Source organism: Lontra canadensis, unplaced genomic scaffold (assembly GCF_010015895.1).
Source record: "Lontra canadensis isolate GAN:19392208 unplaced genomic scaffold, GSC_riverotter_1.0 scaffold234, whole genome shotgun sequence".
Classification (NCBI taxonomy): Eukaryota; Metazoa; Chordata; class Mammalia; order Carnivora; family Mustelidae; genus Lontra; species Lontra canadensis.
This window is the reverse complement of record NW_022631228.1, coordinates 72,192-360,549: the sequence shown is the minus strand read 5'-3', so window position 1 is coordinate 360,549 and position 288,358 is coordinate 72,192. Positions and strand designations below refer to the sequence as shown.

Below are 288,358 nucleotides of genomic sequence, written 5' to 3'. Positions count from 1 at the left end.
ACCTTCTGCACGCACCTCGGCATCCTAGGTGAGGTGATTTCCAATTTCCTCTTGCCCCATACGCACTGCGCGGTACACTTGTGTTCCCACGCCAGCCCACATGTGTGGCTGCACCATCTCTCTCTGCTGCTGTCAGAGTCAAAAGGCGCCTTCGCCACAGACGTGTTTCTCGCTCACTGGGTAGCACCAAACACATTCCCCGAGCTGTCCCACACACTTTGGCTACACCTGCGTCTTGCGGACGAAGGCTGCTTCAAGGTCCCCAATCATCACTCCAGTGTCGCCCCTGGGCCTTAAGCCCAAGGCCGCCTCCCTGGCTTCCGAGCTTAGGTTGGGAGAGAGGTCCGCTCTCGTGACAGAAGACGCACCTGGAGAGGGGTGCTCTATGGAACTGCTTTCTCAGAGCCCAGGGTGTGTTCCTTACCGCATCCTGCACCATGCACGTTGGCTAGCCCTCCCGCCGGCCTGGGAGGCAGTAGCTCGTGGAAGGATGCCTCGTTGACTGGATTCCTCCTCATGGGTTCGCACAACGCAGCTCGCCGATGCTATCAGGCAGGCATCGCAATGGCTGTCCCTCTTCACTAGCCACATGCACAGAAACAGCTTTGCTGTTTGCCTTGCACCCTCCACGGTGCAGCAGTGTACCAAGAGTGTGTGTGTGTGTGTGTGTGAGAATGGCTGAGGTAGCATCCCTCTGCCTCCCGGGGAGAAAGACGTCAGTGGGGAATGTGAACACCATCCCCGCACCACGTTGCTCCACGGAGAAGGAGGCCTTCTCAAACCTCAGCCTGGAAAACTCTGGAGAGAACCGCAGCCTTCCCTCCCTGAAACAAGCATTAAACCGAGCTGCCCTCCGCGAGCAGGGCTCCTTCGCAGAGAGAGAAAATTTCGCCCCTGTGTGTTGGTGCAGAAGCCTAAGGCAGGCCGCCCGCGCTCGGATCGCGGAAGACATCCGAGGAGGCACCCCTTCACGTGCCTCACAGAAGCCCATCACAAGTGCATCGAGATCGGCTGCTGCTGCTACCCTGAGAATGGGTCCCAGGGCAGAACACACGCTCCTGTTCTGAGTGCGCCGGCCTACTTCTGAGAGAAGCACAGCTTCTCGACACAGAAGCCGTCGGGGGGCCCCACTGGAGCAAACCTCAGGAAAAAAACGTGCTGCCTACCTGTCAGGCAGAGAAGACAGGACGGTGAGGCCCTCCTTCAGGCTGGCATCTTAAGGCTTCCTGAGCAGAGAGGCCTGCCAGAAACGGGTGCGGCGTGCGCAGGGATCGTGCCACCGGTAGACCTCATGACGACGCCTTGGCACCGCACGCCACCTCTCAGGCCCCTGAGGAGAGAATCAGTTCTGACATTGAGAAGCATTGTACAAGCCATAAACACCTCAGAACCAGGAACGAGCTTCACAGAGGGGACGCAGTCAGCTCCGCTTTCCCAGAAAGCCAAAAGACTTCATCAGACGCTGGAGAATGGACACACACCCTGAGGGCCATGGCCCCACTCTGGGACCCTGTCAGTGCCACCAGCACCGCTGGTCCCACAGCACTTTTCAGGGAAACAGAGGCGTCTCCCACAGGGGCCTGGAAGCCGAACCAGCCAGTGGGCCCTGATCCAAAAAAGCACCCAATCTGGGGGACCAACGTCCTCCCCCAAGCAAAGTCCATGAAGAGAGAAGTGAATGAGAGAGGAATCGGCTCGCTTGCTGACGGGGAAACAGTGTGCCAAGAGTGTGTGTGTGTGTGTGTGTGTGTGTGTGTGTCTGAATGGCTGAGGTAAACTCCCTCTGCCTCCAGGGAGAAAGAAGTCAGTGGGGAATACGAACACCATCCCCGCACCACGTTGCTCCACGGAGAAGGAGGCCTTCTCAAACCTCAGCCTGGAAAGCTCAGGAGAGTAGGGTAGCCTTCCCTCCCAGAAACAAGCTCGAAGCCGAGCTGCCTTTCATGAGCAGGGCTCCTTCACAGAGAGAGAAAAGTTCGCCCCTGTGTGTCCTTGCGGAAGCGTAAGGAAGGCCACCAGAGCTCGGGTTGCAGAGGGCATCCAAGGAGGTGCCCCTTCACACGTCCTCACAGAAGCCCCTCACAAGGACGTCATCCCCGGATCCTGCTGCTCCCATGCCACGGGTTCCACAGCAGAAGCAGAGCTCATCCTGCCGCTTTGGGTGCACAGGCATCCTTCTGGACTGCAGCCCCGCTTCCCTCAGCTTGAACATCGCCAGCAGCCGAACCCTCGGAGCCAACGTTTGGGAAAGCACCTTGCGGCCCTCCTGTCTCATGCGGAGGACAGGAAGGCAAGGCCCTCCTTCAGGCAAACATGTTGGAGGCACCCTGAGCAGAGCGGCCTGCCTGAAACAGATGGCGAGAGTGCAAGGCACGGGCCACGGGTTTACCTCGGGATGACGCCTTGGCACCTCACGCCGCACTGGGTCCCGTGAAGGGAGAGACATTTCTGACAGGACACCTAGATGCACAGAGCAAGCCATGGACACCTCAGATCCGCGATCAGGTTTAGCGAAGGGGACCCCGGCTGCTCCTGTTTGCCAGAGAGCCAAATGCCTTCTCCTAGACGCTGGCACACGGACACGCATGCTGAGGGCTTTGGACCCAACCCCAGGACAATGTCAGTGCGGCCAGCAACTCTGGTCTGACAGCGTGTTTCAGGGAGCCCAAGGAGTGTCACACAGGGGCCTGGAAGCCAGACCAGCCAGCTGGGCCCTGCGTTCCAGAAAAGCCGCAGTTCTCAGGACACACGTCCTCCCCGAACGACATCCGCCAAGAGAGAAGCGCAGATGAGCGATCGACCCGCTTCCTGATGGGGGAGCGCCCGCGCTGAGGGCCTGGACCCTCCCATGTCAGCGCCTTGCATCCTCAATGGGGATGCTGTTTTCTAAGAGGTATGTGGAATGCCTGAGGTAAAGTCCCTCTGCCTCCTTGTGAAGAGAGAAGTCGGGGCGGAAGACGAACACCGTCCCTGCACGTCATCCCCCACGAATAAGGATGCCTTCTCAAACTGGAGCCTGGAAAGCTTGAGAGACCCATAGCTTTACCTCCAAGAAGCAAGCCTGAAGTGGAGCCGCCTTTTGAGAGCAGAGCACTTTGGCAAAGAGAGAGCCACTCGCCCCCGTGTGTTGGTGCGGAAGCCGAAGGAAGGCTTCCCGGCCCTGGGGTCGGAGGATATCTGAGAAGGCGCCCCTTCACGTTGCCTCACAGAGGCCCAGCACAAGGGTGATGGCCCCAGCTCCTGCTGCTCCCGTGCCCGCAGGACCCACAGCAGAAGCAGAGTACACCCTCCTGCTCTGGGTGCCCAGGCGTCCTTCTGACAGCAGCCCTGCTTCCCTCAACCTGACCCTCTACAGTGGTCGGCCCATTGGAGCAAGCAGTTGGGAAAGCACTGTGCGGCCCTCCTGTCTCGCATAAAGGACAGGAGTTCGAGGCCCTCCTTCAGGCAAACAACTTGGAGGCGCCCTGAGCAGAGCGGCCTTTCCTACAGGGTGTTTGGAAGCATAAACATTCGGCCCCCTGCTTCCCTTAGTGAATGAAGCCTGTGGGAATGTCACGCGTGATCTGTGCACAGTGCGACCTGAGTCCCTTGCCACAGTGTTGAACAAAGTATGCCTCCTTCAAAGTCGGTCTGGAGGTCTAAGGAAAGTGCCTGACCTCTAAGAATCCTCCAAGAAGGAAAAGCGGCTTTTACATCCACACTTCTTTCCATAGGACAGAACGATTTGCACCGCTGTGGAGCGGAGCGGGGAAGACTAAGGAATGTGACAGGCACTTAGATGGGATGATCTATAGAAACCACCCCCTTACCTCCTCCCTCAGAACCGGGCCACGTGCTGTTGTGGGATCGGCTCCCACCATCTCCCCGACCACTTGCCTAATCATGGGCCCCAGCTGCCGGACTGCTGGCAGAACACAAACTCCACTTTTGATTGCGGAAGCACCATCGCTGACCTCTCTAGTCTCTCAGCCTAACACTCGCAGTCTCTCACCCTGTCACCCTGGGCCTGCATGTCAAGATACTAGGAGGATGAAGGGCTAAACACTTCAGTGGGAGAGACAACATGGTCGCCAAAGCCACCTTCAGGCTACCAAAGAAAGTCACTGCACCCTGAGTAGACAGGCCTTACCCACAAGGTGTGTGGAAGCGCAAGCAATGTGCCCCATGCTTCCCTCGGTGAATCAAGTCTGCGAGGAAGCCATCCATGGTCCTTTGCCAACAGAAGCCTTTCAGAGTTCTGTAAGAAGGGTGGAAAGTAAGGAGCACTTAGCTCTGAGAAATAGCAGAAGGAGAAGACAGTCTTCTACGAACCTTTTCTTGGGGAGATAGACTCAGTCTCCCTGAGGACAGAGAATGCTTTTCTCTCCCGAGGGCCCTAGAACTCCCTCAGAGACAGCTTAGATCGCCTGCGTCCATCATTTGACTTGCATTTTCAGGGAGACAGCAGTGTTCCTCCACAGTCGCCTGGAAGCTGAACCAATGTGCCAGGCTCCGTGCACTACGGAAAAACCTCCTTGGGAGAAACTGTCCTTAAATGAACATCTTCCCAGAAGAGAGCGCTCTGCAAGTATAAGGGAAACACCCAGTAAACTTTTTCTTGAAGGACAAGGCAGTGAGGCTGGCTTACCCCCAGGCACCGTCCTGTGTCTTGAGGATGGAGACCATCTTCAAAGTGTGTGTGTGTGAATGCCATAGGGAAAGGATATCTGCTTCCCTGTGAGAAATCTTTGTAGAATAGTACCACCATACCCTCACTCCATGTTGCAAGTGAGGATGCCTCCTTAAAGGTCTATTTGGAAGCCTAAGGAAGGTGCCTTAGCTTTACCTCTAGGAATCATTCCTGAAACAAAATTGTTTTCATGACCACCTGTCTTTTCAGAGGACAGAGTTATTCACACAGCTGCGGGGTAGGGGTGGTGGTGGGAAGCCAAAGGAACAAGACTGGTGCTTAGGTCAGCAGATGTCTGAGTTAGCTCCCCCCTGTCTTGGGCCTCAGGAGGGGCTCGCAAGCTGTCACGGGATCAGCTCTTGCTGTCTCCCCAACCGCTTTCCTAACCACGGGCCCCAGTTCCGGGACTTACAGCAGAAGACAAACTCCAATTCTGAGCGTGCAATCACCTGCTCTGACCCTTCCCCTTTTCTCACTGTAATGCTTTCAGTCCAGCTTCTCAGGAAAACATTCGTGTAAGATGTTCTTCTCCATTGCTGATTTTTGGATCTAAGTGGTATACATTTCCTCCTTTCTTACAGAACTCAGAAAGTTTCTTTCGGCAGAGGACCATGGGTGGCATTCCTCCAGGCTTGATGTCCCGGGGGAAGGATGTTGCACTTTCCTTGTGCTTCCACACACCCTTTTGGACAGTCCTCTCTGCTCCAGGTGCCTAGAGGATGTTAGCCTGAAGGAGGGTTTTGTTACCACATTGTCTCTACCACAGGAGTGTCTTATATTGCACTCTCTCACCTCGTGCCTTGAATCCCAGCCACAGGACAGGGTGACTGGGAGTGTAAGAAGGAGAGACCAGAGAAGTCAGAGCTTGTGTTTACTCACTCAAAGCTGGAGTTTGCTTTCTGCTGTCAGTTTTGAGCTAGGACCCGTTGTTAGGAAAGCGTTCATCATAAGGGCAGGACCGAACCCAGTGCAGCATGCAGTTGTATTCTGAAGCCCAAGGGAAGGGGAAGCTTTCTAGATATCCTAGAAAGGATATCTAGATATCCTCCAATTTAAGCTCCTATCTCTTTCTTAGGTTTCAGACCCTGTCCACACTCTGCATCGGAGAGAATTTTTCTCTCCTCTGGAAAGTGTTTTGGTCGTGAATGGCGGTTTTGCTTTAGGGATGATTCTTATAGGTAAGGATATAGTACCTTCATAAGACCTCTGGACAGACGTTTGAGGAGGCATCCTTCATGCAACACAGCAGTAGCGGATAGTGGTCACATTCTACACAGAGCCGGAAAAACCTGCATGAACCCCTAGGATCACCCAGACCGTTGGTGATGCCTTTGGCCAGAAAAACGGAACCTGATGCTCTGCCTGACACCTGCCCTCAACTCAGCCCCCCAGGTAGCCCACATCAGGGATGGCAGATCGGGCCTGCTATGCCTCTGGGCTTACCCTAACCCTAAGTTGGGATTTCAGGTTTCCTTCCCCAGATGCCTGGCCCCCAAGATCTCCCATGGGTCCTTGGGGACCCATGAGGCACCCTTCAGACTCCATCTGTCAACCAGGAGAAAAACATGCCACTTGGAGCTGTGCAGAAACCTCAGCACAGGGAAAACCTGAATGCCCCCTTGAGGCCACCCTGACCATTGGAGACCGACTTGGTCAGAAACATGGAACCCGATATGCCACCTGATTTCTGCCCCTACTCAGTTCCCCAGGAACTCCATCCCAGCGACGACAGATAGTGCCTACCATACCCCTAGGCCCTAACCCTAACCCTAGCTTTGTTGTTCCGCTTTCCATCCCCAGTGGCCTGCCTCCAAAGCCCTCCAGATTGGGGACCCCTGAGCCACACCCCAGGACTCTGCCTACCACCAAGGAGGAATTTGTGCCCTTTGAAGCTACACAGATCACTCAGAGAGGGAGAAACTTATGTGCACCAATGCGGCCACCCGTACTGTCTATCAGTGATCCCCTTGTCCCCAAACATGGAGCTGATGCACCACCTGATCAATGCCCTCCGCTCAGTCATCCAGGGCCTTGTCTCAACATTGGCAAATGGGCCTGCTGTGGCTCTAAGCCCTATACCTAACCATAGGTTGAGTTTTCAGGCTTCGGTCCCCAGAGGCATGACCCCAAGCACTCCATACTGGGGACCTCTGCCACACCCGTGGACTCTGCCTGCCACCCAGGAGGAAACCATGCCTATTGGAGAAGCACAGAACCCTCAGAATGGGAGAAATCTTCAGACACACCTGAGACAAGCCTCACATTTGGCAGCCAACCCAGAGACTGATGCAACACCTGACACCCACCCTCAACTCAGGCCCCTGTGTATCCCGCCTCAGCATCTGCCATGGACTAGGGCCTGCCATGCCCCTAGTCCCTAACCCTAAACCTCGGATGGGTTTTCAGGCTTCCTTCCTGAGAGGCCTACTCTCCAAGCACTCCAGTTTGGAGACTCATGAGCCACACCCCAGGATTCTGCCTGCCACCTGGCAATATACCATACCTGCTGGATCTGCACAGAACCCTCATCGCGGGAAAAACCCTACATGCCCCGCCAGGGCCACTCTCACCATTGTCAGCACTTCTAGCCACAAACCCGGAGACGGACACGATGCATGACCCCTGCCCTCAACTCAGCACCATGACTTCGCCTCTGTACCAACAGACTGGGGATGCCATGCCCCTAGACCATAATTGTAACCCTAGGGTGGATTTTCAGGCTTCCATTCCCAGGGACCTGGCCCCCAAGCCCTCCAGATTTGGGACCCATGAGCCACCCCTCAGGACTCCAAATCCCACCCAGGAGAAAACGTGCCATTTAAACCTGCAAAAATGCCTCAGAGCCAAAGAAACTTCCATGCATACCTGAGGCCACACTGAATGTCGGCGACCCACCTGGCCACAAAAACAGAGCCTGACTTGCCGCCTGACCCCCACCCTCAACTCAGCCCCTGGGGAGGCCATGTCAGCAATGGCAGATTGGGCCTGCCACATCTCTAGGCCCTAAGCTTAACCCGAGGTTGGATTTCAGGCTTCCATACCCACCAGTCTGACCCCTAAGCACTCCAGATTGGAGACCCCTGAGCCATACCTGAGGACAACGACTGCCAGTCAGGGGGAAATCATGCCATTTCCAGCTGCAGAGAAATCTCAGAGTGGGAAAAATCTGCATGGCCCCCTGAGGCAACCCTTACATTTGGCAGCCCATCTGGCCAGGAACCTGGAACCTGACATGATGCCTGCCATCCATCCACAACTCAGACCCCTGGGGAGCCCGCCTCTCCAACAGCAAATTGGGCATGCCATGCGCCTAGTCCCTAACCCTAACCCTAACCCTAGGGTGGGTTTTCAGGCTTAAATCCCCTGGATCCACACACCCAGGAAACCGCCTGCTGCTCAGAAGGAACCCGTGCCATTTGGAGCTGTGCAGAACCCACAGACTGGGAGAAACCAGTATGCCTCCCTGAGGCCACCCCCAACTTCAGAGGCCCCCATGGCAACAAACCCAGAGCCTGACATGCTGTATGACTGCTGTCCTCAACTCAGCGCCCCCAGGGTTAATGTAATGCCTCTGCATTGGCAGATCACCCTAACCCCAACTCTAGGTTGGGTTTTGAGGCTTCCATCCCCAAAGACCTGGCATATAAGCCCTCCACATTGGGGATCCCTGAGGCACACCCTGGGACTACTCCTGCCACCCAGGAGGAAATCATGCCCTTTGGAGCAGGCAAAACCCTCAGAGCAGGAGAAACCTGCATGCCCCTCTGAGGCCACCCTCATCTCCAGCACCCAACTGAACAACAAACATGAAGGCTGATGCTCAGCCTAAGCATCCCTAAACTCTGCCCTCAGAATCCTCCCTTTAGGAGTGCCCTCAGGGGAGCTGGGTGGGCCTAGCCTGGGTTCCTGGATTTTCACAACACGCACCTAGAGACAAAGTGCTCTAAAAAGCGGATGCAAGCGTGACCCAAATCACCGACCAATGCCGGCCATTTTTCATGAGCTTTCTGCCCAAAACAGTATTGATTTGGGCAGAAGGCTCCTAAAAACTGGCCGGAAACCCCCTCAAACTCACTTCCAGCACAGTGGGATTTCAGGGCAGCCTCCTGGGCCTGGCCCGTGGTCCTGAGGGGTCACAGCCTGAACCCTATTTGAGAACACTCTAAAAGCACACATGTAGCCAACTTCTCCCTCTGCTCATCTCCCTGGGGTGCCCTCCTCAGGGCTGACAGATTGGGCCTGCCATACCCCTAGGCCGTAATCCTACCCCTAGTTTGGGTTTTCAGGCTTCTGTCCCCAGGGGCCTGTCGCCCAATCCCTCCAGATTGGGGGCCCCAGTGTCATACCTCAGGACTCCACATGCCACCACGGAAGAAAGCGTGCCATTCAGAGATACGTAGAACCCACAGAGGGGGAGAAATCTGCATGCTTCCCTAAGGCCACCCCATATTCTGTGGCCCCCTGGCCACAAACCTGGTGTCTATTTGGTCACCTGACCCACTTTCTCAACTCAGCCCCCCATGGATCCAGCTTCAGCCCCAGCAGATCGCACCTGCCATTCCCCTATGCCCTAACCCTAACCCTAGATTGGGTTATCAGACTTAAATTCCCATAGACCTGGCCCCAAAGGCCCCCAGTTTGGGGACCCCTGAGACACACCCCAGGATTCCACCTGCCACCCATGCTGAAACTGTCCTGTTTAGAGCTGTGCAGAACCCCAGTGTGGGAGAAACCAGCATGCACCTCTGAGGTCACCCCAGGTTTTGCAGTCCCTGCCCCCGGCTTCAAAACAGGGAATCTGTTGTGTTACCTGGACACTGCCCTCAACTCAGCTCCCCTGGGAGACCGCATCAGGGCTGGCAGATTGGGCCTGGCATGCCCCTAGGCTCTAACCCAAACTCTAGCTTGGGATATCAGGCGTCCATTCCCATAGGCCCTGGCCCCAAGCCCTCCAGATTGGGGACCCTGAGATACAACCAGTACTCTGCCTGACATGCAGGCAGAAACGGTGCCATCTGGAACTGCGCAGAATCCTCAGAGTGGGAGAAACCTGCATACCACCCTGAGACCACCGCCACTTTCAGTGGCCCCCTTGGCCACAAACCTGGTGTCTGATGGACACCCTGAACCATGCCCTCAACTCTGCCACTGGTGGAGTCTGCCACTGCACTGGTAGATAGGGCTTGCCATGCCCCTAGGCCCTAACCCTAACTCCAGGAAACATTCGTGAAAGATGGCCTCTCCATTGATGATTCTTGGAGATAAGAGGTTCACACTTTCCTCTATCCTTACAAACCTCAGAAAGGTTTCTCTTGGTGCAGGACAACCAGTGGTTTCCCTGAAGACTCGATATGCCGTACTAAGCATGTGGAACTTTACTTGCACTTCCACACACCCTTTTGGAAATGCCTCTCTGCTCAGGGTGCCCGGAGCATGTTAGACTGAAGGAGGGTTTTGTTACCACGTTGTCTCTCCCACAGGAGTGTCTTGCACTACCCTCTCCTCATGCCCTCACACACAGTCGGAGGGCAGGGCAACGGCAAGGGTTAGGTTGAGAAACCGGGACAAATCAGAGCTGGTGTTTGCACATTCAGAACTGGAATTTGCTTTCTGCTGTCAGTCCTGGAGCTGGGGCCCATAGTTAGGGAAATGGTTGGGGTGGTAGCAGGAGGCGTTCCTACTGCAGCCTGCTGGCATATTCTGAGGCCCGAGGCAAGGGGGAGATTTCTAGAGATCCCCTGATCTATGTGCCTGTCCCTTTCCTTAGGCTTCCCCCACCACCACCATGCACTGGTGTGAATCTTTCTCTCCTCTGGAAAGAGTTTTGGTCGTGAAAGGTGGTTTCACTTCAGCGATGATTCTTAGAGGTAAGGGTAGGGCACTTTCTTTAGGCCTCCAGACAGACGTTTGAGGAGGCATCCTTCGTGCAACACTGCATTAGGGGATTGTGATTGCATTCTGCACAGACTCATTTCTCACGGGGAGGCAGATGAACTTTTCCTCATGTATTCACACACACACACCTTGAAGGTAGTCTCTATCTTCATCACAAAGGATAGTGCCTGGGGAGAAGCCAGCCTCACTGCCTTGTCCCTCCAGCAAAAGTATACTGGGTGTTTCCCTTACACTTCCACGTTTCTCTCTTCAGGTAAGATTTTGGTGAAGGACAGTTACCTCCCAGGGAGGTTTTTTTTTTTTGTAGAGGTCAGGGCCTGGCACGTTGGTTCAGCTTCCAGGCATCCCTGGGGGAACAATGCTGTCTCTCTGAAGCACCATGTCAAGGCAGAGGCATATTCGTCCCAGACTAGTCTCTGTGGGCAGGGTCTAGAGCCCTACATATATAAGGACATTTGGCTGCATCTGGGAGACAGCTTCCAGCTTCTCAGGAAAACGATCATGGAAGATAGTCTTCTTCATTTCTGATTCTCAGAGCTGAGAGGTTTGCACTTTCCTCTATTCTTACAGACCTCAAAAAGGCTTCTGTCAGTGCAGTACCATGGTGTCCCCCCAGACTTGATGCATTGGGGATAGCATGTGGCACATTGCTTGGGCTTCCACACACCCTTTTGGAAAGGCCTGTCTGCTCAGGGTGCCTGGAGGATGCTAGTCTGAAGGAGGGTTTCACTACTGCATTGCCTCTCCCACAGAAGTATCTAGCACTGCACCCTCCATGTGCCTTCACATGCAGGCCCAGGGCAGGGTGACTGCGAGGGTTAGGCTGAGAGACAGGAGAGATCAGAGCTGGTGTTTGCACACTCAGAACCTTAGTTTGTGTTCTGCTGTCAGGCCTGGAGCCAGGGCCTGTGGTTAGGAAAGTGGTCAGGGAGATGGCAGGAGCTAATTCTGGGGCAGCATGAGGTCCGCTTCTGAGGCATGAGGCAGGGGACAATTTCTCGGAGATCATCTGACCTACGCACCTGTCTCTTTGGGTAGCCGACAAGAGCCAATCCCGTGGCAGCATGAGGGCCTCTTCTGAGTCCTGAGGCATGGGGGAGCTTTCTAGAGATTTTCCGATATAAGCACCCATCCTTTCTTTTATGCTTCCCCACTTCACCCCACACCTGTGTGAATCTTTCTCTCCTCTGGAAACAGTGGTGGTCGTGAAAGGCAGTTTTGTTGCAGGGAAGATTCTTAGAGGTAAGGCTAAGACACTTTTCTTAGGCCTCTGGACAGACGTTTGAGGAGGCATCCTTCCTGCAACACCGCATTACAAGGATTGTGGTCGCATTCTACACAGACTTGTTTCTCACGTGGAGGCAGTTGACCTTTTCCTCACACGTTCACACACATCCTTTGAAGACGGTCTCCATCTTCATGTCACAGGACAGGGGAGAAGCTGGCCACCCTCCAGCAAAATTATACTGGGTGTTTCCCTTACACTTGCACACTTCTCTCTTCATGGAAGATGTTGGGTGAAGGACAGTTTGCCCCAGGGAGTTGTTTCTTAGAGGTCAGGGCCCGGCACATTGGTTTGGCTTCCAGGCATCCCTGGGGTAAACTGCAATCTCACTGAAACACGATGTCAGAGCAGAGGTGCATGCAGACCACTGTTCTCTAGGGGCGGGATCTAGGGCCCTCAGTATATAAGGGCACTTGCTTGGGTCTTGGAGACTGATTCAGAAATGACCCATGAGCCTGACCTCAGGACTCTGTCTACCACCCAGGAGGAATCAGTGCCTGTTGGAGCTGCGCATATCACACAGTGTGGGAGAAACATGCATGTACCCCTGAGGCCACCCTGATCATCACTGACCCCTTGGCCAGAAACATGGAGCCTGAGTCGCTGCCTGAATCCCACTCCCAAGATAGTCCCCCTGGGAAGCCACGCCAGTGACTGAAGATCGAGTGTGCCATAACTCTAGGCCCTAACCCTAATCCTAGGTTGGGTTTCCAGGCTTCCCTCCCCAAAGGTCGGGCCCCCAAGCCCTCCATACTGGTGATCCATGAGCCAAACATCAGGAGTCCTCCTGACACCCAGAAGGAAACCATGCTATTTAGAGCTGGTCTAAACCCTAACATCGGGAGAAATCTGCCTACTCCCCTGAGACAACCCTCACATTCACGGCTCCTCTGGCAATGATACAGGAGCCTGAGGTGATGCCTGCCACCTGCCCTCAACTCAGCCCCCCAGGGAGTCAAACTCAACACCAACTGAGTGAGCCTGCCATGTCCTTAAGCCCCAACCCTAACCCAAGATTGGGTTTTCAGGCTTCTGTTCCCAAAGACCTAAGTCCGAAGCCCTCCAGATTGGGACTCATGAGACATGCCTCAGCACTCTACCGCCACCCAGGAGGAAAACATATTGTTTGGAGCTGCAAAGAATCCTCAGAGAGGGAAAAACCTGCATGCTCCCCGGAGGCCACCCTGACATTTGGCAAATCCCTTGGCCAGAAACACGGAAACAGATGCATCACTTGACAATCACCCACAACTCATCCCCAGGGTAGACAGTCACAGGGCCAGGAGATCGGGTCTGGCATGCTCCAAGGCACAAACCCTAAACCTAGGGAAGGTTTACAGGTTTCAGTCCCCAGAGGCCTGGTACCCAAGCCCTCCAGACTGGGGACCCATGAGCCACACCCAAGGACTCCACCTGCCACCCAGGAGGAGTCCGTGCCATTTGGAGCTGTGCAGAACCCTCAGAGAGGGAGAAATCTGCATGTACCCCTGAGGCAACCCTCACATTCCGTGGCCAGTCGGGCCAGGAACATGGAGCCCGACGTGAAACCTGGCACACTCTTTCAACTCACCCTTCAGAGGAATCTGCCTCAGCACCAGTAGATCTGGACTGCCATGACCCTAGGCCCTAACCCTAACCCTAGGTTTGTTGGTCAGGCTTCTGTCCCCAGAGGCTTGGTTCCCACACCTTTAGAATGGGGACCCATGAGACACCCCTCAGGACTTTCACTGCCACCCAGGAAGAAAATATGCTGTTTGGAGCTGCAAAGAGCCCTCACAATCTGAGAAACCTGCATGGCCCCCTGAGGCCACCCTGAACTTTGGCAAACCCTTGGCTGGAAACACAAAGCCTGATGTGACACTTGACACCTGCCCTCAACAGCCCCCTCAAGTTGCCCATCTCAGCGTGAGCAGATCTTTCGGGCCATGCTCCTAGAACCTCACCCTAAGCCTTGGTTGGGTTTACAGGCTTCGATCCCCAGAGGCCTGGCCCACAAGCCCTCTAGTTTCAGGACCACTGAGCCAAACAACAGGATTTCTTCTGCCTCCATGGAGGGCACTGTGCCCTTTGAGGCTGCGAAAACCCCTCAGAGCAGCAGAAACCTGCATGCCCACCTAAGGCCACACTCACTGTTGGCGGCCCACAGACCAGAAACTCAGAAACTCACCTGATACCTGACCCCCACCGTCAACTAAGCACTCTGGGGAGCTCGCTTTAGCAACTACAGGTCAGGCCTACCATGACCCTAGGCCCTAACCCTATCTTAGGTTGGCTTCTCAGCCTTCCATCCCCAGGGGCCTAGCCCCCAAGGCTCCCAGACTGGGGACCAGGAGCCAAACCCCAGCACACCACCTGAAACCCATGAAGATCCAGTTACTTTTGGAGCTGCACAGAACCCTCAGAGTGGGAGAAACATGCATGCCCCCCTGAGGCCAGCCAGACCATCAGCGACCCCCTTGGCCAGAAACACGAAGCCTGATATGCAGCCTGACACCCGTCCTAAAATAAGGAATCCCTGGGTAGCCCACCTCGGTGTCAGCTAATGGGACCTGCCATGACTCTATGCCCAAACCCTAAACCTAATTTGGGTTTTTAGGCTTCCGTCCCCACAGGTCTGGTCCCCAATCCCTCCAGACTGGGTACCCATGAGCTACACACCAGGACTCCTCCTGCCACCCAAAAGAAAATCGTGTTATTTGGAGCTGACCATAACAAATCTGCCTCTCTCCCACCAAAACCACCCTCACATTCGTCCACCCATCTGGCCATGATCCCAGAGCCTGAAGTGATGCCTATCATCTGCCCCCAACTCAGGACCTAGGGGAGCAAGCTTCAGCACCAGCAGATCAGGCCTGACATGCTTCGATGCTAACCTTAACCCTAGGCTGTGTTTTCAGGCTTCCGTCCCCAGAGGCCTGACCATCAAGCACTCCAGACTGGGGACCCCTGAGCTATACCCGAGGACTATGCCTGCCACCCAGGATGAAACTGTGCCATCTGGAGCTGAGCAGAACCCTCAGAGCAGGAGAAACCTGCATGTACCCTTGAGGCCAACTTCACTTTCGATGGCTCCCCCCGGGCACAAACATGGAGCCTCATGTGTTGGCTGAATAACGCCTTTAGCTCAGCCGTCTGGGGATCCCACCTCAGGACCAGCAAGTCAGGTCTACCATACCCCGAGGACCTACCACTAAGCCAAGCCTGGGTTGTGTTTCCAGGCTTCTCTCCCCAGAGGCCTGGCCCGCAAGCCCTCCAGTTTCAGGACCATTGAGCTACACACTAGGTATCCTTTGGCCACCATGGAGGATTCTGTGCCATTTGGAGTCACGCAGAAACTTCAGAGCAGGAGAAACCTGCATGCCGACCTGAGGCCATCCCTACATTCATTGGCCCACCTGGCCTCAAACTCGAAGCCTGACGTGCCACCTGACCACGCCCTCTACTCAGCCCCTTGCCCCCAGAAAGTGTTCTGCAGGAGCAGCTGATCTGTCCCACCATGCCCCTAGGCCCAAGCCCTAAGCCTAGGGCAGCTTCAGTCCCCAGAGGCCGAGTCTCCAAGCCCTTCAGATTGGAGACCCATGAGTCACCCCTCATGACTCTGCCTTCCACCCAGGAGAAAACTGTGCCATTGGGAGCTGCACAGATCCCTCAGAGCGGGAGAAACATGCATGCTGCCCCCCCCCCCCCAGAGGCCACGCTTATCAGCAGCAGCCCTCTGGGCCACAAACCCAGAAACTGATGTGATGCCTGACCCCCGCCCTCAACTCAGCCCCCCATGGAGCCCACCCCAGAGACAGAAGATTGGGCTACCATGCCCCCAGTCTCTAACCCTAACTTTAGGTTGGGTCTTCAGCTTCTGTCCCAGAGGTCTAGCCCCCAAGACCCCCAGACTGGAGACCAAGGAGCCAGACCCCAGCACTCTGCCTGCCACCCAGGAGGAAATGGTGCATTTTGGCACTGCACAGAACCCAAGAGCGGGAGAAACCTGCATGCACCCCTGAGGCTACCCAGACCATCGGCGAACCCGTTAGCCAGAAACACGGAGACTTATGCGCTGACGGACATTCGTGCTCAATTCAGCCCTGTGGGTAGCCCACCTCAGCATCTGCAGATCAGGCCTGCCATGACCCTAGGCCCTAACCCTGACCCTGCATTGGGTTTTTAGGCTTCCATCCCCACAGGTCTGGCCCCTAAGCCCTCCAAACTAGAGACCCATTAGCCACACGCCAGGACTCCTCCTGCCACCCAGAAGGAAACCATGCTGTTTGGAGCTGGCCAGAACCCTCAGAGTGAGAGAAATCTGCCTGCCCCCTGAGACCACCCTCACATATGTCTGCCCATCTGGCCACGATCCTGGAGACTGACGTGATGACTGACATCTGCCCTCAACTCAGGCCCTAGGGGAGCAAGCTTCAGTGCCAGCAGATTGGGCCTGCCATACCCCTAGACCCTAATAATAACCCTAGGTTAGGTTTTCAGGCTTCCATCCTCAGAGGCCTGGTTCCCAAGGCTTCCAGATTGGGGACCCATGAGCCACACCCAAGGACTCTGCCTGCCATCCAGGAGGAAACCATGCCATTTGGAGCTGCGCCAAACCCTCAGAGTGGGAGAAATTTGCCTGCCCCCCTGAGGCAATCCTCACATTCGGCAGCCCATCTGGCCAGGATCCTGGAGCCCGACGTGACGCTAGACACCCGCCCTCATCTCAGACCCCAGGGGTCTGCCTCAGCACCAGCAGACAGGGCCTGCTGTGCCCATAGATGCTAACCCTAACCCTAGATTGGTTGTTCAGGCTTCTGTTCCCAGAGGCTTGGTTTCCAAGGCCTCCAGATTGGGGACCAATGAGACCCCCCTCACAACTCCACCAGCCACCCAGGAGGTAAATGTGCCATTTTTGAGCTGCAAAGAGCTGTTAGAGTGGGGAAAACTTGCATATCCCTCTGAAGCCACCCTGACCTTCAGCGAACCCCTTGGCCGGAAACACCGAGCCTGATGCATCCCTTGACCACGGCCCTCAACTCAGCCCGTGCATAGCCCACCTCAGTGATGGTAGATCAGGCCTGCCATGCTTCTAGACCAAAACCCTAACCCTAGGTTTGGTTCTCAGGCTTCCATACCCAGAGGCTTGACCCTCAAGCACTCCAGACTGGGACCTATGAGCCAGATCCCAGGACTTTGCCTGCCACCCAGGAGGAAATTGTACCTTTTGGAGCTGCACAGAACCCACAGCATGGGAGAAATCTGCATGCCCCCTTGAGACTACCCAGATCATCGGTGACCCCCTTGGCCAGAAACATGGAACCTGATGTGTCGCCTGACACTCACACTCAATTCTGCACCCTGGGTAGCCTGCCTCAGCATCTGCAGATGTGACCTGCCATGACTCTAGGCCCTAACCCTAACCCCAGGTTGGGTTTTCAGACTTCCATCCCCAGAGGTCTGGCCCCTAAGCCCTCCAGACTGGGGACCCATGACCCACACCCCAGGACTCCGCTTGCCACCCAGGAGGAAACTGTACATTTTGGAGCTGCGCAGAACCCTCAGAGAGGGTTCTGCATGCCTCCCTGAGGCAAACCTCACGTAGGGTGGCCCATCCGGCCAGAAACCTGGAGATTGACCTGATGCCTGACATCTGCCCTCAGTTCAACCCCCCAGGGAGTCTGCCTCAGCACCAGCAGATCAGGCCTGCCATGCCCCGAGGGCCTGACCCTAATCCGAGGTTGGTTGTTTAGGCTTCCATCCCCAAAAGCCTGGTTCCCAAGCCCTCCAGATTGTGGACCCATGAGACACCCCTCAGGACTCCCCCTGCCATCCAGGAGGAAAACGTGCCGTTTGGATCTGCAATGAGCCCTCAGAGACGGAAAAACCTGCATGCACCCCTGAGGCTAATCTGACTTTCAGTGAACCCCTTGGCAGGAAACATGGAGCCTAATGCGACCCTTGACCATGGTCCACAACACAGCTCCCAGGGGGCCTGTGTTAGCAACGGCAGATCGGGCCAGCCATGCCTCTAGAGGCCATGAGGCCTGACTCTCAAGCATACATATTGGGGACCCCTTATCCACATCTGAGGACTCCCCTGCTACCCAGGAGGAAACCATGCTATTTGGAACTGCGCAAAACCCTCAGAGTGGGAGAAACCTGCATGCACCCCTGAGGATAACTTCCTGGTCACAAACACAGAGCCTCATGTGCTGGCTGACAAATGCCTTCAGCTCAGCCACCCAGGAATCCCACCTCAGTGCTGGCATTTCAGGCCTACCATGCCCCTAGGACCTAACCCTAAGCCTGGGTTGTGTTTCCAGTGTTCCATCCCCAGAGGCCTAGCCCAAAAGCCCTCCAGTTTCAGGACCACACACTAGGACTCCTTCAGCCACCATGGAGGATTCTGTGCTGTTTGGAGCTGTGCAGACCCTTCAGAGTGGGAGAAACCTGCATGCCGACCCGAGGCCATCCCCACATTCATTGGCCCACCTGGCCACAAACTCGGAGCCTGACATGTCACCTGACCACACCCTGTACTCATGGCCCTGCCCCCCAGGGAGTCCACAGCAGTGCCAGCAGATCGGTCTGGAGAGTTTGGGTACACTGCCCCTAGGCCCAAGCCCTAACCCTAGTGTGGGTTTTCACGTTTCAGTTCCAGAGCCCCGGTCCCCAAGCCCTCCACACTGGGGACCCGTGAGCCACCCCTAAGGAGTCTGTGTGCTGCCCAGGAGGAAACCATGCCATTTTGAGCTGCACAGATCCCTCAGAGTGGGAGAAACCTGCATGCCCCCCTGAGGCCACACTCACCATTGGAGCTCTCCCGGCCACAAACCCGGAAACTGATGTGACGCCTGACCCCCGCCCTCAACTCAACCCCCCAGGGAGCCCGCTCCAGCGACTGCAGTTTAGGCCTACCATGTCCACGCACCCTAACTGTAATTTTAAGTTGGGTCTTCTGCTTTCCATCTCTAGAGTCTTAGCCTCCAAGCCTTCACGACTGGAGATGCAGGAGCCAGACCCCAGAACTCTGTCACCGAGGAAAAACCATGCCTTTTGGAGCTATACAGAATCCTCAGGATGGGAGAAACCCGCATGTGCCCTTGAGGCAACCCAGAGAGTTGGTGACCCCCTTGGCCATAAACAGGGAGCCTGATACGTGGCCAGACAACTGTTCTCAATTCAGCCCAACCACCCCCTCCCTAGGTAGCCCACTTCAGCTACAGCAGATTGGGCATGCCAAACTTCTAGGCCTTAACCCTAACACAGATTGGGGTTTCAGGCTTTGGTCCACAGAGGCCTCACCCCTATGACTTCCATACTGGGGACCCATGAGGCAACCCTCAGGACTTCACCTGCCACCCAGGAGGAAAATCTGTTGTTTGGATCTGCACAGAACCTTCAGAGCAGGAAAAACCTGCATGCCCCCTGAAGACACCTTCACCATCAGCAGCCCTACTGGACACAAACCAAGAGCATGATGATGCAATGCCTGACCCCGACCTCAACTCAGCCCCCCAGGGAGTATGCCTCAGCACCAGCATATTGGATCTGCATGTCCCTAGGCCCTAACCCTAACCCCAGGTTTGGTTTTCAGGCTTCCATACCCACAAGTCGGGCCCCCAAACCCTCCAGACTAGGAACCCATGAGCCACACGCCAGGACTCCTCCTGCCTCCCAGGAGGAAACTGTGCTGTTTGGAGCTGGCCAGAACCCTCAGAGCAGGAGAAATATACCTGGCCCCCTGAGACCACCCTCACATTTGGCGGCCCATCTGGCCACGAACCTGGAGCCTGACATGATGCCTGACTTCCACCCTCAACCCAGGCCTAGGGGAGCAAGCTTCTGTGCCAGCAGATCGGGCCTGCCATGCCCCTAGACCTAACCCTAACCTTAGGTTGGGTTTTCAGGCTTCTGTCCCCATAGGCGTGGTACCCAAACTCTCCAGATTGGGAACCCATGAGCCACACCCAAGGACTCCACCTGCCACCCAGGAGGAAACTGTGCCATATGAACCAGGGCAAAACCCTCAGAGTGGGAGAAATCTGCATGCCCCCCTGAGGCCACCCAGACCATCAGCGACCCCCTTGGCCAGAAACGTGGAGCCTGATGTGTGGCCTGAAAATAGCCATCAAATCAGATCCCCCGGGTAGCACACTTCAGCAAAAGCAGATCGGGTGTTCCAAGCCTCGAGATCCTAACCCTAACCCTAGGTTGGTGTTTCAGGCTTCTGGCCCCAGAGGCCTGGCCCCCATGACCTCCGTATTGGGGACCCATGAGGAACCGGTCAGGACTCCAACTGCCACTGAGCAGGGATATATGCCATTTGGATCTGCACAAAACCCACAAAGTGGGGCGCCTGGGTGGTCAGTGGGTTAGGCCTCTGCCTTCAGCTCAGGTCATGATCCCAGGGTCCTGGGATCAAGCCCCACATCAGGCTCTCTGCTCAGCAGGGGGCCCTGCTTCCCCTCTCTCTCTCTGCCTGCCTCTCTGCCTGCTTGTGATCTCTCTCTGTCAAATAAATGAATAAAATCTTAAAAAAAAAAAAAACCCACAAAGCAGTAAAAACGTGCATGACCACTGAGGCCACCTTCACCATTGGCAGCCCTACTAGACACAAACCCGGAGCCTGATGTGGTGCCTGACCCACAGCCTCAACTCAGCTCCATGGGGAGTCCACCTCAGCACCAGCAGAACAGGTCTGCATGTCCCAAGGTAGTATCCCTAGCCCTAGGTTTGGTTTCCAGGCTTCCGTCCCCACTGGTCTGGCGCCCAAGGCCTCCAGACTGGGGACCCATGAGGCACACACCAGGACTACTCCCCCGCAGAAGGAAACCATGCTGTTTGGAGCTGGCCAGAACCTTCAGAGCAGGAGAAATCTGTCTGTCCCCCTGAGACCACCCTCACATTCGGAAGGCTATCTGACCACAGACCCAGAATCTGATGTGATGCCAGACATCCACTCTCAACTCAGGCCCTAAGGGAACAAGCTTCAGTGCCAGCAAATCCCCGTGGCTGGAAACATGCAGCCTGATGCATCCCTTGACCACCACCCACAACTCAAACCCTGGGCAGCCCACCTCAGCAATGGCAGATCGGGCCTGCCATGCCTCTAGGCCCTAAGCCTAACCTTATTTTGGGTTTTCAGAGACCTGACCCTCAAGTCCTGTAGACTGGGGCCATGAGCCAGAATCCAGGAGGAAACTGTCTTTGGGAGCTGCACAGAACCCATAGCGCGGGAGAAACCCGTATGCCCCCTGAGGCCACCCAGACCATCAGCAACCCCCTTGGGCAGAAACACAGAGCCTGATCTGCTGACTGACACTCGCACTCAATTCAGCCCCCCAGGTAGCCTGACTCAGCGTCGGCAGATCAGGACTGCCCTGACTCTAGGCCCTTACCCTAACCCTATATTGGGTTTTCTGACTTCTATCCCCACAGGTCTGGCCCCCAAGCCCTCCGGACTGGGGACCCATGAGTCACATGCCAGGACTATTCCTGCCACCCAGGAGGAAACTGTGCTGTTTGGAGCTGGCCAGAACCCTCAGAGCAGGAGAATTATGCCTATATCCCTGAGACCACCCTCACCTTCGGTGGCCCATCTGGCCATGAGACCACCCTCACATTCGGAAGGCTATCTGGCCACAGACCCAGAATCTGACATGAAGCCTGACTTCCACCCTCAACTCAGGCCCTGGGAGAGCAAGATTCTGAGCCAGCAGATCAGGCCTGCCATGCCACTAGAACCTAACCCTAAACCTAGGTTGGGTTTTTTTCAGGCTTCTGTCCTCAGAGGCCTGGTACCCAAGCCCTCCAGACTGGGGACCCATGAGCCACGCCCAAGGACTCTGCCTGCCACCCAAGAGGAAACGGTGCCATTTGGAGCTGCGCCAAACCCTCAGAGCGAGAGAAATCTACCTGCCCTCCTGAGGCAACCCTCACATTCAGTGGCCCGTCTGGCCCACTGACATGATGCCTGACACCCACCCTCAAATCAGCCTCCTGGGGAGTCTGCCTCAGTACCAGCAGATCGGGCCTGCCATGCTCCTATGCCCTAACTCTAATGCTAGGTTTGTTGTTCAAGCTTCAGTCCCCCAAGGCTTGGTTCCCAAGGCATCCAGATTGGGGACCCATGAGACATCCCTCAGGACTGTCCCTGCCATCCAGGAGGAAAAGTGCCATTTTTGAGCTGCAAAGAGCCTTCAGAGCAGGAAAAACTGCATGCCCCCCTGAGGCCACCTTCAGCGAACCCCTTGGATGGAATCACGAATCCTGATGCATCCTTTTGATCACCACTCACAACTCAGCCCCTGGGTAGGCCACCGCAGTGGTGGCAGTTCTGGCCTGCCATGACTCTTGGCCCTAACCCAACCCTAGGTTTGGTTTTTAGTCTTCCATCCTCAGAGGCCTGACCATCAAGCACTCCAGACTGGGAACCCCTGAACCACACCTGAGGACTCCACCTGCCACCCAGGAGGAAAAACGTGCCATTTGGAGCTTTGCAGAACCCCCAGAGCGGGAGAAACCTACATGCACCCCTGAGGCCAACTTCACTGTCAGCGGCCCTCCTGGACACAAACACGGAGCCTCATGTGCTGGCTAACAAATGCCTTCAGCTCAGCCATCCAGGAATCCTACTGGTGTCGGCATTTTGGGCCTACCATGCCCATAGGACCTACCACTAAGCCTAGGCTGTGTTTCCAGGGCTTCTGTCCCCAGAGGCCTGGCCCAAAAGCCCTCCAGTTTCAGGACCACTGAGCCACACACCTGGACTCCTTCAGCCACCGTAGAGGTTTCTGTGATGTTTGGAGCTGCGCAGATCCTTCAGAGTGGGAGAAACCTGCATGCCAACCTAAGGCCATCCCCACATTCATTGGCCCACCTGGCCACAAACTCTGAGCCTGATGAACCACCTGACCATGCCCTCCACTCAGTGCCCTGCCCCCCAGGGAGTCCACCACAGCGCCAGCAGATCTGTCCCACCATGCACCTAGGCCCAAGCCCTAAGCCTAGGGTGGGTTTTCAGGCTTCAGTCCCCAGAGGGCGGGTCCCCAAGCCCTCCAGATTGGGGACCCATGAACCATCCCTCAGGACTCCACCTGCCACTCAGGAGGAAACTGTGCCGTTTGGAGCTGCGTAGATCCCTCAGAGCAGGAGAAACCTGCATGCCCCCCTTAGGCCACACTCACCGTCGGCAGCCATCCAGGTCACAAACCCAGAAACTAATATGATGGCTGACCCCTGCCCTCAACTCAGCCTCCTGATGAGCCTGCCCCATGACTGAAGATTGGACTTACCATGCCTCCAGACCCTAACCATAAATGTAAGTTGGGTCTTCTGCCTTCTGTCCCCAGAACGAGACCCCAAGCCTCCCAGACTGGAGACCAAGGAGCCAGACCACAGCACTCCGCCTGCCACCCAGGAGGAAACCATGCCATTTAGAGCTGTGCAGATCCCTCAGAGCGGGAGATAACTGCATGCCCCCCTAAGGCCACCCAGACCATCAGCGACAACCTTGGCCAGAAACATGGAGCCTGATACTTGACCTGACAACCACCCTTGAATCAGCTCCCCCTGGGAGCCCGCCCCAGCCACTGCAGACTGGGTCTACCATGTCCTCAGACCCTAACCCTACCCTAGGTTGGGGTTTCAGGCTTCCATCTCCACAGTTCTGGCCCCCATGACCTGTACTGGGGAACCCATGAGGGAACCCTCAGGACTCTACCTGCCACTCAGGATGAAAATCTGCCATTTGGAAGAAACCTACATAACCCTGAGACCATCACCCTGAGACCACCCTCACCGTCGGCGGCCCTACTGGACACAAACCTGGACCCCGATGTAATGCCTAACACACAGCCTCAACTTAGGCCCCTGGGGAGTCCGTCTGAGCACTGGTGGATCAGGACTGCATGCCCCTAGGCCCTAACCCCAACCCTAGGTTTGGTTTTCAGTCTTCCATCCCCAAAGGCCTAGCCCCTGGTCTCAGGAGCCAGAACCCAGGACTCTCCCTGCCACCGTGGAGGAAACTGTGCCTTTTGGAGCTGCACAGAACCCCAGCATGGGAGAAACTGGCATGCCCCCTTGAGGCCAGCCAGGCCCTCAGTGACCCCCTTGGCTAGAAACACGGACCCTGATGCGCTGCCTGACACCTACCCTCAATTCAGATCCTGGGAGCCTGTCTCAGCGTCTGCAGATCAGGCCTGCCATGACACTAGGCCCTAATCCTAACCTTAGGTTTGATTTCAGGCTTCTGTCCCCACAGGACTGGCCCCCAAGCCCTCCAGACTAGGGACCCACGAGACACCCCTCAGGACTGCAACTGCCATCTAGGAGGAAGCTGTGCCATTTGTAGCTGCACAAATCTCTCTGAGCAGGAGAAAACTGCATGCCCCCTGAGGCCACTCACTGTCAGTAGCCCTCCTGGTCACAAACAGAGAGCCTGATGCCATGTCTGACCTCTGGCCTCAACTCAGCCCCATGGAGAGTCCACCTCAGCACCGGCGGATCAGACCTGCATGCCACTAGGTCATATCCCTAACCCTAGGTTTGGTTTTCAAGGCTTCCATCCCCACTGGTCTGGGCCCCAAGCCTTCCAGACTGGGGACCCATGAGCCACACGCCAGGACTACACCTGCCACCCAGAAGGAAACCATGCTATTTGGAGCTGCGCAGAAACCACAGCATGGGAGAAACCTGCATGCTCCCCTGAGGCCACCCAAACCGTTGGTGAACCCCTTGGCCAGAAATGTGGAACCTGATGAGCTTCCTGACACGCTCAATTCAGTGCCCCGGGTAACCTGCCTCATCATCTGCTGATCAGACCCGCCATGACTCTAGGCCCTAACCCTAACCCAAGTTTGGGTTTTCAGGCTTATGTCCCCAGAGATCTGGCCCCCAAGCCCTCCAGACTGGGGACCCATGAGCCACATGCCAGGAATCCTACTGCCACCTACAATGAAACCATGTAGTTTGAAGAAGGCCAGAACCCTCAGAGCGGCAGAAATCTGCCTATCCCCTGAGACCACACTCACATTCGGCAGGTTATCTGGCCATGAACCCAGAGCCTGATATATTGCCTGACATCCACTCTCAACTCAGGCCCTAGAGGAGCAAGCTTCAGCACCAGCAGATCGAGCCTGCCATGCCCCTAGACCCTAACCCTAAACCTAGGTTGGATTTTTTTCAGGCTTCTGTCCCCAGAGGCCTGGTACCCAAGCCCTCCAGACTGGGGACACTCAGACACATTCCAGGACTCTACCTGCCACCCATGACAAAACTGTGCTATTTGGAGCTGCATAAATCCCTCTGAGTGGGAGAAACCTGCATGTCCCCCAGGACACCCCCAGTTTCGGTGGCCCCCTGGCCCCAAACTCAGAGTCTGATGCGCCACTTGACCACTGCCCTCAACTAGTTACCCATGAGCCTGTCTCAGCACTGGCAGATCAGGACTGCCATGCCCCTATGCCCTAACCCTAACCCTAGGTTGGGTTCTCTTTCTTCCATCCCCAGAGACCTGGCCCCCAAACTGTCCCGACTGGGGACCCCTGAGCCACAATTCAGGACTCAGCCTGCCACCCAAAAGGGAACTGTGCAGTTTGGAGCTGTGAAATCCCTCAGAGTGGGAGAAAATTGCATGTACCCTTGAGGCCACACCCAGTTTCAGCAGGACCCCTATCCTCACACCAGAGTCCAACGCGCCACCTGAATCCTGCCCTCAACTCAGCCTCCCATGGAGTCCGCCTCAGGGCTGGGAGATGTGACCTCCTATGACCCTGGGCCCTAACTCTAACCCTAGGTTGGGTGATTGGGCTTCCATCCCCATTGTCCTGGGCCCCAAGTCCTCTGGATTGGGGACCCTTAACACACACCACAGGACTCTGCCTGCCACCCATTAGGAAACCATGCCATTTGGAGCTGTGCAGATCCTTCAGAGTGGGAGAAATCTGCACACCTCCCTCAGGCCACCACCTGTTTCGGAAGCCCCACCGGCCACAATCTCAGAGTCTGATGCGTCGCCTCAACACCACCCTCAACTCACCCCCCTCAGGATCCCGCCTCAGTGCCAGCAGATTGGGTTTGCCATTCCCATGGACCCTAATCCTAACCCTAGGATGGGGTTTCATGTTTCCATCCCCAGAGGCCTGGCCCCCATGTCCTCCAGATTGGGTACCCCTGAGACACACACTAGGACTCCAGCTGCCACCAAAGAGGAAACCATGCCATTTGGAGCTGCACACTCCCTCAGAGTGGGAGAAACATGCATGAACACCCAAGGCCTCCCAAATTCGGCGGTCACCCTGTCCAAAAACTGAGAGGCTGATGCCCTGCCTGATGCCTGCCCTCAACTCAGTCCCCCACTGAGCCCGCCTCAGTGCTGGCATTTGGAGCCTGCCATGCTGCTAGGCCCTAACCCTATCCCTAGGTTGGGTTATCAGGCTTACATCCCCAGAGGTATGGCCCACAAGCCCTCAAGATTGGGGACCCCAGAGACACACCCCAGGATTCCGCCTGCCACCCATGAGGAAACCATGCAGTTTAGAGCTGCGCAAAGCCCTCAAAGTGGGTGAAACATGCAGGCAACCCAGAGGCCACCTCCAGGTTCAGTGGCCTCCCCCACCAGAAACCCGAAGTCTCAGGTGCCGCCGGAGGACCACCCTCAACTGAGCTCCACAGGAGCCTGCCACAATGCTTACAGATCAGGCCTGCATGCTCCAATGCTCTAACCTTAACCCTAAATTGGGTTATCAGGCTCATAAGCCCTCCAGATTGGGAAATCCTGAGAAACACCTCAGGACTTCTCCTACCACCCTGGATTAAACCGTGCTGTTCAGAGCTGCGCAGAAGCCTCAGAGCAGGTAGAACATGCATGCCCCCCAGTACAGAAAGGGGTACACTGGGTGTTTCCCTTCCACTTCCACACTTCCCTCTTTGTGGAAGATATTGGGTGAAGGACAGTTTTCCCCAGGGGAACTTCCTTAGAGGTCAGGGCCTGGCACATTTGTTTGGCTTCCAGGCGTCCCTGGGGGAACACTGCTATCTCCCTGAAACACGATGTCAGGGCAGAGGTGCATGCAGCCCAGACTGGTCTCTGGGGGCAGTGTCTAGGGCCTTCAGTATATAAGGGCACTCACCTGTGTCTGGGAAACGGCTTACGGCTTCCAGCTTCCTTGGAAAACATTCATGGAAGACGGTCTTCTCCATTGCTGATTCTCAGAGCTAAGAGGTTCGCATCTGCCTCTATCCTTAGAGACCTCAGAAAGGCTTCTTTTGGCACAGGACCATGGGTGGCATCCCCCCAGAGTTGATGTGCCAGGATAAGCATGGGCACTTTCCTTGTGCTTCCACACACCCTTTTGGAAAGTCCTCTCTGCTCAGGGTGCCCGGAGGATGTTAGCTGGAAGGAGGGTTTTGCTACTGCACTTTCTCTCCCACAGAAGTGTCTAGCATGGCACACTACTCGTGCCTTCAAATGTAGGCCCGAGGCAGGGTGACTGTGAGTGTTAGGCTGAGAGAGCAGAGAGGTCAGAGCTGGTGTTTGTGCACTCAGAACTGGAGTTTGTGTTCTGTTCTCATTGCCAGTGTTGGAGCTCTCCATTAGGATTAAGGTCATGGAGTTGGTAGGAGCTGATCCCCTGGCAGCCTGCGGACTTGTTCTGAGGCCTGAGTTAAGGGCGAGCTTTCACAAAGTTCCTGTGACTTAAATGCATGGCAGTTTTCTTAGGCTTCCCCATTCACTGGTGCAAAACTTTCTCTCTCAGAAGAGTGTGATGATCGTGAAATTCATTTTCACTTCATGGTTGTTTCTGGGAGGTAAGTACATGGGACTTTCCTTAGGTTTTTGGGCAGACATTTTAAAATGCATCTTTCTCCGTGGAACACCATGTTAGGGGATGTAGTCACATTCAACTCAGACTTATTTCCCATGTAGAGACAGAAGGCCTTATCCTTACACATTCACAAACACTATTTGAAAATGGCCTCCCTCTTCATGAAACAATATGGTGACTTGAGAGAAGCCTGCTGCAGGGCTCTGTCCCTCAGACAGAGGTACCCTGTGTGTTTCCCTTACACATCAACAGTCTTTCTTTGTGGAAGATGATCTGTGAAGGACAGTTTCCACCAAGGAGGTTGTTTCTTAGAGTTTAGGGCCCAACATGTGCCTTCTTGCCATACACTTCCCTCTACAACCAACACTGTTGAGACACCATCTTCAGACGATCATCTCTTCTGCGAATGATTGAAGAAGATTCAAAGCCAAGTGTAAATTACAGAAGGGGGAAAGTAAGATATACATTACTTGGAGGAATAGCTCTGTGTGGAGGCTTTCTCTCAGCTCACCTCCCCTGTCATGAAAGTAGAAGAGTTTTCAAATGTATGCAAAGTCATGTAAGAAGACCTCTACACTTAACTCTGAGATAGATGAACTCAGAGTGCAGCACAACTGAATCCTAATAGTGTGCTTCATGAAGAATAAAATTGTCTTGAAACCTACATGTTAAAAGCAGAAGGAAATGGCTGAACACTGAATCTTAAGCCACTACATTATAGAGAAAACACACCTCATCTTAAATTGTCTTCCCTTAGGCTAGAGGCATTTTCACATCTAATTGTGAAAGTTTATGGACTGTGCCCTAGGTCTGTGGTGGTGAACATCCATTGTGTAGAACGCTTCTCTCAGCTGATGTCTTCTTTCAGGCAGCTGGATGCATGTTAGGAGGTACTCATGAAAGCCTAAGGAAAATGCCATGTGCTTAACTGGGAGAGAGAAGTCTCTGTCCAATGACTCTACCAGCTAATACACTGTTGTATGAAGAAGGATGACTTACAAGTGTATGACATGTGAGGAAGCCTAAGGTAAGTGCTGTATACTTTCCTCTACACCAACGCTGTAGAGATGCCATCTTTTGACGACCATCCCTTCTGCAAAGCATCAAAGCAGTTTCAAAGCCAAGTGTGAAGAAAAGGAGAGGGAAAGTGGGATATCCTTTACTTGGAGGAACAACTTTGTGCGCAGGGTTTTTCTCAACTAGTGTCCACTGTCATGGAAGTAGAAGGGTTTTCTAATGTATAAGAGATCTCCTCAGGAGAGCCCTATACTTAAGTTTGAGAAACAAGTCTGTGTCAAGCATAACTTTTAGTAGCACGAGGGTTCTTGAAAAGTAAAAGTGTGTGGAATCATGTGTTGAATTATAAGGAAAGGCCCGAACACTGAATCCTAAGCAACATTACCGGAGAGACCGTCCTTCCTCTACTATCTTTTTCCCTGAGGCTAGAGGCATTTTCAAATGTAATTGTGAAAGCTTAAAGACAGTGCTTTAGGCCTGTGTGGGCATATATCTGTTGGTAGAATACTTCTTTCAGCTGACATCTTCTATCATGCAGCTGGAGGCATGTTTGGTGGTACACGTGAAAGCCTAAGGAAAATGAGATACACATAACTGAGAGAGAGAAGTCTGTGTAGAATGACTCTACCAGTACACACTGATATGTGCAGAAGGATGCCTTAGCAAGTGTGTAATGTGAGGAAGTCTAAGGAACGTGTCATGCCCTTGCCTCTACAACCATAGCTGTAGAGACAACGATTTAAGACAACCGTCTCTTCTGCTAAGCATCGAAGCAGCTTCCAAGCCATGTGTTGAAGGGCAGCAGGGGGAAATCCTGATATCTTTACTTGGAGGAACAGCTCTGTGAAAACGGGTTCTCTCAACCATCGTCCCCTGTCATGAAAGTAGAAGTGTTTTCAAATTTATGTGAGGTAGCCTCAGAAGAACACTACACTTAACTCTGAGATACAAGTCTGTGTCAAACACGACTTCCAACTAACACTGTGGTTTATGAAGAATAAAAGTGTCTTGAAAACTACACATTGAATCATAAGAAAAGTGCCCAACACTGAATCTTAAGCAATGATACTGTAGAGAAACTTCCCTTCCACTAAAATTTTCTCCCCTGAGACTAGAGGCATTTTCATATGTAATTGTGAAAGCATATGGACTATGCCCCTGTCCTATGGTGGTGAACTTCCATTTTGTAGAACACTTCTCTCAACTGACATCTTCTTTCACGCAGCTGAAGGCATATTTGGGGGTACTTATGAAAGCCTAGGGAAAAAGCCATAAACTTAACTGGGAGAGAGAAGTCTGTGTCAAATGATTCTACCAGCTAACACATTGTTATGTGCAGAAGGATGCATTGCAAGTGTGTGATGTGAGTCTAAGAATCGTGCCATATGGTTCCCTCTACAACCAATGCTGCAGAAACTCCATCATTTGATGACCGTCTCTTCTGCTAAGAATCAAGGCAGCTTTGAAGCCAAGTGTGAGGAAAAGCAGAGGTAAAGCATGGTATTTTTTACTGGGAGGAATAGCTTTGTGTGCAGTGCCTTTCTCAACTCTTGTCCAGTGTCAGCAAGAATGAGGGTTTTCATATGCATGTGGGGAAGTCTCAGGAGAACCCTACACTTAAGTTCAAGAAGCAAGTCTATGTCCAGCACGTTTTTGACCTAACACTGATACATGAAGATTAAAGTGTCTTGAAAGCTGCTTATTGAATGATGAGAACTGAACACCAAATCTTAAGCAACAACACTGTAGAGAAATGGTGCTTCCATGAATATCTTCTTCCCTGTGGCTAGAGACATTTTCAAATGTAATTGTGAAAGCATAAGGACTGTGCCCTAGGCCTGTGGAGGTGAACATTCATTGTGTAAAATGCTCTCTCAGCTGACATCTTTCAGGCAGCTTGAGGCATGTTCAGTGGTAGGTGTGAAAGCCTATGGTGAAGGCCATCACCTTATCTGTGTGAGAGTAGTCTGTATCCAATGACTCTCCCAGTTAACACATTGTTACTTGAAGAAGGCTGCCTTTGCAAGTGCATGATGTGAGGATGCCTAAGGAACAAAACTGTTGAGACACCGCCTTTCAACAACTATCTCTTCTGCAAAGCATCAAAGCAGCTTCAAAGCCATATGTGAAAGAAACTTTTGGAAAACCTGATATACTGTACACAGAGGAACAGCTCTGTGTGCAGGGATTCTCTGAGCTAGGGTCTCCTGTCATGAATGTAGAAGAGTTTTCTATGTATGAGAGGTAGCCTCAGGAGAGCCCTACACATAAGTCCAAGATACAAGTCTGTGTCAAGCACGACTTCCAACTAACACTGTTGTTTATGAAGAATAAAAGTGTCTTCAATCATACGTTTTGAATTATAAGGAAAGGGCCAAACACTGAATCTTTTTTTTCATGAAGTCTATCATTAATATCTTTATTTTTTAACAGCTTAATTTTATTTTTTTCAGTGTTCCAAGATACATTATTTATGCACCACACCTAGAGCCGCATGCAATACGTGCCCTCCTTAATACCCATCACCAGGCTCACCCATTCTCCCCGCCCATCTCTCCTAAACCCTCAGTTTGTTTCTCAGAGTCCAAAGTCTCTCATGCTTTGTCTCCCCTTCTGATTTACCTCAATTCACTTTTTCTTTCCTTCTCCTAATGTTCTCCATGTTATTCCTTATGCTGCACAAGTAAGTGAAACCATATGATAATTGACTCTCTCTGCTTGACTTATTTCACTCAACTATAATCTCCAGTCCCAACCAGGTTGATACAAAAGTTAGGTATTCATCCTTTGTGATGAAGATGTAATATTCTGTTGTATATATGGACCTGTCTTCTTTATCCATTCATCTGTTGAAGGGCATCTTTGGTTCCTTCCAAAGTGTGGTGACTATGGCCATTGCTGCTATGAACATTGGGGTACAGATGGCCCTTCTTTTCACCACATCTGTATCTTTGGGGTAAATACCCAGTAGTGAAATTGCAGGGTCATAGGGTAACGCTAGTTTTAATTTTTGGAGCAATCCCCACACTGTTTTCCTAAATGGTTGCACCAACTTACATTCCTACCAACAGTGTAAGTGGGTTCCCCTTTCTCCACATACTCTCCAACACACATTGTTCACTGTCTTGTTAACTTTGACCATTCTAACTGGTGTAAGTTGGTATCTCAATGTGGTTTTGATTTGAATCACCCTGATGGCTAGTGATGATGAATATTTTTTCATGCGTCTGTTAGTCATTTGTATGTCTTCATTGGAGAAGTGTCTGTTCATGTCTTCTGCCCATTTTTTGACATGATTATCTGTTTTGTGTGTGTTGAGTTTGAGGAGTTATATATAGATCTTGGATATCAGCCCTTTGTCTATACTGTCATTTGCAAATATCTTCTCCCATTCCGTGGGTTGCCTCTTTGTTTTGTTGACTGTTCCCTTTGCTGTGCAGAAGCTTTTGATCTTGATAAAGTCCCAAAAGTTCATTTTTGCTTTTGTTTCCTTTGCCTTTGGAGACATGTCTTGAAATAAGTTGCTGTGGCCAATGTCCAAGAGGTTACTATTTTCAAAACAGTTTCAGAATGATAGGTATTAACTCCTCTTTAAATGTTTGGTAGAATGCTGCTGGGAGGCCATCTGGCCCTAGACCTTTTTGGGGGAGACTTTTTATTACTGATTTATTACTGATTCAATAACTGATTCAATTTCTTTACTGATTATGGGTTTGATCAGGTTTTCTATTTCTTCCTGTTTCAGTTTTGGTAGTTCATATGTTTCTAGGAATTTATCCATTTCTTCCAGATTGCCTGATTTGTTGGCATGTAGTTGTTCTTATAATTATATTTCTTCAGGGTTGTGATGTCTCCTCATTCATTCATGGTTTTCTTTATTTGGGTCCTTTCTCTTTTCTTTTTGATAAGTGTGGCTAGGGGCTTATCAATCATATTAATTCTTTTAAAGAATAAGCTCTAAGTTTCACTGATCTTTTCTGCTGTATTTTTTATTTTTATATCAATGATCCCAGCTCTAATCTTTATTATTTCTCTTTTCTTGCTAAATTTAGGGGTTTTTTGCTGTTATTTTTCTAGCTCCTTTAGGTCTAAGGTTAGGTTCTATATTGGGAAATTTTCTTGTTTCTGAGGAAGTCCTGTATTGCTGAGTACTATCCTCTTACAACTGCCTTTGCAGCATCCCAAAGGTTTTTGATGGTCATGTTTTAACTTTCATTTGCTTCCATGTATTTCTTAAATTCTTCTTTAATTTCCTGGTTGACCATTCACTCTTCATGGGGATGCTTTTTAACATCCATGTATTTGTGGTTCTTTACAAATTTTTTCTTGTTGTTGACTTCAAGGTTTAAAGCAGTGTGGTCCAAAAATATGCATGGTACAATCTCAATCATTTTGTACCAGTAGAGACTTGATACATGACCTAGTATGTGATTTATTCTGGAGAATGTTCTATGTGTGCTTGAGAAGAATATGTATACTGCTGTTTTAGGGGGTAATATTGTGAATATACCTGAGAAGTCCATATGCTACAATATGTTTCCTTGTTGATCTTCTGCTTAGATAATCTGTCCATTGCTATAAGTGGGTGTTGAAGTCACCTACTGTTATTCTATTATTATCAATTTGTTTCTTTAACTTTTCAAAGCTCTGTGGTCTGAAAATATGCAGTGAATAATCTCAGTCTTTTGGTATGGGTTGAGACCTGATTTGTATTCCAGTATGTGATCTATTCTGGAGAATGTTCCATGTGCATTTGAAAAGAATGTGCATTCTGTCACTTTAGGATGGAATGCTCTGCATACATCTGTGAAGTCCATCTGGTTCGGTGTGTCATTCAAAGCCCTGTTTCCTTGTTGATCTTAGATGATCTGTCTATTGCAGTGTGGGGGGTGTTAAAGTCCCCCACTGTTATTGTATTATTACCATTGCGTTTCTTAATTTTGTTATTAATTGGTTAATGTAATTGGCTGCTCCCAAGTTAGGGGCATAAATATTACAATTGTTACATCTTGTTGGTTAGAACCTTTAAGTATTATATAGTGTTCTCCTCATCTCTTATTATAGTCTTTGGTTTAAATCTAATGAATCATTGAACACTACATCAAAAACTAATGATGTATTATATGTTGGCTAATTGAACATAATTAAAATGAATAAATAAATAAATAAATAATAAAAATTTAATCTAATTTTTTTAATATAAGGATTTATACCCCAGCTTTCTTTTGCTGTTTGCTGTTTATGGCAACATTGAGCAAAAGCCCATTCTTAGGCTCAGATTAAAGCTGGCTTCCCTGCTCCAATGTTTGGGAACTTTGCCACACTCAAGCATCCCCATTCTTTCTGTGACCCCGGGAATTCTGAGATCACACTGTCCCACTAACAATTCTACTCCTCTTTGCCACCTGAACACCTTTCAAGCAAGGAAGTCCCTCAATGGGGCAGACTTGTAAAAGTTCTGATTTTGAGCTCCTGATTTTGCTGTACCATTTTCTTCTAGCCAGCTAATGAAGGCTCCCTTCCCCCCATGGTTTAACCTCCTACCTTGCAAAATATGGTCAGTTTTCTATTTACAGATGTGCTTCAACTCTTTTCTTGAGTCTCAGGTTGAATTCACAGGTGTCCAGAATAATTTAATAGCTATCTAGATGAATTCAAGGGACTAGATGAAATAAGGGTCTCCTACTCTTCCACCATTTTCTCTCTTCTCTCTCTGAAATCTTTCATCACTTATGTGTGGGATGAATAATGGCAGCACCCCATAACCAAAATTTTATACTACTTACTCACCCTTCAGTGAGCCCTCACAAAAAAGCTGTCAATAATTCTTGCCTCCCCAGTTTCCATCTGAACTCTGTGTTCTTCTGGCCTGTGGCCAAGTGTTTTTATCTCACGTACGCAACTGAATTTCAAAACTACAAATTCCTGTAGTGTGGACCCATGCTGTTCCTTCTGGGGTAGGATGAAGTCTTCATAATAGTTCTCCTTTTGCTGAACCCCTGCCAGGAAAGTGGTAACACAACTGGGCAGCAGTTCAGTTTGTGGCAACCAGAGCAAAAACCCAGCACCTAGACTTGCTGTTTTCTGCCAGTTTCCCTATTCTTATGCCTAGGAACTCTGCTGCATTTAGTCACCCCTGTTCTTCTTGAACAGGGATCCTAAGACCATGCTGTACCAACCACCTGGGATTCTGCCCTGCTTTGCCATCTGAGCACCTTTAAGCAAGGGACATCCCCCACTATAGTGGACTTCTAAAAGTTCCAATTGTGTGCTTTTCTTCCTATAATAACTTGCAATAACCTCCTTAAGCAGGATCTCTCCCCTCCACCATAACTTCAGATATAGTGCTCTGGATTCAGGTCTTCTCACCTTGTAGCTTCCAAAAGGTGGTTGCTATTCTACTTGTAAATTGCAGCACTTCTTTTCTCAAATCTATGATTGATTTCTCAGGTGTTCAGAATGATTTGATAACTATATAGCTGTTAGAGGGATCAGACAAACTTATGGTCTTCTACTCCCTGTCATCTTAACTCCACCTGTGGAAAAGTTTTTCTTGTGCAATTCCCCACAAACACTTCCATTCTCTCTCTCTATCTCTCTCTTTCTCTTTGACTCTTTGACTCTTCTTTTTGCAAAAAGAGCTCCCTCCCAATCACTGCACCCAGAGTACTCCTCTCCCCTAAATAATTCTCCATCTTTTCCTACTATCCATGATGAAGCTGGGATTACTTTTTTAGCTCTAGTTGTTTGTTTTTATTTTCTCCATCCTTGGATCTATTTTTTTGGATGTTCAAAACGATTTGATATTTATTTAGCTGGGTTCAGGATGAAGCAAGCCCAGCATCACCTTACTCCTCTTCCGTCTTAACTCATCCCCAGTGGATCTAGCTTCTTTTAACAAGCAGATGAAAACATACTTAGAATCTAGATCTTTCTTTCTTTCTTTCTTTCTCCCTCCTTTCTGGACAACATGACAATATGGGGGAATTCACACTAAAAGAAAGAACAGGAAGGAGAAATTTTGTCCAAGGATTTAATCAATACAGATATAAACAAGATGTCTGAACTAGAACTTAAAACAACAATTATGAAGATACTAGCTGGGCTTGGAAAAAAACACACAAGACACTACAGAATCCTTTGCTGCAGAATAAAGAATTAAAATCTAGTCAGGCTTAAATTTAAAATGTTATAACTGAGATCCAAACAAAAATGGATGCCACAACAGCAAAGATGAATGAAGCATTCATAGAGGAAGCATGAATGAATCAGTGATATAGAAGATAATATATTGGAAAATAATGAATCTGAAAAGAGGGTAAAAAAAGGTTTGGATCTTGAAAGTAGACTTAAGTAACTCAGCAACTTCTTCTTTTTTTTTTAAGGATTTTTTTATTTGATAGAGATTACAAGTAGTCAGAGAGGCAGGCAGAGAGAGAGAGAGAGAGAGAGAGAGAGAGGAGGAAGCAGGATCTCCGCTGAGCAGAGAGCCCGATGCGGGGCTCGATCCCAGGACCCTGAGATCATGACCTGAGCTGAAGGCAGAGGCTTTAACCCACTGAGCCACCCAGGCGCCCTCAGCAACTTCTTAAAATGTAGAAACATTCATATCATAGGAGTCCAGAAGATGAAGAGGGAGAAAAAGTGAAGAGGATTTACTTGAGCTGAAAATTTCCCCAATATGGGGAAGGACTCAGACATCAAAATCCAAGAGACACAGAGAAGTCCTATTAAAGTCATAAAAGTCAGACATCACTAAGTCATATCATAGTCAATTTAACAAAATACACAAAGAAAGAATCCTGAAAGCAGCAAGGGTAAAAAGTTCTTAACCTACATGGGAAGACAGATCAGGGTTGCAGCAGAACTCTCAACAGAAACTTGGCAAGTCAGAAGAAAATGGTAGGGTATACCCAAAGTTCGGAAGGGGAAAAATATGTAGCCAAAAACACTTTATCCAGCAAGGCTGTCATTCAGAATAGAAGGAGAGATAAGAGTATCTGAAACAAACAAAACTAAAGGAGTTCATGACCACAAAACCAAGAAATTCTACATGGAACTCTCTGAGGGGGAAAAAAAGACCAAAAACAACAAAAATTAGAAAGGAACAGAGAATATCACCAGAAACACCAAATTTACAGGTAACACAATGGCACCAAATTAATATGTATCAATAGTCACTCTGAATGTAAATGGACTAAATTCTCTAATAAAAAAATGTAGTGTATCAGAATGGATAAAAACAAGATCCATCTATATGTTGCTTACAAAAGATTCATTTTAGAAACAACACCTCCAGATTGAAACCGGACAGGGGTGGGTGAGTGGAGAACAATTTATCAAGCTAATGGACAACAAAAGAAAGTTACAAAAGCCATACTTATATCAGAAAAACTAAATTTTAAATCAAAGAGTGTAACAAGATATGAAGGGCATTATATCATTATCAAGGGGTCTATCCATCAAGATCTAACAGTTATAAATATTTGTGCCTCCAATTTGGAAGCACCCAAATATATTATGCAATGAATAACAAACATAAAGAAACATACTGATAATAGTAAAATAATAGTAGGAGATGTTAACACCCAACTCACTTCAATGGACAGATCATCTAAGCAGAAAATCAAGGAAACAAAGGCTTTGAATGACACATGGGACCAAGGCACTTAACTGATATATTTAGAACTCTTCATACTAAAGTAAGAGAAAACACATTCTTTTCGAGTGCACATGGAGTATTCTCCAGAACAGATCACATATTGGGTCACAAATAAGGTCTCAGTACAAAAAGATCAAGATCATACAATGCGTATTTTCAGACCACACAATATGAAACTTGAAGTCACCCACAAGAAAAAATTGGGAAATATCACAAATGCATGGAGGTTAAAGAACATCTCACTAAATAGTGAATGGATTAACCATGGAATTAAGGAATATAGTGTTACATGGAAGCAAACTAAAATAAAAACATGACAGTCCAAAACCTTTGGGATACAGCAAAGGCAGTTGTAAGAAGGAAATATATAGCAATACAGGCCTACCTCAAGAAAAAGAAAAGATTCAAATACACAACCTCAACTTACACCAAAGGAGCTGGAAAAAAGAAAAGCAAATAAAGCCTAAATCCAACAAGAGAAGAAAATTAAATAAAGATTATAGTGGAAATCAATGATATAGAAAAAAATAAAAAAGCAGTAGAACAGATAATGAAACTAAGAGCTGGTTCTTTGAAAGAATTAATAAGGTTGATAAGCTCCTAGCCAGACTTATCAAAAAGAAAAGAGAAAGAACCCCCCCCAAAAAAAACATGAATGAAAGAGGAGAGATCACAACCAACACCACAGAAATACAAATAATCAGAAGAATATTATGAAAAATTATATGCCAAAAAGCTGGACAATCTGGAAGAAATGGACAAATGCCTAGAAATATACAAAGTACCAAAACTGAAACAGGAAGAAATATAAAATGTAAACAGCTGCATAACCAGCAAAGAAATTGAATCAGTAATAAAAAAATCTCCCAACTAACAAGAGTCCAGGACCAGATGGCTTTCCAGGGGAATTCTATCAGACATTTAAAGAATAATATCCATTCTTCACAAATTGTTCCAAAAATAGAAATGGAAGGAAAACCACCAAATTCTTTCTACAAGGCCAGCATTACCTTGATTCAAATCCAGACAAACACCCCTAAAAAGGAGAATTATAGTCTAATATCACTGATGAACATGGGTGCAAAAATTCTGAATAAGATTCTAGCAAATCAAGTCCAAGTGTACATTAAAAGAATTATTCACTATGACCAAGTGGGATTTATTCCCGGGCTGTAAGGGTGGTTCAATATTCACAAATCAAACAATGTGATACAACATATTAATAAAAGAAAGGACAAGAACCATGTGATCTTCTCAATAGATGCAGAAAAATCATTTAGCAAAATGCAGCATCCATCCTTGAATAGGATCCTCAACAAAATAAGAATAGCTGGAAAGTACCTCAACATCATAAAGGCCATATACAAAAGACCCACAATGAATGTTGTTCTCAATGGGGAATAACTGATAACTTTTCCATGAGATAGGGATGACCACACTTCCCATTACTATTTAATATAGTATTAAAAGTCTTAGCTTCAGCAAACAACAAAAATAAATAGAAGGCATCCAAATCAGCAATGAAGTCAAACTCATTACTTGCAGAGAATGTGATACTGTATGTAGAAAACCCAAATACTCCACCAGAAAGTTTCTAAAACTAATACATGAATTCATCAATGTCACAGGATATAAAACCAGTGTACGGTTACATTCCTATACAACAATAATGAAAGAACAGAAGAATAATCAATCCATTTACAATTGAACCAAAGTCAAAATACCTAGGAATAAACCTAACCAGGGATGCAAAAGATCTGTACTCTGAAATCAATAGAACACTTATGAAAAAAATTGAAGACAGCACAAAGAAATGGAAGAATATCTCATGCTCATGGATTGGAAGAGTTGACAAACATTGTCAAAATGTCTATAATACCCAAATAAATCTGCACATTTAATGCAATCCCTACCAAAATACCAACCACATTTTCCAAAGAGCTATAACACACAATCCTAAAATGTGTACACCATCGCAAAAGACGCTGAAAAGTGAAAGAAATCCTGAAAAAGAAAAGCAAAACTGTAGGAATCATGATTCCAGACTTCAAGCTATATTAGAAAGCTGTAGTCATCAAGACAATATGGTACTGGCACAAAAACAGACACATAGATCAAAGGATCAGAATAGAAAACCTATGAATGGACCCACACAATATGGGCAACTTACCCTGACAAAGCAAGAAAGAATATCCAATGGGAAAAAAAAAAACAGTCTCTTCAACAAATGATGTTGGGAAATCTGCATAGCAACATACAGAAGAGTGAAACTGGACCCCTTTCTTACACTATACACAAAGATAAATTCAGAATGGATAAAAGATCTAAATGTGAGACAGGAGACATTCAAAATCATAGAGGAGATCACAGGCAGCAATCTCCTTGACCTTGGACAGAGCAACTTCTTAGTTGCTCTAAACATGTTGCCAGAGGCAAGAGAAACAAAAGGGAAAATGAACTATGGGATTTCATCAAGATAAAAAGCTCTCCACAGCAAAGGAAACAATGAACAAAAAACCACAAGGCAGCCTACAGAATGGTAAAGAATGTTTGCAAATGACATATCAGATATAGGGTTAGTATCAAATATCTATAAAAAACTGATCAAATTCAACATCCCCAAAACCCAAAAAGCCAATCAATGATCCAGTCAAGAAATGGACAAAATACAAGAACAGACATTTCTCCAAAGAAGAATTTCAGATGGCTAACAAACACACGAAAAGATGTTTAACATCACTTGGCATCAGGGAAATACATATCAAAACCATGATAAGATACCAATTTACACTTGCTCAGAATTGCTAAAATTAACAACAAAAGAAACAACAGGATTTGGTCAGGATTCATAGAAAGAGGGAAGCTCTTGTATTGTTGTTGGGAACATAAACTGGTACAACCACTCTGGGAAACAGTATGGAGTTTCCTCAAAATGTTCAAAAAACTACCCGATGACCCAACAATTGAACTATTAGATATTTACTCAAAGGATACAAAAATACTGGTTCAAAGGGGTACATGCACCCTGGTGTATATAGCAGCATTATAAACAATGGTCAAGAATTGAAAGAGCCCTAATGTCCCCCAACTGATGAATGGATAAAGAAGTTGTACACACACCCACACACACACACACACTCGTATATTACTCATCCATCAAAATGAATGAAATATTGCCATTTGTAATAATGTGGGTAGAACTAGAGGGTTAAGTGAAATAAGTCAGTCAAAGAAAGTCAAATACCATATGATTTCACTCATATGTGGAATTAAGAAACAAAACATGAACATAGGGGAAGGGAAAGAAAAATAAAATAAGGTGAAAGCAGAAAGGGACGCAAATCATAAAACACTCTTAACCATAGGAAACAAATGGGGTCCTGGGAGAGGGATGTGGGTGGGGAGATGGGGTAATTGGGTGACAGGCATTAAGGAGGGCACTTTAAGTAATGAGCACAGGGTGTTGTATGCAACTGACAAAGCACAGAATTGTACCTCTAAAACTAATAATACAATATATGTTAATTAAATTGAATTTAAATAAAAAATAAGTCTGACAGAAAAAGATAAATACTGTATGTTCTCACTTTTATTCTCAACCTAAAAGAATAAAACTCACCGAAATAGGATAGAATTGTGATTGCCAGGGGGTGAGGAAAAGGGGGAGATATTGGTCAAAGGATACAAATTTCCACTTGTAAAGAAAATGAGTTCTGGGGATCTAATGCACAGGATAGTAACTATAATTATTGATACTATATTATATACTTGAAAGTTTTTGAGAGAGGAATGTTAAATAGTATCACCCCACACATACCTACAGAAAAGTCATAATTAGATGAAGTGATGGAAATGCTAATTAACCTTATTGTGATAAGCATTTTGAAATATACATATGTATCTAATCTTCACATTGTTCACCCTTAACCTTATATGTTATATGTCAAATAACAACTCAATAAAGGTGGAGAAAAATGTTATACAATCATTAAACATAATCATCAGAGGGCACCTGAGTGGCTCAGTCAGTTAAGCATCTGCCTTTGGCTCAGGTCATAATCTCAGGATTTTGGGATTGAGCCCTACATCAGCCTCCCTGTTCAGTGAGAGTCTGCTTCTCCTTCTCCCTCTTCTCTGCCCCTTTCCCAGCTCATGCATGCTCTCTCCCTCTCTCTTAAATAAATAGATATAGGTAGATAGATGATAGACAGATAGATAGATATTTTTTAAATAATCATCAGGACATAGGAAAATGTTCCTTTATACAAAGGAAATGAAAAAATTATATAAACAAAATAGTATATATACTATGATGGCCAACCATACTTTAAAATACATATTGACATGAAAGTCTAGAAGGTAATAGAACAGAAAGTTACTAAGGGTTATAGCTGGGTTCTGAAACTAATATTGGTTTAAATTTTCTTCCTAATTCTTTTTTCACTTTCCAGGTTTTTGACAATAAATATATATTACTTTTAAAATAAAATTTTAATCAAATAAATCATATTTTTAATCACTGTTATTATATTATTGAATATAAATGAATAAAAGCAGATTTCAAAAATTAACCATGCTATCACACAGATTCTCATACATTACATACAAAGATGACACTAACTGCTCATGGAAATGAAAGCTCTTCAATTTGGGGTCAATTGTGGATGAACCCCTTTTTTTTTTTAATCAGTTTAAATCAGTGTTGGGACTATGATGTTTGTAGAGCTGTTCTCAGTTGTATTTGTGATTTTTTAGGTTGAATAAAACATACTAGGTTTGGATGATATTGATTCTGTTCTGGGCTTTCCAGAGCTGCTCCTTCACAGAGCCTGGAGGCTGTGGTAGATGCAATTAATACAGATAACAACAATATCCAAGAATTGGTAGCTGCCTTGATGCTTTAAAAATCACTTGTACAAATATTACCTCATCTCTGTCAACCATTCTATTTTTAGTTTTAGAACTGGAAATATGGAAAAATAAAACCTGAAATCAAGTTTGAAAAGAAGGCATTTAAACCCCAAATACTAATTTGAGTTAATAATGTTATTAAAGGCTTCCCTCCCCTCAGAAATTATACTGGTGAGAAAAGAGTCTGAGAGATGCAGTCACCAAATGGGAAGAGCACAGTTCATATATTCCTGCATTGTTTACTTTTCCTTTTCTGGTGTGGGCTTGTGGGTAAGTTACATAGGCTCCCTAAGCCTTACTGCCCTCATTTATATAATGGGAACATTTGAAATCCAAATGAGACAATTTATACACATATGTATGTGCAGTGTGGTCATGCAATGATAGGTGTTGTATTTCTTCTTTTTCTCTAAACCAGGAAAGTAGTGTTTTCTCACTTCAAATCACAAAGCTGGAGGAAGGGCAAGATGGCAGAAGAATAGGAGACCCTGTTTCAACCAGTCCCCTGAACTAAGCCAAATATCTACCATAACACTCTGAACACCCATGAAATAACCCTGAAATATAAGACTATACATTTCTGGATCTCTACAGGGGCAGATCATCAGTGAAGAGGTACAGAGGAGTGGGAGTGCTCAGACTGATGCCAGAGGATAAACAGAAGGGGGAGGGAGCCACCAGAAGTGACCCATTGGAAAGTAATCCCCCAATACAAAAGTGCCCTGTGCTTGGGGACCAGCATTAGCTTGGAAACTGGTTAAGACCACTCAAAAAAAAAAAGGGGGTCTTAAGGGGCAATTGGTGGGATCGGGAGGCCACAAGCATGGATCTAAGTCCACGGTCCCAGGGCAGTCACAGCTGGCACCCACCCATTCCTGGGAGATCCTGATGGGGGCTCCAGTTGGTGGTCCCTGGATGCACAGCCTTCCTCCACCTGCACCGCCCCAGGGTCTGAGTGCACCTGGCATGGTCATGGGCTCCAGACAACAGTCCTGGCAATGGTAGCCACCAGGATCAGGCTCACCTGGACCAGTATTGCTTGCAGTTTTAGGGCATGGGGGTGCAGAGAAAAGTAGGAGCCTTGGGTGACCACTGAGATTGTGGCTGTGGGTGTGCACTGCCTGTGGGAGGTTTCAGTGTTCAGCTGAGTTTGCAGAGGGGGAGTCTGTGTATTCTTGGGCATCCAAAGGGAGCAGACTGAGGCTTCTGTATGAGGCAAAGGTCTGGGTGCAGACAGTTTACTTTGCTCTGACCCCCCAAGGTGAAAAGGTGCAAAAAGCCACCAAAGAACAAAAATCTCCAGAGAACAAATGCCTGAAAAACCAGTTTCCACAGGGCCCAGCCCCTTGTTTGGGGGCGGGATGACTCAGCCCAAGCAAGATTTACTGAAAAACAATGCAGCAGACCTCTCCTCCAGAAGACAAGCTGAAAGAACAAGAGGACAATAACCAGTGTCCCCATAAAACTGTAAAATCCCAACATGAGAGGAAAAAATATATTAAGCTCCTAGTATTGTCCCCAAACCTGTATATTTCTTAGATACAAGGTTTCTTTTTCTTTTTTTTTTAATTCATTCTCACAATTCTTGTTCTTTTATTTTTTTAACCTACTTATCATTACAACTAGATGCTTAATACAATATACCATAATATTTTAACTTGAAATTTTTCATACATATACCTTTATTTCTTCTTCTTTTTTTAATATATCTAGATATAAGCTTCAAGGTAATCCTTTTTCCCTATTCAGTACTACCACTATATATAAACCAGTTTTAATTTCCCTATATCTCTGGAAAGTTGAGTCCTTAACAAAGATAACAAGATACACCCAGGAAGAACTGAGATAAACTTCCTCACTCACGTCAAGGGTTTATAACCATCTTCCCATCTTATTCTTTAGTCAATGTTTCTGTGTATTTGTTTTTGTACTATATAAATCTTATTTTTATGGTTCATTTTGGCTGGGTTTTTCCTTTTTTTCCCCTTTACTTTTGTCGGTCTTTTTCTTTGTTCATTTTTGGTTTTGTACCTCATAAATCTAACTTTTGGGGCTCCTTTTGGCTGTGTTTTTTCTTCCTTTTTTCTTTGTTCTCTCTTTTTTATTTTTTCCTTCTTTTTGGTGGTGACTTCCAATTGCTCCAAAACTGCACCTTGCCTGGATTGTGGTTGATATATTCAGTTCTACATCCCCTCAACCACCTCTCAGCAAAATGATTAGGAGGAGAAACACCCAACAGAGGAAAAATTCAGAGACTGTGACCTCTGACACAGAACTGTTGGATATGGACATAAACAGTATGTTGGAAATAGAATTCAGAGTAACAATTATCCAAGCAATGGCTAGGTTGGAGAAAAGCATTAGTGGCAGCATAGAATCTCTAATAGCAGAAGTGAGAGCTGATCTGGGAGAAGTTAAAAATGCTATCTGTTAGGGCCAATTTAATGTTAAAACCTGTTTAACTATTAGGGCCTGCTTAGCCAGAGCAACCGCATGTTGCCTTGGTAGCCATATTGTTGTTTACATCCACGGACTTTATTCTAGGCATAAACGCCCCAGTAGTTCCTGGTATGGTTCCGGGTATCAATTCCAGGAGTAAATGCCTTAACGATAGAAGCCACATACCTTGGGTCTGTGGTTATGCCCTATAAAACCAGAGTGAGATTGGGAGGGGGTTGCTTTCTTTGGAGGCAGCCCTGGCCGGTCAGTCTGACTTCTAATGCTTGGTATAGAATAAGGCTTTGCATAACTTTCACTTTGTCTCAGTCTCATTCCTTTGATAATGGACCCCAACACTATCAATGAGATCCAATCTAATCTAAATACGCTAACAGCTAGGATAACCAAGGCAGAAGATTAAATTAGTGATTTAGAAGACAAACTGATTGAAAAGAAGGGTGAGGAGGAGGCCTGGAACAAACAACTTAGAATCCATGAAAACAGAATTAGAAAAATAAATGATACCATGAAACATTCTAATGTCAGAACTTTTGGGATCCCTGAGGGGGTGGAGAGAGACAGAAGACTACAAGATACAGTTGAACAAATAATGGATGCAAATTTCCCTGATTTGGGGGATGGAACAAGTTCATGTCCTAGAGGCAGAGAGGACACCCTCCAAGATCAATGAGGGTAGAAATACCTCCAGGCACGTGACTGTGAAATTCACGAATCATAAATTCAGAGAGGAGGTCTTTTTTTTTTAAGATTTTGTTTTATTTATTTGACAGACAGAGATCACAAGTAGGCAGAGAGGCAGGCAGAGAGACAGGGGGAAGCAGGCTCCCTACTGAGCAGAGAGCCTGATGTGGGGCTTTAACCCACTGAGCCACTCAGGCACCCCCAGAGAGGTCTTAAGGGCAGCTAGGGGAAAGAAATTCCTTATGTATAGAGGAAGGATGCTATCAGAATATCAGACCTGTCCACAGAAACCTGGAAAGCCAGAAAGGGCTGTCAAGACACCTGCCAGGGCACTAAATGAGAAGAACATGCAGCCAAGAATACTGTATCCAGGAAGGCTGACATTCATAATGGATGGAGAGATAAAGAGTTTCCAAGACCAGCAAAGTTTAAAAGAGTAGGTGACCACCAAGCCGGCACTGCAAGAAATATTAAGAGGATTTCTATAAAAGAAGAAAGAACCCAAAGGTGACATAGAATAGAAATTTACAGAGACAATCTATAGAAACAAGGAGTTCATAGGCAACATGAAGTCAATAAAAATGTATCTTTCAATAATCACTCTCAATGTAAATGGCCTAAATGCTCCCACAAAATGGCACAGGTTTACAGACTGGATGAAACGACAGGACCCGTCCATATGCTGTCTACAAGAGACATGTTTGGAACCTAGAGATTCACCCAGACTGAAAGTGAAGAGATGGAGGAACATCTTTCATATCAGTGGACCTCAGAAGAAAGCTGGGGTAGCGATTCTCATATAAGTAGTTAGATTTTAAGCTAAAGACTGAGAGAGAAAGCATGAATGGGGGGTGGAGAGGGGCACAGCAAATGGGAGAAGCAGACTTCCTGCTGAGCAGGAAGCCCAACATAGGGCTTGATCCCAGAACCCTGAAATCATGATATGAGCCAAAGGCAGACATTTAACTGACTGAGCCACCCAGGCACCCTACAAATAATTTTGTTAATAAAAATATGTATCATCTAGTAAGGGGGACATAATTATACTAAAAAATATTGCAGGGGATATAGTTATACTAAAAAGTATTCATTGTTTAACTGTAATAAAAAACAGCTGGGAATCCTATATCTTATCTGGCAACCCTATGGAGGAAGGACCAGTATTTTAAATAAATGGCTTCCCAGGGAGGAAATCCTGAGATTGGGGAAAACAGAGACCACAATGAACAACGACTTTTTGAAGAGAGGAATGAAGGCAGCTTCTTTTATACCAATTAAGCAATCACAGATGACCTTGTCAGAAATCCAAACTCATGACTAACATGAGACTGGAGACAAGGAAAAGCAATTTAAAAGATTAAGAACCAAAGAAGAAATCTTGATAAACAGGGCCAGCCAACAGACAGAATAGTCCCATCCAGAAAGGTAAGAGCATGTCCTTCTCAACCATTGTTTTTGTCCAAGAGAACAGGTTTGGGGGGATTCTGGTGTGCTCCTCTGCCCTCCCTCATTGCTTCCCTGATGTTTGGCTGTCCACAAAATCTCTCCTTAATGTAAGTCTCCAGCTTCTGAGGGCTCACAAAGTCTCCTCCTAGATCCTGTTCCTAGACTGCCAAGAAGAAAAGCAGAGGACCATGCTGCATCCTGCTTGTGATTCTGCTTGTATATTCTCCTGTCACTTGAAAGATGGCTTCTATTGGTTTGGGATGGGGTACATTTTTTGTACCCACACTATTTGTAGAGTTTACATAGATTTACAAAAATATTTAATGCAGAATTGGGTTTTGTATCTGTAATTTTTAACACAGGGCTCACCCCTACATTATTTACCTGAGATGATCAGTGAGTTCAAATAGAATTTCTTTTTTACAATTGGGAAGGAAAAATTACAATGGAAAGGGTTCATGTGGCAAATTCCCCACTCGGTTCTCCCACTTCTCTCCTACAATTTTAAAGAGGTTCATTAATATGTTAACATAATATTAATAATATATATAATATTAATAATAATTAATATAACTAATATAACTCTATTATCAGAGCTTTGAAATTCATGAGAACCAGAGAGAAGAAAAATACAATGGCAAGGAAAGAGAGAAACTGTTGTTGGTTTCCAACCAGCACCCTTAAATGATGACCCCTGAAGTTCATGAGCTCTATTTGTTTGTATTATGGTTTAAAATTTTGTATTCTCTCTATATATATATAATATATTATTATATATGTTATACATATATATACTGTTATATGTGTGTGTGTATACACACACACACACACACACACACACACACATTTAAGTCCTATTCATGAGACCTGAATGAGAGAGAAGCAAAAACTGATTTCAGTGGGAGGGAAAACAAATCATTAGACAGAATCAGGTTATGGGAGTCCTCATCTTGTTTTGGAAGGTGTAAATGAATATGCACAAGCCCAGGCATTTCCTTTGCTGGAAGGTGGACTTGGAGAATGCCATGCTCAGCCACATACTCATATGTTATCTAGCTGTCTATATGGCCAAACACTGATATCAATTTAATACTTTTGGAGAGAAATAACTCCTTTTATTAACCAGTCTTGTGCCAGGGAAAATAAGGAATGAATAAAAATGCATTTTGTGTATTCAAACGCTTGGAAACTAAAGACCATCCTGCTCAAGAATGTTTGGATCAACCAGGAAATCAAAGAAGAACTTAAACAATTCGTGGATCCACAAATGTGGGGGCACCTGGGTGGCTCAGTCAGTTAAGCATCCGATTCTTGATTTCAGCATAGGTGATCTCAGGGTGGTGAGATCAAGCCCCACATCAGGCTCTGCGATGGGCATGAAGCCTACTTAAAATTCTCCCTCTCCCTCTGCTTCCCTCCCCCATCTCTTAAAAAAATAATAGCAGTAACAATAAAATGTCATTTTTTAAAAATGTATTTTGTTTCTCTATAAGTTTGTGGTATAGAGTCAAATTGAAGGCAAATGAAGAGACTTCCCTCCCCAATAATAACTCAATTTCAGTTTTTTGCTTTTGTTTGTAGTTTCTTATTCGAATTTAATTTTCAGTTGGTGGAAGCAGTTAGAAACCTGAGCAATTTCCACTTGATATCAATGAAAAAGCAAGTACAAATCCTCTCACAGAGAGAAACCAGAGGGTTCCAGCTATCATTGATGTTCACCTGGAAAGAATGTCTGTGGATATTTGTGAAATGCTGAGTAAGGATGTTCTGAATGTGTTTAAAGGTACCTGTGTGTCCCTGCTATTAGGAGTCCTGTGGCCTGCCCCCACAAGATGTCAAGAGAAGAGGCTCACTTCATCCTTGGTTACCCCAAGAAGGGGCATAATCACTCCTACATCACAGCTGAAGAGTAAGTTCAAAACTGAACCCAGTGAGGTTTGCAGTTTTCTGTTTGATGACACAGCCTGCTGATTTCCACAAGCACATGCCTGTCAGTAAATCTCTCTAGTGTTCATTTCTCTAGAGAGTAAAAACCCTGGCAATGAGGTGAGAGGACCCCATGATCTTATAAGGGGCTCAGTCAAGCTTTTCTGAGGATTTATAGGCAAGGATATAGGAGTGATAATAAGTTGGATCTTGGCTTTTTTTTTTCTGTATTCTTGTTTATTAGGCATTTACTAAAGTTTTCCTAGCTGGAAAATATTTGTCCAGGAACAAGATGACTCTTTCCTCAAGCCTTGTTCTGTCTACTCTACTCAGACTCCTGGAGACAGTTTGCAAACGGAACAAAGATGAGTTGCCAAAGATCTAGTGAGAAGGTAGGCCAGGTATGTGCAACTCCACCTGCAGACTGACCCCAGGGTGAAGATGGTGGTCATAACTTCTGCATCATAATTTTATCCTAAGGAAAGGTGTTAATAGTATGAATTAATTTTAAATAAGTAGTTACAGGATTCAGCATTTTTAAGTGCTAAGCAATGTATAGTCAGTCTAAGATGCTGTCCTTATCTTTGAAAAAAATCTTATAGTGTAGTGCAGAATTAGGCTCAAGAATTATTTTAGCAAGCGTAAGTGCTGTAGTGAGATAACAGGTTGCTGGAACACACTTTGCATGTATTAGAGTACCCAAGAGTGAGTTGCTCTAGATAGGGTTCCACCCTCTGAGTAAAGACTCCAACAGGACAAACTAGGTACCAGGTTTTTATTTGAACCAAGTCTTAAGTGGTCTAGTCAGAACTTTCTGCAAACTTGCTCTCCCTTGAGAAGGAACGATTGAAAAATCTTTACTAGAGTGAACTAATATGGGCAAGCTAGATGTAGCACCCATTAAAGACACTAATGAAGAATTTAGTCTTCTTTCTTCAGAAGACCCTAGTGGGATTTTCTAACATCCCTGCATGGTCAGTTGGGAATGGGGATTGGGAGATATTGTTTCAGCTTCTTTATGATGATTCAACAAACTGTATCTCTGTGAAACTTCAATAAAAAGAGGTTGAGGGGTTCTCTCAGTTAAGAGGGCATAAGCCACTCATGGAGCTTATAAAATGCAGTTTCCCAGGCATTGCTTCCAGAGAGGCTGATTGGTGGGTCTAGGGGTTGAGCTCAGAGTCTGCACTTTAACATGCATCTCAGGAGACATTTGGTAACACTCTGGAGACTCCTACCCAGCTGGGTAGTGGGTTCTTTTGGTGTGCCTGGCATATCCTGATATTTTTCACTCTATCAGTCACTGGGTGTGTGTGAATGCAATGTGAATGAGCATAAAGAACTGGAACAGAGCTCTGTCTGTCAAGATGTCCAAGGGGATGAAAACAGACTTTTGGGTGAAATTGGACCACAGGCATTCTAGGAATTGAATCAGCTGCCTTCAGTCACAAGAACCCACTGAATGCTCCTTGTGACAGCTTCATTTCAGGAAAGGGTGATATGGCAGGAAAAGCACCAGTTGGGTATCTTAGGCCAGTCACTGTTAATGCTGGTTCTGCCACTTTCTAGATGTGCAGTCTTGGGAATTTTACCAGCTTAAAATTGTGGAGATGCCAGCTATGATATGAGCATCATATATATCTCAGAAGATTATTGTGAGGACGAAATAAAAGCCTATATGTGGGAGCTTGGCACAATGCTTGGCACCAATCAATGCTTAATGAATTACAGAGTAGCTGCTGAGGTGGTGGGGATGTTGGTGAGTCTTGGTAGGTCTCAGTTCATAATCCACAAAGTAGGTGGACTGACATGCATAATTAGGTCAGAGTTTTTATCCAGCACTGTCATCCATCCCATTTAGATATGTACAGGATAGATTTGATGCCTCAGCTGCCTTAAGAAGGAGGTGGTCAGGTAGGTGGTATAAGACAAAGATCTCTCCAGGAGAAGCCCCAGCTATATCTTGATTCACCTTCAGCTACATGGGCAAGGAGTGAGGGTGTGAGTTTCAGGCAAAAAGGACACAAACATGAATGAGACAAACTCAAGTTCAAATCCTGACTCCATCTTGCGCTACATCTGTATGCCCATTAGCAAGGAACTTAACATTTGAATCTATTTCCTCATCTGTGAAATGGGCGTGATAAGTGGTGCCTACCTTCTAGGGTTGTTGTGAGAATTAAATAATCTAATTTATGTAGAATGTTCATCATGGCACCCAGCGTAGAGTAGATCTTAAGTCAATGTTAATTATTAATGCTTTTTGTGGACTGATGGTCGGGGAAAATGTTTTAAACTAGCTCTGATGAAAAGAAAACTGTCTCTGTAAATACATTGTTCACATACAGGTCAGTTGCTACTTCACCTCTTGTTCCTGGAACTTTGATGCTTAGGCCATGACAGTTAGCACTACTTCTGTGAGCACACATCTGTGAAGCTCCTAAAGAAAGCTCCTGTCCCTGGGTATAGGTGTTGGAGGTGCTGGGTGTTTAGTGAGGTGTAGGGTGGGGAGGGAAACTACTTGGGGAATGGGATATGTGGCTTTGGGCTGGCAAAGTCCTTGTGAAGATTGAAGGATGATGCATGTTTCTTCACAATCTAGAACAAGGTTTCTGTACCCAGATGTATTTGTCTATTTCTTGGGCCAGGGCTGCAGGGATCGGAATCCTGACAATGATCCTGGGAGTTTTGCTGCTCATTGGCTGTTGCTATTGTAAAAGACGAAGTGGATACAGAAGTTTGAGGGTTAGTAAAGTTTCCACTTCTGGGATCCCTCCAGATCCAGGATCCCCTTTTCCTTCTTTCTCTTAATTTTTGGAAAATGGGATAACATTCTCATAATCACCTTTAGCTCTCATTTCTGGTTTTGATGAGTCTTTCTCTACTTTGTACTTCTTGCAGCTCTTACTTTGCTTCTACCTGGCATGAACTCCAACAAAAAAGTTGGCCCATCTCCTTAGTCCCACTCACAGGAAACTTGAATGCTTGACTATGTGTGCAACTGAGCACCGATAATTTGTGAGGTACGGGGCCAGGAGTCCTGATCCTTTTGCACAGCAAACAGCAGCATGTGAGATGCTCCAGGTCTCACCATTCCTCCTGAGAATTCCCACTGGTTCTGTTCCTTTATTTAGTGGCCTGTTTATCTCACCTTGCTGCCTTACTCCTTTCCAAGGAGTAAGTTCCAAGTTATAGCAAACAATTTAGCATACCTAGGACCCATCCAGCCATCTGTGCAATGAGGAAACCATCCACCCCTCAGCAGCACAAAGTACCACTGGGTTTTTAACATAGCCCATTCTCTTTTGATGGCCAATGTGGTTTTGATGGATTTTTTTCCCTTTACCTAAATAAGCAGGAAGCTAACAAATTACAGTCTAGTCTTAGGGCATCAGTGTCTTCCACAAATGGGAAACATCAACTGAGTCTCTAAACTATAAGAACTACAGGTTTCACTTCAAAGCCAGGTAGTACTTTAGCTCTTAAGCATCCAAAGTCATTCTCCATAATGAGTGATGGAATGAAAGAAGAGTTGCAATTTCTCTCTCTCCGCCCCCTCCTTTCTTTTCTTTTCCCTCCCTCATTCTCTCCCTCTCTCTCTCTCTTTCTCTCCCCCACTTTCCCTCCCTCTCTTCCTTTTTTATTACACACTTGAAACTTCTGAGTTGATACATAATGGAAAAAATTCTCTTTGCAAAAGATGTTGGGAAGTTCCATTCCTCACTCAGCAAACAATTTAGACAAAGGTTCTGTGTAGGGGGCACTTGGAGCTTGGCAGCCTGAAGAGGGGAAGAAGAAGGTGGGAACTATAGCTTTGACTTCTTCTCCTTGCCAGGAAGCTTGAGCAGTCCCATGTGTCCCTTTCCTAATGCCCATTTTGCCAGAATGTCCCAAATACAAATTACAAAGGACAGGGTAAATTATCACCATTATTGTTCAACATAGTAACAGAAGTCCTAACAACAGCAACCAGACAATAAATAGAATTAAAAGATATTCAAATTGACAAAGAAGAGGTCAAATTCTCTCTTCACAGATGACATGATACTCTATGTGGAAAACCCAAAAGACTCCACCCCCAAATTACTATAACTCATATAGCAATTCAGTAATGTGGCAGGATACAAAATCAATGCACAGAAATCAGTTGCTTTCTTATGCACTAGCAATATAACTGTAGAAAGAGAGATTAGAGAATAAATTCCATTTATAATAGCACCAAAACCCATAAGACACCTTGGAATAATCCTAACCAAAGAGGTAAAGGATCTATATTGAGGAACTACAGAACACTCATGAAAGAAATGGAAGAAGATACAAAAAGATGGAAAAATATTTCATGATCATGGATCACAAGAATAAACATTGTTAAAATGTCTATGCTGCTCAGAGCATTCTATAATTTCAGTGACATCCTGATCAAAATTGATCACCATTGGCATTTTTCAAAGTGCTGGAACAAACAATCTTAAAATTTGTATAGAACCAGAAAAGACCCCGAATCGCCAAGGAAATGTTGAAAAAGAAAAACAAAGCTGGGGCATCACATTGCCTGATTTCAAGCTATATTATAAAGCTGTGATCACCAAGACAGCATGATAGCGGCAGAAAAACAGACACATAGAACAATGCAACAGAACAGAGAGCCCAGATATGGACTCTCAACTCTATTGTCAACTAATCTTCAACAAAGCAGGAAAAAATATCCTATGGGAAAAAGATAGTCTCTTCAGTAAATGGTGCTGGGAAAATTGGACAGCTATGTACAGAAGAATGAAACTTGACCATTCTCTTACACCATACACAAAGATAATCTCAAAATGGATGAAAGACCTCAACATGAGACAGGAATCCATCAGAATCCTAGAGGAGAACATAGGTAGTAAGCTCTTCGATATCAGCCATGGCAACATAGTGAATCATGGCACTAACGCAAAAAGTAACAATGACTAACATAACATAATAATAAAAAGGTGGGGGGCACATTTGGTTGTTGACACAACCACTGAGCAGCAGCCCACCAGTATGTTGACATTTAGTGGAAAGGAGAAGTTGCTGAGTCTGAAAAAGATTCTAGATAAGTACCATAGGAAAAACGTGGGCTAGGAGATTAGGGATGGACACCATGCTCATATGATACCTCGCTGTGGTTTTCCCCACAGGTAGGGAAGGACTTTGCTCTCTGCCACAGAACTCCATTTATGCCTCTAGCATGGAGTTAGCATTCCCTTATAACTGGTTAATTACTTTTTGCCTCTTCCATCCCTTTCCCCCATCAATGAACTAGGACAGAGTATTTCTTACTCATTTTTGTACCTCCAGTGCCTGGCACATAGCAGCCACCCAAATCCTGGCATCAGCATTTAGTTTCATTGTCTGTCATTGACTTGCATGGTGCCCTTAGATTTTAACTTCTCTGGGCCTTGTTTGCTCTATTCTACACCTAGGCACATGCAATATAGCCAAGATGCATATCAGTCTTTATTTAATATATATTTTCTTCTATATTTTTATTTAGTTCTATTTGTATACAAAAACATAATGATTGAGTCTTTTAAGGAGTAAATGCTCTACAAACTTAATATGTTGGTACCCATTTCCTAATGTCCACAACTATTAGCTTGATGCTATTAGACAAAAATACAATGATTTTTTTCATTTCTGCTTCAATACTCTCATCTTAAATTTAATTATACCAAAACAGAGAGTCTTTAATGTCATAAGCTCAGACACTGTGAACATTTTGCTTAGTAAGTTTCAAATTCAAGCTACCATGTCTCAATTCCTCTAGGTCTACACCAGTGATTTGTAGAGTTTCTGGAATTTTTATGAGATGGAGCTGTATTTAAATTCTCTAGTATCCATGTCTAGGGGTGCCTGGGTGGCTTGGTGGGTTAAAGCCTCTGCGTTCAGCACAGGTCATGATCCCAAGATCCTGGGATCGGGCCCCCGCATCGGGCTCTTGCTTAGCAGGGGGCCTGCTTCCCTTCCTCTCTCTCTGCCTGCCTCTCTGTCTACATGTGATCTCTGTCAAATAAATAAATAAAATCATTTAAAAAAATTCTCTAGAATCCATGTCTAAAAATGCTGTCATTTATTTTTTAAATTAATATTAAAATTTTGTTTTGAGACTTGCACATGTCTTGAAAAGCTGGGTTGGGAATCAGTAGTCTAAGAAATTGGCAAAATTATGTATAGTAGTGCACTAAATACTACATTTAATTGCATAATTACTTCCTTGTCTCTCTTTAGAGATTTTCTTTTCTTTTATTTATTTACTTATTTAATAGGGTCCACATCCAAAGTGGCAGTTCTTTTGTTTCAAAACCAAAGGACATAGGGGTGCCTGGGTGGTTCAGTTGGTTTAGCGCCCGACTCTTGACCTCAGCCCATCTCTTGATCTCAGGATTAGGAGTGGGCTCCACACTGGGCATGGAACCTAATTTAAAAATAATAATAATAGTAGGCCAAAGAACATAAGTGACAATAAATGCAAGCTTCAGGTACCTAAGTTACTCCACATTTAACAACCTATTTTAGGCTTTGAAGTGTTCACTCTCCCACTTTCATTGACCATAGGATGGTAACAAGGTTAGTTGGAATTAAGATTTCCTAAAATGTTTCCACTGACTCACAATTTCTTTCGTCTCTGAAAAACATCTTTTGGAAGGGGGATTGCTCTTTGAGGCAACTTTTTTTTTGTAGTAATATGATTTGTATGGGGATATAGTTATTTTTGTATTTACCAACTTTTCCTTTCACTTGGAAGTTTAGGACATAACACTTTTTGATTCTTGGAGAAGAATTTTGAGGTCCCTGCTGACAGCTCAGTTTATATTCATGTCTCATGTGTTGTGTTTCTGAATACATGATCGGGGGACCCCTGTGCTCAAATCTCCCAGAGCCCTTGCTAACATGCAGAGCCTGGGACCCGCTCCCCCTTGGTCTTCCTTGAGACCAAGGAAGATGCCTTTGAAAATGCGTGCTGAAGTTTGAATGCAAATGCAGAGAACTGGCAGTGATTTGGGGGAGTAGATCATGCTTCTAATTTATGGCAGGTGAGAAATTTATATATAAGAAAAAGAGTAACTGATAATTGAGGTAAAGGGAGAAAATGCATTAAATACCTTACCTGGAGTATATTGCTGGGAACTGGGGAGAGAAGCAGAAAATTACTGCATCCTTACATCAAGTTTAGGGCCCTTGTGCAAATTTCAGACTAGAGTTTAGGAAAACTACTTCTCTTCAGTCTGCAGACTGTGTGGTTATCAGCCCCAATCCATGTCTGTCTTCACCTCATTGATGTTCCAAACGCTTCTCCCTGAGAAACGTACCTTGATGCCCTCTTCCAACCTAGCAGACCCCAGTGATCAATCACAATCTGCAGAAAAGGCTGAAGAGCTGGTCAACATCTGCACAGCCTCCCTGTTCCAGCCCTTCTCAGCTGGTACCGCAAAGTGTGTGCTGCTAATGCCCGACTGGCTGGATTTGGCTCACTGGTATGTTTAGGTCTGCATTTAAAAAAAAAAAAAATTGAATTAGGTGTCAACCTAGGTACAATTAGATATAGAAGTAATATTTTACATGAAAATCTTGATTTCTAGTTTCTTTTTTAAAAAATCAAAAGATCTGGCAAATATTGGCAACTATACAGTGGTTGTCCCTTTAGATGATATATACTGCCTCCTTTTCTATGGCCCCAACCTGGCCCACCTGACCCCTATGCATTACTTGCCCAGTCCTTCTAAGGATCTGAGTACCGCTGGGTCACCCAGGTGCAGGCAATAAGGAGGTGCTTTGTGTGCAGAGCAGTGGTTCTCCATGTGGCCCTGGATCAGCAGTTTTGGCAGTATCACCTGGGAACTTGTTAGAAATGCAAATTATGGTCCTCACACTAGATCTGCTGTGTCAGAAATTCTAGATGTGGGCCCAGAAATGTGTGTTTAACAAGCCCTGAGGTGAAACTGACACATGCTGAAGTTTGAGAACCACCACCGTGGAGAATTTAACAATAATAAAAGCAACTAAAAGTCTGCTTTTTATTATCACAAGGTGTCAGCAATTTCAAACTATGTCAGTGATGAAATAAATATCTCACCATGGTAGACAACTCCTGAAGTCCCCACTTGGGTATGTGTCTCTGCCCTGTACAACTTGTTGTAATTCTATTCTAGGGATGGAGAATATCAACCTCTAAACCTACGCAAAGCAAACTGAGCTTTCACCCACCCATCCCCACAATAATTCAGGATGCATAACTTAGCCTTAGATTGACTTATCATGTTGCAACTTGACTTGGAAGCTCCAGCTATAACCACAACATTCTACAACAACAGATGCATTTGTAGTATTTAATTCTGGAACACTGAGAAGAAATTTCTAAAAATTTTAAAAATTGGGGAAAAAAGATATTTTGCTGTCATTATGGCGAAGGCAGAAATAGACAATGTGTCCATGCTGCCAAGTTTCTCCTAAGCTTGTCCTCACTGAGATACAGCACTAGCTTGATCACCTCCACTCACAATCATTCTCTGAGGTTCTGGGATTCCTTTGTAGCTCAGTTGGTTAAGCATCTGCCTTTGGCTCAGATCATGATCTCAGGGTCCTGGGACCAGCCCCGCATCAGTCTCCCTGCTCAGCAGAGTCTGCTTCTCCCTCTCCTTCTGCCCTTACCCCTTTCATGCACTCTTTCTTAAAGAAATAATAAAAATCTTTTTAAAAAATCATTCTCTGAGGTTCATTGTTCAGGTTCATTCTTTTTCTCCTTCCCTTCAAAAATATCCATTTACTAATGGGTGTCAGGCACTGTAATAAGTGCTTTATCTTTAGTTTAATTCCTACAACTCTTAAGATGTAGGTGGCATTATTTTCATTATTACAGATGCAAGCACTAGAATTCAGAAAGGTAAAGTGAATAGCCTGAGGTCCCATTGCAGGTAAATGGCAGAACCAAGATTAAAATCTATTTGTAGAGGCAGCTGGGCGGCTCAGTGGGTTGGGCCTCTGTCTTTGGCTCAGATCATGATCTCAGAGTCCTGGCATTGAGCCCTGCATTGGGCTTTCTGCTCAGCCTGCTTCTGCTTCTCTTGCTGCCTGCCTCTCTGTCTACTTGTGCTCTCTCTCTGTCAAATACATAAAATCTTTTTTTTAAATCTATTTTTAAAAATAACTTCAGCTTCCTTCTCTTTTCTTACTGAACTCAATACTTTTTTTTTTCCTCATCCACTGACCTTCATGCATTCACATTTCAGGACAAAGGTATTCATGCTGGCATTCAAAGTACCTTAACAGGAAGATGTCCATCTGAGGGGTTTGGTCATCAGGACAGCAAACTGCCATTTCAAGAGAATAATTGTGTACCTGTGGTAAGTTGAGATCCTGCATCTTGGTGTTTAATGTATGGCTGCTTTTAACTCAGAGGAATAAAATTATTCCAATTTAAAAATCAAGAGTGATGTGAATATACCTGATGCTACTGAAATGGTTAAAATGGTAAATTTTATGTTATGTATATTTTATCATAACAAAAACATAAACAATAACAAAGACAAAAAAAAAAAAACAGGGAAGTACAGAGATTTTCTCTAAATTGTGTCCTCTCATACCCAGATTTTCCAGGGTCAATGATGAGATCCCTAAATGTAAAAGCCAAAAGAAGAACTTGATTCTGGATACAATATTTTTTTGTCTTATGTCTAGTATATTTGCTTTTTTCTGAATGTAGATATATCTAAGGGAGGGAAACAAAGTATCTGTGATTAAAAGTATAAGCTGTATAGTCCAACAGGGTAGCTGCTGGCCACATGTGGCTATTGAACACAGTAGTTTAAATTAAAATATTCTTATACCAAATTTCAAAGACTTAGTATGAGGAAAAGAATATAAATGATTCACTAATTGTTTTTATATCAATTACATGTTGAAATGATAATATTTTTATATGTGGGATTAAATAAACTATATTATGAAGATTAATTTTACCTATTTCTTTTTATTTTTATAATGCAGTACTAGATGTTTTTAAAGCCACATATGTGTTATACTCTATTTCTATTGGACAGCATTGGTACAAATATAGTATGTCATAGTGGTTTAAAAAATAGAATCTGAAAAACAAAACAAAACAAAACAAAACAAAAAAACCAGAATCTGGAGCCAAATTACTGTGAAGTTATATGATTTGGACAAGTAACCTGACCTCCCTCTGACTTAGTTTTCCAAACTGTAATATGAAAACAATGAAAATACTCCTAGAATTGTGAGCATTAAATGAAGGCCTAACCATTTGTTCTGTACGGATAATAGCACTGGCCTTTAGACACACAATGAGGATCTATCTATGTGGTATAAATGTAATATATTAGTGGCTTTAAACAGTGTTCAAGAATTCACCAATTAGGGCTTGGGACTTCTAGTGACAGAGATAATGAAGGTATAAATACATTTTTGAGATTTTGGGAATGCTGTTAGCTCTATTTTTCTCTACTCTTCCTCTTCCCCTCAACATTTCAACATACACACTTGTGAAATTTAACAATGATTATCTTGTTGAGTGGGAATGAAATGTGGGCACTTAGAAGTTTCAGTCCAGAGAAGTAGTATAAATATGATGCTGACCACCAACTTAACCTTTCTCCCAGAAATCTATGCACTGTTGCCAAGGCCATACTCTCCCTTTCTCATTCTCACAGGTTCCTGATGCTCCACCTGCCTATGAGAAACTCTCTATAGAAAAATCACCACCACCTTATTCACCATGAGAATGCGGAGAGGTGATGAAATGATTTCCTTTGCACTTTTGCTAGAATTTAATATGGACATCTAATGTTCTGCTTCGGAATACTGTAGAAACAGTGTACATCATTTCTATTAATAAGCTTAGTGTTAAATTCTTAGTAGAGCAACTGGCAATACTAATTGAGGGAAAGATAAGAAATCTTAAAATGGAAAAAACTTGGTCAATAAACATTGTAATACTGATACTATTTGTGCTAGCAGTAATTCTAATAAATTTATGGTATTTTCTGAGACAGAGTTCAAGTGTGTGTTCTGGGACCATTCAATTTCTTTTATTTGAAATTTGCCTATACCTAATAAACTATTATTCTGATTTTTGAAGAGGCAACATTTTGACTAACATGAACTCTAACAGAATTGTTGCAGATGAGTCCATGCCATGGAACTCTCACAAAGGATACCATTATAGAGCTAAGACCAAGAGCTGATTGACCTACCAAATTATAGTCAGTTTCATCTGATTAGGAAAGTGTCAGTAATGTCTCTTTGTGTTCTAAAATTCCATGATGCTACAATAACATACTGCAGAGATCCATTATCTTGAGCACTACATATAATACAGTTTTAATTACATTTCACTTCAAGACTCAATGTTATCACAATTAATGACAAAATCCTTTTGTTAAACCAGAAGGTGGTACAAGGATTTAAATAAGATATTGTAGTTTGGCTGATGTCTTGCCTTAAGTGCCCCAATGACAATTTAGCTCCTCTGGGCTGCCAAAGCACTCTCAAAAAATATAGAAGTAATCATACAGGATCAAAGATTCTGGAATGGTGTGGAATGGTGGAATGGGGCATAACAACATTATAATTTTTTGTTGACATCTACATATCATCTATACTATTATTTATCTAATATTTATTATTTCAGTCAACTCATTTAAATTTTTTTTGGCTTAAATTATAACCACCCTAAACGGAAAATCAGTATCATTTTCCATAAGTAGAAGATAACCATCAAAAGGAAGATAACGAAAGTATTTTTATTCAAACCTAGAAAGATACCAATGATTGATCACAAAAGGCTGAGACCTGTTCTTTTTATTTAAGAGGGAGATTAGCAAGAAACAAACAGCTTTCTTGCAAGAGAAAGAAATTACTTTCTTGCTATGTGACAGTGTTATTTAATGTTGAGTCAGCAAACCACCTAAAATCATCTTGTGTCATCAGAAACACGAGTGTAACATACTCGCTTCATTTTCCACCAAAGACAAGATTGCGCTGAAGAGAAAAAATACTGAAAAACAGACTTATCACATTGAAAAAAGTCATTGAACAAAATACTGAAATACTTTCCTGTTTCTGATTCTGTCCAGTCTTATCACTAAAAATAAGCCCTTTCCCTCCCTTTTTCAAACAAATAAATGAATTCTAAAGTAAACTTCAACAGAATTTGGCCAGATTCTTTCCTCATGACAAGTCCTAGACTAAGCCTCAATCCTCCACATCTATAGAATATATGGCTAGGAGCACCTGGGTGGCTGCAGTCAACACATTCTCCTCAACCAATTGTGCTAGATAAATAATATCACTTCTTACTCTCTACTTGTGCAATAAGCAGAGCAAAGTTTGTTCTATTTTATAGAATCTGGTCTTCCCACCTCCTCCTGCTCTGTACTAGCTTTCAGATAGTGTTGTCTATGCTTGATCTCAAGTCTCCATGTGTTTCCACAGGAGATTCTGATATGGCCTTCTTGATTTTTTTGGTTTTTACAGTTAAGAGTGGGCATACTTTAAGGAGTGGGGGAAAAAAGATCCATCCCAAAGATTTTCTGCTCAGGGTTAAAGTAAGTGAAGAAACTAGACTGATTACACAAACCAATGAAGCCTCCAAGTCACCTCCAATGAAGACCAGTCCTCTGAAATAACAAACACTGAGTTTTGCAGCATTTATAAATATCTGGACTTGTCCACCCATCACTTGAGAACATTGTAAACCTTTCCCAAAAAGAAGTGAATCCCCTAAACTTTTAAACTTTCATTTTCATGGCTTGACTTTAAAGACAGATACAGTCACTCAAAGATGCAGCAAAATCCCTCAAGCTCAAGTGACTGATGCCAAAACATCTTAAGAGCATCTCAGAAGAATGTCCCTCAGAACATCCCTCATGTCTGGTTTGGATAAAAACACTCGATTTTAAGAAAGTCTAAAACTGCTATTCTAAGAAGCGGGGCAATGGTAGAAAAAGTGTGGGGAGATGAAGGAACAGAAAGCAATGTTTGACAATGTGAAAACACAAATGAAAGAGACTTCAAATTATAAAGAGGGCCTGTTAAAATCTCGAAAACCACACTGAAGACAAGTTTGCTTGCTCTCTTTAAGAGAATATAATGAGGATGATGGCAACTTGAAATTAGACAAAGAATCAGAAAATTGAGAATTCCTGGGCTGCCAATTAGAAGTCAATTTGAAGAAATACATTAATGCTGTTAACTTTTTCTTAATAAGTCTTGAAGGAGAAAAACAAGGACAACTTAAAAAGTGAAGGAAAATAAATGAATCAATGACTTTTAATTCAAATGAGAGGTCTCCAAAATGAACAAAAATCTTTGCAGTCTAAAAATACTGCTCAAGATTCAGATTTTAAAACTTCAGTTAAAAGTTCAAATAATGCTTGAAGTATATCAAGAACGTGTAACATATATCTGCAGAAAATCCATTAAGGAGAGAGTTTTCTGCTTAGAAATCTAGAAGAACTTTCCCAAAGTATATGAAGCCATATATGTCAGAAGTGTGACTCCTACAGGGAGATGGTCTTAAGAAACAGAAAGAAACACTTCCTTTTATCAAAGCTGGATTATTTCCCATGAGAAAAGAGCAGCTTGGCTGAGAGAAAGTTTGCTAAGAAAATAATCACAACAAAAAATATTTGGATCAGGAAATGTAATTCCAGTTTTCCCAAGTGACCTCCATTGTTCCAAATGTACTCATGGGCAGCAGCTAGAGAGTATCAGGAGACTCCCTGAATCATCCATTTAGGAGAAAAGTTTGACTCAGGTTATAGTAGCACGGGACATCCACAGCAGGGCATCTGTCTTTTCTCTTTAAAAGTAATTTAGAGAATAGGAGAAGCAAGATGGCAGGGGAGTAGGGAGACCTAAATTTCATCCGGTCCCAAGAATTCAGCTAGATAGTCAAACTGTTCTGAACACGTGCAAACTCAAAAGGAGATCAAAGAAAAGAATAGCAGCAATTCTCTGAACAGAAAAGCGACCACTTTCTGAAGGTAGGACATGTGAAGTGAATCCGAGGTGATATGTGGGAAGATAGACTATGGGGGGAGGGAGCCTCTGTCAGCTGGCTCCCTGCAAGTGATAGAGCAGTGGAGGACAAAATTGGAACTTTTAGAAGTCTGCTCCACCAAGGGATGTCGCTCCAGTGGCTAAGCGGGGGTGGGGGTGGGGGAGCCCTCGCTGGGACAGTGTGGTCTCAAGACCCTCAGGGTTGCAGAAAGACTGAAGGTGCCTGAGTGTGGCAGAGCTCTCAGGTGTTGGAGTGGAGAAGCTGGCTGCAAAGATGGAGCCAAGGAGTGGGCTCTCAGCTCGGGGTTGCTATAAACCATGATCCGTGGCCAAGTCAGGCCACTACTCTTCGAGTAGGGACCCCACAGTGGCAGATACAGGGAGATCCCTCCACTTCCTCCACCAGGAGGAGCAGTACAGGAGCATGCTGCAGGAATCTGCTTGGGTTTGGAATCTCTGAATAGGGTCATATGCCAGAGATAGAAATCCTTGGTCACAGGCCAGGTCACAGTGTGTGGCTGGAGACTAGGGAGACAGGAGTGATTGACTGCTTTTCTCTGAGGGCTCACTGAGGAGCAGGCCTGAAGTCACAAGTAGGCAGAGAGGCAGGCAGAGAGAGAGGAGGAAGCAGGCTCCCCACTGAGCAGAGAGCCCAATGCGGGGCTCAATCCCAGGACCCTGGGATCATGACCTGAGCCAAAGGCAGAGGCTTTAACTCACTGAGCCACCCAGGTGCCCCTGCCATTCTCATTCTTGTCCTCCAAAGCTATATGGAGAGCTTTCAGGGAACAAATGCTATTGAGAGCAAACCCAAGCAGATTTCTTAGCCTGGCCCCTGGCAAGGGTGGGGTAATTCTGGCGGGGGCAAGGACACTTGAGAGTCACTGCCACAGGCCTCTCCCCCAGAAGATCAGCAAGAACATCCAGCCAAGACCAAGTTTACTGATCAATGAGAACTTCAAAACCCCAGCACTAGGGGAATACAACACATAGAATTCATGGCTTTTTTCCCATGACACTTCAGTCTTTTAAAGTTAAATTGTTTTAATTTTCTTTATTTGTTTTCTTTTTTTTTTTTAATTTTTCCTCTTTCCTATTTTAACTAACATCTTATCAATATCTTTTTAAAATATCTTTTTAAATTTTCATTTTTACAGTTATATTCTATCCCTTCATTATTTAATCTTACTTTTTGTATGTATATATATATATATATATATATATATATATATATATATATATTTTCCTTTCTTTAAATTTTTGGGATACAGTTTCTTCTAACAGTCCAAAATATACCCTAAGTCTAATGTATGGCTTTGTTTTAGTCTCTTGCCTGATCACATTCTCTACCTCACCTTTTTAAAAAATTTTTTTCTTTCTTTTTCAACCCATTTCTTATCAATTCCTTTTTAAAATCTTTTTAAATTTTCATCTTTACAGTCATATTCTATCCCTCCATCATATTTACCCTTATTTTGTATATGTATAAGTTTTTCTTTCTTTAAATTTTGGGGGGCATTTTCTTCCAACAGACCAAAATACACTCCAAATCTAATGTGTGACTCTGTTCTATTCACCAGCTTGATCATATTCTTTTTTTTTTTCTTTTTCCTTTCTTTTCTCCACAGTTGTGGGTCTCTTCAGATTCATTTTGTGTATATTTTTCTGGGGTTGTTGTTACCCTTTTAGCATTTTGTTCTCTCATTCATCTATTCTTCTCTGGAAAAAAAAAATGACAAAAATGGAAAAATTCACCTCCAAAAAAAGAGCAAGAGGCAGTACCAACTGCCAGGGACCTAATCAATATGAACATTAGCAAGATGTCAGAACAAGAGTTCAGAATAACGATTAATTACATTATGATAATGTACTATATGGGCTTGAAAAAAGAATAGGAGATACTAGAGAACCCCTTTCTGGAGAAATAAAAGAACTAAAATATAACCAAGTTGAAATAAAAAACACATGCAATAAATGATGAGGTGCAATAAAAAAAATGGAGGCCCTTAATGCTAGGATAAGTGAGGCAGAAGAGAGAATTAGTGATATAGAAGAGCAAATGATGGAGAATAAAGAAGCTGAGAAAAAGAGAGATAAATACTGTATCACGAGGGGAGAATTTGAGAGATAAGTGATACTGTAAGATGAAACAATATTATTATAATTGGGATCCCAGAGCAGAAGGAAGAGAGAGAGGGGCAGAAGGTATATTGGAGCAAATTATAGCAGAGAGCTTCCCTGATTTGGGAAAGGAAACAAGCATTAAAATTCAGGAGACACAGAAAACTGCCCTCAAAATCAATAAAAATAGGTCAACACCCTGTCATCTAGTACTAAAACTTACAAGTCTCAGAGACAAAGAGAAAATCCTGAAATTAGCTTGGGACAAGAGGTCTGTAGCCTACAATGGTAGAAATATTAGATTGGCAGCAGACCTATCCACAGAGACCTGGCAGGCCAGAAAGGACTGGCATGCTATATTCAGAGCACTAAATGAGAAAAAAATGCAACCAAGAATGCTATAACCATCTAGGCTTTCAATGAAAATAGAGAAGAGATAAAAAGCATCCAGAACAGACAAAAACTAAAAGAATTTGCAAACACCAAACCAGCCCTGCAAGAAATATTGTAAGGGGTCCTCTAAGCAAAGAGAGAGAGCCAAAAGTAACATAGACCAGAAAGGAACAGAAACAATACAGTAACAGTCATCTTACAGCCAATACAATGGCAATAAACTCATATCTTTTGATAGTTACCCTAAATGTAAATGAGTTAAATGCCCCAATCAAGAGACATTGGGTATCAGAATGGATTAAAACAAACAAACAAACAAAACCAAGACCCACTGATATGCTGTCTGCAAGAGATTCATTTTAGACCCCCAAACACCTCCAGATTTTAAGTGAGGCAGTAAAAAACATTTACCATGCTAATGGACATCAAAAGAAAGCTGGGGTGGTAATCCTTAGATCAGACAAATTAGATTTTAAACCAAAGACTATAATAAGAGATGAGGAAGGACAGTGTAGCATACTTAAAGGGTCTGTCCAACAAGAAGATCTAACAATTTTAAATATCTATGTCCCTAACATGGGAGTAGCCAATATAGAAGTCAAAGAAACACATCATCAATAATACAATAATAGTAGGGGACTTTAACAACCCCCCTCACTGAAAGGGATAGATCATCTAAGAAAAGATCAACAAAGAAATGAAGGCCTTAAATGACACACTGGACCAGATGGACATTACAGATATATTTAGAACATTCCATCCCAAAGCAACAGAATATACATTCTTCTCTAGTGCACATGGAACATTCTCCGAAATAGATCACATTCCAGGTCACAAGTCAGGTCTCAACTGGTACCAAAAGATTAGGATCATTCCCTGCCTATTTTCAGACCACAATGCTTTGAAACTAGAACTCACTCACAAGTGGAAAGTTGGAAAGAACTCAAATACATGGAAGCTAAAGAGTATCCAACTAAAGAATGAATGGATCAACCAGGAAATTAAAGAACTTAAAAAATTCATGGAAAAAAATGAAAATGAAAACACAACTGTTCAAAATCTTTGAGATGCAGCAAAGGCAGTCCTAAGAGGAAAGTATATAGTAGTACAAGCCTTTCTCAAGAAACAAGAAAGGTCTCAAATACATAACATAACCATACACCTAAAGGAACTGGAGAAGGAACAGCAAATAAAGCCTAAACCCAGCAGGAGAAGTGAAATAATAAAGATCAAAGCAGAAATCAATGAAATAGACACCAAAAGAACAGTAGAGCAGATCAGCAAAACTAGGAACTGATTCTTTGAAAGAATTAATAAGACTGATAAACTCCTGACCAGACTTATCAAAAAGAAAAGAGAAAGGATCCAAATCAATAAAATCATGAATGAAAGAGGAGACCAACACCAAAGAAATACAAATTAATTATAAGAATATATTATGAGCAACTATATGCCACCAAATTAGACAATCTGGAAAAAATGGATGCATTCCTAAAGACCTATAAACTACCAAAACTGAACCAGGAAGAAATAGAAAACCTGAACAGACCCATAACTGGTAAGGAAATTGAAACACTATTTAAAAATATCCCCAAAAATAAGAGCCAAGGGCCAGATGGCTTTCCAGGAGAATTTTACCAAACATTTAAATAATTAATACCTATAAAAAATATAAATAAATAAAATAAATTTTAAAAAATAAAAATAAATAAATAAAATAATTAATACCTATAAAAAATACCAAAAAATAGAAATGGAAGGAAAACTTCCAAACTCATTTTATGAGACTGGCATTACCTTGATCCCAAAACCAAAGACCCCATCAAAAAAGAGAATTAGAGACCAATATCCCTGATGAATATGGATGCAAAAATTCTCACCAAAATACTAGCCAATTAGTACATTAAAAGGATTATTCACCACGATGAAGTGGGATTTATTCCTGGGCTTCAAGGTTGGTTCAACACCTGCAAATCAATCTGATAAATTAATAAAAGGACAAGAACCATATGATACTCTCAATAGATGCAGAAAAAGCATTTTGACAAAGTACAGTATCCTTTCTTGATCAAAACTCTTCACAGTGTAGGGATGGGGATACATACCTCAATATCATAAAAGCCATCAATGAAAAACCCACAGTGAATATCATTCTCAATGGGGAAAAAGTGAGAGCTTTTCCCTTAAGATCAGGAACACAGTAGGGATGTCCACTATCACCACTGCTATTCGACATAGTACTAGAAGTCCTAGCCTCAGCAATCAGACAACAAAAAGAAATAAAAGGCATCCGAATTGGCAAAGAAGTCAAACTCTCATTCTTTGTAGATGGTATGATACTTTGTGTGGAAAACCCAAAAGACTCCATCCCAAAACTGATTGAACTCATACAGAATTTAGTGAAGTGCCAGGATACAAAATCAATGCATAGAAATCAATTGCATTTCTATATACCAAGAACAAAACAGAAGAAAGAGAAATTAAGGAGTTGATCCCTTTTACAATTGCCCCCCAAACCAAAAGATACCTAGGAATAAGTCTAACCAAAGAGGCAAAGAATTTTTACTCAGAAAACTATAGAATACTTAGGAAGGAAATTGAGGAAGACACAAAGAAATGGAAAAATATTCCATGCTCATGGATTAGAAGAACAGATGTTGTGAAAATGTCTATGCTACCTTGAGCAATATACATGTTCAATGCAGTCTCTATCAAAATACCATCAACTTTTTTCAAAGAAATGGAAAAAAATAATCCTAAAATTTGTATAGAACCAGAAAAGACCCTGAATAGCCCAAGGAATGTTGAAAAAGAAAAAGCTGGTGGCATCGCACTCCTGGACTTCAAGCTCTATTACAAAGCTATAATCATTCAGACAGTATGGTACTGACACAAAAACAGACACAGATCAATGGAACAGAATAGTGCCCCAAAATAGACCCTCAACTCTGCAGTTAACTAATCTTTGACAAAGCAGGAAAGAATTTGCAATGGAAAAAAGAGAGCCTCTTCAACAAATGGTGTTGGGAAAATTGGACAGCCACATGCAGAAGACTGAAACTGGACCATTCCTTACACCATGTACAAAAATAGACTCAAAATGGATGAAAGACCTCAATGTGAGACAGGAATCCATCAAAATCCTTGAGGAGAACAGAGGCAGCAACTTCTTCAATCTCAGCCACAATAATGTCTTCCTAGAAACATTGCCAAAGGCAAGGGAAGCAAGGGCCAAAATGAACTATTGGGACTTCATCAAGATAAAAAGCTTTTGCACAGCAAAAGAAACAGCTGACAAAACCAAAAGACAACTGACAGAATGAGAGAAGATTTTTGCAAATGATATATCAGATAAAGGGCTAGTATCCAAAATCTAGAAAGAACTTATCAAACTCAACCACCCAAAGAACAAATAATCCAATCAGGAAATGGGTAGAAGACATGAATACACATTTCTGCAAAGAAGACATCCAAATGGCCAACAGACATATGAAAAAGTGCTCCACATCACTTGGCATCAGGGAAATACAAATCAAGACCACAGTGAGATACGAACACATACCAGTTGGAAAGGCTGAAATTAGTAAGTCAGGAAACAACAGGTGTTGGCAAGGATATGGAAAAAAGGGGAACCCTCCTGCACTGTTGGTAGAATGCAAGCTGGAGCAGCCACTCTGGAAAACAGTATGGAGATTCCTCAAAAAGTTGAAAATAGAGCTACCCTATGACCCATGGGTCATAGGGTATATATCTATACATATTCCATATATATATATGGAATATTATGCATCCATAAAAAAAACATGAAATCTTGCCATTTGCAACAATGTGGATGGAACTAGAGGGTACTTTGCTAAGCAAAATAAGTCAATCAGAGAAAGACAATTATCACTGATAAGAGGAATCTAAGAAGCAAAACAGGATCATAGGTGAAGGGAGGGAAAAATGAAACAAGATGAAACCAGAGAGGGTAACAGACCATAAGATACTCTTGATCTCAGGAAACAGAAGTTTGCTGGAGGGGAGGGGTGTGGGAGGGATAGGGTCTTGGTGGGGATGATGGACACTGGGGATGGTATGTGCTATGGTCAATGCTGTGAATTGTGTAAGACTGATAAGTCACAGACCTGTGCCCATGAAACACATAATACATTATATGATAATTAAAAAAAAAAAAAAGTAATTTTAAGCAATTTTTTTAGCTTAACTGTTTTTACATAATTGATGCTATATATGCTCAAATTGAAGTTTTTCTAGAATTATAATTCCTAAGATAGTGTTTTTTCAATGTAAGTGGTTTTAATAAAATTCTTCTGGAGATTAGACCACTTCATTTGATCCTCTGGAATTAAATCCAAATAAGTATTGTATTTAGATTGAACTAAATAACCTACTATTAATTAAGCCATAACTGAATTTTTACATGATCACAGAAAAAACAATTAATAAACACCATTTATACATGCTATGAATTGTGGGAAGAAATCTATAAAAATAACAGAATATTTATCTCAATTAATTTTGGTTTAAAAAACAATGTAAAACAAGACATCCACCAAAACCAAAACCCCAAACAAACCCAAATACCATCCTCCAACTAAACCTATTAGTCTTTTTATTAGTTTAGCACTAGGTTCACTGATTAATTTAGGGCAGATAATTGTTGATATTCTTCGCTGTTAAAACATTTTTAAGTTTTATGCAAAGTCTTTCCCTTAAACAACAACAACAACAACAAACCCCTTCCACTGTCCTTCTCAGTCTAAATACAGGTTTCCCTCACTATCTGAAAGTGGAGGGTTCTTATGAAAAGTTTCAAGCTGACATGGTGTAAAGTGGAGACAATTACCACTAATTTATATGGGAAAGTTTTCTAGTGGTCCCAGATCCCAAAAATAACCTCTTAAGTAAGCTATTGTGGATAACTTAGGACACATTTTGCTAACAGATTCAAAGCAAATTGAGATAAACACAGATGCTCACAGACACAGGTCAAACCTATGGCAATTTGATGCTGAGACACTGAGCACAGTTCCCAGGGAAGGAGCCTGGTGGTACCTCACTGCTTAGGGTGCCTGCTACCTCTGTAAAAGTTCACTGCAAAACAAACACTAAACGCTATTTTTGCTTTTCTCCATTTTTTGTAAAAACAAAAAACCTCTTTGGATTTCTTTCAAGTTATCTTTTGTAAAAGTGAAAGAGCATAATGAAAGCTTTAGGAAATTGGGGCAAACCTATAGTTTCTCTTTTTCTCACTTCTCTGGTGCTACCATAGCTGCCAGATAAGGTCTTCAGGTGTGAGGAACACAGGCAGCAACCTCTTCAACCTCAGCCACAGCAAGATTGACCCACCTAGTTACTTGACCACCTGGTAACTTCCTAATTGGCTCGTCACTAGTCAAGTAAAGATAGCAGCTACTGTTTATTAAACATTTACTTTGTGGCAGGCTTTGGGCCAAGTGTATTACACAAATTATTATATCTAATCCTCACAGCAATCCTGCAAGGTAATTTAATTGATCTTTATCTTATGTTAATACCCTTGCTTTGGAAGCTTCCCTAGAATCCCAATTACTTTCAGAATATTTTTCAGTCCTTTATTACCCTAAGTCACCTATTTTTTAGTTACTCCCCTTTGGCCCTCTCCTTTCAAATTCAATTGCTCTGTTCCCTAAATGCTCCTTGTGCTTTTCTTTAAAATTGAGATATAATTGAAATGTAATATAGTATTAGGTTTAGCCCAAGTTTTCAAAAAGTTTGCATTACGCTAGTTCACTTTTACAAAAGATCTCCATTAGTACCTGTTTTTGCTAACCGAAAGAAATTCAAAGAGGTTTTTTGTTTATACAAAAAAACGGAGAAAAGCAAAAACAGCATTCAGCGTTTGTTTTCCGGTGAGCCTTTATAGAGGCAGCAGGCACCCCAGTGATGAGGGAGCAGAAGGCTGGCTGAAGACAAAGCACAAGCTAACACCCTGCAACCTCCCCCACCCCCACTCCTGGGTGGGACATAAGTGACATTCTTCCAGGAATCTCCCAACTATCTTAATGTTAATGCCTTGCTAGAGGGGAGAAACAATCTTAACTTGACAGTGGCAAGGCCTCTGGTATCTTACAGGTCTCCTTTAACACACGAAAGTTCTTTTGAAGCCTCCCTTTTCCTTACTTCCCCAACCCCATAATAATCAGCCACCCCTCACAACCCCAGTACAACAGATCTTTCTGCCACGCAGGTCCTGTCCCCATGCTCTAATAAACCATCATTTTGCACCAAAGACATCTCAAGAATTCTTTCTTCGTCATCTGCTCCAGACCTCATCTCACCGTACTTCACTTATATTCCAAAACCACATCACCAATGTTTACATGATTTATGTATATATTGTAGAATGATCATCCATTAAGTCTAGTTAACACCCATCACCACCCAGTTATTTATTTATTTATTTTTTAAGATTTTGTCAGAGAAAGAGCACAAGCAGGGGGAGCAGCAGGCAGAGAGAAAAGCAGGTTGCCTGTTGAGCAAGGTGCCTGGGTGTGGGACTTGATTCCAGGACCCAGGGATCATGAGCCAAAGGCAGACACTTAACCATCCCTATGATATTTTTCTTATAATGAGAACTTTTAAGATCTACTCTTAGCAACTTTTAAATGTGCAATACAGTATTGTTAACTTCCCAGTGCTTTTCTAAGGCTGAGTGAGTCCTTGCAAGCCCAGTTCTAAATATACTTTCAGTCCCAGCACAAATGCCACCTCTTATATGAAACCTCTATCTTCTCACTGCTGAATTCCTAAGAGTTCTTTATTTCTCTGACATACACTTTTAACTTGTTATATTCTTTTATTGTGTTTTGTGTTGAGGATAGGGGTGGGATCTTACTCATCTATGTTGTTCCTACACTTTCTGTATTACATGGTTCTCAACAAATGCGTAGAATGAAATTTACACCTCTTTAAATTTGAAACTTACGTTGACAGTATTTTCCATTTACATTGATAATTTATGAATATTGAGGATTACACACATAAAAACATGTATTTGATTCTTCAGTACTTTTTCATTTATTACTTAACTACAGTACTTTCTCATTTATTACTTAACTACAGTACTTTCTCACACTCAGACTTTGTCCCCAAATTGAACTATAAGAACCTGAACTATGCCATGCTCTTCATTCAGCTTTTTCAATAAACTTGTTAACAAGCCAAGCACTGTGGCATGCATAATAAATGCTTGTTGAATAAATTAGTAAAAATACCTGGGACAGATGACAGCATTAGAACAGTGAGGCTTCAGGCTCAGGTGACAGCAAAACAACTTTTGGAATGACTTATGGCAAATTGTAGATCATCTCTGTTATAGTACAGTGTAATTTTGGATAACTCAACAAATTTCTTAGATCATTTTCAGAATTTGCTACATTCTCAAGCTTTTAATATTCAAGATTTCTTAATTCACTAAGTTAATGTTATATACTGGGTCAAGTAAACATTTTCATTTATCTTCATGTACTGCTTTAGACATCACTGCTTTAATTATAAAACTACTGATGTCAATTAATTATTAAATGCACCAAAAAATTGGAGGCTTGAAATGGAAATGGGTCTAAAGATATATATACACACACATATATATGTATATATATACACTTTTATATATAAAATACATATACATTTTTTAACTACAAAAAATTGATTTATATGTGTGTGTGTGTATAAATAAAAGTATATATATATCTTTTTAACTACAAAGGAGAATTGATTTTTTTTTCTTTCAGGAAAAACCATAAAGGAAATGAGAGAAAAGAGTTAACATATCAGAAAGAGATATTATTTTAGCATGTTTTAACTTAGCATTTAAAATGATGCTGAATACAGACATCCAAATGTCCTCATTCTATACTTATGTGTAAAAACATTATTCCAGGACCATGAAGGGTTACAGTAGCACTGTAGTGACTTTTCCTCTGCATAAATGCCTTTATAAACAACTATTAAAGAATACTTAATGACGAAGTTTTAGAATATAAGTGAAGTTCGGAGGGGTGAGGTCTGGAGCCAATGACCAAGGAAGAATTCTTGAGACATCTGTGGTGCAAAATGGTGGTTTTTTAGTCACAGGACCTGTGGGCAGAAAGAGCTGCTGTCCCAGGGCTGTGAAGAGTGGTCCATTCTATACTTGCAAGTTGGGAGGGAGTCAGGGATGGTGTAAGTCTCTAAGGAATTTTGGAAGCAAGGTGTCCAGGACCTTGAGGAGCTAGCTATTGTTGGGAAAAAGGTTATTCATTACTGGTAATAAGACCTTTGTTATGAGACCCTTCAGATGTATATCAGTGGGCCATATGCTTGGGAATGATTGTCAACATGTATCTTGGAGGGTTTAGAGAAAAAGGACGTTTCCAAAGGAATTGTTAAAGTACACTTAAGGATCCTGGGTGGGGGTAGGGGTTGATCAGTCTAGGATTGCCCTTTGCCCTTAGCAAAGCCTTAAGGTGGAGGTAGTTGAGTCCCTAGAGGAAATGTCACTCTCCCTGTTGCAAGGGCTTGTCAGTGGGTAAGGAAGTTTAATAACTTTTCTTCTGCCTCTGTTTCCCACATCCGTAACACTGAATAGAAAGAACTGAGGAATTTGACTTTGTACTTTTTGGCCAAGAGCCTAGAAATCCACGTGACCTACCAGACTGAAAGCAAAGGAGAAAGAATTTGGCTTTTGATTACATAAATCTATTAATTCAGTCAAATTTCTAGTAAAAAAAATGGAGTATTACTTTCAAAAAGTAAACCGGACCTTAAATCATGCAAGGTATCTAGATTGCTCACTGATTTATTCAGCAATTACATATTGCATGTCTATCGAGTGCCAGTTGCTGAGGGGACAAGGAGGACAATTGTCAAGGTCTCTCTTTAAAAGGAATACAGGCATTAAATAACTGCGTACAAATAATCTTGTTATAGTAATATAGTACCATGCCCTTCTTGATCCATGTCCTCAATCTATGAGTGACTGTGGTATCCTGATGCTGAGTATGGTAAGAAGAGGGAGTTACGTCATATGTAATAAGATCTACAATGAAACATTAAGTCACAGAGAACATATAAAAAGACCTTGACCTACTATTGAAATTAACTAGAGTGCAATAGACAAGGGAAGATTAGGTTGAAAAGAAGCTGGTGAAGTAAGCAGAAATAGACTGAAGAGCCTTTTAGGCCCTAAGGGGATGGGAGGTGGGGGCAGGGCTTCACTCTAAAAGGTTCACCAGAGCACAGAGTTTCAAAGGTCATATTAGGATTTTGGATTTAGGAGTTAGAAAAGAATTAGTGGTTAATAATTAGTTTAGGTCCTTCACTAGGATTAAAGTTGAGCCATAAGTAATTCAGTAAATTAGTTTCTGGAAAAGGCTCAGATAATTCTTTTCAGGCAAAAGATGCATAGTTTCAGGCTATTTTGCTTTAAAAGGGGAGTATGTAAATACATTAATTTATTGAGCACCACCTATGCACAATGCAATGAATTTCCAAATATCACCCACATCCCCTTGAAATCCAAGGTCTACCTAAATGGACAGGGAAAGAGGGAGGGTGACTACATAGTAGAGCATTGACTGGCAAAGATACTGTTTTAGAACGTAACTATAGGTTCTTGAGAGCCTTTAACAACTTTCCAGGAACACCCTCACTACCTTCTCCACTTTGATAACTAATAAATATCAATGTAGTTTCAAAGGAAGTCGTTAGGTCCATTCTTCCCAAACATTCTCAAGCCCAGGCATCATGTGATGAGTTTTAACATCATTATAAATGTAACGTGGATGAGTATACAATCAGTATCCCAAATAAGATAATGGATATAAAGATTCAATAAATATAAAAATTTTTTAGGCTTTTAAATATAAAATCTATCTTCTTGCTTTGTCTTTTGTTTTTTAAATATTTATAACTAACCAATTACACATTGTGTGTGTATTCCCCATGTTGTGCCTGCCTTTTTTTTTTTTTTTAAATTTCTAATTGTAGTATAGTTAACATACAGTGTTATATTAGTTTCAGGTGCACAATACAGTGATTTTAACAATTCTATACACTACTCAGTGTTCATTGTGATGATAAAATCTATCTTTTATTTAAAATGAGGCATAATCTGAAATACCACAAAGTCAAACCCTGAGAATAAGCTGACCCATAAAAACTGTTTGCTTTACAATAGAATATAAATAACTGCTCTGTAATTGGAAAAACAAAACATAACAACAAAAGCAAAAAATACTTATAATTGAAGATGTCCATATTCATTTGTTATTCTAAATTAAAAAAGGGAAAATTCATGTTTTATCATTTTGGAAAATCAGTCAACTATGAACAAACACCTCAGTATAAAACTAGATATATCAGATGGAAACTTAGATAAAGGGTACATGGGACCTCTTCATACTACCATCACAACTTCTTGCGGATCTAAGACTTTTTAAAAATTAAAAGTTAGTAAAACATATCTGGGGTGCATTAACATAGACCAAACACATTGGTCTGAAAGATTACTTGTTTTGGTCAATGGAGAATTTGGTGGTAAAATGGGAGAAAAAAAGCAATGAAATTCAGAGTGAATTTTTACAACAGAAGTAATGTACAATCATGGAAAAGGATTTAAAGCATCAGGTCTCCTAGTTCAGCTCTACCACCCACTAGCTAGGTGACCTTGGACAACACCCTTAACCTTTCAAGAGTACTGTGAAAAATAAATAAGATATGTCAAGTAAAGTTTGTAAACTGTAAAACCTTGTACAAGTGCTAGCCATTAATTCAAATTTCCCAGCCTCAATTCCTTTTTGTAAAGGGCTGTTTCATTTTATATAATGTATTCTTACAATGAAATAAGAGCGCACTTTAAAAATGGTATTCAAACAAAGAAATACAGCAACTCAATTTATTACATGCAGATTCTTCTGCATTGTTGCTAACAGTTCACTGGTCCAAAATTACTAAAATACTTAAAAAACTATACATTATGTAAACAAAACATAAATAAGACAGCATAGTTCTTTGTACATATAGTTTAGTACAGGTTGTTAGGGATTTCGGAGTATGTACAATTTTACACCATGGACTGCATTTTCACAATGCATATATATATGTGTGTGTGTGTGTGTGTGTATATATATATATATATATATATTTATATTTTTTTTACAGAAACAAAAACAAGATTTCACTAATGACACAGAATATCACATTGTAGATAACACGATGCAATAGTCCAAATTCAAGAAGAAACATGTCAATGCAAGTGTGCAAAAGGCTAGCTTACTCCAAACTAGTAAAACTTGACTTGGTTCAATTTAAGCAATATAGACAGGGTAAATCCTAACTGTCTATTTTAAACATCCTTTGAAAACATATTCATACCAGTAAGTGAAATGGAATAGATCTTTTCTTCCCCAAGAAAACAAAGCCTTGTTGCAAGCTAATGAAAAGATACATTAAAACACATACACACAACTATGTATAGTATGTTTTCAACAGTGTAATAAAGTTAAAAATTTTTATGGGAGTCAAAACAATGCCCCATTATTTAAAACCTGGCTCGTTAAGTCTAGATTCAAGATGCAGCTGTGTCGGGCTTCTCTAAGTCAGATGAGTGAAAAGCAGGGAAGACAGAGGCAGGATTTCGATTAGCAGATACAACAATTTGAGAGAGAGATGGAGAGAGAGAAGAAACCTTAGATGCTGGAGTATTTATGGTATTCAAAATGGCTCCTTCTGGGCTAACCAACAATTTTTTGACTGATGTGTCCAAATGAAATACTGATGTGCTACTTGGCAATGGAGGATTAGGAGAGCGAATGGCAGAAACCAAAGATGTCTTAGCCAAAAGAGTAGAAGGAGACTTAATTACTGAAGTCAATGATACTGTTGGTGTGGGAGGTGGAACAGAAACTTTAGCAATTGTGTTTATGATCTGTGGTGTTGTATGTACTGTGGGTAGAGGACTGGCATTCCCAAGAGAGTTGACAATTTTTGTAGAGCTTCTTAGAGAATGTTTCACAGGGTGCCCACCTGAAGAATTATTTGATACTAGTGTAATTTTCTGGGCAGGGTTATCTACTGATGTAGGTGGAAGGCCTTGGCCACTGTTAAGAACTAAGGGAGGTCCATATTTTGGATTACTAGATATAAGAAGAACATGGCTGCCAGCTCCAAGACCTTGTGGTGGAACAACAAACCGTGTTCCATTAATCATGATCTGAGTGCCAGGTGCCAAAGGTGTACTGGTGTTGATGACTATTTTTTGCTGAAAACAAGGTTCACTCAACTGACCCCCTATCACACTATTTACATTTGATGGTGCTGTCGCGGTGTGAATGACAGACCCTCCTGGAGCGGAACTGTGACTGTGGGTTGATTTGACTAAAGCAGGGGACATCTGCTGGTTTGGCAGAGAAGCAAAACTGGAAATATTAATTATTTTACTTGGACTTGGTGAAAGGGGTGGCAATTCAGTCTGAGGTTTATTTGTGTTTATATTTGTTGGCACTGTAGCTGAAATCCCTGGTGACCGAAACTGGACAGAAGTCCGAGATTGTCTTTTAGAAAGAGATACAGAACGTGTGGCTCCTGGTACTGTTGCCACTTGTGGAACTGTGTTGATTATTTTAGGGGATATATTCACAGGTGTAGGCAAAGCAACAGTAACAGGGATTTGCAAAGCCGATGTTAAACATTTAGGAGACACTGGTTGTGTAGTTGAAATCAGAACAGATGATGCAAGATGTCCTGTTTTCACAGTTGATATAGCCACAGTGTTTCCGAGATTTGATGTGCAAAGTCTATTTGACAAAATAGGCATAATTCTTGAAGAGGTATCATTTCCACTAACTAAAACAGGAGGTCGTGTCCCAACTGAAGCAGAGGTTGAGGTCACTGAAAGAGAACCCAAAGACACATTTGCTCCTGTTACTGAAAACATGTTTACTGCTCTTGTTGCAGAAACCACTGATTCATTGACAGGAGTAAGATTTTGACTCACAAAATTTGAGTTTACTGGAATTGAATTACCACTTGTTGACAATGGCAAGACATAGCCCTTGGTACTTTCTTCTTCTCCTTTCGGGGTTACATTTTGCAATAAGTTAATTGATGGTATAGCTGGCACACTGCCTGAACTGTTTACAATTGCTTGACCTATGTTAAGTCCAATTTTCACATCTTTTATCTGAGACACAGTTGGTGATGAATTTATTTTTATTGGTGCTCCCACTGTAGATGGAATTAGTACTAACTGGGGTTGTTCTGGAGTCTTAACATAGGTTTTATTCAAGGGGGGAGGAAGAGTTTGTTTTAATGGTTCTGCCACAATAGTTGGAGTTGAAGTGCCACTGGGAATTGGAGCATTAATAAAAACTAATTTCTGGGCTGAGACAACTGTAGATGTTGATGCAGGTGTCACATTAATTGCAGTTCCACTGCCAGAAGAAAGAATAGAGGGAGCTGACACCAGCATAAGTTTGTGAACTGCACTCCCACTGATGACATCTCCACTTGTTGCTGCTGTTGCTTCTGATCTTGTAACAGGGAAACTTTTTGTGAAATAATCTACTTGTTGCTGTTTACTTGAAGTATGAATAACATTTGCACTGGTTTGTCCAAAATTTCCTGTTGATATGCTAATTACACTTACTGAATTATTTGCTGTTGAAGGCAGTAGAGTACCAGAAGAAACAGAGGACTTTAAGGGAGAAGAAGGCGAAGCTTTATCTATCACGTGACCCAAATTACCACTGTAGGAAGGTTGGCCTAATGTAAGCTTGAGATTCTTTCCCACTGATGGATTAAAGCCAGATGGAATGGAAACAGAAGTTGGTGTTTGGCTAAAAGGTGGGAGACTAGATGTAGTAGTCATTCCAACTGCGGGTGAAAAAACAGAGGATGATGTTGATTTGGGCACCAGAAATGCCTGAAGATGAGGAGCAAAAGTGAAAACTGAACTTGCAGATAAGCTGTTGGGTGAATTTTGATCTGGACTGGTCTGTACTTTTACAACTCCAGTGTTCCCACCTCGTGTCCTAACAAGAATTGACTGTGAATCTCTTATACACACAGTTTTCAGTTCTTGCTTTGCTTCAGAAGAATCAGCAGTTTGTTGTGTAAAACAGTTGAGGGAACTACCAGGATTTGTAGATCCACCTAGTGTTGTTGCTGGTAACAGAGGCTGAACTGTTGAGGAGATGGTGGATGAAGCAATGGGCTGGGAGAATGTAGCTGCTGAAACTGCATTCTTGACTTTTCCTGACTCACTCTGGCTAGTCTTAACTGGAGGTATTAATAAACTACTTATGGAGGTTACAGGTGACAAAGGCTGTGGCCTACCACTACTTACATTTGACAAAGGTGTAACTGTCCTATTGAAAACTATATTAGTTAGTTGGTTAGAAACAGTTCCTGCTGAGCTGACAAGAACTGATGGTAAAGAACAGTTTACATTTGCTGTCTGTGGGAAAGATGAACAATGATGTTCTGTACCTTTCTGTTGAAGTGGCAGTATTTCTTTTGCAACTGCTTTCCCTTCCTTGTGCTGAATCACAACATTCTTGGGCAGAATGAGAACCTGCTGCATGATTTTTTCTCCTGTTTTAGGATCTAGCACAGGTTGCATCTGAATCTTCACAGAGCTGTTTTGGAGATCTATGGGCAACCACTGGCCACAAGGCATTTTGTATACCATTTGTAAAGGACCTTTTGTACTGGTGTGGCAGGTCAATGCTGGCTTTATGGGGCTGGCTTCTAGAGGAGATATAACTGGTTTATCCACTGTAGGAGCACTTCTACCTGTGGAAGGGGGCAGTTGATTTGTTAAGGTCACTTTGTTCCCAATATTCTTTGCAAGCAAGGCCTGAATAGGTTTGGTCCCTTTCTGGAGAACAGATACTGGTGTTGAATCCATTGAGGCAAATGACTCTGGAAACAGGGGCTCTGCATGCTTTAATTCATTCAAACAGTCAATTTGCATCTCACCTTCTACATGCTCAACTGTTGTCTCATTTGTGCTTAACTTTGCTTTCTTTCTTGGAGAAAGCTCTTTTGTGCTATCATCCAGATAATTAGTTTGTTTAGACTGTCGTTTAAGTGTTTTAGGCAGTATCTTCGGAACATCTTTAAAAGGCAATTCCTTTTTCAACAACTTGCTTCTGGCCATAGGAAAATCTATTTCTGACAGTTTCATATCATCTGAAAGTTATAAAAGCAAGCATTTTGTTTAAATAAAACAGCAACTGAATAGGAATAATAAGATCAATCATAAAAAAAGCAAGTCAGTCTCTGAACTGGCAATTTATTAAGAAGTCTACTTTAGGATGATTCAATATTAGAAATTCAGGTAAGGTTGATATTTTGATAGCGTAACCATTCCCAAGAACTATGTATTAATGAATGGATTATTTTGTTCAAACTCTACTAATGCTGCTGCCCATACAAATGCAGAGGAAAATTTACATCTCACAGATACTCAAATCAGCAATTAGAGCCCAGAATTCTAATTTTAGTTTCAGAGACTCAAAAGGATGAAAAATGTTCAGCTTTTCCTGGTGTTTAATTATTCATTCTTACAGTAAAAAATTTATGTTCATATCTGGTGAAACTGGGTGGATGAGAAGCTACTCTTTTTCAATGCACCAAAGACATGAAAAGCAGGCCTAATACATTTCTAACCACAAATTTTCACACTTATCTCTTATATAATGAAAGGAAGTTTTTTAAACTAGATTTGCAGAAAAAGATAACTACATTTACAGAATAACATAATCTGATAAATTGAAATGCATTACAGATAACCTAATCCAGCCTCATTAGAATGATATGTTCAATCTGAGGTTTATTTGGCCATCAACCTTGGTCATTTCTCATAAAAAAATCTTCACAGTATTAGGAACTTATGATGTTGCATTTAAATCAAACAGCAAAAACAGTGCTTCAAAAATAGTAATAAAAAGAGGATGAACTTAATTTAGAGGGATTGTAGATCAAAGATGTGTGGTCTATAATGTGCAAAAACATGCCTACAGCTCAGAGGCAGGCACTGGCTCCAGATATTCCTAGAACTAAAATAATGACTCCAAGGGACCTTTTATAAGGACACAAACATTTCAAAATATACCAGATTTCCCTAATCAGTACCTACCATTAACCAGATTATCTTTTACCTCAACAAAAGATACTAAAACTTTCTTTATGGTTTTAGTTGTTGATTTAAAGGAAAGTTTTCATAACTACCTGAATCAAAGTGATCTTTCTCCAGGATATCTAGAGGTTCTGTGGAGTCTACAGACTTACTAATTTCTACTTTAGGAGATTCTTTTCCAGGATCTCCTTCACCTTCTTCAGTAGTCCACAGTTCTCTAGTAAATTTATCATGATCAGGCTGTCTTCTGAAATCATCATAGTCTTTCTTTAGGCGGCTCCTGAAATAAAATGCCCAACAAAACAAATAATACATATGTATTAGACTCTTGGAAGCTAAACTAACTTTTATTATTTTAAACAATATCTTGAAATACTTTCAATTAAGTCACTAAAAGTTACATTATCAACAACAGCTGAACTATGGGCCCAAATGTCCATTGACTAATGAATGGATAAAGAAGATATGGTATATATATACCATGGAATATTACTCAGCCATCAAAAAGAATGAAATCTTGCCATTTGCAACAACATGGATGGAGCTAGAGTGTATTATGCTAAGTGAGATAAGTCAGAGAAAGACAAATACCATTAAGATTTCACTCATATGGGGGATTTAAGAAATGAAATAGATGAACATAGGGTAGGGGAAAAAAAGTAAGGGAGAGAAACAAACCATAAAAGGCTCTTAATGATAGAGAACTAACTGAGGGTTGATGTCAGAAGGTGGATAGAGAATGGGGTAAGACGGGTGATAGGCATTAAGGAGGGCACTTGTTATGATGAGCACTGGGTGTTATATGTAAGTGATAAACCACTGAATTCTACTCCTGAAACCAATATTGCACCGCATATTAACTAACTAGGATTTAAATAAAAATTTCAAAGAAAAAAAGTGCATCTAAGATGCTTAGTTCCATCTTGCCAATATTTATCTTTAAAGAGAAAACCCAGGGGATGTGTAGGCATAGGAAACTGAAAAAGATTATATATACAATTTCAGAATAGAGTGTTCAAACATATCACCAATCTATCTTTCTAAAGGCTGCTGAAAGACCTATTAAATGAGAGAAAGGTAATTTTCTTCTAGCTGCACGAACAGAAATATATTTGAAATAGTTTTATAATTACTGATTATAAGATAGTGAAAAAGTCCATTTAAAAAAGTTAATCAAATTCTAAACACTCCATAAAAAAACTCCTAGAAGTAACAGATGAATTCAGTAAAGTTGCAGGATACAAAAATTAATACCCAGAAATTGGTACTATCTCTATACACTAATAACAAAGTAGCAGTAAGAGGAATTAAGAATACAATTCCATTTATAATTGTACCAAAAAGAATGAAATTCCCAGGAATAAACTCAAAGAGGTGAAAGACCTGTACTCTGAAAACTATAGAAGACCAATGAAAGAAATTAAAGATGACACAAATGGAAAGATATTCCATGCTCACTGACTGAAAGAATTAATATTGTTAAATATTCATACTGCCCAAAGCAATCTACAGATTCAGTGCAATCACTATCAAAATACTAAAAGCATTTTTCACAAAACTAGAGGAAAATAATACTAAAATTTGTATGGAATTACAAAAGACCCTGAATGGCCCAAGCAATTTTGAGCAACAAAATAAAAGCTGTAGATTGTATCACAATTCCAGACTTCTAGATACACTACAGAACTGAAGTAATCAAAACAGTATGTTATTTAAACAAAACCAGACACACAGATCAAGGAACAGAATGAAGACCCCCAGAAATAAACCCACAGTTATATGGTCAATTAATTTACAACATAAAAGGCAACAATAGGAAAAAGTCTCTTCAATAAACGGTACTTGGAAAACTTTTACATGTAAAAGAATGAAACTGGACTGTCTTCTAACACCATACACTAAAATAAACCCCAAATAGTTAAAGACCTAAATGAGAGACCTGAAACTACAAAAATCTTAGAATAGAGGATGTAATTTTTCTAACACTGGCATGGCAACATTTTTTCTAGATTTGTCTCCGTTTTAAAACAAGGGAAACAAAAGCAAAAATAAACTACTGGAACTATAAAAATATAAAAAGCTTCTGCACAGCGAAAGAAACCATCAACAAAACAAAAAGGCTGAATGGAAAAAGGTATTTGCAAATGATATATCCAGTAAAGGACTACTAACCAAAATATATAGGGAACTTAACAACTCAATACCAAAAAGCAAACAATCTGATTAATTAATTAATTAATTAATGTGCAGAGGACCTGAACAGACATGTTTCCAAAGAAGACATACAGATGGCCAATAGACACATGAAAAGATACTCGCATCATCAGAGAAATACAAATCAAAACTACAATGAGATAGCACCTTATACTGTCAGAATGGCAAAAATCAAAAAGAAGTAACATATGTTGCCAACATATATGTTGGCAAGGATGTGGAAAAAAATGAACCTTGTACACTGTCAGTGGGAATGTAAATTGGTAAAGCCACTGTGGAAAACAGTATGGAGGTTTCTCAAAAAAAGTAAAAAGTAGAAATACCATATGATCTGGTAGTTCCGCTACTGTGTATTTACCCAAAGAAAAACATTAATTCTAAAGGATATATGCACCCCTCTGTTCACTGCCGCATTATTTATAATAGCCAAGATTTGGAAGCAACATAAGTGTCCCTAAATAGATAAATGGATAAGGGAGATAATGGTACCTCTCTCTCTCTAATGTGCGTGCGCACGCACACACACACACAGAATTTTATGCAGCCTTCAGAAAGGATGAGATCATGCCATTGCAACAGCATGGATAGATCCAGAGGTTATTGTCCTAAGTGAAATAAATCAGAGAAAGACAAATACCATATGATTTCACTCATTATAAAATCTAAAAAAGAAACCCAACTCAATAAACATACAACAAAAACAAGCAGAGTCTGACTTTACAAATACAGCGAACAAACTGACAGCTGCCAGAGGGGGTAGGGGGGTGTGGGATGGAAAAAATGCATGAAGGAAGTTGGAGATACAAGCTTCCAGTTTGGGAATAAGTAAGTCACAAGAGTAAAAGGTATACTGTAATGAATACAGTCAATGATGTTGCAATTGTGTTGTATGGTGACAGATGGTAGCTACACTTCAGGGGAGCACAGCATTATGAATAAACTTATCCTATCACTATGTTGTACAACTGAAACTATAACATTATGTGCCACCTATACTCAAAAAAATTGTTTTAAAATGTTAACCAAGAAATTCTAGGAAACAGTACTTACTATTTTTGATTTATACAGACAATAGCAAATTAAAAAAAAATCCATCATTTAATCCTGAGAGTAATCATATTTAAACATTTTTATCTCACTAGAAATATTTTTTTTAATTAAACATAGAGAAACAAGCTGAAAAGTGATCTTTCAGTGACCCTTTTCACATAGAAACGTAACAGCTGTATTTCTGTAAAGCTATGGAGAGATGGAAACATTTCCAAATGATAGACTATTTTAGAGATCCTTTATTATTTCTTTTGCTTTCAACTGTGTTTCTCTATTCTACCCCTAAAGTTTACTTTAGTTTATTTTGTTTGAAAAAAATCTGAATATATATTTTCCAATTTATATTTACTACAAATTCTTATTTGTGCATACTGAAGTTTACGTCTCACCTCTGCCACCACTGAAAAGCTATGAGACTTTGGGGAAGCTCCTTAAACTTTCTAAGTATCGGTTTACATCGTAACAATGGGGATAACAGTACTTGCCTCATAGTATGTATGGCACACAGAGTAACTGTAAAATTAATCTCCTTTTAGAAATACCTACATGGGGGTGGTATGAAGTTCCTTCCTTTTCAGCCCTCTTCTCTGTCTCAGCTATTTTGTTCTATTTTCTTTTCAGGGAAAATAGAAGTAATCAGACAAGCAAGTTCATATGCTCACGTCTCATCTGCCACTTAATTTCATTTGTACTCATATTCTGTCTTCCTATCTAAAGTAATCCCTCTCTTTATGCATCTTCTCTCATCTATCATGGGTATTACTCTACTATGTCCCTTCCTTTTCCTAAGTCCATTTTAGCTTATTAGCTCATTTCTATCATTATACAGAAAGCTATTTCTCCACTAATGACAACAAACAAAACAAAGCACCTTCTCTCTCTTGACTCCAACCTGTCCTTCCAGCTACTGCCCTGTTTCCTTTGCTCCACTCCATAACAAAACTCCAATCCCTCTCCCCTAATTCTCATGAATAGACTCTACCTTACTGAACATTCCTTCTCTGTCTCTTCTGCTGAGTCTTACTACTTTCCACCACTTCTAAAGGTTGGAATGCCCCAGGGTTCAATCTCTCCTCTTCTCTATATGTGCTCACATTCTAGATGATTTCTACTGGTTTCATAGCTTAAATATAATCTATAGCCTGACAACTCCTAAATTTATGCCTCCATCTGGCTTACTCCCTTGAACTGGGACTCATATACTAAACTGCCTAAATAAGTTCAGCTGGATATCTAGAAATTGTATCAAACTTCACATGTTGGCCCAAACTCTTGAATCCCTTCCCTGCAAACCTGCTGCTCCTTTAGTTTCCCCTATTTAAACTAATGACAATTCCAGTTGTTTAGACCAAAAATATTGGGCATCATCTTTTTACCCTTCATTTTTTTTTTCTGACACTCTATATCCAATGTTTAAGAAAATTCTGCCAGTCCATCCAGAATTCAACCATTCCTTGCCATCTGCATTGCTATTATTGGGGAACACCATCAAAAAGATGTTTACTGCCAAATGACCCATGAGTCAGACCTAGGGACTCAAAGGCTCCTCATTCCTTCCTTTTGGAATATAGATTCTACTTGCCTTTCCTGCTTTCAGAGGCTGCTCCAAGAACAGTCTTGAGACAGTGATGGGATACTGAAAACACCTGTATAAGATATGTGGCTGCATCCAGTTAAGGCTTCTTATATAAAGTTTTAAGAGCTGGTGGGCAGGTGCAGAGATCCATTTGTGTTGCTGCCCCCCAAGACAAGCCTCATTGAATTTAAGTTCCATTTACTTAAACTTTCACCTACAAATGTGGAGTGGCCTGATTCTTTCTTTGTTTCTCCTTACCCTCTGAATACAAATGCCAGTTTCAGATGTTACAGGGAAATTCCTAAGAGGACTGCAAATCAACAGCTAGCTACTACCCTGTTCCAAGCCACCATCATTTTTTTTTTTGCCTGGATTATTGCTTTTTGTAACTGATTTCCCTGTTGTCCCACTTCACTAATCTCAACACAACAGGCAGTGTGAGTGCTTTAAAAGATAAGTCAGATAATATCCCTCCTCTGCTTAAAAACCTTCAATGTTTATCTCATATTAGAGTAAAAACAAGTCCTTAAAGGCATACATGACCTGGCTGTGATTCCCCATACTTTTCTGATTCTTGACTCTTAGCACTTTCCTCCTCACTCACTCAGCCCTGGTTCACTTGTCTCTTTGCATTTCCTCTAAATGCCAAACATGATGCCAGCCTTAGGGCTTCCACATCTTTTCTTTCAGGTATCCACATGGCTCTCTCCCTTCTTTGTTTCAGGTCTCTGAGTATCACCTTATCAGGGGAGCCTGCCCTGACACCCTATTAAAAGAGCAATCATCATCCCATCCAAGCTAGGCATTTCCTATTCTCCTTACCATACTTTATATTTCTTCATAGCACTTATCACTAATTGACATTTTGAGTTCATCTGTTTACTCCCAGAATGCAAGCCACAGATGAAGTCAGAAATCAGTAACAGAAGGAAAACTGGAAAATCCAGATTTATGGAAATTAAACACACTCAAATAACCAATAGAGCAAAGAAAGTAAAAGAAAAATTAGAAGATACCTATAGATAAATGGAAATAAAAAACACGACATGCCAAAACAGTGCTAAGAAAGAAATTGAGAGCTACAAATAAATGCTTATACCAAAAAACAAGAAAGATCTCAAATCAACAACCTAACTTTGTAACTTCAGGAATTAGAATAAGAAAACAAATTTAAAGCTAATGGAAGGAAATAATAAAGATTATATCAGAGATCAACAAAACAGAGAAGAGAGGAAGTCAATGAAATCAAAATTTTCTTTTTTGAAAGTATCAACAAAATTAACAAGCTGTTAACTAGATGAACTCAGACAAAAAAGAGAGACTCAAATTAGGAAAATCAAAGATGAAAGTGAGGCCATTATGACTGATTCTATAAAAATAAAAAGAATTATAAGATTACTATGAAAATTGTATTCCACCAAATTGGAAAACTTAAATGAAATAGACAAATTCCTAAAAGTAAAAACCTACCAGGATTAAGTCACAAAGAAACAGAAAATCTGAATATACCTGTAACTATTAAAGGAGAATGAATAAATAATTTAAAAATTTCTCAACAGAAAAGAGCTTTGGATCTGATGGATTCACTGGTGAATTCTACCAAACATTTAAAAAAGAACTAGAACCATTCCTTTTCAAACTTTTCCCAAAAAACTGAAAAGAAAGACACACTTCCTAACTTATTCTTTGAGGTTAGGCATGACACCAATGCCAAAGCCTGACAAGGACACTAAAAGAAAACTATAGATGAGAAATCTATAAATGATATATAGAGAATATATTTCTATATCATATATAGAAATACATATATATCTATATTTATATATATAGATATGTATCTCTATATAAATTGATATATATCTATATATATAGATATATTTCTATATTTCTATAGAAATCTATAGAAAACCACAGATGAGAATTTTTTTTCTTTTTTTTGGTTTATATTTTAATTCCTGTTGGTTAACATAGTGTTACACTGTTTTGAAGTGTACAATATAGTGATTCAACAATTCAATACATCACCCTGGTGCTTACCACCAGAAGCTCACTCCTCAAAGCCACCACATATTTAACCCATGCCTCACTCACCTCCTTTCTGATAACCATCAGTTTGTTCTCTATAGTTAAGCGTCTGTTTCCAGGTTTCTTTTTTTCCTTTGCTTGTTTTGTTTCTTAAATTACACATATGAGTGAAATCATGGTATTTGTCTTTTCCTGATTGACTTATTTCAATTAGCATTATACTCTAGCTCTATTCATGTTATTGCAAATGACAAGATTTCATTCTTCTTTATGGCTGAATAATATTCTTCTGTGTGTGTGTGTGTGTGTGTGTGTGCGCGCGCGCGCACATGCGCGGATGCACACACACAAGTGCATACCATTTCTTTATCCATTCATCAATCAATGGACACTTGGAATGCTTCCATATCTTCACTATCATAAATAATGCTCCTGTAACAGAGGGATGCAAGTATTCCTTTGAATTAGTATTTTTGTATTTTTTGGGTAAATACCCAGTAGTAACATTGCTGGATCATAAGATGGTTTTATTTTTAACTTTTTGAGGAGCCTCCATACTGTTTTCCACAGTATCTGTAGCCAGCAGTATTTATTCCCACCAACACTGTAAGGATTCCCCTTTCTCTACATCTTAGCCAACATCTGTTTTTATGTTGTTGATTTTAGCCCTTCTGACAGGTGTGAGGTGATTTCTCATTGTAATTTTAATTTCCAAGTCTCTGATAAATTATGATAAGCATCTTTTTATGTGTCCATTTGCCATCTGGATATCTTTTTTGGAGGAATGTCTGTTCACGCTGCCTATTTTTTTTAAATGGATTATTTGCTTTTTGGGTGTTAGTTGTATAAGCTTTTTATATATTTTGGATACTATCCCTTTGTCAGATATGTCATTTGTCATTATCTTCTGCCATTCTGAAGCTGCCTTTTAGTTTTGTTGATGGTTTCCTTCTCTATGCAGATGCTTTTTATTTTGATTTAGTCCCAGTAGTTTATTTTTGCTTTTGTTTTCCTTGCCTCAGGAGACATACTTAGAAAGATGTTATGGCCAATGTCAAAGAAGTTACTGCCTGTGTCCTCTTCTAGAATTTTTATGGTTTCAGGTCTCACTTTTAAGTCTTTAATCTGTTTTGAATTTAGTTTTGTGTATAGTGTAAGAAAGGGGTCCAGTTTCTTTCTCTTGCATCCTTCTGTTTAGTTTTCCCAACACCATTCATGGAAAAGACAGTCCTTTTCCCATTGGATATTCCTACCTGCTTTGCTGAAGATTAACCGGCCATATAATTTGTGCATTTATTTCTGGGTTTTCTAAACTGTTTCATTGATCTATGTGTCTCTTTTTGTGCCAGTACAATAAATACTATTTTGATTACTACAGCTCTGTAATACAACTTGAAGTCTGAAATTGTGATGCCTCCAGCTTTGCTTTCCTTTTACAAGATTGCTTTGGCTATTCAGGATCTTTTGCGGTTCCATGCAAATTTTAGGATTGTCAGTTCTTGGTCTATTAAAAAAAAATGCCGTTGATATTTTGATAGGGATTGCATTAAATCTGTAGATTGTGAATTTGGGTGGTACAGACATTTTAACAATATTTGTTCTTCCAATTCTTGAGCATGGAATGTCTTTCCATTTCTTTGTGTCTTCTTCAATTTCTTTCACCACCGTTTTTTAATAGATTTGCATACACATCTTTTATCTTTTTGGTTACACTTATTTCTAGTTGCTAGAAATAGGTTCTAGGTTGCTTATTATTTTGGGTGCAAATATAAATGGGATTTATTCCTTAATTTCCCTTTCTGCTCCTTCATTATTGGTGTATAGAAACGCTACAGACTTCTGTACACTGATTTTGTATCCTATGACTCTAGTAAATTTGTGTATCAGTTCAAGCAATCTTTTGGTGGAGTCTTTCTGGCTTTCTATAGAGAGTATTATGTCATCTGCAAATAGTGAAAGTTTTACTTCTTCCTTGATGATTTGTATGCCTTTTATTTTTTGTTTTCTGACCTTTATGGCTAGGACTTTCGGATCTATGTTTAATAAAAGTGGTGAGAGGGGACATCGTTCCCTTCCTCCTGATCTTAGGAGAAAAGCTCTCAGTTTTTCCCCATCTAAGGATGGTGTTAAAAAAAAAGGGGGAGGGATGATGTCAGCTGTGGGTTTTTAATGTATGGCCTTTATTATGTTGAGGTATGTTCCCATAAACCACTTTGTTGTAGGTTTTTATCATGAATGGATGCTGTACTTTGTCAAATGCTGTTTTGCATCTATTAGAAAGATCACATGGTTCTTATTCTTTCTTTTACTGACGCAATCAATTTGCAAATACTGAACTACCACTGGATCCAGGAATAAATTCCACTTGATTGTGGTGAATGATTTTTTTAATGTATTGTTGAATTTGGTTTGCTAGCATTTGTTCAGGAATTTTGCATCTATTTTCATCAGGGATACTGGCCTATAGTTCTATTTTTTAGTGGTATCTTTGGTTTTGGTATCAGGATAATGTTGGGCGCCTCACAGAATGAACGTGAAAGTTTTCCTTTCTTTTCTCTGTCTTGGAATAGTTTAGATAGACTAGTAACTCTTTAAATATTTGGTCAAATTCACCTGTGAAGCCATCTTGTCCTGGAGTTTTGTTAGTTGGGGGAATTTTTTGGTTACCCATTCAATTCTTGCTGGTTATGAGCCTGTTCAAATTTTTTATTTCCTTCTGTTTCAGTTTTGGTAGCTTATAGGTATCTAGGAATTTATCCACTTCTAGGCTGTCCAATTTGTTGGCATAGAGTTTTTCATAATATTCTCTTTTAACTGTTTGTACATCTGTGGTACTGGCTGTTATTTCTCTTCTCTCATTTGTGATTTTGTTTGAGTTCTTTCTCTTTCTTTCTTGGTAAGTCTGCCTAAATGTTAACTAATTTTATTGATTTTTGTTCAAAGAAACAGCTCCTGCTTTCAATGATCTGTTTTTTTGTTTTGTTTTGTTTTGTTTTAGTTTCTATATCATTTATTTTGATTCCAATCTTTATTCTATTCTTCCTTCTACTGGTTTTAGATTTTTATTTTCTTTTTCTCATTTTCTTAGATGTAAAGTTAGGCTGTTTATTTGAGATTTTTCTTGCTTCTTAAGGTAGGCTTATATTGCTATAAACATCTCTCTTAGAACTGGTTTTGTTGCATCCTAAAGGTTTGGACTCCTGTGTTTTCCTTTTCATTTGTTTCCATGTATTTTTTTTTTAATATCTTCTTTGATCTCCTTGTTAACCGAGTCATTGTTTAGTAGCATGTTATTCAATCTCCATGTATTAGTGTTCTTTTAAGATTTTCTCTTATGGTTGCCTTCTAGTTTCACAGCATTGTGGTCAGAAAAGACACATGGTAGGACTTTGATCTTCTTGAGTTTGTTCAGGTTTGTTTTGTGGGCTAATATGGTATTTCTTCTGGAAAACATTCCATATGCATTTGAAAAGAATGTATATTTTGCTGTTTTAGGATGGACTATTCTGAATAATCTGTTAAATACCATCTGGTCCAGAGTGTCCTTCAAAACCAAATGGTTTCCTTGTTGATTTTCTGTTTAGATGACCTGTCTATTGATGTAAGTGGGATGTTAAAGTCCCCTATTGTTATTGTATTATTATCAATTAATCCTTTATGTTTGTTATTAACTGTTTTATGTATCTGGGTGCTCCTATGATGGATGCCTAAAAATTTACAGTTCTTGTTGGATTGTCCCCTTTATCACCATATAATATCCTCCCTTGTCTCTTGTTATGGTATTTTTAGTCACTTAGGTTTTTTTTGTTTGTTTGTTTGTTTGTTTTTTACAGTCTTTGTTTTAAAGTCTAGCTTGTGCAATATATTAGAACTCCAGCTTTCTTTTGAGATTGATTTGCATGACAAATGTTTCTTCAGCTCCCCACTTTCAGTCTGCAGGTGTCTTCTGGTCTGAAATGAGTCTCTTGTAGGCAGCATATATATGGATCTTGTTTTTTTATCCATTATGTCATTCTATGTCTTCCGACTGGAACATTTAGTCTATTTACACCCAGCGTAATTACTGATAGTATGTATTTACTGTTATTTTATCACTTGTTTTTCCTGATACTTTTTTTGTCTTTCTCTCTTATGTGTTTTGCTGATTTTCTTTAGTTATATATTCGGATTTCTTTCTCTTTATTCTTTGCATGGTTATTAGTGGCTTTTTATATATGGTTACCATTAGTGTTGTATATAATCTTCTGCATATAGCAGTCTATATTAACTTGACAGTGATTTAAGTTTGAACCCATTTGTTTCTCCTCTGTTATATTTTATATTCTTTCTTTTGTGAGTTTCCTGATTTTTTTTTTTTTAACAGAAACACTCACTTCTACTGCTTTTGTGTTTTCATTCCTTTATACTGTCACTTTTGGTTTCTCCTTTCCACTTGAAGTGTCCCCTTTAATATTTCTTGCAGACCTGACTTAGTGGTCAACAACTCCTTCAGTTTTTGTTTATCTGGGCAACTTTTTAATCTTTCCTTCTATTCTGAATGATTGCCTTGCTGTATAGAGTGTTCTTGGCTGCAGATTTTCCCCATTTATCATTCTGAATATATCATGCTACTCCTCTACAGTTTTCAAAGTTTCTGTTGAAAAATCTCCTGGCCTTAGCTTTTAAGATTTTTAAAAACTTAAAAAATTTTATTTTTTAATTATTATTTTTAACATATAATGTACTATTTGTTTGAGGGGTACAGGTCTGTGATTCATCAGTCTTACAAAACACACAGTGCTCCCCACAACACATACCCTCCCCAAAGTCCGTCACCCAGCCACCCCATCCCTCCCAGCAACCCTCAGTCTGTTTCCTGAGATTAAGAATCTCTTATGGTTTGTCACCCTCTCTGGTTTCATCTTGTTTCATTTTTCCCTCACTTCCCCTATAATCCTTTGTCTTATTTCTCAAATTCCACATATCAGTGAGATCATATGATCACTGTCTTTCTCTGATTGACTTATTTCACTTAGCAAAATACCTTCTAGTTCCATCCATGTCATTGCAAATGGTAAGATTTCATTTTTTGGTGGCTGCATAATATTCCATTATATACCACATCTTCTTTATCCATTCATCTGTCGATGGACATCTGGGCTCTTTCCATAGTTTGGCTATTGTGGACATTGCTGATATCAACATTGGGATGCAGGTGCCCCTCTGAATTACATTTGTATCTTTGGGGTAAATACCCACTAGTGCAATTGTTGGGTCATAGGGTAGCTTCTATTTTCAACTTTCTGAGGCACCTCTGTACTGTTTTCCAGAGTGGCTAGACCAGCTTGCATTTCCAGCAGCAGTGCAATAGGGTTCCCTTTTCTCTGCATCCTCGCCAATATCTGTAGCCATTCTGACTGGCATGAGATGGTATCTCATTGTGGTTTTGATTTTTATTTCCCTGATGCCTAGTGATGTTGAGCACTTTCTCATGTGTCTGTTGGCCATATCGATGTTTTCGCTGCAGAAATGTCTGTTCATGTCTTTTGCCCATTTCCTGATTGGATTATTTGCTCCTTGTTTGATAAATTCTTTATAGATTTTGGATTCTAGCACTTTATCTGATAAGACATTTGCAAAGATCTTCTCCCATTCTGTCCACTGTCTTGTCAACTGTTTCCTTTGCTGTGCAAAAGCTTTTTATCTTGATGAAGTCCCAACAGTTCATTTTTGCCCTGCTTCCCTTGCCTTTGGTGATGTGTCTAGGAAGAAACTGCTGCCTCTGAGGTCGAAGAGGTTGCTGCCTGCATTCTCCTCTAGGATTTTGATGGATTCCCGTCTCACACTGAGGTATTTCATCCATTTGAGTCTATTTTTGTGTATGGTGTAAGGAAACGGTCCAGTTTCACTCTTCTGCATATGGCTGTCCAATGTTCCCAGCACCATTTGTTGAAGAGACTCTCTTTGTCCATTGGATATTCTTTCCTGCTTTGTGGAAGATTAGTTGACCATACAGTTGAGGGTCCATTTCTGGGTTCTCTTTTCTGTTCCATTGATCTAGGTGTCTGTTTTTGTGCCAGTACCATACTGTCTTGATTACAGATTTATAATAGAACTTGAAGTCCAGGATTGTGACGCCACAGTTTTAGTTTTCCTTTTCAATATTCCTCTGGCTATTCGGGGGTCCTTCTTGGTTCCATACAAATTTACTGAATTCCTGTATGAATTCCAAAGAATTTTTTCCTTTATTACTGTATGTTGCCAATGTAATTACAATATGTCTTAGTGTGGATCTGCTTTTGTTGATTTTGATGAGAGTTCTCTGTACTTCCTGGATTTGGTTATCTGTTTCCTTCCCCAGGTTACAGAAGTCACCTTTTATTTCTTCAAATAAATTTTCTGTCCACTTTTCTCTCTCTTCTTCTTCTGGGACTCCTATAATACAAATGTTAGTATGTTTGATGGAGCCACTGAGTTCCCTAAGTCTATTCTTGTTTTGTGTAATTCTTTTTTCTTTTATTCAGCTTGATTGCTTTCCATTGCTCTGTCTTCAAGGTCACTAATTTATTCCTTTGCTTCTTTCATCCTGCTATATTCCATCAAGTGTATTTCTCATTTCATTCATTAAGCCCTTTATCTCTGCTATGTTATTCCTTTTCTTTTTACAATTTTATTTTTAATTAATCTGTATACCCAATGTGGAGCCCCAACTTGCAAGATCAAGAGTGTAATGCTCTACTGACTAAGCCAGTCAGGTGCCCCTCTATATTATTCCCTAATTCTGTGTTAAGGGTCTCACTCATGTCTTCCACTCTTTTCTCAAGTCTAGTAAGTGTTCTTATGATCACTGCTTTAAATTCTTGAGATATCAGGCATGTTCCTTATATCTGTTTGGCTTAGATCTCTGGCTGTGGCCTTATCCTGCTTTCATCTGGGATAAATTTCTCTATCTCATTTTGTCTGCCTCTCTGTGTCTGTTTCTCTCTGTTAAGAAAGTCACCTATGTCATCTGCTCTTAAAAGAAGTGACTTCATGAAGAGGCAGTTTTGGAGTCCCTTTAAGTGCAGTGCCCCCTGTTAAACAGAACCTGGCACTTTAGGGGAGTATCCTACGTGTGTTGCTTACATCCTGCTGTTATGTCTGAGTCACTTTTCCTTTCAGTGCAGCCATCTGCACTGACCCTCTTGCCTGTTGTGGTATGTGCTTACTATCTGGTGTTAGTGGGACTCAGGAAGACCAGTTCTGAGGGGGCATGCCCACCAGGGAACTTGGGAGTGGAGTACTGGTGTTAGCTAAATTGCACTGGGCCACTAGTCCTATGCCAGATCTCCCAAAATGCTGTGGCTGCTGGGGATGTGAAGCTGTGGAGAGCATACGACAATGGCTGGGCATGGCCTGCAGTAGCAGGTATGACAAGGGAACAGAATGCAAGCTGAGGACAAAGCAGAAGCTGACATCCCACACCACCCACTCTCCCATGGTTCCTCAGGCACTCCTGGCTGGCCTAAGGCCAAGGAAAGGAAGGATAGTTAACCTATAGAGATCACAATCTTGTAAGACCTGACTCTCCCTCAGTTTACAAATATCTTAGAAATCTATAAGAACAAAGCATTTCTATCAATAACCTAGTTTCCAGAAGGACATGTAGATATAATTTAATGTTCTTATAATCTACAGCCCATTAACAGACACTTGAAGCAGGCAGAGTAAAATGTTCCTCCAGGAAGTTCCCAACTATCTTCATGTTAATGCCTTGCTACAGGGAAAATCCTTAACTTGACAATGACAAGGCCTCCAGTATCCTGTGAGTCTTAACATAGGAAAATCCTTTTGAAACCTCCCTTTTTCCTTACCTGCCCGAAACACATAGTATATAATCAGCCACCCCTCACAACCCTAGGGCAGCAGCTCTTTCTGCCCACTGATCCTGTCACCGTACTTTAATAAAGACCATTTTGCACCAAAGATGTCTGAAGAATTATTTCTTGGTCATTGGCTCCAGATTCCAACCCACTGAACCTCACCTATATTCCAAAACCCCATCAGGTGTACACCCAGAGTCTGGGCGGGGCACACACGCAGCTTTAACAAAATTTGCTCCGTGTCCCAGGCCCAGGCTACAAATATCTGTGCAGCCTCCTCTCCCACAGGGAGTTTATGGTTATGCTGAGGGCTGGGGGAGGAAAATGATACCTGCCAGTTCCCTCATTTTCAAAGAAGTCCACCAATATGCTCTGAAAACAGTATGAACAAATATTTCTCCTGTTTGCCCATGGCATTGTGTAAACTGCCAATTTTATGTTGCCTCTCTACACAGGCTGCGCTCTCTTTAAGGGCAGGGACCCAGCTATCACGTTCCCTCCTGGCTCACCCAGTGCTGTGTCAGCTTTTAAAGACTTTTAAAGTTACCAGCTCCAATTGCCACTGCTTTTACAAACTCATAGAATTTAGCTCCTCTGGTTTTTAAAGCCAAATATTGAGGGGATTAGTTTTCCCATATGAGTTTCCTTGTACAAATGCCTGTTTCCCTGTCCTCTCCATGCACATAGCTCCCTTTCTCCTGCTAGCAGTCTCCCCCTGCCTTTCTGGACTCCTAATCTTTCAGATGCATCTTCTCTATATTTGGTTGTGGAGTTTGTTCTGCCAGTCTTCAGACTGCTCTCTGGTTTAATGACTTGGATGTGGATGATATCTAATTGTAAACATGGGGCAGTGTACGCTTAGGGTCTACCCTCTCTGCCATCTTCCCATGCCCCCCCAGATAAGATACTGATCTGGGTAAACAAAATATAAGCAAATCAAATTCTGTAGCTTATTGAAAGGATTATGACTTTGACCAAATGAGATTTATTCCTAGAATGCAAGGATAGTCCAACATATGAAAATTGATTGTCATACACTACATTAAAATAATAAAGTGAAGAGACCACATGATTATCTCAACTGCAGAAAAATAATGACAAAATTCAACATCTTTCCATGATAAAAATACTCAGCAAACTGAGAATAGAAGGAAACTATCCCAGTGTAAGAAAAGCCATACAAGAAAAATGCATAGTGAACATCACATTCAATGGAGAAAGACCTTTTCCTTCTAAGTTTGGGAACAAGGCAAGGATGCTCACTTTTACTACTTCTATTCAACACTGTACTGAAAGTTCTAAACCAAGCATTAGTCAAGAAAAAAGAAAAGGCATCCAAATAGCAAAGAAAAAAAAAAATCTCTCTTTACAGATGACATGATCATAATACGTAGAAAACCTCAAAGATTCCACATAAAAATTGTTAGAAGTAGTAAAAGAGTTCAGCAAGTAGCAGAATACAAAGTCAACACACAAGAATCAGTTGCATTTCTATACAGTAATCAATCTGAAAAGCAACTTGAAACAATTCTGTTTTTAATATCATCAAAAAGAATAAAATACTTTGGAATTAATCAAGGATGTGAAAGACTTGTACAATGAAAACTACAAAACACTGGAGGAGTAATTAAAGATGACTAAATAAATGAAAACACATCCCATATTCATGGATTGGAAGACTTATATTTTGAAGATGTCAATACTACCCAAATTGTTCCACAGATTCAATGCAATCCTTACCAAAATCCCAATGATATTTGTTATGGAATAGAAAAACATCCTAAAATTCATATGGCATCTCAAGGGACCTCAAACAGCAAAAATGGTCTTGAAAAATAAAAAACAAAGCGGGAGTGCTCAAATTACTTGGTTTCAAAACTTAAACTACTAAACTTACTAATTATTTCTTGGGAATGACACTAAAGGCATAGGCAACAACTATAAACAAAAAAAAGAAACTGGACTTCATGGAAAATTTTAAAAATTGTTCATCAAAGGCACTATCAACAAAACAGAAAGGTAACACAGAATGGAAGAAAATATTTGCAAATACTATACACAGTAAGGCATTAGTAGCCAGAATATACAGAAAATTCCTAAAAATCAACAAAAAAAATCAACAAGCTAATTCAAAAATGGGCAAAAGACTTGACTAGTCATTTCTCCAAAGATACACAAATAACTAATAAGCACATCATTAGGTAAATACAAATCAAAAGCACAACAATATACCACCTAGTATTCATTAGGATGGCTACTATAAGAAACAAACAAACAAAATAACAAACGTTGGTAAGGATTAGGAGAAACTGGGATCCTTATGTATTGTTGGTGGGAATGAAAAACTGTATAGACACTGTGGAAAAGGCTATGGTGGTTCTTTAAAAAATTTAAAAAAATTAGAATTACCATATGATCCAGCAATTCCACTTCTAAGTATAAACCAAAAGAACTGAGAGCAGTATCTTGAAGAGATATCTTCACACCCATGTTTACAGCAACATTATTTGTAATAGCTGAAACATGAAAACTACTCATGTGTCCACTAGCAGATGAATGAGGAAGCAAAATGTAGGAATACGCATGCAATGAAATACCACAGAGCCTTAAAAAGGAAGGAAATTCTGACACATGTTACAATTTGGATGAACCCTGAAAATATGCTAAGTGAAATAAGACAGTCACAAAACCACAAATATTGTATATTATACGAAGTAATTAAGAGTAGTCAAATCATATAGACAGTAGAATGGTGACTGTCAGGGGCTGGGGAGGAGAGAGAATGGGGAGTTAGTTATTTAATAAGTATAGAGTTTCAGTTTTATAAGAGGAAGAGTTCAGGAGATAGATGGGGGTTAAGAATAACATTCATTACGAATGTATGTATTACCAATGAACTATACACCTAAAACTAGTTAAGAGGGTAAATTTTGTTTGTGCATTTTACCACAATGGAGAAAAACTGGAAAAAAAGAAAAGGAATGTAAGCCACAGAGCATGATTTTATTTAATCAATACTACATTTTTAGGGCTTAGGAAGTACCTTGCAGGGACTCAAAAATATCTCCTGAAATATAAATCAATGGAACATTACAAAATGATTCCAGGACATCTCCCCCTAATCATAAATTAAGAGCCCTAAAATAGGTAAAACAGATTATAAATCTCTAATTACCTGTTTCTTTGAAAAGCTTTCATCAACTTTGGTTCCCATGGCAGCAATTCATTTAAAAGGCGTATCAACGTACCATGCAATTCTTTTACTGCTTGCCTCCGATGATACCATTTGCCCTAAAAACACAATGTTAAAGTATATCCTTTAGATTTAATCTAAAAGTGAATGTCAGGCCTTATTTTCTGAGTAAAACACAAAATGAAATGCCAATACCCATCAAATGAGTATGTCTTCTTTAGAAGGCTATAAAGGAGAAAAATGTCTTGTAATAAATCTTATTTGTTATAGTTTAGAGATTCTCAATTCTATTTGGAGAAATCTAAAACCTATTTAATCAAACAAGGAGACAATTTTTTGAAGTTTTTAATTGGGTCAATTATAAATATTTTAATAAATTATTTACCAAATACATGTAAAAATATAAACATATATATAAATTCACTAAATATGTAACTGATATGGCTCACTTCTGTAAAGTTTTTATAATTATCCCAGAGTGGGGAAAAAGAGAAAAAAGGATTGTTACATTCAAAATCAGTCTTAACAAACTTCATCAGGAAGTTTCCTCAGGAATATTACATTTCCTCAGGAAATTTTATAATTACTGTACTTTAAAATGTTTCCAGCACAGACAAGCAGATAAATGGTCATAATTTGCAATACTATAATGCTATAGCTACAGTAAGAGCTAATAATTACTGACACCCCCTTTCCATTTGCTAAGTATTAGCCTAAGTATTTCATTCATGTATCTATATCTGTACCTATATCTAGAGGGGGAAAGGGAGGGAGGGAAGAAGTGGGAGGAAAGTGAGGAAGAGGGGAGGGAGGAAGTGGTTCTATGAGCACGAGAGCACACATGTACTCAAGCAGTTATGAAAACACTCTACTGTATGTACATTTTAGTCTCACTTAAGAAATGATGAAACAATGGCTCAGAGAGATTAAATAACTTGTTCGAGGTCCTATGACTGGAACCTAGATCTAGCTGATGCTTAAGTCCAAGTTCTTAGAACTACATCACCACCTCTTCAAAGCTGTATCACATAATGCAATCCAACATACATTATAAAAACCTCTAGTAAAAATACACTTCAGCAGTACTCATAAAATTATTCATATACTATAGGAACAATAAGTTTATAGCAGTTGTATCTTTAGGTAGCCAACTCTGCCCCCCTCTCCATAATGTTATGGTGCATACATATCAACATCACCACCATCTTCACCTACTGTTATATAACCGTGTTTTTTTTTGTTTTTTTTTGGAGATATAACTCACATACCATTCAGTCCATTCACTTTTTTTCTTTTATAACAAAAAAATATAGCCATATATATGTATGCATATATATATGTCACATTTGACATGCAAAAATTAGACTTCGTCTCATAGCAATTTTTCAGTTAATTTGCACATGTGTAGAACATTGTCAGAAAAATAACCTCTCCCATCCAAAAAAAGGAAAGAAAAAAAACTATTCCCTAGAGCAAAATGTATTTTAAATCTGTGCCTAAATTTCCCAATTTTATATATATCTAAAACCTTCAACATTTCATTCACTGAAATGTGAAATTTTATCTGTGTACGTGAAATTTTAGCCACAAACATAAATGATTAATAGTATAGTTCCTACTCCAACATTTTGTGCTTTAAACCAACAAAATGTTTATGCATGTAGAAATAAACAACTACATTTCTACCTCTGAGGTTTTTAAGCTGTTTATTTGAAGAGCAGGAAGATGTGAAATTATTTTAATGGGTTAATTAAAACTGGATCATTATGTGCACATATGTGCACATAATACAGAACCTAGGTTCAATTACTAATTCTTGTGTCTTCTTAATGGCATGACAAGTGAAAATATTGTGAACAAAAATTCAAGGAAAGCAATTATCTCATATAGTAACCTAGAAAAACCTTCCCTCTTGTCAAATGCTTTCTCAAAGGACCCACCTTAACAGTAAAGTATACTTCACAAGTTTATTTCCCACCCTCCCCCCGCCCAAAAGCTAGGTGATAGTACAAAGTGCTTATTCTGACCCATGGAAACAAAACTATTAAACTATAAATAATACTTTCCCCCAGGGAGAGCTAAGTGAGGAAGATGAAAAGGCAGATGAGAGTCAACCTAAAATCATTTGCGGAATAAGGTAGCATTCTGTTTTAGTTAAAATAAACAAAAACAAAAACAAAAAAATGGGCACATCAACATTATTTCTCTACTTTTGAATTACTACTTGGCTCAAAAATGAAATGGTGAGAATAAACTTTTCCTAAGCTAAAGGAAGCAGAAAGAGGAAAGGTATGAGTAATTATTTATATCACCATTGTGGTGTAATTAATTGGAAAAGTGTTAAAAGACTAGAGAGCACCAGGTATGCTGAATTCTTTGTAACTGAGGGTTATATGGGGAAGAATGGCAGATACAGATTTAATCTGGGTGGTCTGGCTGCTATCTGGATTAGTGTAGTGGTGATGGTGTGGGGAGTGCGAAAGGACTAGCAGTATTATCAGACCTTGGACTAGGTAGACTGAGGCACAGGAAGAGAAAGGAGTCTGTGTAGATGAAATGTCATTATTTCAACACATTTGTCAGTTGTATTTGTGTCTCTACTAAAATACAGCATTAATTCTTGTAGAAAAGAGTTTTAAAAAGATTAGATTTTATCTTCTGATATTATTTTGATTACTAAATTTTAAATAATCCAATGTCCAGGAAATATATTATTGAACTAGCCAACTATATACAGAGATGGGGTCATAAACATTAATCAGAGACTAGATTTCTAACTTTCATATAATTCTGTCTTATTCACTGACCTTTGAAAACGGCTATGGCATTCTAACTTTATATATTTTTTGGATTTCTTCCCTTTCTTTATAGTGTATATTCTCAACCTGGGGTAGTGATGGTATGGCATTTCATTATTTTAAAATGCATATTTAGGGGCACCTGGGTGGCTCAGTGGGTTAAGCCTCTGCCTTCAGCTCAGGTCATGATCTCAGGGTCCTGGGATCAAGCCCCGCAATGGGCTCACTGCTCGGCAGTGAGCCTGCTTCCTCCTCTCTCTGCCTGCCTCTCTGCCTACTTGTGATCTCTCTCTCTCTCTCTGTCAAATAAATTAAAAAAATCTTTAAAAAAAATGCATATTTAATCATTTTGTGCTTGGAAAGCAAAAGGTCTATTATTCTTCTAACAGAAATTGCAGAAAGTAAAGTTTGACAAAAACTAGAAGATATATACAAAGAATACAATGACCTCAATGAAGGATATCACTTTATCCTGTCATGGTGTATGTGTGTCCACAGTTTTTATGTTTTTCAAAGGGGGACATAAATTTTAAAAAGTTCAGAATTACTGCTCTGGGACTGGAATTTTAGGTAAAGTGTTTTCCCCTCTTGACACTAAAAAAGAAACTCATACTGCTTGTTTCATTTATCATCTTCTTTGTTTAATACAACCCAAATGGAATTAAAACACCATGTCCCCTTCTACCTACTGGTGGTCACAGTATACAATGAGACTAGTGTAAACAGAAAAAAATTTATAAATTTTACAAAAAGAAGTTAGAGATGGCAATGATATGCCTTAACTTGGGTTTAAAGTAAAAATCTATGTAAAATCAAATATTTCCTGAATTTAAATTAGATTATTAACTAAAAGCTAGCAATAGCTTTTCTAATTGATCAACTTTATTTATATACACAGAAAGGAAAAACTGAGAACTACAGTGTTTCTTCTAGGATGAAATTATTAAATCAAACAAGGAGACAATTAAATTGTTTTTAATTACAACTAATTCCTAAAGGGAAATTCCTAAAGGGAATGAAAAGAACATAATTTTATAGAGAGAAGTTGGCTCAGTGAATTACAGGAAAGTACTTCTAGATAGAAGCAGATTTTTCAGTTAGAATTCTAGCTCTTCTGAATGTTAAAATCTAACTCTCCTTCAACTACATAACCACTTCAACTACATAACCACCAACTACTGTACCACTTGGTCTACACACAGACAATTTCTAAAGAACAGAAGATTATATTGTGAAAGTACTTATCTTTATATGTAGGTGTCTCTGTAATGAAAAAATTAAAACCTAGAAAACTTATTTTTATTTGTTTAATTATAATAGTACTTAAAATTATAGTGTTCTAAAGTTTAAAAGTGAATTAAAAAACAAGGAACACAGCAAATTCCCTGTTCTTCAAATACTTAGGAAAGAATATGGATGGAATAAAAAATCAGAAAGCTCTTACAATCTTTATATGCAGTGATCAATACAGAATCAAAGACAGCAGATAGAAGGATTAGTAAAAGGTCATTTGTGGAACAGTGTTATAACCACTTCTCTAATAAAAAAATATAATAAGCTAAAAGTCAGCAATAGCTTTGTTTTACAAACATGTGAAAATGGGGATAAATGAACTATTTCATTTAATATTATTTTCGTTTAATATCTCATTCGATATTAGAATTCCCACTATTTTCACGGATAAAAATTACCTTCTAAGATAATCCCAATATATTATGTGAACTTAATATTGCAAACATTTACTGAAGGTCACTTTAAAGAAGAGGAGAGTAGTATTTTTCTTTCATGAATTTACTATAAAGTTTAACATAAAGTATGAATATCAAGCATACACCATGGAACCAAAGGCATACAATATGGTCTAAATCTGAAGCTTACCTTTCAATATTTTCTCATCCAATGTCCACAGCAGCTGCAGATTGCCAGCTCCCTTTCCATGAGATGCCCCAAATGTCAAACAATGGAGGTTTTATAACCTCATAGGGATTACTACAAAAAGAAGCTGGTCTATGGTCACAAGATAAGGCTTTTATTATATTATGCAGTTTTATAAGTTTTTGAATATGATACATTAATGACCTAAGGAACCAAATGGGAAAAGAAACTTTAAAAAAAACTTACAAAACTACACAATATTGTAAAATGAAAAGCTGAGTCTACGTGTGTGAAATGAGTGGGTAGGGAAACTTACCTTACAACTAAAGAACGATTCCATTCTGCTGCAGTAATCGGGGATGGGTATGACAGAACTAGCATAATGCTGGCTGGGGTGTTGCAAGGACAGGGAGTTGGCAATCTACTGATGCTGGAGACATTGGACACCTAAAAGGAAGAAAAAAAAGGAAAACAAATAAATTCCAGGTTTCTTACATGTCTTATCACCATGGACATATTTTATACATTTTAATAAATTTAGATGCTTTGAATGTTAAACTTAGGTGGAAGTAACTTATTTACACAAACCATCCTCTTACTTATATAGATTTTCCTGTAACATTATATGTAAACAAAATAGCTATCAACAGTTCTATTAAAAAAAGTAAAATCATATATAAATATTACGAAGAATGCTTTTATAAATTGAAAGGATTAGCATCATTACTGTGGAGACAGAAAAAAATTTTTATTAGGAACAGTATAAAAGCAAGATGTATATAACAAAAATATCAATGCCATTTTTTTTCTATACACTTTCACTTATAAATGTTAGATCACAGAAACTGGATCATATAACAAAATATTTTTTGTTATAGGCTTGGCTCTTGTCGCATAAATTCCATTGTGGAAAAGGCATTAAATAACAATATATCTCACTTTTCAATAAAATGAAAGTAACTTTGAGAAAGCTGCACAGATTGATAACACAAAGACGGTCTCATTTAAAATCATTGGCAGTTGAGGCTCCTGGGTGGCTCAGTCGTTAAGTGTCTGCCTTTGGCTCAGGTCATGATCCCAGTGTCCTGGAATGGAGCCCCATATCTGGCTCCCTGCTCAGCAGGGAGCATGATTCTCCCTCTCCAGCTCCCTTGTGCTTGTGCTCCCTCTCTGGCTATGTCATAAATAAATAAAATCTTAAAAAAAAAATCACTAGCAGTATCTGAGGGTAGCTTATAAATAATTTAAACTTATATGTATAAAAACACAGCACAAATCAAATTAACTATAATAAGTATATTAATAAACCAATTATTTAACATTCTCCTTAGTCTTAATAATATTAAATGAAAAGGGAGTATTCACTTTTTTTTCTTATTGCTTACCTAAAGAAACTATCTCCATACTCATATATCCCTGCATATTCAGTTTTAGGGGTAAAACATTACATTCATTTTGTTGGTTTACAGTCCCTTGAAAAAGTGCTAGTTTGGGTGTATAGTGAAATACATACATATTAACATGGGAAAAGTTAAAAGTTACTTTAACACTGCCAGAGGTTCTAATATGAACTATCACATGCTAGTATTTTCTCTCATTCATTTTCACTTGAGACTAATTTAATAGAAAAGGAAACAATTTGTACTTTAAAGATACCCCATACTGAATGATATTTCCATTATATTTCTAAATTAGCATTTAACTAGAAAGCATGAAAATAAACAACTATATCAATGATTAGAATTTATTGTAAACTTTGATGTCATTTAGCTCTGTAGAGAGGAAAAAGTTGATGACAGATCATATTCCTAGTAAGGTAGTCACTACTAGCGGAAAGAAAATCTAACAATGTATGTATACTAATGGTATACAACCACTTGCATTTACAAATAAAGAATCCTGAACTGGAAATTAACCACTGGCTAAGTATTTGAATTTGACCCTTTTCAGATGGTAGCAAATAAGCTGACAACATTTGATTAAATCTATACCTGATATATCAGAAAGGTGGGTTCTCAAGCAAGTCACTGCACAATCTGAATCACTAAGTAATGCTACGTTTGGTATCACTGGAGCACAAAAATTCCATGTAAGTGACATGACAAATGACAAGATTGGGGATATCTTAAGAACAAGGACAGTATCCTACTTATTTTCACTTTCTCAGGCTCTATCACAAAGCCTAGCACAGAGTGGGCCCATAGAAAGTATTCAAACTACATAAGTAAATATCTTAGTTAATCGAGGTTTTCTCCTTAGATGCAATTTTTTTTTAAATTGAGAGAAGTATGTCTTCCAGATTTACTGAATACATGATGATTAAAATTTAACTCTCGATGACCTGAGTCATCATTATAAGTTACTGTTACATTTTAATAAAGTGACTTTAAGCACTGTTCAATTTTCTTTATGATCTATATATATATATATATATATATATTTTTTTTTAAGATTTTCTTTATTTATTTGAGAGAGAGAGAGAGAGCACAAGTGGGGAAAGGGGGTGGTGGGAGGTGCAGAGGAAGAAGGGAGCTTTCACTGAGCAGGGAGCCAGAGACAGGGCATGATCCCAGGTCCCTGGGATCACGACCTGAGCCAAAGGCAGCCCCTTAACTGCCTGAGCCACCCAGGCACCCCTCAAATAATTCTTTTTATGAAAGTTTCCCTGTTGGGATTCAAACTATGCCAAATTGTAGTAAGTGGAAACACTTAGCACTATTAACAAGGGTTAAAATCTAGTTCTTAGCTGAGTAGTTATAAAATGTTAAAAATACCCAAGGGATAAGATTTGCCATAGATAAATGTGGATAATGCATTCTTAGATAATTTAGTACTAACTGAAGTTTTGTCTTACCGGTCATATATTGCTCTGGTTCACATTTCCTGTCATCTAGCTTTTATATAATAGCTATTATTTTGAGCATGTCAGTTAGTTACCATTTGATTCTTCATAAAATGCATGTTACCTACACCTCTACCCTATTTCCAAACATATAAACATGTAATTAAGGGAAGTGAGCCAAGTGTCTGGAGTGTATGGTGACTTCTGAATGCTTGAAAAGAAAAGATTAAGTGTTTTATAAAAGGACAGAAGATAGCCCAACTCACCTAGATTAAAATTAAAAATTTATTACCAGTGTTGGGAATAAAATCTTAAGCTCTTAAGTGAATTCTTTGAGGATAGGACTTTGTTTTAATTTCAGATCCAAGTTCCTGGTACTATACATAACACACAGAAGGCACTGAGGAAGTACTTGCCTTATGAATAAGACTTGAAACTGTAACTAACATAGGTAAAGAAGTTTATTTTATCTGTTGTACATGACTTCCAAAAGGGTGTTTTAGTATTTTAAAAGCTTTAAATACGGCTATATAAAGACAAAGTGATTTTTCCCCCAACAGCTGAGACTGTTTTCAGTTTTGTTAACCAGTAGTTTACCAGAAAATCTAGAATAAGAAAATGATATAGGCGCGCCTGGGTGGCTTAGTCAGTTAAGCATCTGTCTACCTTCGGCTCAGGTCATGAATCCCAGGATTCTGGGATCAAGCCCCAAGTTGGGCTCCTTACTCAGCAAGGAGCCTGCTTCTTCCCTTCCCTCTGCCTGCTGCTCCCCCTGCTTGTGCTCTGTCACATAAATAAATAAAATCTTTTAAAAAAGGATATATATAATGATGTAACTGTAAAAAACTTAAACTAATTTTAAGGATAATTTAGAGATTACTGCAACCATATCTACAAGACAAGTCATTAAATAAAGTTAATTAGGGCATATTCAGGACTCTAAATGTAATACTTCTTACACTTAATTAAATAGATTTTGTACTCTAAACAGTGAGGTATAAAATAATTTTGATTTGATGCCTCACTGTGAACACATGGATATGGAATGGAGAGAGGAAGGAAAAATCCCATAATCCTTCATTATAATAAAATTTCTATTATAGGTGTTAGAAAGTAAGATTAACGTATAAATAGTCCCTTTGTCTTATATAAGCTTATACTATATGCAATTATGTTTTGGGGGTCTATATAATTTCATGTAAGCTTTAAACATAATTTGGCTATATTTTTCTATTTATCTCTTCCTTACTATTTCTTCACTTTTTAAAGAAACATTACATCACCTTTCTAAAAATAAATAAATACATATATAATCATGTTAATTGTAACTACTTCATTTCCTATACAAAGGAAGATAAAGGTAAATGATGAACATCTTTGAGAGAGGCCATAAATCATAATAAATTGAAAACAGCTGGATATAAAGTCAAGAATCTTTTTTTAACTATCCAATGGAATCATAAAAGGTAAAGATGAATATTAACATTCACAAATTTCACTAGTCTGAAGTAGAAGTATATGATCTAATAAAGTACTCTCAATTACGGGATTGGGTGACTGATTTCATTGATTTCTACCCAACTTTCAAAACATCGTGTTTTCTCCCCATAGTAAACTGGCAGCAGCAGAAAAGTGAGAGAATAGGGCCCTTAGCAAATACAGGCTTATGTTAGGGTTTTGCAATTTCCACACATCTGACATTTGAAGCCAGATAATTTTTTGTTGCAGGGCGTTATCATCTGCCTTATAGGATCACTATAATGTAGGATACTTTTGGCAGCATTGCAGGGCTCTATCCATTAAGTGCCAGTACCACCTCTTCAATAACTGAAAATGTCTTCAGACATTGCCAGAAGACTCCTTGGGGAAGGGGGAGGGGTTCGGATCATACCTGATTGGTAACTAGTGGCTTATACAGAACTCTGTGACCCAAAAATGGGGTGTCACCATTTGATCCAAGCTTCTGATTTCTCTGTTTGATCTTTCTAATGTACAGCCTTTGGTTAGGCAAGAGAAATATTATTATATGATAAATTTAAGTTATCTTAAGAACATAATAAAGATTAATTTTCTTCATTACTTGAAATTCCCTTCTAATTCTTTTTAACAAGTCTTTTTGTATATTGTAATCATTAGGCTCATCTTATTTTGTGTATTTAAAAAAAATTAACATTTCACAAATACTTCCATATAGTAACAATGATCTGTTAATATTTTATTTTACTAGCTATATGATATACCACTGTGTTAACACTGTTTGGTTAGTCATCTTCCCACTGTTGGACATAGAGGCTTTTTCCAAATTTTCACTATTAGAGGTAGTCTGCTGAACACACCACTGTGTAAATTCTTTTTTTGGGAGGAAGGGGACATGAAATGAGGAAAATAAAATTTAAATTCCAAACAGGATGAAGATCAAAGAGCAAGGCAGTTTTATAGCTTTTTTAACATATTGACTGTGATATTTATCCTAAGTGTTGAGTTATCTAACTACCAAAAGATGTATTAGAAAAGAAAAAATGTCTTGTATTTTAAATTTCAGTTTCTCTATATTGATAAGACTATCATTCATCATTATACAATCCAGACAAAGCTTCTTTTCTTATAAATAATATCTTGTACTTTTTGGCCAAATTGTTCACACTTTTCCTTTATATCCAGTTTCTTTATGGATCTCTCCTTATTAAAGAAAAATAGGTTGAAACCTATTTGAAAATCTAAAATATGACATAAGACATAAGGAAATTAGGCAGATATCGGAAAAAAAAGGGTCACATGTAAAACTCAGAGATACTACTACTTGTTATAAGCCTTACAAAATTTTCCAATTTTGATTATTTAGAGAGTAATAATGTCTAATAAATTTCAAATACAATAGGATCAGGCAAATTTATCAATATCTTAGTTCTATCTTTCTGGAAAACTAATACATTTCCTTAATTTAAAAAGACATTTTCCAAATAATTAGGCAAAATGCAAATTTTATCTCTTGACTAAAACCACAAAAATAAAAATGTTATTATGATTTCTCCTTTAGCTAATTAAAGAATCCTATGATCTCAATGATAATGAGAAAGACAAAATTTAAAAACTTTCAAGCTATATACTTCTATTTATCTCAACCAGATACCTCACTTTAAACAAATCTCAGGTAGGTGATTAGATATGTAACACTGTAGGATCCAAAGGATGCTGAGCCTTTTCTGAATAAGTTCCTACGTGAAGTAACGGTACCAAGTATGCTAGAACAAACTCAAGAAAACTAAAGTATTTTTCTCCCCTTACATTATTAACTATAAATGAAATTAGCTGCCTTACAAGAATAAGTCAACAATCTAGATTTTAAAAGACTGTAAATTTTCTAATACAATGAGTACCTCAAAACCTCCAAGAGGTTAGGAAAGCTTTTATAATGACATGCTGACAAGGGGTGAAGAGTGGGATAATTCTTCCTTGTTGCTTTGGTAGGAAAAACTACCTGGAAAGGCCCTGCAGAGAAGAAATCTTCTAAAGAAGTGAGGTGTGTGTACAAATTCATGTTAAATCCTCTATCACATAAATATTTCTATCTTTAGCAATGGCATTCATGACAAGCAAATGTCTATATGGAATACATCCCCTTTTTATTGGAGCCATTATTATACATATAAAAGTTGATGATGAGTAACAAAATTGCTTTGACTCTAAATACTGTTTCAGTTTTGACAGTGATAACTTCTTATGAAGATCAAAATTAATACTCTACTTGTCTGGCAATAATGAAGGAAGCCCACAGGCAATGCATCACAAGTTCATGCACTTAATTTCTTAATTAATATTAAGAAAGTCTCTCAGGTCCTTATTATGAGTCCAATTCTTATAAATATTGTTACTTCCTTTGTAATTCACAGTATATCAGCAAGGGCAAATACATGGACAAACACAAGAAACAACAGACAATGAGGAAAGAGAACAAAAGCAAAAAAACACACACACACCTTCAAAATATATAGCATAAAGGTCTTTTGGTAAATGTTTAATTAGAGTTACTGATATCAATAAATTTTTAGAATATCAGTATAATTACGGATATTCATAATGATCCTTGACTCATCAAAAAAGGGTTAAAATATTTTTCAATATAGTAAAAGGAGGCACATAAGTTTGTCATTCAATAATTAAAATAAGAAATTAAAAAAAAAAGAAATATCGTCCTAAAGTTCAGGTTTTGGTTATCTAGAAAATTCATTAAGTGAAACACCTTATTCCCAAATGATGGCGGACAAACTAGTATTTAATATTAGTATAAACATCCAGTATAGTTATTCTTACAACTAACATCTATCATAATCAGTATTGGTTTCCATAGAAAAATAAGGAATGATACTAAAATGTAAACATTTACGGTCTATCGCTACCATTAAGCTTTGTGGCCATTATAAGCTATTCATGAAAAAACCTTTTAGGCAGTTTAAAGGGGAATAGTTTATATGTTAGTAATCTCATTAAGATTATTCCCATTAAGTACAGTCCCAAGAATTTCTATTTCTTGAAGAGCAGAAAACATATTTTAAAACTAATATGCGGGGCGCCTGGGTGGCTCAGTCAGCTGGGTGTCCAACTCCTGGTTTTGGGTCAGGTCATATCTCAGCATTCTGGGACTGAGCCCTATATTGGGCCCCTGCCTTGATGATGAGTAACAAAATTGCTTTGACTCTAAATACTGTTTTAGAGTATTTAGAGCATTCAGCACAGGGTCTGCTTGTCCCTCTCCCTCTGCTCCTCCCCACACTTGAGCTCTCTCTCTCAAATAAATAAAATCTTAAAAAGAAAAAAATAATATGCAAATTCTAAGAGTCATGGACAAGTTAAAAATTTAGAGTCACAAAATTTAATCAATTAAACCCTGTATGTAACCTAAAATTTTCTTATAAACATGCCTTCAAAGACTACAATGTCAAGTATTTGTAATCTATGTATTCTTTCACCTTTTTACTTGTTCCTGTAAACGAAGGCAATATGCATATACCTTGGAATATGGAAGTGAGGTAGAAGACTTTACAGGAAAACTCTAGGATCTTTGAAGAAATCTTTTGCTTTTACAATATATGCTACAAATTAAGTACATTATGCATAAAACTACTCATTAAAAACAAATAAAAAACCCTAATTTATAATACGGGAACAAGTTAAGATGCACACATTATGTTTACCTGCAGCATAGAAAACAATTAGCAAATTTATTTAACTAAGTTTCTATTTAGACTCATGAAGAACAGACAACTCACTAAAAATAAACAGCTTCTGCAAAAATTGTAAATAACACCCTGGTTAAAAGACTATTCTTTCCTATTAAAGGACAGAATCAGTCCTTTATGAGCATATAACATTAAATATATTAAAAGCAGCTTTGTTGAGGAGAAAATATTCTAATATAAATGTTGTTTGGGAAATACATCACAGAGATAAATTTTAAAACAGCTGGTGTGCATATGTGTACACACATACAAAGTACACATATATACATATGTGTATATATAAAAATATGTATGTGTATATATACAAAGTATACATACATATGTATATATGAACATATAAGAATCTAATAAGGGCCTAAACCATTTTTAATGGAAATATTTCTAAAAAATATATAGTCTTCTACATTCTAGGATTATATACCTCAATATAATGTTTTATGAACATTTTTCTATTCTACCTCTTAGATTATATCAATATTTTCAAGGATATCACATGAAACTTCTGAAATGCCTGACTCTGTTTTACACCTATATTAAATAACCTCAGAAAGTTGTCCTTTTATGGCACTTAAGTCTCTTTCCTTCAGAGTGCTACCAATATGTCTTTTCTAGAGAGCATACAAAATGACTACTACAAATCTGCTGAAATGCAGCTTGCTGTTTCACTATCCTTATTTTATACATAATTCTAGATTAATAGGTTCTGAGCAAAGACCTAAAATTGAGTGGCTTCATGGCATTCCTAAGGCATAAAACCCTTAAAATAATGATTGATTTTTTTAAAATAATGATTGATTTTCTGCAGTGCTTAAAGCCTTCCTCGTTTTTTTACTGGTGTATAACGGAGTTTTGAATCTGCAGTATCACTGAATGTCAGCTAAACAAGTATTAGCTATTTAATGAATTACATAATTGAGTGTTTTAGCAAGTGTTAAGTGAATAAATATAATGCCTTTATACTCTATACCCACAAGAATAAAAAATGAAGGTAAAATTGTGAATTTAGAATATATAGTGAAAGATTAAAAAAGACCTTCAGCTGATAAAGGTGTTTTAAAAAGATACTGTTAAGCATGTATCAAAAACATCTGGGGCAGGACTAAACAATTTGTATCTGTTATTTATGTCACAGTTATTAAAATTTTTATTTTACTAAGCAATAAACTTCCATTAAAAGCATGTAATTATTAATAAAGAATATCTGCAACGTAAGCATTACCCAAAAAACTACCAGTCAGAAAACAACCAACCAGTATATTGGGAAATACTTAAAACTATACCTGATATAAACCAGGCAAACAAAATTAATTTACTTGCCTTGGTACCATTTTTGTTATGAAAAATGAAAACTAGACCACACAGGAGAAATAAAAGGAACAGTGTTTCTATTTTTCATTGCAATTTTTTATATAATCCAGGAGAACAAGACTTGAAAAAAAAGCTTTAGAAAAAAGCAGGAATAAATTTTAATGCTGACAATAATAGATAGAACTTTTGGATCAACACCTACCGATTTTTTTCTACTGTTTTCCAGATCTTTGAGTTCATTCTCGATTTTTGTGATTAATTCCCTGAGTTCATCAAGATTAGTGCAAATAAGCTAAAATAAAACACAAAAACACAGCTTGATAACACATAATATAAAACAACCAAAATGTGGTAACAGAAGTTGTTTTAACATATACTAAATTCACAATTATTTGTATTTGTAATAGCAAAAAGCAAAGAAAGCCCCACAAGTTTATATTTTAAAAGATACTATTTTTATAATGCATGAACTTCAGGCTTAGGATAAAAATAGCTGAAATTTCAACACTGGTGGTATCATACCACACTTCCCTGTTCTCAGCTTGCTTTATAATCCAGATACTTTCTTAACATTATTAACTTTCAGCCCAGAATGACAAAGATCTGGAAACTCACCCTAGATTTCACAGGTTACTAAATCACCTTTAAGAAATGCTTCATCAGGCAGTCTCCTAGTTGGTGAATAAATGCACCCTTGGAGAACTGTCATTATACCTTTGATTTGGTTCGCTAATTATACAATTAAAATAATTATACTGCTGTTGGCATTGCTAAGAAAGAAGGATTTCCACTGTCTGTAATATATTCAAAAAAGTAAATGAATTTAAGTACCCATTCTTAATATGATCTTAGTAATCTTTAACAAAACCATTGCTACAGATAGTATCTATTTCCCTTCATAATTATGCAGTTCATTTTACTTCACCTTGGTAATATTGGCAAATGGCCAAAATAATTGGGTTTTAGTTATGAGTAATCAAACTAGTTTGTATTAACTACTAAAGCTTTAAACAGTGAAGTGTCAGCAACAACCAAAATATTAATAACTACGTTTTAGTTCTTAAAAAAATTAGTTTCTCCCAATATATTTAACTTTTTTCCTAAAATAACTTAAGCTCATATTTTTAAAAATCTATAATGAAAAAGAAATAGGTTTCTAAAACAAAAAAACCAGCCCACAGAGAGGAAAAGTTTTAGATTAATCAAAGTCTTGTAAATGTTTATACTGTGATAATTTAAAAAAAATACTACACTTAGAAAACTATTAATTTACCATAAGATTATATCAGCCCATGTTTGTTACATTCATGAATCTTTGTGTAAGGGTATTGTTCTCCTAAAAGGCGTATTTCTTGTAAAAGAAAATGAAAACAACAAAAGAAAAGGGGGTTAAAACAAGATCATTTCTTGTGACTACTGTGACAAAAATGGGAAAGTAGGGCCCCTTTAAACTTCCTATATAATACCATGTGAAATCACATGGCATTTACTCTACATAAATGACAATATGGTTCAATCTAATAGGTTAAGAAAAATTATCACAGTTATTATTTTAATTAGTATTAAAATTATTATTGGAAATGTCTACATAATTTCAAACTCAAAGAACTGACAATGCAGAGAAAATACGCATTTAAGGAACCCAAATTAAATAATTCCAGAGTAGAAAACAGTACACAGTGATATAGTAGAACAGTGCTGCTATTTATTATAAAATACATATGCCCATTTGCCAAATCTAGAGTTATGGAAGAAATGCTGGTGAGCAGTGGACAGAACAACTATGGAAGTGCCTCTAGAACTTTGTAATGTCTTCCACTTCTATCTTGTTGGACCTACATCAGGTTTTTAGTAAGCGCTCAGTGGGAACTAAACTTCTCATTGTATAATCTGCTATTTTGATCACCAAGTCATATGTGCCCCAGAACTAGCAGATATTTACATGCCCTTTCACTGAATTTGGTGCACTAAATATCACAACATAGATTTCTCATTTGCACAGATGGCAAAGCTCAGAAGAATTTTCACTTGCATCTTAGATGTCTCATTACACAAGGAATAAGGGTACATTTTGTGTATATAGTTTGTAGAAACTTAGAACAACAATGAAAACATACACCTCTACAACTAGACACACTCTAAGACAATTAAAATCTTTCAATTCATGGAATCAACAAATATTTCTTTCTATTTAAAGGAAGAAGAACACAGTTCTGACGTCAAACTGAATGATTTCCACACCTTAAGAGCTATATGGCTATATAAACCAGTACTTTGAAGTGGCTTACCTGGTTAGTAAGTAAATCAGTGCTTCTCAAACTTTAATGTGCGTAAGAATCACCTGGGAATCTTGTTAAAATGGAGTTTTTGATTTAGTAGGTCTGAGGTGGGACCTGAGATTCTGCATTTCTAACAAGTTCCCAGGTATGGGCTGCAGATCATACTTTTAAGCAGTAAGGTACTAAATGATTATAAATTCCAAATTTTCATGGCTCCTGAAATATTTTGGTACTATGTAGCTAAGGAATATGAAGATTCAAAAAGACTAATTTCCAAACAGGGGATAAAATGCTGAATTAAATGCACAATGATAAGATAAATATTCCTTATATGACATGACTCTCAAACATAAATTTTATTGAATTTGAGGGTGAAAATATTTTAGCAATACTTACTTTGAATTTATCTTAAAATGAATTAATAGTTACATAACAATTTACAATCCCTTTCTATACTCTCTACAAATAGATATAATATATATCTAATACAGATAACTGAAAATATAGGGCCAAGTTCAGCTCTGAGAAAATTCACGTATAGAAACATAATTCTATTGTTACTAATTGTAACTATTACTAATATTGAAAGAAAAAATAATCTGACTCAAGCCAGTATACCCTCTATTCTTTCTCTTTTACATAGTAAGGCATATGTGTGGCCTTTAAACTTGACTCAACTTCAGATGGTGCTTTTAAAAACAAAATCAATGCATGGGGCGCCTGGGTGGCTCAGAGGGTTAAAGCCTCTGCCTTCCACTCAGGTCATGATCCCAGGATTCTGGGACCGAGCCCTGCATCTGGCTCTCTCCTTGGTGGGGAGCCTGATTCCTCCTCTCTCTCTCTGTCTGCCTCTCTGCCTACTTGTGATCTCTCTCTGTCGAATGAATAAATAAATAAAATCTTAAAAAAAAAAATTAATCCAATAAATAAAGTTCATCTATAAGGAAAACAGAAGCATTTTTTTTGAACAAAGTAAAACACCTTATTAAAACCTCCTTCTCATTACCCTGGATTAGAAAAAAATATCTGAGACTCAAGGCCAAGAGGGATGAAAAAGGAAAGCTACACAGCAGGTCAGATCACAGTTGGAACATACCATTAACACTCATGAGAGGTTTTCAGTCATACCGCAGAAATTGCAAAGAGTTTTATCCCCCAGGAAAACTTGAAGGCTTTATACTGTCCCTCAACATTTCACTTGAGGCAACCCATGACAGAGCCACAAAATCATAAATCTTAAGAGCTGAAAACAACTAAAAATATATAATTTTTGGACTAAAAAGGTATCTTTCCAACTCATATTTGAACTAATTAAAACTAACGGAGGTAAAGTAACCTAAGATGACACACTGGTAGAGGAGACCAGAAAATGTAGAACTCATCTACCTCCTAATATATCATATTCTTTAAGGGGTCTTTCTAAACAAGACAAAAAAAATCTAATAACAATTGAATATGTGTTTATAGTTTTAGGATTTAGTTCATACCTAAGCTTTCATTACTATTAAGTGATAAATATTAAAAGGCCCTCTTCTCCAACTCAAGAAGCAGGAATGTGTATATATATAGAGAGAGGGAAGGTTCTGTAGAGATCAAAAGAATTCCATTACTATTATCTCAGAAAAACTGCAAAATAAATCCTTCCTTACTTTATCACTACTTCAAATTAGAAATTATGCCCTTTGGGTTTACAGACAATTACTTTATTTGTTCCGAAAAGGACATAAGGTAGCATATAAAACTAAAGCAATACAGTAAATTAAAAAAGCCAAGGGAAAACAATGCAGAAGTCAAAATGAATAGGTCCAAAAAAACTGGATCTCTCACTCATAATATGCTAACACAACAAACCTATACTTTATTATAAAAATTGTAAGCAAAATTTTAAATTCATGGTATAAATTCAAATTGCATATTGTATTTAAACTAAAATTATATTAACATCTTAAAACTATGAGGATAGGAAAAATCCTTCTCATTTCTTATGATTACCATAACAAGGAGAATGACTGCTTCAAAACCTGCAACTAGGATATTATGTGGGATGTGAAAAATAATTCTGATTAACAAGATATTTACATTTATTAATGAGACACATTTCTCTCAGTGCACAATATTTAAAAATAGAAAGAATTTTAAGAGGGAAGTAAAACACACACTGTTAGAAAGAAATAAAAAAGCTGAAGCTGAAAATACATTTTATATTTACATTATTCATATTATTCAAAATAATATAATCAAAAGGTCCAAACACAGTGAAGCAGTTGAACTCCAATTTAATTCTGGACTCAACTTGTTATACTGAGGGTCTCAATCTGTTACTTTATTTCATATCTTTAGTTTCTCCACTGGTTAAATGGAGAAATATAGTTTTTTCAGAGGTTAAGGATCCGTGAATTTATGCTTCTGTTTGAAAACAATACTAATATATAAGTCTTAGCATCTGGATTCTGGAATTTCTTTGCAAAGCACTTTTAGAATAAGTCACACTTATGCAACAGTAGCAAGTATACATTACATTCAAAGATACTAGTTACCAATGAAAAGCAAAGTCATGGTAACTAAGGCTCTTACATTATTTTAAAAACTGATCTTACTGAGACTGAACACATTAAGTTTTAAAAATACTTTCTATGGGGCGCCTGGGTGGCTCAGTGGGTTAAGCCGCTGCCTTCGGCTCAGGTCATGATCTCAGGGTCCTGGGATCGAGTCCCGCATCGGGCTCTCTGCTCAACAGGAAGCCTGCTTCCCTTCCTCTCTCTCTGCCTGCCTCTCTGCCTACTTGTGATCTCTGTCTGTCAAATAAATAAATAAAATCTTTAAAAAAAAAAAAATACTTTCTATGACTTTGTTACAATTGTGTACAAAATGACAATTCACATAATATTAGATTTCTTTTTCAAATATTAAATTTCAAAAAGGTGTACTGGCAAAAATTAACTTTATTAAGAAAAATGTTATTTACTTTTCAGCTTAACAATCTTTCTTATACTACAAAACTGGTAAAATAAATAATTTAGTCAATTTAACAAAGTCATAATTGTTAAATATGATACAAAAGCTTAAATCACCAACATGCGAAACACTAAAAAAGAAGTATTTCCTAATATTTTGGAGACCTATTACTAAATTAAAAAACTTAAGTTCCCCTATATGCCAACTATAACCACCATAACACTATAGTAGGGCTAAGCAGAAGTTTTCCCTCTGATTAACATAATGATGCAAATATTATTTGGTTTTTCACTTTTCAAATTATTGTAGACTTTATCATGATATTTTATGATTTATGAAATATGACCGAATCCAAGATTATTTCAAGGTCTTAAGTAGCTAAGAAAAGTGGTAAAGGTCAATGATAGTTGCTTTTAAGCCAGTTCTTAATTGATTTTCCTACTCATAACACTACTTAGGTCTGAAGCATGTGGCATGCTTACTTGAAAACATAAGAATAAAACAGTAAGGTCTATCATTTAATCTTACAACACCCTATGAAGTAGGTATGATTACTACCTGACTATACAGAGGAGGAACTGGACGTACAAAGGGCTTAAGAATACAGAGTTAGTGGTAAAGTTGACATTAGAACCTATGTAGCCTGGTCCCAGAATCCATATGCTTAACCACTATGCACATTACTGGTATCCACCTGGACCCACTGAATCAAAGATGAAATCTTGGAAGATAACACCCAGGAATTTTCATTTTAATAAGGGCATCACATTATTTTTATACTACCTAAAGTTTGAGAACCACTGATATAACTCTTGACACAAGTGGCACAGATATGGTTAGTTCCTTTACAATACACACAAAAATAAATGCAATCCACCATTTGAGTTTCTACAGTGTAGACCTTAAATAAAGGTGGGATAATTATTTTCTTAAACTGAGGTACAGATATTAGGTGTACATGTAAACATGGACTCCTCCTGAAGCCAATAGGCAGACTAGGTTAATTTCTAGCTTTAAAAAAAAAAAGTCAACAAAAACAATGACAAATTAGAAAGTAGTTGAGGTCAAAACAGGACTCACTTTTTTTATGCATGAGGACTTAACAAAAAATAAACTTCACAATTTAATCCCTCAACACATTTCTCTCTTTGCATGTTTAAATCAATTTAAAGATGGACTAGTCCTTTGACAAATAAATCAGGTTTTGCAAAAGGGATCTGATATCTCTCCACCAACAGCTTCATTATTTTTAGCACAAAGATATTTTAGAATAAATACTATGAAGAAAATCTTCCAGCTAAACTTTTCTATAAAGTACTTTTATGTGTAATACTAGAAATGTGATATTTAAAGAACCTGGATAAAATAAATAATTTGCAGGGGCACCCGGGTGGCTTAGTCAGTTAAGTGTCCAATCTCAGGATTGTGAGATGGAGCCCCACATTAGGTTCCAAGCTGGGCATGGAGATGCTCTCTCCTTCTCCCTCTACCCTTCCCCATGCCTATCATCCTTTCTTAAAAAAACAAAACAAAAAAAAAACAAAACAGAACAAAACCAAACAAAAAAACAAAACCAAACAAAATACAAAGGAATAATTTGTAGAATCTGAGGTGCTAAATGACATTGCTAGAGCTTTCAGGAAGGAAATAAATTTGCTTCTTTATTACATAATGATCAGTTCCTTACATGTGGGGAACTTCCAAATAATGAAAGAAACAAACTATATATAAAGTTATTTTGAAAGGCAGAACTATAGGTTTTGTCTGTAACAACAAAATTTACTAGTGACTAATACTGTCTCATCTCCTGTTCTTTGCTTATTTAAAGCAAATGACCTATTTCCTGGGAGACAGCTGTCAATTTTCTTTATGAGTAATACCATGGCATTCATGTTATAAACTAGGCATAAGAACCACAGTTCTCATAAGCCTATTCCCCATCCTAGCCACACACACACACACACACACACACACACACACACACACATTCTAGGACACCTTAAGAACTAGGAAGGAGATTTTATTTATTTTAAACAGTTCAATTTTGCAAAATTCAAACTTTCACCTTAAGTTTCTGAGGGTGATAAGCAAACGGTCAGTAATTGACAAAGCATCATTTAGTACTTTTTTTAACTTTTTAAAAACTTTTTTGCTCATGACCCATGGTCAAAAATGTATTTTACACTGCATGCCAGTACAATAAGCACAAGATCAAAACCAAAGTTTCATGAAACGGTATTACCCTTACTATATCTGACACACTCATAATTTCTTTTCTATTTTAACTGTTAGCTTAAAAAAGTAATGCCGGTCATGTAATCCACTAGATTAATCTCATGCCTCACTAATGAATACCATTTGCCGTTTGAAAAACACTGTTCATGCTGTCTACGCCACTTATTACATATGAAAGTCCATTCACTAGGATAGGAATGGAGATAAACAGCAACAGCAGGCCAGATCTGTTCTGAGACTTATATTCCCGGATCGAATATTTTAAGGTATTGAGCGGAAGAGTGAGTGGGGAAAACAGCAAAGGCTGTGATGATATCAGTGACAGAATAACAATATACTATTAAAGTATGGTAAGAGGTATAAGCAATGATTAGAAAGTCCTCCAAGTAAAACAGTAAACATACATTTTCCGCTAAATATCCCGTAACCAAGGTTATATTATAAAAAATGATTTTGTAAAAATGTTTGTAATTCATTCTAAGAATATCATTAAAAATATTCTATTCTAAAATACTAAAAGAAAATTGTCATTTTCTTTCACTGCTCATTTAAAAATATTAAATTTTTACCAATTAGTAACTTCCATAAAAACAATTCCAAAAATAAGGTTTTTACTAAAAAATAGATGTGTCTACATTTTTGAATGTATATATTCAAAAAATTATATTCAAAAAGTCAAATATATATGATCAACTCACATTATATATTATCAATATTTTCATAGTTATTACTCCTTTATTTTCTCCTTGACTTGAGACTGACAAAAATTCATTTTAACATCACTTATTTTTTGGCAATTAAGTATTAGGTTATAAAACTTTTGAAACTGGATTGGACACAGTAATACAAAGAAAGTTTTAAAAAGGGTCATTTGAAGAAAACACATTTTTTATAAAATAGAAAATAAAAGTATTATTTGAAGTGAGAATCTCTGCTTATTCTGGTACCAGCTACAAATGAAAACTCTTAAAATAATAATATGGCACTAAGTATACTTTTTTCTTTTTGCAGAAATGTTTAAAGACCATTCAATTAAATGTTACTTAATATTCTTTCTGAAGTTCCTATATAGCTAAGAGTTAAAATATTTGTGTCAACCATTATTACAGTGTCCAAATAACTGAAAATAAATTGCTTATTTACAAATTATTTACAAATTATGATTTATTCTTGGAAGACTTACATACTTACTTTCATATATTGTTATATAAATATGTTATATAAATATCTATATTATTATATTTATAATATATAATGTATATTCTATTAAACTACTTCTACAAAGCAGTATAGCATTTAAAAACCAAAGAGACTTTTGGCTACAAAGAGACAAAAACAGAGGTAAAAAATTTTGAAACATTAGATTCAATTTTAACTATACCTTGTACTTGAAGGGGAAAAAGTCACAGATGGAAACATTTCATTGAAAGTATACCCATGACAGTGGAATTTAGCCAATCTCTTGAGGAACAATATAAACAAACATTAAAACAAAAAATTAAACTACTAAATGTTGAGACAAAATTGAAATATTTACCTGAAATTCTGGTACAGCAGATGACTTTGTAACAGTTTTCCTCTTCTTTGTGATTGCTTTTTTAGATACAGATTTTTTTCCTTTCAAGATTAAAAGAGAAAAGCTTCATAATACTGTTTATAGCACTTCATTAACAAAAACCAAATTACATAGAACCTTGAAAGTTAAAATATAACTAACAGATGGCTGCTAGTGAGTCAAATAAAAATGATGAATCAAAACAAGCCCCAGTAAAAGCAAACATTAAACTATAACTACCTGTAACAGACATATTAACAAACATGGGTTTCTTGACATATGAACAGAACTATCAAAATCTGCAATGAGTTGCACGGTATCAGAATTTATTATACTAAGACTTGGCAAAAAAAAAAAAGTCACATTACTTCTGCTCAGTTAAAATCTACTTAACAACTTAAAATGAGATTACATAAGAAAAAAAAAAAAACTTACCTTTTAACAATGACGTCCATAGTCAGGAACTTGCATAAAACTACACTCTGAAGACTATGGTCTAAAGCCAACCTAATGTGAAAATCCTCTCAGCAGCTTAGGAAACAAGGTTTTTCTATTCCTTTAGCTCTGCACTCACTTAATTGGCTGCCTTTGGAAGTATTCAATAACCAGTTTTAAACAAAGTAAAAATCTCCCTTTAAAAAGTGCATCCAGTCATTTGCGCAATCCGAAAACACTGGGGAAAATAAATCTACATTCTTAAAGAAATCCAATTCATACCATACATTGAAGCATATCTACTCTGTGTATCTAACATGACAAAAGAGAGACATACATGGACATAATCACTATTTTTAGAAAGAACATCTTAAATTATGTTTTGTTTCCACTTGCATATAGCAAACTCAATTAATAAACTGATTGTTAATTATTCAACAAACATGAGATGCAGGGCACTGTACAATTTATAGAGACAACAAAGAACTATAAAATGGAAATCCTGTCCTCCCGGAGCTGAAAATCTATGTAAGGGAATAAAAAATTAATTAGAAACACTTAAAAGTTAACTTTATTTCACAATCATTACTAAGCAAAAATCAGCTTTAAAATTACTATTTTTTAGAAGGGAAAATGGGTACACAAAGTAACTCTGTTCAACATAATCCCTATTGCTCCTTTCTAAATATTTTCCAATACAGATATGATCTTCTATGTAAACGGTCATTTGATTGCAACATGTTATTCAACTTGTAGGCACAATTCCAATTTACAATTGTATTTTCTCCTGTATTCCTTTTTAACCATATCATGGAACTATAATTTGATTATCTCTAATTCTGACTGTAAAAATGCATGTATACTATGATTGAACTACTGCAAATTTTGAGGTGCTGAGGTTCACATGGATTTTACTGTCTCGTTCTAGTATCAACCTGTCATTTGATGTTTACTTTTAATTAAAATAACCTAACATATGCATACTCCTCATCACTGTTATTTGTTTCTGTACTTAGAACCTATATCACAACTAAACTACAAAAATAGGTAAGTAGGTGGTCTACTTAACCAATATTCAGGAAGAAATTATTAAATTCTTGGTATCTCTATAATAAAGCTAGAGTAATTGATTTCTAAACTGGGTACAAAAGGTACCTCCCAAGGGGTCGCATGAATTTGGGCAGAAGATTGCCTTTCTTCTATACACTACCTTTACTCTTTTTTAAAGTTTATAGGGAAAGATTTAATGGCCCTACTAAGTCTGAAAAAGATATAAAAAGAATTTGAAAGAAATGAAATCCTTCCTTATCCCCCCAACCCATAACACTGCTCCAATTAGCTTTTTAAAAATCATTTGATTTTATATTTATTCATAAGCACAACAGAGGGTCACCCTTGATACTCCCAATAAATTTCACAGTGTTGCCACATAGGCATTAAACTCAGGTACTAAATTTTCAGTTAACTCTAGAAGTCACTCTTATTTTATTTTTTTTTAATTGCGTTATGTTAGTCACTATAAAATACATCATACATCATTAGTTTTGTTTTTTGTTTGTTTGTTTGTTTTTTGGATACAGTGTTCTAAGATTCATTGCTTATGTACCATACCCAGTGCTCCATGCAATACGTGTCCTCCTTAATACCCACCACCAGGCTACCCATCCTCCCACTCCTCTCCCCTCTAAAACCCCCAGTTTGTTTCTCAAGTCCATAGTCTCTCATGGTTCATCTCCCCCTCTGATTTCCCCCAGTTCACTTTTCCTTTCCTTCTCCTAATGTCCTCCATGTTATTCCTTTATTCCACAAGTAAGTGAAACCATATGATAATTGCAGAAGTCACTTATTTTAATGGATTAAGCAGGTGAAGTGGTTACTGGATATTTCCTTTCACTATGTCATTAGGATACTTAAACGTGATTAAGTAAATGGAACTAGTATTGTGTCGTGATTTTTAAGTTTGAATTTTAGAACTAAACTACCTAGGTTTGAATAACAGTTCTAATCACTTACTAACTGCAAACTGCTTTATGTCCTTGTGCAGTTTATCTATAAAACATCTACTTTCTTTGTGAAAATTAAAGAAATTAAAACATGTAAAGAACTTAGACTATTGTTAGGTACATAGTTAAGCAACCAATGTTAACTGCTATTATCTCCCTTACTAAGCCATGATGTTAAGGGTCCAAACCAAGTATTACCTTTTAACCTTCTTCAAATTCTTTCATTAACTCACTTCTTGCTCATATGTCCTCTGTGCTACGATTCTACTTTGTACATACATTAGATAACACATCATACAGTATAATAATGATCTATTTATGTTTCTTATTCTTACTAGATCGAATTGTTGACAATAGAAGTCATATTATTCATTTTATATTTACAGCATTTTTCATACAGAAGTTATGAGAAATGATTCTTATATAGAAGAATCTTACTTTTCAACAGAAATTTCACCAGTCTGGAGACAGGAAAAGGAAAGCAGGTAAGCAGGTAATTGTTCATAATTCTTAGGGTCATCTGAGTCCTTTTTATTTTTTAATGAAGAAAACACTGATGATAACTTAAAATAATTTATACATTTCACCAAAGTTTCACAACATGACCTAGAAGTGGTAGTAAGAATGTTAACATTTGAGACTCTATTATATATATATATCAGACACTTAGCAAGATAATTTAAATAAATTACCTCAGTTAATCTCAAAACAACCCTCCAAGGTAGGCAATACCTCATTTTAATGTGGAATAATTGAATATCAAAAGATTACTTAACTTATTCAAGTGTTACACTTTAAGTAAGCACCATAACCAGGGATTCTAACTCCAAAGTCCAAGTTCTTTCCATTATGTAACTCTACCTCTCGAAAATCCTGGTTACCATTTATTGATTCCTACCCACATGCCAGTCACCATGTTAAGTACTATGCATTTGGTATTCCAATTACTCTTTTAATGATTACAGCAAGGTAGGATTACCTCACTTTTCACAAATAAAGAAAGAGGCTATCATTACATAAATAAATTGATGGAGGACTTGTAGCTAAATAGGCACTGAGACAGATATTTGCACTAGACTTGTCTCACTTTAAAACTGTGCTGTTTTTTATGATAAAATATTGCATTCTTTCAAAACTTCTGCAGGGATGTAATCTGATTCTGACAGATTTCAGAGCATCCCTTTTGATTAGAAGATTTACATGTGGGTGCCTGGGGGGCTCAGCTGGTTGGGCAACTGCCTTCCACTCAGGTCATGATCCTGGAGTCTCGGGATGCAGTCCTACATCCGGCTCCCTGCTCGGCAGGAAGTCTGCTTCTCCTGCTGACCTCTCTCCTCTCATTCTCTGTCTCTCTCTCAAACAAATAAAATCTTAAAAAAATAAAAAGATTTATATATACTATTAAAGTCTTCAGTCTACACCTTCATAAGAATTTGAATACAAATTTTCCTGTAGTCGTCAGTAAAAATTGGCTCTTCCTTTCTATTATACTACTTTTAAAATGGAGCATGGGATACTACAAAACCATATAGCCTTTATTTGGTAATCTGTTTTTGTTCCAGGGCAAGATATACACAGGGCAAGTTACATACTGCCCCCCAGTGGGCTTCTGTTCCTCTAACACATGCTTGATCATATTCCAGGTCTTTACCCCACTGCCCTAAGTCACCTGGTCCCGTAAAACAGAATACAATTCTCAGATCTAGGATTGTACTAAAGTCAGAAGTCAGCTTAAAGCATATGCGGAGTTTCAACACAATTCTTGGGCCTAAAACATAGACATGGGCAAAAAGTGAGTGTCAGCTTGTACCTAGAAAATAGATAAGGAAAACTTAATATGACCTAGTAATTAGTGCAGCCTAAGGAAGCTTTTTAAAAACTAGGTTGAAAACAGCTGTAGTAAAGGAAGCCCAACTTGAGAGAAAAACAATATAACTAAAAATATATTTCACATTATAATTTAGGCACAGAACTCTAGTCTTCTAGGATGTGGAGATACACCTCTTAGTTAAAAAAATGATTATTATCCCCAAACCAACTCTTCTTTCCTTAGTCTCTTATTCCTCATCTTTACTCTTCTTCTTCACTTGCTTTCCCTGCCTGCCCTCATTCTTTGTCCCCTTGAAATATTCAGAGACTTCAAAGCCCTCCTAGATTTGGCCTTCCTACATTCAAAAATTATCCTAAGGGGCTCCTGTGTGGTTCAGTCAGTTAAGCAACTAACTCTTGATTTCAGCTCAAGTCATGATTCTGGGGTTGTAAGATCGAACCCCAAGGTGGGCTCCATGCTAAGCATGGAGTCCACTGGAGATTCTCTCCCTCCCACTAATATAGACAAATAAATCTTATCCTAACACACTCACTACCTTCTCAGTGCTTTTTCATTTTAGGAATCATAGCAAGTGAATGGATACTAAGATATTAATCACTATTAAAAATAAAATGCCAAGGTCATTTGTATTATTAGTGAATCTGGGAAGTACCCAGAATCTGAAGTCACAGAAATGGAATCTAAATTTGACGTTTTATTTACTAAGTGTGCATGTCTTGAGCAAATGTTTGTATACTATACAAGTTTCTGGAGTGTTGTATCTCTAAGCAAGCAATCTGACCTTTACAAAACAACTGATTTTTCTTCTATTCTTCTTGCTTATAAGCAAATTTCTCATCATACTGGTAATTTTTTAACACTGTCATATAATTTAATAGCGGCTGAACAAATATTTCTTTTTTTTCCCTTTAGCTTAAATATTAAATCAGTTGTTAAAATTTGTAGTAACTCTCTTGAAAGTTACGATGTCAATGTGATAGAAAAGTCATGTAATCATTCCTTATCTGGATTTAGAAATTTCCTCTTCCTAAATTTACCTTCAATCCCCTCATCTAAAGATCCTTTCTCCTAATCCTGCTACTTATTAGCTGTGTGACTATGGACAAGTTAATAAACCTCTCTGTGCCTCAGTTTTTTAAATCTATAAAACCCATATATTGGGGGAGGAGGATATCATTTAATGGAGTTTTTATGGAAATTAAATGAGAAAATATGTATAAAGGCTTAGAATAGTGCCTGACATACATTTAGCATTAGAAGTCTTGGTTTCTGGAGGGGAAAGAGTACAAAGCATTAAAATTAGAGGACAAGGTGTTCTATCAGTTCTTTTACTCTCTTGTACCTTGGCATCTTGAGTTGGTTCTCTAAAAAATTTCCCCATAAAGATACCCAGTTAGGTTCTATAATCTTATCAACAAAAAATTGTAAAATATTTTACAGTAATGGGCCTGGATATGATCAACTATTATATATTACATATGACATATGTAATATATATAATCTATATATAATATATTATATATTACACTGCTGTCTCAGTTATTCTGTATAAAGGAACTTACTGATTTTATACATTATGTCTTACTTTAAGCTCATTTCCTTGCACTGGGTACCTGGTTCAATTAGGTGTTAAACCACCTGCCCAGAAAGAGATCACCCCAAATTGGTATGTTGGTATGTTCTCATAATTCAAACAGCTTCTAAACCCTCAACTTTGCAACTTTTTCCTTAAGGTTTTCTCTATGCTTTTTTTTTTTTTCAGTGACACCAGCTTAATTATAACCCCATGCTTTTGCTCACATTAATAATCATTTTTCATCTATTCAATCCCCATTATTCTTCTAAGTCCTTTATCCTCTGTTAAACCTTCTGAGACTTCTTATAGCACACATTGATTTACCCTTAATTTGACTTTTTATTCTGTTTTTACTACATACTTAACAATTATTAAAACAAATTATTTACCACCTTTGAGTCTTAGTTTATTCACTTATGAAAGAATAACACTACTTATATATTTTAACCAGTCTAGAGGAGCTATCACAAAATGACTTCATTAAAAATAATGACCACTTGAGCAGGAAAACCCTCCAAACCAAACTGGCTTTTTCTAACAATTAATGTACCTTTAATCATTTTTGCCCATTTCTTCAGGTTTTATAAAAAGTCCTCTACCTTTTAAAATCTACTTTATTTCAGCAAACTCTACCATTTTTACACAATCTACAACAGAATATTATTGAAAACAACCAAAATGTCCAATAGTTTGCTAAATAACTACAAAATATACATAACAGAATCCCATGCAGTCATTTTAAATAATATTGCAGAAATCTATTTGTCACACAAAGATGTTCATGGTATATTGTTATGCGGAAAAAAGATTGTAAAATGGTGTATTAGTCCAATTCTATTAAAAAAAATATGAACAGTGGGGCACCTGGGTGGCTCTATAGTTTAAGCCTCTGCCTTCAGCTTAGGTCATGGTCTCAGGGTCCTGGGATTGAGCCCTGCATCGGGCTCTCTGCTCAGCAGGGAGCCTGCTTCCCAACCCCGACCCCTGCCTTTCTGCCTACTTGTGATCTCTGTCAAATGAATCAATTAAAAAAATCTTTAAATGGATTCCTGTCTCACACTGAGGTCTTTTATCCATTTTGAGTTTATCTTTGTGTACAGTATTAAGAGAATGGTCGAGTTTCATTCTTCTACATATAGCTGTCCAGTTTTCCTCAGCGTGAGACAGGAATCCACCAGAACCCTAGAGGAGAACATAGGCCTCTTCGATATCAGCCACAGCAACTCCTTTCAAGATATGTCTCCAAAGGCAAAGGAAACAAAAGCGAAGATGAACTTTTGGGACTTCATCAAGATCAAAAGCTTTTGCACAGCAAAGGAAACAGCCAACAAAACAAAGAGGCAACCCACGGAATGGGAGAAGATATTTGCAAATGACAGTACAGACAAAAGGTTGATATCCAGGATCTATAAAGAACTCCTCAAACTCAACACACATAAAACAGATAATCATGTCAAAAAATGGGCATAAGACATGAACAGATACTTCTCCAATGAAGACATACAAATGGCTATTAGACACATGAAAAAATGTTCATCATCACTAGCCATCAGGGAGATTCAAATTAAAACCACATTTAGATACCACCTTACACCAGTTAGAATGGCCAAAATTAACAAGACAGGAAACAACATGTGTTGGAGGGGATGTGGAGAAAGGGGAACCCTCTTACACTGTTGGTGGGAATGCAAGTTGGTGCAGCCACTTTGGAAAACAGTGCGGAGATTCCTCAAGAAATTAAAAACAGAGCTTCCCTATGACCCTGCAATTGCACTACTGGGTATTTACCCCAAAGATACAGATGCAGTGAAAAGAAGGGCCATCTGTACCCCAATGTTTATAGCAGCAATGGCCACGGTCGCCAAACTGTGGGAAGAACCAAGATGCCCTTCAACGGACGAATGGATAAGGAAGATGTGGTCCATATACACTATGGAGTATTATGCCTCCATCAGAAAGGATGAATACCCAACTTTTGTAGCAACATGGACGGGACTGGAAGAGATTATGCTGAGTGAAATAAGTCAAGCAGAGAGAGTCAATTATCATATGGTTTCACTTATTTGTGGAGCATAACAAATAGCATGGAGGACAAGGGGAGATGGAGAGGAGAAGGGAGTTGAGGGAAATTGGAAGGGGAGGTGAACCATGAGAGACTATGGACTCTGAAAAACAATCTGAGGGTTTTGAAGGGGCGGGGGGTGGGAGTTTGGGGGAACCAGGTGGTGGGTATTAGAGAGGGCACGGATTGCATGGAGCACTGGGTGTGGTGCAAAAACAAGGAATACTGTTATGCTGAAAATTAAAAACAAAACAAAACAAAACAAAAAAAATGAATATTGTTACGCTGAAAAGAAATTAAAAAAAAACCAAAAAACTAGAGTAGAGGGGTGTGGGGGGATGGGTTAACCCAGTGATAGGTGTTAAGGAGGGCATGTATTGCATGGAGCACTGGGTGCTATATGCAGACAATGAATCATGGAACACTCTGAGGGTTTTGAAGGGGCGGGGGGTGGGAAGTTGTGTGAGCCTGGTGGTGGGTATTATGGAGGGCACACATTGCATGGAGCACTGGGTGTGGTGCATAAACAATGAATTCTGGTACACTGAAAAGAAATTTAAAAAATAAAAAAAATTTTTAAAAAGTAAGCTAAAAAAAGAACTAATGATGTACTGTATGGTGATGAACATAACATAATAAAATAAAAGAAAAAAAAATCTTTAAAAATAATTGTAAGGAAATTTAATTAAAAAAAAAATCTTTAAAAGGGTGTAAAAGACCAAAATTAAGGGGTTAATCTTAGTCATATCTGAGTAAACCATATTATGTGTGTTCATTTACTTACTCAATAGATTTCCAAACCATGTGTTGGTTACTATGCTAACTTCTGTCCTCAAGAATGTTATTAAATAGGGGCACCTGGGTGACTCAGAGGGTTAAAGCCTCTGCCTTCGGCTCAGGTCATGGTCCCGGGGTCCTGGGATCGAGCCCCGCGTCGGGCTCTTTCCTTGCTTCCTCCTCTCTCTCTCTATGCCTGCCTCTCTGCCTACTTGTGATCTCTCTCTGTCCAATAAATAAATCTTAAAAAAAAAAAAAGAATGTTATAAATAGAGAAGAGACAATCATCAAAATAATCTAGAAATAAATGCAACCATAACTGAATAATTTTTTTATAAAGGAGAAGTATCTGTTGCTGTAAGATGGCACAAAAGGGAGTATTCCAATGTTTTTCTATTCTATAATGTTTCTAAGATTAAGAAACAGTCTTACATAACTAAAAATGAATTAAAAAATTAAAAAACCAGAAAGAAAACTCTGAAAAATAGGTAAAAATGTTTTAAAGTTGCAAAACTGCCTCATAGTGCTCTAAAATTAACAAATCATTCTCAATATGTCTTTGCACCTTCTACTAAAAATTATCTCCCATCTACTAAATTTAGAGATTCACCAAATATTAAGGCCTGTAGTAATCAATTTAAGATGGACATTTAACCACAGGTAGAATTTAGTTCATCCCAAGTGAAGGTTCGTGGATGGTACACCTTATCCCAAAGCATATTCTACAAGAATCCTATTAATTGAAGAAAAGCTGTGTGTTCAAATAAACTTAAAAAATACCAGGTTAAACAAAACTGAACGGTTCCTTTTTTCAAGACTTCCCAGAGTCCTTGAAACACAGGCCCAGAATCACACCTATCCATAATTCTGAAGTTTAAAAGGTTTTCAAAACTAAAGTTTTTAAAAATAATTTATATGGTAGCAAAACCTGACATGAACTGTTTTGAGGTTCTTTTTAGTCTTCATCTCATTTAATCTGACCATTCACACATTTTTCTGTAGAAACTATGCGTTTACTTAGGGGTTACCCCCAACTCAACAGAGGATGTTACTTACTAAACAATACAAATCATAATATCTTTCTATAATCTAATGATTTCTGAATTCTAAAACGTATCTGATACAAGAGTTTTTAAAAATGCAGTGTGGACCTGCACTAATGCACAATGTGAATCTATCAGAGGAGAGGAGCATTTCCATATTTTCCAAACTTGTCACCATGGAGCTCACTTTTAAAAAGGTAGAAGAGGAAACAGGATTAGGGATTGCCCAAAACTGACTGTAAAAAGCCACAATGTCTCATAACTAATAACAGAGCCTCAGAAAAACAAGTGTACTGAAAATGATGTAAAACAATTTTTTTGTTGTTGTTATTACAATATTTTATGTAACCCTATTATAACAGAAAGGAGTTTAGTATCTGATAAAGAAAGAGAACCGGCATATGCTTACCCTGTACTAGTAAGGGAGAAAGAAACTGTATTTGCCAGATTCAAGAAGATTAACTTTCTAAAATCTACTCTGAAGATAAAATTAGAAAATGTGTATGCAAGTGCATTATTTTCTTCTATTTCATGCCTGTAAGCTTTCTGTACTGAACAAAATAAACATGTTTAGAGAAGGTACATAAGTACCTGCTGAATTCACCTCTGAGTTTTTTTTCATTCAGTCATCTAAAACTGGACATGAAACTCCCACAAATTTTCTCTCTGCTCTACATATATTCTGAACTTCCATTTTAAAAAAATGTAAGCAACACTTTGTTTACAATAGAAATTCCTTTTAATCCAATGCTTCACAGTTAATATTTTTAACTTGCTATTGGTATAGTCTATATAGGAGCTACATCAATATCGACCCCTGTAAGTCATAATTACCTTTGAACACATGAATAGTAGGTCATGAATAAACACTTAATAAAAGGTTTCAATGGTAAATGATATTAATAGAACAGTACTGCATTCTTTGGAACTGGAAAAATAATTCCAATTTAAAACTATTATTTAAAATTTTAGAGGCTAACAATTCAAAGAGAACTAGCCAAATCAACCAAACTAAATTTATATAGCCTAGTGGGTTATTATAAAAGTTTAAAGGCTTATTTCTGAAAGTCACTTTAAAAAATTATAGTTTTTCATCACCTGGGTCAATATAGACCATTTTTTAATTCTCAGTTTAACAAATTATGCCTGTTCTTAAGATAGTAAATTCTATGCTTATCAATGATACATTACATACATATTTTGAAATATATTTAATTGTATTTATTTAAATAACTAAGCAACTATACCAGCTAAATAAAATTCACTACCTCATTTGCCAACTCATTATAAAATTGTCAAATCTTAATTATCTTTTTTACTGAGTAAAGACATAAAAAAATGAAATCCATAAATAATTACAATAAACCACAACTCATTTTAGTAAACAATTCAAGTTTTTCCCCAACCAGGCAACTTTTGAACTTTTTAATAAATGGAGTTCACCATCTGCTTTTATCTCACCTACTTCTTGGCAAACAAGACATAAAATGATTAAAAGGCAAACAACAGGAAAAGCAGAAACACCTGAGTAATAAAAGATAGAGGAACCAACCACTGAAGACTTTATTTATAGGATTTATTTGTTATTGTTTAAGCAAAGACTTGTAACAGAACACGGAGTATTTAAATTTGATATAAGACATGTGCAAATCCTCTTACAAAAATATGCTTCACATTCTATTAATTGATGTAACTTTTTTCCTTGTATTTCACATTTTTACTGGATATAAAAATATGATATGGGGAAAAAACTGAAACCCTGAAAGATAATCTAACTTGGCTTGGTTTAAGTTGCTATGCACTTTATATGGTACTGAGAATGAGATCTCCTGATATCAGTGCTTTTTCCATTACACTGTACTGCTCTTAGCCTGGGGAAAAAAAACTTCTCATAAATGATAGGAACCATTATTTATGGAGAAAGTGGTCCAGAGAAATGTAAAAACATAATATCTAAAGGTTTTCAACTGAAAATTAAATAAAAATATACTGCACCATTATTTTTTTGTTAATATACAAAACCTCTTCTGCTCTGGGTTTTAATCACATGTAAGAATATAGAACTTAACCCCTTAAACACACACACACACACACACACACACATTCTCTTTCCCTCTCTCTCTCTTTTTTCATTCTGTCAATCAGAGTCTTCCATGATACCTAACTGGAAGAATAACATGAAGTATGCTTAAATGTAATCCTCACCCATTTGTGTTAGCTTACCAGATTTGTGCTTCTTGTGTTTTGCTTTCTTTTTGATGATCAATAATTTATTCTGGATCTCAGGTTTGTAAGATTTGAATGCCAGAGAATGAAGACTTTCACGTTTTCTCTGTAAGTTTTCATTTAAAACATCTTTCAATTTCTTTTTTTTCTTTTTCTTCTTTTTTGCCCTCATTTTAGTTAGTTTGATTTTTTTGTGACTCTGCTCTAATAGAATGTCCCTTACAACTTTGTGGCAGTTAATTTCTGGATGATCACTGTGACTTCCATTTACATGTATCTGGCAGGATTTTAGAGCATTTTCTTTTAATGGACTGGGTTCAGGCTTTACTCTGGAAGCTTCACCATATTTTTCTTGATTTTCTATAAACCTTATTTCACCTGGACTAAGAGGCTCTTCAAAGCCAATAACCTCCCCAGGACTCCCTGGTTCCTCTAAATTTTCTTTGTAACAATCAGTTTTCTTAATTTCACAGGGCCTGCGAATTCTAATTTCACAGCTGGATGTCACATCCATTTCAACAGAGATGTCATGATTTTCCAAGTTCATTTTAGCAGAACCCCAAGTTGCATCAAAATTAAGTTCCTGCTCTTTCTTGAAGCCAGAGGGCAGGCCTCTACTACATCTATGTTCTCCATTACTTGTACTAACATAGTCACATTTCAATTTCTCCAGCTTAATCCGAGGTACTCTTTGTATTTTAATGGGTGGAACTGGAAATTCTGGAGCCTGAAAAGGTCTCTGTTTATAAATCCGTACATCTGCACCACAGAACTGTGGAAAATGCACATAAGCATTCTCTAAATAATCATAACCAAGGATAACTTCCCTGCATTCATGAATAGGCTGTCCAAGTACAGCATCTTGAACTTCTTTTTGTGTTTCATACACAAAGTCACAGAGACCCTTAAGTAACCACACTTTTTGGTAAAAAGGCAGTTCGTGAAAAGGTTTTTCTTCCAATGGATTAACTTCTCCAAGAACTTTAAAAAACTGAGGACATAACCCAAGCTTTTCAGCACAGTTATCAGGATTTTCAGTCTGCCCTACAGCAGTATACCACTGCTGTACTTTCTGTCTCAGTGCTGCCTCCCAGGTCCTATAAGGCAAAGTAGGTCTTCGATGTAAGGTAGGTCTCCGATGAGGAGGACTTAACAGAGAAGTCATTATTTTAGAAAGAAAAGCATTACACTGAGGCATCAGAAGACAACGTTCCAATTCATAAAAGACTATTTCTGGCAAATTTAGAATTTGCTGGGCTAAACAAAGAAAATGCCCAATAGCTGGAATTTCCCACATCGTCTCCATACAAGCTGGAGATGCTTGAGCTAGCAGTTTTCTTTCCCATTCTTCTATTTCCTTTTGACTAGCTTCTTCTGCTTCTTTTCTTTCCTGCTCCCGAAGCCTAAAGAAAATTTAACAAATTATATTATTGTTAAAATAGAAAATAATATAAAATAGTAAGTTTTTGGTGTCATATTAGCCTTTAGTTAACAAGGCAACTAGCTGTTCCAGTTTTCAGCATCAGTACAAAGTGTCCCATTAGATGTACTTATTTTTCTTGAGATGACAAAATGCACATATAACTTTACCCTGGGTTTTATCACTGACATTCCTGCCACCCAAAGTAAAATTCTTCAACTTATGATGTGTATCAACTTCAAAGTAAATGAAAGTAAATGAAAAAAAATTTTAAGCCTATTTGCTAAACAAAAGCAGAGTTTACTTTATAAAAGTAATGTGATGTCATATAAAAGCTATAAAGATATTTACATCCTTTGACTTCATAATACCACTCGTAGAAAGTTATCTTAAGATTGTGTTCGTGTTAACAAGTGTTAACTTGTCAGTCAGTGTTAACTTTTAACCATATAAGAAAAACAAAATTATAAAGAAGTTGTATTATTAGAAATAGAACTACCCTACAACGGAGCAATTACACTAGTAGGTATTTATCCAAAGGAATCAAACATAGTGACTCGAAGGGGCACATGTACTCCAATGTTTATAGCAGCAATGTCCACAACAGTCAAAATATGGAAAGAGCCCAGATGTCCATCAACAGATGAATGGATAAAGAAGATGTGAAAAAGATAGATAGATGGGTAGACGGACAGATGGATAGACAGATAATGAGATATTACTCAGAAATCAAAAAGAATGAAATCTTGCCATTTGCAATGACATAGATGGGAGTTAGAGGGTATTGTGCTAAGTGAAGTAAGTCAGGTAAAGAAATATACCATATGATTTTACTCGTGTAGAATTTAAGAAACAAAACAGATGAACTCAGAGAAAGGGAGGAAAAATAAGGTAAGATAAAAACAGAGAGGGAGGCAAGCCATAAGAGACTCTTAACTATAGGGAAAAACAGGGAAGAAGGGAGGGGGGTAGGAGGATGGGGTAATTGGGTAATAGGCATTAAGAAGGGCACTTGAAGTAATGAGCATTGGATGTTGTATGCAACTGATGCATCACTAAATTCTACTTCTGAAACTAATAATACAATATGTTAATTAAATTGAATTCAAATAATATTTTTTTAAAAAATTATAATGAAAACAAAAATGCATAAAGGATCTGAATTGACATTTCTCCAAAGAAAATACACGAACAATAAGCACATGAAAAGATGTTCAACATTATTATCTATTAGAGAAATGTAAATGTAAATGTAATGTAAATCAAAGCCACTATAAGATAGCTATTCATACCAACTAAGGTGACTATAACAAGAGAGATAGCAAGTATTGAAAAAAGGTGGAGAAATTAGAAATGTCTAGTAGTTCCTCAGAAAGTTAAGCATCGAGTTACCACATGATACAGCAATTCTACCTCTAGGTACATACCTAGAAGAAATTTAAAGACATATCCCCACCAAAAACCTGTACATGAATGTTCACAGCGGCATTACTCACAATAGCCAAAAAGAGAAACACCCCAAACGTCCATCAATTGCTCAAAGAATAAATAAAATGTGGCATATCTATACAATATTATTTGGCAATTAAAAAAATCAAAGTGCTGATATATGTTATAACATTGATACAACTTGGTACCATGATACTAAGTTAAAGAAACTGTCCAGAAAAGACTACGTTTGTATGATTTAATTTATATGAAATGTCCAGAAATCTATAGAGACAGAAAGTAGGTTAATGGTTTCTTAGCACTGGAGAGTGGGGGAAATGGAGAATGACTTTTTTTCTTTTTCTTTTTTTTTATTTGGTTTGGTTTTGAGACTGACTCTTAATAGTTTTTCTTTTCCCAGCGATGACTGTTCTAACACTGCTTGAACAAGTCTGTGAATATACCAATAACAACTGAATTTTACACTTTAAATAGGTGACTTGTATGGTGTATCAATTATATTTCAATAATGCTGTGGGAAAAAAAAAAGAAAAAGAAAGCACATAAGGTTTGAGAAGGAGAAGTAACAGTAACAACAACAAAGGAGGGAAAACATAATAATTTACTTGTGATTTTTCAGGAAAACTGTTCCTCTAGTAAAGGTGTATAAAAGTACTGAGATATGACCAATTCCTGCGCTCTAAATAAAAACTGAGGCATGATGTCTGACACTGGCTATTTGTCTGTACTACCACATTGTAATCTGCAAAACAAATACACCACTTTGGCAATACTGGAGCTTTCTCTTTTATGGAACAAATGTACTTTTATATTTTTGGCTGGGATCACATTGTAACTACCTTAATATTACAGATAGAACAAATTATCTGATCAAGTAGTCCTGGTTCATTTTAAATAATTAAAGCTTTTATTTGTGGTTTGACATTTATGTATATTAATTATATTTGAATAACTAATGTTAGATATTCTTCATAAAATTCAAATTTTTTTCAAATGTGCTTACAGTTTTGAACACTAAACCTTTTACTAAATGGAAGAACTGGTGGGTTGGTAGAATCTGGCTTCCTAAATAAAAAGTTGGGAGTGTGAAAGCCCACACAATCAGGAGAAGAGTGTGCCAGAAACAACAGTCCCTTCCCCTGTCGCTAACTGGGGGCTGTAAGAAAAACTGTCTTCACAACAGAATTGGTAGAATGAAAAAAGATAAAATCTCTACTAAGAATTTGTAATTACAAGCTGACTCTCACTTGGATTTATTGCCCACATTCACATTTCTGGGTGTTCAGAAAAACATCACAAGTTTAATGGGGTCTCTCATGCCAAATATGTTGTCTGGTACTTGAACAGAAAAAAAAAATCAAATCTTTAAGGAAATGTACCTTATGCCTAGATCTTCAAAAATTCCCACTGATACTGTGACAAAAACTAAGTTCACAGTCAAAGATTAACAAAAAGTAAAGAGAAATAAGGTACTATGAGGGACAGGGTAAAAGAAATCTGGTCCCTCAAAACTATAGGTATAGGAATTACAGAACATACAAAATATAATGTCTAGTGAAAAGAAACTGAAAACATGGGTTTAAAAAAAAGACTATAAAAAACAACAAAGCAGTTGTGAAAAGAAACTAAAGAGACTTTTGATATGAAAGATACAAAAATTAAAAGATTTACAGTTAACTCCCCAACAGCAACAATGAAGGCCAATAGACACTGGAATACAGTTAACATACTTAAAAAATAACGATCAATATAAATTTCCATTCCAAGTAAAAGTAACTTTCAAAAATGAAGACAAAAATAAAAATATTTCAGATAAACAAAAACTCAGTATTTGTGAAGAACAGAACCCCACCTAAAGGAAATTCTAAAGGATGTACTTCATATGGAAGGACAGTCATCTTTGCCTGAAGATCAGAGACAGGAAAAGAGTAAAAAAGTGGTAATATATAATCCATATAGTCATGGCATAAAATAATAATAAAAATGTTTTGGGGGCTTTATTTTTTTTTTTTTAAGATTTTATTTATTTATTTGAGAGTGAGAGAGAGCACAACCAGAGGGAGGGACAGAGGGATAGGGAGAGGGAGAAGGAGACTTCCTACTAAGCAGGGAAACAGACATGGGGCTTGATCCCCGAACCCCAGGATCACAACATAAGCTGACTGCAGACTCCTAACTGATTGAGCCACCTGGCGGACTGTTTTGTGGACTTTAAAAAGAAGATAGAATTAAAATACATTACAACAATAGGAAATAAACTGGGCAAAAACAAAGTTAAAAGTATTCCAAGGTCTTTGCATTAATCAGGAAGAGGGTAAAAATGCAGATTGACTTTAGGTTTTGGTAAGTAAATAATGAATGAGGAAATTTCTATAGTAACTACTAAAATAACAGACTCCATAGCATTCAGATTAGCAGAGATGGAAACACGGAAGAAAAAATAATACAATAATAAAAAATGGTGGGATGCAGCCAAAGCAGTATTTTGAGGGAAATTCACAAATGAAGAATGTATATTTAAGATGGTAGAGCGGAGGATCCTGAGCTCCCCTCATCCCATGGATAACAAGGCAACAATTCTGTCTAACTAACTCAAGCAACTAACTGAAAAATAACATGAAGACTGGCTGAACAGATCTTCTATAGGTAGTCAGAGAGAAGGCCACCTATTGAAAAGGGTAGGAGGGGGCAGATATGCAATCAGGAACCAAAGGCCTGGCAAAACTAACCACAAATGGGAGGGACATCACAAGCACAGATGAGTGAGGGGATCAGTCACTACACCCTGGCCCGGTGACCCACATGGAGAAGAAAGTCTCCATAATATCTGGCTTTGAAAATCAGTGGGGCTTAATTCCAAGAGCTTTAAAAATCAACAGGGTTTATAACTCCAGGAGAGCAAGATAATGATAGGAAACCAAGTCTGTGCCCCTAAAGAGCCAGCATGCTAAATAGCTTGGCCCATGACATAGCACAGAAGTAACATTTTGAAAAGTGCCTGGGAAGATTTATTTACTAATCTTAGAACATTTGCTAGAAAGGCAAAGATATGCAGATTTCTCCATGTTAGCAAGCACCATTTTTCTTACCCTCTCCCAGGTAATAAAAGAGGACCTAGGTGCCCTGTAACACAATCCCACCCCCCCCAGTAACCAACTAGGCGCTCCAGGGGGGGTCCCCTGTGTGCGGTGCATGCACTGTCCAGTGGCAGCTAAGCCATGATTGCTATGAGCGCAGTGCAGATAGTCAGATGCAGTTAAGGAGGCAGTGCTACCACTCTTCTTTAATCCTACTAGCACCATGAGCCTTGCCTGTCATTACCCTGTAGACCCACTCCACCTAACCTGCCTACATGAGAAGGTAAACCTCCAAAACAGCTCCTGCCCTGCCATACCATCAGGCAGTCCCAGCTGGGACAGACAACACTCAAAACTGACTCCCTGGATGAGGGTGAGGGATGTGTGGAAGGGAGATAACCCACATGATAGTATATCCATAGTTTCTACAGCCAAGCCTCTTAGCTGGCTGTACAATGAGCAAGCCCTGACTTTCAATATGCCTGTAGGTGGGCAGAGGTTCACTGTAGCCAGCTAGGTTGAGGCACCACTGCACTCACAGCAATCATGGCTCAGCCACAACTGGAGGGTGCATACACCCCACACAAGAACACCCCTGAAGCATCTAATTTTTGGTAACTGGGGGGGTTGTGTTACAGAGTACCTTAGGACCTCTAAGAAGGCTACTTCTTTTTATTTTTTTTATTTATTTAGTTAAGTAATCACTACACCCAACATGGGGCTCCAAGTCACAACCCCAAGATCAAAAGTTGCATGCTCTTCTGACTGAGCCAGCCAGGCGCCACCACAGGAGACTACTTCTTACAAGACCAGGAAGTGCAGCTGAGCTACTTAGTACATAGCCACAAATACAGAGAGTTAAACAAAATAAGGACAGAGAATAATATGTACCAAATGAAAGAATAAGACAAAAATCACAGAAAGACAGCAAAACAGAACAGATATAAGCAAAATGCCTAAAAGTTCAAAGTAATAATCATAAAGATACTCACCAGACTTGAGAAAAAAGTGGATGAACTCAATGAGAAATTCAACGAGACAGAAAATATAAAGAACTAGTCAGAGATGAACACTACAATAAGTGAAATGAAAAATACACTAGAAGGAATCAACAGCAAGTCAGAGGATGCAGAAGAGATCAGAAACCTGGAAGATAGGATGATAGAATGCAATCAAACTACACAGAAAAATAAAAAATAAACAACAACAACAACAAAAAGAGCAGATTAGGGGATTTCTTTGACATCATCAAATTCACATTACAGGGATCCCAGAAGGAGAAGAGAGAAAAAAGGGGGCAGAAAACTTTTTGAAGAAATAATAGCTGAAAACTTCCCTAATCTGGGAAAGAAAACAAACATCTAGGTCCAGGAATCAAAGAGCCCAAACAAGATGAACCTAAAGAGGTCCACACTAAAATACAGAATAATTAAAATGGCAAAAATTAATGATAGAGAATCTTAAAACAGCAGAAGAAAAAACAATTACACACAAGGGAAACCTCATAAGGCTATTCCAGCAGAAACTTTGCAGGTCAGAAGAAAGTAGTAAGATATATTCAAAGTGTTGAAATGGAAAAACCCACAACCAAGAATGATGATCCAATATGACATCATATAGATAAAATATGGAGGGAAGAATAAAAATGTAGTACTCTTAGAATGTGCTTGAATTTAAATGACCATGAACTTAATATAGATTGCTATATACATAGGATGTTATATATGAGCCCAATGGCAATCAAAAAACAAAACCTGTAATAGACAAACGAGAAAATAAAAAGAAAGGAATTCAAGCATAAAGAAAGCCATTGAAACCATAAGGGAAGAGAAGATGAGAATAAAAATGCAACAGAGAACTCAAAAACAACCAGATAATAATTAACAAAATGGCAATAAGTAAATAACACATCAACAGTTACATTAAATGTATATAGACTAAAAGCTCTAATCAAAAAACACAGGATAACTAAACAGGCAAAAAACCAAGACCTGTCTACATGACTGCCTGCAAGGGATTTTCTACAGACCTAAGTGTACATACAAACTCAAAGCAAAAGGATGAAAAAGATATTCCATGTGAATGGAAGAAAAAGTAGCAATACTTGTATCAGAGAAATCACACTTTAAGACAAACACCGTAGCAAGAGACAGAAAGGTATTACATAATATTAAAGATATCAATCCAAGAATAGGATATAACAACTGTTAAATTAATAACTAGGCACTCAACAGAGGAACACCTAAATACATAAAAGAAATATTAACAGACGTAAAGAGAGAAATTGAGAGTAATACAATAATAGTGGGGGGATTTAACACTCCACTTACATCAATGGATAGATCATCCAGACTAGTCAACAAAAAACCAATGGTTTTGAAAGATGCATTAGATTAGATGAACCTAACAGATATACACAGACCATTCCATTCCAAAATAGAATGAATTCATTTCAAGTGCACATGGAACATTCTCCAGGACAGATCAAATGTTAGCCCACAAAACAAGTCTCAATAAATTTAAGAAGACTGAAATCATATCAGACATCTCTTCCAACATAATGATACAAAACTAGAAATCAATTATAAGGGGAAAAAAATGGAAAAACACAATCACCTAAGACTAAATAATATACTCCTAAACAACTAGTGGGTCTGTGAAGAAATCAAAGAAATAAAAAAAATACATGGAGGCAAATGGAAATGGAAATACAATGGTCCCAAATCTTTGGGATGAAGAAAAACCCATACCTAGGGGGGAAGTTTAACACAATACAGACCTACCTCAAGAAAAAAAGAAAAATCTCAAATAAACAATCCAAGCTTATACCTAAAGGAATTAGAAAAAGACAAAGACCAAAGTTAGGAGAAAGGAAAGAAAGATCAGACTGGAAATAAATGAAATGGAAACTAAAGAATAGAAAAGATCAATGAAATGAGGAGCTAATTCTTTAAAAGATAAACAATACTGGTAAAACTTTAGCCAGATTTATCAAGAAAAAAAGCAGACTCAAGTAAAATCAGAAATGATAGAGAAAAAAATAACAACTGACAGGACAGAAGCTCAAAGAATTGTATGAGAATACTATGAAAAATTGTATGTCGACAAACTGGACAACCTAAAAGAAATAGATGAATTCCTAAAAACAATCTTCCAAAAGTGAATCAGGAAGAAACAGAAAATCTGCACAGACTCATTACAAGTAATGAAACTGAATCTGTAATAAAAAAAACTCCCAAGAAACAAAAGTCCAAGACCCAATGGATTCACAAATGAACTTTACCAAACATTTTTTGAAGGCATCAAAAGAGGCATTCTATTTTTTAAAATTTTTAAATTTTTTAATTATTATGTTCAATTAGCCAATATATAGTACATCATTAATTTTTGATGTAGTATTCAATAATTCATTAGTTGTGTATAATACTCAGTGCTCATCACAACACATGCCCTACTTAATACCCACCACCCTGTTACCCCATCTCTCCCCCTTCATCCCCTCTGCAACCCTCAGCTTGTTTCCTGGAGTACAGCTTCTCATGGTTTGTCTCCCTCTCTGATTTCTTTCCATTTAGTTTTCCTGCCCTTCCCCTATGGCCCTCCATGCTATTCCTTATGTTCCACATACGAGTGAAACCATAACTGTCTTTCTGTTTGACTTATTTCACTTAATATAATCCCCTCCAATTCCATCCATGTTGATGCAAATGGTAGGTATTCATCCTTTCTGATGGCTGAGTATTTTCCATTGTATATATGAACCATATCTTCTTTATCCATTCAACTGGTAAAGGACATCTGAGCTCCTTCCATGGTTTCCGACTGGGGACATTGCTGCTATGAACATTGGGGTGCAGGTGCTCCTTCTTTTCACTACATCTGTATCTTTGGGGTAAAAAATACCTAGTAGTGCAACTCCTGGGTTGCAGGGTAACTCCATTTTTAACGTTCTGAGGAACCTCCATTCTGTTTTCCTGAATGGCTGTGCCAGCTTGCATTCCCATCAACACTGTAAGAGTTCCCCTTTCTCCACATCCTCTACCAAACATTTAAAGAAGTGTTAATATCCATTCTTTTCAAACTATCCCCCAAAAAAGAAAAGAAACAAAAACTTAAAAATTCATTCTATGAGGACATTACCCTGATACCAAAACCAAAAACACTATAAAGACAGAAAACTATAGGCCAATATCCCTGATGAATACAGATGGGAAAATGTCAACAAAATATTAGGAAACCAAATTCATCAATAAAAAAATAAAAAGGATCATTCACCACAAACAAGTGGGATTTATTTCAGGGATGCAAGGATATTTTAATATTTGCAAATCAATGTGATATACATCATATTAACAAGAAGGATAAAAACTATATAATCCTCATGATAGATGCACAAAAAACAATTTGACAAAATATAACATCTATTCTTGATTAAAAAAAATCCTCTCAATGAAGGGGGTTTAGAGGGAAAATACTCAACATAATAAAGGCCATTGAAAAAAAAGCAAAACAAAATCCCTCACATCTAACAGCATAATTAATGGTGAAAAAATGGAAAGCTTTCCCTTTAAGATCAGCAACAAGGCAAGAATGTTGACTTTCACCACTTTTATTTGATTTGATTTTGATTGCCACAGCAATCAAACAAGAGAAAAAACTAAAAGGCATCCAAATTGGAAAGGAAAAAGTAAAACTTTTACTACTTGCACATGATGTAATAATATATATAGAAAATCCTAAAGACTCTACAACAAAACTATTAGAATAAGTGAATTCAGCCAAGTTTAAGATACAAAATTAACATACAGGCTCCTGTTACATTTCTATACACTAATAATAAAACAGCAAAAACAGAAATTTTAAAAAATATCCCATTTATAACTGTACCAAAAAAAACCTAGAAATAAATTTAACCAAGGAAGTGAAAGACCCATACTCTAAAAAGTATAAGAAATTGTGATAAAAGAAACAGAGACAACACAAATATAAAGATACATGATGCTCACGGATTGCAATAATTAATATTGTTAAAATGTCCACACTACTCAAAGTAATCTATAGATTTAATGCAAGCCTTATCAAAAAAATACAAATAGTATTTTTCACAGAACTAAAGCAAGTAATTCTATTTGTATGGAACCACAAAAGGACCCAAATAAGCAAGTACTCTTGGAGAAGGAACAAAGTTGGAGGAATCATTTCTCATAATTTCATGCTATACTATCAAGCTATAGTAATCAACACAATATGACACCGGCACAAAAACAGAAACGCAGATCAATCGAACAAGAGGCCCAGAAATAAACCTACACTTATACAGTCAATTAATCAACAACGAAGGAGGCAAGAACATACAATGAGAAAAAGATAGTCTTTTGAATAAATAGTGTCGGTGAGAATATAAACTGCTACAACCACTGTGGAAAACAGTATGGAGGCTCCTCAGAAAATTAAAATAGAAATGTATCATGATTCAATAATTCCACTCCTGGGTATTTATCCAAAGAATTTGAAAACACTAATTTGAAAAGATATGTGCACACTGTTTTTGTTGTAGCATTACTTACAATAGCCAACATATAAAAGGAACCAAAGTAGACACTGACAGATGGATAGGAAATTGGGGGGGGGGTGTATAAAGGAATATTACTAAGGCATAAAAAAGAATGAGATCCTGTCATTTGCAACAATATGGTAGATCTAGAGGTTATGACCTGAGTGAAATAAGTCTGACAGAGAAAGACAAATATCATATGATTTCACTTACATATGGAATCAAAACAAAAACAAAAACAAAACCCCACAAACAGAAAAACACACAAAAACAGAAAGAGAACTCATAAATAAAGACAATTAATTGGTGTTTGAAAGGAGATGGAGTGGGAAGATGAAAAAGAGCTGAAAGGAATTAAGAGGTAAATCTTCCAGTCATAAAATAAATAAGTCAAAGATGAAAAGTATAGTGCAGAATAGTCAATAATACTGTAAAAACATTACATGGTGACAAATTGTGACTAGATTTATCATGATAAATACTGAGTAATGTACAGAATTATCAACTCATTATGTCATATACCTGAAACTAATATACCACTGTAAGTTAGCAATAAATCAGTGAGTATTTTTTTTTTAAAGAATGTACATTTAGGAGAGAGGTAAGATAGCGGACTAGGGGAACTTAATTTCATCTGGTCCCAGGAAATTAGCTAGATAGTTATGAAATCATTCTGAACACCTGCAAAATCAATCAGAGATCTGAGAAAAGAATTGCTGCAATTCTACAAATAGCGACCAGTTTTTGAAAGGTAGGAAGTGCAGAGATGTGAATCCAAGGAGCTATTCAGAAAATAAACTGCAGGGGGAGGGAGCCAGGTACTGGAAAGTGTTATAAGCAGTAGAGCATAAAATCAGAATTTTTAGAAGTTTGCCTGAAAGGTGCTCATGAGGCAAAGCAGAGTGTAATCCCAGGTAGGACAGCATGGTCTCAGGATCCTCAGGATCACAGAAAGAATGGGGGTGCCTGAGGATGTCAGAGTTCTCAGGTATTAGAACGGAGAAAACAGCTGTAAGCAGTAAGCCCAGGTGCCAACTTTCTGTTTGATATTGCCATAAACCATGAACCACAGCACAGATGGGCAACCATTCTTCAAGCAAGGGTGCAGCAAGAGGCAGAACCCCTGCAAGACTCCACTCTTTCCCTCAGGAGAAGTGGCAAGGGTGAGGGCCAGAAGAGTCTGTAAAGTTTGGAGACTCAAAAGAAGGTCCCATGCCTGAGACATTTACATATAGTTACAGGCTGGATGAAAACAGAGCTGGAGAGAAATCAGGGAGACAAGAGTGACTGACTACTTATCTATGAGGGCTCACTATAGAGTTGGGGGGCATGAACCTTTAACTCCCAGGCAAGATATCAGTGCACCACCAATTTCATCCTCCACACCATCTCTGGATCTGCATATACTGAACCTGGCCACCTGGCAATGGCAGTGCAATTCTGCCTGGGCAAAGACAACTGAAAATCAGCACAGTAGGCCCCTCCTCCACAAGGCCAACAGAACTACCCACTAACACCAAGTTTCTCAATCATACAGAACTGTAAAACTCCAGCGCAAGGGAAAAGAACTACATAGCATTTGTGTTTTTTCTTATTATTCTTTAGTCCTTTAGTTTGTATTTTATTTTCCTTATCAGCTATTTGCTTACTGTATCAATTATTTTTTAACCTTTTATTTTCATATTTATACTTATAGTTCATACATTTTTTTCCACTTTTGGCTTCCTCTCAAAATATTAAATTTCATTTTTGTGTGTGTATATTTTTCTTTCTTATTGTGGGGTCCAGTTTCTTCTAACAAACAGACCAAAATATAACCAGTATCTAGTTTATTATTCTATTTTGTTCAACTTCTTGTTTGATTTTATTCTCATTTTCTTTCTTTTCTTTTTAGTTGCTGTTCTCTTCTGATTTTATGTAGTATGTATTTTCCTGGTGTTGTTGTTGTTATTTTTTATTTTCCCTCTCTTGCACCTATTCTTTTCTTTACATAATGACAAGACAGAAGAACTTGCACCCCAAAGCAGGCAGTACTCACTGCCAGGGATTTAATCAAAATGGTTATAAGTAAGATTACAGAAATAGAATTCAAAACAACAATTATAAAGATACAAGCTAGACTTAAGAAAACATAGAAGACACTAGAGAATCCCTTACTGGAGAAATAAAAGAACTAAAATAGAATCAGGTCAAAATCAAAAAGGCTATTACTGAAATGCAATAAAAAAGGGAGGCTCTAACTGCTAGAATGAATGAGAAAGAAGAGAGAGTCAGTGATATAGAAAACAAAATGATGCAGAATGAGGAAGCTGAGAAAAAGATAAACAACTACTGGATCACGAGGGGGAGAATTCGAGATACCATTAAGCAAAACAATATTGAATAAGTGGGGTTCCAAGAAGAGGTAAGAGAGAAGGGGTAGAAGATTTATATAAACAAATTATGGCTGAGAAGTTCCTAATCTCGGGAAGGAAACAGGCATTCAAGTCCAGGAGGCACAGAGAACTCCCCATAGAGATCAATAAAAATAAGTCAACATCTCAGCATATAATTGTGAGGCTTGCCAATTTCAGAGATACAGAGAAAATCCTGAAATCGGTTCATGACAAGAGGCCAAAACCTTTAAGATTAGAAACATACAGCTGGTAGCAGACCTATCTATCCGCAGACACCTAACAGGGCAGAATGGACGGGCCTGATATATTCAGGGTTCTAAATGAGGAAAATATGCCCCTAACAATACTTTATCCAACAAGGCTGTCATTCAGCATAAAAGAAGAGATAAGACGCTTCCAGGACAAAAAGAAACTAAAAGAATTTGTGATCACTAAATCAGCCCTACAAGAAATATTAAAGGGCAACCTGAAAGCAAAGAGAGAGCCCAAAAGTAACACAGACCAGAAGGAAACAAAAAAATATAAAGAAACAGTGATTTTACAGGTAATACAATGGCACTAAAACCGTATCTTTCAAAAATTACTCTAAATGTAAATAGGCTAAATGCTTCAATCAGGACACAGGGTATCAGATTAGATTAAAAAAGCAAGACCCAACAAGATGGTGTCTGCAAAAGACTCTAATTTTATACCCAAAGACATCTCCAGATTGAGGTGGAGAACCATTTATCATGCTAAGGGACATTAAAAAAAGCTGGAATAGCAATCTTTATATTAGACAAAATAGATTTTAAACCAAAGACTGTAATAAAAGACGAAGAGGGACACTATATCATAATAATAGAAACTATCCAACAAGAAGATCTAAGAATTGTAAATATTTATGCCCCTAACTTGGGAGCAGCCAATTTTATAACTAATTAATAACAAAAATAAAGAAACACATTGGTAATAATACAATAATAGTAGGGAATGTTAACACCACTCACTTCAATGGACAGGTCACCTAAGTAGAAGGTCAACAAGGAAACAAGGGCTTTGAATGATACACTGGTAGAGATGGACTTCACACATATATTCAGAGCATTCCATCATAAAGGAACAGAATACACTTTCCTCTTGAGTGCACATGGAACATGCTCCAGAAGAGATCACATAGTGGGTCTATATCCTGAGTCATAAATCAGGTCTCAACTTGTACCAAAAGACTGGAATTATTCCCTGCATATTTTCAGACCACAGTGCTTTGAAACTTAACTCAATGACAAGAGGAAATTAGGAAGGAACACAAATACATGGGTGTTAAAGAGCATCCAGATAAAGAATGAACAGGTCAAGCAGGAAATTAAAGAATTTAAAAAATTCATGGAAGCAATGAAATGAAAACACAACTGTTCAGAACCGCTGGGATTCAGGGAAGGCAGTCCCAAGAGAGAAGTATATAGCAATGTAAGCCTTTCTCAAGAAACAAGTCTCAAATACATAACCTAACCTTACACTTAAAGGACCTGGAGAACAAAGAGCAAATAAAGCCTCTTCCAGCAAGAGAAGAAAATTAATAAGACTGACAAACCCCTACCCAGACTTATCAAAAACAAAAGAGAAAGGACCCAAATAAATAAAATCATAAATTAAAGAGGAGATGTGATGTGATGAGCACTGGGTGTTATAGGCAACTCAAACGATTGTTGAATAGTACATCTGAAACTAATGATGAACTATATGTCTGCTAATTGAGTTTAAATTAAAAATTAAAAAGAAAGAGAGATCACATGCAACAATGAAGAAATACAAACAATTATAAGATCATAGTATGAACAACTATGTGCCAACCAATTAGGCAATCTGGAAGAAATGGATGCATTCCTGAAAACTTACAAACTACCAAAACTGATAGTAATGGTCATACCAAAACTGAAACAGGAAGAAACATACAATCTGAACAGACCAATAACCAGTAAGGAAATTGAAGCAGTAATCAAACACCTCCCAAGAAACAAGATTCCAGGACTGGATGGCTTCCCAGGTGAATTCTACCAAACATTTAAAGAACTAATATGTATTCTTCTGGAGCTGTTCCAAAAAATAGAAATGGAAGGAAAACTTCCAAACTCGTTCTATGAGGACAGCATACCTTGATCCCAAAACCAGACAAAGACCCCACCAAAAAGGAGAATTAGAGACCAATATCCCTGCTGAACATGGATGCCAAAATTCTCACCAAAATACTAGCCAATAGGAACCAACAGTACATTAAGAGGATTATTCACCAAGACCAAGTGGGATTTATTCCTGGGCTGCAAAGGAGGCTCAACATCTGCATATCAAACAATGTGAAACAAGACACCATTAAAAGAAAAGAACTACGGGATCCTCTCAATTGATGCAGAAAAAGCATTTGACAAAATAGAGCACCCTTTCTTGATTAAAACTCTCTGCAATGTAGGAATAGAGGGAACTTACCCCAATACCATAAAAGTCATATACGAAAAGATCACAGCAAGGATCATCCTCAACAGACAAAAGCTGAGAGCTTTTCCCCTAAGGTCAGGAACACGACAGGGATGTCCACTATTACCACTGTTGGTCAACACAGTACTAGAAGTCCTAGACACAGCAATCAGACAATGAAAAGAAATAAAAGGCATCCAAATCAGCAAAGATGTCAAACTCTCACTCTTCTCAGATGACATGATACTTTATGTGGCAAATCCAAAGACTCCAAGTTATACAGCAATTCAGGAACATGACAGTATATAAAATCAACACACAAATCACTTGCATTTCTATATACTAACAATGAGACTGAAGAAAGAGAAATTAGGGAATTGATCCCATTTACAATTGCACTAAAAACCATAAGATACTTGGGAATAAGCCTAACCAAGGAGGTAAAGGATGTGCACTCTGAAAACTATAGAACACCTGTGAAAAAACTGAGAAAGACACAAAGAAATGGAAAAAACATTCCATGTTCATGTACTAGAAAAACAAATATTGTTAATAGGTTTATGCTACCTAGAGCAATCCATACATTCAATGCAATCCCTATCAAAATCATCAATTTCTTTCACAGAGCTGGAACAAATAATCCTAAAATTTGTGTGGAACAAGAAAAGTCTCTGGCTAGTCAAAGGAATGTTGAAAAAGAAAACTACAGCTGGTGGCATCACAATTCCAGACTTCAAGCTCTATTACGAAGCTGTACTGGCATGAAAACAGATGCAAAGATCAAAGGAACACAAGAGAGAACCCAGAAATGGACCCTCAACTTTATGGTCAACTAATCTTTGATAAAGCAGGAAAGAATATCCAATGGAAAAAAGACAGTGTCTTCAACAAATGGTGTTGGGAAAACTGGACATCCACATGCAGAAAAATGAAACAACCATTTTCTTACACTATACACAAAAATAAACTCAAAAATGTTTGAAAGACAGAAATGTGAAACAGGAATCCATGAAAATCCTAGAGGAGAACACAGGCAGCAACCTCTTTGACCTTGGCCACAGGAACTTCTTACTAGACATGTTTCCAATGGCAAGGGAAACAAAGGTAAAAACAAACTACTGGGACTTCATCAATATAAACAGCTTTTGAATAGCAAAGGAAATAGTCAACAAATCCAAGATAACAGACAGAATGGGAGAAAATCTTTGCAGATGTCTTATCAATAAAGGGCTAGAATCCAAAATCTATAAAGAATTTATCAAACTCAAAACCCAGAAAACAAATGATCCAGTCAAGAAATGGGCAGAAGACATGAACAGACATTTTGCAAAGAAGACATCCAAATGGCCAACAGACACATGAAAAAATGCTCTACATCACTTGTCATCAGGGAAATATAAATCAAAACCACAAAGAGATGTCACCTCATACCAGGTAGAATGGCTGAAATTAACAAGTCAGGAAACAAGAAATGTTGGTGAGGATGTAGAGAAAGAGGAACCCTCTTACACTGCTGATGGGAATGCAAGTTGGTAGAGCCACCCTGGAAAACAATATGGAGTTTCCTCAAAAAGTTACAGACGTACCCTATGACCCAGCAACTGCTCTACTAGGTATTTACTCAAAGGATACAAACATAATGATCTGAAGGGTACCTGTACCCCAATGTTTACAGCAGCATTATCCATAATAACCAAAGTATGGAAGATCCCAGATGTCCATCGTTGGATGAATGGATAAAGATGTGGTGTATATTTATACAGTGAAGTATTACTCAGCCTTCAAAAAAAATGAAATCTTACCATTTGCAATGACATGGATGCAATTAGAGGGTATTAAACTATGCACAATAAGCCAATCAGAGAATAATTATATGATTTCGCTCATACGTGGAATTTAAGAAAAAAACAGGATCACAAGGAAAAGGAGGGAAAAATTAAATAAGACGAAATTAGAGTGAGAGACAAATCATAAGAGACTTTTAACCACAGGAAACAAACTGAGGGTTGACAGAGGGGAGGTGGATTGGCGGATGGGGTAACTGGGTGAAGCACATTAAGGAGGGCATGTAATGTAATGAGCACCGGGTGTTACATGCAATTGATGAATGACTAAACTCTACCTCAGAAACTGATAATACACTATATGTTAATTAACTGAACTGAAATAAAATAAAATTGAAAAAAATTAACTATCATAGAGAAAGCAGATAAGGCAAAGCAGTCGGGGATGAGTGTGGGTGGAAGTTGATTTCTTCTATCACCAAAAAATTTCCACTAGGAGTCCCAATAGCATAATACTAATGGTGCTTCTAAAGGGACTGACTCTCACAACTAGGAACTAGTGTCTGAAGCATTTGTGTCTTTAGGGCAAGCCAGTGTCAAATCAGCCACTCATCCTGACTGGGCAGATTGGCTAAACTGAGGGTTTGTATGGACTATAAGCCCAGTAGGTATAAGGTACTTCTTCGATCCTGAGGTATTGTATTTTTAGTGATGAATGTGCAAACATCTAAGGATAAGCTGGTAGAACGATTTAGGATTTCTGCATCTTTTTTAATTTGAAAAACTGAAGTAAAATATTAATTTTATTGATTCTCTTAAAAAAACCAGCTTTGTGGAGCATATGTCAATTTGCATGGTATAAGCACTGCCACCACAGGCAATTTCAAGCTACCAGTGTGACATTACTGAATGCAGTATGCATCTGGGAAGAGATGTACACAGTTGGCCGTTGTGTTGTGAACTGCTGCAAAATAACTTTAGCAATCTCTGGAGAGATCTCAAAATCATTATGTTGAGCAAAAGAAACCAGAGTATACACTGTACTATCCCATTTAGATGAAATACAAGATATCATGTTCCATATAACAGGGGTGTGCTCCTTTTGATTGCTGAGTAGTATTTCTTTTTATGAACATACTACAATGTTATCCATTCATCTGCTAATGAACATCTGTCTTGTTTTCAGTTTCTGGCTATTTCAAATAATGTCACTATGAACATTCTTGCGCGCACACACACACACACACACACACACACACAGGAATATACATTAAGGAAAGTTGAAAATCAAATGTTCATTGGGGGGAAAAAAAGGACAGCAATCAAACCCCCTAAGTTGAAAGAAGGAAATATACAGACCAATGAGACAGAAAACAAATATACAAGAGAAAAATCATCAAATTCAAAAGTTGGGTCTTTGGCCAAGAGATAATTTAAATGAAACAGCCAAGTGTTTTTGAAAAACACAAATTAACAAAACTGTCAGAAGAATATTTCTCTCTTAAAGAAACATAATTTAAAATCTTCCATACGTAGAAATATTTGGATCCTAAAGCCTTCACTTCAAGAATTTACCTCAAGGGATGCCTCGGTAGCTCAGTTAAGTGTCTCTTTTGGCTCAGGTCATGATGTCAGGGTCCTGGGATCAAGTCATGCATCAGACTCTCTGCTCATCAGGGAGCTTGCTTCTCCCTCTGCCTGCCAATCCCCCTGCTTGATGCTCTCTCTCTGACAAATAAATAAAGTCTTAAAAAAAAAAAATTCACCTCAAAAATTTCAGTGAATGAGGGCACTCAGGTGGCACAGTCATTTAAGCATCTGACTCTTCAACTCAGCTCAGGTCCTGATCTCAGGATCATGAGTTCAAGTCTCACCTTGGGCTCCACACTGGGCATGGAGCCTATTTTAAAAAAATATATAAAAACTTTGGGATGCCTGGGTGGCTCAGTTGGTTAAGCCACTGCCTTCAGCTCAGATCATGATCCCAGAGTCCTGGGATCGAGTCCCGCATCAGGCTCCTTGCTCGGCAGGGAGGCTGCTTCTTTCTCTTTCTCTGCCTGCTTGTGCGTGCTCTGTCTCTCTGACAAATAAATAAACAAATAAGATCTTAAAAAAAAAAAATGAAGGACTCCTGGATGGCTCAGTCAGTTGAGCATCTGCCTTCAGCTTGGGTCATGATCCCAGGGTCCTGGGATTGAGTCCAGCATCTGACACCTTGCTCAGTAGGGAGCCTGCTTCTCCTTCTGCCTGCCATTCCCCCTGCTTGTACGCTCGCTCTCGCTCTCTCTCTCTCTCTCATGCACACACACACACACAAAAATAAACAAAATTTAAAAAAAAAACTTCAGTGAATGAAATATTAGAAACAAAACATAAGTGACAGGTTAAAAGAAGTAAAAGTGGGAATTAAGATAATCAGCAACAAGAAATTGTCAGAGAATTTCAAAGAACCATCTTTTAGATTCAGATTTTGTCTAGGCAAATTTGAAAATGAAACAAAAGGAACTTCCAGAAATAAAAACGTATAAACACAAAAATAAAATACTCAATGAAGAGCTTAAGTAATTGACTGTACATAGGAAAAGGCAGAGCTAAGGAAATTTCAAAGAATTCAGTTCAAAAAAACCAAAGTATAAAATATATGGAAAAGAGTGTAAAGACTAATGGAAGACAGATTAAAATCTAACAACCAACTGGAGCTTTAGAAAATAAGAATACAGAAGAGTGATAGGAGGATGGTGATGATGGCAATATTTGAAGACATAATGGCTGTGTATTTCCCAGAATTAATGAAGGACACAAATCCTCAATTCAAGAAGCCCAAGAAAAGAAATTAGGAAAGCCACACTTGGTTACATGATAATAAAACAATAAAATACTAAAACAAAAACAAAAAGAAAATCCTACAAGCAGAGAAGAAAAAAAAAAAAAAGATTACATATACAGAAATGACAAAAGGGTTGAACAATTTTTGAAGAGCAACAAGGTAAACCAGAAGCAGTATCATTCATTCATGAGGATAAATTAACATCCTTTACAATTGGATGAAAAAAGCAAAACTGATTCCAACTAAAGTAAAAACTTCTGAAGTGTCTTCTGCTTTCACCCAAGATGAAATAATAAGGAATCAGATTTACTCTTCCACCTCAACAAACCAAAAAAATCCTGACAAAACAGATAAAAGAACAGTTTTCAAGAACCTAAGCATCTGAGAATGGGAAACAGACAAGGTGAGCCCAACAACTGTGGCAGTTTATTGCCTGCAGAGGTTTCCAAGCCATGATGCAGGGAGGGAAAACCCAGGGAAAGCTCAGCAAACTCCAGGAGTTGAGGAGCCAAGAATTCAAGGCAGCTAGAGTCTGCCTATCAAGGCAGCTAAAGTCTGCAGGGCGTAATACCAAAGAGGAGAGAGAACTGAATACAATTAGAACAACAAAGATGTACAGAGGGTCCCCCTTAAATAGTACTAATTAATACATGCATGTAAGGAAATAAGCTAGGTAGGGGGAAAATAACCAAAAGAATAGAAACCAATAGCTATTTCCACCAGCCATCATCAAAGAACTCACAATTCTTGGAACATCTAATAGAGTGCTTGATAGTAAAGAATAATTAGCCCTAAACTGAGCATTCCTCTGGACCCAGATAACAAATCCTAAAAGTTTCAAAATCTGTTTCATAGTAATTTAACTGCATTCTAGAAAAAAGCTCAAGAAGATTTATAGGAATAAAATATAGGAATAAAAATATCTAGCACCCTCCAAGATAAAACAATGTTTGGCATCTAAATCAAAACCAGCAGAAACACATGATCCATATGAGGAGAAAAACTGATCCATTAAAACTGGCCAAGAAATGAAACACATGTTAGAATTAAAAAAGAAGACAATTAGAGTAGTTATTGAAACCATAATCCATGTAGTCAACAAATTATGTAGAGACATATAAGATATAAAATAGACACCAAAAAAATGTTGGTGTCTATATAAAATAGACACCAAAAAAATGTTGGTGTCTATATAAAATAGACACCAAAAAAATGTTGGTGTCTATATAAAATAGACAATCAAACGTTGAGAGATAAAAACTACTATGTCTGAGATGAAAATATACTCAATGATACTAATGGAAAATTAGGCATGGCAGAAGAAAAGATCAGTGAACTTGGGAGACAGTAATAGAAATATCCCAATTTAAAGATATAGAGAAAATACTTTTAAAGTATGTATTTCAGGAGAAAAAAAGATCACAGAAAGAAGTTCTAAAATAAAAGGATTAAAGAATACAAATCAACTGTTAGTCATGTGGGTAAATAAAGATTATTTTACTAAAAACAGCAATAATAATGTCTAGTTTGGGTGTAAAAAAAATGAGACAGAGCTAAGAGCTTAATTATTATTCAACAGTAATATTTAAGGATGATGAGGCAGAAAAGATTAAAATTAAGAACAGACATAGAACATGTAACTTCCAGGTCAGTAAAAATGATTTTAAGAGAATATGTAACATCCAAATCTTAAAAATAATTTTAAGAGAATTTTCATCTTCTACATGGATATCAGCAGATAATGCCAAACTGAAATATCAAGAAATAGCAATTTACGGGGCATCTGGGTGGCTCAGTCTGTTAAACATCTGCCTTTGGTTCAGGTCGTAATCCCAGGGTCCTGGGACTGAGTCCCACATCAGGTTCCCTGCTCAGCAGCGAGTCTGCTTCTCCCTCTGACCCACTCCCCGGCCTCGTGCTTTCTCTCTCTCTCTCTCTCATTCTGAAATAAATAAATAAAACCTTAAAAAAAAAAAAAAAAAAAGAAACAGCAATATAAGCATGTAGTTAAAAATGTGGAAACAATTACTAGAAGAAATACCTAAAAGTTAAATGAAGCATGTCTGACTCATGGTCTTAAAGTTGAGCAGAAGTAAGGCTGCAGTTTTCATAGAGGCCTTAAAGGCACTATCTGACTTTTAAACTAAAAAGCTTGTAAAATGAAAAAAATTCTTAAATCAACTTTTCGAAAGTTGAAGAATATAGGCCAGGTAATATTAAATTTATAGATACTGTGTTAAATTTATAGATACTGTGTTTCTTACCATGAAAACAAGTTTCTTTACACTCTAGATGTTGAGAAGAGTGTAATTTCTTCTTTAATATTCTGCTGTTAACTACTAAAAAGGTTTTTGAATTATTTCTCATGGACTGTAACTCAGAGTTTGTTTTGAAATTTGGCACAGAAAACTCTATCTGTTGGAATATCAACATATCAAAATGCAGGTTCATTTAATACTCTTAGCATTAGCATTAAAATGGATTTTGGTCAACCTTGTCACAATCAATTCTGTTTCTGCAGAAATGAAAGAACAACAGCTTAGTGCTTGAGAAAGAAAATCAAAGGGGAAATTGGAAGACATCAAAACACTTTCATGAACTTATTTTTACCTAAAATAGAGATAGACAATCTTTGGCCAATACAGGTTAGTGATAGAGTAATTTCTGAAATTACTTATTTAACTCATCCATAGGGACACTAAGGACATAGAAGGGTAGGAAAACGTCCTCAGATATATGCTGGGTTAGTGTAAGCACCAGAAATACATGGTTTGCCATTGGTAGCACCAAGTGAAGCATCACATGGCTTACTCTTGGAAGAAGAAAATTAGGCAATGGTATAATACACACATTCTGCTGGCTCAAGTGCCTATAAAGGTTATGACATAGTTGGGGTGTGATATTGCCAATTGTGAGGATTGCCTGAAGTTACTTGAGAGCTGCTACTTACACTTCTGTTCCCTATAAATTTTATCTTTCAGAAGAGAATGATAGAATGAGTACTGAGAAGGCATGAGATAAAGAAACAAAGTCCACTTTGGTATAGGCCAACATACCAGAGAATAGTTCCTTAGAACAAGAACGTGAGTCTCTCCCCCAATCCTTAATAGTGCAGTATACAGGAAATGGTAACTTGCTGAAGAGCTTTAGAGTTAATGTCTATAATCTACTAATTTTTAAAACCTTCGTCAAACACTTAAAATATAATTAAAAATTTATTTTAATGCTGTATTATGAAATGGTAAAGCAGACCACATTTTGCTGACAAGGACAGATAAAATTTACCAGACTTTGAAGTTATTTTCAATTTAAAAATGTGTCCAAAAGTACAATATTGAAGTGAGATCCAGTAGTGCATACTTCCAAACTGTTAGTTCAAAAAATTATCCCTTCAATCCAAGATAGCTGCTGTTAAATGCTGTGTTCTTTTCACAGTGTTTACATAGATCAGATCAGCACATTGTATACTTTAAATATCTTACAATTTTGTCAGTTATACTTCAGTAAAGGAGAAAAAAATATTTAAAAAAAAATTAAGCCTTCAATGTTGGGGAGATGCTAAAGGACTGTCTGAGGATACGTATAGAAACCACACTGGCTAATTAGAAAGAAAATAAAAGGTAAACAACACCAAATGAACAAGAAAAGTGGTCCAAAAATTTTTTTTGCCTGGACAAGCTCTCATTTTTGATGTTCTTTACTGGCTCAGAGAGTGTTTACCTGTGTGAAATAATATCAGAAGCTATGTCCAAGGTTATTTTGGTCATGTATAACTTAGTAGGAACATTACTAATGAGTACACAGCTTTACCAAAAAAAAAAAAGTTTTAAAGTATCTAACTTCATTAAAAAAAAAAGTATCTTAAATTTACTAGTTTTATAAATGTTTACTGAATGCTTACCATGTGTGAGGCCACAAAGAGATGAAAGCATGGACCCCATTCTTTAAGAAGTTACAATCTAGTAAAAAAATATATAGATGCTTTAATCCAAAATAATCCATCAATTAAGGAAACAATACAATATATGCAAATTGATGGCATGAAAAGGTAAAGTAAAGAATTTATTTATACTTTCTAAAATAAGTAATAAATAATATTAAGTTCAGAAAACCAATCATTCATATTAGGTGTTCAGTCAAGCTTCCTACTTAGCTGCCAACAAAAGAATCACTTCTGGCTAGTTAAAGCAGAAAAGTAATCTACTTAAAGATGAGTAGAAAGTTTACAAAAGCCCTATTAAGGGCCAAGAAGCCAAACTTAGAGAAGATATGAAAATATGAATCACAACCACACTTTGAGAGCTTCTTCAGGAAAAACTAGACTGCCACCACTATTTGACACCTCTGATGCTAAGAACCTAGAAAACCAGAAGCTCCTACTACATCTTTGCCAAAAGATAAATTCCCCTGCCCAAGACTGCCACCTCATGTTGCTCCCACACTAGTGTGCAAGTGTATGACTGGTCATATGGCTCTACCTTAGCTGTGAATGGGAATGAGAATACACATTTTCTGGCATCTATATTAGGAAGTCAGGACTTATAATATAGGGAATCAGCAAAATGCAGGGAAGATCTCCAAAATGTTAGGTGGTCACAAATGATGAATGTCTACTGCATTAAGTCATTGTTATTTTATGGTGCAAAGAATTTGAAAATAAGTCACTTAATCGTAAGTCATAGTTTTTATTTCACAAAAAGATGTAGAAAATATTTTTAACTCCAGTGATTTCCAAATCAATATCACTAAGCTTATAAAAATACATGAAATAAGAGCATAAGAACCATACACACTATTTCTGAAATGCAAACAGTTTTGCAAAAAAGAATGGTGGACAGGTCCAATATTTTTAGAGCTAAAGCATACTCTAATAATCCAAATTGCCACCTAATTATATGATTAACATGTTATAACAAATTAACAGATATTTCCTTGAGGAAGTTTCCTCAATTTTAACCAATTTCATTTTTTGGAAAAACCTACCTAAAATGTATTATATAACTTTCATGCTTAATAAATAAGGTATATAAAATGTAATTTAATTTTCCCCTGCTGGTTCAAGGTCACCATTATAACCAGAATGCAATGATCTTTGAGTGGCTGAAGGACTGTAATTGCAACTATAAATTATAACCAGTCTTTTTAACCAATTTTCCCAAAATTTTGGGCTATAATGTTGCTCTCTTAAATCAACAGTGCCTCCACACACTGATCAACCCCAAGACTGTCTGTTGTCCTATCAGCATTCACCTGAAAATGGCCAGACTACTAAGCTTTACTCAATCTTTATTCTTTTTTGTTCAACACATAATCTGTCATCTCCTTTGCATTGGCTTCCAATGCTGTCCAAATCAATAAAGACAGTAGGATTTTGGATTTTTGCAATTTGAGTTAAGAGACCATAATTTTTATGGTATATGCTATACAAGAAAGAGAAACCACCTGCTGTATATAAAAATTAAAATACAGAATGGCGACTCCCTTCCCTCCTTTAATTGGAATAGATCACAAAACAGAGACGTAACTATGAAACTTAAAAAAGTTATAAGAATAATTTACTTTTATGTTTATATCTTCCCAAGTGATAAGCTAAAAATTATCAAATGCTTATCAGATAACTGAAGTATTACCATACAAAAATATGCACTAAATTTTTCACATTGCTGGCAACTTGAATTCCCAATATAAAAGCTGTTTTAACCTACTTAACAGTATGTAAAATTTATCTTCTCACCTATTATGCCATAAATTTAAACTTTAAAAAAAAGGAGGAGGAGGAGGAAAATGGCAGAGAAATAGGGGACTCTACTTCCGGACCGTCCCTGGAATTCAGCTGGGTAGCTATCAAATCATTCTAAACACTAGCAAATTCAACTGGTCTAAGAAAAGAATTGCTGCAAAACTACAAATAGAAAAGCAACCAAGGTAGGAGGTGCGGAGAAGTAAATCTGAGGTGATACATCAGAAGATAAACCCAGGGAGAGGAATCCCCCCTAAGCCAGCTAACAGAAAGTGACAGAGCAGCAGAGTGCAAAATCAGAACTTTTAGAAATCTGTTCCTGTGAGGGATGTCCTTGCCTAAAAGGTGCTCTGATGGCAAAGCTCGGCAGAATCCTACCTGGGACATTGTGGTCTCAGGATCCCCTGGGTCACACAAAAACAGAGGTACCTAAGTGCATCAGAGTTCCCAAGCATCACGGCAAGGAAGCCAGCTACAAACAGCTCAGGAGTGGGCATTCAGCATGGTGCTGCCATAAACTGCAAACCATGACAGGACTGGGCCACCGCTCTCCAAGCACAGGTCCAGCAAGAGGTAGAACCAAAGCAAGACCCCACTTTCTGCCCTGGGAGGAACAGGACGTGTGCCTGCCATAGGAGTCTGTAAAGTGTAGAGACTCGAATCAGGGTCACATGACTAAGATAACAATGCTCAGTTATGAGCTAGGTGAACACAGAGAGCAGACAAAAACAAGAGACAAGAGTAATTGATGGCTTTCCTGTGAGGGCTCACTGAAGAGTTGGAGGGGTGCAAATTTTTGGTTCCAGGGTTGGAGAAGAGATCACAGCCATTTCTATCCTCTAAAATGGTAAAGAGAGCTTTCAGGGAACAAAAGCCACAAAGAGCAATTCAAAGCAACTTCCACTGAACCCAGGCCCCTTGCAAGAGGGGAGTAATTCCACCTACAGAAATACCTCAGAATCAGTGCAACAAACCCTTCCCCAGAAGATCAGCAGGAACATCCAGCTAATACCAAGTTTACCAATCACACAGAACTTCAAAACTCCAACACTAGGGGAAAATAGTATATCGAATTCAGGGTTTTTTTTTTTTTTCCTCATGATTCCTTCGTCTTTCAGTTTAATTTTTTTTCCTTTTTTTTTTTCCCCTTTTCAACTACATTCTTATTTCATCAACTCTTTTTTTTAATATCTTTTATAGTTTTCAATTTTATATATTTTTTTCATTTTTGGATTAATTTCATTGTGTTCAATTTCAATTTTTGGAGATATCTATCTATCTTTTGTTAACAATTTTGGGACCTAATTTATTCTAACAAATAGACCAAAATACACACAGGACCTCGTGTGTTGCTCTGTTCTGTCTACCTGTTTGATTATATTCTCTCTTCTATTCCTTTTTGGTTTCTGACTTCTTCTGATTTGCTTGGTGTATATTTTGCTGGTGTCATGGTTGCTATTTTTGTATTTTGTTCTCTTGTTCATCTATTTTTCTCTGGACAGAATGAAAAAACAGAAACTCACCCCAGAAAAGAGAACAAGTAGCAGTACTAGCTGCCAAGGACTTAATATGAATACCAGTAAGACATCAAAGATAGAATTCTGAATAATGATTATAAAGGTATGACCTAGGCTTTAAAAAAGCATAGACGACACTAAAGAATTCCTTATTACAGAATTAAAAGAACTAAAATCTAATCAAGTGGAAATCTAAAAGGCTATTACTGAGATGCAATCAAAACAGGAGGCTCTAACTGCTAGACTAAATGAAGCAGAAGAGAAAATCAGTGATGTAGAAGACAAAATAGTGGAGAATGAAGAAAATTAGAAAAAGAAAGAAAAACAACTACTGGATTACAAGGGGAGAATTTTACAGATATGTGATACTATAAAGCAAAACAATATTAGAATAATTAGAATCCCATAAAAAGAGGAAAGAGGGGATGAAGGTATATTGGAGCAAACTATGGCTAAGAACTTCCCTAACCTGATGAAGGAAACAGGCATTCAAGTCCAGGAGGCACAGACAAACACAATAAAAAAACAATAAAAATAGATCAACAGCCTGACATATAATAGCAAAGCTTGCAAATTTCAGAGATAAGAGAAAACCCTGAAAGCATCTGGGGACAAGAGGTCCTTAACCTATAAAGGTGCAAACATAAGGGTGGCAGCAGACCTATCCACAAAAACCTGGAGGGCAGAAAGGACAGGCATGAAAATTTCAGGGTTCTAAATAAGGAAATATGCAGCCAAGAATACCTTATCCAGCAAGGCTGTCATTCACAATAGAAGGAGAGATAGAGATTATAGGACAAACAGAAACTAAAAGAATTTGTGATCATTGAAGAAATATTAAAGGGGATCCTGTAAGCAAAGAGAGAGCCCCAAAGTAACATAGACCAGAAGGAAACAGAAAAAATAAAGAAACAATAATTTTGCAGGTAATACAATGGCACCAAAATAGTCTTTAATAGTTGCTCTGAGTGAAAATGGGCTAAATGCTCCACTCAGATGAGTGAAAATGGGCTAAATGCTCCACTCAAAGACACAGGGTATCAGACTGTATAAAAAAGCAAGACCCAACAATATGGTGTCTGCAAAAGACTCATTTTATACCCAAAGACACCTCCAGATTGAAAGTGAGGGAGTGGAGAATGATTTATCATGCTAAGGAACATCAAAAGAAAGATGGTGTTACAATCCTTATCTCAGACAAAAATGGATTTTAAACCAAAGACTGTAATAAGAGATGAAGAAGATCATTACATCATAATTAAAGGGTCTATCCAACAAGAAGATCTAACAATTATAAATATTTATGCCTCTAACATGGTAGCAGCAAATTTTATAAACCACTTAATAACAAAATTAAAGAAACACTTCGATAATAATACAATAATAGCACGGGACATTAACACCACCAATTCAATGGACAGGTCATCTAAGCAAAAGATCAACAAGGAAACAAGGGCTTTGAATGACATATTGGAACAGATGGACTTCACACATATATTCAGAGCATTCCACCACAAAGCAACAAAATACACATTCTTCTCAAGTGCACATAGAAGATGGTCCAGAAAAGATCATATAGTGGGTCTATATACTGGGTCACAAATCAGGTCTCAACTTGTACCAAAATAATGGAATTATTCCCTGCACATTTTCAGACCACAGTGCTTTGAAACTGAACTCAATGACAAGAAGAAATTAGGAAGGAACACAAATTCATGGAGGTTAAAGAACATCCAATTAAATTGGTTAAAGAACAACCAATTAAAGAATAAATAATGTCAACCAGGATATTAAAAAGGAAATTTTAAAAAATTAATGGAAAGAAATGAAAATGAAAACACAACTGTTCAAAACCTTTGAGATTCAGCGAAGGCAGTCCTAAGAAGGGAAGTGTATAGCAATACAGGCCTCTTTCAAGAACCAAGAAAGGTCTCAAATACGTAATCTAACCTTATACCCAAAGGAGCTGGAGAACAAAGAGCAAATAAAGACTAAATCCAGCAGAAGAAGAGAATTAATAAAGATTAGAACAGCCATCAAAGAAACAGAAGCAAAAGGAACAGAAGGACAGATCAACAAAACTAGGAGCTGGTTCTTTGAGAGAATTAATAAGACCGATAAACCCCTACCCAGATCTATCAAAAAGAAAAGAGAAAGGACCCAAATTAATAAAATCATGAATGAAGGAACAGAGATCACAATCAACACTGAAGAAATACAAACACTTATAAGAACATATTATGGGAAACTATATGACAACAAATTAGAAAATCTGGAAGAAATGGATACATTCTCCAAAACATACAAACTACCAAAACTGAAACAGGAAGGAATAGAAAATCTGAGTAGGCCCATAACCTGCAAGGAAATTGAAGCAGTAATCAAAAAACCCAAAAAACAGAGTCCAGGGCTAGATGGCTTCCCAGGGGAATTCTACCAAACATTTAAAGAAGAATTAATATCACGTTGATTGATTTGCAAATGTTGAACCACCCTTGCATTCCAGGAATAAATCCCACTTTGTCATGGTGAATAATCCTTTTAATAAACTGTTGGATCCTATTGTCTAGAATCTCGTTGAGTATTTCGGCATCCACATTCACCAGGGATATTGGTCTGTAATTCTTTTTGATGCAGTCTTCGCCTGGTTTGGGGATCAGGGTAATGCTGGTCTCAGAGAACGAATTTTGAAGTTTTCCTTCTGTTTCTCTTTTCTGTAACAGCTTCAGTAGAATAGCTATGATTTCTTCTTTAAATGTGCATTTGGGATTTTTATAATTTTTTGAGAGAGACTTGGATGGCTATGTATTTCCCTCTTAGGACCACCTATGTAGTATCCCATAGGTTTTTGGAACTTTTGGGACTTCATCAAGATAAAAAGCTTCTGCACAGCAAAGGAAACAGTCAACAAAACTAAGAGGCAACCCATGGAATGGGAGAAGATATTTGTAAATGACATACAGATAAAGGACTGGTATCCAAGATATATTAAGGACATCTCAAACTCAACACCCAAAAAACAAATAATCCAGTCAAAAAATGAGAAGACATGAACAGACATTCCTCCAAAGAAGACATACAAAAAGCTAAAAAGACATATGAAAAAATATTCAACATCACTTGGTATTAGGGAAATACAAATCAAAGTCACAATGAATACCAGTCAGAATGGCAGAAATTAACAAAATAGGAAACAACAAATGTTGGCAAGGATGTAGAGAAAGGGGAATCCTCGTACACTGTTTGTGAGAATGTAAGCCAGGACAGCCACTCTGGAAAATAGGATGGAGGTTCCGCAAGATGTAAAAAATAGACCTACCCTATGACCCTGAAATTGCACTAAGTATTTACACCAAAGATACAGTTGTAGTGAAAAGAAGGGGGCGCTTGCACCCCAATGATCACAGGAGCAATGTCCATGACAGCCAAACTGTGGAAGAAGTTGAGATGCCCTTCAACAGAGGAGTGATAAAGACGACGTGGTACATATATACGATGGAATGTTATTCAGCCATCAGAAAGGATGAATACCCCCCATATGCATCGACATGGCTGGAACTGGAGGGGATTACGCTTAGTGAAATAAGTCAAGGAGAAACAATTCTCATATGATTTCACTCATATGAATTTCACTCATAAGGAATTGTATGGAGGACCATAGAGGAAGGGAGGGAAAACTGAAGGGGGAGAAATCAGAGAGAGAGAAGAACCATGAAAGACTCTGGACTCAACACAAACTGAGAAACAAACTGAGAGTTTCAGAGGGGAGGGTAGTGGGGGTAATGGGGTAGCCAGGTGATGGGTTTTAAGAAGCACACATGTTATTCAACTAACGAGTCACTGAACACTATGTCAAAAACTAATAACGTACTATTCAGTGGCTAACTGAACATAATAAAAAATCATATAAAAATAAATAAAAACATTTTGTGAGGAAAAATAAAGGGTGAATTAATACCTATTCTTCTAAAGCTGTTTCAAAAAACAGAAATGGAAGGAAAACTTCCAAACTCTTTCGATGAGGCCAGCAATACCTTTTCCCCAAAACAGATAAAGACCCCACCAAAAAGGAGAATTACAAGCCAATATCCCCCATGAACATGGATGCCAAAATTGTCACCAGGATACTAGCCAATAGAATCCAACAGTACACTGAAAAGATTATGCACCAGGACCAAGTGGGATTCATTCCTGGGCTGCATCAGTGGTCCAACATTCACAAATCAATCAACATGATATGCTACATTATTCAAAGAAAAGACACCAACCATATGATCCTCTCAATTGGTGCAGAAAAAAGCATTTGACAAAGTACAGCATCTTTCTTGATTAATACTCTACAGAGTATAGGGACAGAGGGAACATTCCTCAAAATCATAAATATACGAAGAGCCTACAGCAAGTATGATCCTCAACAGGGAAAAACTGAAAGCTTTTCCCATAAGGTCAGGAACATAACAGGGTTGTCCACTACTACCACTTTGGTCAACGTAGTACTGGAAGTCTAAGTGTCAGCAATCAGACAATGAAAAGAAATAAAAGCTATCCAAATCAGCAAAGAAGTCACACTCTGACTCTTCACAAACAACATGATACTCTGTGGAAAGCCCAAAAGACTCCACCCCAAAACTGCTAAAACTTACACAAGAATTCAGAAAAGTGGCAGGAAACAAAATCAATGCATAGATATCAGTGGCATTTCTATACACTAACAATGTGAGTGAAGGAAGAGAAATTAAAGAATTGATCCCATTTACAACTGAACCAAAAACCATAAGATACCTAGGAATAAACCTAACTGAAGAGGCAAAGATCTATACTCATGAAGAAACTGAGGAAGGCACAGAGAAATGGAAAAAACATTTCCTGATCATGGATTAGAAGAATAAATATTATTAAAATGTCTAGGCTACCTAGACACATTCCTCCAAAGAAGACATACAAAAAGCTAAAAGACACATGAAAAAATATTCAATATCACTTGGCATCAGGGAACTACAAATCAAAGCCAGAATGAATAGCACCTTACACTAATCAGAATGTGTACAATCCACACATTCAATGGGCTACCTAGAGCAATCCATACATTCAATGCAATCCCTATCAAAATACCATCAACTTTTTTTCATAGAAAAGTACCCAAATAGCCAGAGGAAAAGTTGAAAAAGAAAACGATAGGTGGTGGCATCACAATCCTGGACTTCAAGTTCTATTACAGAGCTATAATCTCAAGACAGTATGCTACTGGTACAAAACAGATTCAAAGATCAATGGAACAGAAGAGAGAACCCAAAAATGGACCCTCAACTCTTGGTCAATTAACAAGGAAAGAACATCTAATGGAAAAAAGTCTCTTCAACAAATGGTACTGGGAAAATTGGATAGCCACATGTAGAAGAATGAAACTAGACCATTTTTTTACACCATACACAAAGCTAAACTCAAAATGGATGAAATACCTAAATGTGAGATAGGAATCCATGAAAATCCTAGAGAACACAGGGAGCAACCTCTTTGACCTCGGCCACAGGAACTTTTGCAAGATACAGCTCTAATGGCGAGGAAAACAAACAAAAGCAAAAATGAACTACTGGGACTTCATCAAGATAAAAAGCTTTTGCATAGCAAAAGAAACAGTTGACAAAACCAAAAGACAACTGACAGATGGGAGAAGGTATGTGCTAAAGTTTTATTAGATAAAGGGTTAGTACCCAAAATGTATAAAGAACTTACTAAACTCAACACCCAAAATAACACCAACTGATCCAATTAAGAAATGGAAAGAAGACATGAACAGACATTCCTCCAAAGAAGACATCCAATGGCCAATAGACACATGAAAAAATGCTCAACATCACTTGGTATCAGGGAAATACAAATCAAAACCACAAAGAAATACCACTTCACACCATGTAGAATGGCTAAAATTAACAAGTCAGGAAACAAAAAATGTTGGCGAGGATGTAGAGAAAGGGGAACCCTCTTATACTGTTGGTAGGAATGCAAGCTGATACAGCCACTCTGGAAAACAGGATGGAGGTTCCTCAAGATGTTAAAAATAGAGCTAAAAATAGACCCTGCAAACGCACTACTGGGTATTTACCCCAAAAATATAAATATAGTGAAAAGAAAGGGCACATGCACCCCAATGATCAAGGAGCAATGTTCACGATAGTCACACTGTGGGAGGAGTTGAGATGCCCTTCAACAGATGAGTGGTGAAGAAGATGTGGTTCATATATACAATGGAATGTTATTCAGCCATTAGAAAGGATGGATGCCCATCATCTGCATCAACATGGCTGGAACTGGAGGGGATTATGCTAAGTGAAATAAGTCAAGGAGAAAGACAATTTTCATATTGTTTCACTCTTATGTGGAATATAAACAATAGCATGGAGGACCATAGGGGAAGGTAGGGAAATCTGAAGGAAGAAAAATCAGAGAAGGAGATGAACCATGAAAAACTATGGATCCCAGGAAACAAACTGAGGGTTTCAGAGGGGAGAAGGTGGGGGGATGGGGTAACAGGGTGCTGGGTATTAAGGAGGGCACATGTTGTGATGAGCACTGGTGTTATAAGCAACTAATGAATCACTGAACACTACATCAAAAACTAATGATGTATTATACAATGGCTAACTGAACATTAAAAAAAGACTGTAACAAGAGACAAAGAAGAGCGCTACATAATAATAAGGGGATGATACAACAGGAAGATAAAACAATTTTAAATATTTATGCATACAACATGGGAGGACCAAAATTTATAAAACAATAACAAATATAAAGGAACTCATTGATGATAATATGAAAAAAGTAAGGGACTTTAACATCCTACTTGCATCAATACATAGATCATCCAAACAGAAAATCCACAACAAAACAATGGCTTTGAATGACACAGTGGATCAGATAGACTTAACAGATATATTCAGAACATTCCATCCCAAAAGAGCAGAATACATATTCTTTTCAAGTGCACATGAAGATTCTCCACAACAGATCACATATTAGACCATAAAATAGGCCTCAACGAATACAGTAAGACTGAAGTCATAGGATGCACCTTTTCTGACAACAACACTATGAAACCAGAAGTTAACCACAAGAAAAAAATTTAGAGACCACAAATACAAGGAGGTTAAACAACATGTTACTAAACAATGAATGGGTCAACAAGGAAATCAAAGAAAAGAAATACATGGAAATAAATGAAAATCAAAACACAAAAGTCCAGAATCATTTGGATGCAACAAAGGCAGTCCTAAAAGGAAAGTATACAGCAATACAGGCCTACCTCAAGAAGGAAAAATCTCAAATAAGCAACCTAACCTCAACTGAAAGGAACCAGAAAAAGGACAACAAATGAAGCCTAAAGCCAGTAGAAGGAAGGAAATGATAAAGATTAGGGCAGAAATAAATAATAATGGAAACTAAAAAAACCAAAAAACCAAAAAATAAAAAAAATAAATAAAAACAGAAGAGATCTACAAAACCAGGAGCTGCTTCTTTGAAAAAGTTAATGAAATTGATAAACCTCCAGCCAGACTTACCAAAAAGAAAAGGAAACGGACTCAAATACATAAAATCACCAATGAGAAAGGAGATGTAACAGCCAACGAGAGAAATACAATTCTAAGAAAATATTATGAAAAACTATATGCCAACAAGTTAGACAATCTAGAAGAAATGGATAAATTCCTAGAAATGTATAACAGGAAGTGAAACAAAAAGTGAAACAGGAAGAAACAGAAAGCTTGAATAGATCAATAACCAGCAAAGAAATCGAATCATTACCCAAACAAGTCCCAATAAACAAAAGGTCAGGGACAGATAACTTGAATTCCACCAAACATTTAAAGAAGAGTTAATACCTATTCTTAAATGATTCCAAAAAATAAGAGAAGGAAGAAGGAAGGAAAACTTTCATATTCATTCTATGAGGCATCACCCTGATTCCAAACCAGACAGATATCATTAAAGCAAGAGAACTACAAGCCAACATCGTTAAGACAGATGCAAAAACTCTCAATAAAATACCAGCAAACCAATTTTAATAATACATTAAAAAAATCATTCACCATAATCAAGTGGGATTTATTCCTGGGTTCTATATTCACCAATCAACTTGATATAACACATCCATAAAAGAAAGGATAATAACCATATGATCATTTCAATAGATATAGAAAAAGCACCTAACAAACTATAATGAAGTACAACTTCCATTCATGACAGAAAGCCCTCAATGAAGTGGTTTAGAGGGAACATACCCAACATAATAAAGGCTATACATGAAAAACCCACAGCTAATATCATCCTAACTGGGGAAAAACTGAGAGCTTTTCTTCTATGGTGAGGAACAAGACAGGGATGTCCAACCTCACCACTTTTATTCAAAATAGTACTAGAAGTCCTAGCCACAGCAATCAGACAACAGAAAGAAATTAAAGGAATTCAGATCAGCAAGGAATAAGTCAAACTTTTACTATTTGCAGTTAAGATGATACTATATATAGAAAACCCAAAAGACTCACTGATAAACTACTAGAACTGACAGACCAATTCAATGAAGTAACAGGACACAAAATCAACATACAGAAATCTGTTGTATTTCTATAGGCCAATAATGAAGCAGCAGAAAGAGAAATTAGGGAATCTGTTCCATTTTCAACTGCAACAAAAACCGTAAGACACCTAGAAATAAACCTAACCAAAGAGGTAAAAGATCTGTACTCTGAAAACTATAAAACAGTGGCGAGAGAAAGTGGAGATGACACAAAGAAATGGAGAGACATTCTATGCTTATGGAATGGAAGAACAAATATTGTTAAAATGTCTATACTACCCAAAACTATCTATAGGCTCAATGCAATCCCTATGAAAATAACACTGGCATTTTTCACAGAACTGGAACAAGGAACCCTAAGATATGTATGGAATGAAAAGACCTCGAATAGCCAAAGCAACCTTGAAAAAGAAAAGGAATGCTGGAGGCATCACAATTCCAGACCTTAAGCTATATTACAAAGCTGTAGTGATCAAGACAGTATGGTACTGACATAAAAACAGACACACAGACCAAAGGAACAAAAGAGAAAACCCAGAAATGAATCCACAATTATATGATCAGTTAATCTCGATAAAGCAGGAAGGAATATCCAATGGGAAGAAGTCAAATCTCTTCAACAAATTGTGTTGGAAAAACTGGACAACATGCAAAAGAATGAAACTGGACCACATTCTTTACCATATACAAAAATAAACTTTAAATGGATTAAAGATCTAAATGCTGATACCTGAAAACCATAAAACTGCTAGAAGATAACATAGGCAGTAATTTCCTTGACATCAGCCATAGCAACTTCTTTCTAGATATGTTTCCTGAGGCAAGGTAAACAAAAGGAAAAATATATTGTTAGGATTACATCAAAATAAAAAGCTCTGCAATGAAGGAAACTGAAAGGCAACCTACAAAATGGGAAAAGATATTTGGAAATGACATAGCTGATAAAGGGTTAATATCCAAAATATATAAAGCACTTAAACTTAACACCCAAAAACCAAATAATCCACTTTAAAAAATGGGCAGAAGACATGAATAAGACATTTTTTTTCCAAAGAAAACATCAAGATGGCCAACAGACACATGAAAAGATGCTCAGCATCAATGATCATTAGGGAAATGCAAATCAAAACTACAATGAGATATCACCTCACACCTGTCAGAATGGTTAAAATCAACAACACAAGAAACAACAGGTGTTGGTATGGATGTGGAGAAAAGGGAAACCTCCTGCACTGTTGATGGGAATCAAACTGGTGCGGTCTCTCTAGAACACAGTATGGAGGTTCCTGAAAAAGTTAAAAATACCCTGATCCAGCAATTATTCTAGTAGGTATTTAGTACCCTAGGTATATAAAAATACTAATTCAAAGGCATACATGCACCCTGATGTTTATACCCACATTATCTATACTAGGCAAATTATGGAAACAGTCTAAGTGTCCACTGACTAATTTATGGATAAAGAAGATGTGGGGTATATATCTATATGAGGGAATATTACATAAAAAGAAAGAAATCTTGCCATTTGCAAGGACATGGATGAAGCTAGAGAGTATTATGGTAAATGAAGTCAGTCAGTGAAAAAAATACAAATTCAGTATGATTTACCCATATGTGGAATTTAAGAAACAAAACAAACAAGCAAAGGGAAAAGAAAAAGAGAGATAAACCAAGAAACAGACTGTCAACTACAGAGAACAAACTGATAGTTACTAGAAGGGAGGTGGAGGGGGGAATGGGTTAAATAGGTGATGGGAATTAGGAGTGCACTTGTTGTGATGAGCACTGGGTGTTGTATGGAAGTGTTAAATCACTATATTGTACACCTGAAACTAATATTACATTGTATGTTAACTAACTGGAATTTAAAATAAAACTTAAAAAAAATTATGTATGGTTAAGCTATGCTATGCTTTAAGTACTGATAGGGGAGAAAAATGAAGTCAAGTTCGATTTTTCTCCTTCAAAATGTATGAAAAATAAAAACATTTTCAAACCAAAATATAAAAGTTCACTGAAAGACCTACATTATTAGAAACGCTAAAGAAAGTTCTTTCGGCAGTAGAAAAATGACACCAGATGGCATCACGGATCAGTACAAAGGAAGGCAGATTGTTGGGATGAGTAAATGTATAGATAAATTTAAAATACATTTCTTTCAGATGCCTGGGTGGCTCAGTCGGTTGAGCATCTGCCTTTGGCTCAGGTCATGATCTCGGTCCTGGGATGGAGTCCCACATCAGGCTCCCTGCTCAGTGGGGAATCTGCTTCTCCCTCTCTTTCTGCCCTTCCCCCTGCTCCTTCTCTCTCTCTATCTTGCTCACTCTCAAATTTAAAAAAAAAAACATTTTCCTCCTCATTCTTTAATTTCTTCAAAAGGTAACTATTTAAAGAACATACAATAACTGAGTATTGGGGTTTATAACATATTGTAGAAGTAAAATGACAACAACAGCACAAAGTATGAGGTAAACAGTAGTATACTGTGAAGTAGTATAAAATCTGAAATTAAATATGGTAAGTTAAGCACATCTTGTAAAGCTTAGAGAAGTCACTAAAAAAAACCTCAAATAATAATAGCTCATAAGCCAACAGTTGAGATAAAAGGCAATATTAAACAATGTCAGAAATATTATCAGGGATAAAAAGAGACACTCATAAGGAGGATGTCAATCCATCAAAAAACCATAAGCATCATAAATACACATATGCATGCAATAGCAGACTTTCAAACTACTGAAAGCCTCTTTCAGAACTCAGAGTACAAAGAGACAAAGGTCCCTATGCTAAAATCAATTGTATTTCTATATATTAGCAAGAAAAAACTGTAAATTGAATTTTAAAAATGACTTACAGTTGCATCAAAAACATGAAAATATGTACAGGTACCAAATATACACATAACCAAATATGTGGAAAATGTAATCACTGAAAACTAAAAAATGGCACTGAAAGAAATTTACAATTATCCAGAAACTGACTGATAAATTCCATTCAATTTCAATCAAAATTTCTTCAGGCATTTTTTTTTGTAGGTATTTACAAGATGATCTAAATCATACAGAAATGCGAAGATGCTAGTGTAGCCTAACAATTTTGAAAACAAAATACAAAATACAAAGTTGGAAGACTCATATTACAAAATTCCAAAGCTTAATATAAAGCTGTATTAATCAAGTCACTGTATTATTGGCCTAAGGACAGACCTATAGATAAATGAAACAGAATAAGAAGTCCAGAAAGACTCATAAATATATGTTCAACTGATATTTTTTTTTAGAAATCATATAGCCTTTTTAAAAAAAAGATTTATTTATTTATTTATCTATTTGAGAGAGAGAGAGAGAAAGTGAGAGAGAACATGAGAGGGGACAAGGTGAGAGGGAGAACCAGACTCCCCACAGAGCTGGGAGCCCCACGCAAGACTTGATCCCCGGACTCCGGAATCATGACCTGAGCCGCAGGCAGTTGCGTAACCAACTGAGTCACCCAGGTGCCCGAGTTCAACTGATTTTCAATAAAGATGCAAATCTAACTTAGTAAGGAAAGAATAGTTTCTTTCAACAAATGATACTGGGGCAATGGACTATATGGGAAAAAAAAATAAACTTTTACCTTTACTTTAAACCACACACAAAAATTAACTTCAAATGAATCACAGACCTAACCATGAAAAATAAAATTTAGAGGGGTGTCTGGGTAGCTCAGTCGCTTAAGTATCCAACGCTTGATTTTTGGCTCAGTTGACGATCTCAAGATTGTGAGATCAAGCCCACATGGGCTCTGTGTTGGGCACACAGCCTACTTAAGGTTCTCTCTTCTCCCTTTGTCCCCACTCTCTCTCTCCCTGTCTAAATTAATAAATAAAACAAAATTTAGAAATTTCAGGGGGGAGGTGCCTGGGTGGCTCAGTGGGTTAAAGCCTCTGCCTTCAGCTCAGGTCATGATCTCGGGGTGCTGGAATAGAGCCCTGCATTGGGCTCTCTGCTCAGCGGGTAGCCTGCTTTCTCCTCTCTCTCTGTCTGCCTCTTTGCCTACTTGTGATCTTTGTCTGTCAAATAAATAAATAAAATCTTTAAAAAAAAAAAAAAAGAAATTTTGGCGGGAAAAAGGGGGAAAATTCATAATCTTGGGTAAGCTAAGATTTCTTAGGTCATAAAAAGCACAAAACATTAAAACAAAAGAATAAACCTCAAGTTAAAATGTTCTATTTCTTAAAAAACACTGAGAATGAAAAGTCAAGCAAAAGACCAGCAGAAAATATCTGCAATGTATATATATTTACTGGATCCATAATGTACAAAAGAATTCTTAAAATTCAATAATAAAATGTGCAGGAATGACAAAGTGAGGATAGTGGTTTCTTCTGGGGACAAAGGAGAAATCTAGGGAATCCTGTTTTAACTATATTAATTTCTTTAAAAATTGCTGAGTAGTGGGTACGTGGACTTCTATTATAATTTTATTCTTTGTTTCATGTTTAAAATACTTATAATTTAAAAATTTAAAGTTAACACTAAACCCAAAGAGAAAGTTTAATTCATAGTACTCCATGAAATTATCGTAGTCACTAAAACACTTAATGGTGGATTTTTGCCCATATCTTATTCACCTATGTTTATTTGACATTAAGCACAAGGACACACAAACATGTAAAACTGAAGAAAAGAAAAAGAATCAGTTAGATTTCTAGTTTCCTGCTATCCATTCCTACTTAGATGCTTAAATGTTTCTCCATCACTTCAAACAACTTACTAAAAAGAATTCACTGATCTTTCCTCATATGATGGATTCAGGTTCTTCTGTTTTATTAGTTTTATCATATTACAAGTCAAAAGGAGAGCATATTAGTTAGGAGCACAAGTTCTAGAGCCAAAATGCTTGGCTTCAAATCTTGACTACCACTCAAAAATTGCCTGATCTTGGGCAAGTTAATTAATCTCTCTGTGCTTCAGGATAAATGTTAAATACATATAAGGTACTTAGAGCCAAACCTGGCAAATAATCATGTTTAATAAATGTTAACCATTCTTTTTTATATTCTTATTGCTGCTATAACTATTATTACAACTATGTTCTAACTTATCTTTGCCTCTTCCTTTGTTATCCCTTAGTATCAAGGAAGGTAGTCTTGTTACTCATTCCCAGAACAATCTGACCTCTCTCTCCCTATTTCTGGTCATCAGTAGCAAAGAGCTAGACTACTACAGCCTTCTTCCTATAAGCCTTCCTTTTCTTCATTTCCTCTCCATTCCAAGCTATTATATGCTACTTCAGATTAATCTTTTATCCCTTTTCATAAAATCCACTTTCCTTCAGCAGGAGAAGCTCTATGAGGTTTTATAGAAGGAAAAAAAAAGTATTTCACAGTGGGTTATGAATTAATCACTAGAATAAAAACTATGGCAGAAGAAAGTCTTAAGGTTGATTTTTAATGATACAAATATGAAAGCAAGCTAAGTTTATTACTATGAAAGTAACAATGACATTATAAATTACCTTTGAGTAGCATTAGCAGTTCCCTATTACAACAGCAATCACTCCTAATATAGTTTGAGTTTGAGATTTGATTTATTATGAAAATCACCAGTCTTTTTTAAGTAATCACCTCTTTGGGCCCTAGTCTCTTTTGTTATAAATAAAATGTTATACAAAAGTCATTAATCTATGCTCCCAGACCCTAAAAGGCAACACTAAGCATAACATTCTTTCCTGATGAGCCCAAGCTAGGCTGAGTTATCCAGAAAATTAATAGCAATGGATAAACTAGCAGAGGTGAACCTATGTGTCATTTTGAACTACATAATCTTTGGAGTTTCTCCTAATTTTAAAGGTCTGTGAATCTACTCTAATGCTATACAAATCTATATAAAACTCTTCTAATTTAAAATTTGATAATACTTCTATTTTCATTTATAATTCATTTGATATACTTCTAGAAATCTAGAAAGCATTCTGAAATCTTTCATAAAAATTTGTGTTTAGCTTCAAAGTAATTTGGTTTGAAATTTAAAACTATTTTCAAACAAATTTCACTGTGGTATTTCATTATGATTTCATACTTGAGTGACAATGCATTTTGGGCCCAAAATTTGATACGGGCACACAAAAGTTACACAGCTACTCTTTGAAAAGTACTTCCTAGAAATTTGAAAATGACTTTTTTTTTTTTTTTTTGGTAACATTTACCTTTTTTCTTCTTTTGCTCTCAGCTGTTCTTCCTGTCTCAAAACTTGAACCATTATAGATTCAAAAACTCCACTTGTCAAGCCTGCCAAACTTCGTGGTGTTGACCGACGCCTTGTAGAGGTACATGCAGTTCCCTTCTCATCCTCCAATCCATAATAGCCTCTAGATGTAACTGCTATCGTTGTCTTTTCTCTCAAGTGCCTTGGAGAAGAATAAGTCAATTCACAAGGTCAAATCTTCTGGGTAAGCAATAAGAGCTCTTAAACCAGCATCTTAAGAATAATCTCTTTTGCTAACTATATAGAAAGTATATAGTTAAACCTTACTTAGCTATGCTCCAAATTTTAATCTGCCCTTCATTAATTTCTAATTTTCCTTACCCACTATAAAATTAGTCTGAATGACAGACCCTTCGCTACATTTAAGAAATACGTAAATCTTGGAGTTCCTGGGTGGCTCAGTTGGTTGGGCATCTGACTTCAGCTCAAGTCATGATATTGGGGTCCCAGGATCAAGTCCCAGGTCAGGCTCCCTGCTCAGCAGGGAGTCTGCTCTTCCCTCTACCTCTACCTTTGTCCCTCCCCCTGCTCATGCTCCCTCTTTTTTTCACTCAAATAAATTAAAGAAAAAAGAAATACATGAATCTTTCACATTAAAATTAAGGATTAAAACACTATCGCTTTAATGGACAAAAAAGTTTACTGTTTGCAAAATTAAATGCAGCTTATCTTTTTCGTATTACCTGTCATTGGTATAGGAAAATGCACAATACTACAAAAACATTTTGGGAGAGAAAATTCATGGTACATAAATGCTTTGAAGAAATTATAAACAAATGAAACATTACAATGTATTAAATACTATGATATATAAGTACAAATTTGGAAACCTGACTAACCTATAAAAAGAATCTAGGAATCAAAATTCCATTTTCAGTGTCACACAAATGCTTTCCTAACCTGTAATATTCTATTAATGCACGAATATACTACTCTAATACTTGAAAACACTGATAAAAAAGTTTCTCAGCATTTTAATTATCTATAAATCCCCTTAATGAATTTGAAATAATTGATTAAAACTATTCACACTGGAAAAAGAAACATTTATCTTATCAAGTTTTTAAGTCAAAATTAAAACATGACTTCTGAACTTTTATCTATAAAAACGGCTAATTATGGGCGCCTGGGTGGCTCAGTGGGTTAAGCCGCTGCCTTCGGCTCAGGTCATGATCTCGGGGTCCTGGGATCCAGTCCCGCATCGGGCTCTCTGCTCAGCAGGGAGCCTGCTTCCCTTCCTCTCTCTCTGCCTGCCTCTCTGCCTACTTGTGATCTCTGTCTGTCAAATAAATAAATAAAATCTTTAAAAAAAAAAAAAAAAGGCTAATTATAAAAAGCATCAGGGAAAATATCTCCTTTTCTACCTCTGTGAAATATGTCAGAGTCTCTGAAGGTTTTGAACATGCTGTTATTTCTATAACGGCAAAATCAAGTCAATACCCCAAGCAAGCATTCAATACGCTGGATGAATTCTACATCCTGCTTTCCTAAAGGCTTTCTTTAATACAAAGCAGGCAAGGTTCAATGAAACAAACCTTTATGGCATGAAATACAATCAAATACAATCAAATCCTGGACTTTGTTCACAATAGTTTATTACTGTAAGAAGAACTTTTGTAACAATCTTAGTCTCAAGGCCATCTGGAGCAAGGTTCTACTGAACTACGGCACTATTTTATGTCTTCTTTGTTGTAAGGAAATAAGGTTGTAACTGATTCAGCTTCAAGTAGGGCATGAACTTTAAGTGTTCAAGTAATCCTGAAGAATTTGGGCTAATCTCGCCATACTGTTTCAGGTTGTGATTATTTTATGCACAATAGCATAGATCTGTCTAATGGCTAATTGGGCCAAAAGGAATGCCGGCCAGAAGCAATATGGGTCAAAAGATATGAAGATGATTAGCAATAACAGATACTGAATGGGTATATTTGGGTTCATTTTACTGGTGAACTAGTTCTGTAATTTTAATTACTTCCTCATTAATACTGATGGAAGAGAACATTAATGAACAATATTGCATTGAAACATGATGACATCTCAAAGGTTACAGTATATGCAGAGCATTGGGGATAAAAGTTGAAGGAAACAGGAAGTCACATGGCTAAATTATTATGTAAACAAGCCAGAAACTAAATTGTATCCTTTAATTTCACTCTTACAAGTAGAGAAGATGAAATTATATAAACTATTTTTAAACAGTATTTTTTCAGAACAAAGACCAAAGAGAAATTAATATCCTTTATTACTCATCAGAAAAAATGTCTATAGTTTGATATTTATCATTCATAATTAAAATACAAGAAGGAAAACTATGCAGTCTCTTTCATATAAAGGTGTAAAAATTAAAAAAGTGTAAAGATTACTCAGTGTTGAGGAGAATCTAGAAAAGAAAAATGTTCACAGAACATTATTGGATATATAAAATTGCAACATTTTTGGAAGTCAATTTGGTAATAACCATTAAGATGTAATGTACTCAAATCCTTTGACCCATCATGGTCCTGGGAATTTACCCTACAGACATATCTCCACAACTGTGAGCAATCTCTCTCTCTCTCTCTCTCTCACACACACACACACACACACACATTGTTATTGAAAAAGAACAACCTGTAAACATAAATGTCCTTTTATACACAGATTAAACAATGTATACCACAACACGGAATAACATCCATCCATTAAAAGGAATTAGGAAGTCTATATGTACTCACTATAAAAGATGTCCATATTACACTCCTGAATGTAAAGTTTCTGAATATAACTTCTAACCCAAAAGTAATTACATATAAGTATATGTATGTGTAAACACACACATGGCACCAAGTAGTATGTATGTTTGTGTACAAGTTCAAACTCTCACCTAGACTACTGCAACCTCTTCATGACTGGGGCTACCTGGCTTCTGTTTCTTTTTTTTTAACTTTATTTTATTTTTTCAGTGTTCCAAGATTCATTGTTTATGCATCACACACAGTGCTCCATGCAATACGTGCCTTCCTTAATACCCACCACCAGACTCACCCCACCCCTCCAAAACCCTCAGGTTTGTTTCTCAGAGTCCACAGTCTCTCACGGTTCATCTCCCTGGCTTCTATTCTTATCTCCTTGCAACAACCGAGGTCATTCTTTTAACAGGTAATTGGATCATGTCATTCCTCTGCTCTGTCTTGTCCAAAGCCTTTCAGTTACACTTAAAATAAAAAAATTTGAAGGCCTAAAAGATCTAGTGTAATATGACCCACATCTACCTCTCTAGACCTCATTTTCTAGCACTCTGCTCATCATAGGTCTTTGTGTTCTGGCCACAAAAGTCTCTGAATTATTCTCACTCACAGCAATATCAGCTTTGCCCTTGATCATCCTTGTCCTCATATAAGGAACTCTTCCCCCCAATATCTGCATAGCTAGGCATTATCACTCGATCCAAATCTGTTCAAGTGTCAGCATACCTAAGAGGACTTCCCTGACCATCATAACTAGTAAAGGGTGCCCTGTCACTCTTTGTTCCCTTATCCATTTCTTTTTCTTCCTGTTTGTCATTAAATTATATTGTATAATTATCTGTTTATTTGGTAACTTTCCATCTCACCAGAATGAAAGCTCCAGGAAGACAAGGATTTTGTTTTGTTAATAGATGTAGCTTCAGAGCATCAAACACATGGATGTGCATGCACGAGTGTGATATTTGTAAGGATACACACCAAGCTGTTTATTTTTCATTTTAAATTTACATACTTAAAATTTAAGTTGAAAAATTCCTATTAAGCATTTGTTACTATTTGGGCTTCATTTATCAGAAAATAAAATGCAATAACAAAAATAAATAAGTCTTACCTCCAAATAAGAATTGTCAGACAATCAATAAACAATTAAAATAATACACTAAAATAACTCTCTTTCTAAAATTCAAGCTTTTCCTGTGCCTACTCTGAAAATTATTTTATAAAATCAGTCTGACAATAGTTTGAAAATAACAGATTGCTAACTGTAAGCAAAAGCTAAGCAATTATTATAGTTGACTCCTTGAGTAAAGCGTGAAAGGTCTTTTCTGTGTTAATACATTCCAAATTTCAGAATTCAGAGGCTTAATTCTGTTTCAAATTATTAAAGTAAGTAGTAAAGAAGTCAACTGACATTAAGCTTTACTTATGGTTAATATATGTACTAACACCACCCTCCCCCACTAAAACCATTATTATATGATTTTGTTTTTGTTATCAAAACAATATAAATTCTTACCTATAAAAATTGTATCTGTACAATTAAAACTTGGAAACAATTATCCAATCTGCTTAAAAATATTCTAAATAAAGAGTTTCAGGCATTTTTTTAACCTATTTACTTAAAAAAATTTTAAATCTAACTACAGCCCTCAGGATCCTGGGAAGATAAACTAAAAAGGAGGTGTTTAATGAAGAGACTAAGGAAAACTAGAAAGGGACAGTGAAGCACTCTTGGGTTAGCAAGTGAACTATCATCACTCTATGCCCAAAAGAGGAAAGAGAAGGGTTAATTACTGGAACAAAGAAAGCTATAATTATAGCAGAGGGCCACAGAATTATGGAGCACAGTTACTGACAATCTGTAGCCCAGGAAAAGAGAAAGTTGTTAGAATATTCCAACCCTCTCTGTCCTCCTGTCAGTGCCTTCCACCGACTGAATCCAATCACAAGCCAGACCACAAGGCAGACCAGCTAATGCTTACTTAAAAATCAGCCTCATAGGGCACAGAGCACACTGCACAAAGACAGAGACAGATTTGGAGGGATAAATGAAAACTATCCAGTAAAATAAACCTTGATATCAGTCTTCAAGAGCAACTAATTGAAATTAGGGAAGACAACTCTAACAGTGAATTTCAACAAAAACTTTTGCCTGTTTGAGTGGTGCCTAGGTGGCTCAGTCAGTTAAGCATCTGCCTCAGGTCATGATCTCGGGGTCCTGGGATCGAGCCCCACGTCCAGCTCCCTGCTCAGTGGGGAGTCTGCTGATCCTCCTCCCTGTTCATACACTCTCACTCGCGCTCTCTCTCTCAAATAAATAAGTAAGTAAATCTTAAAAAGAAAATTTTTTTGGTCTGTTTGATAAGCACCATGATGGTCAGCCCAACTTATAATGCCCTTCCATCTGGATTTATCCATTTTTATGAGCTTTGAACTATAATAGTCATTAAACCCAAGTACCAAAATAAACTTAACATAAAGCTCTATAACCAAAATTTTCAAAACTAGTGAAATGTCACAATGTCTTTGCCCACACTAATGTTTTATAACATTAATGTTAAAACTTATCTTTAAAATGTGTAACCTCTCATGTTTTAAGTATATCTAGATTGTAACATTTTAACAAATGTTTCAATAAAACATAATAGTACAGAATGATTGATAAATACAGATACATTGAGGGCACATATTCAAAATATTTTCTGATCTTGGGAAAACAGATCACAAAAGTTTGGAAACCATTGCTCAGATTCAGCAGTATCAAATACCCATAAGAATTTTCAGAAAAAAGAAGCCTTCATACCTATAAAAAGTATTTTTACATTTATTAGACTATATAATTTCTCACTTGATATTCTTTACATTCTATTCTCCCAGTTGTTACTTATTCCCCCGCATTTTTTTAAAAGATTTTATTTATTTATTTGACAGATAGAAATCACAAGTAGGCAGAGAGGCAGGCAGAGAGAGAGAGGAGGAGGCAAGTTCCCTGCTGAGCAGAGAGCCCGATGAGGGGCTCGATCCCAGGACACTGGGACCATGACCTGAGCCGAAGGCAGAGGCCTTAACCCACTGAGCCACCCAGGCGCCCCTCCCCCGCATTTTTAAAGAAAGATTTATTTACTCTTTTTAGAGAAAGAGAATAAGCATTGGGTGAGGGTGCAGAGGGAGCCTCAAGCAGACTCCGCACCAAGTGCAGACCCACATGAGGTCTCACAACCACGAAATCACAACCTCACCAAAACCAAGAGTCCCACACTTAACCAACTACTCCACCCAAGCAGCACTCCCACCCCCACATTTTTAACTCTTTGCATCATCCAGACCTCCAATCCCTTATTTGACTGCTTCATTTGCTCTAATAAAATTTAAGTTTCTTTTAGCTATTCACATAGACAAGTAGTTGGGACCTATCATACATGACAAAGCTCTTCTCTCTTGACCAATTATCTGTCTCAGGCATTCCACTTCTTTCTTGCATCTCAGCCAAAAACTCCTACTCCTAATACCTCCACCACTAGTACTGCAGGAAAAATCACCACCTTGTACTGTTGCCTGTGTAACCTAAACTGAATTCAACCCCACCTAAGAGAACTTTTTAAAGGAGGTCAATTCCCTCAATGGTACTCCGTAACAGCAATTTCAAAACATAAAGATTATTCAAACGCTTCACTCCATCATAAATTAGTAGCTGACATTCCCCACCACTTGTGTTTGTATTTTTTTTTTTCTTTAATTAGGCTCCACACTCAGCATGGAGCATAACACAGGGCTTGAACTCACAACCCTGAGATCAAGACCTCAGCTGATATTAAGAGTCAGACACAAACAACTGAGCCACCCAGATGGCCTAAAAAACTGGTAGTTTTATGGAAGAGCTCCCATTTCCTGTTTCTCATAGAACAAAATTATCTAAATACTACTTTAAACTGCACTGAAAAAATGTGCTTCTCATTCTCTTACCAAAGCTAATCCCACCACTGGTTTTCTAAATTTGCATTTCATTTATTATCTTCTGCAATTTCAACCTCTACATGCTAATTGTCTTTAGCATACATATATGTAATGTCAAAGTTTATCTTAAAAACAAACCATAGGGGCGCCTGGGTGGCTCAGTGGGTTAAAGCCTCTGCCTTCGGCTCAGGTCATGATCTCAGGGTCTTGAGATCGAGCCCCACGTCGGGCTCTCTGCTCAGCGGGGAGCCTGCTTCCTCCTCTCTCTCTGCCTGCCTCTCTGCCTACTTGTGATCTGTCTGCCAAATAAATAAATAAAATCTTTAAAAAAAAAAAAAAAAAACCATAGCCATAGGTGGCTCAGTCAGTTAAGCATCAGACTCTTGGTTTTAGCTTAGGTCATGATCTCAGGGTATGAGATGAAGCCCCGAGACTGAGATTCCCTCTCTCCCACTGCCCCTCACCTTGCTTGCACATGCTCTCTCTGTAAAATAAATAAAATTTTTAAATAAATTATTAAAAAAAAAAAAACTTTCCCCTTATAAAGAGTGACATCTAAATTCCTGGTCCTTTTCATGTTTCATTCACACCCCAATCTGGCATTTGCCTGCACTTAAACTACTAAAATCACTCTTTCCAAATGATCTCCTATTTTAAACTTCAAATAATATTTAAGTTTTTTATTTGAATTCCACTATAGTTAACATACATTAGTATATTAGTTTCGGGTGTACAAAATAGTGATTCAACAATTCCATATATTACTCAGTACTCATTATCATAAGTGTACTCTGTAATCCCCATCCCATATTTCATCCATTCCCCCACCCACCTTCCTCATGATAACCATCAGTTTCTTCTCTATAGTTAAGATCTGTTTCTTGGTTTGTCTCCTTTTTTTCTCCTTTGGCTTGTTTTGTTTCTTAAATTCCACATATGAATGAAATCACACAGTATATGTCTTCTTCTGACTTATTTCACTTACCATTATACTCTCTAGCTTCATCCACATGATTGCAAATGACAAGATTTCATTTGTTTTTATGGTTGAACAATACTCCATTGTAGAGCTATGCTACTATTTCTTTAATCATTCTTCGGCTGATGGATACTTGGGCTTCTTCCATAATTTAGCTATTGTAGATAATGCTGATATAAACATCAGGATGCAGGTATCCCTTTGAATTACTGTTCTTGGGTATTCTTTGGGTATTCTTTGGATAAATACCCAGTAGTGCAATTACTGGATCACAGTCATTTTATTTTTAACTTTTTGAGGAAATTCCATATTGTTTTCCACAGTGCCTGCACCAGTTTGCATTCCCACCAACGTGTACAAGTATTCCTTTTTCCACATCCTTACCAACACATATTTCTTGTGTTGTTGATTTTAGCCATTCTGACAGTTGTGAGATGATATCTCATTGTAGTTCTGATTCACATTTCCCTGATAATCAGTAATGTTGAGCATCTTTTCATGTATCTGTTGGCCACCTGGATATCTTCTTTGAAGAAATGTCTGCTCATGTCTTCCCCAGTTTTTAACTGGATTATTTATTTTTTTGGTGTTGAGTTTCATAAACTTTTTATATATTTATAATACAAACCTTTTATCAGGTATGTCATTTCCAAATATCTTCTCCCATTCTGTAGGTTTCCTTTTAGTTTTATTGATGGAAGTTTCCTTTGTCGTACAGAAGATTTTTATTTTGATACAGTCCCAAAGGTGTATTTTTGCTTTTGTTTCCTTTGCCTAAAGAGACATATCAAGGAAAAAGTTGCTACAGCTGATGTCAAAGAAGTTACTGCCTATGTTCTCTTCTAGAGTTTTTATGGTTTCAGGTCTTACACTTAAGTCTTTTGAATTTAGATTTAGTTTTGCATATGGTGTAAGAAAGCAGTCTAGTTTTCCCTCCAGCATTCCTTTTCTTTTTCAAGGTTGCTTTGGCTATTCAAGGTCTTTTCATTCCATACAAATCTTAGGGCTCCTTGTTCCAGTTCTGTGAAAAATGCCAGTGTTATTTTCATAGGGATTGCATTGAGCCTATAGATAGTTTTGGGTAGTACAGACATTTTAACAATATTTGTTCTTCCATTCCATGAGCATGGAATGTCTCTCCATTTCTTTGTGTCATCTCCACTTTCTCTCGCCACTGTTTTATAGTTTTCAGAGTATAGGTCTTTTACCTCTTTGGTTAGGTTTATTCCTAGGTGTCTTACGGTTTTTGGTGCAGTTGAAAATGGAACGGATTCCTTAATTTCTCTTTCTGCTGCTTCATTATTGGCCTATAGAAATACAACAGATTTCTGTATGTTGATTTTGTGTCCTGTGACTTCACTGAATTGGTCTATCAGTTCTAGTAGTTTACCAGTGAGTCTTTTGGGTTTTCTACATATAGTATCATCTTAACTGTAAATAGTAAAAGTTTGACTTATTCCTTGCTGATCTGAATTCCTTTAATTTCTTTCTGTTGTCTGTTTGCTGTGGCTAGGACTTCCAGGACTATGCTGAATAGAAGTCCTGAGAGTCAGCAAACAGCTCTCTTTGGAAAATGTTTATTCATGTCATCTGCCTATTTTTAATTGGATTATTTACTTTATGGGTGTTGAGTTTTATAAGCTCAGTGTCACTGATCATCAGGGAAATACAAATCATAAACTACAATGAAACATCACCTCACACCTATCAGAATGGGGAAAATCAACAACACAAGAAACAATGGGTGTTGGCAAGGATGCAGAGAAAGCGGAACCCTCTTGCACTGCTGGTTGAAATGCAAACTGGTGCACCTACTCTGGAAAACAGTATGGATGATCCTCAAAAAGATGATCCTACAACCCAGCAATTATACTATTATGCATTTACCCAAAGAATATAAAAATACTAATTCGAAGGGATACATGCACCCAGCATCATCTACAATAACCAAATTATGGAAATAGTCCAAGTATCCATTGACTGATGAGTGGATAAAGACGTGGGGTGAGACACCTGGGTGGCTCAGTTGGTTAAGCATCTGCCTTCAGCTCGGGTCATGATCCCAGGGTCCTGGGATTGAGTCCCACATCCGGCTCCTTGCTCAGCAGGGAGTCTGCTTCTCCCTCTGCCTGCTGTTCCCTCTGCTTGTGCTTTCTCTCTCTGGCAAATAAATAAAATTCTTAAAAAAAAAAAAGATGTGAGGTATATACACAAGGGAATATTACTCAGACATAAAAAAAGAATGAAATCTTGCCATTTGCAAAAAATATATATGGAGCTATAGAGTATTATGCTAAGCGAACTAAGTCAAAAAAAGACAAATACCATATGATTTCACTCATATGTAGAATTTAAGAAACAATACAAGTGAGCAAAGAGAAAAAAAAGAAAGAGGCAAACCAACAAACAGACTCTTCACTGGAGAACTGATGGTACCAAAATGGGGATAGACGGGGGATAGATTAAACAGGTGATAGGGATTAAGGAGTACACTTGTAATGAGTACCAGGTGATGTATGGAAATGCTGAATCTCTATATTGTACACTTGTCACTAATATTACACTGTATGTTAATTAACCAGAATTTAAATAAAAACTTCAAAAAAAATCCAAGCACATGAAGAATTTAATGTATTATAAAGATGGTATAACAAAACAATGGAAAAAAATAATGCTGCAACTGGCTGAATATGAGCAAAAATAAAGGTTGATTTCAACCTTACTCCTTGATCAAAACAAATTCCAGACAGCTCCACATTCATTTGTTCACTCATTCATTTATTCCTTCATTCAATATTAATTACTTATAGGTAGTGGGCAATGAGTTGGCAATAATTATAACAAGATTAACACAGGCAAGATTCCTATCCTCACTGAAAATACACAAAATGAGTAAGATACAAAAAGTAAGAAAACAAATACATACATACAAACATCAGTTCTAACTACAAGTCACATACTATAAACTCTGGGACAGAAACTCAAGAAAAATTTCTCTGAGGAACTGACAGGAGGAGCCAGCCATGACAGAAACAAATCCAAAAACCAAAAAAAATCTTGGGGACAGAGTATTCTAGATAAAAGAACAAACAAGTATCAAGGCTCTAAGGTGAGAAATGGCTTTACTGGTACATAAAATGGTAAGCCAAACTCCTTACTATAGCTTAAATGCCCATGAAGCACTTTAGGAGGATAGTAACTTCTTTTAATGTATGTACATTTTTAAAAGTTCACTCCAGCTGCTAAGTAGAAAATGGTACTCTAGAAGGAAAAAGCAGAATAAAGAAAACAAAAGTCAGAAAACTACAACAACAGTATTCCAGGCAAGAGAGGATAATGACTTGTAAAGTGGTGAGAAACAGAGGAGAGGGATAGCAAAGAGTTATTCACAAAAGGCGGCTCACAGCTGGTTGATATGCTTAATATGAGAAGTAAATGAAAACGAAGAATCAATGAAAAAAGCGAGTTTTTCTGGCCAAAGCAACTTGATAGTGGAGTAATTTATTCAGAAGGTAAGAGTAGACTTAGAAAAGCAAAACAAAACAAACCACAAGTTCAGTTTTGCACATGTTAAAATTTGAGATGGCTATTAGACACGAAATTGAAGAAAAGAAGCTAGTAATAGTAATAGTTTCTTAATAGTAGAGGAGCAAGTGTATGTATTACCTACGTACAATAAAATTTTTGCCACCAGATGTACTTTTGTTAATAAGCTATTAAAACATATACTAATCACTGTTTAGCTCAACAAAGTCCATGTACAGTCTAGTTATACTTCAACTATTTCCTTCAGATTTTCACAGATTTCACACATATAATTATTTTGAATAATTTTATTGCAAATACTATCAATCCTCCCACCACAGGTTTCTAAATGTTCCTTCCTCCTTGAAATTCTTTATGATTCCTTTCTCTCCAGCCTCTCTCTCAGGTATAAGGGCTCCTTTCTCTCAATCCCTATAGCTCTTGTTCTTCAGCAACACAGCACAGTGATTAAGTACCTGGGTTCTGGAGCCAAAGAGGCTGGATTCCAATCCAGGTGCTGCCACTAACTACTTTGGGTGAACTGTTTTTTTATGTCCCTTTTTCTCATTTGTAAAATATGTTATATAAATCACCAGTTACCTCAAGAGTTGTATGGATTAGATACTTTAATATTGATAAAGCCCTTTAAAAAGAGTGACAGAGAGTGACACTTAGTATATGTTAACTAGTAACTAAAATTGTGATAAAGTGTAATTTCAAAAGTTCTACTGGGTTTTTGTGTATTAAAGGCAGTCAAGACAGGTTCTATTCCTACTATTTGCTCTAGATTGGCAAATTAATCACAACAAGTACTGTTGAAAAGGATAAGTACAAAATATGGTAGAGGGATGAGGATATGAGAAAGCAAGCTAAGCTCTGTGATTAGAAGCACTAAAATATATTTTTAAGATATATTCTTACTATAAATCTCACAAACTCATCATGGCATGACTGACGGCTTCAACCTACTTGTTAATGAGTCAGGCTCATTTTTACTGAAGGTGGTGTCATTTTCCGTTGGTAGCCAAACAAAGCAAAAGACAGCAAATCTATATGGCAAAAAATAAATGTTTTAAAAGAAAAAACTACGGAGTCAAAAACCAAACCAAACCAAAACTAAAACCACATTACAAAATCTTAGTGTTGTTATCCTGTTAGTATACAGTTTCATATGTAACAACAGTCATATGTTACATTTGATTAACAAGTAAAATCAAATCTAATAGGTGATAAGAGGGATATAAAACTGTAGATATGGCAAATCCAAATTTTGTATTGCAATTTTATGTGAGTAAATAATATATATGATATAGATAAGAAGGCTACCAAGTGAGTATCTCTGTCTGATGGGATGTGAGATTTATTATTTCAATTTTTTTACAATTTTCTATTTTATCTAAATCTTCTTCAAAGAGCATGCTTGGCCGAGTATTTATAGCATATGGAAAGAAGTTAATAAATTTTAACTATTAGAAAAAATTTTAGCTGCTATTAAAAAATTAAAATAGGGGGCGCCTGGGTGGCTCAGTGGGTTAAAGCCTCTGCCTTCAGCTCAGGTCATGATCCCAGGGTCCTGGGATCGAGCCCCGCATCCGGCTCTCTGCTCAGCGGGGAGGCTGCTTCCTCCTTTCTCTCTGCCTGTCTGTCTGCCTACTTGTGATCTCTGTCTGTCAAATAAATAAATAAAATCTTTAAAAAAAAATTAAAATAGATCTCAGTTATTCTATTCTATACACTCTTGCCATGATAATTTTTTTTAATATAGATAGATAGAGAGAGCGAGCACACAAGCAGGGGGAGTAGCAGGCAGAGGGAAAGGGAGAAGAAGGCTCCTTGCTGAGCAGGGAGCCTGATGTGGGGCTCCATTCCAGGACCCTGGGATCATGATCTGAATAGAAGGCAGACGCTTCACCGACTGAGCCACCCAGGCACCAGCCATGATACCTGCTTCAAAATAAGACTTAAATATAACTAATAACCTTTGACTTAAATCTCACTACCAAACAAATTCCCTACCAGAATTAGTAATTAGAAGAAATTACTAAAGTACTGGCAATTGCACCATAATCAGGGATTCAGATAAACTGGAGGATATAAATGGTTTCTCACACTTGTTCAGTACTCTGTGGATCATAATTTGTTTCTCAAAACCTTTTATTCAACATGTTATTTGTTTGAGATTACGTTCTTATAATTATATTATACATACAGATTTGGTATAAAAACTAAACTGTCGAATTAACCAATGCCAGTTATGTCAATATGTGTTTGCAGCCTATTAATTATATTTGCCATGTTTTTTTTTTTTTCTTTGTTTACTGGCAAACAAAACTGTTGAAAATATCTTGCCAGATAGAGTAACTTAAATTGGTAGAAAATTCTGGGGTGCCTGGGTATCGCAGTGGGTTAAGCCTCTGCTTTCAGCTCAGGTCCTGGTCTCAGGGGCCTGGGACGAGGCTCGAATCAGGCTCTCTGCTCAGCAGGGACCCTGCTTCCCCCTCTCCCTCTCTGCCTACTTGTGATCTCTCTCTGTCAAATAAATAAATAGAATTTTTTAAATAAATAAATAGGTAGAATTCTGTATTGTATGCAAATTTTTTTCCTCTGTGAACTGGGAGAAGACTGAAATTTTTAAAATTAAAGAAACCACCCATGTGCAACCTAATATTATTTAGGTATTTAACTATAGCATCTTATCTAAATTATTTGGCAAAAAGAAAGTGCTGTCTTTCTCTTCTTTCTAGCATTACTCTTGGATTTCTGCTTAATGTAAACCAACTTTTTCCAGTTATATTTCTATATAATCCTCCGCCAAAACTGCAACTTAAGAGGAATAAAGTCAAATGCAAAATTAAAACTAAAAGAAGCCGAAAATTAAGATATAGAAAAAGATCAAACTGACATTAATTTTCTTTTCTAATTCTCTAGCTTACAAGCTTTTAATAACTCATGAATCTGGAATATCAAACTCTTTATTAGTGTAGCATATTAGGCCCTATGTGATCTGGCTCCATAATCTGTTCCTCTCCCCCTAACACCTGTCACTACTTTTCTATACATAACTACACTCTAGCCAAAGTATTCCCCAGCTATATACAGTAGCTTTTTTTGCCTTTGCACTTGTGAATATTCTTCTCTTGTTAACTGAATGATCTTTATATCAACGTAGTTTATCAACTCCTATCTTTCCATATTCATCTTTGAATCCCTCTACAGTGCCCTATCAAATAATAAGCAAGGAAAATACATGCTGAATATAATTATCTGTCTTACTATATTAACCACACACTACTTTCTATTATGCTTTTAAATATAGTATCCATCCTTTAAGGGAAGATATGATTATCTGCATTAAACTTAACCATTACCTATTGAGCTTCTCTGCACATGAACAGCCAACTTCTAGATATACAAAAATGCATAAGACAGTCTTAAAATTTAATGACTCAAATATATATGGAAACAGACAACTTCAATATCATGGTATTCAAAAACTTTAATACAAACCATATGACTCCGAGAGGTGTATCCTTTAAGAACAGAGGAGTACACCTACCCCATGATGAAAAGAAGAGGAAGGAAGAGATGGGCAAAGAAGTTTTCTTGAGATGACAACTGTGTTGTGTCTTTAAAAACAAGGAGGAATTTGACTTGATATAATGGAACATTTCTTTGATCTTTTTTTATATGCTCATCTATTTCATTAATTCAGGAATTACCAAACAACTATTATGTACACCCTAAACCCTGAAGATGCAATGATGGATAAAACATATTCTCTGCCCTCTTGGAAAGCACAATAAGACAGAACCAGATAGGGGCGCCTGGGTGGCTCAGTGGTTAAAGCCTCTGCCTTCGTCTCAGGTCATGATCCCAGAGTCCTGGGATCGAGCCCCGCATCGGGCTCTCTGCTCAGTGCAGAGCCTGCTTCTCTCTCTCTCTCTGCCTGCTTCTCTGCCTACTTGTGTTCTCTGTCAAATAAATAAATAAAATCTTTAAAAAAAAAAAAAAAGATAGAACCAGATATATCCCTAACAATTTTCTTACATGCTATAAACAGATAAAAAACTAAGAATCACAAAGTACTGAGGAAAGAGCAATTAATTCTGTATCAGGCTTCAGAAAAACTAAAATAGACACCTCCCTAGAAAAACTAAAATACACACACAAACACACACACTTTTGCATACTGTATGGAGGGAGGGAGTTGTGTAGAATTCCAGTTAAAAACTTCAAACTTTATGAAGGGTTGGAAGTCATACTAAATTACAGAAAGAGAAACACAAAATTTAAATATCAACCAAAAGGGTATGAGGTCAACTAACATAATACTTTATCTGATATAGTGCAGAGCAACACTATGATTAGTTTACAATGGATCTCTTTTCATTGCTCCCGAAGATCAAATGAGAAACACAAAGAATAGTATTCATATCCAAAGCTGATATGTAAGATCACACAAACAGGTTTACACGATGCAAACAGATGAGAATAAAACCCAGTGTCTTTAACTTCAGACTTTTAAAAATATTGATGTTATTTTATATCAACATAACATCACAGTATTAGCCCAATGGAGTAAAAGTACTTCTAGAATTAACACTTGAATATGATTCTAAGTTAAAATCAATTCTCTCAGATTATATATAAAGTAGCTTGCCCTGGATATTACTTCCATGTTCCAAACTCCACTACAGGAAGAAATTGAGAAAAGATAACTTGTCATATAAATTTTAATAGATGAATTTTAACTCTAAAGGAAAAAAAAACCCAAAACCTTATATTACTCATTACTACTTTAACAAATTCAGCAAAATTACATTATGCCATCATGCCAAATCTAATAATCCATAATTGATTTAAAAGAAAACTAGAAACTGATAAATTCATCATTACCTCAGGAAGTAGTCTTGACCCTCGCCTCCAAAAAAATATTATTCTAAATTTGATGGAGCTTCCAAAACTACCAATTTATAGGAAATAGGACAAAAGAACAGAATGCTATCAGCAAAATCCAAGACTAGAAGACCCCAAATAACCTAGTTTCTTCAACAAAATCAATGCAAGAATGAAGGGGAAGAGTCAGGGATAAGGAGAAAGAGAAGGAAGAAAGAGCAATCTATAAATTAAAGAGACATATGAACCAATCACAATGTGTGGACTTATCTGGATCATGTTCAAACAACAATAAAAATTTAGAAATTATAATTTTTGAAACAACTAGTGTGAACATTGGATTTTTACTATTAAATTTTTTAAAAGATTTTATTTTGTTTATTTGACAGAGAAAGACACAGAGGGAGAAGGAACACAAACAAGGGGAGTGGGAGAGGGAGAAGCAGGCTTCCTGCTGAGGGGGGGGGGCCTTGACATGGGGCTCTATCCCAGGACATTGGGATTGTGACCTGAGCTGAAGGCAGATGCTTAACCCACTGTTCCACCCAGGCGCCCCGAAGTTTTTTGTCTTCTTATGGTACTGTAGTTGCATTTTAAATGAAGCAGTTCTCATCTCTGAGCATTACAAATTGAAGCATTTACAGAATAATCTGTTGTCAATGACTTCAAAATACTACAGAAGGGAGGTATATGGAAGGTATGAACGGGGAAGAATCAGTTGTGAATAAATTTTATAGGGGAATGAGTAATAAGCATGTTAGGATTCAAATACTGTTTTGCTTTTTTTTTTTTAAAAGATTTTATTTATTTATTTGACAGATCACAAATAGGCAGAGAGGCAGGCAGAGAAAGGAGGAAGCAGGCTCCCTGCTGAGCAGAGAGCCCCATGCGGGGCTCAATCCCAGGACCCTGAGATCATGACCTGAGCTGAAGGCAGAGGCTTTAACCCACTGAGCCACCCAAGTGCCCCTACTGTTTTGCTTTGATGGATATTAGAAATTAAAGGTTTAAACAATGTAAAAAAATTATCTAAAAATAGAAATTGCTTTGTGTAATATTCTGTGACAAACTCATGACTTTCAAGGTCTGTTCTTTTTCAAAGGAATAATACATCTAGTATCCTCTCCTCCCCCCATCCCCGACACACTCACTTATTACCAATTATGTCTGAAACTGTATTCCACATGAAAACATGAGTACAGGACTCTCCTCTCACTTCTCTCCTGCCTTCCCTTCATTTCAACTATAACCCAAACTGCAATGCAAATAAGGGTTGACAAGTGTAAAAGCAGTGCTAAATATTTCAATGCAAACTCTAAATTCTGAAGAGAAATCAAACACGACACAGTGACTATATCCTGAAACAGTCCTCAATCTTTATCATGCATAAAAATCATTTAGGGAGCTTACTAAAAAAGTAGATTTCCTTATCTCCACTCTGAGATTATAAGTTAACAGATTTAAATATGTTATTCTGGAGCTAGGGAATCTGCTTTTTAACACCATTCTAATGTCGGGGACCTAGGAAACACCCTTTGAGAGAGATGCCCCTAAAACCTTTGAAAACAACCTTTAGAATTTATAACCCATGTACTGCTAAAATGCAAGTCAAATGGCAACAAACCAAGCAGAAAAAGTCCCTGCCTTCATAGATTTTACATTCTAGTAAGAGAGGAGAACAAGATATATGTAATTACCCCTGAAACTAGTAATAGCCTATAATGTTAACTAAACTGTATTTAAATTTAAAAAAACTGAAAAAGGTCTATGTAATTAGATCATATATGTTAGGTTGCAATAAATACTATGAAGAAAAACAAGGAGGTTAAGGGAGATAGACAATAACCAGGGAGAGGAATATTACTTTAGATATGATGCTTAGGAAAGACTTGCAAATAAGGTACCATCAGAGAAGCAAGTGAGCAAGTTGGGAAATGAATTTATCTGTTAGAAGAGCCAAATTTAAACCTACTTTTCCTCAAGCACAAGTATTCAAGACAAATATAAAATATATCTTCAGTTTTGTTTACTGATTATATTCTAATATTTTTATTCTCCAATTATAGTAATTCAGATTTTTAAAAATTAAGCTGAGGGGGGCCTGGATGCCTCAGTCAGATAAGTGACTGCCTTCAGCTCAGGTCATGATAACAGGGTCCTGAGAATGACCCCCGCATCAGGCTCCCTGCTCAGCAGGGAGCCTGGTTCTCTCTCTCTCTCTCTCTGCTACTCCTCCTGCCTGTGCTTTCCCTTTTTCTCTTTCTCAAATAAATACACAAATAAAATCTTTAAAAAATAAAAATAAAAAATTAAGCTTATAGGCTAACATGAAAACAATCTATAACTATTTCTATGGGATAACATTTCTATGTAGTAAGCTTTTCAGATGATCTGTTTCTATCCTTCAATGCAAATGAAGTGGACTCTGTTCTTATTTTTAGTACAAACAAGAGAAACAGTCCAAATTCACTGGGAACTATATAGTTAGCAAAATTTTAGTGTTCCTTAGTATACTTGTTAAAAATCTACCATTGAAATTGAAAAGCAGTTTAAAAACATAAAATCAGTATCAGTAAAGTACTCACAGAAGAGCAGTATTAGTAAAGTACTTTACAAACTTGTAGCAAGAGGTTTATAATCAAGCAGATTTACCATAAACTGGTTTATCTCAATTGTATTCTTGTGTTTTTATCTTATAATAGGATGCCTACACAGAAATGAAAAAGTGAGACTTTCCATACATACTAAAATATAAATATAAATATAAAAGAGCTATCAGAAGAGTTATTTTTGTGAAGTTATTTTCAGATAGATGGCTGTACACCAAGCTTTAAATATAAAATTTTGGGATGAGTTCTTACCATTAACTATTCCAAGTCCTTAAAAGTGCACCTACAAAATTTATATATTTTATATTTTGAATGGTATTACAAAAATAACAACAGTAATATATGGTCGTTGTAAACAAAAGAAATTAGGAGTGGAAGGAAAAATTAACACCCACAGTTCCACTACTCGATTATGACAATTTATCTGAATATACTATTTAACAACTTTGGTGATACAAATTTTTAATACAATTTCCTACCAAAGACAAAAATACTAATTTCCTTTAAATAAAATCTTTTTTAACTGGAAAGTAATAATCTAGGACCTATAGAAAAGTTAAAAGAAAATGAAAAAATACCCAGAATCTTGCTACTTAGCAATAACCACTACTAACATTTTGTTGGTGTTCCAAAGTCTTTTTTCAAAGGGAACATACTTAATATACTAACTTTTTAGCACAATTAATTCTGAACACTCACAGGTCCCAAGTGGAAAATGATAAAATAAAGGGCATGGTGATAGATAATACTACCACTGGGTTTATTAGTTTTTCCCAATTAAAAAAAGAAGAGCCTCAAGTACTTAATGAGTATTTTAAAGATTCATACTACTATGCAAGTTCTTTGGAAATGCAAATGGCTATTATTCATTATGAGCATCTCCAATTTTATTAAGATGGCCTAGACATGACTTGAAAGTTAAAACACAACTATGGAAGGGACCCAATCACTCTGGAACATACCCCTGCTGCTCTAGTTTTTTTCCTTAGAAATAAAAATAAATACAAGGGCACAAATAAATACAATGAGAAACAGGCTGTAAGGCAAAACATTTGAATCCATTAGGACACTTTTACTGTATTAAGTCTAAATCATTCTCAAATTAACAAGTGAAACAAAATCTCCTAAAATAATAAAGTCTATAAATTTACTATATTCCATATAATATCTTTTACTTATGCCAGAATGAACTCTTTTCAGTTTTATTAATTGACTCTCCTTAATTATTTCAGCTTTTATCATATATTATGCGGATTTTAATCATCTTCTAATGTTTAGTCTTTCCAGTTTGAAGACAGTCAATCCTCACACAAAGTTCTGCCTTTGGTCCTCTTGTATTTTCACTAGACTCTGTCCTCAGCAATCTCATTCACTCCCATTTCTTCAGCCACCATCCTTCTACAGATTAATTCCTAATTAAACATCTCTAACCTAACTCTAATTGCACTGCTGAGCTCTATCGGCAGCCTTCTAATAATTCTCAGTTGCATATCTTCAAATGAATGCCTCATGTTCTCTCAGCATCACCATCACCTGGGCTTAAGGTGTACATCATTTTGTACATCATCCTCTCCTTCACACCCCACATCCAACAGCTTGCCATCTGACTACTTTCACTTCCTGTACTTACCTCTTTTATATCCTCATCCATTTTTTCATTCCTATTACTTATTATCTCATGATGGATTAACTCAATAACCTTTTATCTAGTTTCCTTTCTTCATCTCTTTCCATTTTAGCCTTCAACCCTCAAAATACTAGTAAAATCATGTCACTCCCTTGGCTAAAGCCTGTAATGGATCTACACTGCTTACATTCTAAATTCCTTAGCAAGCATTCTAGGTCCTCCTTAATTAGCCCCAGCCTACTTTTCTAGACTTATCCGACACTACAAGCCCTCATCATCCTACACTTCATCCACTGGGTATAAACTATTCCTCTGGAATATTCTGTACTCTACTACCTCCATACCTTGAATTGTTCATTTCAATTTACCTACTACCTTGAAGTAAGGGATGATGTCATGTTTATCACTAATATCTACAGGTCTTTACCTATCACTTACTATCATAGAATAGGTAAATAATTGTTTAATGAACTCAATCCACATATCAATAAGCTACCCACCCTCCAAAACTATGACTCCTAAAATAAAATCTAGTATTTTTCAATCACAGTTTCCTACTTTCCCAGTAGTTATCCCTCCGGCATACTCCTCTAACACTCTATAATAAAGCTCATCACAGTAGTCTTCAAATTATACACCTTTGAAACAGTTATTTCATGAGTGAACCAAGATGTACCATCAAAAATCCAAAAGTGATTATGTTCTCCCCATTTGTAGGGGGGAAAAAACCTAATGTACTAGATAGAATCTCTTCAATTAAGAGTTTCCTTCCACAATTTTTTGTAAGCCTTTTGGACCCCCTAACAAAAATCATATGATACAATTAAATCGAATTTATCAATATTTCTCAATGTTCTGCAAATAGTATCTGACCTCCAGATGTCTGACAACGGCAAAAGTTAGAGAATCACAGTTTTAACACATTTAACCTTTTATTATAAATAAATCCTAACACAAAGGAGGCACTCAATAAATGTCTTATTAATTGAAATCCTTCATCCTTTCATCAGTGCACCTAAACATTTTCTGACTCTTCTCTACCACAACTATTTTTTTAGAGTGGCAACTGTAATAAATAAACTATATGGAGTATCAAGGTTTAACATTCTATAGTTCCAAACAAGAGGTAAATCTAAATTCTATTACCAAGGTCCCCAATTTTTAAAGATTTACATTAAAAAGATAGAATCCAGTAGAGGTGGGGGAAGTTAGACTACTAGGGAGAAAGAAGCATCATGTCTAAATTCCCAATTAATTTCTGGATTTTGATCTTAACTGAGAATAAGCACTTGTAGTTGGAAGCCACCAGTGTTTTCACATTTTTGAGGCTTAATGATGATGCTGTTGTACTTTCAACCCGAAGAAAAATATCTGCAAAAAGTAATCACAAAACTAAATAACCTTCAGTTATATTTTAAAAAAGTATTTTTTAAGCCTATTACATGTATCATTTAACAGCACATTAGTTCTGAAATCAAAAATAATTTTAACAAGGAAAAGTCATAGATGATTTTCACCAAAACATTACTTTTTACTAAGTTTTTAAATTTTAATTCCAATATAGTTAACATACAGTATTCTATTAGGATCAGGTGTACAATATAATGATTCAACAATTCTACATTGCTTAGTACTAATCATAAGTATACTTTTTAATCCCCATCACCTATTTAACCCATTTCCCCCTCACCTTCCCCTCCTCTAGTAACCATCAGTTTATTCTATATAGTTAACACTCTGTTTCTTGGTTTGTCTCTTTTTCCTTCTTTCCCTTGTTTGTTTTGCCAAAACATTATTTTATTTTTAAAGATTTTATTTATTTATTTGACAGAGAGATCACAAGCAGGCAGAGAGGCAGGCAGAGAGAGAGGAGGACGCAGGCTCCCTGACGAGCAGAAAGCCCGATGCAAGACTCGATCCCAGGACCCTGGGATCACGACCCGAGCTGAAGGCAGAGGCTTTAACCCACTGAGCCACCCAGGCGCCCCCAAAACATTATTTTAAATGGCTAAGATTAAAAATTTAAGTTCAGCTCTGTTGGGGTCACAGGTGATAACTCTTTGACTTCTACAATCTTTTAAAACTATGAAAAGCCACCTTCTGGCTTTATAGCAATATTCTTAAACCTTTCAACAATATTTTAAAATTTAAAAGTTTTCAAATACAACATTATTTAAAATGTGGAGGAATCAAAAATTCTTAACTCATATTTGACAGTTTCTACAGCTCTGCACCTGAATTCCTATTAAGTATTTTTTATTTCTCTTCACTTAGATGATCTTCTCCATATTTCTAATGCTAATTGCTATTTCTCAGTTGCTTCAAATAAATGAATGAGATCCCTTCTAAAATATAACTTTGAGAATAGATATGTTAAGTCTTAGTCCTAGTTCTATCACAAATATTATACATACAAAACGCATTGCTATTTATTGCTATTATATATTTACATACAATTATGTTTATAAATTCATAGACTTTACACATGTAGTGCTACTATATATACCACAAAAAGCAAACCAAAAATAGAGATTTAAAAGGAATTTTAAAAAAACAACAAACAGAGCATACTGAAGTTGTAATATTTTCTTCCCTCACCCCAATCAATCATCCTGTATACCTGCTGTGGTGCAAATACTACTCTGGAGACCACACTGTAGCCACACAGAAGTACCTGTAGTTCTCAGAAACAGCATGCTGTTTCATACCTTGTATTCATTGCAGTTGAGCATTCTAGATTATCCCCCTCAAACCCTCCAAAAAACATCCAGCAGCAATCTTCAACTCCTTTACTTCAAGTATAAACTTCTTTATGATAACTTTTACCTAATCTCTTTAGCCCTTCTCATTTCCTCCTCTCATGTATGATCCCCCCCCCGGACTTAGGTTTTCCTCTTAAGTCTCCCTTGTACCTGTTTATATGTCCACTACAGAACATCATCCTTTTAGGTTTCTGTTTCCGTATTCAACTATAAACCACTTAGGGGCACGGGACTTATCGTTTGATCTCAGAGACCTGAATGTCTAGCTTTGGCAGATACTCACATATTTGTACAATCAATAACCTAGTATAACACTCTCATAATACAAATGACTGGACTGAGATTCAAATTAAACACTGTGTCCACAGTCCAGGGTACTAATGTCATTGGCTGCTCTATGATAATGCCGCATCTTCTCTAATGTATCTCATTTCTTGTTCATAAAATACTTATAAAAGCTTAGCAGTATTGGAGCAGATGTAAAGTTCTCTTTACAATACTCTAAAACTAAGAATTAATTCAATATTTTACATATATAAAACTTAAATTATATCTAGGTAATTTCTTTTATTACTAAAACACCATGTACCAGGTATTTACAAATAAGGTATTTGAGTCAACTGTGGAAAATCATACTCATGTAGACAGTCTATGGAATGTTGTTCTGGAACATGTATCTCTGTGTATCTTAATTGTATACCAAACAGTTATAACCAATACTTTTCTCAAAGTTATGCCCAAAGTATTTATTTAGTGATAACTCAGATTTTAGGCTATTACAGAAAAAGAAATGAATTCCTAGTACCTACAAGTGTGGTCTGGCAAACCTATTATTTATAAAATGTTTACATACATCAAATACAATAAAAGCAAGGGACTCAAAACTTTATCTGAGGCCATCATATTATTTTTTGCTACTAAAATGCAAGAATTTTGTCTTTCTTGAACTAAGAATATCAGAAATACATTATTATGTTTATAAACAACAGAATGTTTTCTAAGTATGGATGTTATTACATCATATGGGAATATAGTATTCTGAGCATTAGCCATCAGGTATCATTCTAAGCACTGAGAAATTAACTTTATGAAGAACGGAAGTAATCTTCCTGCTCTTTTGTAGAACTCAAGAAGTTTTTCTTATACACACAATGCTTCTGAAAACACCTATAATTCATTCAAACCAATACGCTATACTCCTTAGCACTTCCGTGCAACCATTCTCTCATCTCATTCTAAATCCCTGTTTCCACATCTATAAAACTGAATGCTTGGACTAAATAAATTCTATGGTGCCTTCCAGATCTAAACTCTTGTGATACCAATTTGGAGTATATTTTACCACTTAAAAATAATGACGTGAATGGATTGTTTTTTATGAGTCATAACTATAATGACTCTGTAACGACTCTGTGGAGACAAGAGTAATAAACACACTACACAAGATATCACTAAAGTATTAAAAGTAAACCTGTGAATAATTATTATGAAATAATTCTACTTTATGAAAGGTCTCAAGAAGGGATTCCTTAAATAGAGCCCCCCCTAATGAGTTAAGCACTATGTTAACTATCATTTTCAGTGAAAGAAGTCACTGATAGTCTTGAAAACATATGGGAAGCCAGTGGACACATTAGATTATTTTTAAATTACCATTATAAAATCAAGGAGCAAAAACCTACAACTTCTCAGGAGCTAGTTATAAAAGCACTAATATAATGCCCAGTTTCAGATATGAGGAAAATATTCATTCTATTCAACTACTATTACTAATACTATAATGGTTGTAATTTATATCAGACTAACTGTGGAACCGACACTGCTAACTTTACATTTATTAACTCATTTAATCCTAGGGTAACACCATGAGGTACTCTTATTATCCCCATATTACAGATGAAGAAACTAAAGCCAAAAAGGTAAAGTGACTTATGCAAGTTCAGTCAGCTCTTAAAAAAATCAAAATAGTATTCCACTTGAACTACCATTTCCAACTTTCAATTATTTTTCTATTCCTAAATTTCTATTCACTTGAGAAATTAATTTGGCTCACATCAAATAAATGATTACAAATACATTTATTTTAATACCTTTTGTGTTACATTACTTTCTCTCACTAAAGAAAAATAACTGACTCTGAATATATGGGTATAGTATACCAAGAACACAGTGCCACCTGAATTGACTATGATTTCTAGTAGAATAAACAGATGTCTAAACATTTTAAAATTTCAAAATTTTTGTTTTGATGCATCCACTATTACCGCAAAAATTCAGTCTGTTCATATAAACCTGAGAGAAAAGATCAGGAACACGCCACAGTAATTATCAATCATTTAAAAACACTCCATAGGGGGCTATGGATAGGGTGGCTGGGTTATGTTCTTTGGGGAGGGTATGTGATACGGTGAGTGCTGGGAAATGTGTAAGCCTGACGATTCACAGACCTGTACCCCTGGAGCAAATAATACATTGTATGTTAATAAAAATTAAAAAAAAAAACCACTCCATAAATTTACGATGGCCGACATGTAATGAAACGATAAATTTCTTGGTTTGAAACGACCGTCTTTTTACATGAGCCAAACACATTTTTCTAACGACATTTCATCTTAAAAACTTTTTTTAATGTCATGTTAAAACTGTCTAAAAGTTGTGGTCCAAATTTTATCACACTAAAATTCTTCCTCTACCCTATCCTCGTAATTCTTCCCATCGGCATCATTTTATTTTATACCTACAAACTTTACCTGTTCTTCACGGCTCAGGGCTCGGCTCCCTTTCGGCTTTTCATCTAGGTGCCCACATCCATCACACCTTTGCCGGCCCCCAATCAAGGCTGCTCCTTTTCCCTGGGTTCTCAACACCAACTCTGCACCTATCTGCTATGACACCCGCCCCCCCGCCCGGCCCAATCCATCTTCAGACACGTGAGAGGCTGTTTGTGTCACTCCATCAGTCCCATCCAGGATGGGGTTCACTTACCGAGAGAGAAGCGCCAACTTTTGCTCCAGCATCATCTCCAGCTTCTGGCCCTGTTTGGAGATCCAATGGTCCACCCCACGCAGGCGGTAGCACGTCTCCAGCATTAACCTGAAGTCCGCCACGAACTCGGTAATGCTCCCATACTGGCCGCTGGCGAACTTCTCCTCCATCTTCAGCAGACACATGCCCTGCCCGAACTGTTGCGGGAGGGCGCGACCGCCCCGGACCCCGCCGCGCGGCCCCTCGGCCACCTCATCCTCCCCAGTGGCAACGCCCCCCAAGGGCTGCAAGAAGGGGGTGGTGAGGCCCCGGTGCTTCTCCTGCATGAACTCGCCCAGGATGCGGTAACCCTGCTGCAGCTCATAGGTCAGCTCCTGCTCCTTGCAGCCACCGCCCCCGACTACCATCTCCTCTTCCTCCTCCTCCTCCTCCTTCTTCTGGTCGTCCTCATCCTCCCGCGAGAAGGAACTCCTCCCTTGGGCCGGCCCTGAGGCCGGGACCGCCGCTGCCATCTCCGCCTCAACGTCCTCTTCCTCGGGCGCCGGTGGCTGCCACTCCTCCTCCCCGGCCGGCTCCATCTCCCCCGGCGTCTCGGGCACGCTCATGGCCCCGGCAGGATCAGGCTGGGCCGTGTGGAGCGGCCGCTCGAGGCGCCGGGGGACGCGTAAGCGCGGGCTGCTTCCTCAGGGCTCGGCCGAGCCTCGCAGCACCAGCCCCATCGGGCTCCACTCTCAGCCGCCAGCTCCGCTCACTACTCACGGGGGTCTCGAGCTCGCAGCCGGCGGGGCGGGGTTACATGGCGCGAGAGGGAGGGGGGAGAGAAGAGGAGAGCCTAGGTGCCCTCCTCTCCCCTCCCCCCGGCGGCGGCGCGCGCCAGGCCCTCCTTAGCCTCACCCCTCCGCGCCCCGCCCGCCCGCTCTTCACCGGCCAGGCCGCGCCTAGTTGCCGCGGCCTTGGCGCCCCACCCCCTCCGGACCAGCTGTCGGGGTGCTAGGAAGCGGCGAAGAGGAAGTGGGGACTCTTCTCTTGTCGCCCCAGAGGGGGCCGCAGCACTGGGCTGCAGCGTCTGGGGCTCCTCCTCTCCCTCACACCCACTCCCGCCCCTCTCTACCTGCGGGGTACCCGGGGAGGAGGAGGCGGCGCGCGGACGAGGCCCGGCGACAACTGTCAGTTAGAAGTCCCGCTGGGCCGGGGGCGGGGAAAGGAAGGGGAGGGGCAAGGAGAGAAGGGGGAGGGCACTCAAGCTACCCGCAAGCTCTGGGGCTAGCTGTGGAAAAAGGCAAAGAAAGACACCGTCGCCATCCACGGTGCGCATGCGTAGTAGGACAGCCCCCCCCCCCCCCCCCCCCCCCCCCCCGACGCCGCCCCCCCCCCCCCCCCCCACCCCCTATGCGTCCGGCCCAGCTACGCGAAAGCACAGACTTCGGACCCCGAGGCCTGGTAGGTTGCGCAGCTCAATGATGTCATCAGCTTGTAGACGGCTGTTAGAGGCGGACTGGAGAGGGAAGCAAGGCGCCTGCGCAGCTGTACTCGTCGGTGCCAGAAAGGTCGAAGAGCTTTTAGAAGCGTGTATAGCAAGAGGTTCTTTATTTTGCGAGATCCTGATTAGCCCTGAAAACTAAGAATAATTCTGAAGGAGCTTGCTAGATAACACTCTTTAATGGCAAATGAGTAGTGAGAAGGCACAAAATGTAGATCCTGTTAAAAATTTTATGTTCTCTGCCCCCACCTTCCTCTTTGTGACCAACAGATTTTTAATAAAAAACTAGAACTTGGAAAGTTTAGAAAGGAGTTTCAAGGACTCAACCAACTGAAACATACGTTCACATGCAAAAGAAAAAGAGATAATTCGTAGAACTCAAATTTCTAAAACTCCGGTCCCCAGTTCTTTAGATCAATTCCTATTTTAAGTAATCTAATGTGTTAAAACTAACATTTTCATCTCGGTTCTCGAGATCTGCTAAGAATAAATAAAGGAAATGGAACCTTAATAAAAATCCTTGCGGTTAAAAACAATCTTCAAATAATTCAAGTCTAAGGCGTACAGCATTAAATAGTCATTAGCCTTACAATGTCACTACACATTTAAAAATTACTGTTTAGAGACTGTCTAAAAAGTGGACTCGTTCACTTTAATTTAGGTATTGCTTAAAGTAGGGAGAAAGGAGCTAATAGTTCCATAAAGCAGGTATTATTTTCTCATCTTCTATAAGAAAGATACACACATCTTTCTACTTAACGCATAATGTTCTAGCTTGATACGTGCAATTGCCATCCTAGAAATCAGGCATTTTAAAAGTAGAAGCCATCGAACCAAATGGTCGGTATATTTAATTCTTGATTATTGTGAACCTTTAAAGCACTGATAAAAGTCAAAACTTCAAAGCTTGGGGGACAGTAAGTTAAATAGCAATATTCGGTAAAATAGTTAAATGGGAACACTGGATTGTTCCTATTATCCAGTTTTCAAGGTCTCCTCTCATCAGACATTTGTAACTTATTGGGCCCTTACAGCATTCTCTCTTTCCTTAGAGCCCTTAGATGTACCTCACAGGAACAAAGCCAGGAACCAGTCTAATTTCAGCAACTGGCAAGGAAAAATGTGTCTGACTGGACATCCATCATTTCCTTTGACAAAGCCCAAGAATCTGGACCCACCACCCCCTAGCAAATATCTTCATCTTTAGCTACCAACCCTATTTCATGATTCTCTAATAATATAGATTGCATTTATTGAACCCTGTGCCACCAAGCACTTTATATTATCTCCTTTAATTCTCGCAACAATCCTAGGTATTATGTCTATTTTACAGATGCAGCAACTGATGCTTAGGTTAAGAAAGTAGTTTGCCAAAATTCAAATCTAGGTCTGTCATATACCTTCTCTATCATATCATATATCTCTATCGATCATATCTTCTCTATCATAAAATTCTCCATGGTGCCTAATTCCAAGTCATCCGGCAGAATATCCAGTTCCTAATGCAAGGTGTAAGGAATTGCTAGAAATTTGACCAAGGACTTCTGAAGGGATATTAAGATAAACAGGTATGAGTTGAAGGAACATCAGCTATAGATCATGTAGAGGCCAAGATGATTGTGTTCTTAGCTATAATGAAAGTAGGATTGGGTCCTTAAACTCAAAAACAGAAACAAAAACAAACTATTATACAAAAAATACGTTGGTTGCAGGTAAATTAGAAAATATAGATTAGTGACAAGAAAAATTGCCATTTAATCCCACCACCCAGAGAAAATTTCTATTAATATTTTATGGTAGGATTTTTCTATTTATTTATGTGTATTTTTATTTATCTTAAATAAAATTGTGACTATACCATAATTAATGTCCTTTCCTTTTTTCCCTTATTAATAATAAATCATTGTCGGTAATGGACAGGAATTCCACATCTAAAATCTCAACTTCCTATCTCTGTCCACAACAGCCTAGATGGCCTGTTCTTCTGAACTGGCAAGGAGTGAATCAGGGAAATTCTAATGTAAAAGCAATTCTAAACCATAAGAAAACAAGATATAGGTACAAACAACAGCACTAATAGGGTACCATTTATTAAGCATTTACTTGGTGTTAAATATTTGCTAAATACTTTACATACATAGTACTCACAATAACCCCAGGAAATGATGACAGATATATTTGTTCTTAAATTTTGGATCAATGATTTGCTTACTAGAAAACTTTTTTCTACCCTACAAAAAGCTTGACATTAAAGATCAACATTCCAATTAATAAAATTAACTCTAGATTTATAGAACTGTTTTCTTAAAATGCATATCTACTGCTAAATGATTGGTCTCAAAGCTGTTTTATTTTTCATATTTAAAGATATAATTAATTTTGCTTCCCTTTCATTTTCATAAGAGAATACTCTTCAGTGCTACTATAGAATCTATTAAGAACTTCTTCGAAATAGAAATCTACTTAAGACCCATTTTGAACCAGGGCTTCTCTTCTTATTGGGCTGCTTTGCAGGGAAGAAATGGCATACATACACAATGCAATATTCTCTTCAAACACATAATATTAATAGACTCCCACAAATACTGTTTGTCAAACACTGAATAATGGTGTTACAAGCTACCAATGTTACATGTACCAGGACAGCCTATTCAGTAACCATACTTCTTAGAGAGTCCTGATTAACTTGAAAAATAGAGTTCAATCAGGCTAAGATTTTCAAGTTCTCCTTAGGGACTAGAATATGAATATGCCTCACCCTGTTCCCAGGAGGACATTATAAAAAAGTTCATAGGCTAGATAGAGAAAACTCCTCACATCCATGGCAATTATCTCAAAACTCCCAATTTCAGCATCCTCCCATTACCATGGAAACCGGCAGTATTATCAAGGAAGAATTAAGCTTGCCACTATTTTTCATCTATAATTCCAAAAATATTTGTCCTGGAAGTTCCATCTTTGTTAGCTCTCAGTATCTTGTGATAGGCAACATGACATCTTGACACAAGTATATTGTTTGCTCACCATCAATAATTCAGACAAGTAACAACACTTTATATACTTCACATCAACTAGGGAAAAGGTGACAAACATTCTAAGACAACAGAAGCACAGTTATCACCAAGTTCTGTGTTTAAGAGATAAAACATGCAAGGTTAACATAAGGCTAGAACACTGACTAATCCTGGAAAAACATAAAGGGAAGGAATATTAACTGTTCAGCAGGGAGAACAGTTCTCTCAATTAAAATGGAATACGCTCACAATAATTATTTGGAATTACTTTCATGGTAAAAATATTCAAGTGACATTAAAGTGCATCAAGCAAAATTTAGCAACTCCTGTAAAGCTTCCTGCTGCACATCATCAAGTTGGGATATGCATTCCAACCATAATTCTTCAGAAGTCTGTACCTGACGCACAACATTAGCTAGGCGTTTGGCACAGGGATCTTCATAGTTAATAGTCTCACTGATTTTTCCTTCTGCAATTATACTGATTATTTTGGGAAGATTGGAATTATTTGGACCAAGTACAACTGGATGATTACTTTCAATTAAGTCACAGAGAAAACTCAAAGTCTGAATAGCTTCCTCTTTATCCTCATGCAGTGGAAGCCATGATAACCAGTGTGGAAGAACTTCATCTACATTTACACAGTTAGGCTTAAACCTCAAAATCTTCCCTACTGCTGAGATACAGTTCTCTGTAGCAATGACATTTTTTTTGGTTTTGGAATTTGCACACTTAATAACTTTTACCAGCAGCGGAACAGCTTCTGAACATAAAGAACGATAATCATCTCCACCAAACTGTGCCATAACACCCAGGCCATAAGCAGCAGCTTGCCTGACTTCAGGGTTATTATCTCGCATATTTAGTAGCATTGGCCACCTAAAATATTCTACATATTTAAATGAGGTTGGACTACAGTGCTCTATAATATCATCAAAAATGCACAATCCCCACTGCCTGTCTGGCCATGGCCTACTCGAACAAATTAGATTTACAATTAATGGAAGCAGCTGTTCAAACCACGGTAAAATCTTTTCCTTATAAGTACTAAATAATGAGTGCAAAATATCTGATACTTTGGTCAGAATATAAACATCACATTCATCCTCATCTTGCAGAGACATTTCAACCTGTTGGTCATAGTTTTCTTCCTGTCTTTTAACCTGTCTCAATTCTTGGTTTTTAAAGTGCCCTTCAAGTTTTGTTTTGAGTATTTCCCCTAGTTCTTCCAAGTGTTCATCGTTAAGGCACCCATCTCCCATTACTTCAATGGACTTTGCAAAAGAATTCATTATTTCTGAGAGTACATCTGTATCAGGTTCAGTCCCAATAGCCTTAATTAAGGGATCACATATGAATTGCCATATCTGGGCAAGATACTCTGGGCCATGAATTCTTGCACATTCCAGGAGAAAAGGCATAGACTCTGCTGCTGCCACTCGAACATTGTCATGGAAATAAAATTTCAATAAAGGAACCATAAGCTTTACAACTTGTTCTGTATATTCCACAAATCCTTCCCTTAACTCCTTAGCATAGTAAACCAACATCTGGCAAGCAGTTGCTTTTGCTTCGAGTCCTGAAGTTTTAATTCCAAAACTTTGTTGGTCTCCAAGATTTACAAATTGCCATCCATCATCATCACTCATATTTTCCACATCTTGTGTGTCTAAGAGAGCAACATCAGGTTTAGCTGAAGCAGTCTTAATAAGAGGTTCAATAACTAGTGGAAGGTACTGTTGAAAATCATTTCCAAGAATTTTACACATTCTAGCCCATGCTGAAACCATGTAAGATGTCTGAGGGTCATCATCTTCCATATTACTTAAGTCAGATTGTGTCTTTAATAATAGCTGCATCACATTTGATGCATCTTGCATAAATTTTTCCTTCCCAACAGCAAGACCAACATGGCTAATGCATTCAATAGTTTTTCCTTTCAGAAGCTTAAGTTCCTTTTGAACAGCAAGCTCAACAATGTGCTTTAGTGATGGCATAAATATATCATAATATGGAACAAATTTTTCTTCTATTGTATCTGCAACTGAGGCAATGGTCGTCACAAGCTGTTCCAAGGCCAGTTTAGTTCCATTCCGAATCAACTCTTGAAGTTTAATCACCAAGATAGAATGTAGATTTCTCACCATACTATCCAAATATAGAACAAGCAATGCTTTGGGGCAGTCTTCAATAAAAATAATAAGTGCAGAAGCCGCATGTGATTGCACACGCTGATTACCTTGATTTTCCATGGTACGCAACAGAGCTGCAATCACTGTTTCATGGAATTTCTTTTGGAAGTTAGGTGCAAAATCTGTAGCCATCTGTCCAAGCGTAGTACAGGCTGCAGCCCTCACTCTTGGGTGAGGATCCTGAAGAAAAAGCAAAACAGAGTTAACTGTTTCGTCTAGAATTGATTCCATTTGCTGATGGCATCCTTCTCCAATGGCAGATAAGGCCATTAATCCAGCATGTCGGTATTTCCAGTCAGGGCTCTGAAGCATCTGCATGATGTGCTCCTTAGTCATTGGTAAAACAAGTTTTCCACCAAGCCCACAAGCCAGTCTGTCTAGGGCACTCTCAGCAGCAACTGCATTGCTGTCAAAATCATCTTCTTCCATTTCATCAGCATTTACCCAGTCCTCATCATCTTGTAGATCAACCATCATTGCTAATATATGAGGAACTGCCTGTGCAATTATATTTGTATGTTTTTTCAACATTGGGGTTGCAGTTTCAGACAAGGTCACTATTATTTCAAGGGCCAGCTGGCGTTGCAGATTACTAAGTCTAGAGTCTCCACATAACTTCAGACTCAACTGCAGAGTATCTTCTAAATAAGGACCCAGATATTTAGGTACAGTATCTGCAATCTCAACAAGGGATTCTAGCACTGAATCATCATCCTGATAGCACGAGTCATTTACAGCCTGTAAGATTCCAGGAAGCAAATCTGCAAAGTCTTTGAAAAGAGCAATATTATTCTCATTAGCAAGTACAAATGCAGCTGCAGCTCTAGCAGACAATGTCCTGATTGCGGGATGTTCTTGATCTTGAATGCACTGGTCCAACAACCGTTTGATGATATCCAAATCATGCCGCTCTTGATTCCCAAAAATCCCAGGAAAGTGCCAGAAAACATGAAGTGCAACTTCCCATAGAACTACATTTTTAGAGTAGATTGAATCAATAAGGAACTTCAGACCTTCGGGCCAGTGGTTAGTGCCATCCTCATCTATCAAATTCCTGGCCAGCACGGCAAAAATATCACAAAGTTTTTTCCTCATGCTAGCATGTGTTTCTAACTTAACAGCCAGTATCAGTTCAATCTTGACGTCCCTCTGAACATCAGAAGGCAGATTTGGATAGACTTCCTCAAACCCCGAGGACAAAAGCCGTCGTAGCAGTGCGGCAGCCATTTGTCTCACCTCATAACCTGCTCTTCTATTTCTGACAGCATCTAAGAGGAATGTAGTCTTACACAGACCTGGGATATTTTCATAGACTTCCTCTGCCTGTCTCCGCACCATACAGCTTGGATTGATCAGATTCTTCAGAAGCTGGTAAAACTCTTGCTTTCCCGACACAGTGGCCGGCAACCCTGCAGCCCCGGCCGCCGCCATCGCGCTCTGTCAAAGAAATCGCGACCGGGAAGAAGGGAGGGGGTCTGCGGCCAGAAAGAGTGACGCAAGCAAGGCGCCAGAGGGGATGGGCGGGGTCACTCTTCCTCTGCTCTGCCGTTGGTTTGCTTGTCTTCCAGGTCGTAGGCAACTAGGTGTCTGGGGATGGGTAGGTTAGAGTGGGGATGAGTGACCCTCCATCTGTTTTCCAATAAGAAAAAATACCTACGGAGAAAGGAAAGAAAGAAAGAAAAGAAGGAAAGAAAGGGAGGGAGGGAAGGAAGGAAGAGAGAAAAAGAAGGAAGGGAGAAATAAAGAAATTTATGTTATTGAATGTATGGATGATTTTTTACCCTTTATTTCTAAACTATTGTTACCCCGATAATTTTAAAAATGATTACATCTTGAAAACCCTCCAGGTGAAAGAAGCCAGCCACAGAAGACCACGTATTGTATAATTGCGTTTATAGTAAATGTCTTCCCCCGCCCCCCCCTCCAGAGTAATTTCATTTTATTAATTTTTTTCAAGTGTTTATTTAAATTCTAGTTAGTTAACAGATAGTGTAATATTAGTTTCAGGAGTAGAATTTAGTGATTCATCATTAGGTACAGCACTCAGTATTCATCAAAAGTGCCCTCCTTAAATACCAATCACCCATCTAGGTCATCCCCTGTCCACCTGCCTACATTAACCCTCCTTTTGTTCTGTATCCTAAAGAGTCTTTTTTATGGTTTACCTCTCTCTCTCTTTTTGCCCCCCAACTTCATCTGTTTTGTTTCTTAAATTCCACAAATAAGCGAAATCATATGGTATATTCCTTTGACTGAGTTTGCTTAGCATTATACCATCTAGTTCTAGCCAAATCATTACAAATGCCAAGATTTATAGTTAAGGTCTTGAAAAGACAAATCTATATAGAGAGTAGATTAGTGGTTGCCAGAGGCAGTGGGAAGGAGAGAATGTAGAATGATTGCTGTCAGATAGTGGGTTTCTCTTGGGGTGATGAAATATTATAAAATTAATTGTGGTTGCATAACTCTGATTATACTAAAAACCACTGCATTGTACAATTAAGATTGGTCAATTGTATGGTATGTAAAAATAATACCTCAATAAATCTGTTTATCAAGGGTGGTTGGATTATGGACATTGGGGAGGTGTGTGCTATGGTGAGTGCTGTGAAGTGTGTAAACCTGGCGATTCACAGACCTGTACCCCTGGGGCTAATAATACATTATATGTTAATTAAAAAACTTTTTAAAAATCTGTTTATTAAATAAGTGCAATAAAAGGTGGAGACCCTGATTACCATCCCACTACCATATCTAATGGAGTAAAAACAGTAGTGCTCAAACTCTGGTGTGCCAGAATCACCTTGTCTGGGGACTATAATAAAGAATGAAAAAGACAACTGAATAAAGCATAGTGGAAAGTGACCTGGGCTAGTAATAAGAAGACTTGAATCCTAGTCTTATCTGTAAATCAATTTTGTATCCTTGATCATGTCACTCAAGGTTTTCTTTGCATGTTGCCTAAACTGTAAAGAGCTTTTACAGTTTTCCTTTTAGTAGGAAGATGTTGAGATTATTCCAAGAAACAAATGCCCCTGAAGCTAAATATTATTTCTTTAAAATCAAGCAGGTGTGTCAGTCAAAAACAATGATCATCCCTCTAACAGTGATTAAATCTTACATTTGTGTTAACACTTTGCCACTCTGTCATTTTGAATCTTAATCAGGTTTGCAAAATTGGTGGGCTGGTGTAATACTAATTTTAGGTAAGAGAAACTCAAAGAGGTTAAGTGATCTGCCTAAGATGACACAGCTGAGTCTCAAATCCACCCCTTCTGAAAGCAACACCAATGATCTTTCACCATACCGCTTCCCCATAATTACTCTTGGATTTGTAACTTGATCAGAGGTCTTGACTTCTTGAAAAGTCTGTCTTAAACTTCTCCAAGTGGGCTTAAATTTTAATTTTTCAAAAATGTTACTGCATATGCTCACAAAGATAGTCCAGCTTTAGGATTAACCAGATAATAGACAAAACAGTCTTATAAATTACATTGTAATGTGCTATACTATACACATTTAGGAAGAAGCATTACTCTCTAAACAGTTTCTCATTCAGAGGACTTAGAATGAACTGCATCACTTAAAATACTGATTTTAAATATAGGTATTAGGATACTTATTTTAAATATAGGTATTAGGAGCCAAGGTCTAAACTACTGAATCAGAATTTCTAGGAAATGCAACCTGAGAATGTCCCATTTTAACAAATACACTGGGTTTTAATATAAATACAAAAATATGAAAACACTGATTAGATCAGGTTTTAGGTTCTGATTCCAAAAACTTGACTACAGTTTTGCATATTGATCCAGATCACTGGTTTTCCTACTGTTTCTTAAATGAGTTTAACAGCAGGGCCTTGCTTTTGATATTTCAGGAAATGTTGATAATTATATGAGGGTCAGGGGAGGGGAGGAGGCTTCTCCTAACACTGTATCTATTAGTATATTAGAGACTTATTAAAAATTTCAATAAGTGGGGTGCCTGGGTGGCTCAGTGGATTAAAGCCTCTGCCTTCGGCTCAGGTCATGATCTCAGGGTCCTGGGATCGAGCCCCGCATCGGGCTCTCTGCTCCACAGGGAGACTGTCTCCTCTGTCTGCCTGCCTGACTACTTGTGATCTCTCTGTCAAATAAATAAATAAAATCTTTAAAAAAAAAAAAAACTTCAATAAGTTACCACCACAGACCTACCACAATGTTTTAAATTTAAAAGTTTGACAATAACAATGGTGGGTGAGGATATGGAGCAAGAGGGAATTGTTATATTTTTGTAGTTGTATAAGTACAACCACTTTGAAAAAATATTTGGATTAAGATTATTTGGAAAAAATAAAATATTTGGAAAATTCTGGGTTAAAAAATATTTGGAAAATTCTGGGTTAAAATTACACAACCATTCATTTTCTCAGCAAACATTCATTGAGGGTATACTCAAGCATGGTGCTGCGTGCTGGGGATAAAGATTAAATACATGAGGATGCTTATGAGAGACAATAAATGTCACCTACCATAGTTATCACTGTGGTGATGGTAAGTCTGCCATGGAACCAAAGGGGGTTGTGGAGGCAACTAATCTACTCTGGGTGTGAGGGAGATAAGGTAAGTCTTCCCAGAGAAGGTGATATCAGGGCTGACCTTTTTTTTTTTTTTAAGATTTTTATTTACTTATTTGGCATAGAGAGAGAAAGTACAAGCCGGGGTAAAGGAAGGCAGAGGGAGAGGGAGAAGCAGGCTCCCCGCTGAGCAGAGAGCTAGATGTGGGACTTGGTCCCAGGACTCTGGGATCATGACCTGAGCCAAAGGTAAACATTTAACTGACTGAGCCACCTAGGCACCCCAGGACTGACTTTTGAAGGATGAATCTTCATTCACTATTTGAAAAAAAGGAGAAGTTTGTTCTAAATAGAGGGAACAGCTTCATTCAAGGGTAAAGAGGCAATAGAGCCTAGGGTGGTAAGAGTTCTGCCAGTATTTCAGATTGCTGGAGCATTGGGGACAGGACTTGAGGGGCCTGAGATGCTACAGGAGGCAGACAGGAGGAAGACAAAAAGTTAAATAAAGGCTAGATCATGAAGGGTCTTATATTCCATGTTGAAAATGTGTATTTTTTTTTTCCTAAAGGCAATGAGCTCTTTAAGGATTTTATTTTTTTTAAGATTTTTTAAAAATTTATTTGACAGAGAGAGAAAGAGATCACAAGTAGGCAGTGAGGCAGGGGGAAAGAGGAAAACAGGCTCCCTGCAGAACAGAGAGCCCTATCTGGGGCTCCATTCCAGGACCATGAAACCATGACCTGAGCCAAAAGCAGAGAGGCTTAACACACTGAGCCACCCAGGCACTCCTGTTTAAGGATTTTAATCAAGGACTGTTATATAATCAATTTACAAAAAGGTTACTTTGCTAATAGTAAGAAGATTGGAGGCAAATCAGTTAAGCTGAAAGTTTAAAGTATAAGAACAATGGAAGTGGAAAAAAGAGGACAAGGATTCAAGAGGTTTTAAGGAAAAGTGTCAGTGGAGCTCAGAGGAGGAGGATCTTAGGAAATTGCCCCAAGTATTAGTCTTGGCATCTGATTGGAATACTGCAATTTACCTATTTATTTACCTATATATGCATAAATAGCAGTGTTAATGTGGACCAAAAGACTGCTCTTTGTAGAGGGAAAGAGTCTTTCCTAAAAAGGTGCGTCCCAGAATCTATACTTAGTTCTTCTAGTTGCTCCAACATGCTATAGTGACAGTCATCATTTTAACAGTAGGAGCTAAACTGAATCTGCTTTAGGAAAATTATTTATGATCTTCTATTTTAGAAAAATACATACTTACTTAAAATTTTAAAGTACTTCCACTCGATATTGTACAACTCTATTCTATTGACTTTTTGCACTGTTATTTCTTCCCTTACCCCCATCCCAGTAATGCACGTAATATCCAAGATTTCAAGACTAGACTTGCAGATTTGATTAGAGTTGAAAAGCTTTATTAAATTTTATTATTAAAATTGGCTTTTAAAATTATTTTCACTGTTAAAAGGCCATTTAAGAATGTTTCCATAAGGTAGCTCAATACCACACAATTCAACTATTTATTAGCAGCTTACTAAGTGGGGAAAGTGCAAAATAAGTTGGAAATTTCTTCCAAGATCTGAGAGATTTAGAGTCAAATGAGGGGGACAGAATTAAATTGGACATATTTGGCATTTTTAAAAGAATAATCCAGAATAAAAAATACAAGAAACAAACAAACAAAAAATACCAGAAAGTCTCCCACTGGCCTAAAAATGGGACAATTGGAATGTCAAAAAGAATAATGTCTACAATGGACTTAAAAACATCAAGTATATAAACAAAAGTGATGTGTTTCTAATTCTAACAAAAGCCACTAACTCATTGATCATTTTTGGAGGTTGCTAGGTCACCAACTATGAAATTTATAGAGATATAATCAAGATTTTTCCTGTCTTTCCTGTACAAACTGTATTTTACGATAACCAAATAGTTCATGAGAGTACTTTCTTCCTTATAAAATTCCAGCTAATGAGTGCACAAAGAATGCTGAAATCAGAGAATTTCTGTGTTGTAATCCAAAATGAAATCATGAATCTAGGTAATAATGAGTAATGGATGTTAAAACCATTAAATGAAACATGGATTGGGAATTCAGTAATAAAGGGATTAAGCTGAAACCACCTGAAATTACTGATGAATCTTATTAAAAGTGTAATAAACCAGAGATATCATTTACTTGTTGTCTTTCAGCTCCACATCCATACTTCCTATAATTTGTTCTCTGATCCTGAGGTTAGGCTTTGGAAAAAAATATTCTCTTTCCATAGCTGAGACCCTGACGATTTCACCAAAAGGAGCCATTAGAGATATGGAGGATTTTTAAAAGTATAGAAAAGGGATTAATCCTTCTTGTTTTTCCTTTTCTTGTCTGTATTGTCCCAGAATGGCCCTTTCTCCTGGTGGGAACAGTTTCCTCCCTTGTGCAACCCTCAAAAAAATCTAATCTCTCTCATCTCTGCAGAAATACTACCAGTAGTCTGGGGGTACCCCTTTCTTAGAGGTTTCACCTACAGCTCTGGGAGGTCCATCCTCTGAGCTTAAAGATACCAGTTCCATTTTGTTCCCTCAGCTATAGGGATTTTAATAGTTCCTTCAGCTATCATCTTTTGATTATGTCAGTGCTATTTATTTACTCTTTTGAATCTCCCATACCTGCATAACCAATCCTTTAAATAAAATTTCCTCTTGAAGTACTCAATGTGATTTGTTTTCCCAACTGGACCTTGACTCAGATACCAGGCATTAAGGGATGCAATAGGAAGTATACTGCACGTATGAAGCATTTTTATTTTAAACCATGTTATTGAGATACAACTTACATACAATGAAATTCACCAATTATAATTGTATAATTAGATTACAGTCCAGTAACCATGACCACAGTTATATAGAGAACATTTTTGTTACCTCAAAAATTTCCCTTGGGTCCCTCAGTAGAAAATCTTTCCCCGCTCCTGGCTCCAAGTCACTACTGATCTGATTTCTGTTGCTATGGCTTTGTCTGTTCCAGAATTTCAGATAAATGGAACAATTTAGTATATGGCTTTTTTGTGTCTCACTGCTAGCTTTCTCTTAGCACAATGCTTCTGACATTCATCCGTTCTGTTACATATTTGCTCCTTCCTTCCTTATTCCATCATACGAATCTAGTACAATTTGCTCATTCATTAACTGAGAGACATATGAATTATTCCAAACTTTAGGCTATTATGAATAAAGCTCCTATAAGCATATGAGAGCAAGGTGTTTTTTTTTTTGAAAATATGTTTTCATTTCTCTTGACAAATACAGGAGTAGAACAGCTTGGTTTAATGATAAGTGTAGGTTTATAAAAAACTGCCAACTGCTCTTCAAAGTAGTTATACTATTTTGTATTTGAAGAGCAATGTGTGAAATGCCAGTTACTGACATCATTGTCAGCACTTGGGATTGTCAGTCTTTTATTTATTCTTATTATTATTTTCAAATAACCAACATAGAGTACATCATTAGTTTTTGATGTAGTGTTCAACAATTCCTTAGTCATATATAACACTCAGTGCTCATAACCACATGTGCCTTCATTAATACCCATTACCTGGTTACCCCATCCCCTCATCCCCCCTCCCTTCTGTAACCCTCAGCTGTTTCCTAGAGACCAAAGTCTTTCATGGTTTGTCTCCCTTTCCAATTTTTTCCCATTTAATTTTCCCTCCCTTCTCCTGTGGTCCTCCACATTATTCCTTATGTTCCACATATGAGTGAAACCATACAATAATTGTCTTTCTTTGCTAGACCTATTTCACTTAGCATAATTCTCTCAAGTTCAATCCATGTCCATACAAATGATAGGTATTCATCCTTTCTGATGTCTGAGTAATTTCTTCTTCATCCACTCAACTATTGAAGGACATCTTTGCTCTTTCCACAGTTTGGCTATTGTGCCCCTTTTTTCACCACATCTGTATCTTTGGGGTAAATGCCCAGTAGTGCAATTGCTCAATAGTAGGGTGGCTTGATTTTTAACATCTTGAGGAACATCCATATTGTTTTCCAGAGAGGCTATATGAGGTTGCAGGCCCACCTGTGTAAGAGTGTTCCCCTTTCTCTGCATCCTTGTGAATATATTTGTTCCCTGTCTTGTTATTTTTGGCCATTCTTACTGATATAAGGTGATTTATCGTTGTGGTTTTGATTTGTTTTAACCTGATGGCAAGTGATGTTGAGCATTTTTTCATGTGTCTATTGTCAATTTGTATGTCTTCTTTGGAGAAATGTCTGTTCATGTTTTCTGCCCATTTCTTGACAGGATTGATCTTTGGATGTTAATCTTTCTTTATAAAGTTCATAAAGTTTCATAAAGAACTTTATAAAGTTCTTTATAGACCTTTGATACCAGCTCTTTATCTGTAATGTCCTTTGCAAATATCTTCTCCTATTTCATAGGTTGCCTTTTGGTTTTGTTGACTATTTCCTTTGCTGTGCAGAAGCTTTTTATCTTGATGAAATCCCAATAGTTCAGTTTTGTTTTTGCTTCCTTTGCCTTTAGAGACATGTCTTGGAAGAAATATCTGTGGCCAAGGTCAAGGAGTTTATTGCTTGTGTTCTCCTCTAGGATTTTGATGGATTCCTGTCCCACATTGAGGACTTTCATCCATTCTGAGTTTGTCTTTATATGTGGTGTAAGAGAATGGACCAATTTTATTCTTCTGCATGTGGTTGTCCAATTTTCCTAACACTATTTATTGAAGAAACTATCTTTTTTCCATTGAATGTTCTTTCTTGCTTTGTTGAAAATTAACTGACCATAGAGTTGAGGGTCCATTTCTGGATTCTCTGTTCTGTTCCACTGATCTATGTGTCTGTTTTTCTGCCAATACTATGCTGCCTTGATGACCACAGTCTTGTAATATAGCTTGAAGTCAGGTATTGTAGTGCCCCCAGCTTTGGTTTTCTTTTCCAACAATCCCCTAGCTATTTAGGGTATTTTCTGGTTCCATACAAATTTTAGGATTGTTTGTTCTAACTCTGCAAAAGTGTCAGTGGTATTTTGATAGGGACTGCATTGAATGTGTAGATTTCTCTGGATAGCATAGACATTTAAAAAATTTATTTATTTGACAGAGAGAGAGAGATATTACAAGTAGGCAGAGAGTCAGGCAGAGAGAGAGGGGGGAAGCCGACTCCCCACTGAGCAGAGAGCTTGATGCGGGGCTCGATCCCAGGACCTGAGACCATGACCCAAGCAGAAGGCAGAGACTTAACCCACTGAGCCACCCAGGTGCCCCTAGCATAAACATTTTGACAATGTTTATTCTTCCAATCCATGAGCATGGAATTTCCATCTCTTTGTGACTTCCTCAATTTCTTTCAAAAGTGTTCTGTAGTTTCTAGAGTATAGATCCCTTACTCTTTGGTTAGGTTTATTCATAGAAGTCTTATGGTTTTGGTGCAATTGCAAATGGGATTGATTCTTTAATTTCTCTTTCATCTGTCACATTGTCAGTATATAGAAATGCAACTTATTTCTGTGCGCTGTTGTATCCTGCCATGTTGTTGAATTCCTTTATGAGTTCTAGTAATTTGAGGATGGAGTTTTTTGGGTATTCTACATAAAGAATCATGTCATCTGTGAATAGAGAGACTGACCTCTTCTTTGCCAGTTTAGATGCCTTTTATTTCATTTTGTTGTCTGCTAAGGTGAGAACTTCTAGTACTATGTTGAACGAAAGTGATGAAAGTGGGCATTCCTGTTGTTTTCCTCACCTTAGGGGAAAAGTTCTCTGTTTTTCCCCATTGAGAATGATATTTGTTGTGGGCTTTTCATAGATGGCTTCTATGATATTAAGATATGTTCCCTCTATCCCTATACTTTGAAGAGTTTTAATCAAGAAAGAGTGCTGTATTTTGCCAGATGCTTTTTCTGCATCAAATGAGAAGCGTCATATGGCTCTTGACTTCTCTTTTATTAATGTGCTCTATTACACTGTTTGATTTGTGAATGTTGAACCACACTTGCATCCCAGGAATAAATCCCACATGGTCGTGGTGAATAATCCTTTTAATGTATTGTTGTATATAATATTCATGTATTATAGCCTACTGGCTAGAATCTTGTTGAGTATTTTGGTATCCGTGTTCATCAGGAATGTTGGTCTGTAATTCTTCTTTTCACTAAGGTCTTTGGTTTTGAGATCAGGGTAATGCTCGCCTCATAGAACAAGATTGTAAGTTTTCCTTCAATTACTCTTTTTTAAAACAGCTACTGTAGAATAAGTATTACTTCTTTAAATGTTTGGCAGAATTCCACTGGGAAGCCATCTGGTCCTGGATTCTTGTTTGTTGTTAGTGTCCCTCTACATCTCTTACTACAGCTTTTGGTTTAAAATCTAATTTGTCTGATATGAGGATTGTTACCCCAGCTTTCTTTTGAGGTCCATTAGAGAGGTATAGTTCTTCCCACCCCTCATTTTCAATCTGGAGGTTTTTTCAGGTCTAAAATGAGTCTCCTATAGAAAGCATATGGATGGCTCTTGCTTTTTTATCCAATTTGATACCCTGTGTCTTTTGGTTGGAGCATTCAGACCATTTACATTCAGAGTAACTATTGAAAGATATGAATTTAGTGACATTGTATTGCCTATAAAATCCCTGTTTCTATAGATTTTCTCTATTTCCTTCCAGTCTATGTGACTCTTGAGTGTCTCTTCCCTTACAAAATCCCCCTTAATATTTCTTGTAGGCCTGGCAAGTTAGTCACATATTCTTTCAGGTTCTGAATGTCCTGGAAGATCTTTATCTCTCCTTCCATTCTGAACAACAGCCTTGCTGGATAAAATATCCTTGACTGAATACTTCCAGCCAGAAGTAATACCCTGAATATATCTTGCCAGACCTTTCTGGCCTGCCAGGTTTCTGTGGATAGGTCTGGTGTTAGTCTAAGCTTCCTGCCTCCATAAATAAGGAATCTCTGACAACTAGGAAGTTGCTCTCAGGATAGTTTACTTGGCTTTAAGATTTGTAAGCTTCACTATTATATGTTAGGGTATTGATCAATGTTTGTGGGTTTTGTGTGGGGTCCTCTCCACCTCTTTGGACATGAATGCTTGTTTCCTTTACCAGATTAAGGAAGTTCTCAGCAATGATTTGCTCAGATATACATCTTAGCCCTCTCTCACTTTCTACCCCCTCCTGGATCCTGAGAATTCTGACATTGGTTCTTTCAATTTATCATTAAATTCTTGAAGCTTCTCTTCATGAGCAATTAATTGTCTTTCTCTCTTTTCCTCGACTTCCCTCCTTTCCATTAGCCTGTCCTCTAGATCACTAGAGTGGAGGTTTAACCCACTGAGCCCCCCACCAGGTGCCCCTACTACTGGGATTATAAAAACAAATTTATATATGATTAATTAGAGACAATGTTTGGAACAGTTTCTTGTGTAATAGACAAAATATAAGTTATATAAGTTATAATGTATTTGGTAACATTGTTCTGAAAGATGCCAAAATGTTTTTATTTGCATTTTCAGCTCACGTGAGAAATAACCTTGACTTTATACATAAATTGAGGAAATTGTACATTTAGGTTGAAATAATAATAATGAGATAATGAATAAATTATTTATCTGTTATATTGGAGTTCTTATTACAGTAGTGTACTGATCTGTTTTACAGCCCTTCTATGCTTATGTGTCTAATTTATATTTGTGTGTCTACTTTTAAAAGATGTATGAGGATCTAATATATCAGAATTAAGAAGAGTGCAATTGGTTAAACATAAAATATGGTGACCAAATGCCTTAGTTTTCTCAGAACTGGGGTTTCTTGGAATGCCGGACTTTCGGTTCTAGGACAGTCCCAGGCAAAGAGGGGGAGTTCATTATCCTAACTTGTAATCAACTTTTAAATACTGGAAAAACATGGTTTGTTAAGAGTTGTTAACTATAAAGTTTAAATTAGATGCAAGTTAAACATTTTTTATAAGAATCCTTTATAAATGATGCTATATACTTCATATACATCACATCAAGATGTGCATAATGTTAGGTTGTCCTGTGATTATTTTTACTAAACTCTAAGTCATGACTGCCTGATCTCCATTTTTATTTTCCCTTGAGACCAATAAATTATCTTTGGGGTGATACTTTACAATCTGCAAATTTTCCTTGCCTGAATTAGTTATTTCTTCTAGGAGTGGGGAAAAGGTGATTAATTTTCTAACTTCATAATTTTTTCTGTGTTTATAAGCTATAATGAATAATTTCTCTGTAATGAAGAACACTTCCTAATTATCTGAGTCTACTCAGCCACCATGAAGGAGTGATTAATTCTTTCTCTTTAATTATCAATTTTCAGAGTAAAGAGTTGTGTAATTGCCACTTTCACTGGTAACAAATGTATATATATATATATATATATATATATATAGAGAGAGAGAGAGAGAGAGAGAGAGTCTGGCCTTTTCTTTTTTGAGTTGTCAAGAGCTGTGAAGGGTATGATTTTATCCTACTTCAAAGCTAACAAGTTAACCTGCCATAATTTCATGGATGACAGTAAAATATATGAGACTCCAGCATGAGAGACAAAAATAGTTTATTATTCACAGTAGTAGCAGTAAAGTATTGGCATTTTCCACCAGTTCCCAACTCCCAATTCCTACACCATTATGCAAAAGTAATAGGTGACAGCTGCACACACTGTGGATTGTGTTATAGGAGAGAAACACTGAGTTTAGACACTTAAACCTTTTATAGCAAGCAGTAAAACTGACTGCTTTTTCTCCAGAGTGAGACATTATCTTTTTAGAATGGACTTTTCCCCAGAGGAAGATATTATCTCTATCTTCCAAGGCTATTTGCTACCTAAACATGTTCAATAAGGTACATCTCATACAAGATATGAGAAATGTGACACCGTGAATATCAGTATGCACTGGTTGTTCTCCTTTTCCCCTTCCTTCCTTAAATATCCCCTGCCTTTTTCTGCAGACAGGAGGTTGACATCTACAGACTGCCTCACCCAGCCTCCCTTGCTCTCTGGCTTCTGATTGGATTGGCCAGTGAAGGGCATCAGCAAGAGATTGGGAAGAGGGACTAAGTACTTAGTCCTTTCTCTCCACCCTGTTCCCTCTCCACGTTTTTGCAGTTCTTGTACTAGCTGCCTTCTACAGTCACAATTCTTATAAGAGGGTCTTTCTCCCATGTTACAGATTCTCTCTAGCCTCATTCTCTCTCATACCCCTGTCTTAAATTTGGTAAAAGTGTGTAATTGCTTACTACCTGACCTTTGTCATGTTCTCTTAACCTTGTCTGGATCTTTGTAAATAGTTCTTTCAGGGGCACCTGGCTGGCTCAGTCTGGTAAGTGTCTGCCTTTGGCTCAGGTCATGATCCCAGGCTCCTGAGAGCAAGCATCAGGCTTCCTGCTCAGCAGGGATTCTGCTTTTCCCTCTCCTTCTGCCCCTCCCCCATCATGCTCCCTCTCACGCACATAAATAAAATTTTTAAAAACCCAAACTTAATATTAAAAAATTTTAAAAAACACTCCTAAAACTAATATTATACTGTATATTAACTAACTGAAATTTAAATTAAAACTTTAAAATAATAAATAAATAAATAAATAAATATTCCTTTAAAATAATTATTTTAGTACAGTCTCTTTAGTTATACTTCCTAAATATGCTTTCTGCATTTTGCCAAGATAGTAACATGAACTCATAGATTCCACTAATTTTGAAGAGAAAAAATAGAAATTAATGAAACCAAGGATTAGGAAGTAGTTTAGCCAAAAAAGAGATTTTAAAATAGGAAAATATTATTATCATCAGTATGTTAATGTATGCAAATATATTTGTATAACTATATAAGATCAAAACCAATAAAACCCTTTTTAGGATAATTTACAGAATATGACAATGAAGTAGCAATGAAATTACTTGAAAAATCAAAGAGTCAAAAGTACAAAAGATTTATATTCTATTTGGTAAACGGCAGGAGCAGATGATTCACCAACAAAGAAATATAGACTATAAGTCCTGACATGAAAAAATGCCCAATTTTGGTAGAAGTAAAAGCAAAGCAAATTGGGGCACCCAGGTGGCTCAGTTGGTTAAGTGGCTGCCTTCAGCTCGGGTCATGATTCCAGGGTCCTGGGATCCAGTCCCCCATCAGGCTTCCTGCTTAGGGGGGAGCCTGCTTCTCCCTCTCCCTCTGGCTGCTGCTTCCCCTACTTGTGTGTACTCTCTTTCAAATAAATAAATAAAATCTTCTTTAAAAAAGCAAAGCAAATTAAAGGCACAACTACATCTCTTCATAACTATCCAAGATAAATCACACCAGCAACACAGCATTGGTAGACTGTTAGAAAATGAATGTATTGCTGGTGGCCCCTGATGTCTTAGCTGAGGACCTAGAATGGTAGTTACATAATTCTTTGATGGAGTAATTCCACTTTGAACAACAGATCCTAAGTAGATGGTACAAAAGAAGATAAAAATGAAGCTGGCACCTGGAAAGTGATATAACACAGGAGCACAAAATCAGAGCCCTTGGAAATCTGCTCTAATAAGAGACACCCCTCCCTGAGGGGGGCTTTGGAAATGAAAAGGCAGAATTCTAGGTAGGTATTGTGGTCTCAGGATACAGGGACCACAAAGCAAAAGGAAATTCCTGCAACAGTGGAGGGCCCAGCGTTGGAGCTAGGAAGCAGGTTGTGGTCAGTGAGAGCAGGAAGGAACTTGCAACTAGGATCACCAGAAACCATGAACTGGCTGAGCTGATAGCTGCTCTTTCCTAGAACACATGGAACTTTCTCCAGAATAGATCACATACTGGGTCACAAATCAGGTCTTAGTTGATACCAAAAGACTGAGTACGCCCTGAATATTTTCAGACCACAATGCTGTGAAACTAGAACTCAAGAAGAAGAAATGTGGAGGGAACTCAAACACTTCAAAGTTAAAGAGCATCTTGTTAAAGAATGATTGGGTCAACTAGGAAATTAAAGAAGAACATAAACAATTCATGGGAACTAATGAGAATGAAAACACATCAGTCCAAAATCTATGGGATACTGCAAGGGCCATCCTAAGAGGGAAATACATAGCCATCCAAGCCTGTCTCAAAAAATTAGAAAAATCAAAAATGCACAAGCTAACCTTATACCTAAAGGACCTGGAGAAAGAACAGCAAATAAGGCCTAAACCAAACAGGAGAAGAGAAATAATAGAGATTAGAGGCAGAAGTCAATGAAGTAGAAACCAGAAGAAGAGTTGAACAGATCAATGAAACTAGAAGCTGGTTCTTTGAAAGAATTTATTAAATTGATAAACCACTGGCCAGACTTATCCTTATCCTAAGAATATCCCAGAATATCCCCTTATCCAAAAGAAAAGGGAAAGGACCCAAATTAATAAAATAATGAATGAAAGGGGAGAGATCACCATTAACACCAAGGAAATAGAAACAATATTAGAAATTTTTTTTCTAGTTGGATCAAATTTTATTTTATTTTATTTTGTTTTTTTTAACTGATATATTTTTTAAAAGATTTTATTTATTTGAGAAAGAGTGAGAGAGAGCATAAGAGAGGAGAAGGTCAGAGGGAGAAACAGACTCTCCGTGGAGTTGGGAGCCTGATGCAGGACTCGATCCCGGGACTCCAGGATCATGACCTGAGCCAAAGGCAGTCGCTTAACCAACTGAGCCACCCAGGCACTCCATTTTGGTTTATTTTGTTTTATTTTATTTTATTTTCCCTAGGAAGAGAAAATAGTTCCCTCTATTTTTTTTATTGTGTTGTTAGTCACCATACAGTACATCATTAGTTTTTGCTTTAGTGTTCCATAATTCATTGTTTGCATATAACACCCAGTGCTCTATGCAATCTGTGCCACCCATAATACCTATCACCAGCCTCAACCATTCCCTCACCCCCTCCCTTCTAAAACTCTCCATTTGTTTTCCAGAGTCCATGGCCTCTCCTGGTTTGTCTCCTACTCCTATTTCTCCCCCTTCATTTTCCCCTTCTCCTACCAGAAGCTATATGCCAACAAACTCGGCAATCTGGAAGAAATGGATGCATCCCTAGAAACTTATAAATTACAAAGACTGAAACAGCAAGAAATAGACAATCTGAACAGACCAATAACCAGCAAGGAAATTGAAACAGTAATCAAAATTCTCCCAAGAAACAAGAGACCTGGACCAGGTAGCTTCCCAGGGAATTCTACCAAATATTTAAAGAAGAAATAATACCTATTCTACTGAAGCTGTTAAAACAAACAAACAAACAAACAAACAAACAAAAAAACTTCCAAACTTGTTCTATGAAGCCAGCATTACACTGATCTCAAAACCAAAAACCTCAGCAAGAAGAATTATAGACCAATATTCCTGATGAACATGGATACCAAAATATTAAAAAAGATTCTAGCCAGTAGAATCCAACAATACATTAAGAACATTATTCACCATGACTAAATGGGATTTATTCCTAGGACGCAAATGTGGTTCAACATTCACAAATCAAACAATGTGGTAGAACACATTAATGAAAGAAAAGTCAAGAGTCTTATGACCCTCTCAACTGATGCAAAAAAAAAAAATGACAAAATGCAGCATTCTTTCTTGACGAAAACTCTTCAAAGAATAGGGATAGAAGGAACATACCTCAATATCATAAAGGCCATCTATGAAAGGTCCACGGCAAATATCATCCTCAGTGGGAAAAAACAGAAAGTTTTTCCTTTAAGGTCAGGAACACAATAAGGATGCCCATTCTCATGATTATTATTCAAAATAGTGCTAGAAGTCCTAGGCTCAACAATTAGACAACAAAAAGAAATAAAAGGCATCCAAATTGGCAAAGAAGAAATCAAACTCTCTCTTCACAGGTGACATGATACTTTATTGTGGAAAACCTAAAAGACTTCACCCCAAGTTACTAGAACATACACAGCAATTTAGTAATGTGACAGGATACAAAATCAATGCACAGAAATCAGTTGCATTTCTATACACTAACAATGTGACTGAAGAAAGAGAAATGAAGGAACCAATTCTACTTAAAACAACTCCAATAACTGTAAGATACCTAGGAATAAACCTAACCAAAGAGGTAAATGATCTACATTCTAGAAATTACAGATCACTTACAAAAAAATTGAGGAAGACACAAGAAAATGGACAAACAGTCCATGCTCAATGGTTTGGAAGAATAAACATCATTAAAATGTCTATGTTGCCCAGAGCAATCTACACTTTCAATGCAATTCCTATCAAAATAACTTTGACATTTTTCACAGAGTTGGAATAAACAGTCTTAAAATTTGTATGGAACCAGAAAGGACCCCAAATTGCCAGGGGAATGTTGAAAAAGAAAAACAAAGCTGGGAGCATCACAATGCCTGACTTCAAGATATATTACAAAGCCATAGTGATCAAGACAGTATGGTAGTGGCACAAAAATGGACACATAGATCAGTGGAACAGATTAGAGTCCCCAGAAATGGACCCTCAACTCTATGGTCAACTAATCTTTGACAAAACAGGAAAGAACATCCAATGGGAAAAAAAAAAAAAGTCTCTTCAATAAATGATTCTGGGAAAACTGGACAACCACGTGCAGAACAATGAAACTAGACTATTTTCTTATACCATACACAATGATAAACTCAAAATGGATGAAGGACCTCCATGTGAGACAGGAATCCATCAAAAGCCTTGAGGAGAGCATAGGCAGTAACCTCTTTGACATCGGCCAGAACAACTTCTTTCAAGACACGTCTCTAGAGGAAAGGGAAAAAAAAGTGAAAATGAACTTTTGGGACTTCATTATTATGCTGAGCGAACTAAGTCAAGCAGAGACAGTCAATTATCATATGGTTTCACTTATTTGTGGAGCATAAGGAATAACATGGAGGACATGGAGAGATGGAGAGGAGAAGGGAGTTGGGGGAAATTGGAGGGGGAGATGAACCATGAGAGACTGTGGACTCTGAGGAACTGAGAGTTTTGGAGGGGAGGGGGATGGGGGTTTGGGTGAGCCTGGTGGTGGGTATTGTGGGGGCACATATTGCTTGGAGCACTGGGTGTGGTGCATAAACAATGAATTCTGGAACACTGAAAAGAAATTAAATAAATAAATAAAAATTATATAGATAAAATAAAAAGAAATTTAAGGAAAAAAAAAAACTTTTGCACAGCAAAGGAAACAGTCACCAAAACTAAAAGGCAATCCAGGGAATGGGATATTTGAAAATGACATTTCAGATAAGGGGCTGGTATCCAAACTCCGTACCCAAAAAACATATTTTTTTAGAGTAGAAACCCATTTAATTTGATTAAATACTAAAGTAATCTTTTTGGTATCTCCTTATTTGTGGTCTAAGGTTTAACTCTGCCAAGTAGCACAATAAGTAACATAAACAGATGCTAAAAGCAACCAAACCAAAAAAACATGATTAGTTTCCTTTCTCTAATCACACCTCATTACACATAAGCAAACACACACATAACACATAAAAACACACCCTTGTCTAAAAATAATAGGAAATCTTTTTAATAAGTGCTTTGATTCCATTGTGAGTCTGTATCTGTGTGATGCTAACATTTGTCTCTGAAAATCCAAGAAACTGACCTGGGATCTCTCTGCTTCCCCAAAATAACTGGCCTGGGGTCTGATGTATACCTCCATTTATTGTTCTGAAGAGAATCCCTATAAGGAATAATGCTTCATTTATAACACAGCTCTTCAAACTTTAATCTGTATACAAATAACTTGAAGAGACACTCATATACCATCTGTTTTGTATTTCTCCTCAGCAATTATCATCTTCTAATTTACTACATACATAGCTTATTTCTCATATTTGTTGTTTATCGCACCCTACAATATAAATTTCACAAAGTCAGGGATTTTTGTGTATCTGTAATGTCTGTCTCATAAGGCACTCAATAAGTATCTATTGAATAAGTTAATAAATATTTAATTTATCTATCTAAATTGCATTTTGAAGACGATTAAGCACTTGCTAAATATCAAGCATGGTGAGAGGTGCTTTGTGGAATACTAAGATAAAATAACACTGGGCAAAAAAGAAAAAAAACTAAACACTGGCCCCTCCCTTCAGGAGTTTACAGAATAGTAGGGAAGACAGACCTGTATAAACAAATATAAAGACAGGAGGGACCCAAGGAATCAAACAGATATTCTGACATGAGGCAACATGGGGACACTAAGTGGAGAAGGTAGCACTTGAAGGATGGTAGAATATTTACCTATGGGGTAGAGGAAGAATTTCCAGATAAAGGGAACAAGTGGAGGAGAGGCCTGGAGACAGAAAAATAATCTCAATGTGTTTTTAAAGGGATAACAATTTCTCTATTGCAACTGAAGCAAGGGGGAGGATTATGTGGACAATAAATTAGAAAAGCTTAAGTGGGACCTGATAGTATGGAAATATAAGGGTCCTTAGCTGTAGCCAAAAAACAAAACAAAACAAAACAAAAACTCTTGCCCAGGCTTCTATTGGCCTATGCGTATGTATTTGCAAGGTTGCACCAGTGTTCTTGGTGGCTGCCTAGAGTTAAAGTCCACTAACTGAAAAGATGATTTGGGAGGTAGCATAAAAAGTGAGATGACAGAGTGAGAGTGAGGCAAAGGCTTGAGGCAAGGAATCCAGGTAGGAAATTTACAAATCCTGGGGAGGGTTTGTGAGAAAAGAGATGAGGAATCCAGCTCAAAACAATGAGAGGTTGTTAGAACTTTTATCTGCTAAATTGTGAGGATGATTTGGGATCTATAGGCTGGAAACTAGCTTTAGCACTCCTCTCTCTTTCTTTCCTGGTTCCATAAATTTCTCCATTCTCTACTGGGACCATGTAATGCAGGTTCTAACAAATCTTGGGAGGTAGAATAATATAGTAATTAAAGAGACAATATAGGGTCAAAGGACTCACCCTGCTTCATGACATTGTTAAGTCCTTAAACTCTTTAAGCATCAGTTTCTTCATCTGAAAAATGGAAAAAGGAGAAATAAATCAATTGAAAGGCTTAAATATGAAAATACTTAAAACACTTAGTTGAATATCTGACTGTGATATTTGAGATAGATTATGTTATGCTACATGAATAAATAATCCCCCAATATCTGTGGTTTAAAATGAGCCTTATTTCTCAACCATCCTACATGTCCACTGTGAGTCAGCAGAACTCTTTCCATTATAGTTACTCAGAGAGGGAACCTGGCAGGCACAGTAGCTACCATCTTAAAAATCACCCTTCCCTACCTATGTCAAAGAGAAAGAAAATTCTAGAGGGTCTCACACTAACAGTTAAATGCTGAACCCAGAAGAGATACTTACCACTCTCACTGACAACTCATTGTATGGCCTCAGTTACTACAAAGGGGCCAGAAAGTGAAATCCTACCATATGCCCAGGAGATATGAGAGCCTGAAATATTTGGTAAGTCTTTATTATTGCAATTATAACTTAAGATCTTGGATGTTAATTGTCTTCCTTTCTGCACTCCCAGCCTCTTTCTTGAGCCTTCATTTCAGGAGGCTACAGTACAATAGTCAACCCTCACATCAATGGCAACAGAATCCACACAGTGCCTTCTACCAGTACCTAAAGTTACTTCATTAGCCCTTGGAGGGAAGTTAATATTGAGCCCTCCTGCAAGGAAGTTAGCTAGTGGAGCTAATAATAGCATTAATTGTAATAGCATTAATTGTCCAGCTTGCCCCCTTTTGTAGGTCTCATAAAAGCACTCCAGATAAAGCCTTATGCTCCAAGACTACACTTTCAGAAATACTCTGCGAAATTCTTCCTTTCTTCTCATAAAGAATATCTAAGTTTCAAGTATTTATAGGACCTAAATACAAAACTCAACATTTTTTCACCATTCAGAGTGTTTTTATTGCACGGAAACTCCCCTCTGGCTTCAATACCCTCTTCCTTCTTATATTATGTATATAAATATTCATAAAGGTTAAGCCAAAATCATTATGCACTTCCTGAAGACCTATCTGCAAATCCAACTAGAATAATGATCCTTAATTACAAATAATAGAGAGGAGTTGTTTCTGAAGGAACCATATAATTCATGTTCTAGTCTCCAATCGTGTCTCCTATCTGGAGTCCATGGACACATGACTACAACAGAATTTCATATAATTAGTTTCCTTTGTAGTTTTATGTGTTGTATTTTATACATTTAAAATCATTCATCTGAGAAGGCATTCAAAATTTTACCAGACTGCTTAAGTTACTTGGCCTATTTTTTTAAATTTATTTTTTATTTTTATTTTTTAAAAAGATTTTATTTATTTATTTGACAGAGAGAGATCACAAGTAGGCAGAAGCAGGCAGAGAGAAAGGGGGAAGCAGGCTCCCTGCTGAGCAGAGAGCCCATGCGGGGCTTGATCCCAGGACCCTGAGACCATAACCTGAGCCAAAGGCAGAGGCTTAACCCACTGAGCCACACAGGCCCCCCTTTGGCCTAGTTTTTAAAATTTAATTTCAATTGATTAACATATAATGTGTTATTAGTTTTAGAGGTAGAGGTCAGTGATTCATCAGTCTTACATAATACCCTGTACTCATTACATCACATGCCACCTTTAGTGTCCATCACCCATTTTGTTACAGCAGCAATGTCTACAATAGCCAAACTATGGAAAGAGCCCAGATGTCCATTGACAGATGAATGGATAAAGAAGATGTGGTGTATATACAACGGGATACTACTCATTCATCGAAAAAATGAAATTTTGCCATTTACAATGATATAGATAAAACTAGAGAGTATTATGCTAAGCAAAATAAAACATCAGAGAAATACAATTATCATATGATCTTACTGATATGTGGAATGTAAGAAACAAAACAGAGGACCACAGGGGAAGTGAGGAAAAAATAACATAAGATGAAATCAGAGAGGGAGACAAACCATAAGAGACGCTTAATCATAGGAAACAAACTGAGGGTTTATGGGCTTGCTTGGCCTGGCTTGTTGTTGTTGTTGTTGTTTAATTTTATTTTATTTTTACAGTGTTCAAAGATTCATTGTTTATGCACCAAACCCAGTGCTCCATGCAATAGTGCTTGGCCTGTTTTAAGAACAGCTGTTAAGAAGTTCTAGGCTAGTGTGAGGAAACATGTTAATCTTACCACTGGGTGGTGCTATTGCTTTCTATAAGGAAGACTAAGGCAAAATTGAGAGACTATACAGATTACCTCAGAGGAACGAGGGATCATGTGGTCACAGTTACAACAGTCTTAGTCTTAAGAGTTTCAAATTCCTAGCAGATGAAATGCAAATCCATTAACTAACACATTATGACCTAGTATATAAAATGTGTTTGGTAATTGGTTTTACTACTTTAAATAAATAACACAGAAATGCAAGGTTTTGAGGACCTGTTAGCCAACCTTTTCCCTCAAGATTTATTCTATACAATATTATAGATTTTCTTCAACACACAGATGACTCTGTGTTGTTGTATCATTTCTCTTGCCATGTTTTCAGGGTTTTGTTTCTCCCATTAGCTCCCTTCTGGATTTTGTATGTAGACATCATATTTAAATGCAATGAATTCCAGCTAGATTTTTATTATAAACATATATTTTTATCCCCAGGGGTACAGGTCTGTGAATCGCCAGGTTTACACACTTCACAGCACTCACCATGGCACATACCCTCCCCAATGTCCGTAACCCCACCCCCCTCTCCCAACACCCCTCCCCCCAGCAACCCCCAGTTTGTTTTGTGAGATTAAGAGTCACTTATGATTTGTCTCCCTCCCAATCCCATCTTGTTTCATTTACTCTTCTCCTACCCCCTTAACCCCCCATGTTGCATCTCTTCTCCCTCATATCAGGGAGATCATATGATAGTTGTCTTTCTCCGATTGGCTTATTTCGCTAAGCATGATACCCTCTAGTTCCATCCACATCGTCACGAATGGCAAGATGTCATTTCTTTTGATGGCTGCATAGTATTCCATTGTGTATATATACCACATCTTCTTTTCCATTTGTCTGTTGATGGACATCTAGGTTCTTTCCATAGTTTGGCTATTGTAGACATTGCTGCTATAAACATTCGGGTGCACGTGCCCCTTCGGATCACTACATTTGTATCTTTAGGGTAAATACCCAGCAGTGCAATTGTTGGGTCATAGGGTAGTTCTATTTTCAACATTTTGAGGAACCTCCATGCTGTTTTCCAGAGTGGTTGCTCCAGCTTGCATTCCCACCAACAGTGTAGGAGGGTTCCCCTTTCTCCGCATCCTCACCAGCATCTGTCATTTCCGGACTTGTTAATGTTAGCCATTCTGACTGGTGTGAGGTGATATCTCATTGTGGTTTTGATTTGTATTTCCCTGATGCCAAGTGATATGGAGCACTTTTTCATGTGTTTGTTGACCATCAGGATATCTTCTTTGCAAAAATGTCTGTTCATGTCTTCTGCCCATTTCTTGATTGGATTATTTGTTCTTTGGGTGTTGAGTTTGCTAAGTTCGTTATAGATTCTGGACACTAGCCCCTTATCTGATAGGTCGTTTGCAAATATCTTCTCCCATTCTGTCAGTTGTCTTTTGGTTTTGTTAACTGTTTCTTTTGCTGTGCAAAAGCTTTTGATCTTGATAAAATCCCAATAGTTCATTTTTGCCCGTGCTTCCCTTGCCTTTGGCGTTGTTCCTAGGAAGATGTTGCTGTGGCTGAGGTCGAAGAGGTTGCTGCCTGTGTTCTCCTCAAGGATTTGGATGGATTCCTTTCTCACATTGAGGTCCTTCATCCATTTTGAATCTATTTTCGTGTGTGGTGTAAGGAAATGATCCAATTTCATTTTTCTGCATGTGGCTGTCCAATTTTTCCAACACCATTTATTGAAGAGGCTGTCTTTTTTCCATTGGACATTCTTTCCTGCTTTGTCGAAGATTAGTTGACCATAGAGTTGAGGGTCTATTTCTGGGCTCTCTATTCTGTTCCATTGATCTATGTGTCTGTTTTTGTGCCAGTACCATGCTGTCTTGATGATGACAGCTTTGTAATAGAGCTTGAAGTCCGGAATTGTGATGCCACCAACTTTGGCTTTCTTTTTCAAATATTCCTTTGGCTATTCGCAGTCTTTTCTGGTTCCATATAAATTTTAGGATTATTTGTTCCATTTCTTTGAAAAAAAATGGATGGTACTTTGATAGGAATTGCATTAAATGTGTAGATTGCTTTAGGTAGCATAGACATTTTCACAATATTTATTCTTCCAATCCAGGAGCATGGAACATTTTTCCATTTCTTCGTGTCTTCCTCAATTTCTTTCACGAGTACTTTATAGTTTTCTGTGTATAGATTCTTCGTCTCTTTGGTTAGGTTTATTCCTAGGTATCTTATAGTTTTGGGTGCAATTGTAAATGGGATTGACTCCTTAATTTCTCTTTCTTCTGTCTTGTTGTTGGTGTAGAGAAATGCAACTGATTTCTGCGCATTGATTTTATATCCTGACATTTTACTGAATTCCTGTACTAGTTCTAGTAGTTTTGGAGTGGAGTCTTGTGGGTTTTCCACATATAGTATCATATCATCTGCGAAGAGTGACAGTTTGACTTCTTTGCCGATTTGGATGCCTTTAATTTCCTTTTGTTGTCTGATTGCTGAGACTAGGACTTCTAGTACTATGTTGAATAGCAGTGGTGATAATGGACATCCCTGCCGTGTTCCTGAACTTAGCAGAAAAGCTTTCAGTTTTTCTCCATTGAGAATGATATTTGCAGTGGGTTTTTCATAGATGGCTTTGATAATATTGAGGTATGTGCCCTCTATCCCTACACTTTGAAGAGTTTTGATCAGGAAGGGATGCTGTACTTTGTCAAATGTTTTTTCAGCATCTATTGAGAGTATCATATGGTTCTTGTTCTTTCTTTTATTAATGTGTTGTATCACACTGATTGATTTGCCAATGTTGAACCAACCTTGCAGCCCTGGAATAAATCCCACTTGGTCGTGGTGAATAATTCTTTTAATGTACTGTTAAATCCTATTGGCTAGTATTTTGGTGAGAATTTTTGCATCTGTGTTCATCAAGGATATTGGTCTGTAGTTCTCTTTTGTGATGGGATCCTTGTCTGGTTTGGGGATCAAGGTGATGCTGGCCTCATAAAATGAGTTTGGAAGTTTTCCTTCCATTTCTATTTTTTGGAACAGTTTCAGGAGAATAGGAATTTGTTCTTCCTTAAATGTTTGGTAGAATTCCCCCGGGAAGCCGTCTGGCCCTGGGCTTTTGTTTGTTTAGAGATTTTTGATGACTGTTTCAATCTCCTTACTGGTTATGGGTCTGTTCAGGCTTTCTATTTCTTCCTGGTTCAGTTGTGGTAGTTTATATGTCTCTAGGAATGCATCCATTTCTTCCAGATTGTCAAATTTGTTGGCGTAGAGTTGCTCATAGTATGTTCTTATAATTGTCTGTATTTCTTTGGTGTTAGTTGTGATCTCTCCTCTTTCATTCATGATTTTATTTATTTGGGTCCTTTCTCTTTTCTTTTTGATAAGTCTGGCCAGGGGGTTATCGATCTTATTAATTCTTTCAAAGAATGAGCTCCTAGTTTTGTTGATTTGTTCTATTGTTTTTTTTTTGTTGTTGCTGTTGTTTCTATTTCATTGATTTCTGCTCTGATCTTTATGATTTCTCTTCTCCTGCTGGGTTTAGGGTTTCTTTCTTGTTCTTTCTCCAGCTCTTTTAGGTGTAGGGTTAGGTTGTGTACGTGAGACCTTTCTTGTTTCTTGAGAAAGGCTTGTACCGCTATATATTTTCCTCTCAGGACTGCCTTTGTTGTGTCCCACAGATTTTGAACCATTGTGTTTTCATTATCATTTGTTCCCATGAATTTTTCAATTCTTTTTTAATTTCCTGGTTGACCCATTCATTCTTCAGAAGGATGCTGTTTAGTCTCCATGTATTTGGGTTCTTTCTAAATTTCCTCTTGTGATTGAGTTCTAGCTTCAGAGCATTGTGGTCTAAAATATGCAGGGAATGATCCCAATCTTTTGATACTGGTTGAGACCTGATTTAGGTCCGAGGATGTGATCTATTCTGGAGAATGTTCCATGGGCACTAGAGAAGAATGTGTATTCTGTTGCTTTGGGATGAAATGTTCTGAATATATCTGTGATGTCCATCTGGTCCAGTGTGTCATTTAAGGCTTTTATTTCCTTGTTGATCTTTTGCTTGGATGATCTGTCCATCTCAGTGAGGGGAGTGTTAAAGTCCCCTACTATTATTGTATTATTGTTGATGTGTTTCTTTGATTTTGTTATTAATTGGTTTATATAGTTGGCTACTCCCACGTTAGGGGTGTAGATATTTAAAATTGTTAGATCTTTTTGTTGGACAGATCCTTTGAGTATGATATAATGTCCTTCCTCATCACTTATTATAGACTTTGGCTTAAAATCTAATTGATCTAATATAAGGATTGCCACCCCTGCTTTCTTCTGATGTCCATTAGCATGGTAAATTCTTTTCCACCCCCTCACTTTAAATCTGGAGGTGTCTTCAGGTTTAAAAGGAATTTCTTGTAGGCATCATATAGATGGGTTTTGTGTTTTTATCCATTCTGATACCCTGTGTCTTTTGATTGGGGCATTTAGCCCATTAACATTCAGGGTAACTATTGAGAGATATGAATTTAGTGCCATTGTATTGCCTATAAGGTGACCGTTATTGTATATTGTTTCTGTTCCTTTCTGACTTTCTGATCTACTACTTTTAGGCTCTCTCTTTGCTTAGAGGACCCCTTTCAATATTTCCTGTAGAGCTGGTTTGGTGTTTGCAAATTCTTTCAGTTTTTGTTTGTCCTGGAAGCTTTTAATCTCTCCTTCTATTTTCAATGATAGCCTAGCTGGATATAGTATTCTTGGCTGCATGTTTTTTTCGTTTAGTGCTCTGAATATATCATGCCAGCTCTTTCTGGCCTGCCAGTTCTCTGTGGATAAGTCTGCTGCCAATCTAATATTTTTACCATTGTATGTTACAGACTTCTTTTCCCGGGCTGCTTTCAGGATTTTCTCTTTGTCACTAAGACTTGTAAATTTGACTATTAGGTGACGGGGTGTGGACCTATTCTTATTGATTTTGAGGGGGGTTCTCTGAACCTCCTGGATTTTGATGCTTGTTCCCTTTGCCATATTGGGGAAATTCTCTCCAATAAGTCTCTCCAATATACTTTCTGCTCCCCTTTCTCTTTCTTCTTCTTCTGGGATCCCAATTATTCTAATGTTGTTTCATCTTCTGGTGTCACTTATCTCTCGAATTCTCCCCTCATGGTCCAGTAGCTGTTTGTCCCTCTTTTGCTCAGCTTCTTTATTCTCTGTCATTTGGTCTTCTATATCACTAATTCTTTCTTCTGCCTCATTTATCCTAGCACTGAGAGCCTCCATTTTTTTATTGCACCTCATTAATAGCTTTTTTTATTTCAACTTGGTTAGATTTTAGTTCTTTTATTTCTCCAGAAAGGGCTTTTATATCTCCGGAGAGGCTTTCTCTAATATCTTCCATGCCTTTTTCGAGCCTGGCTAGAACCTTGAGAATCGTCATTCTGAACTCTAGATCTGACATATTACCAATGTCTGTATTGATTAGGTCCCTAGCCTTTGGTACTGCCTCTTGTTCTTTTTTTTGTGGTGAATTTTTGTGCCTTGTCATTTTGTCCAGATAAGAGTATATGAAGGAGCAAGTAAAATACTAAAAGGGTGGCAACAACCCTAGGAAAATATGCTTTAGCCAAATCAGAAGAGATCCCAAATCGTGAGGGGGGGAGAAAGGGGATAAAAAGGTTCAGAAAGAAAAAAAAAAAAAGAAACAATTAAAAAAAGAAAACCAATAAAGAAAAAATATAAAAAGGAAAATATATATGTATATTAGATAAACTAGTTAAAAAACGTTAAAAAAGAAAAGGGTAAATGTTAAAAAAATTTAGCAGAAGAAGAGAAAAAAATTGAAAAAGAAAAAAAAATTAAATTAACTGCAAGGCTAAAGAATCATGGGGAGAAAGCCATGAGTTCCGTGCTTTGCTTTCTCCTCCTCTGGAATTCCGCTGCTCTCCTTGGTATTGAAACTGCACTCCTTGGTAGGTGAACTTGGTCCTGGCTGGGTTTCTTGTTGATCTTCTGGGGGAGGGGCCTGTTATAGTGATTCTCAAGTGTCTTTGCCCCAGGCGGAGTCGCACCGCCCTTACCAGGAGCCGGGCTGTGTAATCCCCTCGGGTTTGCTTTTGGGAGCTTTTGTTCCCTGAGCGCTTTCTGGAGCATTCCGGAGGACGGGAATGAAGATGGCGGCCTCCCAGACTCTGGCCCGGAGGAGCCGAGAGCCCGGGGCCCCACTCTTCAGTGCACCCTCAGAGAACAGCGCCCAATTACTCCCGTCACCCTGCCTCCAGCCGCGCTCTGAGCTGACCGAGTCTGCGACCGGTTCAAGGTAACCCCGAGCTTAGAGCTCACTCCTCGGCTCTGTCTCTGTAGCCGGCTTCCCCGTTCTAATACCTGTAAGCTCTGCGACAGTCAGACACCCCCGATCCTTCTGTGACCCTGCGGGACCTGAGGCCACGCTGACCCCACGTGGGCTTCACCCCGGTTAAGCCTCTGGAGCGATGTCCCTCAGCGGAACAGACTTTTAAAAGTCCTGATTTTGTGCTCCGTTGCTCCACCGCTTGCCGGGAGACGGCCCCTCCCCCCGCAGTCTATCTTCCCGTCGCTTTGGATTCACTTCTCTGCCAGTCCTACCTTTCAGAAAGTGGTTGATTTTTCTGTTTCTGGAATTGCTGTTCTTCTTCTCTTTGACCTCCTGTTGGATTTGTAGGTGTTTGCAATCTTTAGATAAGCTATCTAGCTGATCTCCCACTACCTGAAGTAGTCTCAGCCTGCTACTTCTCCACCATCTTGACTCCTCTCTGAATTCCAGCTAGATTTAATCATTTATTAGATGCACATGTTAAGTTCAAAGTGGAAGACACAACTCCCGAAATGAAACAAAAAGTTGAAAATTATATACTTGAAATTGAAGGAAGAACCTAAGGAAGAAACATAAAACAGAACTGGTTATGCTGACAAAACCAACATATACACGAAACAATTTGCTTCAAAAACAATGAAACAATTTGCTTCAAAAGAATCTGGGGGAGAAGAAAAGAGGGAAAATGACAGAAGAGTAGGGGACCCACAGTTCATCTGGTCCCTTGAATTCAGCTAGATATCTAACAAATCATTCTGAGCTCCTGTGAATTCAACTTGAGATCTAAGAAAAGAATTACTGCAATTCTACAAAGAGAAAAGTGACCACTTTTGCAAGGCAGGAGGTACAGAGAAGTGAGCCCGAGGTAGAAGATAAACCATGGGGGGTAGGTAGGAGCCTCTATAAACCAGCTACCAGAAATTGATATAGCAGCAGAGTGCAAACTTTTAGAAGTCTTCTCCTGTGAAGGACATCCCTGCCTGAAAGTAGCTCACGTGGTGAGGTGGGGCAGAATCCTACATGTGGTCTCAGGATATCCAGGGTCACAGAAGGAACAGGGGTGCCTGAGTGTGGCATTGGTGCAGGGAAGCTGACTATAGTTAGTGAGCCCCAGAATGGCCTCTCAGCTAGGGGTTGCCATAAACCCCGAACCATGGGAAGATGGGGTGATCATTCTCTGAGCAGGGGCCCAGAAAATTACAACCATTTCTAGACCCTGCTCCTTCCCCTGGGAGAAGCAGCACAGATACAAGCACAATTGGGCAACCACTCCTGAAGCAGGGGCCCAGAGAGCAGCAGGTCTCGGTGAGACCCCCTCTCCCTCCCTTGGAACCACTGGTGCTGGTGTGCACCACAGGATCTGCAAAGTTTGGTGCACACAAAAGGAATTGACTGCTTTTCCCTGAGGGTACACTGAAGAGTGGGGCAGCGATCAATTGTTCAGCTCCAGGGCTGGAGAATGGGGCACCACAATTTTTACAGTTTTCGGCATCCTCTAAAGTGGCTAGGAAAGCCTCCAGTAAACAAAAGCCACGTAGAGTACCCCGGAGCTACTTACACTGAGCCCAGCCCCCTGGCAAGGGTAGTGAAGTAATCAGTGCGGCAGACCCTCCCACAAAAGACCGGCAGAAACATCAGGCTGATACCAAGTTTATGGATCACACAAAACTGAAAAACTCGTGTGCTAGGGAAAAACAGCACATAGAATTTGAGGAGTTTTTCTCATGAGTCTTTATTATTTCAGTTTAAAATGTACTTATGTTTTATTTTTTAAAAAATTTGAGAGGCAGATTAGCTAGAGAGAGCACAACCTGGAAGAGGGCCAGAGGGAGAGGGGCAAGCAGGCCTCCCACTGAGCAAGTACCCTCCCCCCACCCCATGCAGCCATGATTTGCTCAAATACCTTCTAGCTCTCTCTTGCTTTCCATCCCCTCCTGGATCCTGAAGGTTCTGACATTGGTTCTTTTGAGAGTATCATTAAATTCTTGAAGCTTTTCCTCACAAGTGTTTAGTTGTCTTTCTCTCTTTTCCTCAACTTCCGTCCTTTCCATTAGCCTGTCCTCTAGATCACTTATTCTCTCTTCTGCCTCATGCCCCTAGCTGTTAGAGAGTCCAATTTAGACTGCATCTCATTCATAGCATTTTTAAGTTCAGCCTGATTCTATCTTATTTCTGCCCTTAGAGATTCTGCATTGTTATTTATGCTTTTTTCAAGACTAGCTACTATCTTTATAATTGCTATCCTGAATTCCATCTCTGACATCTTACTTATATCCACATCGATTATCTCTGTGGCAAAAATTATTGCCTCTGACTCTTTCCTTTGTTGTGAGTTCCTCTTTCTAGTCATTCTTTCCAGGGAAGGATGGGTGAGTGAATGAACAGAGTCCAAAATATCAACCACAACCCAAGCAACATGCACCCTAGAAAAAATTCAAAGTGGTCAGAAGACACCACAGAGAAGCAAACAAAGCCAAGATGAACCAAAACCATAAAAAGGTGGGGGAGGTAAGGAAGAGAGACTATGATCTCACCAGGTGGACAAAGCAGGGCGATCTTTTTGTTCCTGATTGAATTTTGGCTGTGTATTAGAAGACACTACATCCCAAAACCACAAAGAAAGCAAAACTTAAATATTTAAATAGAGTCAGAAAAAAAAATTGAATGAGGCAAAAAATCTATAAAATGTAGATGTGAGAAAAAAAAATTGAAAAGCAACTTTAAAACTTAAGTTGGTAAAATAAGAATCTATTTGAAATGGGGGAAATGTAAAAAAAAAAAGGAAAGCAAATAAATAAAAGTAGATGGAAGATTTTTAGAGTGACGGATAAATAAGTCTTGAGGAAAGAACTAGAGCTTGACATATTATTTTTCCCTGAAGCTGGAATTTTTAGTCCTGTGGGCTCTCTAAGCTTGTCATTCACCTATTCTTCCAGTCTGTCTTCTGGGGGTGGGGACTGCTGTTCTACTTCTCATGTTTCTGCCTGGGCAGAGTTGTCCCTTTCCTTGCATAGGAGAGGGACATTGCCTCAGTAAACAAAAGTCTCCAAGGAACAAAAGGCACACAGAGGACCCAGCTGGTCCTCTGTGTGCCTTTTGTTCCTTGGAGACTTTTCATGCCTCTTCAGAGTCAGAGCACAAATGGCCATGCTGGGATTTCTAGCTCAGAGTTGTAAGATTGCGGTCCCCCTTCTTCACTAAATCCTCCAGTCAAACCATCTCCACTTCTCAGTGCACTAAACTCCACAGATTCCTGCAGTTCACCCCCACAGCAGTTCTCCCAGGGGGAGTCCTCAAGGCCCACAAGCAAAACTTCGTTTTGTGTCTTTGTGACTATAAGCGTTTGTGGGCTCCTGCTTCCACTCTGGTCCGTTGCTCCCAGGTAACAGCTGGGTGCTATCCTACTCTCCTTTCTGGGGCCACTGCTGCCCTGACAGCTATTGCTCAGTCATGGGCACAGCCTCTGTGTGCGCCACACTTCACAGAATCCTACGGTTTGTGCTCACTTCAATGATCCCAGAGGAAGTCCCGGGGCCATCAAGCATCACTCTACTTTGTGTCTTTATGACTCCGAGTGGTTGTGGGCTCAACCACGCACCCAGCAATGCCTGGGTGCCATTTTACTGTACTTTCTGGGTGTGGTGCATAAACAATGAATCTTGGAACACTGAAAAAATAAAATTAAATTTAAATTTTTTTTTAATTAAAAAAAATCACCACTCCCAATTTCCCATTAGGAAATTGTCTAGTGAAGATATTTATTTTTTTTATTCAGTCATTCATTCTCCTAATATATCTTTTGTTATGAGATCATCTCCTTTAAGTGCTCTAATTTTGCCTTTAAGTAAATAGGAGTAAATAGGAAACATTCATAATCCAACTTATTAGCCTACATCTTTTTTTCCCTCAACTTTATAGTGAAGAATCATTATTAATAAGATTGTGAATTGGAGCTAAGATGGCGGCATAGTAGGAGAATCCTAGGCTTGCCTTGCCTCATGAACACAGCTAGGTAACTATCAAATCATTCTGAATACACAAGAAATAGACCTTTTAGAACAACTGAACAAATTGCACAACTAGGTGGAGAGAAAAGGCCATATTGTGGAAAATAAGTGGTGTGAGATACTTCAGGGGAGAAATGAATCATGGGTACTGCAGAGGGGAGGGAACCCTCATCACAGAGAAAGGCAAGAGAGAGAGAGAGAGAATGAGAGAATCAGAGAGAGAGAGGAGTGCAGAGGGGATCACACAAGAACACTTCCCCAAAGCCACTGTCTAGGAAAACAAGAGGGGTTGATTTCTGTGAGTTTTTGTAACCAGTGGGGCTCAAAGACTGGAGTTTTAGAGGTCCTAGTCTTTACTAGGTTAGAACCCTGAGGTTGCTACTCTACTCTAGAGACAAGGCATGCAAGCAACCTGGGGGCAGAGGGTACAATCTGAGGATCACCTAAGGTGCACAGGGAGAGACTGTTTGCTTTTCTTGGAGTGCATCTGTGAGAGGTGGGGTTTGCAGAGATGCCTCTCCAGGGATGAAAGAGCCAGTAGATGCCATTTCCCTCCCCTACCTTTCAGCATATGTGCAGAGACAACTGCTGAGGGTGGTTAACAAGAATGCTGGCTCTTTAGCTACCTTTGCTCCAAATCCTATGTCCCTACCTACATGCTGGTGCAACTGCCCTTCATAGTCAAACCTGCATCCATCCCAGCGTGGAAAGACCCTCCTCAGAGGACCAGAGCAAGTCCCTGACACACCATGTCCCTAAAGTTTGAAGTCTTAAAAGTCAGCAAGCTTGGCTGGGATAGAGCACAAAGTGCACTGCACTGCTCCAAGCAGGCAAGAATCCCAGAGAAAGCATGAAAAAAACATCTAAAAAATGCCTGGGTTGCATGATGGAGATTATTTGGTCTTCTGGGAGTGCTTCCCTGACATCAGCAAGCACAGAGAGGGACAAAGTAGCTGACTGGTACCATTTTCCTTCCCTATCCCTTAGCATAAACTAACCAGAAAATAGCACAGTGCCATTGCTAGCTGCCTAACCTGCTCATACCAAATCCCACCCCCCCACACCCCGTGCTCTGATGATACTAATTTTCTCAGGCAAATGTGCCACAGGACCACCACAATAGGCACCTCCCCAGGAAACCAGTAGAAGGCCCACACACACCACATTCACTAATCAGAGAGTTCTTCAAGGCTTCAGCTCTAGTGGAAGTGGCAACATATCTCATTTAACAAGCAGATCAGAGCACATCTAGTTAAAATTCACCACACTCTGTCTAAATTCCAAACACTGCCAACTATAAGCAAGGAGAAACTCTACAGAGAATGGACCCCAGGGATAGAGCAGCCAAAACACAGCAGCAGAATGCATGCAGTAGACACAAGAAATAGTCCCTAAAGCTCCAGGACCTGGACACTATATGACCTCCTCTTCATTAAGCCATTACTCTCAGGAGCAGGAAACACAACAGGATTTTTATTTTTATTTTTTTTAAGATTTTATTTATTTATTTGACAGAATGAGAGAGATCACAAGTAGGCTGAGAGACAGGCAGAGAGAGAGGGGAAGCAGGATCCCTGCTAAGCAGAGGGCCTGATGTGGGACTCAATCTCAGGACCCTGAGATCATAACCTGAGCCAAAGGTAGAGGCTTAACCCACTGAGCCACCCAGTTGCCCCACAACAGGATTTTTAAATACACAGAAGAAGAGAGAGACAGAGACCTAAACAAAATGCCAAGATGGAGGAATTCATTCCAAAAGAAAGAATAAGAAGAGGTCATGGCCAGGTACCTAATCAAAACAGATATAAGTGATATGCTGGATCCAGAATTTAAAGCAACAATCATAAGGATACTAGCTAGGCTAGAGAAAGGCATGGAAAACATCAGGGAGACCCTTGCTACAGAGACAAAAGAGTTAAAATACAATCAGAAAAGAAAAATGCGTTAACTGCGATATAAAACCCACCAGATATAATGACCTCAAGAATGGAAGAAGCAGATGCACAAGTAAGTGACATAGAGGATAGAATAATAGAAAATAATGAAGCTGAACAAAAGAGAGATGAAAAAGAATTGTGGATCATGAGAATAGACTTAGGAAACTCAGCGACTGCATCAAATATAACATTTATATCTGACTCCCAAAAGAATTCCAGGAGAATTCTCTGAGAGAGAAAAAAGGGGGCCAATAGGTTTGTTCATTTCAGGAAATAATAGCAGAAAACTTCCCTAATCTGGGAAATGAAACTGACATCTAAATCCAGGAGGCACTGAGAACTCTTATCAAAATCAACAAAAGCAGGCCCAAATCAAGACATACTGTAGTTATTTTAGAAAAGTACGTTGATAAAGAAAAAAATCCTAAAAGTAGCAAGACAAAAGAAGTCCCTAACTTACAAGGGAAGACCCATAATGCTAGCTGCATATCTCTCCACAGAAACTTGGCAACCTGAATTGGAAAAATATACAGCCAAGAATATTCTATCCAGCAAGGCTGTCATTCAGAATAGAAAGAAAGATAGAGTTTCCCAGAGAGGGGAGGAAAACTAAAAGAATTTGTGACCACTAAACTAGCCCTGCAAGAAATGTTAAAGGGAACTCTTTAAGTGGGAAGGAAAGACCAAAAGTAACAAAGATAGAAAGGAACAGAGAAAATATACAGAAACAACAAAACAAGTAATAAAATGGCACTAAATGCATATCTATCAAAAGTTATCCTAAATGTAAATATACTAAACACTCCAAACAAAAGACATAGAGTATCATAATGGATTTAAAAAAAAAAAAAAAAGACTCATCCATATGCTGCCAACAAAAGATTAATTTCGGACCTAAAAACACCTGCAGTATAAATGTGAGGAAATGGAGAAAATTTATGATACAAGTGGAAGTTAAAAAAAGATTCAGTAGCAATAATTGTATCAGACAAACTAGATTTTTTAAAAAGACTTATCCATTTATTTAAGGGGGAGGGACAGAGGGGTTTAAGCAGACTCCCTACTGAACACAGAGCCTGACAATGGACCAACCTCATGACCCTGAGATCATGACCTGAGCCAAAGCCAAGAGATGGACACCTAACTGGCTGTTCCATCCAGGCACCCCCAGAAAAACTAGATTTTAAAACAAATTATAATAAGAGATTAAGAAGGGAATTGTCCAATGAGAAGACCTAAGAATTTTAAATATTTCTACCCCCAGCTTGGGAGCATCCAAATATATAAAAAATAACAAACTTAAAGGAACTCATTGATAATAATAAAATAGTAGTAAGGGTCTTTAACACCCTCCTTACATAAATGGACAGATGATATAGGAAGAAAATCAACAAGGAAACAATGGTTTTGAATGACACACTGGAGGAGATGTGCCTAACAGATATTCCATCCTAAAAGCAAGATATGTATTTTTTTTTCAAGTGCACATGGGGCATTCTCCAGAATAGATCATTTAGTAGGTCACAAAACAGGACTCAACAATTACAAAAATATTGAGATAATACCATGCACATTTTCTGACCACAATGCTATGAAACTTGAAGTCAACCACAAGAAAAAATTTGGAAAGACCACGAACACATGGAGGTTAAACAACATGCTACAAAAAAATGAATGGGCCAATGAGGGACTCAAAGAAAAAAAAAATTGAAAAATATGTGAAAACAAATGAAAATGAAAATAGGAGGATCCAAAACCTATGCGTTACAACAAAAGCATCATAAGAGGGAAGAATATAACAATACAGGTCTACCTCAAGGAGCAAGAAAAATCTCATATAAGCAAACCAATCTTACACCAGAAGGACCTAGGGAAAAAACAACAAATGAAGTATAGAGTCAGTAGAAGAAGGGAAATAATAGAGATTACAGCAGAAATAAATGGCAGAGAAACTGAGAAAACAGCAGAATATATCCATGAAAGCAGGAGTTGGTTCTTAATAATTAATAAATAAATAAATTTGATGACTCCCTGGTCACACTTATCAAAAAGAAGAGAAAGGACCTAATTAAATAAAATCACCAATGAGAGAGGAGAAATAACAACCAATACCACAGAAATACATACACTATAAGAGAATATTATGAAAGATTAAATGCCAACAAATTAGAAAACTTAGAAGAAGTGGATAAATTCCTAGAAACATAAACTACCAAAATGGAAACAGGAAGAAATAGAAAATTTGAACAGACCAATAACCAGCAAAGAAACTGAACCAGTAATCAAAAATCTCCCAACAAACAGAAGTTCAGGGCCAGATGGGTTCTCAAGGGAATTCTACCAAACATTTAAAGAAGTTAATACCTATTCTTCTCAAACTGTTTCAAAATATAGAAATGGATGGAAAACTTCCAAATTCATTCTATGAGGCCAGCATTACCCTGATTCCAGAACCAGACAAGATTCCACTAAAAAAGAGTACAGGCCAATATCCCTGATGGACAGTAATGCAAAAATTTCAGCAAAATACTCAAATCCCACCCAACAGTACATTAAAAGAATCACTCACCATGATAAAGTGGGATTTATTCTTGGGTGGCAAGTGTGATTCAATATTTGAAAATCAACCTAATATGATACACCACATTAATAAAAGAAAGGATAAGAACCATAAGATTCTCTCACTAGATGCAGAAAAAAAAACTTTTGATAAATATAATATCCGTTCATGAAAAAATCCATCAACAAAGTAGGGATAGAGGCAGAGACAATGTGCTTCAACAGAACAAAGGCCATATTAAAAAAAAAAAAAAGACAGCTGGTATAATCCTCAATGGGCAAAAACTGAGAGCTTTTCCTCTAGGGTCAGGAACAAGTCAGGGATGTCCACTCTCACCACTGTTTTGTTTTGTTTTGTTTTGTTTTAGACTTTATTTATTTGAGAGAGACAGAAAATGAGAGAGAGAGCGAGAACACATATATGAGCACAAGAGTGGGGAGAGCAGAGGGAGAAGGAGAAGTAGGCTCCCCGCTGAGTGGAGAGTCTGACACAGGGCTTGATTCCAGAACCTTGGGATCATAATCCAAGCTGAAGACAGTTGCTTAACTGACTGAGCTACCCAGGTGCCCCATCACTGTTATTTAACATAGTACTGGAAGTCCTAGCCTCCACAATCAGAAAACAAAGAAAAGAAATAAAAAGCATCCAAATCTGCAAACAACTTTCACTATTTGCAGATGACATAATATTATATATAGAAAACCAGAAAGATGCCACCAAAAAATTGCTAGGACTGATACAAAAATTTGGTAAAGTCATGGGGTACAATCAATGTACAGAAATCTGTTGCATTTCTATACACCTATAATGAATCAGCAGAAAGAAAAATTGAACAATCAGTCCCATTTACAATCACACCAAAAAAGTAAAATACCTAGGAACAAACCTAACCAAAGAGGAGAAAGACCTGTGCTTTGAAAACTAGAAAACACTGCTGAAAGAAATTGAAGATGAGCATAGAGTACTCCATGCTCAAGGATTGGAAGATCAAATATTGTTAAAATGTCTATACTACCTAAATCAATCTACCCATTTAATGCAATCTCTATCAAAATACCAACAGCATTTTTCACAGAGCTTGGAACAAACAATCCTAACATTTGTGTGCAACCACAAAAGATCCCTGAAGCCAACCAATCTTGAAAAGACAAAAGCAGCTAAAGACTGTCCTGCTCAGGAACCTTCGGATCAACCAGGAAACCAAAGAAGAACTTAAACAATTCATGGAAACCAAAGTGAATGAAGACCTGGGTCCAAAACCTGTGGGATATAGCAAAGGCGGTCTTAAGGCGGAAATACATAGCCATCCAGCCTCACTCAAAACCACAGAAAAATCCTGACTACATAAACTTTCTTTACACCTTAAAGAACTGGAGAATCAACAACATATAAAGCTTAATCCATGCGTGAGAAGGGAAACAATTAAGATTACAGCAGAGATCAATGAGTTAGAAACCCAAGATACAGCAGAACACATCAACAAAACTAGAAGCTGGTTCTTTGAAAGAATAAGATTGATAAACCACTGGCCAGACTAATCCAAAAGAAAAGAGAAAGGGCCCAAATCAATAAAATTATGAGTGAAAGGGGAGAGATCACGACTAACACCAAGGAAATAGAAAGAATCATCAGAAATTATTATCAATGGCTATATTCCAATAAGTCAAGCAACCTGGAAAAAAACGGATATATTACTGGAAACCTATAAACTTCCAGGACTGAAACAGGAAGAAACTGACAACATGAATAGACCAATAACTAGTAACGAGATTGAAGCATTGATCAAAAACTTCCCAAAAAATAAAAGTTTAAGACCTGACTGATTTCCTGGGGAATTCTATAAAATATTCAAAGAAGAAATAATACCTATTTTCCTGAAGCTGTTTCAAAAAATAGAAACAGAATGAAGACTTCCAGACTCTTTCTATGAGACCAGAATCACCTTGATCCCCAAACCAGGCAAAGACCCCATCAAAAAGGAGAATTTCAGACCAATATCTCTGATAAATATAGATGCCAAGATCCTCAGCAAGACCCCAGCTAATAGGATCCAACAGTACGTTAAAAAGATTATCCACCATGATCAGGTGGGATTTATCCCTGGGATGCAAGTGTGGTTCAATGTTTGCAAATCAATCAATGTGATAGAACAAATTAATAAGAGAAGAGAGAAGAACCACATGGTCCTCTCAACTGATGAAGAAAAAGCATTTGACAAAATACTCTTCAGAGTATAGGGATAGAGGGAACATTTCTCAACTTCAGAAAATGCATCTATGAAAAACCCATTGTGAATATCATTCTCAACGGGGAAAAGCTGACAGCCTTCCCACTGAGATCAGGAACATGACAAGAAGGACCACCCTCACCACTATTGTTCAAGTAGTACTAGATAGTACTAGAAGTCCTGGCAACAGCAATCAGAAAACAAAAAGAAATAAAAGGTATTCAAATTGGCAAGGAAGAACCCAAACTCTCTCTCTTTGCAGATGACATGATACTTTATGTGGAAAACCCAAAAGACTCCAATCGCAAATTACTAGATTTCATACAGCAATTCAGTAATGTGGCAGGACATAAAATCAATGCACAGAAATCAGTTGCTTTCTTATAACTAACAACAAAACTGTAGAAAGGGCAATTAGAGAATCAATTTCATTTACAATAGCACCAAAAACTATGAGATACTTTGGAATAAACCTAACCAAAGAGGTAAAGGATGTATACTCAGGGAACTACAGAATACTCATGAAAGAAACTGAAGACACAAAAAGATGGCAAAGCATTTCATGCTCATAGATCAGAAGAATAAACATTGTTAAAATGAATAAAATAGAATGAAGTGCTGTCCAGAGCAGTCTATACTTGCAATGCCACCCTGATTTAAAAAAAAAAAAAAAAACATTGGAATTTTTCAAAGTGCTGAAACAAACAATCTTAAAATTTGTGTGGAACCAGAAAAGACCCCAAATCGTTAAGGAAACTCCATTGGTCTCTGGCTGTTTTGTGCCAATAACATGCTGTCTAGGTGATCACAACTTTGTAATTGCACTACTGGGTATTTACCCCAAAGATAAAGATGTAGTAAAAAGAAAGGCCATATGAACCGCAATGTTCGTAGCATCAATGTCCAGAGTAGCCATACTGTGGAAAGAGTCAAGATGCCCTTCAACAGACAAATGGATAAAAAGATGTGGTCCATATATACAATGGAATATTACTCTACCATCATAAAAGAAGGATACCCAACTTTTGCATCAACATGGATGGGACTGGAGGAGACTATGCTGAGTGAAGTAAGTCAAGTAGAAAAAGTCAACTATCATATGGTTTCAGTTACTTGTGGAACACAAGGAATAACATGGAGGACATTAGGAAAAGGAAGGAGAAAATGAAGGGGGGGATTGGAGGGGGAGATGAACCATGACAGACTGTGGACTTCATGAAATAATTGAGGGTTTTAGAGGGGGTAGGGTGGGGTGATGGGTTGCCAGTGATGGATATCAAGTAGGGCATGTATTGCATGGAACACTGGGTGTTATATGTAAACAATGAATCTTGGAACACTACATCAAGAACCAAAGACAAACTGTATGATGACTAATATAACATAATAAAAAAAAAAGAGAGAGAGAGAGAGAAAAGCAAACCTGGAGGCATTGCAATTCTGGACTTTAAGTTGTATTACAGAGCTATCCTGATCAAAACGGTATGGTTTTAGCACAAAAATAGACACATAGATAAATGTAACAGAATAGAAAACCCAGAAGTGAACCCACAACTCTATGGTCAGTTAATCTTCCATAAGCAGGAAAGAATATCCAATGGGAAAAAAAAAGTGTCTCTTCAACAAAAAAATGTTGGGAAAACTGGACGACAACATGCAAAGGAATGAAACTGGACCACTTTCTTACACAATGCACAAAGGTAACTTCAAAATGGATGAAAGACCTAATGTGAGATCTGACACCACAAAAATCCTTGAAGAGAGCACAAGCAATAATTTTTTTTACATAGGCCTTTACATAGGTCTCCTGAAGCAAGGGGAAAAAAGATAACTATATCCAAGATCTATAAAGAACTCCTCAAACTCAACACACACTAAACAGATAATCATGTCAAAAAAATGGGCAGAAGGAGCGCCTGGGTGGCTCAGTGGGTTAAAACCTTTGCCTTCTGCTCAGGTCGTGATCTCAGGGTCCTGGGATCGAGCCCTGCATCGGGCTCCCTGCTCAGTGGGGAGTCTGCTTCCCCCTCTCTCTCTCTGCCTGCATCTCTGACTCCTTGTGATCACTGTCTGTCAAATAAATAATAAAATCTTTTTTTAAAAAATGGGCAGAAGACATGAACAGACACTTCTTCAATGAAGACATACAAATGGCTATCAGACACATGAAAAAATGTTCATCATCACTAGCCATCAGGGAGATTCAAATCAAAACCACATTGAGATACAACCTTACACCAGTTAGAATGGCCAAAATTAACAAAACAATAAACAACAAGTGTTGGGGAGGATGTGGAGAAAAGGGAACCCTCTTCCACTGTTGGTGAGAATGCAAGTTGGTGCAGCCACTTTGGAAAACAGTGTGGAGATTCCTTAAGAAATTAAAATAGAGCTTCCCTATGACCCTGCAATTGCACTACTGGGTATTTACCCCAAAGATACAGATGTAGTGAAAAGAAGGGCCATCTGTACCCCAATATTCATAGCAGCAATGGCCACAGTCACCAAACTGTGGAAAGAATCAAGATGCCCTTCAATGGACGAATGGATAAGGAAGATGTGGTCCATATATACTATGGAGAACTATGCCTCCATCAGAAAGGATGAATACCCAACTTTTGTAGCAACATGGATAGGACTGGAAGAGATTATGCTGAGTGAAATAAGTCAAGCAGACAGAGTCAATTATCGTAAGGTTTTGCTTATTTGTGGAGCATAAGGAATAACACGGAAGATATGGAGAGATGGAGAAGAGAGGGAGTTGGGTAAACTGGAGGAGGAGATGGACCATGAGAGACTGTGGACTCTGAAAAACAGTCTGAGGGTTTTGGGGGGTGGTTGGGAGCCTGGTGGTGGGTATTATGGAGGGCACATATTGCATGGAGCACTGGGTGTGGTGCATAAACAATGAATTCTGGAACACTGAAAAGAAATTTTAAAAATAAATAAAAACTTTTAAAAAATAAAATAATAAAAGGAGAGAGAGGAAAAAACAAATAAATAAAAGCTATTCCTTTGAAAAGACCAATGAAAACAACCTTCATTAAAATTGTTTATAACAAAAAAAAAATTTTTAAATACAAAAAAATACATAAAATTAGGAATGAAAAATGATAGTTATCAAACAAATAAAAAATTACTGGAAATAAACAAAACTACAGCAATAATTTTTAATACTAGGCAAAAGTTGAGATAACCTAGCAAGGTACAAATGACTCCAATTGACCTGAGAAGTAGAAAACATAAAAAAGATCAATTGTGTAGAAAAAAAATTAAAAAGGTAAGCTGGTAGGCTGAATAATGATCATCCAAAGAGGTCCATGCCCTAATCCTCTGAACCTGTGAGTATGTTGTTTTTTTATGGCAAAAGCATTTCATGGATTATCCTTTGGAGATTGAAATACTATCCTGCATTATCTGGGTGGCCCCAATGATGAAATCTGGTCTGTATATGAGTAAATATGGTAGGATAAATAATGGTCCCAGAATATACCTCTCAGAATTTGTGTTATGTGGGAAAGCAATTTTTGCAACTGTAGTTTAGAAATTTTGAGATGGAGTGATTAACCTGTATTATCTAGAAGGGTCCTAAATATAATCATAAATATCCTTGTAAAAGGGAGGTAGAGAGTCATTGTAGAAAAAACAAAATGTGAACATGGAAGGAGAAAGAGATTCGAAGATGCTATACTGCTGCCTTTGAAGATGGAGGAAAAGACGAGAAGCCAAGGATTACAGGCAGGCCCTAGAAGCTGGAAAACGCAAGAAAATGAATACTTCTCTAGAGTCTTTAGAGGGAGTGCAGCCTTGCTGTCACTTGATTTTAAGTGATTTTAAAGCTGATTCTGCACTTTCTATCTCCAGACCTATAAAAAAATAAATTTGTGTCATTTTAAGACACTAAATATTTGGTAATTTGTTGCAGAAGTTATAAGAAACTAATGCTGGTGATTATAGGTCTACCAATAAAGCAAAGCATCAAGACCAGATGTTTCATAACTGTGCTCTAACTCTTAAATAACAGATAATTCTGATGCAATGTAAGCTCCTTTATATACTTTATAAAGCCAGCATAATCCTATGAACAAAACTGGGAAAAGACTATAAAAATATACAACTTTCAGACCAGTTTCACTAATGAATCTAGACATAAAAATTCTAAATAAATTATTAGTTAACAAAGCTTAGCACATAATAAAGTGATTATATATTATTACTAAATGGTGTATATTTTAAGAATACAAATGTAAGGTCCAAAATTAATCATTTAGCATCACTCATTACAACAGAAAATTAAAAGAGAAAAACCACATGATCATATGAATACTTGTTGAAAAGGCGCTGATAAAATTCAGCAGTCTCTCCTAATAAAATCTCTACATAAAATAGAGATAAAATGAAATCAATGAAAAATGAAAAAAGGCAATGAATGACAATTACATGAAATATAATAACTGCTTATTCATTCAATAAATATTTAATTACTTACCAGTACTAGATATGCTCTTAGATTCTAATAATGAACATGATGGATATAATTTATGCTCCCTAAATCTAACAGATAGATTGGCAGGCAATTTGTTGAAGTCCTTGATGTAGAAGTAGGATATGAGAACCCATGAGAAAACACTAAGCCCAGTCAGGGCCACGTCATAATGGAATTCATGCAGGGAGTGACATTTCAACTAAGATCAGAAAAGTGAGATGTATCAGATTAAAGGGAGAGTGATTGGGAAAATATTTCTGGGACTGAGAATGGCCCTTACAATGGCCCATATATGAAAGAACCAAAGTAAGTTAAGTATAGCTGAAGTGTAGAACATGAAGAGGGTAAAATATGTGATAAAACTGGTAAGGAAATCCCAGCCTAGATCAGGAATGGTCTGGAAGCCATATCAAAGATCTTGGATTTTATCTTATGTGCCATGTGATGACATCAATGAGTTTTAAGCAAGGGGGTTGTGTTGGCTCTTCTGTTTTCATTACCTGCAGATCCATTCTCTGCTCTTCTCTACCCTGAAAATCTGATCCCCACTGTGTCCATCACCCACTCCCCCTAGCCTACTGGATTCTAGTTAGGGTCAGCCAATGAGATACCTATGCTCTGTGTCCCCATGCTTTAGTGCTACATTTCTGACAGTAGGTATTTCTCTCCTAGACCATAGGTCCTTCCAGGCTTTCATTGAGTAACTGTTTCTTGTCCTCAACAACAGGTCTTAAAGATAAATATGATTTTCCCTATTTCTAGTATCCTTATTTTTGCCCATACCTCAATTAAAAGGCTTTTAATCAAAGCTTTTCGTTTGAAACATCTCATTTAAAGTCTATTTCCTTTTGGGAGCCTGACTGATATGAGAATGATTAGATCATGTTTCTGTTTTACAAAGATCCTCTTTGACAGCTTTATGGGAAACAGATTAGAGACTGGAAAGGCTGGCTTCAAGGAGATCGGTGAGGGGGCTGTTCTGGAGATATGAGAGGATGGTGGCTTGGTGTGAGGTAGCAGAAGTAGGGAGTGAGTAGTCCAGGTCCTAGCCAAAATCCTGTATGTAATTTTTTGGGTCCCACAATGGGCAATTACAAGAGCTTTACCAGGCAGTCCTCATGGGGAAAAGCTGTCCTATCACACCAAACTTGGTGCACAGCCAGTGTACTGCAGTCTCAGCAGAGCATTGTAATGAAGAGTTCAGGCCCTCTTGACAGGCCATACTTAAATGAATCTGCATTCCTAACCCAGACACCTTCATTTGGAAGTCTCCTTACCAGGGAATCTGGAAGACACTTTCCCCACTCTGACAGAGAACTCAGTATTTTTCCAGTCCCAGCCCTCCTCACCCCACTCTTCCTCTTCTTTGGCCCCACAGTCCATAAAGCTGTAAGAACCTTTTGTTCAGGGATCCCTCAACAGTGACTTAATCCCACCTGCACACTGCTCCATGGCAGAAAATGAAATGATGAGAGTCAGCGCTTTTTCTGGATTTAGCCTTTTTTTTTGTACTATTGCAGTAAGTGGTTAAAGACTTGACTGTTACTATTACTGTCATTTTGGCTTATTTTTAATTAGCTACTCCAACACCTGAAAGCTTAGCGCTCTCCAGGTCATTTGAACTCCTGGCAGAGAGAAATATGTGGATTCCAAAGACAATTGGAAGATAAAGTTGATAAGTTTGACTATTGATTAGATTTGTGGTAGGAGGGTTGGAAAACAGTGAGAAAAAATAAGAAGACAAGAAAGCTGTCTAGGTTTCTTATTTAGACAACTGAGTGGATGGTGTTTCCATTCACTGGAACATGAAACAAGGAGTAGGAGCAGAGTCACAGGGAATACTTCCATCTGGGTCATCCAAGTGAGATGTTCAGAAGATAGTAGGATATGTGAAAGGGAATTTAGGAGAAAGGTCTGGATTGTGCATAGATTTGAGAGTCATTGATTTATAAAAGGTAATTACAGACATGGATAAAATGGCCCTGGGAGAATGAATATATACCATGAGAAGAAAAGATAACCTGGGATTAAGGCCCACCAAGGTCTCTTCTTAAAGGTCAACTCTTGAGGTCTCTAGATAATTCTCTAATGATATATTTTTCTATGACTCTATTGAAATCCTTCTTAAACTTACTGAATAAAATAGAGAGATTGCAGATTATAACAGAGAACCAAAATTTAGAGTTACTCCCATCATCCTACTCTCTTTTGGTCTCCACATTACCCTCTCCCCATTCCCCAACCACTGCCAAGTTGGAGGATGGTGGACTTAATCAAGTCATCTCTTCTCTTACCTTTCCAACCTCCTTGGAAACCAAGGAGGAAACCAACCTATTACAACCTCCTTTGGTTGGTTGTAATACCAACCTCCTTTCCTTTTGGGCTTCTCCAAACAGCAAGGGAACAGCCAAAATTTAGAGTTCAACTCTTTGAGTTTTTCCTTATTTGAAAAGAGGGATAATGGATAAAGAAGTTCTGGCCCATATATACTATGGAGTACTATGCCTCCATCAGAAAGGATGAATACCCAAATTTTGTATCACCACGCTTGGGACTGGAAGAGATTATGCTGAGTGAAATAAGTCAAGCAGACAGAGTTAATCATCATATGGTTTCGCTTATTTGTGGAGCTAAGGAATAACACGGAGGACATGGGGAGATGGAGAGGAGAAGGGAGTTGGGGGAAATTGGAGTGGGAGATGAACCATGAGAGACTGTGGACTCTGAGGAACTAACTGAGGGTTTTGGAGGGGAGAGGGTGGGAGGCTGGGTGAGCCTGGTGGTGGGTATTGTGGAGGGCACGTATTGCATGGAGCCCTGGGTGTGGTGCATAAACAATGAATTCTGGAATACTGAAAAGAAACTTAAAAAATAAATAAAATTTTTTAAAATGTAAAAAAAAAAGAAGGAAAACAGGGATAGTAATAGAATATAATTAGTATCCTGCATTAAATGAGAAAATGCAGATAAATTAAAGCACCCATGACAGAACTTGGAACATTGTAGATAGTATATGTGAACACTCTTGCAAACTCCGTCTGTCCTCATAATTGCAGTATTGAAATAATATGTTTGTACATTTATATCAACTGTATAAAGGATTATTTCTTTTTGTTCACAGACTATCTCTTCTCAGCAGCAAAGGGTACTATCTCCAAAACAAACCTGGTAGGGCTTTACAAGGAAGTGGCATCATGTCTCTGTGTAAAATTGCAGAATAATTTCTTAAAACTAAAATTTTCTTTTTACATTTTCTATTGTCAAACTGAACCAAGAAGAAAGCTAAATTCCCAAGTAGCCAGAAATATGGGGGTCACTGTATATGACTCATCCTAAAAAATTGAGATTAAAACAATCTGATAAAGATGGGGGATTTCCTGATTTTCTAGTTTTATTTATGTTGTCACATCCCTTTGTTTTATCTAAAATGTTCTTTCAAAATAAAGAATTGTCAAGAAGCCTGACTAGACTCTGATCTCTCTCCCATCTCTTGTCCCCCCATTTTGGGAGGCAGAACATATCCCATAGTTCTATGGAACGAATACAGATTTTGGAATCAAGCAGTAATGGGTTCAAATAGGAGCTTTGTTACTAACTGGATATGCAAAATTGGATTAGTTACTTAACTCTCTGAGCCTTAATTTTTCTATTTTTTGTATACAATGAGAACTTCACTGGAGTACTGGTGTGGATTAAATTAAGTAATATGTATAAAGCCCCATGGGTGCTTCAAATTATCCATATTATCTCATATGATGTGTAATGTGCTCAATGAATGACAGACATGATGAAATTTGTTATGGAGCTTAGGCCAGTCAGGAGAATGGAGTGGACCCAGAAAATATTCCCTGAGAGGAAAAAATAAAGGAAAAGAACAGACAGGGTGGGAAGACAATGTTGTGACTTTTTATTCACTTCTTAGAGAAATTGGAAAGGACCATGAACATATGAGGTTCACTTGAGGAGCTATCCTGGATGCAGAAAATGCCAAGAAGTGTTAATCAGGTCAAAGAAGGGAGTTAAAATGTCAATAAAACTTCTCTTTTCATTCAAACAAAACTTCTTAAGGAAAAAAAAAAATCCCATTTAGAGATAAGGTTGCAAGTTTCAGGGAGGAGGAAGATACTATTATACCAGAGAAATCCAGAATTGACTCAGGGTGGAAGGAGGATATAGAGATAATACCTGGTTTTGTTTGTTGGTTTGTATGTTTGGTTTGTTTTCTGCCCCCAAATCATTTCTATATCTTTGAGTGACAGATCACTATTTTACTTTAGGAAAATTTCCTTTCCCAGTGAAGTTGCCATCCTTTCCAAGATTGTCCATTTTTTTAAAGATTTTATTTATTTATTTGACAGACAGAGATCACAAGGCAGGCAGAGAGAGAGAGGAGGAAGCAGACTCCCCGCCGAGCAGAGAGCCCAATGCGGGACTTTATCCCAGGACTCCAAGATCATGACCTGAGCTGAAGGCAGAGGCTTAACCCACTGAGCCACCCAGGCGCCCAAGATTGTCCAATTTGATTCCCTTCCCTTGAACTTTGCTTCTTCCATGGAGATTTAAAAATTTAAAATAGAGTGAATTCTTTTTAAGCAGGAGTTCCTTGAAGGGTCCCTACATTCACCCTACCTACACTAGTTCCTGGTTCCCAGATCCTGTTGTTTGCTAAACTGGATTCTACAGGTTTCCCTTAAATTCTGTGAGTCATCTAATATCCTTCAAATAAATCCCTTTTCTAATATCCTTCAAATAAATCCCTTTTATTAAGTCAGAGAAACTCAGTTTCTCAGCCATGGCACTGAATCAAAACATAGTTTATGAGAAAAGAGGCCTCTAAAACTAAGGGGATGAGGGAAGTTGATACTGTAATAGTACTCCTTGGGAAAACTGATTTTTAGTTTCATTTTTGTCCTTCAGCATTTTCTATATTGCAGGGTGTTGGAATCTACAAACTAGATTTTCTAAGTTTCCTTGCCAGGTAGTTTCCAGTTTGGTTCTTCCAAAGGAAGGTCTGAGAGAAAGACTAAAAGGAAAGAGGAAGGAGGAGAAGACACATCTTTCCATATTTTCTGCCTTAGGATCTATCAATGGCCAAAATCAATAAGCTCCAGAAGTCTCAACAGTGAGTCCAGTAGCATCAGTGTGAACATGGAATGCCAAGTTCTTGAACCCTTAGTAAGAGTGCAGATTCTCAGCTTCCAGGAAGGTAATAGCCACTATTGTTTCAACAGTAGCAGTAACCACAGAGGGGAGTCAGCAGTAGAGCTCTTGTGAGCTTTGGGTATCATCACTGGGTCCCCTTTGGCCCTTTTGGATTTTATTCCCTCTATTTGATATGCCTAGGGCAATTTTGCCTTTCTGGCTGCACATTGACCAATAACAGAGTGATCTCATATTAAACTTTTGGCAGGAAAGTTAACACATGTTTATAATTGGTAAGGTACAGTGCAGTCAGGCAGACCTGTGTTTAAAACTGGCTCCACCATCTATTAGCAGTGTTATCTTGGACACTTTTTAACTATGCCTCAGCTTCCTTATCTGTAAAATGTAGATGTAAAATGGATAACCATAGGGACATTATGCAGATTAAATGATATAATGTTGCATATATAATGATATAATGTATGTAAAATACCTTGTACTTCTTTTTTATTTAAAGATTTTATTTGCTTATTTGAGAGAGAGAGAGAAAACACAAGAGCAGGCTGAGGGTCAGAGGGAGAAACAGACTCCCCACTGATCAAGGAGCTCAATGCAGGCTTGCTCTGAGAACCCTGGGATCATGACCTGATCTGCAGGCAGAAGTTTAACCAACTGAGCCACCCAGGTGCCCCATAAAGTACCTTGTATTTAATAGGCACTCAACAAACTTAAGTTTCCTATGTATCCCTCTCCCAGCACTTGTTTGAGCATGGTTTGAGTGCACAAGCATAGACACATTCCAGAGATCTTTTCCAGAGATAAGATTCAAACTTATCTCAGGAACTAGGATACAGTAGAAATGGATTATAGAGGAAGTCAGATATGGGGAGGAAATTAAGCAGTTGCTGACAGTGAGTGTTCAGTGGGATTCCCAGAAAACATGCTTCTCAGAAGAGAATTATAATGCAGAAAAATTTTTAAATCTCATTGCATCACAACCTAATTCAAATCATAAATATGATGACATTTCTCAAATAATAAATATAGACCTGTACTTTAAAAAGGATGTTCCTATATTAGCATTGGAATTAGACATTCATCTGGAAAAGGAAAATTGGCTATTGTAAATATTTTCATAATCTCATTTGGAAGACTGAATCAATTACTTTTGACATATCCACAAAAATTTCACATTCCTATTATTTGAAGAGTCAGGTAGATGTTAACAGGAAAATATGTCTTTTCATAAGGGCCCTTTTAATCCTTTGGAGTCCTAGATCCCTAGAGTGAAGTATTTGAATTAAGTCCAAAAGAGATGAACAAGTGACTGAAAGATCATGACAGGGCCTTCATGAGAAAAGAGGAACAATTAAAGATGTTTAGGCTTTAGAATTATAGGACACTAGTATTCAATAATGTTTTAAAGATTCTCTCCTTCAACCCTCTTATTTGTTAGGTGAAAAAATCTAAGCTCAGAGGAGGAGGGATCTACTCCTATTCTCACATAGATTTGGCAGCAGAATTCCACCAGCATTTTTCAAAGATCTGGAGAAAACAATCCTAGAATTTGTATGGAATCTGAAGAGAACATGAATTGCTAAAGAAATGTTGAAAAAGAAAGACAAAACTGGGGGCATCGCATTGCTTGATTTCAAGCTTTACTACAAAGCTGTGATCACCAAGACAGCATGGAACTGGCACAAAAACAGACACAGAGACCAGTAGAACAGAGTAGAGAGCCAAGATATGGACTCTCAACTCTATTGTCAAAAAATCTTCAACAAAGCAGGAAAAATATACAGTGGAAAAAAAGACTGTCTCTTCAATTAATGGTGCTGGGACAATTGGACAGCTATGTATAGAAGAATGAAAGTCGACCATTCTCTTACACCATACACAAAGATAAACTCGAAATGGATAAAAGACCTCAACGTGAGGCAAGAATTCAACAGAATCCTAGAGGAGAACATAGGCAGTAACCTCTTCAGCATTGGCCACAGCAACTTCTTTCAAGATATCTCTCCAAAGACAAAGGAAACAAAATTGAAAATGAACTTTTGGGGCTTCATCAAGATCAAAACCTTCTGCACAGCGAAAGAAGTAGTCAACAAACAAAGAGGCAACCCACAGAATGGGAGAAGATATTCACAAATGACAGTACAAAGGGCTGACAATCAAGATCTATAAAGAACTCCTCAAACTCAACACACACTAAACAGATAATCATGTCAAAAAAATGGGCAGAAGACATGAACAGACACTTCTTCAATGAAGACATACAAATGGCTAACAGACACATGAAAAAATGTTCATCATCACTAGCCATCAGGGAGATTCAAATCAAAACCACATTGAGATACCACCTTACATCAGTTAGAATGGCCAAAATTAACAAAACAATAAACAACAAGTGTTGGAGAGGATGTGGAGAAAGGGGAACCCTCTTCCACTGTTGGTGAGAATGCAAGTTGGTGCAGCCACTTTGGAAAACAGTGTGGAGATTCCTTAAGAAATTAAAATAGAGCTTCCCTATGACCCTGCAATTGCACTACTGGGTATTTACCCCAAAGATACAGATGTAGTGAAAAGAAGGGCCATCTGTACCCCAACGTTCATAACAGCAATGGCCACAGTCGCCAAACTATGGAAAGAACCAAGATGCCCTTCAATGGACGAATGGATAAGGAAGACGTGGTCCATATATACTATAGAGAACTATGCCTCCATCAGAAAGGATGAATACCCAACTTTTGTAGCAACATGGATGGGACTGGAAGAGATTATGCTGAGTGAAATAAGTCAAGCAGACAGAGTCAATTATCGTAAGGTTTTGCTTATTTGTGGAACATAAGGAATAACACGGAAGATATGGAGAGATGGAGAAGAGAGGGAGTTGGGTAAACTGGAGGGGGAGATGGACCATGAGAGACTGTGGACTCTGAAAAAGAGTCTGAGGGTTTTGGGGGTGGGTGGTTGGGAGCCTGATGGTGGGTATTATGGAGGGCACATATTGCATGGAGCACTGGGTGTGGTGCATAAACAATGAATTCTGGAACACTGAAAAGAAATTTAAAAAAATAAATAAAAATTTAAAAAAAGATTTGGCAGCAGAAATATAACCAGCTTCCTTATATCAGGGAGGGAGGCCCCCAAAAGGTGCTATCTATTGCTTGTCTTCTGGGATGGCCTTGGCAAGAGCATTTAGCCTCTAAGAGTAGAGGTAAAGAATGAAGCTAGATCATTGGTGGGCCTGTGCCATTGGCTGGTGTGGTCACCCCTACATAAAAATATGCCACTCTTTGAACCCAACCAATGATGTTTCAATCTGGTATAAATAAACAGGCACTTATTTTCACATACATCTTCCAACATATTTTCATCATAATATTCACAACTTACATAATTAAAATGATCAAAAAGTCCTAATTTTGAAGAATGCACATGAAATAAAGTGATTGCTTCACTCTCTCTTAGCAAGAGGGACAGACCTAGAAAGCACATTTCCTGCTATTCAGTCCATTGTTCTTTCCAGTTTCTCCAAAACATCTATCTATTGATAGTACTGAAAACTATTGAAACACAGATAATCCTTGAATAACATGGGTTAGAACTACCTGGGTCCACTTGTTTATGAATTTTTTTAAAATAAATATACTTTCTTTTCTTCATGATTTTCTTAATAACATTTTTTCTAGCTTACTTTATTGTATATTAAACATATAACATAAAAAATATATTAATGAGCTGTTTATGTCATTGGTAAGGCTGCCTTTCAACAGTAGGCTATTAGTAGTCCATTTTGGGGAAAGTCAAAAGTAATACATGGATTTTTGACTACACAGAGAATTGGTGCTCGTAACCCCCACATTGTCCAAGGATCAACTCTATTGAGCCCTTTCTGAGTCTGATAAGCAGACACTGCTTTTCCTTAAAAAGAGAGTTGCAATAAGTGGTCTAAATTTCCAGCATGTACAGCAGAAGGATTTAAAGTAAATATTTTACTGTTACAATAATGATTATTAAGGATTATTACAGAACCACTACTTCTGGGGAGCTTAAAGAATAAACTTGACAATTTAAGGGATAAAAAGATAGCCAGAAAATAATTTGGCTCTCACTATTCTTTGAATGCAATGACAAGTGATGCTGAAAAGTCCCTCTACAGGACCTAGGCCAAGAGGAATGAAAGAGAAAACACAGAACTAGCAGTTTACTTTAAAAAATCAGAATTTTTGAGGGGTTGCTGTTATTATTTTTAGCCACCAGACCTTTAAAACTAATAGCTTTGTAGAAACATAATTAACATACATATAATTCACCCCCCAAAAGTGTAAGAATCAGTGGTTTATGATATATTCATAATTATGGGACTATCACCACACTTAATTTTAGAACATTTTCATGACTGCAAATGAAACTCTATACCAATTAGCAGTCACCTCCTATTCCTTCCCTCATCTCATCCCAGAACCTGGAAACCACCAATCTACTTTTTGTCTGTATGGAGTTGCCTATACTAGAACTTTTATATATGTGGATTTGCACAAACCATCACTCATAGGTGCCTGGGGGGCTCAGTTGATTACCTTTGGTTTGGGTCATAATCCTAGGGTCCTGGGATTGAGTACCCCATCAGGCTTCTTCTTTGGCAGGGAACCAGCTTCTCTGTCTGCCTGCCACTCCCCCTGCCTGTGCCATCTGCCATACTCTCTCTCTCTCTCTCTCTTTCTCTGTCAAAGAAAGAAATAAATAAAATCAAGAAAGGATGCTGTATTTTGTCAAATGCTTTCTCTGCATCAATTGAGAGGATCATGTGGTTCTGATCTTTTCTTTTATTGATATGCTCTATCATATTAATTGATTTCTGAATGTTGAACCACCATTGCATCCTGGGAATAAATCCCACCTGTTACTGGTGAATAATCCCTTTAATTTACTGTTGGATCCTATGGGCTAGAATCTTGTTGAGTATTTTGGCATCCATGTTCAATAGGGATATTGGACTGTACTTCTCTTTTTTGATAGTATCTTTGCCTGGTTTTGGAATCAGGGTAATGCTGGCCTCATAGAACAAGTTTGGAAGTTTTCCTTCTATTTCTATGTTTTGAAACAGCTTCAGTAGAATAAGTATTATTTCTTCTTTAAATGTATAGTAGGATTCCCCTAGGAAGCCATCAGGTCCTGGACTCTTATTTTTTGGGAGGTTTTTAATTGCTGCTTCAATTTTGTTACTGGTTATTGGTTTGTTCAGATTGTCTGTTTCTTCCTGCCTCAGTCTTGGCAGTTTATAAGTTTCCAGGAATGCACCCATTTCTTCTAGATTGCCAAATTTTGTGGCATACAGTTGCTGGTAATAATTTCTAATAATTGTTTCTATTTCCTTGGTGCTAGTTGTGATCTCTCCCCTTTCATTCATGATTTTATTAATTTGGGTCCTTTCCCTTTTCTTTTGAATAAAGTCTGGCCAGCAGTATATGGATCTTATTAATTCTTCCAAAGAACCAGGTTCTAGTTTCATTGATCAATTCTACTATTTTTCTTTTTTTCTATTTCATTGATTTCTGCTCTAATCTTTATTATACACCATCTTTCACTGACTAAAACTCTTCAAAGTACAGGGATGAAACCATCCTTGAAGAGCCCACAGTGAATATTATTCTCAATGAGGAAAAACTGAGAGCTTCTCCCTTAAGGACAGGAACATGACAAGGATGCCCACTTTCAGCAAAGTACTAAAAGTCCTAGCCTCAGCAATCAGGCAACAAAAAGAAATAGAAAGCATTCAAATTGGTAAAGAAGAGGTCAAACTCTCTCTCTTCAAAGATGACATGATACTTTACATGGAAAACCCAAAAGACTCTATCCCCAAATAACTAGAACTCATAAAGCAATTCAGCACTATGGCAGGATACAAAATAAATACACAGAAATCAGATGTATTTCTATACACTAACAATGTAACTGGAGAAAGATAAATTAAGGAAATAATTCCACTTACAACAGCTCTGAAAACCATAAGATACCTAGAAATAAATCAAACCAACCAGGTAATGGATCTATACTCTAGAAACTACAGAACACTTATGAAAGAAATGGAGGAAGACACAAAAAGAAGGAAAAACATTCCATGCTCATGGATGGGAATAATAAACATTGTTAAAATATCTATCCTGCCTAGAGCAATCTACACTTTCAATGTAATCCTTATCAAAATACCATTGACATTTTTCACAGAGCTGGAACAACCAATCCTAAAGTTTGTATGGAACCAGAACAAACAATCCTAAAGTTTGTATGGAACCAGAAAAGACCCCAAATTGCCAGAGGAATGTTGAAAAAGAAAACCAATGCTGTGGGCATCACAATGCCTGACTTCAAGCTATATTACAAAGCCATGATCATCAAGACAGTATGGTACTGGCAGAAAAACAGACACATAGGCCAATAGAACAGAATAGAGAGCCCAGCTATTGACCCTCAACTCTATCGTCAAATAATCTTTTACAAAGCAGGAAAGAATATCCAATGGAAAAAAGATAGTCTTTTCAATAAATGGTGCTGGGAAAAGTGGCCAGCTACATACAGAAGAATGAAACAACCATTCACTTACACCATACACAAAGATAAACTTTAAAGATAAGATAAGATAAGCTCAAAATGGATGAAAGACCTCAATGTGACACAGGAATCCATCAAAATCCTAGAGGACAGCATAGGCAGTAACCTCTTTGACATTGGCCACAGCAACTTCTTTCAAGACACGTCTCCAAAGACAAGGGAAACAAAAGCAAAAATGAACTTTTGGGATGTCATCAAGATAAAAAGTGTCTGCACAGCACAGGAACAGTCAACAAAACTAAGAGGCAACCCACAGAATGGGAGAAGATATTCCCAAATGGCATTACAGATAAAGGACTGGTATTCAAGATCTATAAAGAAATTCTCAAATTCAACACCCAAAAAACAAATAATCAAGTCAAAAAGGGACAGAAGAAATGAACAGACACTTCTTCAAAGAAGACATACAAATGGCTAATAGACACATGAAAAAATGTTCAACATCACTAGCCATCAGGGAAATTGAAATCAAAACCACAATGGGATACCATCGTATACCATATATATAGAATGGCAAATATTAGCAAGGCAGGAAACAATGAGTGTTGGTGAGGATGTGGAGAAAGGGGAACCCTCTTATACTCCTTATGGGAATGCACCTGGTACATACTTTGGAAAACAGTACGGAGGTTCCTCAAAAAGTTAAAAATAGAGCTACCCTATGACCCAGAAATTGCACTGCAGGGTATTTGCCCCAAAGATACAGACATAATGAAAAGAAGGGGCATATGTACTCCAATGTTCATAGCAGCAATGTCCACAACAGTCAAACTGTGGAAGGAGCTGAGATGTCCTTCAACAGATGAATGGTAAGAAGATGTGGTACATATATACAATGGAATATTACTCAGCCATCAGAAAGGATGAATACCCATCATTTGAATTAAAATGATGGAATTGGAGGGGATTATGTTAAGTAAAATAAGTCAAGCAGAGAAAGCCAATTATCATATGGTTCAACTTATATGTGGAACATAAGGAAATAGGATGGAGGACAATAGAGGAAGGGAGGAAAAACTGAACAAGGGGAAATCAAAGAGGGAGATAAACCATAAAGACTATGGACTCTGGGAAACAATCTGAGGGTTTCAGAGGGGAGAGGAGTGGGAGGATGGGGTAGCCAGGTGACAGGTATTAAGGAGGGCATGTGTTTTGACGAGCGCTGGGTGTAATATGGAATTATTGAATCATTGATCACTATTTAAAAAACTAATGATGTACTATATGGTGATTAACTGAACAGGGGAAAAAAAGAGTGTTTTATGGTTTGATTCTCTGTTTTGTTACTTGAATTCCACATATGAGTGAAATCATATGGTATTTGTCTTTCTCTGACTAATTTCACATAGCGTTAATACTCTCTAGCTCCATCCACATCATCCAAAGGGCAAGATTTCATTCTTCTTATGGCTGAGTAATATTCCATTATGTGTGTGTATGCGCACACACGTGTGTGAATGTGTGTGTGTGTGTAGGTATATGTATATATATCACATCTTCTTTATCCATTTACCAGTCAATGGACATTTGGGCTCTTTCCATAATTTAGCTGTTGTTGATAATGCTGCTAGAAACACTAAAGTGCATGTATCTCTTTGAATCAGTATTTTTGTATCCTTTGGGTACATTCCTGGTATTGTAATTGCTGGACCATTGGGTAGTTCTATTTTTAACCTTTTGAGGAACTGCCATTGTTTTTTAGAGTGGTTGCACCAGTTTGCTTTCCCACTAACACTGTAAGAGAGTTCCTCTTTCTCCACATCCTCGAAAACACCTGTTTCCAGTATTATTAACTTCAGCAATTTTGAGTGGTGTGAGGTAATATCAATGTGGTTTTTTTTTTAATCTTTTTAAAAAATTTTTTATAAACATAGAATGTATTAGTAGCCCAGGGGTACAGGTCTGTGAATCGCCAGGTTTACACACTTCACAGAACTCACCATAGCACATACCCTCCCCAATGTCCATAATCCCACCACCCTCTCCCTTCCCATCTCCCCCCAACAACCCTCAGTTTGTTTTGTGAGATTCAAAGTCTCTTATGGTTTTGCATGTGGTTTTGATTTGTATTTCCCTGGTGCTGAGTGATACTGAGCATTTTTTTAATGTGTCTGTTAGGCATTTGTATGTCTTCTTTGGAGAAATGTCTATTCATGTTAGTAGTGATTTCTCCTCTGTGATTCATGATTTTATTAATTTGGGTCCTTTCTCTTTACTTTTGGTTAAGTCTGGGCAGAGGTTTATCAATCTTATTAATTCTTCCAAGAACCAGCTTCTAGTTTCATTGATCTATTCTACTGTTTTTCTGGTTTCTATTTCATTGATCTCTGCTCTAGTATTTATTATTTCTCTTCTCCTGCTTGGTTTAGGCTTTATTTGCCCTTCTTTCTCAAGCTCCTTGGGGTGTAAGGTTAGCCTGTGCATTTGAAATTTTTCTAATATTTTGAGAGAGGCTTGGATGGCTATGGACTTCCCCCTTAGCAGTATCCCTTTGGCTATCCCATAGGTTTTGGACCAATGTGTTTTCATTCTCATTGGCTCCCATGAATTGCTTAAGTTCTAGTTTACCCATTCATTCTTTAGCAGGATGCTCTTTAATTTCCAAGTGTTTGAATTCCTTCCAAACTTTGTCTTGTGATTGAGTTCCAGTTTCACAGCATTGTGGTCTGGTGCCATGCAGGAAATAATCTCAATCTTTTGGTAGTGATTGAGACCTGATTTATAACCCAGTATGTGTTCTATTCTGGAGAAAGTCCCATACACACTTGAGAAGAATGAGTATTCTGTTGTTTTACAGTGGAATGTTCTGTGTGTATCTTTGAGGTCCCTCTGATCCAATGTGTCATTTAAAGGTTTTGTTTCTCTGCTTAGATGATCTGTCCATTGCTGAGAATGGAGTCCTGAGGTCTCCTACTGTTTATGTATTATTATTAATATGATTTTTTACTTTGGTTAACAGTTGGCTTATGTAGTTGGTTGCTCCCATGTTGGGGGCATAGATATTTACAATTGTTCTTGTTGGATAGGCCTTTTAGGTATGATGTGTCCTTCTACATCTCTCACTGCAGCCTTTGGATTAAAATCTATTTTTGTCTGATATGAGAATTGCTACCCCAGCTCTCTTTTGAGGTCTGTCATCATGATAAATAGTTCTCCATCCACTCATTTTCAATCTAGAGGTGACTTCAGGTTCAAAATGAGTCTCTTATAGACAATGTATGGATGGGTCATGTGTTTTTATCCAATCTAAAAATCTAAAACCCTCTGTTGTTTCATCAGAACATTTATGCCATTCCCTGGTGATGGTAACTATTGAAAGACATGAATATAGTGCCATCATTTATTGCCTGTAATGTTCCTGTTTCTATAGATTGTCTCTGTAATTTTCTGGGTCTATGTTATTATTGGCGTCTTTCTTCTTTTATAGAACCCCTCCTTAAGATTTCTTGCAGGGCTGGCTTAGTGGTCACATATTCTTTCTGTTTCTGCTGGTCCTGGAACCTCTTTGTCTCTCCATCCATTCTGAATGACAGCCATGATGGGTAAAGTATTCTTGGCTACATTTTCTTCTTATTTAGTACCCTGAATATGTCTTGCCAGCCCTTTCTGGCTTGCCAGGTTTCTGTGGACAGGTCTGACATTATTCTGATGTTCCTCCCTCCATAGGTAAGAAATCCCTTTCCCCTAGATGCTCTCAAGATAGCTTCCTTGGTTCTAAGATTTGCAAGTTTTACTATGACATGCCATGGTGTTGGTCTATTTTGTTGATCTTGGGAGGGGTCCTCTCTGCCTCTTGGACATAAATGCTTGTTTCCTTTACCAGATTAGGGAGGTTCTGAGCTATGATTTGCTCAGATATACCTTCTAGTCCTCTCACTCTTCCTACCCTTCAGGGATCCCAATTATTTTGACGTTGGAACATTTCATGGCATCATTGATCTAAGTCTGATCTCATGGGCTTCTATCTGTTTATCCCTATCATGCTTGGTTCTCTTCCCTTTTATCAGCTTATCTTCCAGATAACTAACTCATTCTTCTGGCTTATTTACCCTAGCTGTTGGAATATCCTGTTTAGGTGGCATCTCATACTTAGCATTTTTAAGTTTGGCCTGATTGGCTCTCATTTCTGCCCTTAGAAATTCTATATTATCACCAATGGTTTTCTCAAGCCTAGCTATTGACATCATAATTGCTATCCTGAAGTCTATCTCTGACATCTTGCTTATATCCATATCCATTAGGTCTGTGGCAGAGACCAGTGTCTCTGCTTCTTTTCTTTTTTGAGTGTTCCTCCTAGTCCTTCTGTTGAGGGATGATTGAGGAATGCAGAGTCCAAAATATCAAGCATGACCCAAGCAAGATGCACCTTAGGAAAATCTGGAGTGTTAGAAGCCACCACCAAAAAGACAAAGTCAAAATGAAACATAAGAATAAAATTTATAACATTAAAAAAATAGAAAAAAAATAAAAATTAAAAAAGGGAGGGGCAAGGGAAAGGGAGGTTGAAATCTCTCAATGTGGACAAAGTAGGGTGTTTCAGTTGTTCCTGGGTGTATTTTGTTCTATTTGTTAGAGGACACTACTTCCCAAAGTTACAGGGAAAATAAAACTTGTATATATATAAAGGTAATATTGAATGGGGGGAAAAGTATTAAATTGAAGCTTATATCAATAAAAAGAATATGGGTGTAAAAAGTACAAGTTAAAAAGCTACTATGAAATATAGGTTGATATATTAAAGAGCTAGTTGAAATTAGAAAAAGGTAAAAAGAAAAAGCAAAGAAACATAAGAGGGAGTAAAAAAGAAAAAGAGAGTTGTATCTGAAAAATAAACAAGACATGAGGCAATGCCTGGAGCTCAGCATACTATTTTCCCCTGTGTTGGCATTTTAGTCTTATGGGGACCATTGATTTGTTGTCCTTTTGTTCTTCCAGCCTGTCTTCTGGGGGAAGGGTTTGCTGCACTCTTTCTCAGGCAACCCTGCTTGTGCAGAGTTTCCCTGTCCCTGGTTGTGGGCTGGACTCTGTGGAAACCAGCTTTTTGAGTTTTGTTCTCTGGCAGCTTTTTGCACCTCTTCAGTGGGTCAGAGCAGAAATGGCTGCACCCAAACCTCTGTCTCAGAGCAGAGAAATCACAGTCTTTGCTCTTCACGAAACCCTCCAGAACACAGAGTCTCAGTTTCTGTATGTGCCACTGAAAACAGCAGCCACCTGCTGTGTGTGCCCACTGTGATTCTCTCAGGGGCCTGGGTGTGTCCCTGCCCTTTGTGCTTCTAAAACCATGAGCAGCCACAGGCTTGAGGGGGCTCATGCACACACATACACACACACATGCATTCTCAATTCCTGGGTCTTGCCTGAGCACTGCTCTAAAGCCTTTTCCTGCTGCTACCACTCTTGTGACTTTTTGCCCAGTTCCTGGCTCAGGACAATGTTACACTCAGTGTTATATCACTTACCAGGATTCAGCTTATGGATGTTCCCACCCCCTTCTATTTATCTCCTGTATCTCCCTGCAGATTCATGATTCTGCCCTTCTTACCTCATAACAGGTGGTATTTTTCTGCTTGTAGGGATCCAGATATATCTTCTTACATCTCGGACTGATTTTGTGGGTGTTCAGAATTGTTCGGTAGATAGCCAACTAAATTCAGGGAACTGGTTGAAATAGGGTCCTCTACTTCTCCACCATCTTGCCTCCTCCTCCCATAAAACAAACTCTTTAGTATAGAGAATAAATGAGGGTTGCTGGAGGGGAGGTTAGTGGGGGAGATGGGTTAAATGGGTGATGGGTTTTAAGGAGCGGACTTGTGATGAGCACTGGTTGTTGTATGAATTGATGAATCACTAAATTCTACACTTTACACATATTATGCTGAGTGAAATAAGTCAATCAGAGAAAGGCAATTATATTTTTTCAATCATATGTGGAATATAAGAAACTGCCAGGGTCATAGGGGAAGGGAGGAAAAACTGAATGGGAAGTCATCAAAGAGGGAGACAAACCATGATAGACTCTTAACTATAAGAAAGAAAGTGAGGGTTGCTGGAGGGGAGGTGAGTAGGAGTATGGGATAATTGGGTGGCGGGCATTAAGGAGGGCATGTGATATGATGAACACTGGGTGTTATATGCAACTGATGAATTATTGAATTCTACATCTGAAACTAATGACATACTATATGTTGGCTCCTTGATTTAAAAAAAAAAAAAAAAAGGAAAAAAAAAGGAAACACATGCTATCAGACTATCCCACCCACCAACTCTCCTATGTCTTATTTCAGCCATATTATCATCATCCTAGACAATATTTCTTCTTCATTAAAGATTTGATTCCTGACTTACAGTCTTTCTCCATCATTTATCTTGTCATCATTATTGATGATTCTAATATTCCTAAAGGTAATCTAAGCAATATCCAAGTTATAGCTCCTTTACCTCTTCACTTCCAGTGTACTTGTCTTCCAGCTCACTGAAGGTACTCCTCCCATAGGCATTCTTGAAAGTAATTATCATACCATCACCAAAATCTCTTTTCTAACATACTTCTTTCCAATCACTTCTTTTTCCTGCTTATCTTATTCCAACAAGCCTTTGAACTCACAGGCACCTTCAACTCACTGATCTTTGTACTACTATCCATCATTTCATTCACATTTTCACTTTCTCCTTATTTAGTTGACGTTCCATGATCAGTCATTTTTATCATTTTCTTGCACATATTCTCAACTCTTACTCCTCTCCCCTTCATCATACTCACCCAACATATTCCAACCTTTATTAGATCTAATTTTCTGTCTACTCAGCACTTTCACTCGAGTATATGAACATAGTTCAAGAAAAATAGCCAGCTATAAGTCTCACATTAAATGTAAGACCCCCCCAATGAAGTGGTCCTTCAGTTTATCCAGTATTCTTTTATTCTATTCTATTAACATTGAACAACTTCTTTACCTTCCTCACACTTTTTCATTACCTTGTTTTTTCTTGAAGTAAATAAAAAAGATGGGGCACCTGGGTGGCTCAGTGCATTAAAGCCTCTGCCTTCTGCTCAGGTCATGATCCCAGGGTCCTGGGATCAAGCCCCGCATCAAGCTTTCTGCTCACCAGGAAGCCTGCTTCCTCCTCTCTCTCTGCCTGTCTCTCTGCCTACTTGTGATCTCTGTCTGTCAAACAAATAAATAAAATCTTAAAAAAAAAAAAAGAAAGAAAAGAACCACATCTGTCTGTGCCTTATACCCTGCCTTCTTTTTTTAAAATAATGGATATGAGCTTAGCTTCTCCATGTGTGCATTAGGTCCCATCCCCTTAGGCCTGCTCAAAAACTTTCAAATGTGATTACTCTTCTATCTCCTGGATCATCACATTCCCCTTCTTTACTCTCTAATCCATATCAACATACAAACTGTCGCAATAATCTCCCATAATATCCTTCTTTAACTCCACATCACCCCACTATCTACCACTATTTTTTTTTTTTGGCAAAATTCTTTGAAAGGGTTATTTACATGATTTCTGCATTTATCCTGTTGTTCTTCTCTTAAAGGCTTTTCTTCCACCTTCCCACTAAAGCAGTTCTTGCTAAGGTAATCATTATCTCCACATTGGTAGAACCAATGAAGTGTGCTTAGTCTTATTCTTTCCTAACTTCTTTGAAGAAACTTGACACAGAAGCAACAACTTGAAATATTTTTTTCATTAATTTTCAAGACATCAAATTTCCCTGGTTTTCTTCTTACCCTATTCATGGCTCCTCCTTATTAGACTCTCTGGTTCTTCCAATCTTTAAATGTTGGAATGCTTCAGGCTTTGATCTTCATATCTTTGCTTTTCTGATCCTTTAATATGTTGAACATCAACGTTACATTTTCATCCTGTTATGGATTCAATGTTTGCATCTCCAAAATTCATATATTGAAACCCTAATTCCAAAGTGATGTTATTTGGAGATGGGGAACTTGGGGGTTATTAGGATTAGATGAGGTCCTGAGAATGAAGCCATGATCTGATGTTATCACTTTTAAAAGAAGAGACAACAGAGAGCTAGCATTTGCTGTCTCTCCATGCATGTTCAAAGAAGAGGTTTTGTGAGCACATAGTAAGATAGCAGTCAGTTGTAACCCAAGAAAAGAGGAAACAAATTTCTGTCAGAAATAGATTTCTATTGTTTAAGCCACCTAGTCTGTGGTATTTTATTATGGCAGCCCAAGCAGACTAAGACACCTCCCTATGCATCTCATCAAGTTTCATGATTTTCCTTTAAGTAATGAAAAAACCTTTAATATGCTGAACATCAAAGTTACATTTCCAGCAACACACTTGTATCTCCACTTGAATATGCCCCATAGACAAATTAACTCAATTCTCTCTCCCTACCCCAAAACTTACTTTCTCCTTGCTCCTTAGTATCTCAATTAATGACACTTCTTCTGCTCCTTGGGAGGATCAAAATCTTATTATTATCAATGATGTTTTACTTTCTCTCACATTTCACCTGTAATTTTTAGAAAATCCTACTGCCTCTGATGTAGGAAAGACATTAGGGTTCAAAGCTGATGGCTGAGAAAGAATTCTTGAGATGTCTTTGGTGCAAAAATGTAGCTTTATTACAGGACCTGTGGGCAGATAGAGCTGCATTGGGGTCATGAGGAGTGGCCCATTGTATACTTTCAAGTTGGGTGGCGTTTAGGGATAGCATGAGTTTCTAGGGAATTTTGGAATGAAGATTACCAGGACCTTGAGGGGGCTAGCTATTGTTAGGAAAAGATCATTTATTGCCATCTAATAAAATCTTAGTCATGAGACCCTTCAGATGTATATCAGTGGGCCACATGCTTGGGAGATGATTACCAACATGACCTTGGGAGATTTAGAGACAAAGGAAGTTTTCCAAGCAATTTTTATATGTTAAAGTAGACTTACTGGTTCCTAGGGTGAGGGAGGATTTGGCTAGGATTGCCTTTTGGTCTTAGCAAAGTATTAACATCAAGGCAGTTGAGTCCCTATAGGAATATCACTCTGCTTGTTTCAAAGACTTGTCAATGGGCTGTAGGTAGTAAGGAAATTTAATTTTTTTCTACATAGGTTTCCCACATCACCTCCATCTTTAAAATATACTCCAAAAAAAAAAAAATCTTGCTACCCTTTGGTCTAAGCCATAATCATAACTTGCCTGGATTATTGCAATCGGCCCAAACTGAATTCATTGAAAACAAAACAAAAGCAAAAACAACAAAAAAAGTCCACTCTTGTCTCTATGTTTTTTCTCTATATAGCAGTCAGAATAACTATTTAAAAACATAAGTCATAGAATGTCAAATGACTACCAAAGATCCCCCAATAGATTTCATCATGCGTAAAATGAAACACATAGTCCTTACTATGCTCTACAATGCCTTACATAGCCTGGTTCCCTGCCCCCTCTCTGCTCTCTCTTACCCTTCTTCACCTCATGCACGGACCTTCAGACCCTTTGCATTCATTACTCTTCCTTGGACAAGAATGATCTTGCCTTAAGGTTTCTCTATCCTTTGTTCTCTCTACCTGGAGATTTTCTCCCAGATATATAAGTAAATTTCTCCTCATTTAATTAAAATCTCTGTTTAAATGTTACTTACAGGGTGATGGATATTAAAGAAGGTACCTGTGGTGATGAGCACTGGGTGTTATATGCAAATAATGAATCATTGAACACCACATCAAAAACTAATGATGTATTAAATGTTGGCTAATTGAACATAATAAAAAATATAAATAACTAAATAATACTTTAATAAATAATACTTTGATTAAAACACTTCAAAGTATAGGGATAGAGGGAACACTCCCGAACTTCATCAAATCTATCTATGAAAAACCCACAACAAATATCATCCTCAATGGGAAAAAGCTTGCAGGCTTCCCTTTGAGATCAGGAACACGACAAGGATGCCCACTCTCACCACTCTTGTTCAACATAGTATTAGAAGTCCTAGCAACAGCAATCAGACAACAAAGAGAAATAAAAGGTATCCAAATTGGCAATGAAGAAGTCAAACTCTCTCTCTTCACAGATGACATGATTCTTTATATGGAAAGCCCAAAAGACTCCACCCCCAAACTACTAGAACTCATACAGCAATTCAGTAATGTGGCAGGATACAAAGTCAATGTACAGAAATCAGTGGCTTTCTTATACACTAACGATGAAAATACAGAAAGGGAAATTAGAGAATCAATTCCATTTACTATAGCACCAAGAACCATAAGATACCTGGGAATAAACCTAACCAAAGAGGTAAAGGATCTGTACTCGAGGAACTACAGAACACTCATGAAAGAAATTGAAGAAGACACAAAAAGATGGAAGACCATTCCATGCTCTTGGATCGGAAGAATAAACATTGTTAAAATGTCTATACTGCCTAGAGCAATCTATACTTTTAATGCCATTCCAATCAAAATTCCACAGGTATTCTTCAAAGAGCTGGAGCAAATAATCCAAAAATTTGTATGGAACCAGAAGAGACCCCGAATCGCTAAGGAAATGTTGAAAAACAAAAATAAAACTGGGGGCATCATGTTACCTGATTTCAAGCTTTAATAAATAATAGTCTAAAGACTTCCCTGATCACTCTTTATAAAATAGCAGACCTTAGCATAATCTGTGCTCTTACCCAGCTTTATTTTTCTTTATAGCATTTATCACAACCTGATATGTGATATATCTATTTGTTTATTTGCTTATAGTATTTCTTCCTCACTAGAATATAAGTTCCCCATGGTCAGGAGCTTTTTCTGCCACTTTTACTGATGTATGTGCTGTGTATAGAGTAGTATTTGGCACTTCAGAGGTGTTCAGTAAGTATCTATTGATCAAATAAGTGCATTCAGTTGTAAAAAGAAAGAAGAGAGGCTATTATAACTTTTTCCAGAGAAAGGGCATTTTCTTTGAGTAATTTACAGGAATACTAATGTTGCCAGAGTAATTTTCAGATCTTTAAGTATTCAGTATTGAGAATATGAGGAAAGAAGGCAACACAATGCAAAAATTATGCTTCTTATTTGTTCATTCAGCAAATAGGTATTGCTTCTTATTTGTTCGTTCAGAAAATAGGTATAGGTATTGAGTACCTACTCTGTGCTAGGCACTGTCCTAGGTATTGAGAATAAACAGTAAACAAAACATACAAAAACCCATTTACTCATGGGGGTAATATTAAGTAGGAGAATGAGGAAATAAACAAGATCAATTAGTAAGTTACATAATATGTTAAGGTGTGATAGCTCAGGGGGTAAAAGGGGAAAGAAACACTACAGGTTAAACACCCAGAATTTAATAGATTCATTGTAAAGAAATTAAGGGAGAAAGAACACATGAAAAATACTTTAAAATATGACTTAACTATGGTGTTTAGAAATGAATATTTGGAAGACAAAAAGTTCAAGAAAATGATGCTATAAAGTTCAAGGTAGTTGTTAATTATGAAAGGAGTGACAGAATTGTAATAGGAAGGGGCACATGGAAGGGACTTCTGAAGTGAGTGACAGGGTTCTGTTTCTTAAGTTGGGAGAATTTTACAAGGATATTCACTTTATAATGACTCATTCAGCTATACTTTTTTTTTTTTTGCATGCTTTTCTGTATCTGTGTTTTATTTTACAATAAAAGATTAACCAAAAAAAAAAAAAAAAAGGCAATGGAAAGCAAAGAACCACTCCCAGTAAGGTCAATTATCAAACAAATATTCTTGCAGTTAATTATCAACTCTAAACAAAATATAAATACGAATACTTGAAGGAAATTGAATCATGAACTGTAGTGAGTCAACACTCGGCAGAAGAAAACAAAAGTCAATTTCCCTTTTGTTAGTGTTGCTTTTAGCTTTGTGCAGTAGTTAACATTCTGATAGAAAACTAAAGTCTTTACCCCAAACTATAAGATACCTAGGAATAAACCTAACCAAAGAGACTAAGAATCTATACACAGAAAACTATAAAGTACTCATGAAAGAAATTGAGGAAGACACAAAGAAATGGAAAAATGTTCCATGCTCCTGGATTGGAAGAATAAATATTGTGAAAATGTCTATGCTACCTAAAGCAATCTACACATTTAATGCAATTCCTATCAAAGTACCATCCATTTTTTTCAAAGAAATGGAACAAATAATCCTAAAATTTATATGGAACCAGAAAAGACCGTGAATAGCCAAAGGAATATTGAAAAAGAAAGCCAGAGTTGGTGGCATCACAATTCCGGACTTCAAGCTCTATTACAAAGCTGTCATCATCAAGACAGCATGGTACTGGCACAAAAACAGACACATAGATCAATGGAACAGAATAGAGAGCCCAGAAATAGACCCTCAACTCTATGGTCAACTAATCTTTGACAAAGCATGAAAGAATGTCCAATGGAAAAAAGACAGCCTCTTCAATAAATGGTGTTGGGAAAATTGGATTAGCCACATGCAGAAAAATGAAATTGGATCATTTCCTTACACCACACACGAAAATAGACTCAAAATGGATGAAGGACCTCAATGTGAGAAAGGAATCCATCCAAATCCTTGAGGAGAACACAGGCAGCAACCTCTTCGACCTCAGCCGCAGCAACATCTTCCTAGGAACAACGCCAAAGGCAAGGGAAGCAAGGGCAAAAATGAACTATTGGGATTTTATCAAGATCAAAAGCTTTTGCACAGCAAAAGAAACAGTTAACAAAACCAAAAGACAACTGACAGAATGGGAGAAGATATTTGCAAACGACCTATCAGATAAGGGGCTAGTGTCCAGAATCTATAACGAACTTAGCAAACTCAACACCCAAAGAACAAATAATCCAATCAAGAAATGGGCAGAAGACATGAACAGACATTTCTGCAAAGAAGACATCCACATGGCCAACAGACACATGAAAAAGTGCTCCATATCACTTGGCATCAGGGAAATAGAAATCAAAACCACAATGAGATACCACCTCACACCAGTCAGAATGGCTAAAATTAACAAGTCCGAAAATGATAGATGCTGGCGAGGATGCGGAGAAAGGGGAACCCTCCTACACTGTTGGTGGGAATGCAAGCTGGTGCAACCACTCTGGAAAACAGCATGGAGGTTCCTCAAAATGTTGAAAATAGAACTACCCTATGACCCAGCAATTGCACTGCTGGGTATTTACCCTAAAGATACAAACGTAGTGATCCGAAGGGGCACTCCAGAAAGGCAACAGAAAGTAAAACAGAAATCCTGGAAAAACTAGCCAAAATGTGTAAGACCACACCAACCATCATCTTTGTATTTGGGTTCAGAACCCATTTTGGTGGAGGCAAGACAACAAGCTTTTGCATGATCTATGATTCCTAGGATTATGCAAAAGCCAATGAAGATGCTGGCAAAAAGAAATGAAGTATCTAGCAGTGAGCTGGAGATTGGACAATAGAAGGAGTAAAGACTCTGCAGTGACTTTATCTCTAGTGATTGAGCAGATTTTTCATGAGAGGTCTAATAAACTAAGAACTTTAATAAAATAAAATAAAGTAAAAACCCAGTAGGTAAATTAAATGGAATTCTAAAATATATTCGGTGCACCCGAATGTTTATAGCAGCAATGTCTACAATAGCCAAACTATGGAAAGAACCTAGATGTCCATCAACAGACGAATGGATAAAGAAGATGTGGTATATATACACAATGGAATACTATCCAGCCATTAAAAGAAATGAAATCTTGCCATTTGTGACAACGTGGATGGAACTAGAGGGTATCATGCTTAGCGAAATAAGTCAATCAGAGAAAGACAACTATCATATGATCTCCCTGATATGAGGGAGAGGAGATGCAACATGGGGGGTTAATGGGGTAGGAGAAGAGTAAATGAAACAAGATGGGATTGGGAGGGAGACAAACCATAAGTGACTCTTAATCTCACAAAACAAACTGGGGGTTGCTGGAGGGAGGGGGGTTGGGAGAGGGGGGGTGGGGTTATGGACATTGGGTAGGATATGTGCTATGGTGAGTGCTGTGAAGTGTGTAAACCTGGAGATTCACAGACCTGTACCCCTGGGGAAAAAAATATATGTTTATAAAAAATAAAATTAAAAAAAAAAAAAGAAAAGAAAACTAAAGTCTTACTGCCTTAAGAAACAGAAAATAAGGTTTGAGTTTACAGTAACACATTCACTAGAAAGTGAGAGAGGAGATCCCAGAAAGAAGAAAGCCAAAAAATGAAAATCCAAAATTCTGGGTATAAAACAGAAAGAAATATAAATCTTTAGGAAGGAATAAATGATCATTGTAAATGGTAATTATGTATATAAATATAAAAGACTGTTTCCTCCTTAATTTCTTTAGAATTAAGATAACTATTTAGACAAAAACTATAAAATTGTATTGTAGGCCATTTGTAGATATAATGTGTATGATAACTATAGCATGAGGGGGTAGTAAATGTACCTTTATACTTACAAGGTTTCCACATTTTATGTGAAGTAGTACAAAATTAATTCAAAACAGATAGGTAAAAGCTAGGGATGTGAACTGAAATCCCCCAGAAAAGCCTAAAAAAATGTGAACAAAAATAAAAACAAAGTATAGCTAAAAAGCCAGTAGGTAGCTCTTTTCCTTCCTGGCTGCTTGAAGCTCAGCCACCACTATGAATGACACAGCAACTATTTGGACCAGGAAGTTCATGACCAACCAACTACTTCAGCAGAAACAAATGGTCATAAATGGTCTTCACTCCAGAAAGGCAACAGAAAGTAAAACAGAAATCCTGGAAAAACTAGCCAAAATGTGTAAGACCACACCAACCATCATCTTTGTATTTGGGTTCAGAACCCATTTTGGTGGAGGCAAGACAACAAGCTTTTGCATGATCTATGATTCCTAGGATTATGCAAAGAAAAATAAACCTGAACATAGATTTGTAAGACTTGGCTTTATGAGAAGGAAAAGACCTCAAGAAAACAGTGAAAGGAACACAAGAACAGAAGAAAGAAAGTCAGGGGGCTGCAAAAGCCAATGAAGATGCTGGCAAAAAGAAATGAAGTATCTAGCAGTGAGCTGGAGATTGGACAATAGAAGGAGTAAAGACTCTGCAGTGACTTTATCTCTAGTGATTGAGCAGATTTTTCATGAGAGGTCTAATAAACTAAGAACTTTAATAAAATAAAATAAAGTAAAAACCCAGTAGGTAAATTAAATGGAATTCTAAAATATATTCAATTAATTCAAAACAAAATGGGAAAGAGGGAGATGAATAAAAAACAGAGGAGTCACGGGGTGCCTGGGTGGCTCAGTGGGTAAAGCCTCTGCCTTCGGATCAGGTCGTGATCCCAGGGTCCTGGGATCAAGCCCCACATCAGGCTCTCTGCTCCGCGGGGAGCCTGCTTCCTCCCCTCTCTCTCTCTGCCTGCCTCTCTGCCTACTTGTGATCTCTCTCTTTGTCAAATAAATAAAAAAAAAAATCTAAAAACAACAACAACAACACAGGAGTCAAAGTGGAACAAATAGTAGAAAGGTAGACCTGAATTCAATTATAGCAATAACTACGTCAAGTGTTAACAAACCAAATACTCAAATTAAAAGGCAAAGGCTGTCTGAATGGATTAGAAAGAGAAATCCAACATGCTGTCTACATAAAGACATATAAAGATGGGTTGAACACAAATGGATGAAAAAGGTACACAAACAGTAAGAATGAAGAGGAAAATTACCCAGAGTAGGCCAAGGCCTGCAAACCCCAGTAGATGGGAAGTAACTAACAATAAGCAAGAGATAACCAAAGCCCCACTGGCAGCAATTTATGTTTTCTCCTTCTGTAAGCAGGCCTCCTGAATAAAGCAGCTCCCCCCACCCCCACCATCCCAGCTCCCCCAGTTTAAACCAACCTACCAGCAGTCAGCATAGCCCTTGGAACCTGGCCTCCTGCACTTCCCTATAAAAAGCTCTATAACCCTGCTGTCCGGGACCCAGAATTTTGAGTGCATGCTTGTCTGGGTCTGCTGGCATAAAATAAACCTGAGTTCTCCTGCTTCTCAGAGTGTCACCTGTTTTCTCGCTAGTCTGATTATTTTTCCTAACAAGAATATGACTGCAGTAGCTCTATTAATATCATATAGACTCAAGGGCAAGATATTATGACGAATTAAAGAGAAACATTTCAAAATAATAAAAGGAAGAGAAAACAAAAATTAGGGGTGCCTGGGTGGCGCAGTCAGTTAAGTGTCTGACTCTTGATTTTGGCTTAGGTCATGATCTCAGGGTTGTGAGATACATCCCTAAGTTGGACTCTCTCCCTCTCTCTCTTCCTATTCCCCCACTTGAGCTCACTCTTGCTCTCTCTCTCACTCTAATGTAAATAAATAAATCTTTAAAAAATGAAGACATAAAAAAACATGTAATGAGCTAACAGATATTTGAGAAACACTGCATCTAGGTAAGAAATTATGGTGACTTGGGCCAGGTGAAGAGCAGTGAAGTGGTGACAAGTGATCAAATTCGAGATATGTTTTAAAGACTGACTTGGGAAAGTCATTTAACAACTCAAAATATTGGTTATAAATCAGTAAAATGAGGATAAATTGTATCAACCTCATTGAGTCATTGTGCATATAAATGAGATTGTACATCTAAGGTGTTTAGCATAGCACATGACTCAGAGCATGCAATTAGTACACTTAGATTTACTATTACAATCTGGGGAAATCATTCATTCAGAAAACACTTATTGAGTCTTCCTGTGTACCAGGTGCTAAGTTAGGTGCAGAGAAAACATATTTGAATATAATGAGCTTCATCAAGGAGCTCACAACAGCATATGGATGAAATGGAAACCAAACTCTGCACTTCATTAAAGTACCAATTGGGAGCAGGTATGCCCAGCAGCAATAACAATGAGACATAAAAGCTATGACATTCATTTGTTAAAATGTCTTTCAAGAGGACACACCTGTAATTCTATGCTTTTTAGCACTCCTACAACTGTATCTTTGAGCCCCTATGCAGAGTCAGATCACCTAACAATAGCTTCATGTCAAGAGAATATTGTGGAAAAGAATAAGTGATACCTGCTTCAAATTGTCAGGATTCATTTTGTAAGTACCTGTTTTAGCCAGAGCGATTCCATCTTGGATTAAACAGTCATTTTGTTGTTTATGCAGTAAAACTTAAATTGACCTTGCCCCCCACCCCAGGGGACTTACTTAAAAGCAAGACCAGGAAACCAGTCCCAGGTAACAAAGCCCAAACACAAGGTGGGGGGGCGGTCAGGACAGGTGGAGATATCCAATCAGAGGGGGTGCATACTGTCTCCTTAGCTACCAAGGAGTATGAGCCCCGCCTTTTGGGCACCAATTCTGACCAAGGTGATAGGCTAGTTCAAATATCTACTAGGGTAAATTGTAATTCAATTGGCCACCCATGTGTGACCTAGCATGACTGTGCAGCTTTCTCTGTGTGTTACAATCTCATTGGCCACCTGTGTGTGGCCAGGCCCAACCACATGGCCCTTGCCCTTTAAAAATTATTCGGTAAAGCAGAGGAGGGGGAGGTCACACTCTCTGTAAGAGGCACAGCCCGGCCAGCCAGTTTGATTCTCGATGCTTGGCACGAAATAAAGCTTTGCTTGTATCAGTCTCGCTCCTTTTGATGAAGTTCTAGAACCTAGGTGAGGTTCAGTGGGCTGAGGTCCGGAGCCGATGACCAAGAAAGAATTCTTGAGACATCTTTGGTGCAAAATGGTGGCTTATTAAAGCACAGGGACAGGACCCATGGGCAGGAAGAGCTGCTGCCCTGGGTTGTGAGAGATGGCAGGTTATGTATCTTGTGGTTGGGGGAAGGTGAGGGGAAGGGAGGTTTCAATGGAGCTTTCATATGCTAAAGAGGGCCTACAAGTTGCCTGGGGAAACAGGAGGCCTTGCTCCTTGATCAATGTTGTCTTTTGGCCAGCCATTAACATCAAGATAGTTGGGAGATTCTTGGTGGGATGTCACAATCCTGCTATCAAGCGTCTTTGTTAGTGAGATTTAGGTTCAGAAGAGATTTAACTATATTTACATTTCCTTCTACCTCAGCCTCCATCACTTTTGTTTATGGAGGGGAGGGTGACATTAGGGCTTGAGGAACTGAGTTATTTTCCTCTGGAAATTGTGGTATTGATAAGGTATCTTCTTTGTTTATAGATCTCTAGGACATTTGTGAACCAAGGGAGACTCCTGTCTTGCAGGATTGTGATCTCTGCAAGTTAAGTATTTGTTTCTCATTTATGGCAGTCAGGGGTGCCTGAGGAATGTCACACACATTACCCAGGGGAGGGAGTGCAAGGTGCCGGATTTTGCTTTGTCCTCAGCCACCCTCCTGCTCCCTCATCACTTTAATCATGAACCCATTATTGGGGGACCCTTCAATCTTTAGATTCTTCTATCCTAACCGAATCCAGAATATCTGGCTTCTATTGTCTTTTGCTAAAGGAAGACTGACCTGGATTCTGTAAAATTAAATAGGAGAATAAGAAGTCTAAAAGCTGGAGATTCAAGAGAAAGAATTTACAGTAAATATTTGAGTAGCACATTATCCATATCATACCACACACTGGTCAAGAAATATTTTGACAATGGGAAAAGGGCTTTTTCAAATTAAATATTTTAAAATTTTTTTAAAGATTTTTATTTATTTATTTGACAGAGAGAGATCACAAGCAGGCAGAGAGGCAGGCAGAGAGAGAGGAAGGGAAACAGGCTCCCTGCTGAGCAGAGAGCCAATGCAGGGCTTGATCCCAGGACCCCAGGATCATGACCTGAGCCGAAGGCAGAGGCTTAAACCACTGAGCCACCCAGGTGTCCCTTAAATATTTTAAATTTTTAAGAGATTGATCCCAGAGGGTCTATACCAATTGGAAGGGGAATGGGAAAATTGTATAAAATGATCCTATGAAACTAAGTGGGTCAAAATAATTGTTTCCATATGCACTGGGTTAATACCCACATCTTTATTACATCTCCCATGAGCAAGTGCTGGGCACAGCAGGTACAAAGAAGAATGAGGTACCATTAGAGGCTTCCTCCAAGAAGCCTGTTGTTATCAGTCTGGGAGGAAACTCACTGACTCAAGGATCATGCCACTAGCTCTGACTCAGGCTAGTTTCCTGGTCCTCAGACAGAGATAAATGCTGAAGGCAAAAGCCTAAAGAAGGAAACCCCCTAGCTTTTTGTCGGGATGACTTCTGTATGCCTTTCAGATCCACATTCAACATCCCACATCCCTGTTCTGTGACCACAGAGGCTGACTCTATGGGCTATCTTACTTGGCTCCCCTGCTTTTCAGTCTTCTAATAAGCATTCATTGAGTAATGCTGCGTAATCAACAGCTTCACATTATTACACTGAATATATCTGTCTTATGTTACACAAGGGTTAATCTAAAAATTTACCCCTATATTTTTGCTAAGGCTTTTACAGTTTTAATCCTTACATTTAGGTCTTTAATCCATTTTGCTGTACTTTTGTATATGGTGCGAGGCAGGGTCTAACTTCAGTTTACTCAATGAAGATATCCCTTTGTCACAACATAATCTGAGAAAAAGACTATTCCTTTCCTCTACTGAACGGCATTGGTACTCTTGTCAAAAATAATTTGATTATAAATGTAGGCATTATTTCTGGGTTCTATTCTACCCATTGTTCTATATGTATAATTGTATGCTAATGCCACACTATTCTGACTATTTTAGGCTTGTAAAGTTTTGAAATCAGGAAGCATGAGCCCTCCAATTTTGTTCTTTTTCATGATTATTTTGGTTACTCTCGGTCCTTTGCAGTTCTATATAAATTTTAAAATCACTTTGTTGATTTCTACCAAGGAGATACTGAGAATTCTGATAAGGATTGTATTGACTCTTTAGATAAATTTGGAAAGTATTGCCATTTTAACAATATTAAGCCCTTCAACTCATGAACATGGGACATCTTTCCACTCATCTAGGTCTTTAATTCCTTTCAACAATCTTTTATAGTTTTCAGTGTACAATTTTTACACCACCTTAGTCAAATTTATTCCAAACTATTTTATCCTTCTGACATTAATGTAAATGGAATTGTTTTCTTGATTTTATTATTTATTTTATTTACTACTATTGTATAGAAACACAACTGATTTTTTGGCTGATATTGTAACCTGCAACTTTGCTAAAATAATTTATTACCTCTAATTGTTGTGGGATTTTTTTATGGATTCTTTGGGATTATCTACGTTTAAAAGCAAGTATCTGCAAATAGACATATACATGCTCATCTTTCACCAAACTTGATGACATATTTAACCATTATTTTTTAAAATATTTTTCTGGGGCACCTGGGTGGCTCAGTGGGTTAAGCCTCTATCCTTCAGCTCAGGTCATGGTCTCAGGGTCCTGGAATAAAGCCCTGCATTGGGCTCTCTGCTCAGCAGGGAGCCTGCTTCCCCCTTTCTCCCTGCCTGCCTCTCTGCCTACTTGTGATGTCTCTCTCTGTGTCAAATAAATAAATAAAATCTTTAAAAGAAATTAAGTCTCACCCTGGAATATCACAAATAACAGAAACTATTTATTTAAAGTCCTATAAAATAAGAGTATGGAGAAGATAAAATATATTAAATACAAAACAAGAGGGTCTTTGGGGAAATACATACGTGTTTGTTTTTCTAAATCTCTCTTCCACACAGAAAGAAAGGAAGAAAGAAAAAAGAAAGAAAGAAAGAAAGAAAGAAAGAAAGAAGAAAGAAAGAAAGACAGACCAAGAAACAAAATTGTATTCCACTTGTAAAGTCATATAAAATAGTTTCTTCAGGATGAGCATAAAGCTCAGCTTATCCACAGAGAAATACCAACCTATAAAGTATTTCAAAATAAGGATGCAGGGCACCTGGGTGGCTCGGTGGGTTAAGCCTCTGCCTTCGGCTCAGGTCATGATTTCAGGGTCCTGGGATGGAGGCCCCTATCAGGCTCTGCTCAGGAGCCTGATACGCTCTCTGCTGAGCAGAGAGCCTGCTTCTCCCTCTCTCTCTCTGCCTGTCTCTCTCCATACTTGTGATTTCTGTCATATAAATAAGCAAATAAATAAATAAGTCTTTATAAATAAATAAATAAAATATTTTCTCTGTCCCATTTTCTCTCTTCTTTCCCTCTGAGACTTCTATTATGCATATGTTTGTATGCTTGATAGTGTCTCACAGGTCTCTTAGACTCTGCTCACTTTTTTCTGTTTGTGTTTTTTTTTTCCCCCCCTCTTCTTGGTCTTCAAACCAAACAATCTAAATTGATCTATCATGTTCCTTTTCACTGCTCAAATCTACTACAAAACTCCTCTAGTGAATTTTTCATTTCATTTATACTTTTCAACTCCAGAATTTCTAGTTGGTACCTTTTCATAATTTCTTTCTCTGTATTGATATTCTCTCTTTAGTATAACATCATTATCCTGGTTTCCTTTTGTTCTTTGTTTTGGTTTATTACTATTATTATTATTATTAATGTTATGTTAGTCACCATACAGTACGTCATTAGTTTCTGATGTAGTGTTCCAACATTCATTGTTTACATATAACACCCAGTGCTCCATGCGATATGTGTCCTCCTTAATACCCATCACCAGGTGAACATATCCCCCCATTCCTCTCCTCTCTAAAAACCTCCATTTATTTCTCAGAGTCCACAGTCTTTCATGATTTGTTTCCCTCTCTGATTTCCCCCCTTCATTTTTCCGTTGCTTCTCCTAATGTCCTTCATGCTATTCCTTGTGTAACACAAGTAAGTGAAACCGTATGATAATTGACTCTCTCTGCTTGACTTATTTCATTCAATATAATCTCCTCTAGTCACATTCACATTGATACAAAAGTTGGGTATTGATCCTTTCTGATGGCTGAGTAATATTCCATTGTATATATGAACCCACATTTTCTTTATCCATTTGTCTGTTGAAGGGTATCTCAGCTCTTTCCACAGTTTGGATACTATGGACATTGTTGCTATGAACATTGGGGTGCAAATGGCCCTTCTGTTCACTACATCTGTACCTTTGAGGTAAATACACAGTAGTGCAATTGCCAGTTAATAGACAACTCTATTTTTAATTTATTGAAAAACCTC

At 38.4% G+C, this 288,358-nt stretch overlaps 3 protein-coding genes across 5 annotated transcripts; 1 reads left to right on the top strand and 2 right to left on the bottom strand.

Annotated features, from left to right (window-relative positions):
- The first annotated feature begins 48,670 nt into the window (after window positions 1-48,670).
- Window positions 48,671-59,524, top strand: MLANA (melan-A). Its single transcript, XM_032849599.1, has 4 exons — window positions 48,671-48,747; window positions 51,413-51,509; window positions 58,016-58,129; window positions 59,456-59,524. The coding sequence occupies exons 1-4, from the start codon at window positions 48,671-48,673 to the stop codon at window positions 59,522-59,524; spliced, it is 357 nt and encodes a 118-aa protein (XP_032705490.1).
- A 16,962-nt stretch (window positions 59,525-76,486) lies between these two features.
- Window positions 76,487-204,772, bottom strand: KIAA2026 (KIAA2026 ortholog). 2 transcript variants are annotated; one of them, XM_032849598.1, is made up of 8 exons: window positions 203,524-204,772; window positions 177,402-177,602; window positions 134,423-135,828; window positions 122,455-122,534; window positions 113,651-113,740; window positions 99,371-99,486; window positions 81,582-81,769; window positions 76,487-80,540 (listed from the first exon to the last, which is right to left on the bottom strand). In XM_032849598.1, the coding sequence occupies exons 1-8, from the start codon at window positions 204,126-204,128 to the stop codon at window positions 76,915-76,917; spliced, it is 6,312 nt and encodes a 2,103-aa protein (XP_032705489.1). In that variant the 5' UTR covers window positions 204,129-204,772; the 3' UTR covers window positions 76,487-76,914. The 2 variants fall into 2 exon arrangements, with proteins under 2 accessions (XP_032705489.1, XP_032705488.1); XM_032849597.1 differs by lacking the exons at window positions 113,651-113,740; window positions 177,402-177,602; window positions 203,524-204,772 and having other exon boundaries at window positions 134,423-135,824.
- A 3,264-nt stretch (window positions 204,773-208,036) lies between these two features.
- Window positions 208,037-211,668, bottom strand: RANBP6 (RAN binding protein 6). Of its 2 annotated transcripts, XM_032849595.1 has the most exons (2): window positions 211,505-211,632; window positions 208,037-210,389 (listed from the first exon to the last, which is right to left on the bottom strand). In XM_032849595.1, exons 1-2 carry the CDS (start codon window positions 211,517-211,519, stop codon window positions 208,323-208,325), a joined length of 2,082 nt encoding a protein of 693 aa, XP_032705486.1. In that variant the 5' UTR covers window positions 211,520-211,632; the 3' UTR covers window positions 208,037-208,322. The 2 variants fall into 2 exon arrangements, with proteins under 2 accessions (XP_032705486.1, XP_032705485.1); XM_032849594.1 differs by having other exon boundaries at window positions 208,037-211,668.
- Between the last annotated feature and the right edge of the window lie 76,690 nt (window positions 211,669-288,358).

Coding starts and splice junctions, on each gene's coding strand:
- KIAA2026 (XM_032849598.1), bottom strand. CDS start 204,128: ATGAGCGTGCCCGAGACGCCGGGGGAGATGGAGCCGGCCGGGGAGGAG. Junction 177,603..203,523: donor AAGTTGGCGCTTCTCTCTCG/GTAAGTGAACCC, acceptor TTCTTCTCCAAG/GCACTTGAGAGAAAAGACAA. Junction 80,541..81,581: donor GAAAGATCACTTTGATTCAG/GTAGTTATGAAA, acceptor TATAACTTTCAG/ATGATATGAAACTGTCAGAA.
- MLANA (XM_032849599.1), top strand. CDS start 48,671: ATGTCAAGAGAAGAGGCTCACTTCATCCTTGGTTACCCCAAGAAGGGG. Junction 48,748..51,412: donor TCCTACATCACAGCTGAAGA/GTAAGTTCAAAA, acceptor TTCTTGGGCCAG/GGCTGCAGGGATCGGAATCC. Junction 51,510..58,015: donor GTGGATACAGAAGTTTGAGG/GTTAGTAAAGTT, acceptor TTCACATTTCAG/GACAAAGGTATTCATGCTGG.
- RANBP6 (XM_032849594.1), bottom strand. CDS start 211,640: ATGGCGGCGGCCGGGGCTGCAGGGTTGCCGGCCACTGTGTCGGGAAAG.